Source organism: Lipophrys pholis (genome assembly GCF_963383615.2).
Source record: "Lipophrys pholis genome assembly, chromosome: 8".
Lineage (NCBI taxonomy): Eukaryota > Metazoa > Chordata > Actinopteri > Blenniiformes > Blenniidae > Lipophrys > Lipophrys pholis.
This window is the reverse complement of record NC_137630.1, coordinates 21,745,293-22,022,669: the sequence shown is the minus strand read 5'-3', so window position 1 is coordinate 22,022,669 and position 277,377 is coordinate 21,745,293. Positions and strand designations below refer to the sequence as shown.

At 41.4% G+C, this 277,377-nt stretch overlaps 23 protein-coding genes across 55 annotated transcripts; 10 read left to right on the top strand and 13 right to left on the bottom strand.

Annotated features, from left to right (window-relative positions):
- Positions 1-4,412: 4,412 nt before the first annotated feature.
- On the bottom strand, positions 4,413-13,831 carry pan2 (poly(A) specific ribonuclease subunit PAN2). 2 transcript variants are annotated; one of them, XM_080469371.1, is made up of 26 exons: positions 13,762-13,814; positions 12,633-12,938; positions 12,371-12,540; positions 12,126-12,246; positions 11,930-12,007; positions 11,575-11,845; positions 11,018-11,363; positions 10,792-10,888; positions 10,519-10,638; positions 10,193-10,312; positions 9,975-10,103; positions 9,344-9,543; positions 9,109-9,257; positions 8,915-9,021; positions 8,730-8,828; positions 8,529-8,608; positions 8,207-8,351; positions 7,509-7,646; positions 7,354-7,413; positions 7,185-7,275; positions 6,946-7,103; positions 6,424-6,567; positions 5,619-5,798; positions 5,417-5,510; positions 5,002-5,205; positions 4,413-4,888 (listed from the first exon to the last, which is right to left on the bottom strand). In XM_080469371.1, exons 2-26 carry the CDS (start codon positions 12,918-12,920, stop codon positions 4,854-4,856), a joined length of 3,624 nt encoding a protein of 1,207 aa, XP_080325497.1. In that variant the 5' UTR covers positions 12,921-12,938; positions 13,762-13,814; the 3' UTR covers positions 4,413-4,853. The 2 variants fall into 2 exon arrangements, with proteins under 2 accessions (XP_080325497.1, XP_080325498.1); XM_080469372.1 differs by having other exon boundaries at positions 4,482-4,888; positions 5,014-5,205; positions 13,762-13,831.
- A 7,952-nt stretch (positions 13,832-21,783) lies between these two features.
- ormdl2 (ORMDL sphingolipid biosynthesis regulator 2) lies at positions 21,784-26,362 on the top strand. Of its 2 annotated transcripts, none has more exons than XM_080470222.1 (4): positions 21,784-21,869; positions 22,851-23,024; positions 23,727-23,878; positions 24,633-26,362. In XM_080470222.1, exons 2-4 carry the CDS (start codon positions 22,851-22,853, stop codon positions 24,766-24,768), a joined length of 462 nt encoding a protein of 153 aa, XP_080326348.1. In that variant the 5' UTR covers positions 21,784-21,869; the 3' UTR covers positions 24,769-26,362. The 2 variants fall into 2 exon arrangements, with proteins under 2 accessions (XP_080326348.1, XP_080326347.1); XM_080470221.1 differs by having other exon boundaries at positions 21,836-22,394; positions 24,633-25,304.
- A 1,004-nt stretch (positions 26,363-27,366) lies between these two features.
- Positions 27,367-31,785, bottom strand: nemp1 (nuclear envelope integral membrane protein 1). The gene is made up of 9 exons (XM_080468852.1): positions 31,655-31,785; positions 30,764-30,885; positions 30,450-30,666; positions 30,294-30,366; positions 30,101-30,194; positions 29,633-29,747; positions 29,053-29,278; positions 28,592-28,768; positions 27,367-28,069 (listed from the first exon to the last, which is right to left on the bottom strand). Exons 1-9 carry the CDS (start codon positions 31,761-31,763, stop codon positions 27,907-27,909), a joined length of 1,296 nt encoding a protein of 431 aa, XP_080324978.1. The 5' UTR covers positions 31,764-31,785; the 3' UTR covers positions 27,367-27,906.
- Positions 31,786-36,089: 4,304 nt separating this feature from the next.
- Positions 36,090-44,051, top strand: cd63 (CD63 molecule). The gene is made up of 8 exons (XM_080469885.1): positions 36,090-36,329; positions 37,066-37,153; positions 39,916-40,104; positions 40,358-40,432; positions 40,511-40,609; positions 42,033-42,176; positions 43,341-43,424; positions 43,628-44,051. Exons 2-8 carry the CDS (start codon positions 37,088-37,090, stop codon positions 43,691-43,693), a joined length of 723 nt encoding a protein of 240 aa, XP_080326011.1. The 5' UTR covers positions 36,090-36,329; positions 37,066-37,087; the 3' UTR covers positions 43,694-44,051.
- A 44-nt stretch (positions 44,052-44,095) lies between these two features.
- letmd1 (LETM1 domain containing 1) lies at positions 44,096-52,132 on the bottom strand. 5 transcript variants are annotated; one of them, XM_080469882.1, is made up of 9 exons: positions 51,976-52,119; positions 51,195-51,349; positions 49,987-50,102; positions 49,033-49,115; positions 48,722-48,908; positions 47,362-47,463; positions 47,110-47,262; positions 46,920-47,016; positions 44,096-45,360 (listed from the first exon to the last, which is right to left on the bottom strand). In XM_080469882.1, exons 1-9 carry the CDS (start codon positions 52,089-52,091, stop codon positions 45,284-45,286), a joined length of 1,086 nt encoding a protein of 361 aa, XP_080326008.1. In that variant the 5' UTR covers positions 52,092-52,119; the 3' UTR covers positions 44,096-45,283. The 5 variants fall into 5 exon arrangements, with proteins under 5 accessions (XP_080326008.1, XP_080326009.1, XP_080326007.1 ...); XM_080469883.1 differs by lacking the exon at positions 47,110-47,262 and having other exon boundaries at positions 51,976-52,132; XM_080469881.1 differs by having other exon boundaries at positions 46,920-47,262; positions 51,976-52,122.
- A 2,603-nt stretch (positions 52,133-54,735) lies between these two features.
- gtsf1 (gametocyte specific factor 1) lies at positions 54,736-57,156 on the top strand. The gene is made up of 7 exons (XM_080469266.1): positions 54,736-54,786; positions 55,105-55,203; positions 55,283-55,389; positions 56,232-56,358; positions 56,445-56,528; positions 56,718-56,775; positions 56,862-57,156. The coding sequence occupies exons 2-7, from the start codon at positions 55,119-55,121 to the stop codon at positions 56,941-56,943; spliced, it is 543 nt and encodes a 180-aa protein (XP_080325392.1). The 5' UTR covers positions 54,736-54,786; positions 55,105-55,118; the 3' UTR covers positions 56,944-57,156.
- Positions 57,157-61,350: 4,194 nt separating this feature from the next.
- Positions 61,351-66,201, bottom strand: nr4a1 (nuclear receptor subfamily 4, group A, member 1). Its single transcript, XM_080470363.1, has 7 exons — positions 66,082-66,201; positions 64,818-65,619; positions 64,562-64,691; positions 64,310-64,473; positions 64,009-64,211; positions 63,755-63,933; positions 61,351-62,799 (listed from the first exon to the last, which is right to left on the bottom strand). Exons 2-7 carry the CDS (start codon positions 65,607-65,609, stop codon positions 62,543-62,545), a joined length of 1,725 nt encoding a protein of 574 aa, XP_080326489.1. The 5' UTR covers positions 65,610-65,619; positions 66,082-66,201; the 3' UTR covers positions 61,351-62,542.
- Positions 66,202-85,899: 19,698 nt separating this feature from the next.
- tamalin (trafficking regulator and scaffold protein tamalin) lies at positions 85,900-96,374 on the bottom strand. The gene is made up of 8 exons (XM_080468780.1): positions 96,050-96,374; positions 94,518-94,570; positions 93,289-93,343; positions 91,393-91,495; positions 90,150-90,243; positions 88,365-88,431; positions 87,713-87,779; positions 85,900-86,790 (listed from the first exon to the last, which is right to left on the bottom strand). Exons 1-8 carry the CDS (start codon positions 96,248-96,250, stop codon positions 86,300-86,302), a joined length of 1,131 nt encoding a protein of 376 aa, XP_080324906.1. The 5' UTR covers positions 96,251-96,374; the 3' UTR covers positions 85,900-86,299.
- An 864-nt stretch (positions 96,375-97,238) lies between these two features.
- dgkaa (diacylglycerol kinase, alpha a) lies at positions 97,239-114,765 on the bottom strand. 3 transcript variants are annotated; one of them, XM_080469860.1, is made up of 24 exons: positions 114,462-114,765; positions 107,838-107,941; positions 107,430-107,506; positions 106,140-106,269; positions 105,880-105,954; positions 105,743-105,792; positions 105,573-105,647; positions 105,173-105,289; positions 103,846-103,963; positions 103,606-103,694; positions 103,372-103,491; positions 102,681-102,779; positions 102,449-102,535; positions 102,271-102,344; positions 102,095-102,169; positions 101,382-101,467; positions 101,199-101,288; positions 100,866-101,026; positions 100,710-100,774; positions 100,230-100,320; positions 99,910-100,096; positions 98,672-98,789; positions 98,446-98,506; positions 97,239-98,317 (listed from the first exon to the last, which is right to left on the bottom strand). In XM_080469860.1, exons 2-24 carry the CDS (start codon positions 107,911-107,913, stop codon positions 98,237-98,239), a joined length of 2,202 nt encoding a protein of 733 aa, XP_080325986.1. In that variant the 5' UTR covers positions 107,914-107,941; positions 114,462-114,765; the 3' UTR covers positions 97,239-98,236. The 3 variants fall into 3 exon arrangements, with proteins under 3 accessions (XP_080325986.1, XP_080325987.1, XP_080325985.1); XM_080469861.1 differs by lacking the exon at positions 114,462-114,765 and adding an exon at positions 113,680-113,732; XM_080469859.1 differs by lacking the exon at positions 114,462-114,765 and having other exon boundaries at positions 107,838-108,161.
- Positions 114,766-118,052: 3,287 nt separating this feature from the next.
- Positions 118,053-124,519, bottom strand: rnf41 (ring finger protein 41). 3 transcript variants are annotated; one of them, XM_080468465.1, is made up of 7 exons: positions 124,397-124,519; positions 123,544-123,620; positions 121,745-121,854; positions 121,380-121,651; positions 121,115-121,250; positions 120,772-120,875; positions 118,053-119,665 (listed from the first exon to the last, which is right to left on the bottom strand). In XM_080468465.1, exons 3-7 carry the CDS (start codon positions 121,832-121,834, stop codon positions 119,311-119,313), a joined length of 957 nt encoding a protein of 318 aa, XP_080324591.1. In that variant the 5' UTR covers positions 121,835-121,854; positions 123,544-123,620; positions 124,397-124,519; the 3' UTR covers positions 118,053-119,310. The 3 variants fall into 3 exon arrangements, with proteins under 3 accessions (XP_080324591.1, XP_080324592.1, XP_080324593.1); XM_080468466.1 differs by having other exon boundaries at positions 118,059-119,665; positions 123,553-123,620; XM_080468467.1 differs by lacking the exon at positions 123,544-123,620 and having other exon boundaries at positions 118,059-119,665.
- Positions 124,520-136,232: 11,713 nt separating this feature from the next.
- On the bottom strand, positions 136,233-151,794 carry ankrd52a (ankyrin repeat domain 52a). 2 transcript variants are annotated; one of them, XM_080469298.1, is made up of 28 exons: positions 151,602-151,794; positions 150,976-151,059; positions 150,426-150,504; positions 149,925-149,995; positions 149,244-149,444; positions 149,068-149,155; positions 148,656-148,798; positions 148,273-148,485; positions 147,505-147,583; positions 147,280-147,394; positions 146,200-146,282; positions 145,985-146,102; positions 145,822-145,890; positions 145,584-145,724; positions 144,721-144,783; positions 144,499-144,610; positions 143,866-143,937; positions 143,577-143,778; positions 143,383-143,470; positions 143,180-143,297; positions 142,223-142,442; positions 142,031-142,118; positions 141,807-141,890; positions 140,385-140,530; positions 140,059-140,141; positions 139,802-139,884; positions 139,203-139,294; positions 136,233-137,790 (listed from the first exon to the last, which is right to left on the bottom strand). In XM_080469298.1, the coding sequence occupies exons 1-28, from the start codon at positions 151,626-151,628 to the stop codon at positions 137,519-137,521; spliced, it is 3,234 nt and encodes a 1,077-aa protein (XP_080325424.1). In that variant the 5' UTR covers positions 151,629-151,794; the 3' UTR covers positions 136,233-137,518. The 2 variants fall into 2 exon arrangements, with proteins under 2 accessions (XP_080325424.1, XP_080325425.1); XM_080469299.1 differs by having other exon boundaries at positions 141,807-141,875.
- On the top strand, positions 151,660-157,615 carry LOC308113660 (cytosolic sulfotransferase 3-like; the record flags this gene model as incomplete). The annotated part of the gene is made up of 7 exons (XM_080470054.1): positions 151,660-151,678; positions 151,776-151,901; positions 154,945-155,054; positions 156,824-156,950; positions 157,033-157,130; positions 157,226-157,400; positions 157,479-157,615. 7 exons carry the CDS (start codon positions 151,660-151,662, stop codon positions 157,613-157,615), a joined length of 792 nt encoding a protein of 263 aa, XP_080326180.1.
- A 1,249-nt stretch (positions 157,616-158,864) lies between these two features.
- Positions 158,865-161,385, top strand: LOC308113659 (cytosolic sulfotransferase 3-like; the record flags this gene model as incomplete). Its single annotated transcript, XM_080470053.1, has 7 exons — positions 158,865-159,003; positions 159,245-159,373; positions 159,490-159,599; positions 160,570-160,696; positions 160,795-160,892; positions 160,988-161,162; positions 161,237-161,385. 7 exons carry the CDS (start codon positions 158,865-158,867, stop codon positions 161,383-161,385), a joined length of 927 nt encoding a protein of 308 aa, XP_080326179.1.
- A 3,530-nt stretch (positions 161,386-164,915) lies between these two features.
- On the top strand, positions 164,916-171,257 carry LOC308113700 (cytosolic sulfotransferase 1-like). The gene is made up of 7 exons (XM_080470133.1): positions 164,916-165,132; positions 165,662-165,790; positions 165,928-166,028; positions 168,913-169,039; positions 169,126-169,223; positions 169,319-169,493; positions 169,572-171,257. Exons 1-7 carry the CDS (start codon positions 164,994-164,996, stop codon positions 169,688-169,690), a joined length of 888 nt encoding a protein of 295 aa, XP_080326259.1. The 5' UTR covers positions 164,916-164,993; the 3' UTR covers positions 169,691-171,257.
- Positions 171,258-171,383: 126 nt separating this feature from the next.
- Positions 171,384-175,298, bottom strand: LOC308113868 (cytosolic sulfotransferase 3-like). The gene is made up of 7 exons (XM_080470396.1): positions 175,075-175,298; positions 174,491-174,619; positions 174,250-174,350; positions 172,833-172,959; positions 172,637-172,734; positions 172,368-172,542; positions 171,384-172,277 (listed from the first exon to the last, which is right to left on the bottom strand). The coding sequence occupies exons 1-7, from the start codon at positions 175,211-175,213 to the stop codon at positions 172,168-172,170; spliced, it is 879 nt and encodes a 292-aa protein (XP_080326522.1). The 5' UTR covers positions 175,214-175,298; the 3' UTR covers positions 171,384-172,167.
- A 3,760-nt stretch (positions 175,299-179,058) lies between these two features.
- Positions 179,059-187,834, top strand: LOC308113658 (dynein heavy chain domain-containing protein 1-like; the record flags this gene model as incomplete). The annotated part of the gene is made up of 5 exons (XM_080470052.1): positions 179,059-181,093; positions 183,481-183,611; positions 185,812-185,940; positions 187,022-187,435; positions 187,517-187,834. The coding sequence occupies 5 exons, from the start codon at positions 179,059-179,061 to the stop codon at positions 187,832-187,834; spliced, it is 3,027 nt and encodes a 1,008-aa protein (XP_080326178.1).
- Positions 187,835-191,022: 3,188 nt separating this feature from the next.
- Positions 191,023-209,726, bottom strand: LOC308112777 (proline-rich transmembrane protein 4). Of its 2 annotated transcripts, none has more exons than XM_080468536.1 (4): positions 209,536-209,726; positions 198,824-199,726; positions 198,404-198,724; positions 191,023-195,205 (listed from the first exon to the last, which is right to left on the bottom strand). In XM_080468536.1, the coding sequence occupies exons 2-4, from the start codon at positions 199,647-199,649 to the stop codon at positions 193,188-193,190; spliced, it is 3,165 nt and encodes a 1,054-aa protein (XP_080324662.1). In that variant the 5' UTR covers positions 199,650-199,726; positions 209,536-209,726; the 3' UTR covers positions 191,023-193,187. The 2 variants fall into 2 exon arrangements, with proteins under 2 accessions (XP_080324662.1, XP_080324663.1); XM_080468537.1 differs by having other exon boundaries at positions 209,623-209,725.
- A 4,820-nt stretch (positions 209,727-214,546) lies between these two features.
- On the bottom strand, positions 214,547-218,174 carry ogg1 (8-oxoguanine DNA glycosylase). 2 transcript variants are annotated; one of them, XM_080469189.1, is made up of 7 exons: positions 217,685-218,174; positions 216,717-217,075; positions 216,454-216,633; positions 215,547-215,725; positions 215,320-215,467; positions 215,185-215,234; positions 214,547-215,103 (listed from the first exon to the last, which is right to left on the bottom strand). In XM_080469189.1, exons 1-7 carry the CDS (start codon positions 217,792-217,794, stop codon positions 214,882-214,884), a joined length of 1,248 nt encoding a protein of 415 aa, XP_080325315.1. In that variant the 5' UTR covers positions 217,795-218,174; the 3' UTR covers positions 214,547-214,881. The 2 variants fall into 2 exon arrangements, with proteins under 2 accessions (XP_080325315.1, XP_080325316.1); XM_080469190.1 differs by lacking the exon at positions 215,185-215,234 and having other exon boundaries at positions 214,764-215,076; positions 215,324-215,467; positions 217,685-218,071.
- A 200-nt stretch (positions 218,175-218,374) lies between these two features.
- Positions 218,375-226,069, top strand: qars1 (glutaminyl-tRNA synthetase 1). The gene is made up of 23 exons (XM_080468460.1): positions 218,375-218,558; positions 218,815-218,965; positions 219,490-219,599; positions 219,674-219,749; positions 219,849-219,913; positions 220,039-220,092; positions 220,411-220,471; positions 220,545-220,619; positions 220,723-220,808; positions 220,899-220,985; positions 221,078-221,177; positions 221,281-221,359; positions 221,452-221,691; positions 221,779-221,871; positions 221,966-222,103; positions 222,861-222,948; positions 223,037-223,183; positions 223,279-223,380; positions 223,485-223,577; positions 224,128-224,255; positions 224,331-224,397; positions 224,483-224,608; positions 224,710-226,069. The coding sequence occupies exons 1-23, from the start codon at positions 218,448-218,450 to the stop codon at positions 224,758-224,760; spliced, it is 2,328 nt and encodes a 775-aa protein (XP_080324586.1). The 5' UTR covers positions 218,375-218,447; the 3' UTR covers positions 224,761-226,069.
- A 418-nt stretch (positions 226,070-226,487) lies between these two features.
- On the top strand, positions 226,488-233,234 carry LOC308113295 (transcriptional regulator QRICH1-like). Its single transcript, XM_080469467.1, has 12 exons — positions 226,488-226,709; positions 227,348-227,621; positions 227,699-227,788; positions 228,260-228,400; positions 228,499-229,275; positions 229,356-229,530; positions 229,654-229,808; positions 229,897-230,011; positions 230,533-230,641; positions 230,756-230,904; positions 230,983-231,073; positions 231,908-233,234. The coding sequence occupies exons 2-12, from the start codon at positions 227,367-227,369 to the stop codon at positions 232,092-232,094; spliced, it is 2,244 nt and encodes a 747-aa protein (XP_080325593.1). The 5' UTR covers positions 226,488-226,709; positions 227,348-227,366; the 3' UTR covers positions 232,095-233,234.
- Positions 233,235-233,283: 49 nt separating this feature from the next.
- On the bottom strand, positions 233,284-238,225 carry LOC308113293 (receptor-type tyrosine-protein phosphatase V-like). Of its 20 annotated transcripts, none has more exons than XM_080469448.1 (11): positions 237,896-238,225; positions 237,479-237,549; positions 236,963-237,062; positions 236,789-236,879; positions 236,624-236,700; positions 236,387-236,521; positions 235,000-235,122; positions 234,704-234,864; positions 234,147-234,282; positions 233,788-233,849; positions 233,284-233,668 (listed from the first exon to the last, which is right to left on the bottom strand). In XM_080469448.1, the coding sequence occupies exons 2-11, from the start codon at positions 237,481-237,483 to the stop codon at positions 233,449-233,451; spliced, it is 1,110 nt and encodes a 369-aa protein (XP_080325574.1). In that variant the 5' UTR covers positions 237,484-237,549; positions 237,896-238,225; the 3' UTR covers positions 233,284-233,448. The 20 variants fall into 20 exon arrangements, with proteins under 20 accessions (XP_080325574.1, XP_080325579.1, XP_080325575.1 ...); XM_080469453.1 differs by having other exon boundaries at positions 233,775-233,849; positions 237,896-238,016; XM_080469449.1 differs by having other exon boundaries at positions 233,287-233,668; positions 237,783-237,996.
- On the top strand, positions 238,063-247,342 carry LOC308113294 (uncharacterized protein). The gene is made up of 8 exons (XM_080469466.1): positions 238,063-238,139; positions 238,270-238,371; positions 238,875-239,017; positions 240,006-240,109; positions 240,304-240,527; positions 242,636-242,694; positions 244,792-244,950; positions 245,742-247,342. The coding sequence occupies exons 3-8, from the start codon at positions 238,979-238,981 to the stop codon at positions 245,922-245,924; spliced, it is 768 nt and encodes a 255-aa protein (XP_080325592.1). The 5' UTR covers positions 238,063-238,139; positions 238,270-238,371; positions 238,875-238,978; the 3' UTR covers positions 245,925-247,342.
- A 1,284-nt stretch (positions 247,343-248,626) lies between these two features.
- On the bottom strand, positions 248,627-258,848 carry LOC308113291 (prickle-like protein 2; the record flags this gene model as incomplete). Its single annotated transcript, XM_080469438.1, has 8 exons — positions 248,627-249,576; positions 249,671-250,472; positions 250,600-250,754; positions 251,713-251,899; positions 252,637-252,840; positions 253,316-253,453; positions 253,580-253,693; positions 258,717-258,848. 8 exons carry the CDS (start codon positions 258,846-258,848, stop codon positions 248,627-248,629), a joined length of 2,682 nt encoding a protein of 893 aa, XP_080325564.1.
- Between the last annotated feature and the right edge of the window lie 18,529 nt (positions 258,849-277,377).

The window sequence follows — 277,377 nt, the reverse complement described above, 5'->3', positions numbered from 1 at the left end:
CTATTAAAGGAAAAGTTTAACATTTGGAAATGCACTTATTCAGTCGTATAAATTTCTGACCATCTCACATCTTTCACTTGTTTTTCCACTGCAAAGTCAAACTATCTCGTCTTGGAGCACCAGTAATGTGATTTCTAATCACATTCAGCACTGTAGTGATGTATTGAGGTCTTTCCCCAACACACAATCACAAGTTCACTAATGGCACGTCACTAGAAATCTCAGTTTTCAGAGCGTCGATTAACTGGTTTTATAAGTATGTAGTATATATTTTCCCACTTCTGCGTATGCTTCATGTCATATGTGCAAACTTTATGGCAGCAGCACTTATAACCTTCACTGTCGTCTTGGTATTTTAGCTTCCCTTTGGGAGAGCCACACCTCCCATCCTTTTACTCTAGTAGAGCCTCTGAATCCTGCAGAAACACCTGTCCTATTATAACTGCACAGTAGAGTATATAAGGTATAAAACTACACGTGGTGATTGATTGATGGATCATCTTTTTTTTTTTTTTTTTTTACTTCCTTACCACCGCTCCTCTAAACAAGGAGAATAAGTGCATTTCCTAAAATGTGAAACGGTTTCCTTTACGTTTTGCCTGAGGCTGTCATGTGTCTCCCTCCCGCTGACCGGCGGGTCGTCGTCGTCGCCGCCGTTCTTGACTTGTTGTCCATTATTTTCTAACCGAGAGGGCTCCTTACCTACTTGTAGACTAATGTTCAAAACTCTGGACAAAAGGCACGTCCTCCGGTGTGCACACGCTGTTTCATGCTGAACATTTCCTCGGCTGGATCTTTTCTTCCTCACGCGCAGTTCCGCCTCCTCATTGGTGTTTTTCTCGTTATATATGCACACAAATGGCATATTAATGTCGTGCTTTGCCTTTAGTCACAGACTTCACATTTGCCTTTTCCAGAGACGTCGGCATCATTGCAGCTTTCCGGACAGACGGTACGTGTAGAGCAGACGTGTGATTTGTAGAAGCGCAAGATCTTTTCTTCCCTTTTTTTTTTTTTTCTTTATACGAATATGAGCTGACTTTATGGATCGATGGAAGTGATCAAACGGATCTGTTTTCTATGGCTGCTGTCGAGGTTAAATTTCATGATGTAGTCGGGTTTGTTGAATACCTCATTGCTGATTCTTTGACGCGTTGTCTGGCGGTGGGCTCTCGCTGAGGGACGAGGACCTCCCCTCCGGTGATTCCTCCTCTCTTATCTCCTCTGTAGTTATGTACATACACGGAGCTGCAAGGCTGAAGTGGAAACCCGGTTGTTACATTATTGCTGCATCTTTTTCATGCGTCGTCTTCCTTCGAACTTTTCACAAAAGAGAATTCATTTCAAAGATTTTTTTTTTTTTTTTCTTTCCCCAGTTTTTGTTTGGGAGTCTCTTTTTTTATATATATATTATTTTTAAATCATAGGTTTTTTGATTTTTAGGAAGAACTTTTCTCTTAAGTTAGTTGTTCTGGAGAAAAGAGTGCAAGTGTCTTTGCAGTCTTCGGTAAATATGTGCTGGCTTGATTAACTAGACGGAATATTGTGAGAAATATGTCTGTGGCTTTCTTTGTCGAATGTTAAGAATCTATTTAACGCTGCTGTGAGGGACTATGAATACGAGGATCGGGGAACACTGTGCAGGGCAGCTCCCTTTACAGCCCGGCCCCGGGGGGGGGGGGGGGGCGGTGCCCGCCCCACCCCCGTATTACAGATGTTTACCTGGTTCTGCAGCTGCTGCGGGGCGTCTCCATGACTACACTGATCTGAATGGGGTGTGTAGCAGCTGGTAAACAGAGGCTCCCCCAGGACCCGGATCAGGAACTGTTGTTCTGCTCGGTGGAGCCACATGTGCCGCAGAGATGATCACAGCTTTTTAATCCAGCTTGGGCACGAGTCGCACGTCCTACTAGTTTCTCTTCGCAGCTTGACGTGTTGCTGATGTTTGACTGAGGGGGAAAAAAAACAACTTTCGTTTAAAAAATAAAATAAAATAAAAATTGCAGTAGTTAAGTCACACATCCAACACATTGATAAGGAAGCACGGCATATTTGGCAAGGCGTTTCATAGGAAACACTTTGAAGGATCTCTATGAAACCACAGAGACTGAATTTGTGTTAAACTCTACAACTTTTCTGTGCTGATCAAAGCGGCAGGACAAAAGGAGATCGTGGTTTAAAAAAAAAAAAAAAAAAAAAAAAAACTAAAGGAATCTGCTCTTTTTCCTGCATGTTGCTTCTGTTAGAGGATTCAGACCCGAGCGGTTTGCCTCCCTTCAGTCTTTTTCTTCTGTTTGTTTTTACATTCCAAACTAGGGATTAGAAGGTTTTCGCCAAAGAAGTGATCATGTCCCATTTAAAGTCGCTGCCTTTTCTCTCTTCTTTTTCTCTGCTTGTAAAAATGTCCAAAGGGGATGAAACTAAGCTTCACATTTTCTTCTTCGCTCCCTCCTTGCTTTTATTTCCGGTTCCCTGCTGTACATACATATAAGTAGCTATATAATTTTGTGCTCACGTGGGGCATTTTGTATGTGATATTCATGTTAGGCATAAAGGAGGCTAAAACATCTAGATCATTCATTCTAGTTAGACCTCGTGTTCTCCTTCTCCAAAAGTTTCTGAGACAACTGTAAACTCAAGTGCCTTTTCTTGTCTCCTACCGACTCATCCTCATCCTCCCCTCCACCAGATTATGGACCAAAGACATCGACCGTCCCCGACTCCGCTCTTTCTCCCACTCACTGAATGGCACACTTTTCATTTACTACAAATAAACAGTTTGCAATACGGACTGTGTATGCTTGCTTTTTGGTTTTACCTACCGTGCTGCTTGTGCCCAGCCTTGGAGCTCGAAGTTAAACAGTCCAAAAGGTTTGATGGCTTCACGTTTAACTAAAGTAGGTGATCCTTGAAAAGTATTTGGGGGCTGAAGTCAATCTTGGTGTTCTCAGATTGAACACGATGTCCTAAAGACAGACAGATTGCATTTAGAACAGTGATAAAGGTTCCATTTAGAGGCAACCAGACCAACTGCATTTGATAACTTCTGTGTCCATTTTCTTAATTCTCTTGTCTCATTTTGATTGTTGTGAACTTTATTTGAGAATCCATAAAGGGTTTAATGCCGTGTGCATGTTCTCCCTGAGCCTCTTTTCTCTATAATACACATCTGAATCAAGCAAGCTTAGTTACCTAGAGTAACTACAGTGCACGCGGACAGTATTGGCAGCACTTCACTTTTTCCACATTTTCTCATGTTGCAGTCTTATTCCAAAATGGATTAAATCCTTTTTTTGACCCTCAAAATTCCACGCACAACACCCCAGAATCATGACGTGTAAAAACGTTTTTGGGAGATCCTTGTAAGTTTAATAGAGGCTCAAAACTGAGCTCAGGTGCTTCCTGTCTCCACTGATTAGAGTCCACCTGGTGTAAATTCTGTTTATTTATTTACTGTTGATTTGGAAAAGCACACACTTGTCTATGTAAGGTCCCACAGTTGATCGTACATGTCGGAGCACAAAGTCAAAGGAATTGTCTGTAGACCTGACATTAGATTGTCTCGGGGTACAAATCTGGGGAAAGTTACAGAAAAATGTGTGCTGCTTCGAAGGTCCCAATGAGCACACTGGCCTCCATCATCCATAAGTGGAAGAAGTTGGGAACCACCAGGACCTTTCCTGGAGCTGGGTGGCCTCTGGAGAGAGAAGACCCTTCCAGCAGAACGACGATCATGCCGTGGGGATGTTTCTCAGCCACAGGAAGTGGGAGACGAGTCAGGGTAGAGATGAATACAGCAATGTTCAGAGACGCCCTGGATGAAAACCTGCTCCAGAGCGCTTCAGGACAACTGTGTAAATGTTCTCGAGTGGCCCCGCCAGAACGCACACTTGAATCCGATTGGACATCTCTGGAGAGATGTGAAAATGGCTGTGCACCGACGCTTCCCATCCAACCTGACAGAGCTTGAGATAGGGGTGCCAAGCTTGTGGCATCATATTCAAAAATACTTCAGGCTGCAATTGCTGCCAAAGTATTGAGCAACGGCTCTGAATATTTATGTACATATGAATTCTTAGTTTTTTCATTTGATAAAACTGCTTAAATCTCCCCCAAAAACCTTTTTCCCCATTGTGTTGTGTGCAGAATGTTAAATTTTTTTTTGATTTAATCCATTTTGGAATAAGGCTGCAACATAAAATGTGGAAAAAGTGAAACTGAATGCTTTCCAGATGCACTGTATAAATTGTCTGAGCTTTTCTTGGCATTAACTTTGCTGTGATTTCATATCATCCATCAGTGTGAGTGCTCAAACTCCAACTCCCTCTTGACTCTGGATGACACGAGTGGAAAACATGAGTCGGTCAGAAACATCCAGCAGGGGGCACCATTACATCCAATACATGATTTTTGATGCTCCAAGAGTTTAATTATCAAGAATTCCAGCATTTTATCCATGTTGCTTTTTTCTTGTTTTATTTATGAGTTTGAAAAAAGTCATTTGGTGACAAATTTGACATGAGGCTCAGTGAGTAAAGACACATTGAGGATTAAAACAATGATGTCCTGCAGAGATTCAACAGTTTTTCACTGAAATACAATCAAACACCAAATATTTCACAGCTCTCATGTTTTATTTACATGAACAAAAACAGCTGCTTCATTTTCTTAAAGAAAAAACAAAAATCTGAAAATACAAACTAATTTTCTTTGTTTCAAAAACATTTCCAAAGTGAAACTTTGAAGAGCAGTCGACTACACAGACCTCCATTAAAACTTCACACAATGTGAAAGAGTAAAAAGCGACTGGGTGAACTTGAGGTGGTTGGGAGGAGAGCAGGTCAGGGTGCAGCTCACAGCCCCATCACAGAGGGAAACACGGCAGCACCTGATGGAGGAAACGACACAGCCCATCATCATCTCACTCGGTCTGAACTCATCCGCCTTCCAGACACAATGCAGCCACGCCCAGGCGACAACAGAGTCACTCTCATGTCGTACTTTTTGGGCTACCTTGACCATCTCCTGCGTCCGAATCCGGGACTTTCCAGTCCAGCTGGCGGCCTTTTTCGTAGAGTCCCTTCAGGACCTTCCTCACTTCGTCGCTGTTGCCTCCTCGACTCAGCTCCAGGTACTTCCTGTACAGCTGCAGGGCGGTGCGCGCGTCCTCGATGCTGTCGTGGGTTTCCCCCTGAATGTTGAGGTCTGGGAGCACAGAGAACAAAACGAATCACGCCGGCTCCTGCTGCGGCATTTTACCTGAGCGTTACTGAGGATTTAACTGATTTTAGGCCGTTCGTAACCTTTGAGTTTCTTTTGAGCGTCTAGGTGCAAAAGCAGGAGCTTCACATGGGTCCACTACAAAGGAATTTCACATTTTTATGACCCGAGTTTGACGTTTCTTGCGTCGACTTACCCAGAAAGTACCAAGCAAGAAACCTCAGGGAGATCATCCTCTTGCGAGGCAGATGAAACAGGTAGACCGTGTCGATGACTTGATCTTTCAGGACCTTGAAAAACAGAAAATGAACTTCAGAAGTCAGAATTAAGACGACATTTCATCTTGTTTTAATCTGTACTTGACAGACATGATCCACTGCGGGTTAGAAAACGTATACCAGTAAATTAATGACGCGGAAGTCCTTCTGCAAGCCGTGACCGACGAAGCGGACTCCCGTGTCGATGAGGAAGCGCAGCTTCAGGTAGGTGGACTTCAGAGTGGTCAAATGCTTGGAAGAAATTTTCGCATCCAGGTCTCCTGGTTTGATGCCGGAATATTGTGTCAGATAGTCGACCACCTGGAGGTACAAACAGACACAGATTTACTTGGCAAAACCAAAAACACACACCTCTCAAGCTAACGTTTGCTTTGTTCAGGTTTTATACAGGCCAGTAAAAGAAGACGAGTCTTTTTATAGTGACAGTAAAACCTGCAAACAGAGGAGGTGCAACAATCACCACAGCAAGAGCACAATAAAAGTAAACAAAGTTCAATGGCCTGAGTGGGAAATGACATAACGCTCAACTCAGAAAAATTCTGACTGACTGAGTCAGTTTTCTGTGAAATTCTGACTGACGTCTATTATGGACCAAATGACCAAATCATCCACTGACAAGAAAAAAACCGAAGAGGGGCAGTGATGCAAAGGACTCATCGCCAAACTTTAAAGCAAAGGTCATTTTCATGTGGGGGTTTTTGTTGATTCACATGAGCCTGTCCATGAATGAACTGAAAATGAGTGCACATATGCAACAATGACTGTTTTTTTTCTGTTTTTTCAATAAGCCACGTCACGAGTATAGCACTTCTCAGGACACTCGTTCACTGCATACTCGGTGGTGGTAAGCTACGTATGAAGACTGACGGAAGCTAAACTGCGCCATCAGTCCGTCTCTGTGTTTTCACTACACGACGTCTCTCACCTGCTCCTGCGTGGAGATGTAGTCGTCGATGAAGGGGACCCCCTCGTTGGGCCCCTGTCCCCTCACACAGGTGATCCTGGCCACAGACATCTGGCTCGGCTTTATGGTCGACTTGGTGCCGTCGCTGCGCAGCTCTGCCTCCTCCTGCAGGTGAAACGCCGCCGCAACAGGTTGCTTTTTAGAATTTTCACTGTTTGGCAGGTTTCAAGTATTGATATAAAACCATCAACATACCCTCAATGAACTTTAAAGAATTTTATGCGATTCAGTAGAACAGCTCTGGTACAAATTGAGCCTATATAAATCTATTAATAATGACGGTTAAAGTCATTTGATGTCAGTTCATTCTGAGTAATTATACACACTAACAGTAAATATACAAGATAACAGCCAGAACAAATCCTCTTCAGTCACATAACACACACTCTATAATACAGCAATAACAACAATTCATTTACTAAAGTTCATTATTGAGATTAAATGTAGATTTTACTGCATCTTATCCTGCTTTCACAGACTCACCTGATTGAGAGTCACAAACTCGGCGTCCAGCCCCACCAGGTCACCGGCTTGCGGCATCTCGCTGACCATGAGCGGGATGAAGGTGGCGTGGCTCTTCCTCTGTTTCCGAGCCAGCGAGGCCTCGGTCAGCAGCACGCTGGCGTCGATGGGATTTTTAACTGAGACGAACAGCAAAACAAAGTCTGAATGAGTTTTTAAGTTAGAAGTAAAACGTCCAGATTGGATGTTGCGACACTCACTGCGCAGGTCGTATTTGGAGTGGTAATTTCTCTTGGCGTAATACAAGATGGCGGGAACTTTCCAACTCACGTCAAACTGCGCCGCCTCAGTCTGCGGGAAAAACCGGAGAACCTGACATCACTGCACACGTTCGGTCAGCATGTATTTAAGAACTGGGAAAACATTTACCTTGTCAATGGGTTCGATTAGGAAATCATTGAAGAGGTACCACTGCTGGTGTGTGACTCCCTGAAACACACACGTCAGGTTGAAAGTGAGACTAAATGCGAGCGCTGATCTGCACATGTCTGGCCGTCTTTTTTATTTTTCTTTAACCTTCTCACCTCTTTTCTTTGATGGTAGGTCTCTCCCACCTTGATGTGAGCAACCAGGTTTCCCCCGGTGCGAGCGTCCAGGATGTGTGGTACCGTGACCACCAGGTCATAGAGAGCGGCGCCCTCCGCCTCTTCAGCAGCACTCAGCTGCTCACAAACAATAACTTCTTATTTACATGTGAATCTGGAAACCGAGGAGGCTAAGCAGAGAGTCAGAGGGTCCTATCAAACAAGACAATGGCCAATAACTCTGTCCATACCTGGGCCAGCAAGTCAATCATTACCTTTTAGTCGCAATTTATTTCATTTCCCCCAAAAATTTCTAATGACTTTAGCATCTCTTATTATTGAACAAACCAAAAAGTCAAAATTATTCAGGTTAAGTTCATTAATTGAACTTCAGCTGTTCTCAGTCCTAAATTCCAGCTGTCACTTCCACTGTGGTTTGACCACACCCCCTTGATGGCGATTAAGTCCCATTTTCAGATGTTTCAACTGCCCTCACACAATGAAAAACATAGCCAAGTAAAGACTGACAAAAGAAAGTCAAATTTGACATGAGCAACCAGAAATCAGAGAACGAAAGTTGAGCTTTTTTCATGTTTTGCTAAAAGAAGAAAAGAAATGTGCACTAGATTTTGCTCAGATTATCTGCCAATAAAACGAATTACTGTTACACAAGTCATCTGTAAACCATCCGTTCTCACCTCCTCTCCTTCGGGCCAGCTGCTAATCTCCAGTCCCTGACTTTTGCTGATGGACATTTTCATTGACAGAGGGATCCACACGTGTCGCAGGTCTTCTGCTCGAGTGTCGAAGGTGATGCCCTCCACACTGCAAACCTCCTCCCCACTACAAAGAGATAAACAGTTCAATTACATGTGGGGTTTATACTTCGGTTCAAAGGTGCTTACTAATGATACATAATAATTTTATTTTGAATTTTTTTTAAAGTGGGGCCCGATAGGAAACCTATGGGAAGCACTGCACAATGCAATGCTAATTATTCAGTATTGAAATGGTTCTTACTCCAGGCACCATTCAGTGGGCAATGGTGGCGGTTCTTTAGGTTTGGTAGGTTCCATTTGCATGGCCTTTTTCAAAGCGTACTGTGAAAACAAACAACTGCATTAGTCATGACACAAACAAATAAATATACGATTCCTCAGGAAATGGTTTTATTATATTAGAAACATGTGGCAAAATAAAACTAGGAGTAGCAGCCCCTACCTCTGCTTGCACTTTCCAGAATTCAGCCTCTTTAGCACTGTTGACCTCACAGTTGATGACCAGCACGTCTGGTAAACACCTGATGTTACGTGTCTGCACCTAGAAGGTAACACAGGAACATGTCCGGTCAAAGGACAATTTCCTAGAGCGCCTGGTGTTACGTTTGAATAAAAACTGTAACTCACCGTGGGCTGATATTTCTCACAGTTTTCACACCAGGCCTGAGTGCTCTGCTCCAGGCAGATGCTCCTCTTCAGGATCTCGGCAAAGTCATACTCCTTCACCGTTTTCTCTGATCGGAAAATGAACACATCAACAAATATCCATCGCTGGTCCAGCTTCGGCAGTTTCTCAGGCTGAAGGAGCACATGAAACTCACCCTGAGAGTTTTGTTCCGGATAATGCATGGTGAAGAGCAACGTGAGGGACGAGCGCACAGTTTCTTTCCCACAGCGACACAAGCTGCTGTTCTCAACTTCACACCCAAACAGCTTTCCGATGGCAGACTCGCCAGAGGAGCCCAGCGAGCTGCAACAAACGCAGAAACAACGGACACATTACTTCACTTGCATTTCTGACCAAAGCTTTAAGCACCTCCAGGCCGTGTTTCGGACCTGCTGCTGGCGCCTCTGTAGGCCTGTGGACCCTCCTGCTCCTGCGTCTCCTGGTGGAGCTGAGTGAGGATGAAGCGATTCCAGCTTTGGATTAAGCGGCCCAGCCTGGCCTTCCCCGTCTGCTCGTCTGAGTCCGCCAGGATCAGGCCCAGCGCCGAGGCTTCGGGGATGGTGCGAAACGCTCGGAGGAAGTTACTGGCCTTAAGGAAGGAGACAGAAGACGTTACACTGGCTGTACATACACAGGGACTTTCTGTCAGTCTGAATTGAGAGACGTGGAAACTGATAAAGAAGATCATCTGACACAGTTCGTGGATGTGACACGTCCATATTATCCATCATCTGGATTGCTTTTTCTGTGTGATGTGACAGTGTCGTGCCACTGCCACTTTTCTCAAAACACCGGTGTGAAGCGTAACATGTTGACTTTACATAACAGAGATGCACAAAAAGCTCAGACTGTGGGGGGGGGAAAGAAACTCAAATGCACTTCACAAGAATTTAAACAGATCGGTGTTTAGTCAAATCACTTATGGTCCAATTCACCACAGAAAGTGAGACGCTTCGTATTTTAGCAATGCCAAAAGGATCAATTTACTCTTAATCAGTTCAAAAAGTAATTCAGATCTACCTGACATGGATCTCCTCGTGACAAGTCCAGCATGTGGAAGAGGAAGCCAAGCTCGCAGGCCAGACAAAACTCCTTCTGGCACAAATGATTCTGCACAAGGCACCGGATTGGCTCCAGGAAATACAAAACCTACATAAAAGACAAATATTTTAAAAAATTTTTTTTTTAAATCTACAGTAATAGATGAGGTTTCACCAAACAACAGCTGAGCTCCTCACCTGGATCATGCAGTTACAGTAGGCGTTGGGGATGTGCGGCTCGAGACCAGCAAACAATGTTCTGTTGTAGTGTTTGAAGTCAAAGTCCTCCAGTCCCAGTTTGGAGTATTTAATTGTGACCTGGTCCAACAAAAATATATACATATTACATTTATTAATATTATTATTAGAACCTTTATTTACCTAACAAATCTCTTTTTTCCCCAGAGTCCCAACCAATAATGAAATATACTTCTGCAACCACAGCACAACTGAGACAATTATGGAAGAGTATATTAAAGAAAAGATTTAAAAAAAAAACATTTTAAAAACATATCAAGTCCAACCTTTCTGAACTTTTTGGGGACCATGTAGAGGTGTGGCTCTTCGTCGCGCCCAATCGGTGATTCAGGGATCTGGTTATAATTATCATATTCAAGCTCCACATCTTTAATCTTATAAGGAACCTGGAACACAAATCACATTTAAATGTCATCAAAATTTACAGATGAATTTGACACATTTCAAAGAGAAGATGTTAAAACTGTGGTTTGAAATCACAGAAACGCTGATGTGTTTAACTGTTAAACGTCTATTTGGAGTGTACGTGTTGAACATGCCTGGTTTCGAGGACGAGTTCGAGGATTTGCAGCGTAACCAATGAAGCCAACAGTTTTCATCGTGCGAAGGATTTCCGGGTCAACAGGAGGAGCTCGCCTGTTAGAAAGAGACGCGTCTTTAGATTTATTGATAGAGGCCGTCTCTCATACCGAGAAATGTTTCCACTACTGGCCAAGTCACGAGCAGCTTCAAAAACAGCACACACTACAATCATGATTGTATTACCGGGGGCTGGGAGTGACCAGGGCAGTGGGCCAGTCCGACAGCAGCGCCTCGGTGCTGGTCAGCGGCATGGGGATGAGAGACAGGGGCAGCAGGTCGTGATTCCAGTCCAGCTGAGGCAGCGTGTCCACCAGGCAGGGCAGCGCAAAGTCGGTCTCCCGAGAGTAGTCGTTAAACGAAACCTCCGGAGCGTCGGACCACAGGTGCACGCACCCCCCCGAATCCCCAAAAGCTAAGGCTTGTTTGCTGGACGACACGTCGAAGCTCATGAGCAGCTGCCCCACTGTGTTGACGTGAAAGATGTCCGCCATGTTGGCGAGTCCAGTGGGCTCACAGAACTGACATTGGCCTGAAGGATGGAACAGGACAGGAGGGCCGTCGTATCAAAGTCACGGGTCCAAGAACTCACACAATGTACTACAGGATAATTACTACCGAGTTGTTGCATAAATTACAGACCCAGACGTGGTAAGAAATAAAAACACGTATTTTCTTTTTCATTTATTGTTTTGCCAATTCTGATAAAAACCTAAACAAGACGTGAATGTGCCCAGTCATACCTGTCTGCGAGATGATCGCCAGGCGTGACGTGTAGGTAGGAATGAAGCGCAGGAAGAGGGGGTCAACGTGCACCTGAAGTGGAGTGACCGCTCGCATCATGCGGAGGTCATACACCATGAGGAAACGGTCACAAGCCAAACCGTTGAGTCCGCGACTGGAAAACCCGCAGGCAGCCAAAAGGTTTCCGTGAACGTCGAAGTCCGACAGGCTGCCGGAGAACGCGTCAAACTCGTGCTCCGTTTTGAAGCTGCGCAGATCCCGAAGGGTCACCTGTGTTTCACAGAGGGCGATTGTGGCATTTTAATGGAGAAGTCAAACATCGTTCCTGAACCATCACGATCAGGTCATTCATACCTTGCCAGAAGTGTGGCCGCAGAAGAAGAAACGACTCGTTTGACGCATGATTGCAACTCCAGGCACTTCAACAGTGAACTGGCAGAGAGACGGACAGTCGATAGGGTTTTTAAAAGTATAATGTCAATACATTTTGTGACATGCATAGCCCTTTGATAGATGCTAAAATAAGACAAAAGATATTCCAATATCTTACTTTTTGTGTTTCTTGAACTGTATTTAAATCCATCTCAACCACATAATTTTGCAATCCACCCGTGAGTAATGTGTTGTTGTCAGTCATGAGTAGACTGTGCATATCAGCACCTTCATCCATCCTGAAATACACAAGACAAACTTTAATCAAATAAATTACAAATAGTCGATACAATTAAAAAGTTTTAAAGTTGCAGATATTCTCTGAATATAGTCAGCACAAAGATTTAGCTTTCCAGTACTTACGGATAATCAAACATGACAAGACCCCCGCGAGTGGAGCACTTCAGGTTGCACTTGGACAGAAACAACACACCCGTTTCCAAACTCTGAATATGTCGAATGTCATCTGTTGAATGTGCTTGGAAAGAAGAGTGGCGGCCCATCGTTGGTCCAAAAAATGAGGTTACATGACCCTGTGGGAAAAAAAATTAAAAAGGGTTAGGACCGAATGACCAGCGTCACATCATAGAAACAATTTGTATTCCCGCAATATGAACGCTCTTACTCTATGGTTTCCCGTCCACAGCATTTCCTCTTGCATGTCAAAGTGCGTGGCGGTAACTGGAATGCCGACTTCTGAAACCGCGCTGTGCAGCTCAGAGAACATGCCCTCCATCAGGTGCACGGAGTCGGGGACGGGCACAGCCAGCCCCTCCGGGTCCAGCTCCACAGCCTGCAGTAGAGTCGGGTTGAGGTGTGGGTCCATGGAGGGCTCCAGCCCTGCGTCCAGAGTCCCGTGAAGACTGGGTGGGTACTCCCCCATGCCGGCATCGAGACCGTCAAAGTTCATCATGGATACTTCTAAATCAATCTGCAGGGGAAGATTAAAATCACTATGAATAATTTTAGTACGCGGGTTTGATCAGTGGAACTTAAATATCAGCCTAGATCACGGAACTTTATCTCTACTGCAAGCGTTTCCTGGAATATCACCTTTAATTCTGTTGTTAATGCACATTGTCATATATCATGTCATACGTTTCTCTGCTTATCCAAGTGGCATCATCTGTTAAATAGACTCTCCCGTCTAGTCTAGCGAACAGCACTTGAAAAAGTGGTGAAATGTCTAATTCATTTTCTTTCAATTCTACTTACAGAGTTCTAAGTTCAACAAATGAAGAAAATACAGAAAGAGGGATTTGGAATAGGGTATAGAAAGGCCTTAAAGGTTTATCTCTGACAGGTCATTGTGCAGTGGTTTTAGATCTGTGGCCTAAAATCAAGAGTTAAACGGTCAAACATTTCAAAATGACATTTCAACCTTTGCTTCGTATTTAAATCAGACAGACTCAAACAAACCAAAATATACTTACACCTGCCAAACAAACAGTAGACAGCCTTCAAAGCTAATACTAAAGCTAGTAGCAAACACATTTTAAGTAGTCATGTTATATAATTAAAACTCATAGTTTTATCTCATCCACAACAGGGTTTATATTGTTTAGATTGAGTGTAATTAATGCAGACAGCTGATGGTTCTATTAGCCGATGGTCGTTAGCTTATTGAGCCAAATAACAGCAGCATTTACAGCTAAACTGAGCTAATCAACCTCTTCTAAAAACGTTCTTTGTGTTGGAGGGTTTAGATCGTTTCCTTTTGACAGAATTAAACAGTTTAAAAAGGTTTCCCAGACCTGCTGTTGGCCCGCTTCGCCGCACAGGAGTCCATGCGCTCCTCATCCACAACAATAACACATATTTATAAACTCTTCCGGGTCAAGGTGTGTTCAGGGGCAGCTGGGATTCCACAGTCGTTTCTGTGAGCGCTTCATTAAATCAGACCCGTTGGTTTAGTCCGCAGTTTCACACAATTAATTAATACAGCTTACAATATTTGTGTGTTCCGCTTATTCGTTTTTTAAATGTTTAATGCAGTCAGGTGTGGGGTAAAATTGCAAAATTCAATTATCGAATGAGTGATTTACGCAACTCGATGACTTTAATGCCGGTCCTTGAATGCACCGTAATCTTCCGTTTGTTTTGGGACAATAAATAAATAAATAAATAAACCTAATTAATCAGTTAAATGTGGTGACTTTGTTCACAAAGGTAATATAGGTCAGAGATGTCTACGATATTGTATGCATATATTTTTGAGGTTATAGTTTGCAGCGGTGTTGAAACATAATGAAACAATTTAATACATATTCAATGGGGTGGCCAAAATACAAAAGAACACCTCCTTAATTTCTTCACTAAATTTTAACCCCTCAAAAAGCAAAAATATAATGAAGTTATACAGTATATTGTACTAAGGCCACCCGTGAAATATATCAGCTTTGGTATGTGAGGTAGTTTACAAATCTGGTCTTGGAAACACTTTCAAACAATCAATGTCTGCATGAGCTAGAAATTTAAAAATCATCTTCTCCACTGGCTTATCCAGCTGTCATCAGGGTGCTGGAGACAGTCCCAGCTGATGCATATCCCTGGACTGGTCATCAATACATCACAGGTCAGACACGGAGAGACAATCACTCACACTCACATATATAAGACATTTAAAGTCATCAATTTGACAAAGACAAAAAGACAACATGCAAACCCCACACAGAAAGACCCCCCAAACCCAGACTCAAACCAGGTATATCTCAGGTTGAAAAGAGAATGCCAAACGTTAGACGATCTTCCATCAGCAAATTGCCCAGTGATTCTCAAATATGGGGCAAGAACACTTAAGGGCATCACAGCAGCAGGAACATCCTGGAGTCCAGTGGGGTCTTTTCCTAACATGAGTGCATCATTTTACATGTTCAGCAGAAAATGACTGTAAAAACAAAGAAGAAACCATACTATTGATTTACTTCCCTGTCTATCCTAATCAAAGTTAACATTTCCTACATATATGTAGGTAAAGTTAACTTTGATCAGGATGGATGGGCTGCCCCAGTGGCACATTATAGATTTTGTGCAGAACCACAAGTATAACAGGCTATATAAAGTCTTAACAGGTGGAAAATTAGAAGCTTCCTCTTGGCATGAAAATAATGATGACTTTGTTTTCCTACTGCGCCTGATAAATATGAACAATTATGTGTTATAATGTGGAAACAATTTGAAATCATTACTTCAAACAGCAATTATTCCGTGATATGAGATAAAACATACAGCATGAGAGTTGACTGATGGGGGCTCATTGTCTTTTGCGATTCATTGTCAAACAGGAGCTCTTGATTTAAATGTGTTTTTGAGTTTTCCCTCACACTGAGAATTTAAGTTGCAAAGGTGTTGTTTACTTACAACGATTTGTTCTTGCATAACAAACTGAAGCACTCAATTGTCCATCGTCTTTCCACTTTCTTTTTTGAGTGAGCAAAAAAAAGAAGTGATTAATGACTTATGCAAGTTGGGAGAAAACGCTGATTGCATTGAATTAGTCACTTCCATTTAAAGAATATTTAACATCAATGGGAAAGATATGGGAAGTATATTGTGCCTTCCCTAACGTTCTACCTCACAAGGCATGTATGTTTTCTTTTCTGTTGAAATGCAAAGGGTTTTCTCTGGTAGAGAAGAGGGGCAGATTGTCGACACAGATGGAAAGTTTGTCCAATTCAGACACAGTTCAGCTCGTGACCACTGCCCTGAAATGGTAAAGGTTATTCTCACTTCCTCGATGCGGTGTGAAACTTGATCAGCTCACGTTCGACTACTGTACATCACTATCAATTAACAGTGCTCGTAATATTTGAAAAAACGTGACTAATTATATCCACATGTTTCAGTGAGGGGGAAAATAAATATTTAGAATAAAAAGTGGTAGGAACCACAAACTTGTGTAGTCAAAAGAAGAGCCTGCTTATATATCCCACTTTCATTTCACCCATTGATCATCACTTCATATGGAAATTAAGACTCTGTGTGTTGCTCATTCACACGTTCATTGTTCCTGTTTGCACTCAGCATGAACTCACCTGAACGATGCAGGAAACCCCTGGGCTGAGTCACTGCAGTGTGACCCGCATCCAAAACCACTTAAAAGCATCAGCACCACCACCGGCGCTCACAACATCCATCCGTCCGCCCACAGCAGTACACCGTCAGGACGCAGACACGCCAAACCCTCATCATGGACTTGTCTTTCACAGCGTTCGCTGCTTTTCTTCTGTTTTTTTTCACGGCTGCACGCGCCGCTCCAGTCGTCTCAGGTGCGCAAGATGAGTGCGCGGCTGTGCGCATCAGCTCTGTGATTCTGAACCAAGTTGCCAAAGCTGCTGTCGAGGTACGTACAATAACGTGGTTATCATTGTGTTAGGAATATTGGAATATTCATATATTTACGTGTGGGCGATTTGGGGATTCTTTTTTCTCAAAGTTTTGAAACCCACATTTGAATAACTCATAACCCCAACTGATTAATTTTACTTAATGTTTGGAATATGATTTGAAATATTACTTTGCAAAACAGCTAAATGTTTTTCTTTTTCTTTTAATAATGTACTGAGACTTTATTTCCCCCCAAACTATTTGCAGGAACACCGGGTCACTAAGCTTCAGAGAAATTTCAACACTTCACTTGCTTGGATGGAGGCAAAAGATATGTGTGATCCCAGCTCCCTCAAACACAAGCCTTCGGTAATACCAGCAAAGCACATATCATCATTACAATTCTATCAGTTTGTCTCTCACATTACTAAGTGTGGCAGATATTAATGAATGTAAAAAGCTCCCACTACTTGTTAATGTCAATTCTGAAATTTGATTCACAATTTCTTCCCTCAGCCATGTCTTGGGAAGATGCTTGGTGTCCTTTCGAGCTACAGCTCTGAAGTGGAAAGAGTTTCTACATTTCAAAGCTGCTCAGCGTTTGCCAGCAAGGTGAAACCAGCTCTGCACAAACTGCACAAAGACATGAGCACCTGTGTGAATTCACTGGCCGAGTTTAGGCAGGACGAGGTAGGCATCTTTTTATTCTTCCCCTTGAAAGGAATTTTTCGCTGTTTCAATGCCAAATGATGTTTTAATGTTAATTGATTTCAACACAGAAGCCTGCCACCAGTGAAGAGAAGCCCACGTCCTCCTGGGAGAAGGATGCACTGTGCCACTACATCATGGCCAGGCTCTTCTCCTTCTCCATCCTCACTGCTCGTGTCTTTGCTGTCGGAGATCCAACCCTACACCCCAGCTCAACTACAAAATGCATGTGAAAGTCTTTGTGCTGACTTGCAGTTGGTGATTTGTATGATCACATTGATCAAAACATGTAGTGCTGTTTTCAGTAACCGATGATGGATTTACAACAGTGTTTCTAGTCTGTTTCCTTCACATCAGCACAGAATATTTCCAGTGGAATTATTTTTTTCTATTTATTGAAATCATATTTATTTGTTATTTATATGAACCAATGTAAGCTTAATACATATCAAATAAAAACAATGCTATATAAAAAGGCTCTGTGTGCTGCATTAAACAAGAATGTATTGTTATAAAAGAAACATTTAGAGCTTTTGTCATGAAACATAAAAACTTGTTGAGGGAATTTAGAAAGTTACCTGAATTTTGGAACTCAATGTTTCTATGAATGAATTCAATTCAGAGAATGCAGAGATAAACAGGAAGCCGTGCTTTCCTAAAACATCCCTGCTGCTCTTCTGAGATCTACAACTTCCTGCACATTTCCTCCCAGTCAGCATGTTTTGATCACAGCTGATATGGGTGGAGTCATACTCTGGTGATGCAATGTTAATTCAGCTGTCATTCACAGCAAGAAGCAGGAAGTTGTCACGTTTAAAAGGGAAGAGGAAGTAGGAGTGAGCTCAGTGCAAAGGTACAGGATTACTCAACAAGGAAGTTCCTTCTGCATTGACTTGATATCCAGAATTTATTCAGCCTTCCCTTATTTCCCGCCAAAGTCATCAACTGTCTGAAGGCAAAAAGTCCACAGTTTATGCAGGAAATCAATGATTCTGCATCTGTGTGAATGTAGTGTTTATCTTTTTATTTGAGAACGATAAGAGCACTGAAGCGCAAATAAACACACATATAGATAAAACACATGGGCTTATCGTGACATAACACTAATATCAAAGTAACATGACATATTGGATGTTATGTAATGTGGTTATAAGACAAACTATGATAGCTGAAGTTGCAAGAAAGTATATGACACACACTATCAAAAGATTTAAACTTTTTGTGAGCATAGGGCAGTAAAGAGCAAATGTTAATCGAGATAATGTGATTTTATGATATCTCCTGTCCCGGGTTAGCAAAGATGCAGAAAATGACATGTCTCAGATGACACATGTGCTGAACTATGGGAGCAGCATTCATTTTCACACTGTTGATGAAGTGATAAATATCTTTGACCTGATGATGCATAACTGAAAGTCAGGGAATCACCAATGACCTTACAACTCGTTCTTTGGGAAACTGATAGACCGGATTTAGTCGTAAACAATCATTCTGTAGAAGAATCTCAATTTTGCACTAGTTGAAGCACAATAATTAATGATCTAGTACCAAATGATGGATCATTAACATGCTACAAACAGCTCCTTTACATTTAGCTATCAAGGTTATGTGAAAGGAAAAAACAATGTTTTTATATGAAAGTTGAAAAGTCAACACCAAAGAATTTCTTTTTAAGAAAGTCAAAATTTTAAATGTAAAATAGGAATTTGAAGAGTCAAATAAAAAGTGGTGAGAAGAAATAATAAAGAGTCACATTAAATTTGACATTTATAAGATGAAAACAAAACGATTTGTACACATGAGATCACCGCGCTAAAGTTTGAACATCAAAGTCAAAGACCACTTCCTCCAGCCCCTCCAGGGGGATCCGGAGCTGCTCCTAGACAAACTAAAAACATATCATCTCTGCACTGGTTCCTTGCAGCAGTAGCCCAACTATAAGGCCAAGCTTCTCATTCCATCACAGAACGTTCGGCCTGCTTCACCCTGCCTCCCTCAGAAAACTCTGTGATCTAATTCTTTCGGTCGAGGCCCAAACTTCACTATCTCTCAACTCAGTGGTGGAGCCTTGAGTAGAAATATGAAGCTGTATATAACTGAATACTAAAGTGAATACTGCAAATCACTTCAACATTTACATTTTGAAATTATGTGTGTGATGCCATTTTATATGCTACCATGCAACGCCATGTTTCCATGTCTGACTTTGTGGTGTGTGGCACTCCAGAGTAATTTATTTTTGCAGCAGCAGCTCAGTTCTCCAAACAAAATCATATCTAAATGGCACTTTGGCTCGGGACTTTTTAAAGCTGTGAATTTCATCATTTGAAGAGTTTTCACATCAGTAGCCCACATTTGTGGAAATCACACAGAACAGGCGTCAAAGCCTCCTTTCTATACCCAGGGATCTTGCCAGAGTAACTCCGTGGTTAAATGACGGGTTCATAGACATTTTTGGATAACAAAGGAGCTCTAAGGCGCAGAGGAACCAGCGATAACAGACCAAGGACACAAAGGCATTATTTGTCTGTATATACACACTAGAAAATGTCACGAGACACATCCTTGAGGATCCACCACTTCTGCTTTCAAAACACTTTTGGACAAACCACTTTATTCATCTGAGCTGCGGGATTTGTGTTGATTTTGTGTGGTTTTGTAACAGATGGACATTTATGTGCCACTTCTATGGGGAAGGTACCATACTGTATCTAGATTTGTCAAAAAGCAACCAGGGTTGAAAACAAAATGCTGTACATGAAGAATGGGATTTAAAATCATCAAACATAAAACAAAATAAGAGATACAAATATGAAATACAACTAAAACAGGAATAAAACAGGAAACCCAAAACACATATAAACAATAAAACTAATTTAAACAAATGAAATCAGGTCAATGTCATGCTGTATTGAAAGCCAGTGATTAATGTTATGTTTAAAGATGCGTTTGAAAAGTGGACAAAGAAGAGGCTTGTCTGATGTCAAACGACCGATTGTTCCACATTTTAGGGACAGTAATTGATAATGCTCTGTCCCCTCTGAGCTTCCACTTTGAATTGGGTAGCAGCAGGAGCAGCTGATCAGTTTGACCTGAGAGATCGAGCAGTAGTGATAGAAGATGCTCTAGGGTGGAGTGAGATCATTTCAGGATTTCAAAACAAATGCATCAAGTTTAATGTGAACTCTAAAGAAAAAGCCAGGATAGGAGTTATGTTTTCTCTCATACATGCTCCGGTTAAAAGACGTGCTGCTGCGTTTTGAACCGGCTGGAGACGCGAGCGGGACGACTGGCTGACTCCAAAATAAAGTGAATTACAGTAATCCAGTTGAGACGTGATAAAGGCATGGATTTTTGTCTCAAAGTGCTCTCTTGGAAGAATAGGCTTCAGTTTTGCTGGCTGCCTAAGACGAAAAAAGCTAGAGCTCACTACACGAGCAATTTAGTGGTCTAGTTTGAAATGGTTGGTGACTTTGGGCTTTAGATGTTGTGCCAAGGTGACCCAGATCAATGGGGAGGCACTCGCAGGGACAAAACACCATCGCTTCAGGCATTTTAACATTCAAACTTTAACAAATATCAGGCCATCCATGACGTAATGTCATTTAGACATTCAAGTAATGGTGTAAGTGAGTTTAGGCATCCTTTCGTTTCAGCAGTACATACCTTCGGCTGTCGTCAGCATAACAATGAATAGAACCGAGGGGAAGTAAATAAAGTGAGAGAAGAAGGGGCGCTAAGATTGAGCAATGTGGGGGAAAAAAACAAAGGAAAAAAACAGGGAAGTGGAGGAGGATTCAGAAATGTTTATGGTCATCGTTCTATCTAACAGATATGACCGCAGCTAGTCCGGGGCAGAACTACAAATGCCCACAAGATGCTGTAAACAATATAATAAAATGTTGTGGTCGACAGTGTCACAGGCAGCGGCGAGGTCAAGCAGGACAAGAATGACATGGTTCCCAAAATCTGATGTGATGAGGATGTCATTGAAATCCCTTATTACTGCTGACTCTGCGCTATGAAAGGTTTCGTAACCTGACTGGATAACCTCTACAATATTATGCTCATCAGAATGGATTTAGTAAAAACAACATTTTCACAAGATTTTTTAACAGTATTTTTATTGGTTTTATAGACTAAATTAATGAAATAAACAGCAGGGTTAGGCAGTTCCATGTCAATGCACACAGTAACAGAGGAAAGTTACAATATGTACAGTAAAATAAACATTAACCAACTACAGAGTCCTGATTTATAAAAGTGTGCTTGCCCTCCCCTCCTCACACCCCAACTTGTCAAAACTAAACGAAGCCATATTTCGGGGTCAGGGGTCAGATCAGGACTTCCCAAGATTTTTGGAAGGAATAGCAGTTTGGATAAAGCCTATAACCTGTCCTGGCCCATTACACCCCGATGTCATATAGGGGTATAATAGGCCAGGTCAGGTTGACCCAGGCCTGGTTTCTTCATGTTGCACAACTGCATGTTGAAACCTCACAGGAACCACACCTGTATGGTGCTGACATTTTAGCAGCTGTAAGGGAATTAACAGTGAACTCAAAACTGTGGTTCACATTCATGTTTGGCGCGGACAGTGGTGGGAATTTCTTGGAGCTCTTCCCTGAAACTGGAGCACTTCACTTCTTTCCGGCTCACCTGTTCACCTGCAGCGGCCCGGAGGGCCGGGCGGGCAGAGCTGGAGCATCCCGAGGAGCCAGCCCACAAAACACTGCGAGGGCGGGGTTTAAGAGAAAAAGCGAGAGAGAGAGAGAGAGAGAGAAAAAAAAAAAAGGAATTTCCTGGTTTGCTACGACAACACAGGAAGGTAAAGTTCACTCCTGCGAAATGTGACGTTTAATACCTTCATATGTCATCTGGGCAGGGTTCGTTAGTCGCGGGTTAACAGGGGCGTAGACCCCGCCAGCGTCAATCTGTCGTCCACATTATAACTAACGCCACGTTCGCCCGTCAACCTGTAGATAGCAGTTAGCTTGTAGCTACCGAGCGTAATTTTACCTGTCGCTGTCCCTGTGTAGGCAGTTACGATTAAACGACCTCATATCGCTATGATATTCTTACAGCTTTATTGTTTTACTTTGGTTACGATGGAAAGTTGCAGCTAGTTTAATTAGCAGAGTGATGTAGGGATAGGAAGCGCGTGTTTTGTTGTCGGGTGTAACCCCGGCGGGTGGAGTTAGCAAAGACAAGAAGTTGAAATAAAGTATGACGAATTAACAAAAATCACATGAAAAATTGTTACGTGAAAGGAAAAGGCTGTGCTTTAAAGTGGGTCCAGGAATGGAAAGAGCGCTATTGTTGGAAGTACGATTCCGAAATCCCATACATTATTGTAAGTCATATGCTGACCGCAGTGGAAAACTAATGACATGTCGCATGTTTAACTAATAAAGTGCAGCACTGAATTTAATCCATCCGTCATTCTATCATACCGCTTCATACAATTCAGGGTCGCTGACACAAGCAATCACACACTCACATTCACACTTATGGGAGATAGAGAGTACTGAAGTACTCAAGAAAATCCATCCATGCACAGGAAGAACATGCACACTCCATACAGACAGGCCCGGTTCTGCCTCAAACCCGTGACTTTTCTCACTATACAGTTATCATTTGCAGTTTGTTTTAAAACCACACTAACCAGAAGAGAAATAGGTGCGCTTTTGTGTATTTGACTATACAGTTGTTGGGCTTTTCTTTCTTTCTGCATTGTGCACCAGTGCAGAGTGCTTGAGTTTATTTCCCTCGTACTCAGGGGGTATACTCATGCTCCTCTTTCTTCCAGATGAATGTGGGCGTAGCTCACAGTGAGGTGAACCCCAACACGCGGGTGATGAACAGCAGAGGGATCTGGCTCACCTATCTGCTGCTGACAGTGGTGCTGCACATCGTCCTGCTGAGTATCCCTTTCTTCACTGTGCCGCTCGTCTGGACGCTGACCAACGTCATCCACAACATGGTTTGTAATGTTGACCATTTGGATTGTGGTTTTTCTTTTTCCGGGCCCCACCAATTTTACAGACTTGTTTTGTGTTTTTCTTGCACAATGATCCATTATGTAAAAAACAAACATAGTCCACATGAGAAAAGTTGTCAGTTGTTAGGTAATGTCTTAAAGTGAGAGTGAGATTATTCAGGTGGCGGCTGAGTTTAGAGTAAGTTGGCAAATGGAAGTCAGGAAATCAAGTCAAGTTAGAAGAATAATTTTTGATAATCATGTTAGCAAACTAAATAACCATTCACAGTCAACCTATCAATCAATGAACCAACCAACCGATTAGAAAAACTATGAGCAGATTTGTCATTCAAGAAAAAGGAACTCCTCAGTCCCAATACATTTATTAAAAGCAGATGCAATGATTTGTAAATCTCTTAACGTCGTACTTTGTTCAGAATAGAATGTAAACGATGCGTCGCATTTTGAAACTGAGACTTTTCATGAAAAGGATTTGCTAATTTTGAATTCATGTTAAGAAATGTGTTTCTTTTGTTTCTCTCATGACACAAACTGATTATCTTTAGTTGGGGACTTTGTAGTCTGTATGTCTGGGATGTTTTTTTTTTATATCAATGACTCAACAACTTACTGACTGACTGTGAAAATGTTTGTTTTTGTGTGACATGTTGTGTGTCTGTGCTGTGCGGCATCCCCCCCTTGCAGGTCATGTACCTGTTTCTTCACACAGTGAAGGGGACTCCCTTCGAAACACCAGACCAGGGCAAAGCCCGTCTGCTCACACACTGGGAACAAATGGACTATGGTGTCCAATTCACATCTTCGCGCAAATTCCTCACCATCTCACCCATCGTACTGTGAGTCCCTTTGTGTTCAGCATCAGCTTCATGAGTTCCACTTTCATTTCGGCAACCGGCTCAGCATCTGTCTGGTTAGCACAGCGGTTTGATGAATTTAGTGTGTTGGTGGTGAAACTCATGCAAATCTTTAATGAGACCTTCAGTCTCTTTTGTGAACCGTGTGCAGGTCACATAGTTTGCATTATCAGGCTGCCCGAAAATCTGTTGTGAAGATGGTCGACTGTTGGATTGACATTTCTAACCAGCGGCGGTAGAAACTGTCAGCCGTGTCGTTTTAAATCAGCAACCCTTGATTCTTTCTTATTAAGTGGATGCGACAATCCACCATTGTTTTGAATATGACCCTTCTAATACCACATTTTGTTGTAAAGAAGTGGTTAAAACAATATAGTCCATACCCTGACGTTTTATGGTTGAAATGAAACTGTATGACCCCGAGCACGGCCCGACTGCATTTAGCATCAAACGTCAAAATCACAAGATCCAACTACTGAAGTCAACTAGTCCGTTTTGTTGTAAAGCTGCAGAGCTGCTGTCTCTTCTTGTCTTTCACAATTACTTACCTTCGTTATACAGAATAGACCTTTTTTCTATTTCTTTCATAAATGTTACCTTAACTTTACAGATTTTCGGGCATCTGAACTCATTGATAAACTGTCAGCAGAAGATGGAGGAGTAAACTACTTTTCCTGTATGTTCGGGTCTTGAGCTTAAATCGGTGTGTATCCTGATGCCCTCATCTCTTTTGCAGGTATATTCTCGCCAGTTTCTACACAAAATACGACCCGACACATTTCGTCATCAACACAAGTTCCCTCCTCAGCGTCCTCCTTCCAAAGCTGCCTCAGTTTCACGGAGTACGGATATTTGGGATCAACAAATACTGAAGGAGCTGAGTGAAATACTGGATTTTAAAACACCAACTTGGACTTTTAGTTTTCTGTTTCTGCTGAACTTTTTAATTTTATTTTCAAAGTTGATCAAATGGAAATCGGTTTTGTTTTAGCTGCACGGACTCGGCGGACACTTCCGTCAACGTTACTTCTCAAGCTGCGTTCCGCGGCCTGGAAAAGGTGACTGCACTGCTGCTGTTACAGCAAAGTAATTATGTTCTTTACTGATGTTCCTGATGTAAAAGCCAGAAGATTTAGTTCTCGTTTTTTGAGAAAAGGCAATTGCACTGCTTACAAGCGTGACGTTTAACTATTCTCTCTGACATCATTTTCTTTGTTACGAACTGTGCTGGCTCCAAATCTGCAGAGCTGAGTGTCTGTGGGTTGTGTCTTTATTGATGCCTCCTTTTTTTTTCTCTCTCTCTCTCTCTCTTGCATGCTTTTTCTCTTAATTTACTATGAAGGAATTACATGCAGCATGCAATAACACGCCTCCAATAAACACCTTGTCATCATACATGTCTTGATTCAAAAGCTCTGTGTCCGCATTTTTTAATTCCACTTTGTCCGGGATAGGAACTAGTCAAAGGAGGTCTTCGGGATTAAGCTGATCATTGACCGGATAGTTTTCAGGCTGTGGGAAAATCCCCTCACTTTACATGAAGCAGCCATGAGGGGGCTGTTACAGTGTTTGCTATATGCTTAGATATTGAAGGGATTCTCCCGCCTTCCACAGCTGGGAATGCAGCGCCGGGAGCTTTTCCTCTTTTGGACGCCTGCTTTGGGGAAGTAGTTCTAAGGAAACGCAGGCGGAATGTGAGTGCGGTCTCACTGTTGATTATGCGAACCAGAGCTTGGGAAACATGCAAATAACAGCACGCCGGATCAGTTGTTTAATGCGCGTCCTGCAATTGACGGTAATATTGTGCAGCGGCGTTGCTTCCTGCCCTGACGTGTGTTGGCGGGACGGAGGCATAATGTAAAGTAGTGGAATGCATAGAGGATCACGGTTTAAATGTCACCACGTCCCAGAGTAAACAGATAGGGTTAAATGAAACTAGAGTGGGAGAGGGAAGATGAATGCGGTGTTGTTTTCTTTAATGTATACTGAAAGCTGCTTGATTTGAGATAACACCATCTGGGTTGAACAACAAATTAGGTCATTCGCTGCAGTTTTTCCCCCCCATTTCTGCTTTCGTTTTTAATTTCATGTGAACTTTGCAAACTCTGCTGGGCGACACAAAGTGTGTCATTGTGTCAGATGTATTCAGAACGGATGCTTTTTTTTTTTTTTTTTTTTAAATGCTCACTGATTTACATGGACACCATCGAAGGTGTGTGGCACAATTTTTTTTCCAATGCCAAAGCTTCACATCCTGTTAACTGAAGGTCACATATTTTCGGTTGGAATGGAGAAAACCACGACAAATCACCCGGGAGAATTTAGTTGTTGTACCTGAGCTGTTGTCATAACAAAACAATCACAAAACTTTCTTCTTTATAAACTGTCAACTCGGTGCTGCCTCATTCAGCTCAGTCGGTAAATGTAGATTGTGTCCCTGTTGTCAAGAATAAAAACCTCCAAACTAGTTTATGACAAACCTATGAGAGTATATATATATATCACACGTTTTGGGACGATTTTAGGAATTCATTTGGAAATTCTGAGCATTTTCACTTAGTTTTTGGTTCTAAGACTTTAATACAAAGCATCCAAATTCTCAACTGCTTAATCCAACTCTGGGCAAAAGCAGCAAAGATGAGGGCTCATTGATTACTCTTGGGCTCATCATCTTCACCTCAATTTTAACAACAGCAGCAGCAGCATCAGAAGGCTCTGGATATTTAAGTATGTAGCAGTTTTCAAAACGTGACCTCTTTTGGTTTGTTCCATTTCTTGCTGCAACACAATGCAAATGTAGTCTGCATCCCCTTTGCGATCATACTGTCACTCTTTATGTATTTATAATGCATAACAGTCCTATTTTTCGTTGGTATGCATCACAAATCCCCGACAACTTTTCATAGAGAAAAAGGTTTTGCCCCATTGTAGTTTGTCTTGAGAGACTGTTACGTGACCTAGTATAAACGCTGAATAGTTTAGAACGGCTGCTCTGAAACGGATAGCCCCGTGACTAATTCCCTATTAATGAAACGTGCACCTCATGATCTGATCACAAACCTTTCTGCTCGGTCTGGAATGCAAGCAATTATTATTACTACATCGCTTTCTCTTACTGTGCAAATTGCTGCATTTGTACGGCCTAATCGTGCTCAAACTCTGGTAGAAATGTGCACATACTGTTTTAGAAGTGGCAAAAAAAAATAAATATATATATTTTATGGTCATTGAGCATGTGGCTGGCAAAATGGCTCCATAGCGCCCCCTACACTGTTTTCACGTTTGTGACATCCAGTGGAGGACCGTCAGGGCATCTTTAACTCTTGTATCGCATATACTTTTTATTCTTTAGTTTATAATCACTTTTTTTGTTGTTTTTACTCTCATTTCCATCTAGTTTGTTGACGTCAAGCACTTTTTTTTTTGCATCTTTGGTCAAATCCGTTCAATACCAATGAAGTTACTGAGTCTCAAAAATATATATTTTTTTATTCAAAAATAATGTGAAACACATTCACCAATATCCATTAAACGAAATGTGTGAAAACAAACAAGCACGCACACTGGTTCTCCTTTGCTTGGCAAATCATCATTTGTAAATCAGTGTTGTGCCTGGATGTCGTCACTGCAGCGGCTCTTAAATACAACATGCTTTGAAAACACAAACCCTTGACCCTTCTACACTAGACTCACGACAACTGGAACACAAAAAGAATGGTCTCAGCCACCAAGCTCCAAAGTTTTAACCCTTGTTTCAAAATAAATCTTTGTCATGTAACAGGAAAAGCAAAAATTACGACCTCCCCTTGCGCCTTCGGCTGTCAGTTTTGTTTTTTTGTTTGTTTTTCAGAATACCTCTTTGATTCTGGAGAATTTGGGATTGTTTTTTCTCCTTTTAATTCATTCTACGGCATTCCCTCGGTGAGTCTGTGCTGACGTGCTTTCACACCACCTCTCAGAGGTTAGAGCAACAATCTCTGCTTTTAAAAACCCTCCCTCGCAGCCTGATCTCACTCCGGCTTCACAAATTGTTTGATGTCGTCTTCACTCTCATCGTCGTCGGTGTCAAAAAATTCATTTTCAAAATAAGATCCTCCAAAGCCGTACTCCTGTGCGTGGACGGACACCTCGTTTGACAACAAGTGGGGTGAGCCTTCGATGAAATCAGCAAACCTGTGTGTCATCGGGAGAATGTCAGGATCAGAAGTACGTCGTCACGGATATTCACAGGAGGAACATACTCAAATCAGTTTGTTATTTCAGTCTGTGTGATTTTTTTTATCCTCCGTGAAATTCAATTGATTATTTTTGAAATATCGTTCAATAGAAAAATTCCATTTCAATGTTGCAGTAAAAAAGAAAAACATGAAATCAACTGGAAATATAAATGAACCATGCAGACATTTCTTAATCAAGTAATCAACCTCTTAAACCGAACAAGCGTTTATATATTTAGGATGATACCGGTGAAAATACACTGTAATGCACCTGAAGGGTGTCTAACTAATGGTTAAATCAGTTTGGTTGCTAAAATCCAAGAATGTTTGATTTCATATTTTTCTCTTAACCAGTGTCAAACAACCACATCGATCTGATTCAAACATATCTACAAGTGACACGCCAGTGTATCTCTGTTACTGCCAGTCACACTTGCAGGAATTCAAAGAAAAAGGAAAATTGTCATTTCAAAGTGACCTTTTTGGAGACTGAAGTCTGGACACGGTCTTCCATGGGCTGAACTCTGGGCTGTTACATTGTTTCCGCAGTTCATCCAAAGCGCGGCGGGTTTCTTCCTCCGCCTCCTTCTGGTACTCCTCCTCAGTCAGCAGGCGACGCGGCTCCGGCTTCCACCGCACGTACTGCCTCATCTTCCTGCAAAGCAAAACAAATAGTACAATTTAAAGAAATCCTAATTGTACAAATTTAACTTGTCAGCAGCAGAGTGTATATGACTATTTGTCGCTTTGATTTAATGTTCCCTCACAATGATCAAAGTGGCAAATCCCTGATTTTCAGTATCAAACCTGAAACAGAAACTGTGTCTCATCAGTAAATACATGTAACCAGGTACTTGATTTGATTTAAAATCTACATTGTGGTTCACAGCTTGCCGGTACTCTTACGCCACCTTGTGTTGGTTATTTTGAAACACATACCTATATGCAGCAAACGCCATGAGCACTGGGTACTCCAGATATTTGGCGATCACAGCTGCCACCATCAGAGTGAAGGCAACATGTTGGATTTGAATTCCTAAATAAATCAGCAGCAGACCAAACAGCTGCAGCGTCCAGGACAGGATATTAATGCTCTTCTGGTCAACCAGGGGGCCGTAACGATAACACACTGCAAAACTGATGAACCCCACCACTGCTACATAACCTGGAAGACACAAATACTGACTTAGATCCTGCAAATTAACAAGTGAGCATGCAGATTTTATCTTGGCAAGATTAGCGTTGTGTTTACATGCATATTTCTGGCTTTCAGGCCCGAATACATGTCATCCTCTCTTATGGGTCGAATCAGATGGTTTATGAAGAGTCAGGTGTTATTTTAAATGCGGATCAGCAAATGCATTTTATTACTTACTAATTCATTAAGTAAATCCTTCATTACAAGATGCTTTTTGATCTACTATGTGATCTGTAATTTACTATCAACAGAGCACTGCTTTGGTCTGTTTCTATAAAGTTCCAATGACGACAATGTTCATGTTCACAAAGCAGTTGGTACCTAATGCTGCGTGCCAGTGCTCCTGCAAAATGATGCTGAGGTTCTTAAAAACAAGCTGGATGGTGTAGATGGAAAAAGACCAGCCCCCTACGATCAAAACATAAAAGGGACTTTTCTGTGGAGGAAGCAAACACAAACAATGCCGTCAAACCTTGGAGCAAAGAAATTCAACCCACATAACTGAAGTTAGTTATAATATAGACTAAGAACCAAAAGTAAGGAAATCTATGTTTGGTAGACTGATTCTTCTTGTTATGAAAATGCTTCAGTGAAAACAAATCTTCAACTGTTAGGAAGTCAGATTAATCCCTTTTGAATGGTGCCGCATTTAAAGGTGATTATATTAATTGCGCCCATAATAAACTGTCCAAATCAAGATTTAAGATTACCAATGATTTGGCACTTACTGCAAAGAAGCAGTGTTAAAACAAAGAAATTACTTCCTGTTTGTGTGAAATAGGACATTACCTTAGGCATAAAGCGTCCCAGGATGAAAAAGAGGATGATAAGAGAGGCGATCATGCCTGTGCCCATACCAGCAGAGTAGAAAAAAGCCTGACTCCTTCAAAAAAATGAAAAATACATAGTTAATAGTTGTCATAATCCGTTAGGAATCTCCTATTATAACATGAGTTGATTATGAAAAAAAGAGAGAAATTACCTGCTGAGTGAGTCAGCAAAGAAAAACAACAAACCCCCAGCAAGGAACACCAAGAACAGATAGACATCAAACTCTGCAAAAAAGTCAAGAATAACAGTTGTGTCCATGTAATATCTGTAATTCACCGGCAATTACTTAATTTGTTTTCCCACTCACTGCGAAGCAACTTGACAGTGTACAATGTTTTTCCAGCAGGATCGACCTTGAAGCAGATCTTCTTCTTGTACAGGTTGACATTAATGGTGGTTTCATTGTGCTTCTCGCGTAACAGGCTCTGAAACCATCCCAAAATGCTGAAGTGATCCAGCTGCTGCAGCTCCTCCTCGCCCTCCACGGTCACCAGCTTGAACACACTTGTGCTCCACACTTTGACCTGTCAGGAACCCTGCATTATTACAAAGCTGAACAACACTAGTCCATCGTATTATATTAATTCATTTTCATGTGTGGGGAATATTACTGAGACTTACCTGGATTCTTGTCCATGTTTGCCTCCAGGTTGGCACAACAGAATTTTTGTAACAGAATGGGTAGGGTCCCGATACGGTAATTTCCTCTCCATCCCGCAGATCAAGTATTGAATGTTTGTTTTCTGCATTTTACAAAAGACATGCGGATTATAGGTTTGCTTCACATCTTGTTAACTTCTGACATTGATTGTTCTGCAACACATTTAAGATACAGTTTCTGAAAATCACTCACTTGTCAAACAAACAAATTCTTATTGACACCCACAGTTCATAAATAATCATCAACATCTTGTAGCTCAACGCTCACAATTCATTACATTCAAACACAAGTTTATGTTCACAATGGGATATGTTTAATGCCTGAAAACGTGCTGTCATTGGAGTATTATTGCTGAATGCAGGCCATCCATGTAAAACCTGGATGAAATATCAAAAAAACCCTAACGAAATACAAAAGTTCTTAAAACGGCCAACCCAAACTAAATCCTTCAGGTATCAATGGTATTGACTTTTTCGTGAGTGTTTGGTTTATAAACAGCCAGACATCGAGTGGGGATAGACTGAGGATCATTAGGCTCACAAGTTTCCAGTTTCATAGTTTAATAATTAGTCATAACATGAGGGCGGGGCAGCTCGAGACTTGTCCAAACTTAGTAAACGTTCTACAAGTAAACAAATGAAATCTGATCTGTTTCTACTAAGAAACAAACACCAACTGGCAGTAAGAGAGCTGCAGGGGTTTCACAAAGTGCAGAAACTGACGCTAATGAAGAATCCGATGGAGTTTCACTGCATCAAACACAAGCTAACTTGAATTAGCTCGGGTAACACTTGTCTTGAAATGAACGTCTAAAAAAACTTCAGGGGACTGTTTCTGCTTCCGCTTCTTACCAGTATGCTGGTGTGAGGCTCGAGGTAAACAGGTAAGGAGCACAGAGAAGAGCATGAGTTGAACACTTGCTGAGAGGTAGCAGGTTGTCATTTTCATGCATCCCGCCATGGTCGTTTCACCATATCCCTCTTCGAACAACTTCTAGTTCCGCCCCTTCCGGGTCAGGGTGTTCCGTTCAGCCAATCACATCTCAGACATCGTGTACGTAGCTGTTCATCACGTGGTGGGACGTCATCCCTTGCGTAATCAAGTGTCACCGCCATATTGGTTGGGTGGCTTCACTCTTCGCTCGCACGATAGCCCAGAGGAGTCGATGTCGTATTTTGTAGAAAAAACTTGAGAGAAAACTGAAGAGAGCCAAGCAGTGGACCTTTCGCAGCATTTTCGTGATTACTTGAAATGGTGATTTGTATTTGATGTCCCAAACACCTGTGAGCATCCTGGGTCTGGTCATTAAAATCTCTTTCTTGCTTTCTGTAACTGTTTTTCACATTCTCACATATACACTTTTCACATGTTACAAATAAATAAATAAATAAATGAATGAATGAATGAATGAATGAATGAATGAATGAATGAATGAATGAATGAATGAATGAATGAATGAACGGGGGACCCATCCAAGATGGCTGATACGGCAGCGTCAGGTCCAATGAGGTAAAGTATCAATCAATAAATGGTAGAAAAAGTAATCCAGAATTTTCTAAAGCCAGGTATGCATCAAATAATATTTTGTTTAACCAAAATTTCAAATGCAAAACTTCTCCATATTATTGAATTAAGAGAAAAACAAGATATATAGATAAATATAGAAATATAGAAATTAAGTTGAAACGAAAAAAGAAACCTCAGAATAATCAATATATGATAATTAAATGATGAAAAGTTGTTGGACTTTTTTTGGGGGAAGGGGCAGGGAGTGGTTATATTATTGCATTTCATTGTATGAGCCTGCAGTAAATGTGTTTTCCGAAGCAATAAACCTTCATGGTTATGCAAACCAAACAAGTCCCAGTTTGAAATTGGTGGAGTGAGTAAATATGCAGACAGATATGAAGATAGATACAAACTTAATGTATTTGTCATGAAGGGTTCACTTACCTGTATTTGTCCAATAAAACATGGTAATGGGTGTGTCTTTAGTTCATTATTGATTAGAAATCTTTCACATTTTTTCATGAATAAAGCAAGACACTAGACCAAAGTGACAGCTGAGCATCTCCTGTAGTTTAACCCTATCTTGTGGACATCAGAGAGATCCTTCTTTGGAAGACACCCACAGACCGTGTTGACATTTTTCACAGCATATACTGTTCAATGTCATAGCACAGAGAGACAAGCAAAACATATTAGCTGAATGTTGCATCTTGTATGTTTAAATTGCCCTAACTCCACAGTCTTCGCTTAAGCTCCATATAGAGATTTCTACACAGTAAAGCCTTTAATGGAAACTGTATTAGTGGATGTTTGTAGTAACACCCATGTCCTGCTTTGGCAAGCCTGAATGTCTGCAATGAAAACCAACTAATTATTCTCGTGTGTAAAATTTGATAATCACACTTCTGGTGTCTAAGACCTTCCTAACAGTATTCACATCCATCTGTCTTTTATTCTTTTTTCAAAATACTGTCACGGGGCACTCGAGCCAAACCCAGCTGACTATGGGCGAAGGCAGGGCACATCCTGGAAAGTCCAGCAGTTCAACACAGTAAAAACACTCTGTCTGTCTGTCTGCCTCTTTCTCTCCCTCTCTCTCTCTCTCTCTCTCTCTCTCTCTCTCTCTCTCTCTCTCTCTCTCTCTCTCTCTCTCTCTCTTTCCTTTCTTACTTCCGTATTGGTTTCATTATTAGCAAGATGAACATGCTCCCACAGTACTTCAGACTAATACACCACCCACTTTAGTTTGGGTAATTAAATAATTCTTTATTGAGAGAAGCTTTTTGGAAATGCATGCCTCTGCTCTTTCAGGGTGTGATGTCTCATACATTGTGAATTGCTCTTTTTTTAGTTTGAATCATAATAATCTAGTTTTAATGTGTCCAGTAATTACCGTGGGAATGGACGTAAGACTGACACCTGATTAAAAGCAGGAGGTGGTGTTTGTCTTAAAGTGCCTCCTGCATGTGGCAGAGAGGTTGAATCCTCACACATGTCACACTACTCACTGCCTTACTGGAGCATGTGGTGCACACAGCATTACCTTTGGCCATAAAGCCTAACCACATGACGATGCATTTCAGCTCTTTTATCACTGTGCTACAGCTGCTCACTAAGTTCTGGGTTTTTAAAAAAATCTTTTCTACCTGTAATGCCAAGTCTGATTAAAAGGTAAATAAAGATTTAGATGATACCCGCTGAAAATTTACAACAAGGTAACATTCAGATGATAATCTTAACAGTAACATGAAAGTATAAAAGACTAGTTGAAGTCAGACTACATCTGCTTTGTAAAACCAAATTAAGCACAGTTGATCAATCCCCCACACAGATGGTTGTTTTTTACCCGATGAATACACAGTTTACACTTCGGTCAGCTGAGGAGAATATTTGTGTTAGTGTCAGAATAATATATCATTACGACAGTGAGCATATGGAGCATATAATTGGAAATTAAATAGAAAACAGTGCAAACATAGAACTAGTCTTGTATGATATAAATGTACGTCACTTGATATTTCGTTTGAGTGGTGAAAAGAGTTCACACTATCAGCATGTGAGTGTCAATACTAAATTCTTCCATAGCAAGACTTGTGACTTTTACCACATGATCCTATGTCTGTAACAAATTCACTTAATGGAGGACCACTCTCTCAGGATAATTTGCTTCTGAAAGAAAACAAACCCACTTTAAATAATTATTTTAAATCTAACTTAACATACAGTCAACCTGAATGCGTGTGAGGTTACACACCAAAACTCTGCCGTTTGAATTCTTATGAAATAGTGTGCAAAGAAAAGAGGAAATATTTGAAAAGGGTTTTCTTTCTGCGAAACAACTTGTGACAGATTGTCATATCCTGGTTATGCAATCACCAATAATAATCATTCTGCCTTACTTTATTAATATCAGTGAACTCACTATTGTTTATGTTGATTATGGACCATAACAAAGCTGCAATAATGTAGTTTCTGTATGAGCCTACATTTGTAACCTTGAGTTTATTATAAGACATGCACTATTTATTAAGGAAAACTGTGAAACACAACTTTCATAGTTGTTAATGTTTTACATCCATTATTTGTCCACGTTACCACATACTAAAAGTTTCTGGAAAATCTGGCACAAATGTCATTATTGCCAATCAGACAAATGAACTTCCTAGACAATCACAGATATATAAATACTTTAAAATATGAATGTGTATTGATTAACACTGTAAAACGTCTAGTGTTCGAGATTCAGACAGATTTATTCTCTATAGACAGTAGCACTCAGATTAAGTTAAAAAAGAAAATGTTGGTAATGAGGTTATGCCCAATAGTTATTTTTTGAAGGGGCCTCCCCCTATGAATTTAAACCAGGGGTGCCAAACACGTGTTAGTCCAGGGGCTGCATACAGCCCAATTTCATCTTGAGTGGGCCTGACCTTTAAATTTAAAGGTATTTTTTCTTTTTTTTGGCGCAGATTATACATGATAAAAATACTTTTGGTTTTTTCAGATGACCAAACATTTACGACAAAAAATGAATACAGTCTCATCATAAAGTCAATTTTAATGATGCCTTCTGGTGTAAAATATTTCCAACTGTCCAAAAACTTCAGCAATAGCTAGATTATGCATGTTTTCACAATCCGCTAATGCTCACAATGCTACCGCTAACGATGCAAATGATACTAATGCTAATTATGCTAATGCTAAATCTCACCCTGTCAAGCATGGTTTTGAGGCTAATGCTAATTTGCTATCTTTCATGGCAACATCACCAATATCTCAGCTCAGGTGTCAGTAGTGTGTTCCCTCATTTTATGAAACATTTCTAAAAAAACTAAGTTTTCTTTAAATTTTTCATAATTTGCTTGGTGGTTTGGGTCGGATGTTTGGTGCCTTATGTTTGATATTGGGTTTTGAAATAATTGGTTTAAAATTGAAAATTAGACGTAATGATGTGGCAGTTTTTATGTAAGAACAGTATGCACTAGTTCACAAACTCTGAAAAAGTTTGAAAATAACGTGGCTTATTTTTTTGGTCTTGGACAACTGGCAACAAGACCCATTTATTTGATCAGACCGAAACATGGAAAACTGAACAACAGGTTAGGAGGCAGAAAACTGAAATGTCCCTTTGAGAGTTAATGAGTTTCGTGCTTTCTTAACCCGGAATCAAACAAATGGTAATCCTGTGTGATTCTTCTGCCTATATACACCAAACTCATGCTCACATGTTTACCCTGAATGCTCGACGTGGTCGGAAAAAGTGATGTAATTAACGGAGAGTCTGTGAATGCATCACAGCAGTGGTTGTTGGGTGGCCGCGACTTGTGTGTGCGTGTGTGTGTGCGTGTGCGTGTGCGTGTGCGTGTATGTGTGTGGCGGGGGGGACGTCGAGGAGGCGGAGGAATCAGGAGCTGACGAAGGAAGCAGAGCCACAAACAGCCCAAACTTTGTCCAAAACTTGCCCACGAAGCCGACGTCGCCTCCGAACGCAGGATTTAAAACTCTTCTCCTGAAAAGGTAAGGCTCCCAAACACCGCTGAAATCGCTTTTCCCTCCATTATTTTCTCAAAATTTTCTCCTCAAGGTAATTGTAATTTGATCGATAGGAACGTTTAACGGTCGTTACGCGCACCAAAAAAAAAAAGAAGAAAAAGTTAAGATGTTTTCTGCTTTTTGACAACTTTTTAATGTAAATTGGTTGCTTTTGGTAGTGTTTATGCAACACTAACTTCATAGTCGCCGTGACTAATGCGGTAATTTGGTGGTAGTTGATGTAATTTGGCCCGTGACAAAGCTCGTATTGTTGCTAGCCGTTATTAACGGTTCAAGACGAAGCCTAAAAGGCTCTTATTTGTCTTTATAAAAGGGCACTTTTATGCTTCATATATGTCCCAGACCTGTCCAGATTCACAACACATTGACATTTCAGTTTTTAAAATTTGATATTCGCGTGGTCCCATTTTGTGGGTCTTCTTAACGTTCAACAGTTTCTATGTGCTTTTACCCAAACAATAAAAAATAGATAAATAAAATGACTTTATGTGGCTCTCTGTCTGACATAAAAAGTCACGATTTTACAGCTTTTGCTTTTTATTATACTTTAATGTTTGTGTGAATGAGGGATTTACTGGAAATGAGTCAGAACTTCCACTGTGCTGCTGCTCATATTACAGCTGATGTAATGTGCGTATAATTCAGCTTTAAAATAAAGAGTGGAAAACATGCAATTTAAAGTTTTTCTGTGTTTTCATAGAGGAAGTTGATTCTCTCCAGTCATGGCCGTGGAAGGGGGGATGAAATGTGTCAAATACCTGGTCTTCTTTTTCAACTTAATCTTCTGGGTAAGTAAAAGGCCAACCCTCCCAACCTATATGTGTTTTCTATTTAAAAACAGGCTAACGTGGCTATGGAAAGCACCTAAAAACTATGTTGTTATGGAGGATTGAAGAGTAAATGTGTTGGGAGTAAAGAAGCCCAGCTTATGATATCTTTGGGTGATTTGTGTTATCAGGCCAACAAGCTTATCATGTTCATCTGTCTGTAATGTTTATGGCTGGGCCTGTTTTAAGGTATTTATCCTGCTTACCAGCCTTGTGACTTCAAACAGCAACCTGGCCCTTCTTGCCCCGTTGCTTAGGTTAATAAAAGTATGTAACCAGCACCGTAATCACCTGACATTTGAGGATTCTGTCTCTTTATTCTTTGCCAAATCCTTTCAGATGATCTCCCAGGTTTGTGTATTTCCACAATAAAATGCTGGACATGGTGTTATGCTTCCTGGATTGGCAGTGTTTGAGGTTTTGTCATGTGCGTTTAAAGGTGTTAGAGTGAGAGGACGTGGGAGGGGGGTGAATCTCATGACCAGATTTCTGAGTGTAACGGGATCATGTGACTCATCCAGATCAACACCTTTTCCCTCACTTGTGGACACAATGCCAGTTAAGGCCTCAAAGTTCGGCCACTTTTGGTTAGCAGTCATGCCACATGGGACAGGAGTAAGTAAGGATGACAAAGCTGCTCTGGTAGTGCTTCACTTTCCGACCACCGATTCGACATGTGCCAACAGTGTACAAATAATTATTGATTTAAGTTGCTATGTAATGTCATTCTTAGTGCAGTTCAGTTTTACTTATTTATTCATTTGAACAGTTTGCAACGATCACACACTCTTGACTATTGTATTGTTTATCATCTGTGTACACACCAGCGATCACAAGAGAGGCATTGCCGTTAGACAGGTATTATAGTGAGTTGAAAGCAGTCATTAGATGTTTTTAAGGTGTCAATTCATGTTCTTCACTTTTGTGCTTATAAACCGTAAACAGTAATTTTATGCAAGCTCATAGCACACTTTAATACAGTAATGAGATTCAAGTGTGTGAAACATTTGAACACAGTTTTCATCACACTACAGATGCAAATAAAGTAGTTGTATATCTTGTTAAAAGAATCATTAGTAAACATCCTTCACCGTTTCCTATTGTCTGTGCTGTCTTACTATCTCAGAAGTCTTATTTTATTGAACCAACAGTATGAAGAGTTGTGAGTTATTAGAGTAGTGTTTGGCCAAAATTCAAACAAAGAAGCTTAGAAAATATTTATTTTAGCATGTTTTCCATTTCATTGCTCTATGTTATATTGTTTAAGTTAACTAAATACAACATCTGAGAAAGTGATGTATTTTTCTAAAGTCACTGATGTATGAATTTGTTCATTGCTTCTGATCGAGGAGTAAGCTTAGCAGTAAAGACACTTTTTGTTAACTGCTGAATTTCATGATCAGTCATTTTGACACTGTTTAGTCCTATTGCATTATGGTCCTTGTGTCAGGAAACTGTATAACGTAACAACTGTATTGTGAAATGTTTTAAGTCAATGTGGGAAATAAATGAATACACTTATGATTTAGACATCCGAAGAAGTAGATCAACATAGAAAGTAGTTGCTTTGTTCTGGGATTTATGTGACCATCTTCACTCTGTTCGCCTGCTGCTTTATATCTTGTGTCGTCAGCCACTAGTCACCTATTTGAATCATACTCAAATATTTACATTGGCGTCAACGACAAGAGGTTTTCAGCAGCAGCTGGAGCGACACACAGTTTTACATAAAGGAGGATGATAATGTGTCACACGAACATGAATTCCACAAAACTTTTCATACGGACTTAAACAAAATGTAATTGTTGTATTACTTTTTAAAATAAGTTATTAATAATCTACATACGACGACATACGCAAACTGTCACTTGTCACTCAATTGTCCATTACAAAATCAAAGTTGAATTCATCTTGTTACGTCTGTTTTTTAATAGTATCTAAAGAATTATGAAAGTGTTTATACAAATCTAATCTTTCACTCTGAACTTATGCAATAGGACGAAAAAGTAAAATTATATCTTGAAATTAGTTGTCAGAGATGTCAGAGGTTTTGTTTACTTGGTAACAAACAAAAATGATTACCTTCACAAATAATTGCCTAAAATAGCCCAAAATAAAAACCGACATTTGAGAAGTAATTTCATAAAATCAGGAGTGCAAGAGTGACAAGTCAATATCAGAATAATAGTCACAAATCCTTTTTGTCTTTATTTCAGCTCAACTGGCCTCTGACTGCACAATACGTCAGTCTGTATTTACCCTCAGAGCAGTCAACGTAAAGGGAATGCCGTCTTTAGATGTTTGCATAAGAACTAGTTGATCCTCGAGGCTCATGTTCAAACAGCTCATCTATACAATGTTTGTGAAAGATCCAATGAGCTGCTTGAGCTCATCCACCCACAATCTGACTCATGAATATCCGCTTATCATTTAATCATACCACAGATATTCTGAGGAAATGAAACATGTCCTTATTTAGTAATTATGAACTGATCATGGGACTGTGTGTGTGATTGTGTTTGTCCTGTGCTGAACTGTTGTCCTGGTTGTACCCTACCTTTTACCCAGTGTTGACTGTAATAGTCTCGGATCATTACAATCGCACAGTCTAATCATGAAATCATATGTTGTCTAGCCTAAGATCATAAAAACAAACGCATAATAAAAACAGGAAATTGGCAGATTAATTCTACATTAAACAACACCTTTTTGTGTTTCTGCAGCTATGTGGCCTGGCACTGATTGTTGTGGGAATCTTGGTGCAAGTGTCTCTGCACAGCACTTTCAAGATCAAAGATGTATCAGCGTCAGGAGCTCCCATCATCCTGATTGGAGTCGGTGTGGTGATTTTCTTTGTCGCTTTCTTCGGCTGCTGTGGAGCCTGGAAGGAGAACTACTGCATGGTCACTATGGTAATGCTAGCACACAGTATCTAATAAGTGGTGATTTAGCCGTGGTAATATTTCAAAATATTTTGCAGTTTAAGAAAAATAAATGTGTGTCACAGATAAAAATCTGTTGGTCAGTAAATGAACAGTATCGAATATGTTCTTTTAAATCAAGAGCTTTAATTGCATTAAGTACTGCTCAATTCTCAATATCAGGAAGGACTCTAATCTAAGCGTTGCACTCAGTCTGTAACAAAAAAGTTTCTTCTTCCCACAGTTTGCCATTCTCCTGTCACTGATCATCCTTGTTGAGATTGCAGCAGCGATCGCCGGGTACATTTTCAGGAACAAAGTGAGTAGAACTTTGAACTATTCTGTGTAGTTCACAGTAAACCAGCTGGACCATTCTGACTTTGTCTCTCCCGTGTAGGTGTCAGCCATCGTCCACGATAGTCTCACTGAGATGATTGACAATTACAAGAACAGCACGCAGGACTTCAAAACTTCAGTGGACAAATTGCAGGAGGATGTAAGTCCAGCATTATCTAGCTGACTCATGGATTGCTTATTCTGACAACACCCTCTCATAACACTGCAGCATCCTGTTGGCCGGTCCTGCATGACACCACTGTTTGCACTAGTTATTGACCTAAGTTATATCCTCTTACTCGAGGGTCGGCAACCTGCAGCTCTGGAGCCACACGCGTCTCTTTGGTCGCGCTGCTGCAGCTCCCTCTGGTGAACTGTGTGGAGGAGGAATGACTCTTGACGAAAGTCCTTCACTTTTTCAGGCTTACTGCCGCAGACTGCATCAGTTAGTCACTTTACATTGAATAATCAGGATCTAGGCTCCTGGGTCGGAAAGCAGAAATGGCATTTAACTCGATTAGAAGTATTTCAAACAGCCTGGAGAAGTAGTTTGTTAATCTGTGAAAAATCTCTTCCCAAAACTCGGACTGCCTACTGTTCCTCCTTAATGAAAGAAAACAATGACAAAATTCTCACTATGAGGGATAAAATTAAAGACTCACTGCCCAAAGCTGTCGCAGACCAATCAGCCACATTTCCACATTTGTCAATAGAACCTCATTTACAGTAATCCAGCTTCCACCCTATAGACCTCTGAGTTATCCTCCATCGTGGCTTCATCTAAACCAACAACTTGCCTGTTCGATCCAATTTCGTATAAAACTAAAGACATTTTCCCCCGATTAGTACATCAGTACTAGATCAGATCAACCTACCTCTAATAACAGGATTTGTAACACAATCCTTTAGGTTGCTGTTGTTAAACCTCTTCTTAAAAAAACCCACCCTTGACCCAGGTGTTTTAGCAAATGACAGGCTGATATCTAACCTTCCCCTTATTACCAAAATCCTAGAAAAGGTGGTTGCAAGTGAGCTATGTGACCATTTATGCTAAAATGACCTATTTGAGTCTTTCCAGTCAGGTTTTAGAGCTCATCATAGCACAGAGACAGCACTGGTCAAAGTTACAAATGATCTTCTCTTGGCCTCAGACAAAGGACTGGTCTCTGTTCTGGTCCTATTAGATCTCAGTGCTGCATTTGATACAATTGATCAAAACATCCTATTACAGAGATGAGAACATATCATCGGGCTTAAAGGTACAGCACTAAATTGGTTTCGATCATACACACAAATCTATTTATCTATGAAACCAGGTGATACTAATCGACTTGCTAAACTAGAAGCTTGTCTTGAAGACATAAAGGCTGGGATGAGCTGTAGTTTTCTGCTTCTGAACTTGGATAACATTCGAATTATATTTGGCCCCAAAAATCTGAGAGAGAAATTATCTAAAGTTATAGTAACACTGGGTGATAGAGTGTTGAAGGTTGCCGACCCCTGGTCTTACTGAATATGTCAAGAGACTTGCAGCAGCTACATATGTTTTTAATGTTTTGCTTTTGTTTCATCTCCATTTCCAGCTTAAGTGTTGCGGTGTGAACAGTTCTGCTGACTGGAGAGACTTCGGCCCTGATGGAAACTCGGTGCCTGACTCGTGCTGCCTCAATGTCTCTACAAACTGTGGAAAAGGGTTCATGACAGACGCCTCCAAAGTGCACGTGCAGGTAAATCTTCCCATGTTGTTGCCTACAGTGATGACCAACGTGAGATTTAGATACATTTCTCAGTATTTCGTGTTTTTATCATTGTGGAATGAGTAATCTACACAACATTTCCACTAGTTCAAACTTAGCCTTACTCGACTTGACTCTATTCACTATTGATGCTTTCCCACCACATGTTAGTCCCCGCCTCCTGGTACTTTCATGGTACCTGCGCACCTGAGAATTGAAGTGAGCCAAGTCCAGTAGAAAATGTGACATCGGCAAACGGCAGGCGCCGATGAGTCAGGAGAGCGTCTTATTCACCCCGTCATTTATTTTTAAACCTGATCACAACAAAAACGCTCACTAACAGATAGATGCACAGAAATAAACCCAGTGGAGCAGCAACGACATGCAGGCATTTGTTTGTCTGGTGGCCGACCAGAGGATTCAGGAGCTCGACGGAGCGACCCGCTACGAGTATCGGGAGGTCTCCGAGCCGCGGTGTTTTGGATTAGCTGGCTTCCCTGTTAACTGGTGACCGGCTTCCTCCAGCGTCCTCTTTTCACAGCAGATTTTAAAAACCCGACCAAAATCTGTAGCTGTCCTGGCAAACGTCATTTAACCGCATTTCCATTGAAGTTTAAAGTATTGTACCGTTTGTTTGTCTTGTTTTGCTGCTACTAACGGCTGGTGGGAGGTCCCATAACTCCGCCCACGCCGTGGTCTTACTGCATTTAATGGAAAACGACTGAGGCTTAGGCGAGGCGAGTAAGGCTGGGTAGGAGCTAGTGGAAAAGTGTCATAACTTTGTGAGGTGACAGGATGTCAATGACAAATTAATTGATTACACTCCTGCGCTTGTGTGCTGGGATAAAGAAAATGGTAGTTAAATAAATACAAGTACTTGGCTTGTTATTTAAGTACCAGCTACAAATGAAAGACGTCATGATTGTTTCTTTTACTCTGTTTCTGTTTGAACATATGCAGTATGTATTCAGGTTTGGTCCGGCTTATAAGACAAAACATTTCCTCCTTTTTGTCACCTGAAAACTAAGTCTGCAGAACTTCATACAATGAAGACGTCACTGTGTACAAAAGACAAGTGTAGAAGTGCAATGAGGAGGGCGGCTGATCTCAACCTGCAAAGTGTGACATTTGGTTAAACTTCCTTTTCTCTCCTAGGGCTGCAGTAAGGCAGTGGAGGCTTTGCTGCAGAAAAACATAATGTGGGTGATAGTGGCAGCTCTGGTTATCGCCTTCCTGCAGGTATGTAATATGAGTCAACAAATGACTGGAAATGCAGTGCAACAAACCGTCTTCTCACACTTATCTTTGTGTCTAAATAGCCTATTTAAACATTTCTTTTAATGTGTTGATATTTTTCATCTTGTTTTCTGTGATGTAACCTGTAGATAACCTGGTAGGTATTGCAGGATGACTGATAGCTCTGCTCTCTCTCTGACTTTCAGATAATGGGCATCGTGTTCGCCTGCTTGTTGATGAGAGGCATTCGCAGCGGCTATGAAGTGATGTGATTCAGAGCCGAGTAACAGTTGGGTCTTAATGTTGCGCTTTTTGGGAGCTTTATTTGCATATTGGTTATAAGTTCATCTAATACTCCACTTGTAATACAGAGAACAATGTTTTTCATTTAGTGATTTGGAATTTAGTTCCTAGGTTAGTGGTATCTCCTCTTCGATACTGTATACGTAGCAATGGAAAGTGGGAGGAAAAGTTCGTGTTCAGTGCAATGTTAGTGAAAGCTCTTGGTTATGAAGAAATTTAACACCCTATTCTGCTTTTACCAGTTTGAGGCTCTTGATCCGTTTTGGTGTTAAATTTGTGTTTTGATCGTTTCCAGTTTCTGTTTTTATTAAAGATTCTTTAAAAGTACGCCCACGTTTGAGTTTTAAAGTTGATCTGATTACAGACAAATGCACCATGACAGTTGTTTATTTCAGACACAATTCCTTAACAATGCGTATGTTGGCACAACATGCAAAACTTAAATGAAGAGAAGCACACAATAAAAAAAAAAAAAAAAAATTCAAAGACCAGAACTTTTGCAAATAATATTTCAGCTGCTTAATGCCAGTCGCTATGAAAGGCACGGTAAGGAAATGACATCTGATTTTACGCTTCACAACACCAGTCATCTACAAAAAGGATGTCCAGTTCCGCTTTGTTCAGCGACTCAAGACATAAAAGGCTTCGAAGAAATGTTGTGCTGCAGTGTCGTCTTACAGTAAAGTTCATGTCGTTTTAAGCCTCAAATGCAAGAGAACATGAAGTAAACAATAACGTAAAGTGCCATCGCAACTCTTGTCTGGCACCTTTTGATTGCAGTGCAGCAGTCCAAAAGGTTTACAAGGATAACATTCACTCACGTACAACAATTTTAGTTTTTCAACACAGGAAACAAGCTTAAATATCTTTGCCAGTGTTTCTTTCATTCTAATATATACTATCCTTTAACTTGCTCTCTCTTAAATAGTGCTTTCTGCTTCTGATGTCAACTATAACGCTTAATGCATTTCCCATTCCTCAAAACCACTCCCTTCTTTTTACAAGCTTCCTGCAACTTTGGTATGACCAGATCAGCGCTGATCAAAATACAAAAACTAAATTAATGTATAAGCACAACTGAAAATGAGGTAACGGCATGAGAGTACAGTTCGTGTTGGATGCGGACACATTCAACAGTCCCACATAACGGCTCACTTGTAATTTTATGAATGGAATGTGTCCGACCGATCCCTAAAGTCAATTTATTAACACACCAGAGTTTTTACTGCTTAACTGAGATGGAACAATTTTCTGTTTCCCAGCTTTGTCTTTGTCGCTGTGTAGAAGACGGTGTCATGGTGCAATGTCGCCAAGTGCTTCATCAATTTTATAATTATACAAGCAGCAGCATTAATAATCTATTAAAGACACAATGGGTTCATCATTCTTCCAAATGAGAATTTTTTTCTTTTTCTTTTCCAATTTCAAAACCTCACCCAGAACAATTTTCGCGCATTACTTCCCCGAAAATGAAAAGTGGACAACTCTTGGGGAAGTTGTTCAGTCCACTGCGTGAAAGAGGCCACAATCCGAGAAGTAAATCACCAGTGGACTTCTCGTCAGTGACGGCTGGGACTGTGTGCGGAGTTCGCAGAGAGAAGTACAATACTGTGCAAAAGCAGCGACACCTCCGAGTCTGCAAACAGAAGAAAGGTAAACAAAACATAGTGTACATTCAAATAGGTTTGAAGGAGTAGTGGAACAATTAGTTATGAGGTGTGTATCACAAACAATGCAGCTGCCTTAGAGTAACACAAAGTGCTTCCTTTTACAAACTTCACTGAATTATCAGTTTCAAAGTTTATTTTTTGGATGTAATTGATCAAACCCTACAGGCTACTCCACTTTTACGAGATCCATGACCAGGAATTCTAAAAAACCTCTGGTGTGAATCACAACAATTTATTGGTGTTATCGCTCTCGATCTGTTTTGAATAGTACAATTCTTTATAAAACTATCATATCATATATTTGCATAAAAGCTGTAGGCCTTGGTGTCACAATGACCTTTTTTCCCGCTTGTAAAAAGATTAAATCATAAGCCAAACAGTTATTTAATAAAGCCTGCAGGAACATATTTATAAAAGGTAATTCAGGGTCACAGAAGGGTCTTTTGTTTATCTCACAGAGCAGAACTTTATAAACTGTTAGAGCTGTGGACTCGAGTCTTTAAGGGCTTTGGCTTTCTATGGACCGACTCGAGACTTGACATTTCCCCACAAATCCAAAGATGTAAAAACCTGCTATTCAAAAATGTATCATGGGTCAATACATTTTTGATTGTTTTGTCTAAAAGAATAGTTGTATGAATTCCCAGCAGCAGCGAATGCACCGTCTAACAGGCGAGGACTTCACAGAATATTAGACACAGTAGCTGCGTTTACAAGGTTAGTTTTTTGTCGATCAGATAAAATTCTTTCCGATTAAAAGATCAGATCGGCCTGTTTACATTATTTTTTTTAAAAACTGCGACATCGAAGATACCCTCTCTTGGTCAAAGTCTAGTCAGGAAGAGACGAGAGCGGGACGCTGTTGTGTGACGGATGTGGCACGGATTGTGCTGCTGCATGTAAACACAGACGTGTGTACGTGGTCATGTCACGCTGGGTAAACTGACGTTACAGACATGCGCACAAAGCTCCGACTGTAGGAAATAACACAATGAACTGTTTACACGGATCCTAATCAGATCAAAACCCGGATTCATTTTAGCCCACGTAACCACAGCTACTGAATGCTGCTGGTGCGTCGGTGTGGATGTGGACCTGCTTCCCCTGCAGTGCATTCACTTGTACTGGAGATCTCTACACGATTACAATAATAATATTATAGACAGCAGGCAGCAGTATGAGGCTGAAAATGACACATTTGACATTCCTGGTTTACTGAATTATCCTATACATTATCACTGTATCGTGGACGTTTATTTCAAAATGTACGCAAATGTTGGATTCACTGTATTGAAATAATAGAATATGAGTTAAAGCCTGTGCTTACCTCGTGTCAATTCGAACATTATTCTAATAAAGTGTCTGGTGAGTCTTTTTTCATGATGTTGAGCTCATATGGTAAATATTTCTATACGCTGTGAATGCATTGTGCATTGAAAGTATGAGTTTAAAAATATAATTCTGTTGTGGTTCTGGTAAATAGTGCCATAAGCCGAAGTTCCAAAATAGGAACATTTGTACTCACCTTTCAATGAAGAGGACACCTGAAGCCACTGAGACAGCCATTCACGACACTGACTGATTCCAACAGTGTCGGCATTGAGCCCTCGAACGTAACAAGCCTGAGAATAAAAGATATGAATGATGCAGTTTACCGTGACTGCAGAGAAACTGTCGTGTAAAATCATTTTCACTGGTGGCGCAGAGTGACCGACATGTCTGAGCTCGGCCTCGCTCAGCTGGTGAGGGCCCAGCCTGCTGAGGGCCCGGTCCAGCTGGAGCAGCTCCAGGGCGTGGCTGTTCAGCCGCAGGCCAATCAGGAAACCGGGGAGGCGAGGGGTCAGGAAGAGCAGGGGGCTGACGTGCCTCTGATTAGGCCACGAGGACAGACGAGAACCAAGACATGGAATGTGAAAACCAGCGCTTTGTGTTTGTACAGAGCCTGACAGATGTGAGATTTCACTCACCATGTGTTCGACACTCATCCTCCTTATTCCCAGAGGAGGTCCAGAAAACAGGCCTCGCACTGCAAGGATTTCAGACGCTTTGGGGTTTGCTCCATTCTGCACCTGATGATACATGAAAAGTTTATGAATACAAGTTGGCGCTGCACAGTGGAATCGTGGTTTCCATGTTCGCCATGTAAATCTTTTCACTGGGTACTTTGGTTTCCTTCCACAGTTGACAAACATACATTTAAGTCTAATTTGTGTCTCACATTGTCAAAAGTGTGAATGTGAGTGACTGTTTGTTCTGTGATCGACGTGTCCAGGGTGGAACCTGCATTTACCCACAATCAGCTCCAGTATCAAAGCTTTTTTGTTTTTAACTTTTCCTTCGCATGAATTCATCCTGTGTTCTGTTAATGAGACCTTAGCCTGTTTAAAGCGTGTTAACTTACTCACTACCGCCCCCTTGTGGTACTTATACACAAGAAGTGATATGCAGAGACACACATGGTCATTTAAATACATTGGTAGCAAATCACAAATAGTCTCAAGTTTCTATTCTATCCAACACAGATGTTTGTCTATATATTGTAGAACTTGTGATTTGATTCTTTTTTACTTCTTTCAGCAGCTGTCAAGGACACTGATGAGGATGAATACGCCTCTGTGGCTAAGCTGTTCGTTTACATCTGAGAAATTCTTATGACATAAAACAAATGTATCACATGTTGAACCTGTACTGACTCTTTCTGCTATTCTGTTATTTTTTGCTCGTTTGTTGATTTGGTTCTCGTAAAAACTTCCAATAATATAAATAAAGTGTCCCAGAAAATTAATAAAAGGTTAAGTCGGGTCATTTGAAACTCACAATAAATAAACTGAGAAGTTTCTAACATTTGAAAAAGATACATTTCAATGATTATGATAATAACAAACCTCAACTATTGATGCAGCCTTTCAAGTTCACCTTTCAGAAAAATATATTTTGGTCTTTAGCCTGCCATTTTTAAAGATGAATTGGATTTACCGCTAAAGAACTTCAGTCCAAACCAGATCTGTGTAGCAGGGTCAATTATATAGGAGGTCAACGGCGTAAACAAGAGTCTGCCTGTTTGTGTCGTCATTCCCCCGACCTACACCTCCTAAATAAATTCATAATGTTTAAATAAAAAAAGAAGAAGCATGTTTTGTCAAAGAAGTTAAAACCCAATTTCTCACTTTGGTACTCATGCAGAACCTTTACTCTCTTACTTTTCAGTCTCTCTTCACAGAAGTATCTGTATTTCTGAGTACTTTTCACCAACTCTGCTGTTTTACTTGTGTTTCGCTACTTTCAGCCTCTTTCACACTGCCAGTACTTTCTGATGTGTCCACATACTTTGGCACACAGGTCTTTGAGGCGGCCCTGGAGTTGCCCGTCTTTGACCTGGTGACTCGTACGCTGGAGTCCCTCCAGCACTGGCCTGTGGTGCTGAGCCCGGAGTGAATGGTAAACTCCTCGAAACTGCAGCTGCTGCTTGGGATTCCAGAAATGGGGGATGAGGAGCTGACGGGGGAAAAAGTACCTGGCAGTGAAAGGGAGGAGGTGTTAGAGACACGGCGGGCGTGACGAGTGATGATTGATCATGTGTATGTGAAATGGTGACCAGCCGAGACGGAAAGTGGCTTTTTAATTAAAAACTAACTCACATCAAGACAAACACCAGGTAATTGGCAAAGGGAGGGATGGATATCAACACCAGCGGGATGGCCTTGATCATATTTCTGCGAAACTGTGCAACACATGTCAGGTAAGTCAAAGCTGTTGAGAGAAACAGCAATATTTTATACAACACTGAACAAATTCACATATAAATCATTGATCTTGATTCCTTTATATTCCTAACTTTTATTAATTGTCAGCTGGTCTGCAGGGCACATACCAGAACAACAGACCAGAAATATAAGAAGGTTTCACACCATTTGAGGCTATAATTGTGAGCAATCTGTGTAAGAGATTAATTAATATGCATCCTAAAATGAACAGAGGAAGAAAGTTGTGTACAAACAACATTCCTGCACTACTGCCATGGACTGGAAACGCCTGCAGAGAGGGCTGAAGACTATTGAGGATCACTGTCCTCTCTGCACAGAGGCTCGCTCTACCTTGCACTTTGTTTCCTTTACATACTATTTTTATAATACACCATCACACACTGCAGATATTCCCTGGCGGCAGCAGAGAAACAACATTACTGTTCTGACGCGTACATGACAATACATTTTTAGTTTAATAGGCCCTATTTAAAAACCGTCTCAATAATGTATAATTTCCAACAAAAAAAAAAGGAAAAAAGGAAATGAGAATAAACACAACCTTAATCAAACGCTAATGACGGAGAAATTGCAAATATTGGCGTCACTTCTTTTTTTTCTTCTTCTTCTTCTCAAAGTTCCCCTTTTTGAGCAGGTTCATTCAAAATCCAGGTTTTGAAATTACAATTCTGTGAGTAAATTCCCATTTGGTTCTTACACAAGGAGTAACCCGATGCAAAATTACCTCAACTCACACACTGATGATGATGATGTTTTAACTTGAAAACTCTTCCACTCACATCTGATAAGTCTCAGATTTGCTGATGCCGATCCAGCCACCAGACCCACCTGTCGTAGTTTCTCCAGATCTCTGTAGGGTAAGTCCCGGCGCTGAACCCCATCAGTGTACATTTGTACCTTTATCCTCCTCACTTCATTGGCATCTCTGAACAGAAGCTTGAAACCTGGAATGAGATAATACAAACAACACTATTTAAAGGACATTGATTATCTCCAGGTGAACCCCAGTTTCCTCCCTCAGTCAAAAAAAACTCAAATATGCATTTCAGGATAGTTGGTGGCTTTGAATAGTCTGTAGGTGTGAATGTGTGTTTGCTCTGTGATGGACTGGTGACCTGTTCAAAGTGGGCCCTGCCCTCACCCACAGTCGGCTAAAATCGGCTCCAGTGCCCCGCAACCTGAAGCTGGACATAGGGGTGTAGATGATGAATGGATGGAATGACCACTCATGTGTTTGATTGGATGCTGAATGCTCCACCTAGTTTCTTTTTTTAGAGCACCACCTACAGTTTTCCCATTTATCAAGTGTGATCAGACGTTTAACGGTTTATCCTTTAAGAGTCTGAGCCTTTGCCGTCTGCCGTAAGTAAGAGGTCAACCAAGAGACGGAGGCTGTTGCAAAGGAGCTTTTAAGAACAGCATTAACAAGAGTAGGTGTTCTTACAGTGGCACATTAGATTCTCGGAGTCAAGTAAGGCCAGCATGCTCAAGGCTAGGCGTGCTAACCAGCTGTTCAATTTGTAAATTCTTGATAAGTGACTAAAAAAAAAAAAAACAGGTTGAGGTTAAGCGTTCTAAAATAAAAGTGTTTATTAATAAAACCACCACTTATTCAGTACTAAATAGTGTCTGAAAGGTTAGTGTACAAAAAGGCTGAGCAAAATGTCACAGGGAAAATGTCATTTGGCTTTCCCCCCCCCTTTCTTTTATCTCTGACTGCAGCTTGTGTATTAGAGGTCGGGTGCTGGAGCTGATCCCAGCCGACTATGGGTGACAGCAGAGTAGAACCCTGAACATGTTACCAGTCCATCACAGTGTAAACAGACACAGAGTCGCAGGTAATCAAGAGACACCAGTTCACCTCAAACGCCTTTGTTTTATGACCGTGTGAGGGGACCTGGGGGAAAAAAAAACTACAGACATGTGAGAGAACGTGTAAACTCTGTTAGAAGTTCTAAAAGCCCAGTTTAGTTTGCCTCTTTCATTTCACAGTGACTATTTACTCCTCGATGTGTTTCAGAGGTTTGTTCATTTACCTTCCATGAATGTGTGGTAGAGCTGGAAAAAGCGAGGAAACCTCCTTTGAAGGAAACTTTCATACTTGGCGTTTGCTTTCTGGAGCTTGTTGGCGACATGCCGACCGATTCCTTGTTTCACTTTAGAGGAAGAGTAGAGTTTGCACAGGGACAACCTGAGAAGAAGAAAGAGGACAAGGTTTGGCAATTCAATTTCAAACTTGGCCCAATACAAAAAGCAAATGGCCAATCTTTACAATTCATTGTTACATAAAGGATTAATTACATATTTCCTCACAGGTTATGTGTGATCTAGAGGCCTACAGACCTAACTATTAGTATGACACAACTACTTCTGTCATTCTGGATCCACCAGCTTATTGATCAACTGTCACTGTAGCGTATAGCTTTAAACAAAAAATAAGAAAGTTTGAATAACGTAAGGAAGAAGAGGATCGAAAATCGTCAGAATAAAAGATACGCATGTAAAGATAAAGTAGAATCCTGAGGAATGTAATCAAGTACAGTGTGAAGAGCAAATACTTAGTTTACTGTCCACTAGATAAAACCTCAGCAATCATGTTTGCTATGTTTTAAACTCGGATTAATGTTATACTGAACAGACACCGATGACAATGAGTGAAAAGACATAACAGAACAATAAAGCGAGGATTAAATAAATATGAACTCAGGCGGCTGATCAGACACCGAACCGGGGTTAGCTTAGCCGAGGCTCCAGATGCGGATGAAAACAAAAGTGGCAGCCGGTGAAAGTCTGAGCTCTGACTTGATTCACACTTACCCGGCCTGACAGGACACGGAGGGGGGAAACACGCCGTGTGTTGTCCTGTTTGTCCTGAGACCCCACAGTCGGATCAAAGACAGCTGGCTGCACAGCCGCGAACAGGACAGCGCCATGTTTGACAGGAGGAGACGCTGTTACCGTAATGATGCTAATAAGCTGCACCGTGGACCAGTTACCGTAATGCCACTAAAACCGAGCACATTTCAGATAGGGAGCTACATTTAATTTTAGATATTGAAGGGTTAGGTTAAAATTATACTCAGTGGACACATCAGTAGGTACACCAATGAATCTAGTACAACCACTCGTACATAATTCTTTACAAAAAATAATATCAATTACCTTTGCTTAAGGTTATCAAAATGGGTTTAAGTTGATTTGAAGTTGGTTTTTGTCATTCATAAACGTTTTTGCCCTTTGCTAAATGTCATGGACATAACTATAACCTGCAGTCACAAACATAGCCTCGACCTCTAACCCTGAACTATTTCTGACAGCTTTCTGAACTCGGTTGAAGGTGTGAGTTTCATGTTCATGGTGGGTTTATACATGTATAGTTGTCAGCAAATGCATCCAAAGTACTGTAAACTATTAAGACTTGGTCCAGTTTATGAACGAAGCAGAAGAAGAAGAAGAAGAAGAAGAAGAAGAAGAAGAAGAAGAAGAAGAAGAAGAAGAAGAAGAAGAAGAAGAAGAAGAAGAAGAAGAAGAGTGTGATATTCCTTGGTGTCAGTGTTTCCAACGAATTGTCAAGGACTGTGAACACCCCAAATCTGGTCAAAAAAATCCAAACACAGACTCTTTTTTTGCTTCACTTTTCCACTTTTTTACATTCTGATGACAGGCAGGCTTGTTTACAAGTAACAGCTGATCACTCTGAGCCAGCCAACACATCTTTGTAAATACCTTTTCTTTCAAGGCCTTCTCAGAGTATATATTTAGTCACAATTTGGCTTGTAAATATTAACATTGCCTTGTACATTAATTAATTCACTATTTCTTTGCTCTTACTTATTTGATATTTTGATATTATAGTCTAGTGGTTAACATTTTCACAATGTGTACCACCTGAGAAAATATAGAACTCTCCTAGTACCACAATTGTAGCTGACCTGAAGACAGAGTAGTTGAGGCTTACCCTATCAGTTAGATTTATTATTTTGCCTGCTTTAGTGGCAAGACGCAAAGATTACTATCCTAGGCAACCGTATATTGTTTTTTCAGTGAGTAACTAGTCCTGCACCGTTCGGAGCATGAACGCAAAAGCACATCAAAATGTGTGGAACGTTTGGGAATAGGTTGCTACAACTTTTTTTTAACAGTTCGGCCAACCATTTCCGAAAAAAATCAGGAAAAAATGCGGAAAAAATGTCCCATACAAAGCGAATGGGAGAGGCACCTCATGGAGGAGAGCAAAGGAGAGGCAGGCACACAAAATTTTCTCTGGATATTTCTAGTTACTTTTGTACTTTTTTTTTAAAAGATGAATTTCATGTAAAAAAATCTTTCATTCTAAGTTTTGTACCATTTTGATTATTTCATATATTTTCAAATACATTTTATGAAACTAATATGTTTCTGACTTAGCCCCATGTACCACTAGAGAGAGGTTGCGTACCACCAGTGGTACATGTACCACAATTTCAGAATTGCTTGAGTATGCTGCTGGTTTTCAAATACTGGCTGGGCTTTTCTGTGTGGACTTTGCATGTTCTCTGGTTTCCTCCCACATTCTAAAAACATTGCATGTGAGGTTAATTGGTGACTGTAAAATTGTGTGTGGTTGTTTGCCCTGTCACGGACTGGTGACCTACCCAGGGTGCACCATAGTTAGCTGGGATCTGCTCCTCTGCCCAGTGACCCTGCACAGGATAAACCAATATATGGAAGATGGATGGTAGGATTAATATCTCTGTGTATAGAATACTGATATGAGATCGGAAACATAAACTATTAACTTCTGCCAATCCAATGGTTGATAATCTACCCTACTGGATTCATATATTTGCAAATCTGATTTTGATGAATCAGACAAAAATAAACCATGGAGTTCCACGGGGCTCTGCATTGAGACACCATTGTTAATAATATTCTAGGCTGTATTGCCCCAGTGTATTACTGTCCGGTATACACACAATGAACGCCAAGAACTGAAGGCTCTGTCTGTGACCCTTTTCATATTTCAGACCCAAGTATGATGTTAAACCACATCTAAGCCGGGCTGTTGAGAGGTTTCGTCCTGTTTTAACAGAGTTTTTCCTTCTATTATCACATGCTCATGTGGAACAATTTTATTGAGTGGCCCCAGTTCTTCTCTGTGGGGACCAATTACATAGTCGACGACACACTTTCTTTAAAACATGTAGTTGTAATGCTTTACGTTCCAACAAAACTCACATTATTTGAACACTTTCCCATTACTTTTACTTCTTTGTATCAAATCGCGTTTAAATCCGTTCTATTTCCGGTTCGACTAAAGCTCGCAGTGACGAGCTCAAGAGTCACGAGTTCCTCACTGCGTACCAAATTTAACTCAAACTAACTCAGTTTATTTTGTGTTCGTAATCATTTGCTGATAACCTTGAGCTTATTTTATTGGGTTGCACATTTTTAGACCACAAAACAAAACCTATATATTTTTAAATAGTTTTTTTTTTTTGATTTTTTTTTTTACCTGATACGAGTCTGGAAGTCACGTGAGTCTACGTCACGCTTTTTAAAACGTGTTTTTTTTTTCTTTTTTTTTAAATTAGGCGCCACTTTACAGAAAGCTAACTCACGGTCCACGGAAAACTTGGCCAGCACAAGGTACCATGCTCGGGGTTTTCTCTCTCTAATTCTCGGTAAATGTTGGTGATTCAGAAAGCTTATCCTTTCTTTCTTTGAAATACGTCGACTTATTTCTTTAGGATGATGGCTGTCTTCCCAGAAGCCGACACTTGGCCACGCACCAACCAATTTTTAGTGTTGGTCATGTTGAGTTATCTTTGCTCTCGGTTTTGAAAGCATGCTCTATGAGGCACTTGATATATTACTGTTCCTGGCAGTATCTCTAAAAATACTGTGTTGTTTGTGTGTGTTTTCTTTTTAACATCGATTAATAGACTCAATTGTATTTCCTCTCAGTTTGCCTGCTCAAAATGTCGACCACCTTTCGATTTGGAACCATCAACTCCCCCTGCAGGGCAATGTCCGAGAGAACCCAAAGCCAACAGGAACAAAATGGTACAACTACCCATAATTTTGAATGTTGTCACATTATCTTCGGATATTTATTAATGGATAGTCTGTCTTTACTTCCTAGATGATATTGGAAACTTGGACCCAGAAAAACTGGAGCAGTGTCCTTTTGATAAGAACCACCAGATCAGAGCCTGTCGCTTCCCCTACCACCTCCTGAAATGCAAGAAGGTCAGTTCCGCACAGCATATGCACATATTTGCAGAGATAAAAATAAATAAATAAATGTTTTCATTGTATTACTTCCTGTTTGTCTGTCAAAATGCAACCCGCAGTGCGTCCCGAGTAAATAGATGCAAAAAGTCCTGTTTAAATGTACAGACTCATTTGCAGACATTCATTTGACTGATATGATGTTAGTTGTTGACTATAGCAGCAAATGTTCCACTACGTCCTAATGTTTAGCATAAATGGACAACTTTTAACATTTACTCCATTATACTATTTATTTCATATTTAGTAACTTATTTTAGTCCTTTATATGGGTCCTCTGCATGCAATGTTCCACTTTGTGGCTTCTTCTTTTTTTTTCTTCTTTTTTTTTTAACATCTTTGACATGTGCTGATGAATAAAAACAAAATTAAGATATTGATGTGCAAAGAAATCGGGTATTAATTTGATCTCTCATAATGACTAACTGTTGTTTACCTGCTAAATAGTTCATTGTTAGTTATTTATACTAGCTATATGATTGCTTGAATACCTTTAGAAATCGGACAACATTCTGATTAGTGTGCCTTTTAAACGAGTCATTGGATATCAATTCAACAATGATGTTTGAGTTCACTACTATACAGTATAATGTTGTGTGTATTGATGACGTTGGGGAAATGGCTTCCAGTCTCAGTTGGCTCTGTTGCAAGGCGAGATGAAAACGTGAGGAACACGGTTTGAATGCAAAGTTAATGTCAATGTCAAGAACTTCACCAAAGCTCAGTACCTAAACTATGAATTGTATTGTTCTACTTTACTGCGGTCTCTGACTTGTCCCGATGTGTCTCGCGTGATGCAGAACCACCCAGAACTGGCCAGGGAGCTGAAAACTTGCCCTTACAATGCTCGCCATTTGGTTGCCAAGCATGAGCTGGCACGCCACACTGAGACCTGTGAGGACCGGATTGCTGTGGACCCTGAAGAAGGTAAAATTGTCAATTTCTTCACCTGTGGAGTCGCAGTTGATTGTTCACAGTATTTGACTGGACTGTTGTTGCTTTTCTCTCTACAGCTGCTGGGGTGAATCAACACTGCCCGTGGCAGGTCCCAGTTAGTACTTGGGTAAACCCAAATGCTACAGAGGACTGGGACTTGGGTATGATTGGCTCTTTTGTTGTATCTGAGTGTTTGAAGAAATGACAATCGACACACCATTATGTCTGACCTGAAGTTAAAAGCTTATTCCCATGGCCCCTTCATTACATACAGTTGTATAATGTGATGTGATCCAGGACTTTGGTTCTGCCATTTGCCTTCATAAAATTTACCCATTTCTGTCTTCCAGAAGAAGACGTTGGTGCGAAGCCCTTCTGCTGGGGGGTGGATACCAAGCAAGATATCCAGTAAATATACATTTTTCTAATTTGTCTTCATTTGTGGTTCTTGTCTTTAAAATTTATTTGAGGCTTTTTTCTTTCTTGTTTTGCAGGCCTGAGAGAGAGCTGAGTAACCGTATAGGGCAGAGCTACAGACCTCCAACCAACTTTCCATGGCCTGATTTTAAAATGTGATGTGCCGTTACTCCAGATTAGGATGTCGACCTCTGCATATTTTTTTTTTTTGTAGAATTTCTTTAACCTTCAACAAGTTCGTGTTGTTTTAGTGCTTGTTTTAATATCAGAAATTCCAATTTACATGTTATGCCAATAATGCATTTATTTGCATTGTTCCTGTGTGTTTAGGCTTCCTTAAGAACTAGTCCAAATTAAAAGCTTGTTTTCAGATAATTGCAAAGTTGCCTGGTGAGCCACAGTGTGGGAGCATGGAGATGTTCGAAACATGAATGGAAGTGTGATGACGGGATATAAAATGTCCCAAAATAAGTGATTTAAGAGCACTGCTGCTGGTTTCAAAAGTGCAAAAATAATAAGTGATCCCGATTCACTAAGTGAAGGCAAGTAAGCAAAGTGACCTGTGCAGAAAGATCACATCCCAGGGGTTTTATTTGTTGTATCACATATAAATCAAAATGGAGAACAATCCAATGGAAGAAAATCCAGAAACACCTGACAATTTAAAAAGCCAACACTTGGCTTGCCCATACAAAGTTTACTCATGGATTCAAATAAGACATTTTGTTCTGAGTTCCTAACCTGCGTTTGGGATTCTCATTCCAAGAAAACTTGACGTTCGAGTTAAAAAGAAGAGGAATATAAATGAGCAGGAGTAATGTGAGGTGGAAGGAACACAGTGAAACATTGAAGATACAGGGATTGGAGGTTATAATAAGGTAGAAGTTTAAGTAAGTGGGGTGAACTATTCAGAACTGTGAAAAAAGAAAATTGTATAGACTGGATAAAAAGTGTCAGATCTATCATTGAAATGTCTAAACAACTTAAAGTCTCCAGGAGAAGCCTTGAAAACAACTCGACAGGAATCGCAATGAGTACATTAGAGGCTTTGGTGGAAAGTGAGGGAGACCAGGGTGAAATATTCTGGGAGGATTATAGTTCTGTAGGATAAAGAATGCTGGGGACCGGGGCTGTGTGACAAGGATGATAAATACATTTCACAGAAAATGGGCGGCGCAATGTAATGACATCCTTTTCCCACTAGATGACGCTGCTCTACTTTGAGACCTGCTGCAACCACACTATCCGTGTCCGTTTTCTTTCAATATCTTTATAAAGGGAACTCATTTTATCTGACCATCACTCTCTGCTTCAGGCTGTTTGAAGTCTGATCAGGTGTGTTTTATAGGTGCACCCTGCAGACAAAAAGCTCCACATCTCACTGCAGCTGTGATCTTAGTGTTGAGGAACCTGCAGGTGAAGGCTACTGTACAGATTTGAGCACAGCGTGACAAGTGTCAGGATAATCCCCGTCTGAAGGCGGCCTGCCAGCACACGCTGTCATATCTAAGTGGCATTATTGATTTCATGTGTTGACTGTCTATTTTAGTTGAGGCTATTATTGGAAGTGTTCAGAGGGGCTCTGTGCTGCCCTGTCACCATATGAAAGGATGAGTCCTGACCCCTCAAACGTGAGTACGTGCAGGAACTGTGGCCTATACACGACCTTTGTATGTTTCTGAAGGCTCACATGTGCTGCATATATGGTACTACCCATACAGAGTGTTTACAAAGTGAAACTGGGAGCTGGAGTTGGAGCTTCCAGCTGAACATGTCTGTCAGACGAGGATAAGGCACAGCCTTCTGGCACTTCATTGGCTACATGTAAATCATAATTTTCGAGCCTCCTTTTCTGTTTAAATACACCATCGGGCGGCATTGATAGTTTTTCCTTGTCAGATGCTGGAATACGTTGTGATGCGCTGTTGAGAAGAAAAACAGTGAAGGAAAGTAACTTGTGTGCGATCTAATAAGATGCTTTGTGGAAGATACAGAGTTACCATCATGTGTCAAGTCCTAGTTGTTCTTAATTTCCATCAGTCTTATCATATGGGAAGAAAGTTGTGAAGGAATATAGTAGAGAATGTAGGCTGTGACAAGAAATAAGTCACAATGACCTTGACTTTTGACCTACATAAAATATTTGATTTAATGCAAACATTTTAGGTTAAAATAGAAAATATCCCTCAAGGCTTCACTGTGTGTTCAGAAGTGTTGTGCAAGTTACTGAAATTTTATTGCAATCATTTACATTTTTTAAAAGTCTATCCCAGCTATAAGTGTCCAAAGGGCATGGTACACCTCCGACAGGTCACCGGTCCATTTCTGGAATATACACAATACCTTTCAAGTATATTCTTGAAATAGTCATTTTTGAGGGTGGCTGCAATTTAATTTTTGATATATCAATATATTTGTCTCACTACATATCCCTGTATATTACAATGTGTTCAAAACACTTTGACTGTTTTGCAGTCTTGCGTCAGGACTTAAGGGGAGTTATTAAAGCGTCAGCAGTCTCAAACCCCTTCACATTATCACATTATGAATACCAAATCAAAGAATTACACATATACACACTCACTCTCTAGTTCAGTGCCTTGCCTGAGGGGGAATTTGGGAATCAAACCACCAAATTGCAAATGGAAATGGACCTGTTCTTCAACCTGAGCCACAGTCCAGCAAGAAATCAACCCAGCTTTGCATCAGCCAGGTGACGGAACATGTATAGTATCTAAATGTAGGAGACATCAGGGCACCTGACCCCCCATCTTCCTTGGGGACATAGTGAAGCCATCTTTTTATTATTTCATCAACGACTGAGCATCCGGCCTCCCCCCGGGTTGGGTCAGATGTGACCTTTGTGAAACCCATCACGCTGCGCCCTGGACACTCGAGGCACACCTCTGAAACTGAAGCCGTCCTGTTGGGCTCATTTTATGGATGTGGCATTCTCGTTTTCTCACAGATGCAACAGTCCTGTACAGTATGTGATGGACAGTTTGAGCTCTGGACCAGGCATTTCGTCCCGTAACTCAGTCTGAACCTTTTGATCCGTTACTATCACTGGCATGTCCAACGAGGGACATTCCCCAGTTTCACGTCCCCAGAGGCACGATGGGTAGCTCATAATAGAGCTGTACTGTCCACACAATGTTTATCAGTGTACCATCACCCACATAAGTGCTGTGATCAGAGTGACGCTGACTTTATCCAGTTGCTCTTGTTGCGTAAGTGCCGCATTTGTAAGATTATAAAATCTTCCGACTCTTGTGTTGCCGCAGCGGAGAGAGCATTTCAGAAAGTGAAACTCAATAGAAACACATGACCAGCTGGTAGCTACTTCAGATGAGTCAGTTGTAAATTACCTCCAGATTCATCACGCAAAGTCTATTCTTAGTCATATGATATTGGATCATGACAGAATCATCCAGGCTAAGTGCAATAAATCTGCAGGGATTCAAATTGGTGAAAGTGATACGTGCAGCACATGGAACGACTCCACCTGTGCTGAAGCCAGCGAAGAGGAAGAAACACTCCACATAATGGGTTAAAGTGCCATTGTTGGACCCCTTCTGCACTTCATTAGATCTCCAGTAATAATATAAGGAGAGACCAGGTAAAATGGGGGCTGTGTTTTACACCGATGATGTCTTTTTTTTTTTATTTCACTGAAAAACTTCCAAAATGGTAAATTAATTTAAATAAATGAAAAAATGACCTTGTCAGCTCTTTCTATACAAAAAAGTGTAAACTTTGCACAATGTGATTTCTTGACACATTGACACACTTGATCAGCAGTTTAATACTAGAATATATTACGTTTGTATCTATATCACACATGCCAGTGCATCACGGATCAACAGGAGATTGAAATGTTGCATGACCATTCAAGGTATTCAGAGGATCAATCCTACAGATCTAAATGTTTCCTCTTACTTCTCTTTACCAGTCTTGGACAGATTGCCATGAAACCTTATCCAGAAATTCACATGTCTTGGAATAAACCACAATTTGTCACTTTTATAAACTGCCTACATCTGGTCAAAGCGGCTAATATGCCATTGGAGTTGCATTTGTTTTCTGGGCTCCTATCCCTGACTCGCACTCGTCAGTCTCTTCAGTCTGGGTCATGGACAGTCCTGAGTGTCTGTATTCCTGCTGACTCTGCGAGTTTTACATTGTTACTTGGAGTCATCTAGTCACATGCACTATTAACAGGTGCACCCGAGTCATTTGTAAATTGCCACCCATAAATAATCTCAGTATTTCCACAACATTTAGACTCAAGCATTATGAGGTGTGCAGTCATGTGTTGACACGCACCGCAGCGACACACATTCGCTTGCGTTTGAGAGTCTGGCACTATATGATGATGAAGTAGTCTGGGTCATACGAGACCGGACTGGGAATTCCACCAGCTTCTAAAAAGAGACAAGCACATAACTGGGAGGGAGGTAGATGGGGTACATTTTTTAGCAGCATTTTCTGATCTGTTGCCAAAAGAACTTGACTCAGGCCAACAGGCTGCTGTTTCAGCAGGAAACTCAGCATTGCCACACAATGGAAGATAAAATCGTAGAATGTCCTCTTTAATAAGATGTGAAGCATAAAGGGACAGCAGTGGTCTCGAGGTTAGAAGAGCAATCTTGTATACAGAAGTTTGCTGGTTCAAATCCAACTGACAACCAGTTACCACTTAACAAGACCCTTATATCGCAGCTGCTCCTCTGCACTGCAGGAACGTACTGCTGTCAATAGGGTGAAGACAAATGATTTCTCCAAGAGCATCAGTGAAGTATCTTAAATCTGTGTTTATAACATCAAATCTGTTATCCACGCATATCAAAATAAACTAAGTGATTATAATTCCATCCATTTCTATGCAAAAAATATTGAAACATGACCAAAAATCACACTGAATATGCAGTTATACATTTTATTTAATGTTTTTCTGCATAAAATATATCTTTTTTAGTATGTAAAAACAAACTGTAGAATACAGTTTATGTGCCAGGATTCAAACCCACATTTACAAACACGACCAGTGTGTAAGACTGTACTAGACAATACACAGTATATTAGCTGCTCAATGTCGATTCATGATACATGAATGATACTAAGGAACTATGTTTCAGTAGGTTTAACCTACTTTATGATCACCACAACCATATGGTGGCGTTACACATGGCAAACACTGGGGGAGTGCTCACAAACTTTGGATGTCAACGTGTGAGGACTGAATAACAAAGTGGTTGTGTGAAATAATGTGGCCACAGTGCAGCACCTGAAGTAAATTAAACAAAAACATAAAATATCAACAGTTTCAGTGCTCATGCTAAAAACATCACGATAATGCTCAATGTTTACATCATTCAAATAACGGCACATATATAGTTTGCATTCACTTAGTAAGTGTTTAGAAAGTGCAGTCGTCTTCCTCATCATTGAAAATGTTTCCTTTCACAGCAGCTTATTTGTAAACAGCTGCGTTTTGGTCTAGTTTTGGTCTAGCCTTTATCATTCATACCGGAGGCAACACAACTTCCTGGAACAACCAGAAAGAGTAATTTTGCAATGGCTCCATATACATACTGCTCTTACACTACAGTTTTCCTGTGAGGCTACACAATACCTCAGCTTTCTTCTTCTGTGTCTCGCAGCCTCACTTTACTGCAGAGAGTCTGAGCACTCAGTCTTTGGCTCTCGAATTAACTCCCAGATAGACATCTCTGATGGTCCACCTTCCGCCTCACACTCAAAACGGAAGCGTATCCATGAATATTTTTTCCACAATCGGTGGAGGGGGAACCAGATCCTCTAACTTAAGGTAGAAGATGCGCTGGAGGCCCTGAGTGCACAGAGTCCGGAGCTCAGGCAGCTTCCCCAGAAGTCTGGACAAATAATTAGGCCGCAAGGAGTCAGAGCCGCAGCCGGAGACATGATCTTTGAGGCAGGTGATGAGCTGGTTTTGCAAGTCTTCCACACGCTTTGGCTCCTTAAGACCATGTCTGTCTGTGAGGAGAAAAAAGAGACACATTAACCAACAATTTACAGAATTCCACCACAATACTCACAGTGTGTTGGCAGTGTTAATGCTTTTACCCCAGGACACTTGCTTGGAGTTAAATGTAAACCTGCATTGTGGTTATATTTAGGTTTCCCGTGATGCATGACACCTCCTCTGTGCTGGGCACATGTGATCACGTTACATTTTAACATACACCTGTTATGTCAGTCCTCTGTTGTGTAACTGTCATGTTTTTGTTCACTACAGAGAAACTTGATGAAGAGTCCTCGTGCTCATGTTATCATAGTGAATGAATTTTAAGTATTCAAAGAACCACTCTGCATATTCTCTTCTAGTGTGCTCACTTATAGAGGAAAATAAAGTCAACATTGTCAGTACCATTAACTCTTTGAAAAGTTTTCAGGTGATAGAAATGTTTCAAGAGGAGCAAAAACTGAGCTTACATGATAATCACACTTCTTACATTTGGGTTTCACTTTAGAATTTACTGCAGGGCTAAAACAATCTTATTTGATGAGGTTCAAAGTTTGAACAGGTTTATGTCACCCAGGAACATTTTCTCGGTCCTGCTGCGATATGTTTGGACTGTGGAGACCTCGTGCAATGCACAAAGCCTTTTTCTCTTTTCATTCTACATGCATTCATACAAATGTCCCTATTGGATATGATCAGGAAGTCAGTGTAGCTCTGTACCTTCTGGTGAATATTTCAAGCAATATTTCCTCTTTACCATCTCATAGCCTCAACAGACAGAGCCAGATGTTCTCCATCTTTGATCGTGGTTCAGCTAGAAGTTTCCTCTCCACCAACTGTACACCTCTGTTTACTAACGTAGGGTTGTTTGTTTTGCTCTCCATCCTATACGAGTGTCAAGTGTGTCTATTAGACGTGTTGCATAAGTACTGCATAAGTGTTCTGAACTGAACTGAATTGACTTACCAGTGATGATGACAAGTGCCGTGAGACAAGAGAAGGACGACACATCCAGCTTCATGCGATGAAGACTTTGGGAAAACTCCAATATGGAGTCAATCCAGTCCCCAAAACCTCTGACACATTGCATTTTATGAAGCACCACTCCATTGCAGAAGATGAGCTTGTCCACTTTAGCGTTGGACCTTTAAAAGAAAAAGAAATCGGTGTTAAAAAATTAAAAACAAAACGTCTAAAACTTCTGAGAAAGTTTCACTCACCGATATGCAAGCCGCAGGATGAAGAGTTCAACAAATGCAGCCTCCAGCAGCAGATCCTGATCCTCCAAGCAGAAGTCGGAGAAACCCGGGATGCTCTGGGCCCATTTCTTGATAACCTCCAAGGTGGCTGTGAGCAAGTCGTAAAACTGCCTGATGTCACGGGCGTCCTCTTTCTGGCTCGAGCTGACTTCCATCTCTGTATACTGAAATAAAGACAACACAGCTTCAGTCCACCTTTACCTTCGACATGAATTACCCCCAAACAAGTAGAAATTTGGTGGACTATTATCAAATTCCCTACCTTGGAATAATCCAGATTTCCCACGCCAGGATTTGATTCGATGTGGGCCCTTACAAGTGACGCGATCATGCTCACTGGAGACACATTTGTCGTCACATCTTGGACCACTTTAGGTTTTGAAGGAAGGCGACCTCTTCGTCCTTTCAGGCTGTCCGTGCGCACAACTGTAGATTTTGTGAAAGTAATCCATTATTTCAGGTTTGGTATTGATTGCTTTCTTTTCTGACTCATCTTGCTTTGCTGTGAACTCACCCTCTCTGACCATGCCCACAGTAAGACACTTCTGGAAACGGCAGAACTGGCATCGATTCCGCCTCCTCTTGTCCACAGGACAGTCTTTGTTGGCAAGGCAAATATATTTGGAATTTTTTTGTACTGTACGCTGCGAAATAAAAAAAACAACAAAAAAACAATCAATTGAGGAAAATCCTGCAACATATCTCCTCTTTGTGGTAAAGCAATGTGGTTCTGAATGTACTGATTGTATTGGCATGTCAGATCGTATTACCTTAAAAAACCCTTTGCATCCCTCACAGGTGCGAACGCCGTAGTGCTGACAGGAGGCATTGTCCCCACACACAGCACAGCAGCCCTCGTTTCCACTTGAACTTTTTAACTTTGGCGATACGCTGTCATCCAGCTGCTCAGTGCCATCAAAGCTGCGTGCTTGCTCCATGGCCAAGGCAGGGAAGGTCATTGCAGACGGGTGGGGCTGGATCAAGGCGAAAGGGTCCTGCTGTTCATGCAAGTGTGGCTGACCCAAATGAGACAAGTCCTCTACAGAACCTGAGCCAAATGTGAAGAAAGATGGTGCATGTGCCGCCGAGGTCTCCTCAGCCGCCCAGAATCCCGGACTAGGCGAGTAGGGCCCAAAGGCTGAATCCCAAGTGGACGGAGGCTGACTCTGGAACCCGGGGGTAGACGGCGACGAGGCCGACGCCGGGCTGCCAAAATAGTCAGAACCAGTGGGGGACACATCCCCCTCTGGGTAAGTCAGCATGAACGACCCCGGGTAGCAGCTATACACTTGGAGATCATCCAGCTTGAAAGGGGTCTCCTGGCCTGACGAAGGAGTGACCTGGACAGGAGCCGTAGTGAACTGGCAGGAATATGCGTCAAGGTCTCCCATGTGAGTACCCACTAGGGAGCTGATGCTTGGCAGGGGTGGCGCAGAGAGGTGGTCCCGAGGGCTGTTCATATCCGCAGCTAACCTGGAGATGAAATCTGTGCTCTGAAGCTCTGAGCTGCCGAGGCTGTTTTCGTGGGGCTGAGATCCATGTTGTGGGTGTATACAAGTCATGGCTGCAAGACTTAAAAAACAGAATGACAGTATGAGAGATGACAAACAAGCATGTTTGTGAGATATTTACTTTCCAAAAAACAACAACAATAATAATAATTGTATATATATATTTATATATCATATGTATAGGCCTGAAAAGTGGATGATGTTGGGATGAATGGCAAGCGGGCACTGTGCCAGCTTGTGCATCCCTGTCACATACTGTACAGAGAAGACTGGAGCACCCTACTGAGCACATCACACTTTACTCCACAAGCTTGTTGCATAGCACATGTGAATGAAAGCGACAATACATTACAAAAATGGTGCAACTATAACTTTAAAGTATTACTTAGGGCAAAACATACAAAGACTTTCAAAGTTATTCCATTGTGAAGTGTCAGTGAGGCTGCAGCTGACTAACAGTTCACATAAGCAGGTTTTCACATGCAGGTGCATGAGAAATATAAAAAGCTCTGGTGTTTCTTACCTGTCTGGCTCCTCTACACGTGTTTTGAAAGGTTTGTACTCCAAACAACGACCATCGGTCGTCTTCAGCGTCTCCCTGCTGAGGAGCAATAGTCCATCCGCTCTCCTCCACCAGCACCTCTTATGAGCATGGGATTTATTGTAGCCATGACGCCAGAGAAGAGTTTCCATACAAGGCCGCGTGGTGGGCGGGGAGATTTCCAGGCTGCAGCCAATCGGACCGCGCGTTCACGAGAACAGTCGCTCGATGACGCACTCCGGGATTCCGTTGACGCGCGTACAGCGAAGAACCACAGCATTGTCCTCCCGCACTCACACACACGCACACACACGTAGACGTCTAAATAAAAATCCTACAAATCTGAGAGAAGCTCAACTCTCTACAGGCAGCCTTTGCAGCGTCTCCGTTCAATTACGCAATTTACTACAAGCGTTTCTTTGTCATTCTGTGATGAGTTTTGGTGATAAAAGAAGGGGGCAAAAATTTGATTTCTTCGCTCATGAATAGGAAGTCGAAGATCTATTTCCACCAGAAAACGAAACCGATACAAAGCCTTCTGACTTATCTGACGTATTTATATATTATGTGTGGACAGTGCGTCCTTCAGAAGTACTTAAGAAGTGACCTAAGACCACAAAAAGAAAATGAACTTAAGCGAAAGAAAAAAAATTAAAGTTATAGGAAGTTCCTAAAGACAAAAATTTGTACTCTTGATTGAACATCAGTGCACCAAAATAGCTGAAACACCTGATGCACAGACTATAGGACATCCTGGTTTAGAAGGGGACATAAAGGGGATCTTGAAAAGTGTCCGAGAGCCAAACTTTGTCTCAGTTTTCTGTGTCTGTGTTACATATTCCTTTTATTTGTGTGACAACACTGTACACTTGCTGACAAGTCACGAGGTGGATCACTGAAACAGACTTCCAGGGGCCTGGGGGCTCAAGTGATCTGTAAACTAGTCTGGCCATGGAGTTGTGGTCATTAACATCAAAGTCCTGAGTCATCACTATAGCTATCATGTAGAGGTGTGTCATCAGTTTGATAATATTGCAATATTCAAGAAGAATAAATAGTTCTATTTATATGAGTAAGCTGAATTCCTGTTGTTTAGACTCCAACAACACCATAGATTTATGACTCAGTATAGTCATGCCCAGTAGGATGCTTCCGATCGTGCAGCAGAGCGGTTGATGGATTAGGAGGAGGCTGAGGAATGGCACGATTAATGTTGTACAATGGAAACATAACTGGACAAAAGCATTTATCCATCTTCTGAACTTTGAGTGTGTCTTATTGGAGACTGGAGCCATTATTGATCCGGTGCCAATTGCAGCATCGTCATCTCATGGCAATTTTACTGGTAAAAACCTAACAATCCCACATGGACAGATATAAGTGACTGTGGAGAAGAAGAAAAACCTCCTTTTGAAGAAATATTTGAATAACCAGAGTTGATGGTTTATGTGCCGTGCTGGCTTGGGTTATGAGATATTACAATGGAAAGAATAGAAGAGAGGGCAACAAACACAATTTATATCAGAATGTTAATTCACTTGTTGCCGACTTGATGGGTGCAGGAAGAACAGATTCTAAACTCCCAGGTCCACTGTCAGAGAGGTCCTGCAGGAAAGGACCGAGAAAGAGATACAAGAGCGGGACACTAGTGTGTTCATGTTCAAGTTTTAATGTGGATCTTAAAGCCAGAGACTCTTAGTCTCTCTGACAAAAACTAGGAGCTGCTTCTACCAGAGAAAAGCCTGATAACGGCAAGCTCTGCATATCACAGCTGAACATGGACAAAAGGCAAACGCTGTCATCAGAACAATAACAGGTTCTAATGTTGATGACGGAGTCATTTATTTTTTTTTCTATAGGGGTGACATTATTATAATATTTATAACTAAATGAGCAGTCTCCATGTTCCAACACACACAGGCACACATGCACGAACGCACTTGTTATGTATTATCACATGCATTGCCAGAGCTCCACCCACCACCTGTTGCTCTTCCAGAGAGCTATTTTTATGCTGAGAAGATGTTTGACATTGTGGAGAAATCCTCCGGTTCTTCAGTGAGAGCTCGGCGAGGAACAGACACACGTGTGTTTCAACATCGCATTTCAAATTTCAAAGCCACCGAGAGAGCTGTGTGGGGGGAGCTCAGCATTGTGGAAAGGCTGCCGTCAGATGATTTCACTGCACACAGTGTCCTTTGTTTATTTATTTATTTTTTTAAATCAGATCGACTGAAGGTGTTGTAGCAGCTGGAAAAAGATTACATTGTTAAATTCAACTATTCAGCAAAGTGCGGAAGTCATATTCCTGACAATTTGGCAGGTAAATGTGAATAGGTCAAAAATAAAGATGTGGTTATCACTTCTTTTCATATTTTGTAAACTTGTCATGATTTCACTTCTTGAGTACAATCTCTAGTTGTTCTTATTCATTACAACCAACCTTATTCATTGACTTGAAGTTAAACAGCAATTTCAAAAAAGGTGCAAATGTCTCATTCAGATCTATAAACTCCTGAAGATGCTTAAAAAAGATATACTGAATGTTACATATCTGCATTATGGTAAAATAAAATATACAACAAATCAGAAGAATTTCAATTCATTTCAGTTTTGACATTTTTGTCATTTCAGCACCAAATAAAAAACAATCATCTGTGGTTCATGTTAGGAGAAAATCAGGAGGGAAAGCAAAACGGCAAAAACAAAATAGTCAACTCAGTGCTGACTAATTGGGACCAGGAACCAATAAATGACACTTATGGGTCGAAAAAGGTTTATTTCAATAGATTTAAAATGAAACTACAGAGTTAAAATTGTACAAATGAATCCCTCAGTAAAGTTTAGTCTGAATGAATCTGGTCCTGTTCTACACCACAGGTATGACACTGGTAACTGCATCTGTGAATACTTTGATTTCTTGCTCAGTGAACTGAAAGTGCTCTAGTATGGAAGGCTCCCTCGTGAAACGTTGAGATGAACCCCATCTTATCTTGAAAATATGGAAGGAAAAATAAGCCAAACTCTGCTTTCTTCTCTCGTAAAACTGCACCTGCTTGCTTCATCCAGTGTCCACTGGGTCTGCTTTTGGACCACTGGTCAGCTCATATTCTGCACTCAATATCGTCTCAGTGAGGAGAACATCAGGAACGCCAGTACAAGGTGATCGGGTTCAAACATGCCTTTATGTCCAATGGCTTCTTCATTCTAAGCAGTCACATTGATTCTTTTATGGGGTGTACAAGGTGTGCATTGTTTGCCTGCAACTGGATATGTTTGTGTACATGTGTGAATCCTTGTGCATTTCCTTGTGTGTTGTATTTATATGAGCAGCTGATCCGATATCAACTGTATATAGAGTTGTTCTTATACCGTGAGCACATTTAGAAACACCTGTTTGATGAGAGGCATACCAGCAGCTCCGTGTTAACCCGACTTTGAAAGTTCAGTTTGTTAAGACCATTTCAGGCTTTATCTCAAATATTGAGCACAGTTCTATATACAATGCAAACGAACTCTTCATATAGTAAAAAAAAAAAAAAAAGACATTTCACAAAGATAGAATGTGCTGTTGTTCACGGTGTTAAGTGTAAATATTAAATATGACTTTGGTTACTGAAATCAAATTTTGGTTTTTAATTCCTCCAAAAATTCAAACAGCTAAATCACCTCTTTATAATCCATCCATCCACCCAGAGCTCCTCTTCCTCCAAACACGACTGTTATCACTGATCTCTGAAGGGGGTTTGTCAAAGAGAGAAACATATGTCTTTCAGATATTTGTAAGAATTTGTAATAAATATGCCTCCTAGAGTCTACAGAAACCATATCTTCTGATCCGACTGAACTTAAATTTCAGGTTGTTCATAATAAATTCCATAATTTCAGAATACAGTCATAGTCTTTGGCATGGTAACAAAGATACACCTTTAGAGTTGTTGGTCTTCAAAGCTCATGTTGCAGCCCCTTTACTGCTCTGGCACCATTTAGACCCCATAGGGCTGCATGTGACCCCTGACCTGAAGTGAGTTTCACACCCCGTCATTATAGTCTGCAACAAAAAAAAAAGAAAAGAAAAGAAAGAAACCAGCTGCGTAGGTCGGTGTGTTTTGGAGCAGTTGAACTCGAGCTGTTTGGGTGACAGATATGTGTTTGGTCTCTCAGACTTCCTCTGTATGATGTGTTTGAAATGGACGTCAGGTCATCTGTCTACACGTCTTTCAGGCTGAGAAAGGACTCATTCAGTATCTAATGTCCACAGTGCTCCGATCAGGAGTTTATCATTCCCTATATTTGCAGTACAAAACACAATTTACAATTCTTACAACTGAAAATGTTATATTGCACCTTTAAGCTTGAAGTAACTCAAATCTCTGCGACAGCATCATGAAAGACGTCTGACTTTAGGTGTCAATAACATCCACAGCACCAGAAATGAATTTTCATCCTTCAAGTCACATGAGCCTGCATGTTGGTTGTTCATCTCAACCGTTGTGGCTTCCTGTTGTTGTCGTTAGTTCATAACTCTGCACTGTGTATGTGCACATTGTTTGCATTTAACATTTGACATTTAAGAATAATCCATTACTTTGAAATTAAAAAAAAATTTATCGCCAGAAACTTGGACATCAGTTCAGTCTGACAACACTGATTATTTGATTGTCAGATTTTAAAGATAGGGTGAGCAAAATCTTTGATAACCAAAAAGGTGAATCTTTGAACTCAGTTGGCTCCTCTGCCCACGCTCCTCGACGGTGAACCCGACTTTACTCTTGTTGAGGAGCTGGCGGTCACTCAGCTCACACTGTCGGACCTTCGATCGTGGGTCAGCTGGTGGACACTACCAAGAAAGGGAAATTCAGCGTGTTTTCCGGAACCTGAATCCAGAAGAGCGGCTGTGGGAGTGATGGAGGTGCCTGAGACTTTCTAACAGTGTTTAGACTCCCGGCTAACTCCATGCTCCCCGCCTCCAGTCTGATTTCTTCAATTAACCCCATGTCTGGTTTTGCTTTCCGTGTCTCTCTGTCGGCGCTGCCTGTTGTGCTTGTTGTTTTGCATCCCACCGTTAGTTTCTTTATTGGGTTTGTGGATTATAACACCAGATTATAAAGACAGCCTTAATTTACATAGTGATTCATTTATTACTGCAGTCGTCGTGTGAGGACAGATATTGTTGATTCCTCACAGGCAGCATGTGATTAAAAATATATGCATGAATACAAGTTTTTCTTTGTCCTTTTTCAGATATGTGAAAAGCAGAACTGAGTTATAGTAGTTATGTGCAACATGCCAAATGTGCCTTTTCAATACCACAAAGTGGAAGAAGTTGCAAAAACCAGAATTCACAGACCCATGAAATGGACATAATTGGAGAAGCTGCTGCCAGTACCCATGACGAAAACATGACAAGGAACCCCCCCCCTTTAAAAACACGTGACACAAGTTTTTATCACCCCACACACCATGGGAGGCTTAAATCACCACTGTCCTTATCAGGTTCCACTTTCCAGTCTCAAATGGATGGGGGCTCAGACACTGCACATAAAAGACGTCTCACATTTTACATATAGATTGTGTAAATTATCGCCTCCTCTAAACCACCAAACATCTCCAGAGCTTCAGCTGTCCTTCTTGGATGTGAAAGTCACTGTGCTTTAGTTATAATTGTGTATTTTATTTTATTTCTTATTAATACAAAGAAGTTAACAGTTGTAACAGGTTATATGGACATTTTCCCTGAGCCACTTTATTATCAGAGACGTCAGAACAGGAACAAGTGACATCTTAGCCATTCGTGTCTGTGGTCACATCAGGCTTCTCAATTTCTGCTGATGTGAGCAGCAGTGAGAGGTTTGGGCCGATGGAGAACACGCTGTCCATGCTCCATCTGCTGGCACATTGTGGGAAAGAGCTGATAATGCAACAGGAATTCACAACTGACCAGAGAGAAAATTAAAAGCCAGATTAACATTGTGTGCAGGAGAGGTGATGGGTTTTCTTTACTGAGTGGGGGAAACAATGACAAAATAGCCTCTTGAGTAGAGCAATCATGGATTTTATTATTAATACACTTGGTTTTCTTCCAACAGCCAATTAACACTTCTGGAGTGATATTCACAGATTTGCTTGTGTTCAACAGAAAATAGTATAAAATTGATCTTCTAAAGAGCCTACATGAGCTGTGGACATGAATCCGGATACCTACCGAGGTAAATAAAGTGTGAGGGAGAAAAGAAAGCACAGTGAAATACTGAGAACTGCATCGGTTTGTGGGTTGTTCGAACACCAGAGCCATGTTCAGTTGGAGCTTCTTCAATGTGGCTTCATGAATGTGGAAGTTGAACCTTTGCACATCCCCATTCGTGTTCTGCACATTGTTCTCTGCTCATTGGCAGTCAAAAATGCACCAAACAACACTATTTTTGTTCCTTTGCATCAAGACACGAAACACTTATTTGTGCAAAGGCTTCGATAAGCCTTGAAATTATGATTAATGACAGGGCTGGATTGAATGTTAAGATTTCCACCACAACCGTTTCTGGAGTTCAAAACATAAAAAAAAAAGTCAAGGGTCTTGCTCAGGAACCCACAGTGCATATTTTTTGGACTGTGGGGGAAACCGGAGTACCCACACACAGGGAGAACTTGCAAACTCCACACAGAAAGGTAATGTATTTGAAGTTCAAATACATTACCTTTCTGTGTGGAAAGGTTCAAATTTTGAACCCACAACATTCTTGCTGTGAGGCGAGAGCATTCACCACTGCGCCACCGTGTGGTTGTGATGACCACTGACTGAGAAAACATCAAAACAACGGGAATATTACAGTGCAAATACATGTGTAAGATGGATTACAAATTTGAATTGGATGTCTGAGGATAAAGCGGCATAGAAGATAGATGGATGGATGGATGGATGGACTGATGGATGGATTGATTCATGGATGGATGAATGGGATTACGCGTTTGACCACTAGAGAGCAGCATGCTGACACGACAGTTCAAGTCTGGATGGAACCTGTGTGCTCAGCATTTCAGCTCTTTCTTCTACTGTACTGACACCTAATCAGAAAGAAAACATTAATTTAAGTTGGAGTATTTATTCATCTCTAGTCACTAAACCCAAAATAATTATACTGCAGCACTGATTTGTCTGGATCCACTAATGTCTGTCTGCTCCGGCACAACTGATACACGTGATTCACCTTATTCCTATAGCTTGATGTTAGTTAGTACTTATAGCTAGTGATAGCCTAGTCAAAACTCATACACAATAAATTATATTAATGCAGTTTCACATCCAAGTTAGTTGTACATTGTTCCACAGTCATTGGATTTATTTCCCAACAGCAAAACAAAAACTCAGATTTAGTGATGCAAACACATTGCACATGTAATTTGGCTTTTTTTTTTTTTTTTTTCTGAATCTCTCTCCTCAATCATGGTGCTTGTGAGAGTTGGACAGTATCTCTCCAGACAGATTTCATTAAATGGAGATGACGTGAGCCCCAGCGTCACTGTCATCAGAGACATTTCATCACAGCACACATCTGAATAATCAGTCCTGTTCTTCATGCTTGTCTTTTTTGTCACCCGAGGAGGACAAAAATCTTTGTTGTCCATTTGTAGGTCACAAGAATGTCGCCCCCTCTCCCTTCCCTTTGAGCCAGCCTTCCCACTCTCACATTCCTCCCTCTTCGTTTGCCCACATGGACCCAGCCACACACACTGGGACGGTCTCACACTGGGTGCTCTCTCAGGGACACATCTGTTAGTGTCACTGGGGCAAAGCTATAAAGTGTATGGAGACAGCACAAAAATAAATCATTTGCTGGAATAATAGCAACATGGACACAGCATAAATTTCAAGAATACAGTTATTATAACTCAGAAACATTTCACCACGTGAAGAGAATCACTAAAAATCTCTGATTGCAACAATTTAATCCTGTACAGTGCTGCACATAAATGACCTGATGTCGCACCTGATTTGCTCTCGGGTTTGTCGCAGAAGTCAGTGATTCAAAACATACAGTCCAAGTCATTTGGAGGTGTTTTCAGTGGACAGAGGAGCAATGACTCCTGGGAATAATACCTAGTAGACCTCACAGAACTTTGAACTCTACATCGTCTGTCTGGGTTTACATGAGGAGGCAGTCGAATATGTGAACCACCAACCCAAGATGTATGATAACAGATCTCTATAAGATGTGTTCATTCCTGGAAAAGTAATGTAACTGTATCAAAAATATTAATAACTTCATCAAAATGTTTCATTTAAGGCTCTGTTTCTCATTTGAGTTAACGATATGTTTATTTGTTTGTTCATCTATGTATCAAGAACCTCCCAATGAATTTAAATGATTCAGTGTAAAGCAGGAAGAGCATGTTTTTATCATATATAGATTCTGTCATTATTGATTTGTCTTTCCCGTAAAGCATTACAGGTAGCCTCCCTCTGGTTGTTCTTAGAGTACTTACATGAACATGCTTTCCACTACGTGTAAGGAAATAACTCAGAAATACAATAGTGAGGTCACAGTCTGAGACGGGAAGCCCCTTCTGCCACTCTTCACACCTCAGTGTCTCTTTTCTTCTGGTCTTCAGGAGATGTTGTAGTTGTTGCGTTTGCTGCCTCGGTGCAAAAGCGTGCAGGAGGGCGGGGAATGTTTTCACTGGCCCCGCAGGAAAACACTCAGGAAGCATGAGAAAAGGCCCCAAGCACTGGAACCAGCCTAGTGGAAAAGGGGCAGTGAGGAGCAGGAGGAGCAGGAGGAGCAGGAGGAGCAGGAGGAGCAGGAGGAGCAGGAGGAGCAGGAGGAGCAGGAGGAGCAGGAGGAGCAGGAGGAGCAGGAGGAGCAGGAGGTGGTGTTGAAACTCCCCCAGTAAGCAGCATCTCCTGCTCTGCTGGCGCTTTTGTTTTGATTCCTCTCCAGGTCTGGGACAGTGGCCATCAGTGACTCACTCACATTGGCTCTTGGCTGACTTTGGACTTTTTTTCATCTTGAAACTTCTTTTCTTTTTTCTTCAATGAATTTCCTCTTGTTTTTTTTTTTCTTGTTTTTTTTTTCCCCCCAGATAGTCTCTGGATCAAATAGTGGTGGTATTGTCTCAAAGTTTCCTGGACCTGTTCAAGGTCAAGAGCCCGTTGTTTAAGAGTAAGCAGGGGGGGATTTGTGACTACGTAGTTTTCCTGTGTCGATTGCACTGATGCAGGTGAAATCCCTAAATAAGGCAAAGTACTGCTTCTCGTATATAGCAGGGATCGCAGAAACTTCTAGAGGGTGGAAGTGAAACATCAGCCGCAGGAACCACGGCTGCCATTCAACCAGAAATAAATAACAGCTTTGCCCCAGCGGGTATCTGTTGAAATCACAGTGAATTCCCCACTTTCCTGAGTACACAGAGTACAGTCACTGTGAAATACAGTCCCAGCCCAACAGACCCTCACACTACTAAACTGAAGGGAGTGATTCATCCAACGTGATATTAAACACAGATTTTCAGACTGATCACAGATATGTGTAACTCGTAGACACTCTCAGAAGATCGAGAGGAGGCTTCAGCCAACAAGGCTGTCGGTGAGACGAGACCGACACGTGGACACGTTGCCGCGTTTTGCTAAATGATATCACAACCTAAAGAGCTTCTTGTTTCATTGTCGTCATTATTCTGTCACGTTAATCTCATGAAGAAAAAAAAAAAAGTATGAAGTGAGTGTGAATGCGGGCGTGTGTGTCATCACTGCGGCTGAGTCATTTCCACCTTCCTGGATTGAAAGGCAATGACACTGAGGTGGAGACAGTGTGGGCACAGCGTGTGAATAATGCAATCAATGTCAGATAAAAGCAGTCTGCGCAACATGTGCACATTTACAGTGTTTAAATATGAGATGTTGTTGAGCGTTATGGGCCCTCCTCGTCAGCTCAGGTCACCTGGATCACATGGTTTTAAATAGACGAAGGTTTATTTCTTATATCACTTTCAGAAAAAAGTCACAGTACGTGAACCTCATTGAGGAACTCGTGAGCACAGATCTTTTCAGGCACTAAACAGGATATAAAAGAACTTCATCTTCGAAATGAAACACAATGACATGAAAGGTTTGGCGGCCTTTTTCTGTGTAGAGTTTGCATGTTCTCCTTGTGCCAGGGTGGGTTTCTCCCCATAGCCTGAAAACATTTGTAGTAGATGAAGTGGCGTTTCTCAACTAAACATAGCCGCTTATGTTTCACTGCTCTTGCCTTGTGATGGATTGGTGACCTGTCCAGGTGTAGCCGACATTGTTTCCTTTGGAAATTTAAGGAAGGATGAGCAGAACTCATGGCGCCAAGATCATTGGAAGAAAGTAAAACCAACATTCTCTTAGATCTACTTTTGCAAATCTTCCTTTTTGAAATCAAGCATAAGCTTTGAAAAAAACAACAACTTTATAAGCCTCGAATATAAACATTGTGGATGTGAAAATGTGATCAACTATTAAAATGAATAAAAAGTTATTAGAGATAAAAGTAATTCTTCTTGTATGTGCCAGTTTACACCCTCCATCCTTGCAAATAACAAGCAATTGCAAAAAGCTGTTTAGAAGTAAAGCATGAGATGTTTATATTAATCAATTTGAGATTTACCAGGGAACATATCTAAAACATGGTAAACTATGATAAAGGTGTAATATATAAATATGATCCCAAAATATGCAGTGATGGTCAAAAACTATTAATTTAACATTTTAATTTCTTTGTGGAAAGCAACCCCATAGCAGAGAGAATTAAGGATTCGGAAAACCAGGTAAATGTATTTTATTAAAGAGGCCGAATCACGTGATGTAAAGGTCACAATATTGGCCTGCAGGTTAGAGAAGTGGGATTTGGCTGAAAGATTCCCAGTGCCAACAGGCACTGTGGGTCTCTGAGCAAGTTCTCATCACTGCTCCCACAAAGTGTTTTCAGGATTTGGATGGGCCTCCCCAAGAGGTCTTTCTTAAGAAGGACCAGCCCAATAACGGGGCATCTCGCCCGTAAATATGCCCTCATGCGATTAATTTTCTAAGATCGTATCTAATCATCAGACAAAAGCTTCATGTCTTCTTCCTAATAACAGTAAATTTCAGCTAATCACACACATAATGTTTTCTGGGAACACAGTACAGTATCTCTGCGCTCCATCCTCTCTGTTTTCCGGGAGTTCTTTCTTGGAATAAAAAAAAACAAAAAAAACCCCGGTGAGTCAACATCCTCTCTCCTTTCGCACAAACACTGCAGCTTCCAGCATTCCTGAATCCTCGGCTCAGGCTGCTGCAGCTCCGCAGCTCGAGCGCTTAGGCTGGGCATGCTGCTTTCATTTGCTCTGGATATGAGGACAACATGTTGTACTCTGCTCGGCTCTGCTGCCCAGTCCAGGCTGTGTTTGTTCAGCATCCCCTGGTATATCAGAATGTGACGTCCAGAACAGAGTGGTCCCCACCACTTCCTGTTTCTGGAGCCAGGAAGGAGTTACTGTCGCTGTTCGAGGCCTCAAGAGTGTGAATATCTGTCGGTTTGAATGATCTGGACTCAACAATATTAAGAAGTCTGGAGGCTTTTCTTTGCAAATGAGAGATCACAACTAATCGCACACACATAAAAAAAAAAAAAAAAGAAACGTTTTTGTCGTTCCAGTTTCTGGGAAAATGTTCCAAACTGAAGCTGCGGTCTGTTTAAAGATATAACCCCATGACACTTCCTGCCATTGTGTTTGAGGACTTTCTCTGTCTTTGTGTGCACACCACAGCTGTCCAAGGTTTTATATAACAGGGGCTCAGCTTTTAACCCTCTGATGCATGAGGCCGTTCAGTAATGACTTTTGTTTGTAGGATCTAATTTGGCATCTTAAAAGGGGTAAATGTTACTTTTCATTTTTGTAAATGTGAAAAGATGTTTTGATTCTCAATTAATTATTCTATGGTCGCGAATATAAAATAAGTAAATGCGAATAATAAAGAAGAAACTTCATGTACTGGAGTAGGCATTTAATCACATCACTTCTCCAGTTAAAAGTTTGACTTTTTAGAAAAAGTCACAGATTTCTTTTTGTAACAGAAACAACTGTCACAAAATGACTGTCCTCATTCTTCTTCTTCTTCATGTAAGTTTATTTTGGATGTTATTGTTATGACAACTTCATGCTAGGCAGGACAAACATAACCTGTCATCATAAACATGTAACCTCCACCTTTAACTCCAAACTATTTCTGCCAGCAGTGTCATGAACAATTTCCTTGACCTGGTACGAGTTACAGGTTGAGGCAACATGTTTATGGGTTAAGTTGCTGAGGTTAATGTGGAGTTGTCATAGCAAAGACTTATAAAGGAACCACTTATAAAGACTCGCTCATGTGTCAGTCTGAAAGAAACAATATAATACATATGAATATCCATTCTGAAAGATAATGGCATAGAAATGAGGAGAGTAATAGTGCTGCATGTGGACAATCTGTGACTCCTGATTGTTCAAGTCAACAGCAACGTTTAGGAAATGTGACTCAGTAATTACATTGAAAGGTGAAGACGTCTTCTTGAAAGTGAAAGTCAATATTTGAACCTGGGCCTTTCAGTGGGATGTTTACATGTTCTCCTCATGCATACAAACAGCTTTGATGCCTCAGTATAATAGAGTGGTTTTTTGTTTCCTCCTACCAGCCATAGGTATGATAAGCTGTCAGTATGTGTGACCATAGAGCAGGTAACCTAATTTAACCTACTGAAAGGCATCATGTCATGGAAAGGAGAACAGAGAATAGAAAAAAGAGCTGCGGCGTGCCTGTGTGCGTCGGGGTGTAGGAAGTGGCAGAACAGTAACAGGTGGTGTCGTATCACTTATCTCACTTTGTGTTTTCAAGCATCATAAAAGCCGTCATGAAAAAGAGGAACCAGTTTTAAAACGTAACGTTCATCTGGAGGCCCTTCCTCCGCCATCTGGTCACACTCTTCCGTTACATACTTCAGTGTCACCGCCTGAGAGGCATCGCCTCCAAGACAATAACATACAAATAATTAGCCTAAAGACAGATCTAACCTTTCACATGTAAAGAGCTTCTGCAGCTTCTGGCATATTTATTAAATTTGAGCCTCATTAGGATGTTTTAACTCCTTACCAATTTGTAAAATATTTTTAAAAAGTTATTCAGTCATTCAAGCTACAGCTGCGTTTGGATAGACATTAACTACATGCAGCTGTTTCTCATGTTGGCAGTGAGGATAGATCATCGTGGCCGCCTGACACACGAGCAGCAGGGACGCAGAGACACATCCAATGACAGGCATTCACGTCTGTCACTGCGCTAAATAGGAAATATAAATATAAAACCGTGGTTCTGTGTGTGTAGGGGTGAGAGCTGAAGTCATTTGAGGTCTCACTTTGTTACCGGAGGACAATCACATGAAAGATGATTAATAGAAAGTAATGCTGCACAAACTGAGCCCAGGGTTCATCTGTTACACTTTGTGTTACCTGATCATCAGACACACAGTTACGAGAAACACAGACACACCTTCCAGACGCGTCCTCCAACAGTCACACTGGGTATCTTAACTTACAGTGAACAGCCACAGTGTTCCATTTGTATTCTCTTCTGTTAGAAGCAGCGTTGCATCACTAAGTAATGCCACTGCTTTGTTGTCTGTTAATAAACTCCCGTTTCCCGGAGAAAAGGAGAGCCTCATTATTCTAAATCACTATCAAGTCAGTCCTCAGAGTCTGGCCTGAATTCACTGCACCTGTCACTCAGCAGCTTTAAATAAACATCAGCTTCACTTTATCACATTTGTGTCCTGCTGTCTGCACGTTGGTAGTTTGTTTTTATGCTCCCTCTTTAGTTGTAATTATTTCATTTTTCTGTCAAAATCAGATAACATCCAGTTTATAGGGAAACTAACTTGACTACTAATTTAGCAAAGGAAGTAGTGAGGCAACTCCATCACTTCTGAGTGATGTAACTGGTGACTGTAAGTATGTACTTTTATGAATCTGGTGCATTTCTCTAATCTTGTCTTTGAAACATGAATCCACATTTTGCGAGAATCGTTTAGATGGTACTGATGACATAACATCCCAGAAATGTTTCCTACCAAGGGTGTAAACTTGTGACAGCTTTGGTCACTGGTTAAACTCCCAAAACAATAAATCCTGTTAATGCTACGATCCCATCTTTCCAATGTGTTCTAATACAATATGTGTACCAGTTTTCTGTAGCCAGTTATTTTGACTAAGAGGATTGACTGTTGGGGCCAGTCCCTTGTGGGTGCACTGCACCTCATGACCTTAAACCTTTTAGATACTGTAGATACGTCAGAGTGAGACTCTTTTTTTTTTTTTTTTTTAATCAAGAAATCTGTTCTTGGTATGTAAATTTGGTGATATTGAAGTGGGGATCCACTACTCTCCCTCTTCAATTGCATACTTTTCAGAATAAAATTGCACAATTAATAAGACACAATGTGACAACTTTTGATTAAAAACTTGTCTTTGCTCCTCCGTGAGCCTCCAAAATAAATAACATTTTTCATATTAAAGTCCGACAGATTACATAACTTTTATTGCTGGAAAATGTTTGAAGGAGCTGCCTGTAAGAAAAATGGAAAGATCTGAAGTTTGGAGGACTGATTTGCATCGAAAAGGAATTTTCATCTAGTGGAGTCCCAAACAGGAAAGCTGTGATCATATGAGATTACAAAAAGAAGGGATCTTACCATTTAAAAATCAAGAGAATGGGTTTTTATTAAATATAACATATTTACCTATTTGTAAGTGCAACTCATGGTGACTGCCATGTGAAGTGCTTGCGCAATATTTGTGGACACGTTGGGTTTAGTATCTTTCTCAAGAGCACTTTGAGACAGACAAAAAAAAACAGGAAAAAAACCCCAACAACAATAGAGATTGAACCAGTGATCTCAGGGTTAGAAAACCCACTCAACTACTTGAGAGACATCCCAACATTATCCTACACAGCTGCTTGCTTGATTATATTTTGTAGATTTGTAAATGTCAAGGCACTTTTTATTTACAGTAGTTTGAGTTCATTCTTCTTCATTATGCCCATGTGGGTGTTTGATCTGATTCTATTAAGAGCTCTGAAGGCTGGATGAAGAAACAACCACACATCTGTCACTGGGTCTGTTGGATGCTTCGCCATGTTGACTGCTGCATGGAAACTCATTGAGTCACCTTTTTACGACCGAATGCCCCCTCTAACAGAAAAAACCACAGAAGAAGTTGCAAAATCTCTTTGGACCTTTCCAGGCAAATATGCATGCTGTCCAGCTTTATATAACTTTATTCTCCTCAGTGTAAGAGCCTTGCAGCGGGAGGAAAATGTGTATACACTGGATGAACCCTATCGTCTGTCAGTCCTTGATAGAAGACCCGAGTTGTTCATTAACGAGCCGTTGTGTGGAAATAACCAGCCGCAGCTCCAGGAAAGAAGCTGTTAAAGCCACAAAGTGATAATATAACGTGTATGGTATCAGCTTAAACCTGCTGCTGGGAAACCAAATGCACTGACTTTATCAGACATGCAGATTATGAGAAGCTTTGCAGCAACAGATACGGTGGTTATTAAAAGTAAAGTAGTCATCTGTTAAACTATTTGTGTGTCTGCATGTTTTACAAAGAAAGAGCTGTTTCCATCTTTAATTTCTCACCCTGGACTGGTCTTTATCTCACACCTGTCGTCTGGTGGAGCAGGTGTCCAGTCTGCACTCATTTTATGGTATGTTACCTGTTAACGCTCTCCTAAACACACACACACATACGCCCACCCAGATACTCTCATGTGTGCCTATAATACAGTCCCTTTTATTTGAAACCTTACAGTCAAATGTATGCTCTTATCTTTATGGTGGATTTCCGGCACATCCCCCCCCCCCCCCCCCCCCCCCCCCCCCCCCCCCACATCCTGCTCTGTGGCGGCCCACACAAGCTCCTCTCCCTGCGTTGCACACAGCACCGCCACACCAGCCACCCACACTTTGTGATGCCAAAACCTTGCATTTGTGGAGATGTTTCTGCTTCAGAGGGAGTCGAGTAACATTTGTGGTTTTGTCTGGAGTCTTCTCTGTGGAAACAAATAGCGGTGTGTCAATCCAAACTTATGTATCCTTCCTTTTTCAAAACAAGAACTAAAGCGTCTATCAATTTAACCATCAGAAAGCATGACGCATCCCAGGCTTACGAAATCTCACCCTGGTCTGAGCTGTTTCACCACAGAGGCTCAGCTCCGTCTGACTGACCCTCTAGCTTCCACTTCTGTAAACTCCTTTCTCATCACCAACAGACTTTAATGGTTTTTGGCTCTCGAAAGTCACTCAACTTGCATGGAGCTGTTCTCACATCACTGAACACAAACGTAAACACAGAGTGGGGAAGTAACATGACATTATAACACAATTCTCACTGAAATGTATTAATAAACATATTTACTGAGTTCGTTGTATTTCGTGACACGGTGACATTGCAGGGCAACATCAAATTATAATTATACTTACCGGTTGTTACGTTTGTGACGTCAACTTCTGAAGTGAAGAACGGCGGAGACGTTGGTGCTCAGATGAATGTTGATTGAAGGCGGGACACCCTCGGAGACCTAAAAGGGCATTGACACCCTACAATGCCTCCTCATTTCTTAGGCAGTAGTTTGAGGACAGTCGATTCCTCCAGCCGTGTATCTGAGAGTTAGCCTTAACATGTACGCCAATTTCTTAGTCCGTCTCTTCCCCTTGGAGACAAACAGTGACCCTGTTACAGTGAAACAGATATAAACTTGCTTTCAAGCCAAGTTTCAGAGTTCCAGGTCACACGATGGAGCAGTGGCTACCACTCTCGCCTCACAGCAAGAATGTCGTGGGTACAAATCCAGCCCTCGGCCTTTCTGTCTGGAGTTTGCATGTTCTCCCTGTGTGTGCATGGGTTTCCTCTGGGTACTCTGGTTTCCCCACCGGGGATCCCTGAGCAGGACCCCCCGACCACCCCAGCTCCCTCTGAGCGCTATGCTATGTAGCTGCCGGCCGATGGCTCAATTTGGTAAAAGAAATTTCCCCAAGAGAATTAATAATTTATGACTCTTCTTGAAAAATTAGAATCAGATTAGGAACCACTGATGTTGTCATAAAGTCGAGAATGGAAACATTCCTTAACAAGAGTTTGCAATCAACCCCAACATTGAAATTCAACTGGATTGGAGAACTTGGGAACTCCTATTCATACACAGGTCGAACATGAAAACTCTGTGCCACAGTCCTGGAGTTGAACCAGAAACTGATTTTAAAATCTCTTCTATACAAGCGATGCCTTGGAAATCATTTGACTCCAACAGGTGCATCAGGACAGCTCATCTGCATATTTATTTCCTTTCCATATGACACTTTGTGTATGGAAACTGTAATTCTTTGGGCTTGTTGTCAGTCCGACCACTTCAAGAACTTTGCCTTTGAAGTTCATCATAAAACCAACACCGTTAATGATTTTAAAGGTTTTCCAACTAAAACTTAAAGTCTTCAAACATATTGGCATCAGAATGGGCCTTCAGTCACATATGTGCTCCCTGTGGAGTCCCTCCTACGTTATGAGATCCTTCCGCTCTGCAGAGGACAGTCCCTGCCCTGCATGTGCTCAATGTGTTTCTGTTATAACACACCAGGTAAAAAAAAAGAAGCAGGTTGTCATCAAGCTCTGCAGACGTCTGATAACGACTCAATCATTTGAATAAGGTGTGAAGTAGCAGGGAGACACATGCAAAGCAGAGGCTCCACAGGTTCAGGACCAGGAAACGCTGCTGAATGAGAAGGTGTGGTCACACAATCAATGTCATTTTCATCCTCTATGTTTACACGATATTTTCATGTTGAGCAGGAACTGAAAAAATCCCCAAAACTCTTGTGTGTGTTTACACAAACAGCCTCTGGAAAATTAGCGATTCTCTGTGTTTACAGACTCCTGCCTAACATTAGTGGAGGAAATTACTGAGATAATTCTCTTGCACATTTTTAGAAATGTTTTCAAGCACATTTCAAGCATAACAACAGACTTAAAGCTTTCAATTTACAAATATTTATTTAAGTTAGTTATTTCACAAGAACAAATCGTTTATGCAAGTCAGACTATAGATGTTAACTTTTGCTTATTTTCTTTATCAGTGATGTTTTTATATACATGTATAAAACTACTAATGTCTTATGATCGTCTTTTTTTATGAATGGTTATTGCAACATTTGTTTATGAGTAAACAATCACAAATCGTATATGCATTTATCCAAGTTAGATTCATCTGGGGCCGGATGCCAGGGAATATTGGGCAAAGACCAGAGTACATTGTAGTTTAGTTGCTTTATAGGTCAGTTGTACCCAACACACTAACACAGTCATTCACATGCATGCACCGACCAACAACTCGGTCGCCAATTCACCCAACAAGCATTCTTCAAATGCATCTCTACTTCACTGTGACGTCCAGTGAGCAGATCACTAAGTTCAATGAGATATTTGTGCGACAGTGAATAACATTAAAATGGGCAATTCCCGTCTCATTCCCGTCTCCTGATGGGAGTTTTGAGATTTTGATGCCTTTGTGGTCATGTTGATTGAATTAGTTGTGCATCTACAATCCGGCCTCCATCTACCTATGACAACACAGGGCTGTTGCAGAGCAGAGAAGCGAAAGCACTTAACTAACCTGCCAGTAGACAAACAGTAGAATCAGCAGAAACTTGTTTCAGTCTATAGCTGCACAATGACCAAAGCAAATCCACCATCTAGTCTTTGAATCAACAGCAGTGTTTTAGCAGGGAGGCCACGGCTAAATATTTGCAGTTGCATGGTTGTCCTCATTTCCTGTTGTGTTAAACCGCCGAGCATCAGCGGCACCCTCCTGGTTTGGCTCCTCTGTCTCTGTTAAATGCCCCTTTAAGACATTGTTTTAAGCGTGCCGTTATCTTGACTAATTATCCCGTCGTTATGTGTCCAGGCCATTCGCCTTTAAGCACCAGTGACCACGCATAACAATCCTTTATATCAGTGACCCTTCCAAACCTCCCCACCCCCACCCCCCTCCTCCCTCGCCTGAAGAGGGACCGGCTCCGACACATGGCCGCATACCATCGCTCACCATTGCTCACCATCATCGACACTCCTGCTGCATCTGTGAATGAAGCGGCCGAGGACAAAGGGGATCAACGCCGCAGCGCCAACAGAGAGAGTGACCACCATGACCTCATGGGTCAGCTGGGAGCCGGGAATGAAAAGACTGCGAGTGACCCCCGCCCAACGCACACACAAACACACTCACACACTCACCCAAATCAGGCCATGCACAACTGAAGCACGCCATGGGAATATGAGAGCGTGGAAGACGGGGAATCAGCGTTTGGTCTGCAGGAGCTGAAAGAAAGCGGTTGTGTTTGGAATTTCGGGTCATGCTTTTCTCCGCACATTCCTCACCATTCTCCCAACAATAAACTGTGTCAGAGCCGACACAACAGCCTCCTTTCTGGATACCTCACGGCATCAGAAGTGCCTAAAGCACCCCAAAGCCACATACACTAACCTCCAAACCGCGGTCAATAATATTCTTCAGATAGCTGTGAAGCCATAAAGGCTTACTATATTTGTAGGCGTCACATGTGAAAAGACGCATCTCCACCAGGGAAACGACAAACAGATCGTGCGTACACTCGAGGTCAGAGCACCAATTTAAGTTTGGCAGCTGCAATTCCCACAAAAAGTTGTGGCTTGAGGAACAAAATAACTTGTGAGAGTTTTGCACAAAATAAGCAGCGTGTAATCAGAAAATGATGCATATTTTATTTTTAGGAGCCATGAACTTTGTGTGGAAAAACGTAAACCAAGGTCAACCGGGAATGATCCAGAATCGATATCAAAACGTTATTTTGCACATGTACATGGGTCATCTATTCAACTGTCAAAGTTAAAGTCTTGCATGCAAAGAAAACAAAAAAAAAAAAGTTAAAATCCTTCATTCTGTACACAAACAAAATAAATAAATAATTTAAAAGTCAAAACAAAAGTTATGTACAGTTGTGGAACGCCGACAGCGACTCGCTGCAGTCAAATGTTCATTGGTCCGCCCATTCAATCAATTGTTCTTCACTCTTTGGACAGTTTGTAGTTTTCTTTGGCAGTTTCAGTTTCTCAGGCGCTCCTCAGTTCCTCACAGTTTGCTCTCCTCCTCCTCCAGCGGTCGATTCAAGCCCGGGATGAATTTGAGGAGGCGCCTGCGGAAGCTTTTGGGTTTCTGCTTCCTCTGCAGCGAGCTGAATCCCCCCTGCTTGTCCCCCGGGCCGGACGACGCCGGCGTCGACCCCCTCATGTAGCTGCGCGTGCTGGCGCTGCGGGTCAGCTGGGTCTTGGCGGCGGTGAAGAGCTCGCTGGCCGGCCGGAGACGATGCTGCCTCTGCTGATGCTGGTCCTTTTTTCTGTCCACGATGTCCGAGTCCGCGCCGCCACTGCCGTCCGCCTGGTACAGGCACGTCTGGTACAGAGGGTCGTCCTCGGTGGCCGTGCTGAGGAAGCTGGCGCTGCTGCTGGTGCTGCCCGTGCAGCGGAGCGCTCGCTGCGCCGCGGGGCTGGGGATGCCGAGGCTGCCGTACACGCCGGCTGACTCCAGGGACTCGTACACGGCGGCATCACTCAGCACGATGCCTGTGGGGGAGAAAAAGCGCCACGAGGACGGGAGACCACCACAAGTTAAAGAAGCCGATGAGAAGAAAGCATGGGAGATGAAGCGAGTACAGGACGGCCTTGTTCAAAGGAATTTCTTGCATTTTTCTTTATACATAGTTGTTTTCAGCCCCTGGGAAATGCACGAGTGAGTTCTGGTCAACAGCTTCCATTTACACTGCGTCACATTGGAGCACATTTGTCATGGTTGTTAGGATTTCATTTCAGGGGCGGCATGGCTTGGTTGGTAGACCTGTTGTCTCCCAATCAGAAGGTTGCAGGTTCGATTCCCATCTCTCCCGCCTGTCTACATGCCGAAGTGTCCTTGGGCAAGACACTGAGCCCCAAATTGCTCCCATTGGAGTGCTCCAATGGTGTGTCAATGTGTGTATGAATAGGTGAAAAGGTCAGCACGGTGGAGCCAGCTTGCTTGTTCTCCCCATGTTTACTCCGGGTAAAAACATGCCTGAAAGGTTAATAAGTGTGTGTGTGTGGGTTCGTCTGTCTTTATGTGTTTGCCCTGTGTCAGGTGTACCCTGTCCTCCCCACAGTAGGCTGGGATCGGCTCCAGCGACCCTGAGATGCATATGCGGGATAGAAGATGGATGTTAGGATTTTAACCGAGGACTTCGTATGAACGCACTGGAGTGACACACAAATCCTCTGATCCGTCCAGCTCCATCTTTTTTTCTGATATATTGGTATAAAGCATCTTCTATTAATAAAAAGCTCAACTAGACATTAAGTTAATCAGAAACATTAGAAGATTGAATGTGTGCAGAGACAGACCCACCAGGACGACCGATCAACTGATTTGATTCACCATTACTTAGATTAAAAAACCTTCGATAACAGCTTGAACTAAATCATCTGTCGAATTACATCCGTGTACATTGTGACCTACCATGAACAAGCCTCTGCTCCTGCACCATCAGCGAGCGATATTCATCCCATTTCTCATGAAGAGTTTGCTACAAAGGAAAACAAAGACACGTTTGAACCGATTGTGACTTGAAAACCACAACAAACAAACTGCAGAAGAACAGCAGCTTCGGCACTTTCATGTCTCCGTTTTTAAAGCAACGAAAGGCTGTGAAGGCTTTTGAATGGTCTGTGCCAAGCAGAGCGGTAGTATCAGTGAAATCGCATCGAGGAAAATGACTTTTTCAAGGCAGTTCAATATTTAATGGGAAACCAACATGCACCATATCTGAAAACGCAGCGCGTTTAGCAGCAGGGTAATCTTTAAAATGCTGGATTAGTATCTCAGAAGGCAGCAGTGTTGCAGCGGATTAGAGCCGGACAGCTGCTGTAATCTTGAGGCAAAGCTCCGTCGCTGCAGCCACTTCACAGGCAGCCCCAGTGAAGAATGTCTGCAGTGAGCGGCGAGCCGGCTGCACGGGCTGCTGATGCAACAGGTGGAGCTGCTGTCGGGACAGGTGTGGAGGGAGGGGGAGGACACGTCTATATCCAGTGTGTGTGTGGTTGCTGGACACCCATCAAGTGCTGAAAAGATGTTGTAGCAACAGTCAAAAGGTTAAAAAAAAAACCCTCACCTTCAGATACTGCAGCCGGGCCTCCAGCTCGGCTTTTCGGATTGAGTCACTGTAAACCGTCTCCAACCTTTAAAAGAAAAACCAGAAGGCAACAGAGTTTAATAAGCGTAACAGGAAGCACTTATAAAAACTACAAGGGCAGAAAGTAGCGACCATATGAAAGGCCCTTTTGATACGTCGCTGGTGGGAACAGGGTCTTGATGTCAAGCAACAAGTTTACAAGCAGCAGGAGGAGGACGTGGAGCGGGGGGGGGGGGGGTGAGAAACTTATAGGATTTCCACTCAGACAATCATGTGAAGGAACAACTTTCAGAGCTCATTTTCACAAACACTTTATAGGGACTTGAGTTGTAACCATAAATTCATGATGTCAGTCAATAAAACCTGGCCTTCTGATGTGGTTCACCTCACGTCTTTCGCAGCAGCTCCCAAGCGAAGCTGTGCTAATTGTCCGTTTGAAGGATATAAGCAAGAACGTGTGGCTCATATTAAACACCCACTGAGAACACTGATATCCTGACAGAGAACCCCAGCCACAGTGGACAGGATTACTAGTCTAAGTGAATAAAGTGGGTTAAATAAGGCTGAGTTCAGCTTTTATTTCCTTAAGTCTGTACCTATAAGCTTCAACACTGTCGCTGTGAAAGAAGCTGCAGGAGCAAAAGTGTAAGATGGTGTTAAAGCTAAAAGCTAAAAGCTAAAAGCTGACCCGCACATTCATCTCACCAGTGTGCAAGAGTATAAAGTGTATGTTTGACTCTATGGAGGGATTATCTATAGATTTCCTATTGGCTCTGCATCAGATTCCTCCCATAAACTATCAAGATAAGACTTCTTTCCATCTCTATCATATAGTTTGTTTTAAGAGATAACTCTCAAATAAAGGGAATAGCTGCAGGTTGTTTTTGAGAATTCCAAATTAAAAGTGATTAAAACATGAGGTGAAAAAAAAGATGTTTCAGATGTAAAGTAGATATCGAGCGAAACAAGGCTACCTTATTTTTAAAGCTCAATTTACGCAGGAAGCAATTAAAAGTGCTTTACAGGCCCATAGAAATGCAATGATATACTGTGCATAATTAAAAAGAACATGAATCCAACCTGAAACTCAAACACCTGGTTTCACTGGACTCTTAAAAGTTGCTTATCGACTTGGAGACAGACACATCTGTCTGCAGATGTTTTGAATGATGAACTTAATTTTAATTTGTGGGCGATTGTTTTTTTGTTGTTGTTTTTTTTATAGCAAATTTGCATGCATTGACATTTTTCTGATATGTTTTATGTGCCTGTTTTGTCTGGAACCTTAATGTGCTGCTGCCTGTCGTGGCCAGGAAACGCTTGGAAAAAAGAGATTTTTTAATCTCAATGAGGTTTTTCTAGTAAAATAAAAGGTTAAAAAAAACTAAACATAAAAACAAAAACAAACTAAAATAAAATAAATATAGAAATATAGGGACACTAGTCTCTCATCATTTTTTTATTTTTTTATCTTCCTTTAGAAGACTTGCACACTTCTAATTTCAATGTCATTGCACTGTTCTACTTCGCTTCTGACATCCTTGATGACATGAAGGAATTCTAGTTTGGTCGTTTCCATTCTAATTTACATTTTGTCAATTTTACAGGTCACTTCTTTCCTGAATCATCATAATGATTATCAGGTAAAAAAAACGGTTTGGATCTTTCATCACCAGAACAAATAACCTTCTTCTAAAAGCCAGAGGAGCACATGCCGAGGGGTTTTTGTTTCCTGATTAAAGCTGCGGTGGTCTTCGAGTGTACCTGAGTGTGTCGCCACAGGCTTTGATGAGCTGAACGATCTCCTTGTGTCGAAATCCCTCCACGGTGGCATCGTTCACACTGGAGATGGTATCCCCTACGAACACACACAACATGTGTGTTCAGCAGCAGCACTGACGTCAGGATGCACTTCAATTACAACAAGATGCAGGCTGCAGAAGTGCTTTTGATTCCCAACACACGTGCAACACAAATGTGTGTGTGTGTGTGTGTGTGTGTGTGTGTGTGTGTGTGTGTGTGTGTGTAGTCGTGTCATTCAGTTCATCAGCGACGCTTGCGTGAGAAGAAACTATTCGTATCAGAATATCAAAACGTGCGGTTTATTGCACAGTGTAGAAACCTGAAATGTTTTTTTTATTTCATATAATCGGTGAGAGTCACACGGTTTCCACTTTGGCAACTTGATGTGGTGTGGACTCTCTGACGCGACAGTGGCCTTTGTGAGACGTTAGCACAAAGCTTATTTTCCTCTTTCAAAAGCTGCGGTGATGAAGTCGGTGCGTCCGCAGAAAGACACATGGGACAAAAGAGCGAGCGTGCGAGGAATGTAGGAAGTGAAACTGAGGTGGCATACACCGGCTCGGAGGAAAGAAAGAGGCTGCAGAAGCAGATAAATCCTCTTCACTATGTTTCTTCTTTTTCTCTTTCCCTTTTTGACACTCTGAAGGAGTGCTCAGCGCTGAGAGCGGCCGGCTTGTGACTGAACTGTCACGGGTTTGAAAACCAGAGCGGATTCAGTGAAGCGAACCACGATATGGGGCAAAGAGCCTCTTTTCAGAAAAAACAACAACATACATATATAATCTGTTTGTTTTGATGCTGTGCTTCTAAATGTGAGACAAACGACCTAAATGAACCCAGACTTGTTTGTCAAATAAAAATATCCCGTCCTATAACCGGCTGGCCTGGCTCTCGCTCCCTGGCAGGTTGGTGAGAGGAGCTGGTAAATACGTGTTGGCTGAAACGGCCGCTCGCTTAGTTGTTTGCTGACGGGAGAAATGAGTGGGAACACAGTCATATTTGTACTTCTCTAAACGGTGGGCTGAAACTCATAAGTGCTTCTGTTGACGCACGGCGCACAAGTGTCAGCTGGCTAACACGACAAAGGACGAGATGAACCGCAGCCTGATGTCACACTTACTTCCCCTCATGTCTATTTCAAGTGTTTTCCAGGTTATTTCAGGCTTTCAGACACAAAACATAAAACATAGTGGTTTTAACTCACCAACTTTGAGTCCGGCCTGCTGGGCCGGGCTGTCGTCGTGCACCTTACAGACAAACGTGCACATCTCCACCGAGTTCTGGTCCTGATGGTGGAGGCCGTAAGTCTGAAAGAGGCAGAGCGATCACAGTAAATACGACAACGCTCCTTATTCCGAATGTCCAGGAATCATCGTGCACAACGGAACGACGGGCCGAGGCGGCTGCGATGGACGCCGCGGGAAAGACGACGCCGTCGCCGATTCCCGCTGAAATGTGACGCAACCGGAAACTTCGCTCCCGTTGTCTGATTCAACACAAACTGCTGCATCACTTTGTCAATATCGATCATTTAAAGTCTAATAAGGTACAGCAGCTAGTTTTTATAAATCATAGAGATAAGCAGCTCCTACTTTGATACATTTCAGAGAGAAATATTTAAAATATTTAAGGTTTTCTTCTATTCAACATGAATTGAATGAATTACTAAACCGACATATTCCCATTATAATGCTCTGAAAGAAAAAAAAACAAGCTCTTTTTTTTGCTCTTTGTCAGGATGACTATATTTGTATTGATCGCTAAAATTCAATCCACCTGACGGGGTTTATGGGATTTAAACTTGCTGTCCTGTTGGGTTGTTTCAATGAATTGAGTGTTTCATTCTTGATGGATTTCTAATTCTAACATTTACCTCCGACTTTTATATTGCCATGTATGTGCCTGCTTTTATTGTATCCGTTTTAAACATGCTAAATAAATATATCGATTTTTTTTTAAAACGGTCTCAGTTTGTCCCGAGGCTCTAATGTTTTGTCGTCCTGGAAACGGTTTGTGTTACTTCCACGTGTATTTGCATGCTCTTCCTCCTTTCATTCACCACAGCGTGCCGGTGCAGAAGGTCGCAGCGCTGCAGAACAAAGATAGACTTCCTCTTGTCACGTAACAACCGATACAACTATCAGTCCGCCAACACGCTGCCGCTGACGGAGTCTTTCCCCTCAAAATGCAGATTGAACGATTTCGAAACCAGCACACGACTTATCGAGCGCTTTCATCCGCACCAACGTGTCCTCGGGAAATTTTGCGATGGCTTCGCCTCTGTGCGCCGCTGGTTTTCATACCAGCGGCCCGAATGATGCACATGAAGGCATGCAAATACCACAGACACGCAAATCGCAATTTTACATGCTGGACGGTCAGCGCCACGGCCAGGTGCAACAAAAGGCCGACCGCCAGAGAGCGAGCATCAAACACAGCACTAAACACCGGACTTCAGACTCATCTCGCCACTTCTCCAGTGACAATCAAACACGCTCCTCATGATCTCACTTCCTTCGGGCTGACAGGAAGGGCGGGACTCGCTAACAAAACTGTAAATAGAACAATATGTCCTTTCAACCCTGAAGAAATACTTCACACACACACACAAACCTCAAACTGAACTCCAAAGCGTTACAATATCCAAGATAGACCGACTCGCTTTAGTCACTCCAGGAAACTATTTAAAGAATGGAGTCAGAAAAACAGCCGACGCTGTGAGGCGGCGCTTCGGGCCGATATGGCAGACAGAGATCCCACAGATATCGAGGTCAAATGTTCGGACTCGTCTGCTACTGCGAGAGTGCAGCAGGTAATGCCGGCGAGGCGTGTGAGGAAACCGCACGGCTTAAAATACAGATGCTTGGAGAGAAAATAAAAACATCTCTTCTTCTCTGGAGTCATGGGATTAACGGCAATGACTTATTGGATCGACACGTGACCTTTCGCCCTCAACCGGCTCGAGATTAAGAGATGCGGGAGGCGATAGAAGCGCTTCAGTCGTCTGTCGACAGAGATGCTGCTGATCATGCAAATCCTGTTAAAAGGCACTCGAGTGGTTGAGAAATCATCCCCGCCAGATCACTGTTAATCTTCTTACCTGGATCTCAAATCCAAACGTCTCATCCTCCTTTTTCTCCAGCACCACCACCTTCCTGTAGAGAAACACAAACAAAAAGAAACACGTCAAACCTTATGTGCACACCATCATCACCAGTCAATATGTAAGGTTATTAGTGGAGCAAGCACTTTTCTAAAATTAATCCCAGAGTATGTTAGTAGTTCCCACAGTGGAAAAAGTATAATTGGTGACTCTGAAATTGCCCGTGGTATGAATATAAGTGTGTGTGATCATCTTTCACTCGGCGTCTGTCCTGTGATGAACTGGCGACCTGTTCCGAGTTGGATGAAGCAGTTTAGTGGAATGTTGGGACTCGTAAATCCGAATTACTGTATTCAACACACAGCTGATATTTACGGGTCTTTAAAGGTTGTTTTTTCTTTTCTTTTCTGTTACAAATTATTTTATCTAAAGCGATTGACAGCAGATATTAATCTTCCTTTAGTCTCATACTGATGAAGAATCGATGTAAAGTATTTTAATAATCTCTTCCTCAGCATTGCAACTGATGGCTGAACAAGACAGAACATCTGACTACTTGTCCTATAAAATATGTTCCCAGGGTTTTGTTATCCTGCTTTTGGATTATCTAATAAATTGTAAGAGTTTGCATAAGCTGCCAGTTTCTTTCTGAGAAATCAGACTTGCAGATTTTCTAACTAACAAATGCTAATAAAGTCCTCACATCAGCATGCAGGATAGTGGCAATGACAAATGTATATCCGATTATAATACAAAACATTGTTTTGTTTAAAAAAAATTAAAAAAAACAACATGCAGATGAACAGACCAAGCAGAGTTAAAAGTCATAATGAGGTTAACGTCTGTATTCATGTGAATCCTTATCTAAATTGCATAACAAGATGTCTCTGCTGGCTGCACAGGAGTTCCTCTGTGCCCGGCAGCATGCGGACGTCACGGGCAGACGTACAGTACAACACTATGTTGGACTGAAGGACGTCAACATGAAGCATCTCATTGCAGGAGCACAAGCACACATGAAAATGCATGCGGATAAGTGAGACCATCATGCATAAGGAGGATTGCGATCACAAAAGATCACTGTTAGAATTCCTGTTCCAGATAGTGAGGCTGTGGGGAAAAGGGTCTTCGTAATAGTGTTTATGGGGGGGGATGTCCCCAGGGAACTACCAAATAATTACACAGAGAGGAGGAGAAATGCCACAGAGTGATGAGGAAGATGGTACCTTTGTGGTTCTGGTGTTTGTATGAGGGGTTTCCACTTCTGCAGCCCAGCACCCTAGGAGGAGAAAAACGAAAACAAGGTGTGAAGTGTGCCAGAAACCTGTGTGGGTTCACGGATTACTCACAAGGGTTTCCCCCGCCAACATTTTCGTGACACACCCAGGCATCAATACATCGACCGGCCTGTCAAGTCTCAAAAGCCGTACACGTGTGCCATGTGGTGCATTTGTAATTATAAGCCACTAGGCCATCATACCTGCGCGAAAATATTGTTGTTGGAACTGGAAAGTCAAGTCTGGCTGGTCTTTGTTTACATTCATCAGTCACGACATCAAGAACACATCTAAAATAAGCTGCAATCTCACAGCGAATCAACCTCTGTCAGGCGCTCTAACTGTTGACCCATCTGAGAATTTCTCCAATTTCAAGCAGTTTACACAAACCGGAGTCTATTAAAAGAAACAAATAAGACACGGCGGTGAACCACTTTCCACAATAAGTCCATTGAGAGAAACCCCAAGTCAGCAACAGGTCAGGTTCCTGCCCTACCTGACTGTGTAAATAAGGAGGGGAAGGTATCTGTCCACTAAATCACCTAAAATCAATCCACCTCTGTTCCAACTCAATCGTTTTCAAATGCTGCTCCCATGAAAGGCAGCTTTGTGCCAGAGTTCCTCCACGCAGTAAAATGTTGCTTTCTTTATGTCCCAACACTTACAGAATTGTCCTGCTCTCGTCTCAATGAGTGCATTTATTCCCAAATACCCACAGAGGGTCGACGGGGGTGGTGTGTGTGTGTGTACAATGCAGTGCTGTAGCCCCTCACTCCAGCCACTGTGCCTCCAGTTACAGTTACACATGTCACCTTGGAAATCTCTCTAACTTCCCCAAGAATAAAATCAAGTTAGAGAATTCAATCAGAGGGAATATTTGAGGAAAGACTAAGAAGTCCCACCAGCCAAGCAAACCTTTAACCCACATTATGCAACTCTGACTTCAGCTGCTGTCATTCCTGGAAACTGTACCTCAGATGGGGGGGTTCAGCTAAACTCAGGCTGACATGCAGTGGCCAGATTAGGATTACAGATAGTCAGGGTTGAAACATCAGAGTCAGGAAAGTGGGAAAGTCAGAGAAAAGGTGGACTGGGCCTCATCATCCTCTTTCAATCCAAGTGATAAATCTTGACGTGATGAAAAGGACTGATCATAAATCAGACTGAGTGTCTGGGTGGTCCACACTTGGCCCTGGATGGGCTTCTGTTGACCCTCAGTCAGATGTCCTCTGGAGACCACTAAGCCTCTTCCGGATACAGCAGCAACAAGACACATTTAAATGACTTTAAAATAATCAAATGATGTAGATGTGATAAAATAGAATGAAATAAATCCTCTGATAAACCTTCTAAGAAAACAACATCAAACTGAGCCAAAGGATGATAAGTCATGTGAACATAAATAAACTTTTCTCTCTGGTCCTGCGGCTTCATGAGGTTTTGTAAACCTGCAGCAGAAGGAGTTTGGAGACACTCCTCACCTTCTTGAAGTTCCTGGGCAGCGTCCCTCCGGAGTAAGCCAGAGTCTTGTAGTTGTAGACCTCCGAGGAGCTGGAGCTGAGCTCCACCGTCCTGCAGCTGTCCGACTTGGACGAAGGGAAATAAATGTCGTGGTCGTGGGATGCGGGTCCTGCGTCCACCGGCCCGCTGGAGTTCACCTTCTTCAGCCTCCTGAACGTCATGGTGGTTGAGGAGCAGAGTTGTTGTCCTGCGGCAGCGGAGGGAGAAACAAAAACCCGCCCGAGAAAGATGCTGACTGAGTTTTGGGCTCCAACGTGGAGCGACAACTACAGTTCCCTCTGAACCGGGCGTGGGCGGGGCCCGAGCCCTGATTGACAGCGACGATAGCCAATAGCGACGCTGATGTGCAACCTCCGTGGTGCTTTCAAGTGAACCTCGGTATTTTTTTAACTTCTCCTTCAGACAGCAGAAAGTAAAGTATTCATTAGTAGAACCTGTGTTGTTGCTATCATTAAAGAAACATTTTCAGACGAAGTGAATGACATTACAGTAAAACTAGACTGCACGTTTAATGACAAAGACAATAAATAAAAATGACATTGAAATTATATTTTTGACTTTGAACAATGACTCTTCTTCAGAAGTTTCGATTTATACTTTCTGTTTCAAGTTATACAACCTCTACAATGTTTGCTCAATTAATTTTAATGACATAACATATTTGCAATTCAAACTGTTCAGGTTGTTGTTATTATTTAGATGTTTGACCTTTATTGAGCACATACACAGTTTAAAGACTGGTTTCACCATTTTTCTTTATAGATTCTGGACTTTTGAATTAAGATAATAGAATTTTCCAGTTTATAAAGCTAATTGCTCTAATTGTTTTCCAGGAAAATGTTTTCTTTGTAAATGTGACCACCAATGTCTGTGTTCTTACGTAATGTTTAATTATATCTGTTGTTGTGTAAAGCTTTTTCATATGCTGCTGGTAGTTTTATATGTACATGAAGTCTAAATGAACTTTCCTGACTAAATATGAACCCAACAGTTGAGTGGTTACAAAGAAAAAGAAGAAATTCTTTACCAGAAACTGAATTTACAGTTTGTTTAAGCCAGTGGACCACAACAGTGAATTAAAAGTGAATGTCTCCCCCTTGTGGTGTAAATAATATCTACAACAACAAAGGTCAGTCAATGAGGTGCGAAAAAAGTGTAAAGCTGGAGTCCAGATAATTTATTAAAATCTTTACACAAGAAGTTATTTCAGGCATAATACATTGACATCATCTGTATATATTGATTTGATATGACTGATAAAGTATTTAAATAAAGATTAAACACATCTAAACCAATGATGTTTAAACCTACTCATAAAACACATTATACGTCAGAAGTGAACACATTTTAACTCCCTTCTTTCTCACAATCATATGTACGCACGCACGCACGCACGCACGCACGCACGCACGCACGCTCACACACACACACACACACACACACACACACACACACACACACACACACACACACACACACACACACACGCACGCACACACTTTTTTTGGCAATAACTATCCTTTAACTGTTCCTCACAACACTTTCAAGTATCATTTGAAATGAAAAAAAAAAAGTGAAATACCTTCATTTGACAAACGCAGTCCTCCATTTCCTTCCCTTTTGGTTTCAAACTGACATAAATACATATCTGGTTTTCTGAGCATCTTTACAGCAATAATACAGCAGTACTACATGGTCTACGCTCAAAGCACACGCCTACACAGTGCTCTGTATACCTTCTATCTAAGCCATAACCACAGAGGACAGATCGGAAAGGCACATGAAGCTGAATATTGTTATTTTAGCATGATATTCACTTGACTTTTACCTTTAGATTCCTACAGAGCAGCACTTCCACTGACTGTGAAGCTTTGAGACAGCAAGACTGTTGGGTATTATTAAAAAAAACAAAAAAAAAAACATTTGGTCGAAATGACTTTGACACAATGCAAACATAACTTACAATAAAGTTTAAATTCATATCATGCCATCATGCTTCTATTATGTGTTACAGAGGTGCAGAAACAGTTAACCTAACTTTGACTGTTACAATGCATTTCTTCTAAAACATATGCAATCAAACTGATATTATTGAAAAAGTGTCCGTCCTCTATATACATTTAACTTGTGCATTTAGTCAGTTGGTTTTATTTATAGTTGAAAAAACCAGACGATTTGGCCTGAGGTGCCATCAACATACAGGCTTGATTCTTGTGTGTGATGCGAATCTGTAAAAGGAAATATAAAATGCAAAATGTCCAGTAAGTTACATGATGATCAAGTCAAACCACAACATTCGTAGAATTAAAAATAAGAAAAGTTAATAATGAAACAGCGAAAGGAAACAGCTACTTACCGTGCAGGGAGGCTGCATCCACGGCTCTCCATCAATCTGCATCGGCAATGCTTTTTTTGTCCTGCGAGTGAAGTGGAGAGAGAACTCAACAAAATGCATCACAATCAACTTTCTGTGCCATTTAATGATGTGAATGGATGCAAATGCACATGCAAACAACTGGCTGACAATTATATCCTCAACTGGAGTCATCGCGTTTGAACGTGTTTCTGAGGTTGATTCTCACTTGATGGTGATCTCAGACGTCTTAGCGAGCCGCACTGCGCTCTTGAGGCCGGTGTATATCTGTCCCATCTCCATGGCTCCTTCAAGGCCGACCACCTCTAATCGACGGTCACTGAGATCTGACACAGACAGACGGAAGACGGATGCACATCATCAAATGTGTGAAATAACACAATTATTTAAAGTATAAACTGTAAACATGTAAAATGCATACCCAAATTAAGAACATTTGTCATTAGATCTTTCTTTGAAATAAGGGGTCAAATGACCGCGGTGGCTCACTGTGATGTGGTGGATTCTTTGTGTTTGAATCATGTTCCCAGCTGCAGCCAGCAGCTGTTTTTACTAACCAACACTCAAAGGGTGTAACTAGCATGTGAACACAGTGGATCACTGCTGACCATCAGATATTATTTGTATCAGACGAAAGCTACCTTATAAGTTAACTGTAGGCTTTGATATGTCAACACAGCGTCACATTAGTAATCTGCCTCTACTGGATGATAAAATACAAAAGCGTGCTGAAGAAGTTGGCATGTACAATTAACCAGTAAGCAGTCATGCTTCAGTACAAGAAATATGGATGGATGGATGGATGGATGGATGGATGGATGGATGGATGGATGGATGGATGGATGGATGGATGGATGGATGGATTAAAAATAGTTCCTGCTGCCTTCAGGTGGGCATTGAAAAAATTTGATTTGAAGTATTTTTGAAGTTTTTTAACAGTTGCATATGATGCATCTCCATATTAGTGCAAATCGTCAGCTAAATCCACATGAATTGACTGGAAAGACGCTTGTTTACACATTCAGGGGACACAAGTACCATTACCATTCATTTACAGGCTGGATCTACGCCCAGTATTTACCCTTTGAGTGCTACATGGAAAATGCAAAACGCTGCAACTTAAGGGAACTTATGCAAACACACAAAACAAAAGCACAAGATAACATCCCTACCGCCCCGACAGAACTCACATGGCATTTAAACAGAAACAAAGCTTTGACATTCCAACATCACACATTCAGGCCTCACGCACAAAACACTCAGTCCAGTGAGAGGAGTACACGTACAACAGCTTTTTTAATTTTTTTTTTTAAGAATAACAGCTGCAGCAGAACATTGAATTAAGAGGACTCTTCTTATCACACACAGGACATTCAATCCAACACTTTTGTAAATACTGGTGAACACATACATCTTTAAATGACATTGAGGCCAAAGAGAAACTACCTTGAGAAGTCACTTTGAGGACATCGGGGTTGGTGATCACTTCTGGCTCTTCTTGACTCGTTAATCCCTTAGTGTCCATTTTTTTGGTCTCCCCCCACAGGTTGGAGCCTCCGTGCATGCTGGGAATGTTTAAGACAGCAATGCCTTCCAGAGACAAGCTGCTGAGGTCCAGTAGTGTGCCGCAACACTGGAGAAATTAAAGCAAAGTGAAGCCCTACAACAGTATCTATGGGACACTTTAATTTTTCACTTTGTCTTTAAAACGTCATATATTCAAGTGCACACTTGCAGTGCTCGCACCACGGGTGCCGCATTCTCACCTCTATAGTCATGCTCTCGCTCAGTTTCTTGCAGGAAGCAGAGATGGTTTCTGAAGTCGCAAATTCAAAATACCACAGCTTGTTCTTCATTCTGCAGTTACAGAAAAAACAAGTGCATCTTGCAGATTTGAGTGATATTTCATTTTCACAGAACATTTCCTTCTTTCTAGCAGAGGCAACTCTTCAGAGGGAGAACGAGCCAAGTGCCCCCCCCCCCCCCGACATCTGTTGTCACCAGCAGCATTCATATTCAGCCTAAAAAAATCAGTAATTACAAACAGGAGGAATAACAGTAAAACTGACAACAGATAACTGAAACACAGTCCTCCAGCTCTGTTTTGTTGTCAGCAGATTGTTTGTCCGAGGCATGATTTTTAAACTGTACTGTATTTTTATAACCACAGGTGTGATAGTTGTTGCTCTGTCCTCCTGAAGAGAAAAAACAAAACAAAAACCAAACTCTTACATAAACACACATACCTGCTGTTGAATTTCTGGGGATGTTTCTCCCTCATTGTGTGAAACCGGTGGGCAATGGATGCGTCCTGTCAACATCACACAACATAGCAATTATCCAAACCTGCTAATTCAAAACAAAACACTTACTGTGGTGCGATGTGTTTCTGAGAAACTCACAACTCCAATAGAGAAGTAGTTGTTGATGATTTCATAGGGCACTGGGTCGCCCTTCTCCTCGTTCTCATCTGTGATAACCTGCACACTCCAGCGGTCCATCAGCACCGGAGAGCTCCCCTCAATGTCCTTAAGGATACGACTCAGATCCTCGCCATCATAGCCTGCAAACAAGAATAAAGGTGCTATCAATGCAAAAATTCAACGCAAAAACATTTGGTGTTGTTTTGCTGAAATGTCAATACGCCCTGTAGAGGCGCAAATGCATCCAGAGGTCTTATGTCAACAATATAGATAATTATAACCATTTCACTCCTTTCATGAGTTATGTCTCACCTCCTCCCCAACGCAGACATCGTGCCAGGTCATTTCCAGTGCCCAGAGGAAGCACAGCCACCGGTGGCCTCGCCAGCAGATTGGCCTTGTCTTATTATAAGAAACAGAATGGAGGAAAACTAAAGTGCATGACAATAGATTTCACACGTGCCTTTTTCACAGCGCTTTGCCCAGCAGTCTCACCTATTGCATCAAGAATCCAGCCGACGGTGCCGTCTCCTCCGCACACCAGGATCCTGTAATCCTGCAGATTTCTGAAGAAACTTAGGCTGAAAGGAAAAACAAAAACAAAATACTATAACAACACTTGATTTGGCAGCGTTACAATGTTGGTGACCTTCACACAGCAGTGTTAGAAGTTTGGGGTTTAGTGTCTTGCTCAAGGACACTTTGACGTACGAGAGATTGAAGATTCAACCTCCCAATTGAGAGACAACCTGCTCTTAAAAAGGCGATGAAAGAAAATAGCAGTCATCATATTATGGGTCAGAAACTGAAAACTGCATGGAGAACGGCAGATTCAATAGTTAACAAAGCAGAAGATGGAGTTTTTGGTGATTACTTGTATTGATTTGACAATAAGACCGGGTTGTTTCGCTAATATAAGCCTGAAAATGTGGAGTCATCTTATAACCAGGTTAACAACAAGCCATCTGGATGTTGTTAGTGTGTCTGTGTACGGCTGTCCATGTGTAGACTAATAAAGCATCCATAGGAGAGTCTGTGTATTTCAAATTCTTTACTTGGCTTAACTTAAAAAAAAAAAATAAATCTGTATTTTTTTCAGCAAAAAATATTTTTCTTTTTCAAATATGAGTTTACTGTATCTTTGAGTATACAGGACAAATTGTTCTGAAGTAGTTCAGAAAATACAGTCATCCTGATGTTCTACCTACCCTGGTCCAGGGCCGCCATTCGAAAGGTTGTATACTTGCCGAGGATTCAGTAAGTACTGAAATTTACGCAGCACCCTGAAAGTATATAGAATAAGCCATTTAGAGTGCATGTATTTAAAATAAATAAATAAATCAATCACATACTTTTATATCCATTAAATTCCATTTGAGCTCACCTCTCTCCCTGCTTACCACCACTCTTCGGATTAACAAACACCAGAAGAGGATGGGTGTTTGGCACGGGGTTGATCTGTCGGTTAACAAATAGATTTGCGTTATTATATCCAGGATATAACACCTTAATTCTTTAATTATAACACTCATGATGCGGCACTGTTAAGTTAAGAGTGATACCTGAAGTACTTGTCCATCAGGAGTAGTATTGAGCTCGCTGTCATCTGTTGACGCTGCGCAGCCATTCTTTACATTATTCGGTCTCTCCTTTTGAAAGAGAAACGTAAAGCCATGCCTCAGGTATTTTTTTTTTAAAACAACATCAAGAAACCGCTCTGAGCGGATGTTGTGTTGTGTGTTGGTGTGACGGGCTCTGTTTGTACTGTACATGTGCCCGAGGATGATTTTGTACCTTTATGATGGGATATATGGCCCATGGAGGCAGGATATGATCTCTGAGTGGCCCACACGTACACTCTGTTGGCTCTTGCTCCGCACATTCATCATGACGCTGGAACACATTACATAAACTGTCAGAGCAAAAGTGATTACTGAAAGAATTTGGCTTTATGTCTTTGAAGATGTTTTTCCTCGATTATAGAAAATGTTACAAGACAGGAGAGGCGATGAAAGGTACGCACAGCTCGTGACTATAGGACATGCTTGTGGTCAAAGGTACCTTGTAGGATCTGTACAAAGCTTTTAACAATGTAATGAGACTCTTACTTAAGCGACGTCGGTGGTGCAGGGGAGGCATTTACAGCATCAAGGGAGAATACTAAAAGTTGAAACATATTTCACTAGTTTCCAGGCTAAATGACTCGTTTCATTGCTTTCATGGAGATAAATATATTCTATGGACGTCAGAGTCGTTGTTTGGAGTTTTAATCAGAGATAAAATTGGACTTGTATCAAAAAGAAAAAGGAAGCCTAACAAATATGTCACATTTGAAAACCAGAAAAAAACACAAATGGTATCCAGAGGAAGTGATAACCAAAGTGCAAACATAACAGCAGACCCACCACATTACTCATCTTTTCCGTGTAATTATACAGTCCTTAAAAAACTGTTTTAACCAGTGAAAGCAGAGATGTTTCCTTACCATCGTGTGGCACCACACACAGTGTTTGCCTGTTAAGCCCTGAAAGCTCTTGATCTTCTTCTGGCATTTATCACACTTCCTCGAGTCACAGTTCCCACTCACCCAGTCGTGGGCTGGAACCTGGAGGGTCAGATTCATGTTTAAGTGCCTTCTGGAGAGCACTCTAACGTAGGACCAAGTCAAATCTAGACGGCCATCACAGAGGTTGTCATGGAGACGCTGACGCTGACATACCCCAGTTTCTTTCTTTGACTTCACGTATGTCTTGGTGCACGGAGCCGGGTTCCTATTGGCACAGCGTCCGTGGACAGTGTACTTGCAGCCTGTTCAATGTGATACACAAACCACCTGTCATATAATCTCGAGACAATAACAAACTTTTCTGCACGCATTCAGAGTGACTTATATTTAATCCACAATTGATCCATCCTGTCATTGTGCTGTAGCCCTCTGCTGGTGAGTTCTGGTACTCACAGGTGCAGCACAGTCCCTGCTTCCTCAAACCCAGCAGCATGCTTTGGCACACGTTGCAGTAAACAGGCTTGTTGAAATGTTTCATCCTCCAAAGGTGCTGGCCATCCTTCTGCGTCATCTGGGTGTTGAAGGAGAAGCTTTTTTTAATCTTAAAATGACAGTGACTGAAATATAAGCATGAAACTATTAGAAATGCTTGTTACTATGCATCCATCCATCCGTCTATCTATCTATCTATCTATCTATCTATCTATCTATCTATCTATCTATCTATCTGTCTGTCTGTCTGTCTGTCTGTCTGTCTGTCTGTCTGTCTGTCTGTCTGTCTGTCTGTCTGTCTGTCTGTCTGTCTGTCTGTCTGTCTGTCTGTCTGTCTGTCTGTCTGTCTGTCTATCTATCTATCTATCTATCTATCTATCTATCTATCTATCTATCTATCTATCTATCTATCTATCTATCTATCTATCTATCTATCTATCTATCTATTTATCTATCTTTGCTCATCGGAGCGACTTTACATGTTATGACATCCTCTAACAACTTCACGCAAATTCAAATCAACACTAAATATAATCTTTCCGACCACAAGATTATAAAATTGCTCTCAATCTGTTTACACAGCGACCGGTGCTCTTATCCAGATTACACACAGACATGCCTTTTTCATGACATGACGCATTGGCCTATTACTTGCCGCACGAGGCATAGACGACAGCCTGCAAAAGCAACACAGAGTAACTGAGGGGGCTGAATTCATGCACCCCAGGCTTCAAATGTCCATTGGTGGCTAGAAATAGCTCGAGGGGAAGTCCCTGGCATTGTTGTGCAGGCCAAACCCAGTAGCAGAGTCTAGTTCATGGTTTTAGCTCAACACAGTGGACCAGCTCACAGGCTGTAAGTGGCTTTTTACATTTCTGGTGACACATTACACGACACCCATTATACAAAACCATTCTCTTGCAGGATAAACATATTGAAAAGAATCACGTCTTTTAGGCAAATACAGCACAATAGCGCCAATGATTGTTGTTTTATGCAAGCACTGAGATTGTGCCGACTGAATGTAAAACACTGGAGCATTCTGATGGTGCAGAGTTCGCATGAGGAGGGATAAAATTACCACGCCCTGTAGCACTGAGTCGGCAAAAAGGCCCTCAACAACCACGAAAGGAGGAGCAAAAGGAAAAAGGTGCGGCACGAAAGGCCAGGGTTACATGAGAGCAGCTACCACTTTCTGAGACACCTGCTGTAAATAATGAAATACACCTGAGCTTGCCGGTTGGAGCGAACACTTAATGAAAAAATAAATATCCTGCTACTGAAGTACCTTCAAACCCAGCAGGACCAGCAGGGGAACGTTGTTCATGCCTCCCTCTACCCACTCGTCCAGAGACACTGTGCCGCTGCTGTCAGCATCAATCGCAGTCATCATGTCCTTCAGTACCTGATGAAATCACATCAGTTGTTAATATCCAATCAGTGCACACATTTCGATTAGTTAAAAAGGGCCACATGTTTTGTAACTACACATGCGTGGGAATTTGTGAATTCTATACACATAGGGAAGCTTATCACCTTATGAACCCTGGAAAATAAGTACCAAGGAGATCTTGTGCAAACAAATCTATCTGTGCATATATTGACTGTAGTACCCGGACTTAAAGTACAGAACGCGTAGGCTTTCATGTGTTTGTGGGACATTAAGAGTGGTAGAGTCTGGGACTTACCGGCTTGAGCTCTGACACATCCCAGTCGAGGTACTCTGCAGCATGCATCATCTGAGCTATAATCCGATCCACTTCCTGATTAAACAAATAACAAATGACTTGTGTGATGATTGGTATCATACAATCATGGTGTTGGGATAAAAGCTTTAAACATTTTGCTGACAACTTACTGAGCTGTCAAGGACCCCGTTGCCATCTCTGTCATAAAGCCGGAAAGCAACTGGAGAGAAAATGGAAATGAAAGTGGAAGTGTTGGACCAAGACAACACTCGCTTTATTTTGGGCAGACATGGAACAAAGGACTCACACTCTAGCTTGTCTCTGGGCTGGCCGTCCTCCAGCAGTGAGAAGTAACATGAAACATCCTTCAGGAAGACCTCTTCTGCAGGGGAGATGGAGCAGAGACAGAGCGGGGGCTGTGAATACTACCATATCAGCACAAACAGGCATGTGGTGATAAATGAATACATGCCAAATAGGCCATGGCATAAATTGATAAACACCCGCTGCAAAGTAGTGTGGAGGCAGTGGGTTGTGTGAAGACAGGGTGTGTGTATATAATCTCACTGTTGCTGTCTTCCTGGGTGGGTTCAGAGTTTTGGAAGGAGCGGAAGAGTCGCTGGCAGAGATCCACAGGGAAGTCCTCCACTTCTAAGTAAGTCTTCAGGAACAGACGAAAGCCCTCTTCATTGATGCACTGGCACAACATGAATGGGAAAGGCCCGTTTTGTTTACGCCATTTCAGAGAAATGCAAGATAAACAGGCTGCAGTGTCTGTTTTGGGCTGTGTGCTTGTCAACTTCTGCATTCTTTAAAATTTATTTCTAAAAATAAGGGAAGATGATGATCACATTACTGGCATCTTGTATTTGAAAAATGTTGATTTCCCAGATAAAAAGGCTGGTTTTTGAAGTATCATACAATTATGCTCAGTGAGGGTTGAAAGGCCTGCTGCTCAGAGACATAATTCATATGTAAAAATATGTCTCCACAATTGGAATGATTGCAGGCTTTTCATGTAACAATGGAATAAAACAGGCAGCTCTCAGTCCCTCTGTCTGGCACGGTATCTGTGTTTCTCACATGAGAATGCACTGCAGGGCTAACAAGCAGCAGTCCCTCGGTAATGGTGAACCACAAACCCATTTCTTCTTGATAGTATTCCAATTCCCTGGCTGATACCCTGCAGAGCTGCCCCAGTAATAAATAATGTCACAGCAAGGCAGCCAGATCAGAAAAAGAAAGGAAAAAAGGGAACTGAGGGTAAGACCGAGGGAACTGCGTCACTGTTCTGAAAGCACCATCACTAACAACAATAAAAAAGAAAATAAAAACGTAAAATGTTGATCGCTGTTACCTGCTACTTAATAGCTGCGCGTTTTCATCCCTAAGAACAAAAAGCCTTTCAATTACCTGATTAATTTGAATCTAGCCAAAAATTCCTACAAAATTAATACATTTTGTTTCCTGCACAAAATAGTTGGCTGACGTACAATATTGGAACAACCTGTTTCAATCACATTTGAGCTTACACTGCATGAGGGCAGCCAATACACTGCTCAATGATGTCTTGCTGCGTGGGCATTTTCTGAGGAGGCAATTTACATTTGCAGTCTTGCTCAAAGATATTTCATGGACGGCTCAGTCAACGTGATCAATGGGTTTGAATCCAATTATTCAGCAAATGACAATTAGTAACTGCCTACCACGCATGCATCAGATTCTCAGTTCACACAGAACAGCCATGCTGGGATCAATGATTCTGGTCTGTTATACGTTTTGCAGCAGATTTAGCGGTGAGTCTGTTTTTAGAGGAGAGGACTTGACTGTGAGCAGCAGGACACGCCATCACCTCACCTCTCCATGTCTGTGCCGGGCCAGCCTGCCATCTGCATCAAATTCCCTCAGCACGTCTTTCACCTTCAAGCTGCAGTCTGGAAGTAAAGACACAGAGGTCACACAGGGATACACATTTATTTTCTCTTCTGTGTGTCATCAATTTCAACCCATGTTTATTAAATCTACTTATGCATTTGATTACTCATTTAGTTCATTTAGAGAGCAGTAAAATGTTTGCGTGCAGTCAAACAAAAAACAAAACAAAAAGAGACAATGTGGTAGTCTGCAACCTCCTCTAGATATGAGAAACTATCCGCGAGTGTAAATGAGTGTGTGTGGGTGGCAGTGGAAGTAGGGGTGGGGGGTGGGGGTGCGTTAAGCACTGAGAAAGATGACTGTGCGCCCGCTTTGCTCGTCTGTACTCACATTCAATGTACTGTTGTAGCTGGATAAAGTCGACCGGGTTCAGTTCCTTCACCTCTGGGTTTGTGGGGGTGGACATGGTGCCTGCTTCGCCACTAACTGCCTGCCTGTGTACCAGCGAGACAAACAGTGAGATATAGATGGAGAGAAAAGAGAAGGTGGGTGCACAGCAGCCTGCTTCTTTGTAAAACATAAAAGCGTGGCTGCAAGCAAAGATAGCGTCTTCCATCCCGCACTGTGAAAATCCATGACTGTAGACAGTCAGGCTCACACTGAACTGCCAAAGTTTGTGCGAAGCAGCAAGACAAATGTGAAAATGTCCAAGAGAATGACAACAAGAGAGAGAGAGAGAGAGAGAGAGAGAGAAAGAGAGAGAGAGAGAGAGAGAGAATAAGCGTTACCATCAATACATGTGAAGATGGTCCACGATTGCCTAAACCTACAGTCTGAATTCCATTTTCCACTGATGTCACGCTCTGAAATGCAGTTTTACTGCTGTGCAAAAAAAAAAGAAGTGTGTACTCACACCAGCATGTTGTATTTGTTTTTGATCCCCCACCATCATAACATTTGAAGAGCTCATGAAACTGGGCCAGGAATGTGGCAGAAATGATGTCAGGCTGAAGATACCCATGATACTCAGACTCTTGGGATTCCCTCCACTCAGAATCTTTTTCCATACTCACTGGCCCATATTGTGTCAAAATAATACCTAATATAGTGTTTTTGGATTCGTTTTAGTGCAACGGGAACGTTAAAAAAGCACATATAAACAATAATAGTTTGTGGCGATCTTAATTTGAACCAAACTGGCTTGTCAAGGGGCCTCCCCTTCAAACAAGAGGAAGAGACTTAAATGTCAAACAAGACCGAAAGTCCACATGAAATCTAAATGTGACCCAGAAAGGCTGAGCGTAATCGCAATGAGAATCGGCCGAGCACGTTTGTTCTGAAGGCTGAAGCAAGACTTCTGGACGAACATTTGGTAGGTGTGTTATAACACATAATGGAGGAAGATTCTGCAATGACGGAAAAAAAAGCAAACACATTTTCAGCTCATTAATCATTGAAGTAAAGACGAGAAACTTGTTAATGGATGGGAGAAAGTTGCCACAAAAAAAACAACTATTTAATAAAAAATAAATAAACACATTTAGAAAAAAAGCAATGAAGCACATTGTTTCTGTATTTATCACTTAAGTTGGAATCATTAAAGTGTATTCGGTGCTGCGTTACTCAGGTTCAGCTTTTACTGAACTTGGGACACAGTTTCTCACAATGTTAATCCAAACACGTGTTTTTTGGAAAATAAAATAAAATCTGCTGCTCTGCTTCACTGAATGTGTTTATTTGGTGAGAAAAGACCCACACGAATTATATCAAATGAACATGACACATCTCTCAAAAGTTTTGTGCCGTGATTTAAAAGACAGCAGAGACTCAGTATGCCTTAATTCTGCCCGTCCTGGAGTTAAAACCCAATATGGAAAAAAGAGAGCAGAGGAAGGACGTGCAGCAGATGGACAGAAGTTAAACCAGGACATGTGTTCACAAATCCCTCAAGTTAACCCACATAACACGTCTTTACCAAAAATGTGCCTAACCTTTTTTTTTTTTTTTCCTGGCTTATGCAAAAAGCGACCGGACACAACTGTAAATATTTAGCGTGTGCATCTCGTAAATTGTATTGATAGCCTGCTCAGCCCCAGCAAGGTTTTATCTGAATGACTTTGCCATTGGGAGGAAACACATTGCGGACTTTCAATCAATCTGCACTTCACTTCCATTATCATAAAGCAATGATGGACGTTTGAAGACAGTGAATGCAGTTTTGACGCCACTCTCTTGGAGCATGCATGTGAAGAAAGTTCAGATAGGCTGCTAATTGACTTTATTACTTGTTGGAAATGGAAACTAAAGTGCAGTGAAAGGCAGGAACGGAAAACGGCAAAGATAGATCCAGAGCAATAAATTCGACGGCACATCTTGGAAAATGGTCAGCAGTAATACGATGAAAAATGCCATTAAGTGCAACTCTTTGGCTTGAAAACAACATCGAGAAGCAATTCTGGTAATTACCCACTTACTGACGTGATTGTTAAAAGAGGAATTATGAGGGGGGAAAAAAAGTTTAAAATAGAAATGGAAAATGTGCGGTACTTAAGAGTTAAATTCACACAGTATCAATCTCGTAGTGCTTTCTATCACAAGCATTACATTACGGACCGCAGGAACACAAAATGAAAGGCGGTAAAAGGTGATTTTCAGTTCCAGCGGGATGAAAAGGCTCTCACTGGAAACGTGTTGTTCACACTGTTGTCCGCAGGTGTTATCGCACATTAAAGAGCAGCCTGTGCAGGTATGGGTGACAGCTGCCGGCGATGAACAGAAAATCTGGGTACTTCAAAGGCAAAGGAAAAAGGAGAAAGAGATGAAATCGTGTGAAATAACACCCACTACCCCAGTGTGATTTGGATCCATTTGCTCACTTTGGACTCTGAAAGGTTCCCACTGTCCTCACTTAATTCCCTCAAAAGGTCAGCAGCGTTGCCTAGCAGTTGCGTTTATGCAGCCGATTAGGTGGGCCAGGTCTGCATCGACGGCGAAGTGACACATGAAGGAATCGTGAAAAGCCATCTGCTACTGATCACCAGATAACAGCCTTACAACTGTTTATTTTAGAGATACGACCCGGACCCCCTCTTCAAACACTTGTCATATAAATAAACTGAAAATAGGCTTCTGAGTTTATTCATACATAAAACACCAGTTATTTTAGGTACCTCCTGTCTGTTGTTTTTCTTCTTTTTGCTCTCCAGAGGAGCCTGATGACATGAGCAGCATGATACTTTCTTTTTTTCTTCTTTCTCTTCCATCTCCTTACCAACTGGGTGTCATCATCATTATTGTCTGGTTCAACAAGATCTTGAGCCTATCTGAGTAATCTGATTCCTCACTTCCTGATTAGATAATGATTTGCATGCATGAGGCAGAGCGGGAATCAGGACCAGTCAGAACACGACGCACAGGAAGGAGCACTCCATTTGCTGGGAGAGGAGATGAATAGTGGAATATACACTGAGCCGGTGGTCAGCGCTCACAAACATTGAATGGACTTCTGAAAAACACTGGCACCGACTAAATGAGCTTACCGAAGCGAGCATAAATATTTCAGGAGGTTTCGAGAATCTGAAAAGCTTGTTAGGACTTTACACAAGACCACATGACTAAATGCTCTCGCTAAGGTCACGGCGCTCACTGCAAGGACGATGCTGGATGTCCAAGGCTTTATGAGGGAAGTGTTTATGTCTCCTTATAGAAACATTTATGCTGGAAAAGACACCAGAAAGATTTCAAAGTGGCCTCACAGGAGTCCGTCAGCCATCCGTCAGGGCGATGTACTTTGAACTGACCGACAGTGTGAGGTATAATGACCGTAACGTAAACGGTGCAACATATTCTGAGCAGACGCGCACAAAAACTGCAGCATCACTGGTGGCCCACTAAAGAAAAGAAACATAATGGTGAAAAGTAGTTGGCAGCAGTGCATACACTTTTCTAAACACATCTCTTTTAGAAGCCGGCACTTCAGTCTTCTGACTACCGGTACTTAAGTGAAAATCTCAGGTGCAGCAGCTTAAGCGAAAAAAAAAAACAACTAAAAAACGACTGACTTGGCCTTTTCCTCCACAGAAGTTTAATTATGGACTTTTAATGTAAGAATTGTCAACAGCCATAAAAGGACTCTGCCAACAAGAATAATTTCAAGGTATACTTGGGGATGACCTTTTTCCATGCAGGCTAATGTTTGTGCAAGCTGTCACAACGCCCACGCCTTGTGTCAAGGAAATCTGCTGTTTTGCAACCCTTGCAGGGTGTAAGCCACTGACTCCGTCACGCTGTGGTTGGAAAACACTGCGTAGGTTCTTTGAAGAGAGTGAAATCTACATGAAATGCTGGGCATTTGTTTCCCTTGTGAAACTACAACAGTTCTCCCGGCTGAAGTGTGTGTGCAGATTGCATGAGGGTAACGACGGAGAAGGACAGACATGCTTGGTTGCTATGGAAAGTGTTTCCCTCCATCAGCTGCTGCCATGGGTGACTAACAGGTAGGAGGGCCCACGAGGCAGAGGGGGAGGCAGCCGCCTCCGGGAAGGGGAGCCCGGTCATTAGCTGCGAGTCTTCCCCCTTCTGCTCGCACCTCCGCCCACACCACCGGTCTCGTTCGGCCCTCAGAACCAGAGGCCACGTACATGAACTGCGTTCAACATGCAGATACTACTGTGACTCATCGCATTAACATGGGAATACACCCTCACTATAAATGGTCTGTTTGTCTGCGGGGTCACATTGCAGGTTAAGCCTACAGCTAAAAAAAAAACACTATCAGAAAACTTTCAGAGAGAGAAAGAAAAACAATTCTTCACATTTTTTGTCTCCTGGGGCTTAAGGCTGGTATCCACGACTCCCACTGTTATTCTTTACATCTCCTTACGTACTGCAGTGATGTCTGAGCCGGATCCTGGTGGGCCACAATCTTGTAAGTTTTAGTTTTTTCTTTTTTTCTTTTTTATTCCTGCTAAAAAACACCAGCGGAATTAATATCAGCAAAAAACTGTTGCCATTAACAGTGTGTTACAGTAAAACACGCAGGTCAGCGGCTCATCAGGACCAGGACTGAGCGTCACAAAGTTATTCTCACACCGTTTGCCTCATTGACACAATTGTTTCATTAAACTGTGTTAAAAGGACACTCAATGCAGAAAATACTTGTCGTGACAGTTACGTAATAGTTTTAAAATCATTGCACCATCACAGCTGTACAAACAGGGCTTCCTTCTTCTTCAACAACATAGTCATCTTTAAAGAAATGGGTGGCATGCAAACTACCAGCTCAGTTTAATACAAAATTAACACAACGGATATGGATTATAAATTAATTTAAAAAAATTTTTTTTTTCTAAAACTGAAAAGGAAACAAAAGACCTTCACGACTGTATGAATCACAGATTTCTTGGAAAATGTAGGCGAGGCTCCGCTCGCTCCCCAGCTTCAAAGTGAGGACAGCCTATCACTCTGAGTTCAGACTTGAATGTGACTTATATAATAGCTTTTTGTGGAGGCAGCCTTGTAGAACACCATGATGCTCTTGGGAAAAAAGACACACAAAAAAAAACCACACAAAAAAATCCTCAAACCTGTCCAGACTTGTGAGGCTGCACACTGTCAAACAACAGCCACATTGATTTTATAGTGTTACGTTTGCACATACCGACAGAGTCTTGCCAGGTTCGCCCACTGATATATCAATGACTGAACATGATAGTCAGTCACACTTTTAAATTATCTGAAATAAAATGATGCAGTATTCTCCACTCATTTGCTGATCTGGGCTTTACTCAGATATGAATGAAAGTAAGTGATGTTATGGGTAACAAGATGTTAACAGCTTGTCAGTAACATCAGGCTTGGTGTGATGATTAAAAACAAAAAGAGGGAAATAATTTAGAAATTCTTTAAATTCTGTACAGCAACTGTAAACATTCACAAACTATTTCACCAAAATGGGCTGGACTGATTGAAACCCCCGAGCCTCGGATGTAAACATTATCAGCAGCACAATTGACTTGCCCTGAGTATTGATCGCCTGTGCCTGAAAACCTTCCTGCAGCAACAAACAAACGAGGACCAGGGAGACTCCCCTGCTTTAAAACAACAAAAACAAAACAAACCCTGCCCGTGACACAACACGCCAACCAGGAAGAAACAGAAACCTGAGAAAAGCCACCAAAACCTGATCAACCATTGTGTTTTTCCTGTCAAAATGAGGGCTCGCTATACTCACGGTCCACTCAGCCTTTGCAGTCAGACAGCAGTGAAAATGGAGCTTAATGCTGTAAACAATCACCACAGAGGAGTGACAGCACCCACCAACGCCCACCATCATCTACTTCACACCATACATGCTGTCCCAGCACTGAAAACAAGGTGTTTTACATAAGAATTCACTGGCACCTCTGGTATGAAGCACCTGCAGGAACAATGGGAATCTCAGATAGAGGTCAAACAGATAAGATCATATCACACCAGGTCAGTAAAACAATAAATGCTTTGCTCAATGTGCGTGCAGTGTTTTCAGCTGTCAAGTGTAATTGTATGAAAATATAATCAGTGGACTTCTGCACTCCAATGTGTCTCCAGACACCCCAAACAGTTTAAATAACAGCTCGGTGCTCAGAGAGATGGATTGCTCTCTGTAAATAGGCTGAGACTGTATCGTTCCCAGCAGGTAACTCAAGCAGCCTGATCAATCATGACACACAAGACAGAGGGAACTGAAATTATGCTTGCTGGGTATGAGGATTTCAAATGGCAGCAAGCAGGAATTAACATACAATGGATCTGACTCTGCTCAGTGAATTACTCTCTTATTACGGATCCCCAATTTCAGATCATGCATCTGGTGCCTGGCAGCTTTCACCTCCATGCATGTTTGTTTCACGTCCGTGAGAAATAACAAGACGCTGAAATGAGCCCGTCTCGTCTGTGTGCAGCTGAGCAGGCGTTCGGGAGCTGCAGTCAAACTTGAATCAATACGTCCGGACGCGTTTGTTGTCCCTCTTTTACCTTTAAGGCGCGTTTCTCCGTCTGCTGCTCTTCACTGGAAAACCTCGGTAAGGGAGGGGGGGGGGGGGGTCCTGCTCTCGGCCGGGAGGCAAAGTGTCCGTTAACTTTAAATGGAGGCGGCCGGTTCGGCGGAGAGGGAGCGGAGAAGTAGTGCGGAGCGGAGAGTGAAGAGAGAGAGAGAGCGGCTCACTGCTGTCAAGCACCGCCTCAGCTGCTGCTCTCCGCGAGCCAGCCAGCCAATACACTGCGGCGCTGCGCGTGCAGCCTGCACAACACTGCAAACATCACCGCTCCTCTCTAAATCAACCGGCAGAGGCCACAGTGCCACTGTTCGTGTCCAGGTTGGATGGAACCTGAAGAAATAACAAGTTACTGAGACACTTTTTGTTTCTTTTTCTTTAAAAAAAATTTAAAACACACATCACTAATGAATTGTTTGTAGCTTTAGTGGAAAATGATAAGTCTAACAGTTGTGACATTTGCAGAGTAGTTATAAAAACCCACTAAAATTTAAACTAAAAGCCTTAATCTAGTCTGTAGATCCCAGCAGACGTAAACAATGATTTCCTCTGAGATTAAGAAGTCCATTCATAAATGGATATGAAACAAAGTTTGTTTTGCATGTGAACTAGAGAACTAAGATGACAAACAGTTACAACTAACTTTGTTGCTCATTAGAATAGTACTACTATGATACACAGCATTGAAAGCTGATGCACTTTGTCTATTTTCTAAGAGTAACAAAAGTCATCATCCAGTTAAGTGTTGAGTGGTCTGTGGTTCAAATCCCAGTTGCACGAGAAGAGCATCCAGCATAAAACAGATTTTGAATGGTTGTGTGGTGCAGGCCTTTGTGGTCTGGGAAAAACCTTTTCTTTGCATGGTTTTTCCATTATGATTTTTGAAATAAATCATGATTTCAAAAATAGATGGGGAGTAAAACTTGTGTTATGACTGAGAAAATTCAGGTGCAGAATGGATTTTTTTCTGACAAGTCACTTTATTTCTTTAGTTCATTCAGCCTGTACAAAGTGCAAATGACAAAGAACTGTTAACACAGGTTTATATGTAGGAGGGTGTTGCCACTGCAGATATGAGACGGTGGCTACTGGTCTGCCTCCATTATCTGATCTGCTAGAGATTGGTAGAAACTGGGTTACTCGGCTTCGAGTAGGAACTGACGTTCATCAGAGCAGCAGGTGTGTCAGTTCAACTGTCAGAGTTTGACATAAGCGAACAAAAAGCAAGTTATCTTCAACAAGCGATCAATTGGTTTTTTTTTTCTCAATTCTTTACTGAATTGTTTGTAAGTGTAAATTAGACTTGGAAATCAATGTAACAGGTACACGATTTGAAGACTCTGACCTACTATATTTAAAATGAAAAGCAAGTGCTTTTTATTGTCTATGGACTGTCAACAATAATATTGTGTAATGTGAAAGAAGAAGTCCTTCATTCAGTTGTAAGGGACTATAATTAACATGAGCACTGCATTAAGACATAACCCTCCAAAGCCAAAATAAAGTTTAAAGTAGTACTGCACCCTAAATTAAGTCCACATAATGTAATTGACCTCAACACCACTTCAGGCTGCCTTATATTTTATTTTCAGTACTCGCTACAATGGTTACTAATTTAAAAAGATTAATGACAGAACTACCCTTTGTGTATTTGATAGAAATATCATATATACTATTTAACAATAGAATATTGCTACTGTTGCTTGCAGTTTTAATGGTATTTGTGCATTGCTAGATAAGAACTAAATAATGACTGAGGCTCGATAACAGCGTTCTTCTGCAGTCAGTTTGTTTCAATAGGAAGAATTTTGTTCAATGGTGGAGCATTTGTGAAAAAAATAAAATACAAACTTGCTCAACTGGTCCGTAGTCTTACTGTAGATTAAACCACAGATTCTTCTTTCGGTGGTTTAATCTATGAGTAATAATCCTAATGATATATCTGTATTATTAGATAATTTTGTGAATTTCTATTTTTTCATTTGGATTATTACTCATAGATTAATGTTTCACAAACTTCTTCTTGCGGTGGTTTAATCTACAATAAGACTACAGACCAGTTGAGCAAGTTTGTGAAACATTAATCTATGAGTAATAATCCAAATGAACAAATAGAAATTCACAAAATGATCTAATAATACACATATATCATTAGGACTATTTTGCCATGGAGACCTTCCAAAGTGTACAACCAAACAGCTTAACATACTAGTTAAAATCACCAAAATAACATAAAAAACAGAGACTAAAATGACCACAGAATAGCAAGAACGATCACATGAAACGGAAATGACATTTTGCTACAGGATGTCTAAAGCAATCACAATCACAACAGGATGCAAAACTATCATAAAGTAGCTCAGATTAACTACAGGATGTACTTTAAAACAACAACAACAACAACAACAAAAAACAATGAGATGAAAAACTAATAAATAACATGATGACCTCTAAAAATGGCTTAACTACCACAAAATGACTAATAGCAGAAAACTAACAAAGAACATTTCAAAATTCAAACTACAACTGTGACTCAAGATTGCCACAACATGACTCAGAATGACCACAAAAAGGAAAAACTACAACAGACATATGACAACAAATGAAGAAAATAAAAAAAAAAAATCAAAACAAGATGTACCTACTGCATCTTTGAGGCAGGAAACCAAGACATGATAACGACCACAATGGGACACGCGTGTGCAACAGCAGGTTCATTAGGTCACAATGCGCCCATGAAGACTGCTGGTTTGTGAATGCTTCTTCCAGTATTGTATCAAAGCACAATATTCACAGTAGTTTACTTTAAAATGTATGTTCTTGACATATTCTGACATGAAAGATGGCTGTGGTCAGCCTGCACGACTGCTGCACTGCAGAGAGCAACCGAGCACATCACATAATGATGTGTGCAGACAACAGAGCCACAGTATTTGGTAAAGCACATGATTTCACATTCCACTGACCACAATGGCGAGGGATTAGGCTCCACAATGAGGACGAGGCTAGCAGAGAGGATAACAGACATGGAAAACATGTGGGTGTCTGGGTGAGACAGAGAAAAGGAGAGTGAGTCAGGTCACAGCAGTCCGAGACTGCTGGTGGTGAAGCTCTCCTCCTGTTATATGAAGTGGAACCATATCCTATCCTGTTTTCCTTCGTGGAGCCATTTCAGAAAATTAGCAGTAATTTCCTCTTAATTGAAATCTTCACAACTGGTATGGGCATCGTCCCAATCTCATCCGTACTAACAAAAGGCCGAAGTTTTATCTTATTTTAATCAACATGGATGCGGTTGACACGTTTAATTTCAATTAATATGTACATACATTTTGTGTTATTCATCATTACCATAACCTGTGAAACCAGTCATTTGATAATCTTTGGAAATTGACTCATGTTTAGGTCACAAAAGTGTGAAGATGGCAGCTCCATGGCCGCCAGTCGGCTCCCATAAGAAATGTGGCTGCCCACAGATCTCTGATGACATGCTGTGGCACAAAAAGGAACTGCATTCTTCCCTAATTAAGATACTGAATCTAATTAATCCCTTGAAAGGAACTCCGTAATTGGAACATGAAGTTTGACATTTTTATTACTTTCTTGTCTGTACAGCACGGTACATAATAGACACAAAACAAATAAAAACATTATCAAGGAAAATCGTAAAGGGCACAATCCACTCGTGTGGCCTTCAATGCCTTCAGCTGTTCAAAGTCTTATTTCTCACTACAGCAATGAGTGACTGATGATAAAGCGTTTTTCTTCTAAAAAGCCTTATAAGAGTGACTTTACAAATATTTGTACAATCTCGGAGCTGTGGATTCTATTTATTTTTTTTTTTTTAATTCCTTAGTGGCATCTCGGTGAAATGACGTTTGCCTACGGTGAGAAATGACAAGATAAATGTTTACGATTGAAACTGGACCAGTTAACATATCAGGTGAACCACGATGAGCTGTCAGATGAAGCTCGTCATACACAATCCCCAAATGTTAAAAATCAAATTTAACACTTCAACTGGACCCGACATACAGACTATATGTACAACTGAGGCGACACATACACACCCACACACAGACACACAGACAAAAAAAGATTCTTCCTGCAATGAACTTCAAATGCACCGAAAAAAAGGCAGATTTCCAGACGACAAACGATAACATCTTCAAGCATGTCTGTGTAAAAGGCAACACAATAAATAAAACAAATGGCACAGGAGTTTGGGACAATCTGAACTGAGAAGCACAATGTCTTGTGAAATATTCACAGGAAACGAAGTACTAAAGCAAGCGCGTGAAAGATCTTCAAAGTCGACGTCCCTGCAGACAGTAACACAAGCCGACGAAACAGAACTGGGGGGGGGGGGGGTCGGGGTCGGGGTGGGGGGGTGGGTGGGCAATCACAATTTAATTACAGTGCAGAGTATAACATTTATAATTCAATATAGTATTTGTATTTACAAGCATTTTTACAGCCGAGGACATCAAACGGGGCTTCAAGCTTAGAACTATATCAGGACATATAGCAGAACAATCAGATCATATAATGCACTAAATATAAACCTTGTAAACATCACATCTCACCTTTCCTCTTCGATATCAGTCAGATTAAGTTTATATTTGCCAGGTTCATAAAGTATTTGTCCTTATTTTAAGGCATAGGTATCAAGCTTAGGAGTGAGCCTAAGATTTTACTTTAAATAAGCCAGATTTTAGTAAGAACGTTTCACTCCAAAGAGGAAGAAAAACTTGCTCTTCATCACAGCAAACCCCTCCCCCAAGCAAAACGTCCACTGAGTTCCCGGATCAGCGAGGCTGGCCGTGTAGTTATAAGATCTCCTCCACTCCGTGCGCAAAGATCATAACCAGGCCGGGCTCCAGGATCATATCCTCCCCCATATGCTGGTTCTCGCAGGCCATCACCACCACTGCCTGCTTGCCAGGGATGCGCTTGGCAACGTAGTTCTCATAGTAGCGCCTGTTCATCTGCCGCGTCTCGAGCGTGGCCAGTCCCTGCGGCCAGTTACGCTCGTGGGCGTTCTCAATCAGGTCGTTCACGATGGTGAGGGGACAGCCGCTGTCGATGAGGGAGCGCTTGATGACGGCCTGGAGCACGGCGTCCGGGGTGGAGATCATGCCCCCCCAGCGCGTCACGCGGGCGGGCTGCATGGAGTTGACCCACCTGAAGACCAGACGGAAGTAGAAACCATGAAAAGAGACAGACACTCAACACCGTCCTCCCATATTTCCACTCAGATTTTAAAACTCTGTTTCACATTTGTACAGAGCAGGATACTCAGCGGCGTAGCAGTGAAGATTCTGAGCTCACAGCAGGATTATTGGGGGGGGGGGGGGGGGGGGGGGGGGGGGGGGGGGGGTTATGTTCAAAGGTTTGAATCTCACTGCAGGTTCCTGAGCAATAAGTTGCACTGTAGCAGCTTCTAACAGGCACAGTGAAGCTTAACTGGGCTAACTGCAGGGAAAGTATGTTGAATATTTTTTTATAATAGCTCTTCAAAGCGTCCTACGATCCTTCACCGTATGAGAGGAGCTCAAACACCGGCGCGCCTGATGGGTTATGAGAGTGATGAAGGACCTTAAGAGTATCATGGAAGCCGTTAGACGCTTGTTGATAAAAGTCAGCGAAAGCAATCCACTTAATTGTGCCCAGGGGAACGTTAAGGTATATAAATCAGATCAACCTCACATTTTGTCTGCCAGAAAATCTCCTGCTCTTGTTTTTCAAATCTTCTCCAGCACCAGAGTCTCCAGAAGAAACGTTGAACCACTTCAGTTTACAACACGATTGATGACGTGTTTCAGATTGACCTACGGCTCGCCACCTTAAAGCATAGTCTCCTTTGAAATATGAAAGCTAAGTTTAACGCCCGATCTCATGGCCCATTCAAAGAGGGTCCCGAGTACCAGGCTGTGAAACGCTGAGATCGAATGTAATAAAATCACATGAAACTTTAAAAAAGGACCCACAGACAAAGAGTCCACTTTGTTCACCTCGGTACAGACGCACAGTTAACCTGATTGTTGCAAATAAATACATTGAACTACTGTAACATTAGTCGTCTAAAGTGCCAGTAGGAAAGTTTGTTAATGTTCATACACATCCTAAGAATATGCTTGTAGTGCTGCTTTACTGAGACTCGAAGATCAAGAGCAACTGCATGTGATTTTATTTTTTGGGATGAATTATGAAAAGAATGCCAGAGTGGTTGTCTCTCAAATTGTCTTTGGACGACTCATGAAGGGGAAAGGAGACTGAAGTCGACTTACTCCAGGATCTCGTTGTACTCTATGCTCTCCTCAAGGTTCTGCAGGTTGGGGTTTGCACTGCGAATTGCTCTCATGTAGGCTTTTAGCAGCTGAATGTCTCGTTTCTGGAAGAGAAAGGGTCGAGTCAGAGACAGGCGTCCAAAACAAGAAATGTCCACATAGCATCAAGCAAACATAAGAGACTGTTTAAACAGAGCAAATGCAGATACATGCATCATTTCTAAGCACAAAGGTCTTTAGAAGCTGGATTAGTGAGCATGAAACCAATAAAAAAAAAAAATGATTTATACAATTAATTTAGTCCTAAACCAGCGAATGATATTGGAATGTATAATGTGCTTACTTGTTCTCCCAACTGGTGCTTATGTTCTGCAACCGTTTTTTCCAGCTCGCAAATCTTAGTCTGTTGCTGTTGCACGACGCTCCTCAAGTGTTTGATGCAGTTGTGGTTGGGCAATTCGTCTTTGGGCATTTCAAGCCTGCAGGAGAAGAACAGACAGAACAAGAAAAAGTCAAGTTTAATGCTAAATAAAAAGCAATAATATCACACCCGACTGATATTATTGCTTATTTTCAGCGTGACTCTGTGCCCAGTGGCCGTCACTTACCCACACCCCTCCTCGCAGTTGACTGGTCTTTTGGGGTTGTGCTCACAGTCCTTGAGGTGGGACTGCAGCTGATCTAGCCGCAGAGTGGCCGTGCAGCCGAAGGTCGCATTGTCACAGCTTATCTGAAGCTTGGACAGCATGTTGCGCATGATGCGGGGCACGGGCCGGAGGTGAGCCAGCGTCACTACCGTGCGGTCAACAGGACAAATCTGCTGCTGGGCGAACCACTGCGTTATACAGGCGTTGCAGAAGGCATGTTCACAGTGCGGAGCCTGAAACGGAAACAAGCGTAAGCAACACACACACACACACACAAACAAATGTCCAATGAGTAAAATGGTGACTGAGTAATTGAAAAGTCTCACCTGCACTGGCTCTTCCAGCACTCCACTACATATCGGACAAAGCAGGTCTTCATCCACCTCCCCTTGGAACCTCGTAATGTCGTACCCCATGGTACATTACCCACAACCTCCTGAAAGATGGATTGAGAAACCTGGCTTTAGGAAACGTTAAAACACAAAAGATTTGACCATAAATGGTTCAGATACTTTAGATTCTTATTTATTACACAATCAAGCGGCATCAAGAAGAAACAGAAAAATGTTTGAAAGTTAAACGAGACGCAAATCCAGAAGAGGAAAAGCTTAAGTTTTAGTCACAGAACACTTAAACAAGACGATTGGGTCCCAAAAGGTTGAGCCTCTCAACAGTATTTGTTCAAGGTATGAGGAAGAACTTATCGGCAATGCACCTACAAAATGTGAGCTCTGAAGTCTTTACAAGAAATGATTAGCCAAGTACTGATTTCATCTAGATGGTTTCTGTACAAACATGTTCTTTATTCTGGGGAACAACTGACAGAAAGAAACACAGGCCAAGCTTATTACAGCCGAAGTTACAACAAAGACCCGGGACCTTATAAACTGCAACGTCTCTTCATCATAGGTGAAGCTAAACAAATAGTCCAAGAAGTATCAATCGAAATCCAGACGAGATAAACTAGTTTCTCTGATCTACATCCACTCGGTTTTATTCACAGCTCTCCAGTTACTGTGGTGTGGGACAAGTGGACACTAAGAGAGCCGACAGCTCGTCATTCACAACCAAGGTGATGTTTATGGAGTTTCACAAAAAAATGTAGTTGAGCAGAATCCCAAGCGCCACGTTAAATACAGTATGTTAGAAAGCAAGGCTGGCCATGTTATCACAATAAAAATATTCAGTTAGAATGAGTAGCCACCACCAAGTAACCACTCACAAAAAGTGGTTGTAAGTGATGTTGTGATTGTCTGGACTTGAATTAAATGTACGAATGTGCGACATGACTTGTTCAACATGCAACTTTCATTGTGGTGTGATACAGATAACATCTAATATCCTAATTAAGTGTCTCAAGATTAATGATGCGATGTTGAGCCTCCCTTGTCTAGTTGTCTCATTCACACAGTGATTCAGCAACAGCTCTCTGCTCCCATCAAAGACTTCTACTGATCCACAATGAGCCAGGCTAAGATTGGGATTTTTTATTTTTTTTTAAAACAACGGCTTTCTGCAACAGACGTGCAATGAAAAGTTAATCAACGTGTGTGTGTTTCCGCAGTTCTAGCTTACCGGTTCACACAGACACAAATTTTTTTTTTTTGCAATTGTTACTACATGTGATGCCGACACAGAGGAGTATCAGAGGTGGAACAATTTGTTCTGCCACCGTGTCTCAGTACTATTTACACAGCTCTGCTCGGCGTTATGAAGTCTCAATAGTTCCAACGCAAGAGGCTCCTGCTTCAACACATTCAATTAATTTGAAAGATTCTTTATCAGCCTCTGCCGGAGTCTGATAACCATCTATTCAAATGAGTCAGAGTGAAGGTATGGAAAACAGACGTCTGTTGGGAAACACAGCTTCAAGAATCAATTTTAGCACAATATAAAATATTGAATGTGTAATCACCAGTGATGTGGAGGTAACAATTAAAAGACACCACAGTTTGTTGTGTTTGGATAAATGCATCACCTGAGTGAACCAGGAAAATATATGCAATGTTTCAATATCTAAAATCCCGAATACTATTTTTTCTTCTTCTAAACCCTATCAATAACCTGTTTAAAGCATTTAGAGTCTTTGTCACAGGTCGGTCTGCACAGACACCCTGAAGCTCACCTTACTCACAAAAGGCCTCAATTGCTCCCATCAAGCTCTGGATCCAACACTGGTGGATCACATCTGGCAGAAATAGTCTGTCGAAAGAAAGAACCAAAGAAGATCATATTCAAACAGATTCATTTGTTTGAACATTACTCCTGGATGTTCCAATATTGACTATAGCGAATACTCGGCATAGCTATCAAACAAATCAAAGCATACGTCACATAGGGGCTTATCTGTGAGCATTTGAATACCTCAGAGTCTAACGATCACTGGGATTCGTTATTTAAATGACCATTAACAAGTAAAAACTATTATCCAGTTAACATGTTTGGCCCCATCAGTCACTAGTTGAACGCTACATCCACCACAGTCCCACAGCGATGTCCTTGATGCGGATCTGATCGAAGTGTTAATGTTACCATTGACATTTTGATCCAGCAGACTCTTGGAGACTGTGCTGGCTGGTGTCTGACCTGATTTCTGGTGATTTCCAGCTCATTTTCCTCTTATCGAGCTCAACAAGCATGCAAACAAGCGGTCCATGCTAACGCTAGCCGCATGCAGCCGGGTTTTCTGCTGTAACGTCGCAACCAGCCTAAAAGGTTTTGCTCTTTCTAATGAAACACAACAGGGTCAGCGTCAAGAATGATCCAAGAGTCTGGCGTTCCGGTGTTCGCACGGTTTTCTTCTCACGACGTGTATGAACCTTTTAGCCACGTTAGCATCTCCGGTCCCGTTGGTTTCCTGTGTATATTAGCACTCGAGCTAACTGGAGAGATCTCCAACTGGGCAACTTACACCGAGAAATGGCTGTTTACACGCAGCAACACTGGACCGAAACGCCACAACAGACTGATATACTTACATGAGTATGTAAAGGAACTGATATTACTCAAGATTTATGCGTATTTTCGGACGTCCCAACTGTAATTAGCGGCTTGCGTTCCACGTACTGCTACATCCTACATTTCCAAAGACGTCGCGAAGCAGGAGACCACTGACGTCATGACGCACGGAAACTCAGTTTTAATCATTTATATGTTCAGTACATAGATCTAACTACGGAGGAGTATTAAGGCCCGAGGTGCTTATTTAAATGTGTTATTGTTAATCAAGGAAGTCCTGTGTAAAATCACATGTCCATAAGCAGTAAGCAACCCTATATAAATCACTCAGAATGAAGTGATTTAATGTGATTTCACATCCAGGGGCGAATGAGGGATGGACAGACGTCTCTTCGTGAAATAACAATCTCGACTTTGATTTTCGATTTTTTCTGAAGTACATGAAGGTTGTTTTTTGAGCCTCCGAATTTTTTCCCCCCTTCAGTGGCCCTAATAATCTTCCGTACAAAAAGAATCTATTTAGTATACTAGTAAATATAGAAATAATACATAATATAACACATAAAATATATAATCATTGTTTGTTTATTGCTCAACAAATAAAAAAATTAATATTAAAATTGTAACAACATAAATCAGCTCTATACTAAAGCTGGATTTATACATAAACCAGCAAAGAAGCTTAGTCGGATCTGGAATTCAACTGATTTTATACAAGTTGAATTTCTATGCTGAATGTGGAATTGTTTTTTGTTTTCCTGTACTTATTCATCAGCAGTTTTCAGTTACTACACTCCACACCTGTAGAACACACTTTTAAATTGGGCTTTAAAACATTATCATTTACTCAGGCTTTCCATTAGAAAAAAAAAATCGATTTTACTTAATTTATTATCTTTATCTTAATGAAGCTCTTACTCTATTCACCCTTTTGTGCCTTTCTTAATCACCCTGTTTGAATGTTTTTCATAACCTTTATCCCTTCACATTGAGAATCTTAATCACCTTGTTTGAAGGTATTTCCTTTATTTCCTTTAAAGAACAGTGAATCACCTTGTGCATGAAGGTGTGGTAAATAAATTTGCTTTGCCTTGGCTTTACCTATGTAAGACTGCACTTCCCTTATTAATTTCCAATCCATTAATGGACAAAATAAAATGCTCTTCTCAGTCATACACTGCTGACGCTCAGTTTGCGACAGAAGGTAAACAGGAAGAATGTGAACAGCAGCCAACATGCAGACAAAAAAAAAGTGCGAGGATCCACATGAACAGAAGGAGAAACACATTGAAGACATGAGTCAGTCCTCACCGCCGGGTTGACTACATGCTCCAACACTGACAAAAGGCAGCACCACAATCACAGTGCATCACAACAATAAAAAAAAAAATTAAAACAATATTATCATGTAGAATGAGGCGGCATGGTGCTGTGGTGGTTTACACATTTGCCCTCTTCTCAGGTGACTCTGGTTTCCCCCCATAGTCCAAAAACATGCATTTCAGCCGAATATTTTCTATAAAATATGTGATTCTTTGTCTGTTTGTGTTTCCCTGTGATGGACTTGTGACCTCTCTAGGTTGCATCTTGCCTTTACCCATTGTTACCTGGGATCAGATCGTTTGTCACGTGACCCTGAAAAAAAAAAGATAGACAGATGTTGGACGAGTCATCAGACAGGACTCAATAGTGAGCTCTGAATCCAGAACAGAAGAATGTGATTGGGCGAGAGACACTTCACAGCTGTTTCAAAATGTCACCAATGAAACCAATAATATCTCATCCTTTCCTGTGAGCATTACACTAATGACATGGAAAAAAAAAAATACATGAATCAATGTTCACTATCCAAAAGATCAGAAGTACGATAATAGAGAAATATTCAGAAAATATTTTGTGTTGTTCAGTAACGATCACTTTGTAGTGGTAAAAGATGGAAGAAATAAAGTATATTTGTATTGCCATGAACCAGTAAATATTGCTTGTGTAAGCTGTTGTAGAAAAGCATGTCACAATCTGCAGCCTCCTGTTTCCCAGTGAGTTCAGAACAATAGCACTATCTTTGTATGGTTTTGTTTGACAGCTTTACAAGGAGAGAAAATAAAAGACCATAATGTCAAAGAATTTCTACTATATTTAAGTAAATGAACAAGCAGGCTTTGTACGGCTGTCCCTCAAGAAGTCAGTGAGAAATCACAAAATGGCCATTATGCATGCTTCAGAACTGCTTTCATACGGCAAAAGAAATATTCCATTTTAAGATACTCGACCACTTTAGGATGTTTTTCCTGGGAGACTTAATCAAGAGAAATGCTCATAAATATCTACATCAAATAATAACTGTGGCCAAGAAAACCATCACTAGGCACTGGATGCACTCCGACCAGCTCACAGCCAGAGAATGGGTCGACATGATCAACGACATATACCTCATGGAAAAAATGACCTCAATTATTTTATAAATGGTTTATTGAGATATGGTCAAAGTGGGTTTCCTATATGGGGAAGAGGCAAACTGGTTTTGGAGTTGTACCAGATAAGGAGCCTGCAAGATAATCTATCCACAAAGGTGCTGGAATTCCATTTTTATTTATTTCTTCTGTTTTCATGCATCCCCATTCTAATATGTATATTAAAAAAAAAAAAAGCATTGATAGTCAGTTGGTTTTAATATATCATTATAATGTTGGCACTACTGTCATTCCTTTGAGGCGAACAATGACATGAACTAAGTAACTCTCAAAAAAAAAAGGAGAAAAGAACCGCTTTCATTTTGAAGGTGGGAGCTTTAGTTTTGAAGAAGTTCAAGCATGTAGCTGTACATCTGCCATATTGTTGCAAAATCACACATTGAGTCACTATTTATAGACACAACACAGAGAAATACAAGATCTTGACTGATGTAGAAGAAGAACACACCAGATAAAAAGCTCTCCGAGTTTTGTTTTTATTCCATCATTGCCCATTCAGGATCTGCTCACTCCGAGAGAGAAACAAACCAAAAACTTATCAAAATATAGTTTGGAATTGAAGGGGTGTTCGAAGCTGAAAAAATGACAACAGACACAGGAAATATTTAGCAATAGCACTTTATTGAACACAAACAACCCTAAGCCACAATACTGAATGACAAGACCAATTGGCTGCAGCAAACATTTTATAAAATAGATTCAGGTTTAATGTCACTAAACTGTTTTTTTTTTTTTTCTTTTAACGTCAGAAAGACAGATGCAGGTTTTTCCAAAACAGTGAATGATCTTTTACATATTTAACATTTCTGTAACAAATCATCATTCACATGTTCACACAAAGGAATAACAAGGCAAAGTGCTTTCAGGATTGCATTGTCGAAAAAAACCCAACAGAAAAATGAATGGCTTGAGGTTTAGGTGTGACGGTGGGTGCGGCTGGCGGGGGGGGCGGGGGGCGGGGGGCTGGTCCTGTCTTGGGAGGAGGCATGTGTTTTAAGGGGTGAGGGGTTGGGGAGTGTCCCTGGTCATAAAACCTCAAACCTTTCACCTTGTCCTGCGCCCCTTGTAATCAAACTGAACGTACAATGTCGGGGCAGTGTGGAGACAGACGCCTATGTAGCAGAATTTGGTTCAGTGTGGACAGATGGATTCAAAGGCATACGGCTCGAGGGGCTCAGACTCCCACTCGTACAGAATTACAAAATCCACATCACCATCTTCCTCGTGACAACCTGTAATATCATTATAACTGCAGGGCAATCAATGGCTGACCCAGAATGAAGCTGTAAACGTTGATATATTGTACACTATAGGGCTAGACGGGAAAGTATATGCATAAGAGGAACAAAAACCAACGAAATAGAGTTTGAAATATGAAAAAAAAAAAAAAAAAAAAAAGCCAATGCGTGGTTATTCGTTTTCTAAATGATGATTCCTCTGACCATTGCCACTGAATGTTAAAGGGGATAGACTATCATCGTAATCTGCATCATAACATTGTCTGGCTTCACATTCCAGTGGTATTTTTGTCGTATAAATGCTTCTCATAAATATTTTTTTTTTTCCCAACGTCAAAGAGACATATACACACACACAGCACAACCAAGCACACTTCATGTATAACTACCATTGCTTATGATAAATCTATATTCCCGTACTGTGAATAGACTTTTTTTTTTTGTTTGTTTGTTTTGAAGTCAGAACAGGTGGCGAGACAAACAATACTCAAGGCTGCAAAACAAGGAGGTAGGAGAAATGCTACTGAAAAAACAGCAAGTGATGCTAACATGATCGTTCACGTACACAGTCGCGAGACGCCAGGCTTCTTGAACCGAGCTCGTGCCGACGACAGCCGCCGCACCGGTCAGAGCCCGAGGAGCAGGTCGAAACTTCGGCGCGAGAGTTTCACTGGATAGCCGCAAAACTGAGCTGGAGCTTTGACATATTGATGCCGTCCGCAGCTTCCTGATGGCCCCTGATGCTGACCGGTGGAGCAGCTGAGGTGATTTACTAACTGAAGAAACCCTAAGAGAGGCCTATCCAGCCGTAGAAAACAATTTGAATCGTGTCTTTACCCTATATTCCCAGACTGGTCGTGTCTTTAAAAGTTGGCTAATTTCAACAGAGGAACTTAATTGGTCCTGTTGTCATCACAGGTCTCGAGACCGCGCTGCTGGTGATGGCATTGACTCCTTTACACACAGTAGAATAGTATATTTGCAGATTTGTAAATGAGGTAATCAGCGTTAGGCTAAATAGGGGAACCCTGTCATTGACACACATGCCCACTTCATTCATCAGCAAAAGCAAATTTAAAAAAAAAAAAAAAGAGAGAGAGAAGAAATCCTCAATCGGAGAGACAGGACTGTGAAAAATTAAATCAACTTTGGAATGTCGGGTGGACGAGCCAACTTTGTTTTTTTTCTTTTCCTTTTTTATGAAGGTGCGCTCTGAAACTATTTGATTGTAACTCATCACGTGCCCTGATTCAGAGTCCTTCCACTCATAAGGGCTCCTTTGTATTTCTCCAAGATAAGCCACTCGTAATAAAACAGGCAACCCATAATCTAACAACTTTTTTCTTTTTCCTTCTTCAAAGTTTTAAATTTGTGATGACTTAAGGCTGCCTCAGCAGCAGATCGACGCCTGCTTTAAGTCCAGTTGTGTGAGGATTGTTAATAGCTTGTGAGTTGCAATGAGGTGGCAACATCTACAGTGAAGCGGACTAAACATTTAAAATAAAAACAAACAAAAAAAAAAACATGAAAGGGAGCTACGACTACTAAAAATGTCACAGAACATGCAGTATACATCCTTTCCTACAGTAGGCTATTCCTAATAGCACATTCAAGGGGGTCTCCTAATGGGCAAATTCTCTGATATGGCTCTGCTTTAGAGTAATCAAGCTTGGTGAGAGACGACTTCCCCCCCGTGGACTCACAGAAGGAGCGTGTCGATAAGGTGCTCCATGAGAGGACCGCTGCCTTATGTCACCTGCACGAATACTATTTGTCATTCAGTTCAACAGTAAACACCGGAAAGTGTTCTGAACATTTGTTTTCCTCCGTTGTAAATACATTCCCCCCTCCCCACCCCCCCACCCCCACCCCCAAGACACATCTTCTGCTGGTGAAAACAAACGGCACTTTCAAAGGGGAATGTTTCTCTAAAACCACAATCACAAGACCTCCAAGTAACAAAGTCTGAAAACACGTAGGCTATACAGTAGATATAAATCTCATGAGTTTCATAACTGTACAAGCTTTAGGCTACACGCTGAAGAGGGAGGGACACGTAAGGACCCTTTAATGCTTAACATTGAAAACAAATATAAGGCATTTCATATTTCCTTTTATCCGCATACATCACTGACAGCAGGTCTAAATATTTTTGGAGAAAACGTTTCATTCAAGGAGGAAGAGAGGATGCATATACACATCTACACATGCAAATGAACGCGTCTACCGGCGAGAAACCAGAAGTCCAAAACCACGATACCGTCAAAGTCCATTCAGAACAAGGAAAAGCAAAAAAAAAATAAAAAATAAAAAATAAAAAATTACTTCCGCCTACTCAAATCTATCAGTCAACTTGTGCACGGTCCATTGTCTGAGCAGGCAGCTTTAAAGTTGGATTTTGATCACAGTTTTTAAGAAAGGAATACCACACGCTCCACGGTCAAACGCCACCGCTCTGAACACAAACAGGAGGACCACTTGAAATCCTTCATTTGCTACAGATGAGTGACTTTTGGTGTTAACAAAAAGGGCATATTAAATTATATTTTCTTTTCAACTGAGGAAGCAATGATAAACAAAAGGTTATTGCACTTTTTTATCTTTTGTCTATTTCAAACGAGGTCAGCTTTAGAGAGAGAGAGAGAGAGAGAAAGAGAGAGAGAGAGCGAGGGAGGAGTCATGCCTTAATGTCGTAGTAAGACAACAAATGTTACGTCACTTCTATAATATGATCACACTGTTATTAACACTGCACACAGCTACTACTGCAACCCTACTTGTAGTCAGCCTACCCTAAATAACACAAAACAATCAATCAATTTGCAACACAGTCACAACAAACAGTTCATCTAAATTTGATGTTGAACGCGAGGTACCGCACCGTTTCACAACTTGGTTCTGCACTGTGAAGTCACGAATCGCCCATGAATAAATAACCGGGAGATCGAGAGGAACGATCAGAAGGAGCTCTGAGGCCCCAAACGACGCTCGTTCTACAGTTCATGTGTTACCGACAATCAAGCCGCGTGTTTTCTGCACTCAGGATGCCTTTGCCTCACGTCTTCGCCTAAATTTGGTCTGTAGGCTCCTTTGCTTCGTCCTGTTGGGAGAGCCAACCGAGCCCCGAGGTGCCTTCTTTGGATTTGTGCTTTCGTACTATTGATCCCCCATCAGTTCAATGTTTAATGTGCCCCAAATTGCGTCACGGATGTGCAATTTATTCTTGCCACCCTGAAGGAGCACTCTGGAGATGCAAATTGAAATCCAGGCTAATGCAGGAGATATTTAGGCTTTTTTCTTCTTGGTTTTAACTTAAAGTCACATAGGATCGGAAAAAACAAACAAACAAAAAAAACTAAACAAAAAAACTAAACAAAACCCCGCCTACACAGATTATGAGCCCATCTACCGTAGCCATGTATGTTCAGTGTAATTTCTTTTTCCCATTATAAGGCTTCTGGGAAATACAAATGGAAGACCGTACCTTTCGGTAGTAACAAATAAAAGGCACCATGCCACCACTGTGCTCGATATTACACAGGTCCCATTGGTGGGGAGAAATTAATAACCGAGTGCTCAGGCAGGGAAGGTGGTCAAACTAGCATTAGTCGTACAGAAAAATGTATTGTTTTTACTTAACAGAGGTAAAGTTTTATAGCTACCTTCGTTTCCCACCTCGACTTAGACGGTACCCTTCACAATACATGACTTGCACTAGATAACGGACTCATCTGTTGATTGTAAGGATGAGAAAACTGTTGAAACAGGGTAACTATGCTTTTTCAGTCCTAAAGTTCTAAAACAAAAAAAAACAAACAAAAAAAAAAAAAAACAAAGAAAAGAAAAGGGGCTTGTGCATGTTTAGAGCGGGCATGTGATTGCTGAGAAGGTATATACACACACACACAAACATACACACCATTAGGTTAAATGTACGCAACTGACATCAGGGAAAACAAGATGAAATCAGAGGATCAATGTCAGCGTCGTCACACAAAAGATCACTGATGAGGTAAAACTGCAGGTCCAATAAAAAGTACAAGGTGCATTTTTGCCCCTTCGTAAGGTAGGAAACACGAGACATCTGCCCACACGAATCAAAGACTTTCTACGTAGATACATCTGGTTTAGGCTGGTTTAAGCAGAATTACACTACCCATGACGAGATTTCAACTCTTTGTTAGCATAGCTGTACATGCAACGACTCACTTTGAACTCCCCCCCCCCTCCTTTCTTTTTTGAGGTACATCACTTTTCTCCCAAGTGTCATTTGGCTCTGGATAACAGAGAAGCCTCAGCTGATTGTTTACGAGTGAATTCTGAATTCATTCATTCACAGTGGAAAATATGGCGATATCCCAACCTCTCAGGACAATCTCTGCACCATGGCAACCTCCAGCTATGTGCTCCCTCAATTTATGTGTGCTTCTCGACACCCCCAGGATGTCTGTAAGACCAAAAAACAAAAACACCCCGAGGAATTAGCCAATTTTAATAAGCAATCCAACCAAGTAGCATAACTCTACAGGTGACGCAACTTATCAGGTACTGCCAGGTATCATTTTCTTTTTCAGCTTTTTAAGGCAAAAGGCTCAACAGTGGATCAGAGAGTTGAATTGAAATTTGCCATTTACTTCAAGTAAGAACCAAGACATCCATTGAGGCAAATCAATTCTATACACCATGCTTTTTTTTTTTTTTGGACATCAAAAACTTTTCTTTTTTTTCTCTTTGTAACACACGCACGCGCACACACACACACACACACACACATACATTATAAACCGCCTTGTGAAACACACAAACCCAGGGATTGCTTTGCCAATACCAAAGGGACCAAACTATGTTCTTCAAAAGGGTCCAATTATAAAATAGACTTCTACTAACAGCAAATTCTTTAACAGAATACTTGGATTTTATGTAATAGTATCCCATGCAAATATTTATTATAGACTTTTCCTTTGACTAGTATAGTTGGTGAAAAGACATGCAGCTTCAAACACAAAACTGTAATAATCCTGCCCAAGACTGAATATGTTACCATGTAAATATGATTTATGTCTAAAGGCAAATCAAGGTTTTCTATGGCACTAAATGGGTGTAGCTTAGGTGCATTTTTGTCAAATATAGGCTATTTGCGAGTATGAGTGATCGTATCTACCGTAGACCTTTTTGTCCCTCTTGTTTTACTGTACTGTAAGGCAGTCTCAATGGAATGGATGAACATGAATGTTAAATTCATCGGAACTCTTGTCCTTTGTTTACCTTGTAGGCTACACTCTACACAAGTATATATATACACACACTCACACACACACACGTAGAGAAAGAAAAGTGATATTTCACAATGGCAGGCCTAACCCCCCCCCAAAACAACTTTTTTTTTTTCATATCCAGACGTTCGATGCAGGAAGACTACTACACATACTGTATAATATGTAGAGAATTATTTTAACTACATGCTACCTGTATAATCATATCTATGCAAGACAAATGAAGAGCAACAGTTTAAAGTCAGGAGAAAGGAAATTGTCCCGCTCTAAACTGACCCTACATTCATTTCAGTCAGAAAAATTCATGGCTCAGATTTGATGGTCAGACTGTAAACTGCGTTAACATATGCATAAATCCATTGCTGCTTTACTAAAGAGGAGGGGTCCCCCACCTCCTTCTCAACACATTTTGGCAAACAGGCCTCGTTTGTGACCAAAGATTATGACATCTAACCCGCATTTAAATCTTCCATTGGCATTTATGCTATGATTTACTGAATTGGCCTAAATGGATGGCAGTGCAATATTTGTGCTGCACACAATTACACACACGCTCTATTGCTACAATTGGACCTCTCATTGCTTTCCATTTCTGACTCCAGATGTATCATATATGCGCCATTTCTTATTTTCTTTTTCCTTGAATTTTAAGCTATATCAAAATTGTAATCTAACTCCATGCACAATCACTCAAGTTATCACTGGTACACACAGATTAAAAAAAAAAAAAAAAAAAAAAAGCATGTATAAGAATACTGTGATACAACAAAAGGATTCAGTTGAAACTAGTATCAATGCTGCAAAAGGGGCAATGGCTCCATTTACTGGTCAGCTAAGGACATCACAAGAGCGACAAAAATTCCTGCCTGAACAGGCTGGCCTGACAGCACCTACAGATGGCAGAGAGAGTGTGTGTAGAGTATGTTGAGGAGCCTGCCTGAGGTGTCTGTTGAATCACTGGGCTGACGACAAGTGACGGAGGCCGGGGTCTGTCTTGTGAACAGTAGGCTGGGTAATGTAACCTTGTCACTTGGCTGGGCTGCCCGCCCAGAAATAGATCACACAAAACAAGCCAGTGGGCAGTGCACACTGTCCAGAAGTCCTTCGAGACACTTTTAAAAAGAAATAATGCATCGTTAAGAGTACAATTTTGTTGCAGCCTTCGCTCGTGTTTTTGCAACCCTTCCTTCCCGTTATTCAGCAGCAACACACATGCATGTAAACATAAGTACATACATTACATCTGCTCTATTTTGCACACTTTGAACCTGAATGTACTAAAGTGCGTGCTTGACTATCTAATTAAGTGCTGTGGGATCAGGGTCAAAAAGTAAATAAATTATGGAACATCCCATCCAAAAAAAAAAAGAAAAAAAAAGTGTGTGGACATAAAATCATCCTGCCAAGTTTTGATCGGATCGACAAATTCTGTCTGCTGCTTCAGCACATATCCTGAGATTACAAAAAAACGTATGTACCGATCCCCAGCATCAATATCATGTTGGTTCTCTTGAAAATTACAGGTTGATCAGGAGAACGCAAGCTGGGGAAAAACCAATTAGCTTCATCTCGATCGAAGGAAATGTGACTACAAATCTACACCAACTCATAGAAATCAGTCAGTTTTTAACAGTTTAACACAATGTGGGGGGGAGAAAAAAACAAAACAAAAAAAAAAAAAAAAACCTTTTCAAGGGGTATTTAATGACACAGCCTAGTCTAGGTCCTCATCTCTCATCCAGTCTACGAACGTGTGCAATTGTGCCACTTCATTACCAGTGGATATGAAGTTTATCGCGCCAATGAAAACAATCTGACTCAGTGTAATTCAACCACCAGCAGATGGTATCAAAAATCAACAACAAAATAGCATAGATATAACATCTAAAAGTGACAAACAGCTCTAGTGGTCCGATACAATCATCTTTAGTATGCTTAGTACCAGAAAATGGGATGAGGAGAGAAAAAAACAAAAAAACAAAACCCACCAAAAAGCACATATTTGGATTTCCGCTATTCCTGAAATCTAAACAGGTATTGGCCTAAGCAAAGATCCCTCGACTGTTCCTCTTAGCCCTATTTGATTCTATCAGGGATATCGAGTCCCTGTTCATTAGCAACGTCGGGGCATAAAGATATGCCGGGCTGATCTTATCTCACCCCCCCCTAGATACTGTGGTTCAACGCTGTTGCAATCGAATGAGTGGAAACGTAATCATTCTCAGGGCTCATCGCACTCTGCCGTCAAGCAATCCAACTGAAACGATGTGTTACGGAAGGCATGGGTCAAAAGGCATTTCATGAGATGCCATAAAGGCAATCCAGTGCATTTGAGTTGACACTGACAGTAAAATGCCCGGCACACACAGAGCCATTCGTTTAGTCTTTAGGTAATTTGTCATGAAATTATAGAGAAAAAACAAAAAAAAAGGAGAGAAAACAAAGAAAATTAAAACACATTCTAGGGAAACAAAAGCCCTTGTGACAGTGATTGTCTATTCAATAACGCTAAAGAAAAAGGAGAAAAAAAGAAAAAAGGCCAAAAGAAAATATTGCTTGAAAACTGCCCAATAAAAAAAGCAGACAATACTCTTCATCTGTTCGAATGGATCTGAGCGCCCCACAGAAGAGTTGAGCTAGAAGCTATCAGACGCTTAAGACTTAGTTCACCAGCTCCAGGAAAACGATCCTGTAGTGAGAGAGCTTTTTAAAACCACGATGCTGATGGCCGGTTCAACTTCAACAGAACACAAAGTAACAAAAACAGACCCCAGAAAAACAACAACAAAAAAAAAAGGTTTTAGTGCCTAAAAACCAGAACTGATTGCTCTCTCTCAATAATCAGGCCATTCAAATTCTTTTTTTTTTTTTTTTCCTCCAAAAAACACTGTTAAAGAGATGGGAAATAAATTGAAATGGCTTGTTCATTTATGTGCTCAGATATATGATGCTTCGATGAGGTGTTGTTGGCAGAGATTACTAGTAAAGCCTTCATCTAGAAATAAACAAGGCCTCAGTCAGTCACTATCCTACAGTAGTTCTCTAGTCCTACAAAAAGAGAACATTAGGCCTACAGGACCCTGGGTGAAGATGAAGCAGCTGCTAAACGAGTTGACGAGGTATATCAAGATCTATTGTCTTTCTCTATACAGTACAGTTCATCTCAAATAAATAATTTATAGCCATAGTAGTGTTGATCAACTTTGGTCATAACTTATATGCTTAGAAACATTCTAGCTTAACAAACACTTATTTAGCATCTTTAAAAAATTAAGTCGGCGTTAGGAACAAATCGATGTTACAACGCAGACCCGAACATGGCTCTCCTTTGGAAGGAGACATGCTAATGTATTCAGCAGCATCACCAAATTATCTCAGAATGCCAAACAATTCTAGTCCGTACATTTTAAGTACACTATGGAATTAACATCTTTGTGACCCTTTTCCAAATGTCAGATTGTACTGTAGTACACAAGCATTGCACTCTTTCGCAAAGAAATTCAGAATTTTTTTTTTTCCCTTGTGTGGTTCCTTCATAAAAATCTAGGCTAAACGGACGATTAAAAACAGAACAGAACAAAAAAAAAATAAATCAAAAAAAAATAAATCATAATCATCAAAAAAACAAGCAAAGAAAACTCTTTGATCATTCTTTTGGGAAGGCAGTATGTTCCTCTACAAGGTCACCACAACTGATTAAACATGATATGACTTTTATACTTGAATGATATGAAGAGAAAAGACAGTTGAGGTTACAGACATTTTCCATGCTCTTAGATGTTGGTTATATAATAATGTCAACATGGTTTTAAAGGGTTAAATGATTTTAGAGATGGCCAGATTGCTAAGTGGTTGTTTTGAATGCCACACTTCATCCGAGTGACCTTGTAGAGCAATCTGCCTCGACGCATTAAGCACTACCAGGAGATGGAGGAATGGGATCTAATTGCATATTAGGTTTGACTGCACCTCAAGAGAAGACCAAACGCTCACACACGCACAGACAGACAGACACACGCGCACACACATACACACACAGAAAACAGACATGTGGGTGGGTGCTCTCCTGGTCCTCTGGGCCATGTTAAAGGGAGTCGCCCCCTGGTGGTGATGATGGTGATAGCAGCTGACTGAGGGGGGGTTTTGGTGGTCGTGAGACCTCACTCAGACAGACACCCATCCAGGCCAACCGGTGCACCGTGACGGTCTTTGACGTAGCCGTTGTGGAGGCCGTTGCTGGGCAGGGGGGCGCAGGCGGCGGTGATGCCGCAGTGCTTCAGCAAGTTGAGACCCGGAGAGGAGGAGACTGTGGGAGAGGAGCAGGAGCAGGAGGAAGGGTCCCGCTGGGGGAAAGGCTTCATGGTGGAGAGGATCAGAGCCAGGCAGTCAGCCACGTCCTTGTTGGGAGCACAGGCCAGAGCTGGAGTGTGTCCTGAATGACAACACAGCCACATTAGTGCGTCACGCGAGAGCTTAACCATCGAATAATTCTCTCCCGTCATCGCCAACATCCCCTCACAAAAACCCAGTTAAAGATCATAATATTAAAAAACTTGTAGCTTTGCAGTCGTACTCTAGTAATTGTGGGGCCCTCAAGAGTTCAGGTGTCCAATCACAGAAAAGATTCATCAGCATGATACACATTTGTAACATGCAGTTAAAAACCACATTGGTCCGAATACAAGACGGCGGCACTTTTTCAGATAGATCTCATGGAAAAACCCTCTCTTCCATTTGGACCAATGCGGCAATACTAAATAACTACAAGATATTATACTAGAATACTCATTCCACTTTATTTCCCCACAATTCTGCAGTCATGAAATCAAAACAAATCAATCCATCTTGAACACAATCGTAGTGAAGAGAGGTAGCTGTGACATTGGTGTGAATGATGTACGCCTGAAGTAACCTTACGCGAGAGTACAGTTTGTTAAGTTGGGACTTTTTATTTCATATTTCTTAATTCTCAAGAATATGAATGTTTACATTTTTTCTTAATTACATTCCTTTATTCTGGTAATATTTTGTTTATCACTGTCACTCAGTGTGGGATTAATAAAGTCTTAAAGCTGACTTTTGGTTTTCGGGGGTGAAGTCCTTGGTGACCTTGTTCATTGTGAGTGACACAATGTTATTTTCACTAACGGAGAGCCGAGTTGTGGCCAAACGATTCTGATATAAGGATTTATTAGAATTATGACAGCTACTTCCATAGAAATCTAATCAAAATGTTGGTATTAAAAGTGTAATTGCAGAGAATTCACTATTGAAATGAAATGAAAATCTGTTAACTCAGAAATGATTCTGATCCTCTTTCAAAATTCTGGTTGCTGCCATTTTTCAGCATAAAATCATTTCATGATACTCTTCCTGCTCAGCAAATGGCGCAGAAATGAAGTTATTGAATGACTGATGAACAGATGGCATCACAGAGCAGGAGAGCTTCAATTGTGACAAACAAAATATCAAATTAACACAAATGTTGCTCAATGTAACCATCTACTGTTTGCTGAAATGTCCGAAATAATAAATCAATATGGGACTAACAACTATAATACATTATCTGGATCAAAAATGAACTCGTATATTATGTAATTCAAGTTGAGAAATTAAATCTTGTGCTCACAAGACATGGTAAATCCAAAGTCCTGAAAATATCACACAGACTCTGTTGCAATACGATGTATGCAAGCACACTCAAGATTGTTGTTGTTCAGTTTAAACAGACATTATAAAGTTCCTCTGTACAAATCAAATAAGGTCACATGTTAACAAATGAATCATGTCCTATTTGCAACAGTAGTAAATAACCTGGGTAAACAAACTTGAGGAGGGTCTCACCTTCCTCATCCACAGCCAGCACTGTGGCTCCTCTACTCAGCAGTGCCTGCACCACCGTCGCCAGGCCGTTACGAGCTGCAAGATGGAGGGGCCTGGAAGGGAGGGAGAGAGTTTAAACCGAACTATGACAAAAAAGCAATCAGGTTTGGACAACTGAAAAACTGTGAGAGAAGAATATATCAAAGGTTGAGATGTAGTTTGGTGTTACTAACAGCATCAAATATCCATCACTCTACAGTCACAATTTTAGACATTTTCATGCAGAAATTGACCCAAAACCTGAAGCCAATTGATTAAAACTAGCCGTGTTGACAAATATCATGTTACAAGAGATGGGCTGTATGTATTCCTGCCACATTCCCCATTATGTGCACACGGTAAGCGATGCAAATAAAGATCCAGGTCTCGGTCCTGTAACAAAACAATGTGAGTTTTCTGACATGTGTTTTGACGAAAGTGATTGAGATGGGTCAACGTTTTCTGCGTCGGTAATCATGCTTCTGGCTTCGGCAGTGGTTGATCGACCATCGTCTCTGTATACTAAACATGTTGCTTCTCCTTTAAATAATAACTATTTGACCGTGTTACTGTGTCCTTACATTTGCAGAGCGTTGTTGGTGGCATTAATGAGAGTGGGGCTGTGGATTTCACCCAGAATCAGCAGGGCACACATCTCATGGGCCTGAGGTGGAAAAACAAACGCGTAGAATCAATGAGCAGCTGAGGAAAATACAAGTGTAGAATTGGCAGGTAAAACTAATCCAGGTTATTGTTCTTTCAGTAAACAAGCAAATATAAAAACACCCTTGTTTGCTGGAGCTCTGGGTGGAAGATGCAGTGAATAAACAATGTGTACCTTGCTGCAGGCCAAGTGCAGGGCAGTGTTCCTGTTCTCATCCAGCAGTGTCAGGTCAGCCTTGGCCCGGTGAAGGAGGATGGCTGCACAACAGCAAAATGCAAAGATCTTTATTCGATGTGACAGCAAATCTGACGATTAAAGTTAGAAGAAACCAAGTGTGGCCAAAAGCTGCAAGTCAAAACCAGAGGAGATGTGGCCTTTGGAGTCAGGAAGCCTCCATGTGGAAACATTTCATCTTTGTCTATCAATTAATTTACAATGAAAGATGTTTGTCTCGGTTTTTTTGAACGAAAGAGTTGGTTGTGTAGATTTGAAAGACTCACCCACGGTGCCACTGTGTCCCTTGTCAGCAGCCACCATCAGGGCAGAGCGTCCACTTTTGTCCACTGCATTGATGTCTGCCCCGTGGCGAAGCACCAGCTGAAGTCCTGCGACATCCTCATCAAATGCAGCAGCGTGCAGTGGGGTCCTACAGACAGTGTTTCACCTGCTTCAGCTGCTCATGAACGTTTCCCATTCGATAATAATTGCACTTTTGATGCGCATAACTCCACACAACGCACTCAGGGGCGTCAACCGAATCCATTGTAACGTGAAACAATCACTGCTCTGTTAATGAGTAAAAGATCTGAATGACAATGAAGAGCTTTACTTCTCCCTAAAACAATCTTTTTAATCACTAAAATTACTGACTTTTTGCCTATTAAACAATTTGCATGAGGCTACTCAAGTTAAATTCTGTTAGCACAATTGCCCGTGCCAACTTTCTTTGCAGCTGCTATCAATTACAAAATTTGCTAATTTATTTTGAAGTACCACATAAGATATGTAATTTAATTTCTATTTTGATTAAAAAATCAATACAGGTTAACTAGTGACACGGGATTATAATGCAGAAAATGAATAAAGTTTAAATCAAGTATCAAAATATACAGATCTGAACTCTGAAAGTGTTGAAAGAACACTGGCTAAAGTTTTTCTCCTGACTCACAGTAGATGCTTGAATATCGTTCTCTACATCTACATGTTACTGTCAAAATGTTCTCCTTTTTGGAGTTAATTAGGTCTATTATTATGTTGAGCACATAACTGATTAGAACATACAGAGATTTGAGCTTTTAAACATTGCAGGTGAGCTTTGGTCAAAACTGTCCTGGTAAACCCAGCGAGTACACACGCTGAGCGATTACACCTGCTTTCACTCCACTGAACACCAACATGGTGGGATAAATGTCAGCAAAGGCTTTTCATGTAGACTCAAGCTGCGACAGAGAATAAAAACACTTTTGAGATGCTTTCAGGTAAATTGTCCCGGAGTAACATACGTCATTAGCTCCCTTAGGCAGACTATCATAACAATTTAAATGAGAATGCGATACAAATGTCAGTTTCCTCATGAATTCAATTCAAACTGAATCTGTGATATATTTTAAGATTTACTACAGATAAGTCATTTCAAGTCTTTTTTTTTTCTTTATCATTTTTCATGTAAGCCGTACTCAAGAAAAAGTTGCAATCTCTAAATATTTGAATATTTCTTTGATCATGATTTTTTTTTTTCTTAAGCCAAAGGCCATAATTATCCTCAACAACATTTATATAATAATCATCTTTGGTCTTCGGTGTATGAATCACTCTCCCATTTGTTCAGACCCATCTTTTACAACAATTGTTTCTTTATGCAAATATGTTCATTTTCCCCAAGGTTTTTCGGTTTAAAAATGACTGAAGTGCTTTGGCCTCACCTTCCTTTGGCATCTCTGGTGTTGATCATGTGGACCCCAGCAGATTCCAGCAGTCTCTCTGCAGCACCGCTGTGGCCGTTCATCCTGCAAGCAGGAAGAGCAAGTTAATGAAATAATGACATCCGCTAAAGCTGCTGAGTGGATTTTTATTTTTTTTAACAGTACTGGGATTTAGTTTTGACACTGATGCACAAGACAGGAGCGAATGCCGAGTTAATACTCACAGAGCACAGTGCAGGGGGGTGAAAGGGTTTCCCTCTTCATGGATAAATGTTTTAAATTCAAGTAAAACCTCCAAACAGTCTTCATGCCCTGAGAACAAACACACACATCATTAGTAACGAAAGCTGCCGAGATTAATTGCCACTTTTGGTTTTTGGGGGTTCGTCGATTCTAGTCGATCAAACAGAGCAAACCTTTGTAAGCAGCCCAGTGTAATGGGGTGTATTGTTTGTTGTCCAGCAATTTATCTTGTGGGTCTGTAGCCATGGCGGCCTGCACCAGACTGGCCAGGATCTCTGTGTGGCCTCTGGATGCAGCGTAGTGCAGCGGTGTCCTACCCTGGGTGTCCCGACATAAAGCAGAAGCTTTGTGCTCCAGCAGGGCTGTCACACAGTCATCATGGCCCAACACCGCCTGTGTGCAGAGCAGCGAGGAGGAATTAGACAAAACTCCACCGGTGTGGACAGCGTGGGCGCAAAACGATTTGGTTCAACTTTAGAAACAGGGTCCACATCCACCTGATAAGTGTTCCCCTCCAGAACTAATATTAGATCATTTATGCCAATAATCAAGATTTCTTTTAAACCCAATTTTTATTGATGTTTGTTTAAATCCATTACTGAGCTTTTGTGTCAATGGAAGAACCAGGCAGGCAAAAACTGGTAAATATCAATCAATTCATTTTATACTTGACATACCAAATGTGTCAGAATTAAGAGGAGTTCTTAAGTTAAATGACTGACGTTTTACCGTTATAATTGGATCACTTTTTCGTGGAATATGTAAAATTTTGGTCCTGCTTGTTATACGTAGGGTATCAAGAGTTTATTCTCTCAGTTCTACCCAAACACTTAACTTCAGGATGGTAGTTCCAATTGGGTTCAAAAGTCATGAACTTACTTGTCGCCGAGCCTACACCAATGTGAAGTATCCAAGATCTGCTGCTTCTTTGAGCAGCTTTATGCACAATGTTCTGACATAAACTTGTATTGCAACGCAAAAGGCAGGGTAAGGCAGAAAACTTTCATAGGTGTCACTGCAGCATGTCACAAAACTATGTTGGAGATGACATCAGGGCTGTTTTGTCATATTATTTGAAGTTACATTGTGCAACATCAAACTACAATACTACTTTGGTGTTTTTAACATACCCCTCTGTGCAAAGATGTGCTGCCCCTCTTGTCCTTGGCATCTGGCAAGGCACCCTTCTCCAGCAGGTAGTGAACACAGTCAGTGTGACCTCCGAGAACAGCCAACATTAGTGGGGTCCTAGAGCAAGAAACATTTCATTTGGTCAATATATTAAGTGATGACATTATTCAAAACTCGATTAACAAACGAGTCAACAACTCACTGTCCAAATTTGTCTGCCACGTTGGGGAGATCCCCCTCCTCCCCGTAGTCGATCATCATGGGCAGACAGTCCGAGTGCCCGTTGGCAGCTGCGGTGAAACAACCAACGAAATGAGGACATGCATACTCCGTGACGTCAAACTGACCCAGAGACACTCTGGTGTGACGACAGTGTCCACTTAAGAAGTTGCATACCTGCAACATGAATCGGAGTCCACATGAGATGGTTGTCGTTAAGCAGACAGGAGGCCCCTTGAGCCAGAAGCACCTCCACGCAGCGGGCGTAGCCTTTCTGGGCAGCCAAGTAGAGCACAGAGCGGCCTGCTGCGTCCTGCATATCCACGTAGGCCGCGGTCTCCGTGAGCACACGCAGTGCCTGCCAGTGACCCTTATCGGCCTGAGGAAGCAAAGAGGGGCAATAAATGCTTTGCACACTATCAAGACTGGGAATTGCACCAAGGGGTGACAAGAGTGCGGCACTTACAGCGAGATGGAGTGGACTGACTGGAATGCTGCTCTCTATGTCTCCTAGTGCATTAAATGACATCTCCAGGAGCTAAAAGTGAAAGACAGACAGGAAGAAGGAGGTCACCATTACTCACACACTTTACGACGGCATCCCAAATAAACGTTTGAGATTTTGCTTTGACAAACACGGCTGAAATAATCTGTCATATTAACATGCAAAATGAGAAAATAATGTTGTGAAATTTTCCTTAAATTTAATTGCCATCACAAGGTAATTCTTCGTTATTACACATATACATATATTAAAACACTTAAGTCTCGACAGGTCCTTAGGAAACAGTCAGAACTTTTTTTATTTTTTTTTATTTGCTTTGTATTTAACCATAACGTATTTAGAATCTGCCAAATTAACAGACACTGATCGAATCTTTTTATGGGTACCCTGAGCATGAATATACCATTTTCTAATTATTTTGTGTTCTTATCTTTGTCTTCACTTTTTCCCTCAGCAACATGAAAACAAAAGGGTTAAAAGCTGAAAACACTTGCTCATTAGCTTCGTCTCTGGATGCTAATGTGGGTTTTTGGAAAACATTGTGATTAAAAATAGCAGTCGTGATGTGAATATCCTACGAAGCAGGAAACTCACCAGCTCCAGGTTCTGCTTGTTGCCATGATAAGCTGCATAATGAACAGCGCTGTAACCCTTCGAGTTGACCATCGATGGATCAGCACCATTGTCCAAAAGATGCTCCAAGCAGCTGTTACAGAGTGACAACTTTCAGTCAACTTTTAATTCAGATTGTTTCTATTTAACCGATTTACAGCAAATTGATTGTGGTCAGATGGAAACAAGAGAAAGGAAACTCACAAGTACGACTCCTTTGCTTCATCCTCGTCATTCTGATGGTTCCCAGAAAAATGACGATCAACTCTGTAACGTGAACATAATGAAGTTTGACTGAAACGATGGCGAAATTCGAAATTCAAACACAAATTGCATTGAAAAAAAAAGTCTTTGATCACCACTTATGCATTTATCCACGCTCCCAATTTTAATTTTGGCATTCTAACACAGAATTTTCACTAACTGACGTTGTTTCAGCTAAAAAAGTTGTAACTACATAAAAGGAAATGCATTATTATTAATGAAATAGCAACTAAATTGGATTCAGTAACTGTGTTGATGGTCCAGTGATTGACAAAAGATTACAAAACCAGGAAAAATAGACACTAAAGTTAGTTTTATTACCATGATAATGCAGTCCTACCATAAACACGGTACCAAGACGGGACACTATAGCAGGGGTGTTAATCATGACGCCCGCAGGCCAACAAAAAGGTGCACCCTGGGCCGTGGGATGACCTTGAGCCAGTCATACACGAGGGTGAATACGTGAAAACATGACAGGGATGTTGCTCATAATAAGGGTTAAGATTTGGAAGGGCTTTTCCTGAATTTGTGTTTTGAACTCAAACAGAAAAAACCTTTGGAGTTGTGGGTATTTATAGAATATTATGTCATCATGTCACTGGTCCAGACCAATTAAGATCAAATTAGGCTGCACAAAGCCCCTGAACTAAACGAAACAATGCAGCTCTACAGCACTATTACCAGATGTATAGTCCAAAAACCAGAAACAAGTCACACAATCAACTTTCAAAACCGTCTATGGATCAGCTTTTTTCTTCAGTGTTCATTGGCAGAAACAGAGAGAGGAGCACATTTCCAACCTGCTGAAGGCTTGGGAGGCAGCGGAGTAGTGCAGGGGAGTACAGCCTGTCTGGTCAGGCTCGTTGACCTCAGCGCCAGCGCTCACCAGGGTCACAGTGCACTGGTACCTCCCATTAGCAGCCGCATAGTGCAACGGTGTCCTTAAGGAAGCATGGCAAAGAGAAATGATCCATATTAGTATTTGTGCTGATTAAAAAAGACCAAAAAGATTTACACATTTTGTCGCGATGAGCTCACCTTCCCATTATGTCCCTCTTATTCAAGTCAGTACCGCTACTCAAAAGCAAGTTCAGACATTCAACATTTCTGTGGAGACAAAAGGCCACAAGAAATGAGCTCAGTGTGCGAGAGCCACATCTTATTTTAACAAACAAGTGCTGGAGCAGATTGTGTATCTCACCCTCCAGAGGCAGCAGCGTGTAGACAGGTCCTCCCAAAGTTGTCAGGGGTGTTTATGTCAAACCCAGCTGATAGTACATGCTCTTTACTCATAGATGAAACTATACTATACAGCTGACCTGCGAGGTGGGAGAAAAACAGCCAGAGGTGAGACCTTTGTTCAAGTGCATATGGACACTGACGGATTCAAGTGAAACAGAGACGGCTGACACAAACCTGAGGAGAGTAACTTGCGACAACAGTCTGAAAACCCGTACAGCACCGCTAAGTGCAAGGGGAACATTCCATGAATCCCACGTCTGAAAAGTAAACACATTATCAAAGCTGTTAGCACCACAGACATAACTATGTCCAACTGAGAATGCACGACGCAAGACACAATCTGCTGCTGGGCGTGGAGCTGAACAGAGGCTGGTGGGGTGAACTCATCTACCTGGCTTGACTTAATGTGATACCACTCAGTTTGGTGTATGGTCTGCCTTTTGTAACGATCGAACTGCAACAGACTGCAAGATTTATCCTGAATGCAACCAGTGTGATAGTATTCAGGAAAACCTTCCACATTTGAGCAAGTTTAATTGAGATAGTCATAGCCCGTTAAAAACAAAACAAAACAAAACAAAACTCCAAAACCCAACAACGTCCAATTAAAAAAATTATTTAACAACAAATGCTATTTCAATATGGAGCAGTGAATGAAAAAAATATTTAAGTTCCACAGTTAAATAAAATAAAAAAAACAACTCACTATTTGAGATGCAAATGTATGTTTTTTTTGGCTATATATATTACATTCATATGTATGTTTTTCTTTGCATTTTTTTTTAAAGAAGAGCCTTTTCTAATCATAGCTGCGTTAATGAAACATTTGTGCGTCCACCATGGCCGACAGCACAGCTTGTGATACGCTCATAGCTAATGCAGAGAATACTTTTTAAATTAGGAACAATGAACTCCTCCTTTATTCTCTGTCCGGTTAAATAGATTTTGATTTTGCACTCCCACAAAAAGAAGGTTCACCCTTGGGAGGATCTGCTCGTCGCTATTCCAAAATGTGGCAACACTTTATTCAATATTTTTAGAATTTGTTCACCATCAACTTGCAGATTCAGATATATAAATATGCCTGACTTTTTCATTGGATTTCTCACAAGTACAAATCAAACTCCACTTGAAACAAAGTCTGTCACAACACCAGGGCTCTTGCATTAATGCAGCTTCATAATACAAGGCTGTACATTTTACGGCCTCTTGGAACACTTTAATACAACTAATGCCACTTAAAGCTTCTGATACCTGGCCGTGTCTGCGCCGTTGGTCATCAGAGTGCTGATCAGCAGTTCATGGCCGTACTTAGCAGCAACGTGGAGAGGAGTATTGCCATACTTATCCACACAATCAATTTCCCCACCTGATGGAGAGGCAGGAACAGAAGTGAATTAAGGAGCCATTAGGGAGGGGGGTGGTGTTGGGGCATCAACATATTTTCACAGCTCAGCAGGATGGCCTGGTTGTCATTACCGTTTTGGATGAGGATCTGAGAGCGTGTGAAACGTCCGTGAATGGCTGCCATGTGCAGGGGGCTCTTCCCTTCTTTGCTCTGCAGAGGGTAGAAACACTAAATATGGCACCACTATTTTTCTCCAAACACAAATGAGTAAAGCTTATATGAACATCAACATCCGTCAACCGCATGTTTTAACATTGTCTTTAAAGTTTTCTGCAGATGAAGCAGCTAATGAGCAGTGCTCATTCTAATTATAAAGAACTATACACTCAATTATCGACGCTTTGTGAAAACGGGACGAGTGGAATGCAAGGCAGCACCGACTTTAATGAGACTTCTTTTAATAACTGGCACAGTGATATTTTTAAAGGTACTGTAAGCTAAAAATAGACAAACAAATCAATAGCATATGATGACTTCAATGTATTCAGATTTATTTACATATATTTCCTTTTCTCACACAGAAACGCCATCAGATATATCAGCCAAATGCACGTGTGAAATAAACTGTCCACCCATGCATACGTACACTTAGAAGGCATACAGGAAGACAAGATGTGTGATCTTTACTCTCAACAGAAACATAAAGAATCCAGCAAAATCTTGTGTTATAGAAAAAGCCATCATTCTATAAAGACTGAGATGAATTTGGGAGTATTCATGGTTATTAGGGGCCTTTTCACACTGAACTTTTGCTGGTAGGGATTCGAATCTCTCGTCACTAACATCCTAACACTCTTTTGGGTAAACAAAAGCAAAAGGTAAAAGGGTTTGTTTAGTACCTGCTGGTTGACATCTGCCCCATTGTTGACCAGCAACTCCAGACAGAGGGCACCGTTGGTGGAGACGGCAGCCAGGTGCAGAGGGGTGTAGCCACACTTGTTGGGCTGGTTAACATTGGCTCCGTGGTTCACCAGCTCTGTAGCTACAGCTTCTTGCCCCATGTAGCAAGCCACATGAAGCGCAGTGTTTCCAAAGCCGTTGGGCTCGTCAATCTGTTGGAAAAACACAAAAATAACTCAAGTCAGACCCATCTCCAGCCTGGGATCTAAATTCTGGAACTTGTAGAAGAATATCCGCCGATTAGATTTTAGATGAGCGATTTCTGCCTGTACCGTTAACCAAACATCACAGCAAAGAATAATTTGGCTTGACTTTCGCTCACCTCTGTCCCCATCCTCAGTAGGTACTTTACAATTTCGATGTGACCACTTGCAGCAGCAGCATGGAGAGGCGTGTAGCCCTGCTTATCCTTGCAGCTCTTATCGGCACTGCGGGACACCAGCAACTTCACAACATCCACATGTCCTACAGGAGCCACACGGACACAAAAATACATTTGAACATAATAAACAGCACAAGTACGATTGAACAATTCAAAGAAATGACAAACGGGGATTGGAGTCATGGAGACAATAATTGTTTCAGTCAGTGACTGTAGTGTCTTTTACCCTGACGAGTGACTGAATGTTACTGCTCCTCGTCTGACTCAACCAAGAACAACAGGAGCTTTTACTGCTATGTGACAATGATGGCTTGTCGTGCACAGAATTGGCAAAATAGTGACATTCGCTAACCCAAGTAAGCAGCACAATGGATAGGCTGTCTCTCCTTCTTATCGATGGCACTCAGGTTGGCCCCTTTGTTCAACAGCAGCTTCACCATCTGCAAGACAAATTCCCATTATCAAGTAAAATTTGGAAGATTTCAGCAAACCTCTCAAAGTCTCTGTGGCGGATCCTTCCGGCCTCACCTCCTGGAACCCACTCTGAGCCGCATGGTGCAGGGCAGTTCTGCCGGTGCGATCTGCCATGTTCAGGTTGCTCAGCTGGGTTAGCAGGGCCTCTGCGCAGCGCGTGGCTCGGTTGGCAGCAGCCACATGCAGCGGTGTCTGCCAGAACTTGTCTCTTGCATTTGCCTCGGCTCCACGTCTCAGCAGCAGACCCACTGCCCTCTGAGGACAGGAAGCAAATCACCAGGGACTTAAGCACATAACTGCAGCCTGCTGCATTTCCCCCTCTCTTAAAGCAACATTTTGGGGGAACTAAACAGGTCCCATAATCATTGTAAGTGAACACAAAATACAATTATGGTGTATTCCAGTTACCCTGGAGCTGTCTCCCTAACTTAGAATGACACTACTTTCGAGGCAAAACTAGGTTGCAGGGTTTCATCATATAACAGAATTGCCAGTTAAAAACAGTATGTGCATGTCCAGTAAAGCTTTTCTTACACTAGCCGTTTTTAAAATTATATACAAAAAATATTATACATTTCAGTCACAAAATCACTGTATTTATATTTTTTTTGAAAATTCAACCCTGTAGCAGCACTGGGTATACCAGTCACAGTAATAGTCGAAAAACTGCTGCACACTGTGGAAAACTGAATAGGTTAGAAGATGGAATCTGATTTAGAAATATTTATTGCTTACTTCATTCCTGGAAGCAGCCGCTCTGTGCAACGGGGTCAACCATATATGGTCTTTAGCATTTACACTGGCACCTGGAAAAAGAAACATTAATAATAAACATCATAGAGGCATAACTGTTGTGCGCTCCATGTTTCACTATTTTGTAACTATGACTAAAATGCCCCATTCACGGCAGGCTCACGACCTCCTGCATGCAAACGTCAATGCAGTGGACATCAAAGTGTGCTCTAAATGATGAAAAACACTCTGTGGACACTTCTTTTCCCCCTCTAAGTGCCGTTACATCATTTTTGTCATCTCATCTTTCATTCAGCGAAATGCAAGATGGTATCACTTGGACACTACTTTCATTGATGCGCTGTGGGATACTTTGAGCGCCACATATAGGGTATAACGGTGAACACTATATAGTGGTTTATGTTGAAAATAATAATAATAAAAAAAATTTATCTGGCACAGCCATATATAGTCCATTGTCAGGAATGCTTGCAGCTCACTCACCTGATTCAATGAGGAGGTCCATTATATGGACGTCACCCACGCAGGCAGCAGCATGAAGTGGCGTACGGCGCTCTTGGTCCTGTTTACAAATTTACATTTAACTGTGATTAACATCCTTTTATTTGTTACCACAACACATTTCACATCCAAGCTGGACAATCACCAAAACACTCAAGTTTTTAAATGCTTGTTTTTTCCAATTATGTGACAAGGAATTCATTCATTGTTGTAGTCGAATGCTGTGATTTTGAGAGTTGTGACAGACTGGGGACCCATCCAGGGTGTACCCTGCCTTTCACTGCACTGTGCTGGCTCCAGCCAGTCTGCTTGCGACTGGCTCGGAGGGCGGATTGATGTTAAATAATTTCACATTAATTAGATTTAAATGTGTCATTTTAGAGTGAATCCCTCGATTTACATTCCAGGTTGCCATTTTAAAAGGTTGTCCAGGACACAGCAGGTCTAACACTGTAGTGCTGATCCTGGCTCATTTACCGTGCGACTAATCTAATGCAAAGCAAACACATGAATGTGAGTATTTGAAACGTACCAGTGCATTGACATCCTCCTTTTTGTGCAATAATACTTGAACTTCTTCAGCATTACGATTGAAGATGGCCTGGACCAGAGGAGGCTGCAGGACAGAAATACCAATCGGGTTACTGCTATGTAACGTTAAACCGGACCGACGACTCGAATCTCAACACTTCCCAGGCTAATCTATTCACAAGAAAATCGCACTAATTCCATTAACTGTGCAGGAATGCGAGCAAACACAAGATGCAAGCGCGGAATGTTGAATTTTAATGCGTTTAGCGTGTGTGGCAGGACGTGTACGTACTCGGTGTATCCAGGTGATACACCGAGCCCGGCTGAGGCCTACAGGCCCGCTACGTCAGCTAAGCAAACGGCTAACAGAGCTGGCCCGGACCCAGGGCAGGGCCTCCACCGGGGCTCACACTTTGCACACACGAGCTGTGCATCGCTGGAAATGAGTAATATCACCATTACGACGCAGGGATACACGTTAACAAACATGCACCGCTAATTAGCTAGGGACGAAAACAAGCCCTCCGTTGTAGAAGACGTATTAAGCTGCGCAGCACGGCGGTAGCGCAGTCCCAGATAATAGACTGCGCCACTGCGCGAACACGGAGCCCTTTCTTTCAGCCGTACCTGGTCTGCAATGTTGAGTACTCCCATCTCCCAAACTCAGCCCGGACGGAGCTCCTTCATGAGGATAAAACTTCGAGGTATATTGCGGTGCGCTACTGTGTCTCAGACTACACCCATAGCTGATTGCGAGCAGAAATGCGGTCCGGATCAGTAACTGTTGTTGTCTGTATCCAGTGTCTGGTCTGACGATACTGGCTCGGACCGCTGTTGGTCCGCCTACAGGCGTGGCGGTGTGTTGGCGCCACCTCGGCGAAATGGTGACATCATGCGGCAGGATACGGGAACTGCAAGTGCGCAAACGTGATCGTCTCTATTAAGAGCTCAAATGTCATAGGAAGTGCACTGACAATTATTATTTTTTTCTCAATAATCTTTTTTACTTTTTATTGTTTTTGAAAATAAGAATTCCAAGAAATAAAATCTGACTGTGCAGGAGACCAAATTACCTGTATATCTTTCAGTTTGACAGGAATAAATTATTACTCATTCGACACAAAACTAAACGTATGCTGTTTGGCCTTAGTCAAAGGAATAGTAATGCAATAATACTCATAGATGGGACTGACATCGTTAGAACTTGTGAAACCAAATTTCTCTGGGTAATTCTGGTTGAAAAAATAGAGCAGAAAACTTAAGTGAAACACGTGCAAAACAAAGTGTCATGAAACTCCATACTGTGCAGAGATTTGGTGCAATACCTACAAATGTACACTACTGTCACTGTCAACACTGCAAAAATAGGGCCACAGGATAATTCACAACACCATTTACAGAGGTCACACGATTCCACTATTTTTCACAGTCAAAAACATTAAAATTCACACATCTGCTTCTTTTTCAAATACAAAATCATGTTCAAAGCATCAAATAACTCACTGCCAGAGAACATCCAGAAAGTATTTGGTAAAAGAGAGGAGGGCATAGATTTGTGAAGGGAACAAAATTTTAAATATCCTTGCGCACGCACTACCCTGAAAACATTTAGTGTTTTAGTGTGTGGAGCGAGACTGTGGAACAAACTGTCGCGCAGGTAACGTGCAAACCTGAAGCAGTTCAAACAAATGGTGCTCACTAGGTACAGGGAAGGAGAAGGATTTAATCTGCACAAGGTGATTTCATTGTTACAGCCTATTTATTTATCTGTTTCCTTAGTGAGGTGCTTCCTTTGCTTTGTTTTGAGTCTGTGACGGGGAAAGACAAGCCTGTCAAAAATGCATAGAAAATTTTGCATAAACATTGGTCAACATCATGATCGTTTTTATTGTGGAAAAAAAACCCTCAAACCTTCAGTTTTATGATTAAACCAAGCGTGCATGAGAGGAGATGGAGTTGCACTATTAAATTCAAACAGGTATTTTAGGGCAATGATACTTTTTTCGTACTCTGCTGAACCCTGAATGATACTTTTTGATACTCTGTTTCATGTTAAGATCCTGTTCTAAGTAAGAACAAGAAAAACGTCATGCTTGCCGTATCAATAAGGATACATACAATCAGAGACAGGACAAATAATCACTTATAACATGTGCAATGTCAGTTAATAAAGCACACAACCAGAGGACAACAAACAAAATCTGTAACTGTCCTCTTGCTGCTTCAACGTCTTGACATATATTTTGATTTATTCAAAAACATTCAGACTGTACAGATTTAGTGGTTTTTACATATCTGTATCAAATTATTCTTTCCTGGTGAATAACAAAATCATAAACTAATTAACTTTATGGCACTGAACGTCTGCTCCTACTAAAGTTGTCACCGACTCATGGGTGAACGCTTACTGCCTTCGCATTACTTTATCTTTTTACTCCTTCCACTGCACTGCGTAGACTGATCAACTGACTGGAAAAGTTTGGAAAGCATCTCAGGGAAAATACTAAACATGCTTAAATCTTCAGTAGTTGCAAATCTAACATGATGAAAAAAGTAATTACATGTGGAGTTCCCCAAGGCCCTATTCTGGCATCCCTATAGGTTAACAATATGAACTGTGCTTTTCTGTAAAGCAAACAGTCACAGGTCATTCTCAAACACCAACATTACTCCGAAAGCTCAGAATATCATCATGACCTTTCAGTGTGATGGATCTGATCTGTGGAACTTCCACACAGGATGTCCCCCATTGTATGAAGGTATATGTTTTTGGGACTGTGGGAATAAACCAGAGTACATGGAGGAAACCCATGCACAGAACACGCAAACTCTACATAGCATTGCCCATGCTTGGAATTGAACCAGGGCCTTCTCACTATGAGGCAGGAGCCCTTCGCATGGTGATGGGGAACTATATGGTTACTCAAAGCATCATCAAAGCCTGAGCTTTACCTTTCAAATCGCAAACAAAAATAAATCTCCAAACTACCCCCAAACATCTTAAACACAAGATTCTGATACTGAAGAGAAAGGAAAGATAATGAAAGAAAGTAACTACACAGTCAAGTGATTTGGAGAACTGAGCTGGAACAGGGGAAGCTCCCTACCCTCGAGCATCCCTATATCATCACAGGGCAGGACTTTCAATCCAGTAAGAATCAGACGCAGCTGAAAGGAAGACATAACAAGAGGGAGAAAAACAAAGCAGGAGTCATGCAAATGATGAATTCACCTTCTCGACCAAAACTCATTGACTTTCATGGAGTGTCAATGATTAATGCTTTTACCGACAACTGGAAGGCCATTCAAAACTTTCAAGCCAGACCAGATGATGTCCTTATTGTGACATATCCCAAATCAGGTCAGTGTGTGAATTTTTCTAATTACTGATTCTGACAAAGCTATGTTCAGAGAAGATCATTGCATTATGAACTTACTTCTTACTAAGCCTTATCTTTGTTATCGTCCGTTCTTAATTTGGTTGCACGCCTGTCTGTGTAATATCTTAGTCTGCCAATAAATGAATAATGCAATATTCATGTATAAAACACTTTTTATATGATCAAATGCATCACAAAGGTGCCACATCTCTGAACTCATATCTTACACTTATAGTTTCATGGCGTTGGAAATAATACCTCTTTGCTGAACCCCCCCTGTGCTCTCTCTCTCTCTCTCTCTCTCTCTCTCTCTCTCTCTCTCTCTCTCCCCCTCTCTTTAGGAACAACATGGGTCTCCTACATTCTTGATTTATTGTACTTTGGCCAGATGTCTTCAAAGCGTCGGAACACATTGCTCATCCATGAGAGAGTACCTTTCTTGGAGCTCACATACCCAAATATGAGTTCAGGTTGTGACAATCACATTTTCTCCAAACAGGGAAATTTATCAAACCATGATTAAGTTCAAAGCCTTGCCTGATAACACATTTTAATTACATTTCCCCTTCCCCCCAATCATTATTAAAAAGGATACAAAGGAACCGACGTGGCAGACAAGCTCCCCACCAGCCCCCGTCTCATCAAAACTCATCTGCCAGTCCAGTTTTTTCCAAAGTCCTTTTGGGAGCAAAACTGCAGGGTAAGGTAGCCTGTGTGATGTCTGTATGACTGCATCATCTAACCTTGGATCAAAAGCTGTTGACAAAGCAGATGATTTAAATAACTGAAAGTTAAAGGTCAAGATTAAGAGTCAGAGGTTAAAATCTTTATTGTCATTTTACTGAAAGAACATCAAAATTGGAACATAATTATTTGTTTCATTTTTTGCCACTCTTTGTCCTTTGCTTCCGTTTGTTCAAACTCTCTGCCTGAAACACCAACCCCACTTGTTCTCAGCTCTGGTTCTCTTCATCCCATAGAGCTCTTCCGTGTCTCTCACATGGCCTGTATTTCGGGCTGACATGTTCACCAGAGGTGTATGAAATATGTAGATACTTCCACATTTGTCTATTTTAAGATAATTTCTGGTATTTAGGTTGAGGTAGGTGTTTGGGTCCTGTCATTGTAATTTGAACTGTGATGCTGCTTGATGAAATTGGAAATGTAAACATTTTTTTTTTTCAATCTAGTGTTGAGCAGTTTCAGCTCAGACAACAGGAACGATTTCAAAAATATTTCCATGCACAGTTCCATTTTGATAGATCCTTCAGTTGCAGGCTCGACGTGTCCTATGTGTCCTTCGCAACTCCACATAACTCAAGATTTATTGATTTAAGTTAACATAAAAAATTGCTTCATTTACATACCATTCCCAATTATTGTGTGTCTTTCGCCTCAAGATTCAGTTAATGAACATGAACAAATGTGATGATTGGCAAAATGAATGTCATTCTTGGCATTCTTGGCATTCTTGGCTTTTAACTTATTAAAATTAACAAATAAAACCTAACCAGACCTGACTTAACTGAAAGCCAGTGGAGCTAATGATCGCTGGCTTTTCGAGCAAATGTGTCACCAAAAAGAAAACAATGATTTGGATCTGCTACTTCATTCCCCTGTGAAAGGAGTGAACAGAATTTGTTTCCTGTATCACACAATTATGAGTGAAGTCTTTGTAGTGAATCATGCATCATGAATCCAAAGGTTTTCTTCAGCCCAGGTCCTCTGCCTCCTCTGGCTGACATAAACAACCCAAACCTTTTTTTTTTTTTAAATGAACAAATTATACCACCATCAGTAGAATGTCATGGTCTCGAGGCCTGTGATGATGGAAATGAGCCATGAAGTGATGAAGGCCTTTCTTCTCTGTTTCAGAGATCAAAGATATCATTGTTGATATCGTTTATGTAAACTCCCTTTCTCAAAACATTCAACTTTGTATTTATATCAGCTTTTACCTGGTATCAGTGTGAAACTGGATCACTCTCCTTCCTCAGCTTTTCTCAGGTCTTCAGTTAACCCAATCGTTTCTACTCTTTTTCTGTATGCCGTCCTTTAACAGGAGGCCATGGAGCAAAAATATATTTTCTTTTCGGGCAGATTTACGAGCCACAAGTTTTTATCAAAACTGGTCTGTATGTTGATCTTTAACAATAGTTTGAATCAAACCAAAATCGAGTTTAAAACCCAAAAGTCTTCTTGGAAAGGAATAAAAAAAACAACCTATCAAAATGTAACTGTTGTATTTATTTCACCGTGGCCTGTGTATTGAATTGTAAACTTTTATGTTCAACAATAATGTCATGGTAATATATCCTGATGTTTTATCCACAAAAATATTTTAATGAAATCCGCAACCCAGTCTGTAAAACTACATGTTGGTTGGATGTCTTGGAGTCCATTTACATTTTTTCAACTTCCTGCACCCACTTAAGAGTAATCTGTTTTCTTTTTTTTTTAAATCTGCAGATGGTCTATGTTGCGCGCAATGCAAAGGACAACATGGTGTCTTATTTTCACTTTGAGCGCATGAATTTTGCTCAACCAGAAGCTGGAGATTGGAACAGCTACCTTCAGAAGTTCTTGGCTGGAAAAAGTATGTACATATTAAAGTTGATGTCATCAAAAGGAGAAAATAACTACCATAACTACCTACACATGGTGTCCTGTGGCTTTAGTGGTGTTTGGATCCTGGTACGACCACGTGAATGGCTGGTGGAAGAAGAAACAGACTTATTCAAATCTTCACTACATGTTCTATGAAGACCTTGCTGAGGTAATCTTATTGTTTTGCGGGTGTCTTCATGTTCAGAGCACACTTTCTGAAGCTTCCCTGAAGTGGAAATGATGATTCCTGATTGTTTCTTTCAGGATACTGGACGGGAAATTGACAAACTCTGCTCCTTTCTTGGCTTATCTCCTTCAGCTGAGGAGAAAGCCAGAGTTATGAGTGAAGTGAAGTTTGACAACATGAAAAACAATCCAGTGACCAATTACTCTACAAGTCCCGCGATGGATATGAAAATCTCTCCATTCATGAGAAAAGGTACAGTGAATGATTGTATTACAGCAAAAGATAAATTGAACTGAAATCAGACCGCACTGAGTCTCTGTGGTTCTGCAGGAAAAGTCGGCGACTGGAGGAATCACTTCACTCTGGCTCAGAATGACGAGTTTGATGAAGACTACAAGAAAAAGATGAAGGATCCCACTCTTCAGTTCCGCACTGAACTTCCCAATGAGCTCGATGAGACATTTTAGAAAATCAAGAAAACTGTTAGATGTTAGAAGAATTGTGTGGTGATTTCTGGCCTTTTATTAAAATCGAAGCTCTGAAAATCATATCATGCAACACAAAACATCCAAGGACAAATTCAGATTGAATGACAAACCAATTTACACATATTTGAGTAGAAATTCCTAAATGTAAGATTTAAAAGAATAAATAAATAAAGTTTAAAGCTGCAGTGGTCTTGTCATGCTTCTCCCTGTCCTATTCTTCAGATATGGTTCAAGTGTTGATTTCCAAATGCTCTGGTTTCTGGGGAAATTTTCCAGCAACGTCTGTCCACACTCACCTCTGAAATTAGTCAGTTATAAAAATGGTTTGAAAGACGAATCATCACAAAACCTAAATAAAACAAAAATTTTGACATTTGGAAATGGCAATGAAAATGAAGATATTCAGATACAAGTAGAGGGGCTGAACTTGAAAAGGGTGTATGAAAGTAGCTACATTTCAGCAAGTAATAACTGATGACAGACATTTCTGGAAACCTCATATCAAACATATATAAATATACAAACCAAATTATTCACAAATATTTCAGTCTCCTGAACTCTAAATGACTTCTTATCCTCTATAACTCAGTACTAAAGAGGATAATTAGGGCCACTCATGAGAAATAAAAATATATTCCCATTGCATGCTTCTACTTAAATGCCATACTTTTAATGATGGTCAAGATAGCTTCCGATTAGGGGGATAGTTAAGGGGGGAAAAAAGACTTGACATGTGGAGCATCATTTACTTTTATGATATAATGTTGGGAACATTGGTTGCACATTGGCCAGTTTGGCTATCAATGATGATGAATAATTATAAATTATTATTATTATATTATTCTCAATTATTAACAAAAACATGATCTGATATGCATCATATAACTTCAGGGCACTTGTTTAACAGGAAGTAATAGCCAATTTGTTTATATCGGTCTCAAAAGATATACCAATGATGATGACCAACTGGCATCTCCAGGCTCTTAAGGGCGGAGCCACTGATGAGCCACAGGGGAAACGAGTTGTCCTCTCGCAAGGCTGCGCCTGCTTTGCTGTCCAGGGGGAGGAAGGAACACCGGACCCATCGAATCCTCACAAGAGGAAGGTCCCTCCCCTTAAGCCTCCCTCTATACTTACAGGGCAGGACTTTCCACTCAGTAGGAATCAGACGCACCTGAAAGGAAGACATACCAAGAGAGAGCTAAACAAAGCAGGAATAGTGTAAATGATGGATTCAGCTTCTCGACCAAAACTCTTTGACTTCCATGGAGTGTCAATGATCAATATTTTTACAGACAACTGGGAGGCCATTCAAAACTTTCAAGCCAGACCAGACGACATCCTGATTGGGACATATCCCAAAGCAGGTACGTTTGTGAAACGTTATAGATAATTTCTGATACTCACAAACTACATTTGCAGAGGTGACCTTTGCAACACTAATTCACTTCTTACTGTGTCTTATTATTGTTGTCATTGCTGTCTTCATTTCTTACTTCAGTTGCATGTCTGTCGGTTAACCACATGGAACATATGGGACTCATTCCAGTTAATGTTTCACGGTGTTGGAAATAGTAAATGTTTGCTGAAGCCCCTCTCTCTCTTTAGGAACAACATGGGTCTCCTACGTTCTTGATTTATTGTACTTTGGTCAGATGTCTCCAGAGCGTCTGAACACCTTGCCCATCCATGAGAGAGTACCCTTCTTGGAGGCCACCTACCAAAATATGGATTTAGGTTGACAATCAAACAAAATTACCACATTTTTCAACAATGAAAAACCATGAATAAGTCCAAACCCTTGCCTAATAACATCTTTTAATTAGATTTTATTTTTAATCATTATCCTTTAGAATACACAGGAACAGGCCTGGCAGACAAGCTCCCCACCAGCCCCCGTCTCATCAAAACTCATCTGCCAGTCCAGTTTGTTCCAAAGTCCTTTTGGGAGCAAAACTGCAGGGTAAGGTAGCCTTTGTGATGTCTGTATCATCTATTGTCCGATCAATAGCACTCGGGTTGCGCACCTTGCTGGGGGGTTGTCTTGTTGCGGGCTGGACCCACACTGGCATTGCCTCCTGCATCTCATCACAATCACCCCACAGGCATATTTCATATTCAATTTTAATGCCCCCCATCTGGGGTAAATGAAAAAATGGCCTATTTCTAACATACTACAAACTATCACAACTCTGGGGTGAAAGATTTGGGTGGGCTGGGAAGGTATTCTGGTGGGGCAGGCTCTAGCTGGGACCCCGACTTCCCCATCCACACACCCAATGCACCACACAGCACCTTAGATTACACCAAGTCACAAGGTTGGGCTAATGTTGCGTGTCAAGGATCGAGAAACATATTAAAAGGGAGGGATGGTGATCAGCACTACTCACATTTGGCTTGGCTCGGGGGGAAGTGCAGAATCCCTCCATTTAACTTATCAGAACAAGTTGTTTAAATAACTTGTGAGCACATGATCATTTACTATGAACTCATACAGTATCCAGTCTAACGACTTCTGATGCACACAGCCACCATACAAGGAAGAGATCTGAGTTAATAAAGTTTCATTTTCATCTTGGAACGTCAGTGACATTTTTGTGATTATTTTGCATGTAGAGATGGGATCGTTATCAGCAAGAATAATTTGGGCAGTTTCGTTTGAAACAACGCTGAAGTTAGCTTCCGATTTACCTCTCCCGATTTGGCAGTTAAGGGAAGAGTTAAGAGAAAAAAATAACTTCATATGCGGAGCAACTGCAACAAACAAACAAACACTTGTTTTTTTTCCATAAAACACTTTAATTAAATCTGCAATCTAGTCTGAAAAACTACAGGTTGGTTGGAAGTGTTTGAGTTTATTTTCTTCATTTTGACTCCCTGCTTCAGACTAAACTTAGATTTATGTATTTTATTTTATTTTTTCAAATCTGCAGATGGTTTATGTTGCGCGCAATGCAAAGGACAACGTGGTGTCTTATTTTCACTTTGAGCGCATGACTTTTGCTCAACCAGAGCCTGGAGATTGGAACAGCTACCTTCAGAAGTTCTTGGCTGGAAAATGTATGTACATATTAATGTTGATGTCATCATGTCAGTGTTACAAAAGTGAAGATATTTACCCCACACAACTACCTACACATGCTGTCCTGTGGCTTTAGTGGCGTTTGGATCCTGGTACGACCACGTGAATGGCTGGTGGAAGAAGAAACAGACTTATTCAAATCTCCACTACATGTTCTATGAAGACCTTGCTGAGGTAATCTTATTGTTTTGCGGGTGTCTTCATGTTCAGAGCACACTTTCTGAAGCTTCCCTGAAGTGGAAATGAAGATTCCTGATTGTTTCTTTCAGGATACTGGACGGGAAATTGACAAACTCTGCTCCTTTCTTGGCTTATCTCCTTCAGCTGAGGAGAAAGCCAGAGTTATGAGTGAAGTGAAGTTTGACAACATGAAAAACAACGTGATGACCAATTACTCTACAAATCCATACATGGATTTCAAAATCTCCTCATTCATGAGAAAAGGTACTTTGATTATATTAGAGCAAAAGATCAACTGAACTGAAATCAGTCCTGACTGAATCTCTGTGGTTCTGCAGGAAAAGTCGGTGACTGGAAGAATCACTTCACCGTGGCTCAGAATGAAGAGTTTGATAAAGACTTCAAGAAAAAGATGAAGGATTCCGCTCCTCAGTTCCGCACGGAAATTGGAAATCAAATCACAGCAAATCAAACTGTCTTTATATAGCCCCTTTAGTACAACAAAATGCAGCACAAAGTGCTTTACAGGTTTACAATTAAGATTAAAAACACAGAAACCCAATCATCCACCCACCAAGCCAATGACTGTTGACTGATTGATTACTACTCTTGATTAAAAATGGAAGTTAAAAACAAAACTATATTCAAAGATGCAGTGGTCTTGTTATGCTTTTCCCCATCTCTTTTTCCCCCAGACATGGTTCATGTGTTGACTTGTCCTGGTTTGAGATCTTATTTTGAAGATAATTATATCTTAGATCTTGTTCTTTATTTTCCTTCATTTGGAAACATTGTATCAACATGGCTCGTCCCTCACCTGAGAATTCCACTCAAACAGTGGAAAAACAAAACAAAAACAGGTCTCTTCCATGAACTGTGGCACCAACAGCAAATGATTAACATTCAAGGGAAACTCAGGAGGCCTGGAAACCTGCTCATCGTCTTTAAAGTCCGCCGTGCATTCCATCAGTGTATGCCAGGGGCCAGAGTGGGTGACATTGTGTCTTATTTGAAATTGCTGGCGAAAACCGATTGGAAATACCATAAGATCGTTATCCATGCTGGTGGTAATGACACCCAATTACATCAATCGGAAGTCACAAAAAGGAATGTTGAATACGGTGTGTGAGTTTGCAAAAGCTTTGGCGGGCTCTGTAATTTTTCTCTGACTGCTTGATTTGACCAGTGATGACACGTTGGGCCCAAATTCTTCAATTAACCGCCGGTTGTCTGGATGGTGTCCTTGTCGCTCTATTGTTGTTTTTTTACTTCCTTCTTGCTTCAGTCTGGAGCCCTGGAGTGGCCATTGAAAGAAAAAGTATGATAACGGGTCCAATAAGTTACCAGAGCAGGTGATAGATTAGCAGGCATCTGTCACAGTTGGCATTCAGTTGTGGGTATATTTTACCCAGTTTTGCTCTGGAGAAGTAGACTCGATGTAGAACTTTGAATTGGATGATGTTTAAGTTTTGTGCTTGAATCATTTATTCTTTGCAGGGCAGAGTTTCCCATATATAAGTCTATCTCCAACTCACTCTCCCAGTCTGCCTTAATCTTTGCAATGGAAGCTGTTTAAATGGTAAAATGGACCAACTTATATCGCACTTTTTAGCTGACAACAGCCCCAAAGCGCTTTACACAGCTCATCACATTCACCCATTCACACACCATTGGAGGCTGCAGCCGTGCAAGGCGCGGTCACTCCAATGGGGGCAGTTTTGGGGTTCAGTGTCTTGCCCAAGGACACTTCAGCATGAAGGCAGGCAGACATGGCAGAGATGGGAATCGAACCTGCAACCTTCCGATTGGAGACAACCGAGCTATGCCACCCATTTAATCAAACCTTTTGAATCAAGAGGGATTTGTAGTGCATTATCTAGATCAGGGGTTAATGATATGTGAGGAAACTTGGGTCGCTGGTGCTGAAAAAAGTGTAGGATTTGGAAGAAATGAAATAATAACATAATAATATCAATAAATACTTAATTTATGTACGGCTCTTTGAAATGACAAGGGTCCAGTTCTTGTCACTTTATAAATATGGAGTCTTGTTTAGTCGGAAAAAACAGATGATTATTAGATAAAGCACGTATCACGAGATAATGATTGAACTCACAATTTCTTCTAAATTGGTCCCATATTTTGAGGGTATTAAAAACAACTGGATTATTGGTGAATTGGGAGATCTGAATAAAACTGGAAGTGACCAGTGCTGCAAGAGATGGCGAAGTGCATGATGCTGCCTCTAGATGGCACCAGACTATGTCTGACACATGAAGCCAATATAGTATTTTTTGAATATTGGCAGCCCAGTATATGGGTATGGCCCAGTATGATGACAGAGGTTTGGGAGGGCTAAGCTACCTTGTACTTTTGGTCTCTGCAGTAGCTCAGTTTGCAACCTAGAGTTCTTACCATTCCATAAAAATGAAATTATAGCCTTACCAATAGCTTTAAAAAAACATTTGGGGAGCCACACGGTGGCGCAGTGATTAGCGCTCTCACCTCACAGTGAGAAGATTGTGGGCCTTTCTGTGTGGAGTTTGCATGTTCTCCCCGTGTGAGAGTTGGTTTCCTCTGTGTGCTCCGGTTTCCTCCCACAGTCCAAAAACATGCATGTGTGGTCAATTAGTGATGCTAAATTGCCCCTCGGTGTGAATGTGAGTGGTTGCCTGTCTATATGTGTTTGCCCTGGGACAGACTGGCAACCTGTCCAAGGTGTATCCTGCCCTCACCCACAGTAGGCTGGGATCGGCTCCAGCACCCCGCGACCCTGAACTGGATAAGCGGGAAAGAAGATGGATGGAACATTTGGGGAGGTAAAGGGGTATGCAATGGAACAAATAAAGAATATGGGGGGTTGCATTCAATTTTACCTGCCAATGAAAAGTCAAGTGTTCTTCTTTTTTTAATGTCTTGTTTCATTTCTCGTATGAAGGTGAGAAATTTTTCTCATATAGTTTTTGCATATCGCTGGAAATATTAATGCTGAAAGACTCAAAGCCACTTCGGGACATTCGGAAAGGTAAAATATTACCTTTTCTTTGTAGAGCTGGATTGTTGATAGGACAGTATACACTTTTACTCAAGTTTATTTTGTATCCTGAGTCTCTTCAACAGACGGATACACTATGGACTGAGATGGATATAAAAAGTGATCCAGATGGGGCGCACCTGAAAGCTGGCCTTGGTGAATGGAGGACCGGGTATTTTTCTGAACTACTAAAAAAAAAAAAGGGAGTTTACCTACTTCTCCAAGGACCACTCCACCACTGACGTAAACAAATATTGCCACTCCACCCTGTCCTTCTCTGCATCCAATGAGGCAACTACCTTGGGCATCTCACCGGGTGCAGGAAAGGTAATTATAATTACGGTAATATCCGATGGATATTAGTGAAAAAATGCTGTCTCCTGATGAAACCAGTTTGGTTGACAGAAAAAGAATCATTCATTGAGGTTTCTAGACTTGAGGCCTTCACTAAATCTTTACGTAACTGAGCTATATGGTTAACCAGATGAAGGACCATCCACGTCTGAGCTTTACATTTGCAATTGCAAACAAAAATGGATCTCCAAGATACCCCTAAACAGCCCAAACACAAGAATATAATATCTGAGGAAAACAAAACATAAGGAAACAAGTAACTGTCCAGTCAAGTGATTTGGAGAACAAAGCTATAACAGAGAGAAAAAGCTCCCTCCCCTCGAGCCTCCCTCCCTGTTACAGGGCAGGATTTTCCACTCAGTAGCAATTCTGACGCAGCTAAAAAGAAGACGTAACTATATGGTTAACCAGTTGAAGGACCATCACAAGCTGAGCTTTACCTTTGAAATTGCAAGCAAAAATGTATCTCCCAACTTCTCCCAAACACCCCAAACACTAGATTGGAATGAGAGAAAGAAAGTTAATGAAACAAGTTACCGCAGTCATGTGATTTGGGATGCTGAGCTGTAACAAGAGAGAAAAAGCTCCCTCCCCTCGAGCCTTTCTATTTCGTCACAGGGTAGGACTTTCCACTCAGTAGGAATCAGACACGCTTAAAAGGAAGACATAACAAGAGGGAGAAAAACAAAGCAGGAATAGTGTAAATCATGGATTCACCTTCTCGACCAAAACTCTTTGACTTCCATGGAGTGTCAATGATCAGCCGTTTTACAGACAACTGGGAGGCCATTCAAAACTTTCAAGCCAGACCAGATGACATTCTTATTGCGACGTATCCCAAAGCAGGTAAGTTTGTGAAAATGAATAAATAATCCCTGATGCTGACAAACTCTTTGTGCAGAGCAGGGATGGAAATAGCATCCACAACCCACAACCAAGTGCGGCTTACTTTGTGTGCTATCTTTTAAAGCTTTGCATGGTCAAACACCTTGTCTTATTGTCGACTCCTGTGATACCTTAATAAGGCATTGAAAAACATTTTAATTCAGACTGGCCTTTTGCCTGTAACTGCTCATTTCTACTATTGTTTTATCTTGTATGTATCTATTGCTCTGTATTTTTATTGAACTTAATTCTGTTTTTATGATACTGCTTTGATTGCTGTAAAGCACTTTGTCATCTTTATCTGGGAAAGGTGCTCTATAAAGTGGCAGATGGACAAAAAATGTAATTTCCATTTCTTATGTTTCCTTTGCAACACTGATTGACTTGCTCTGTCGGTTTACCACATGGAACATATGAGATTCATTCCAGGTAATGTTTGATGGTGGTGGTAAAAGTAAATGTTTGATATGAAGCCTGTTTATCTCTCTAGGAACAACATGGGCCGACTACATTCTTGAGTTATTGTACTTTGGTCAGATGTCTCCAGAGCGTGTGAACACCTTGCCCATATATGAAAGAATACCTTTCTTGGAGGCCACCTACCAGAAATTGGATTCAGGTTAACATTTAAACATATTTACAAAAGTTTTCTGCAAACAATGAAGTTTATGAATAGGTTCAACAAGTTATCTGATAACACATTTCAATTTAATGTTTTCTGTTGTTTTTTTTATCATTATCCTTTTGGATACACAGGAACAGGCCTGGCAGACAAGCTCCTCACCAGCCCCCGTCTCATCAAAACTCATCTGCCTGTCCAGTTTGTTCCGAAGTCCTTTTGGGAGCAAAACTGCAGGGTAAGGTAGCCTTTGTGATGTCTGTATGACTGCATCATCTAACCTTGGATCAATAGCTGTTGACAAAGCATATGATTCAATTCACTGAAGGTTAAAGGTCAAGAAACACAGTCAGTCAGAGATCAAAACCTTTACATTTTACTATGTCGGATCAATAGTGGTAAAGAAAACGGATGACTGAAATGTAGCACGGTGCAGGGATTAACTGAAGGTTGAATGACAAGAAAAAAATAGGAACAGGAACGTTGTTTCTTTTTTGTGGACGCTTGCCCCCCCCCCACTGAATAAAAGATAAAAAGAAATACCACCTTTTGGGACTTTAGCTGGAGAAGGTGTTTATGTCCTGGCATAGTGTAGTGTACGTCATTTCTGGTTTTGTACAGGTCATGGGGGGATTAAGACGTGTGTGCGAGAGTTAACATGCGGACCTGGAATAAAGCAGTCAATTGAGAACATTTTTACTGCGTGGTTAGTGTAATGCGAGATAAGAACACTACAAGTGGCGACGAGGATTCAAGACGGAACATGCAGTTAAGTCTGACGAAAAGAGGAGGAAGAAAAGAAGATGACGGCGCCCGTATCTCCCTCTGATGTGCCTTGGTGTGCGCTGGCAGAAGTGGTTAAATAGTTTCAAAATCTATTTGGCTGCTTCGGGAGTTAGTGATGCTGCACGGAAAAGAGCTTTGTGACTTCACTTGGCAGGTGCTGAAGTCCAGGACATCTTCATGCTGGATGATACCGGCGAAGATGACAATTATGATGCAACAGTGAACAAAATAGATGAGTATTTTGCACCGCAGACAAACATTCTCTACGAGAGACATGTGTTTAGACAAGCAGAGCAAGAACAAGGAGAATCAATGGACAGTTTTCTAAGCAGATTAAAGAAGCTGGCGTCCACTTGTGAGTTTGGAGATAATAAAGATGATTTCACACGAGAGGAAGTTATTGACAAATGCAATTCAAATGCACTGCGCAGACGGTTGTTGTGTGAAAGGGATTTGAAGTTGGCAGGGCTCCAAGAAATGGCCAGAGCAACGGAGACAGCAGATCAACAAGCTGCAAAGATGGAGAAATTAACAATTGATGCAGTGGAAATGAAACCAGGCAGAGTGAGAGGAAAAACACAACTGGCAAGACCCTGACCTCAACATAGTTCCTGAAGTGATGAAAAAGGAGTAACATGTTATCGTTATGGACGTGCCGGTCACATGAGCAGAGAACGCATCATTGTCAACAAGGGACATAAAGTGTAACAAATGTGGAAAACCGGAGCATTTCGCCAAGACGAAGAATGTGCACAAAGTGAGCAGAGTGTTAACCACAGTTACAGAAGACAGTGACAATGATGCTGACTATGTCTTCTCAGCTGTGAGTGGTGATAAGGAAGGAACACTGACTGTACATGTTAGTGAGCAGCCAGTGGAAATGTTGATAGAGTCGGGTGCTTCCTGTAATATTGTGAATGGGCCTACATTTAAAAAGATCTACTCAAGGGATAACATTAACTTAAAACCAGCAGACAAAAGGGTCTATTCATTTGGGTCTAGAAAACCACTTTAAGTGATATTGTTGAAAGGATGGGCACTGAGGTTGCAGCCATACAAGTTTAAGGTTGTGTACAAGCCAGGGCCGCAGAATGCAGCTGATTCACTGTCACGCCTCACAGTGAATCCACCAGTAGGCCTTGAGGACACAGAGGAACACATCTACCTTGTAGCTCAACATGCAGTGCGAAAAGCTTTCACTTCACGACATCAAGAGAGTTTGAAACATATCTGCAAGAAAATGGTGTTTCGTTTCGCCGGGTCACGCCATATTGGCCACAAGCAAATGGTGAAGTTGAAAGAGAAAACGGGACGCTTTGTGAAGCCATACGAGCAGCTCATGCAGAAGGCAAAGACTGGCTTGCTGAACTTGATGTTTTCTTGATGGCTTACCGCAGCACCCCTCACTGTGTTACATGTCGTAGTCCAGCGGAACTGCTGTTTAACTGCCAAATCAGGACCTTCTCTCGTTCTAGAACAGGATGGTAAGAGGATAATGCGTCACGCATCCTTTGTGAAGCTGGAGGTCCAGCCTGCACAAGTGTCACCAAGTAAGGATGGAGAGAGAGTGAACACAGAACCAATGAACACTCAACCTGCTGAATCGCATCAAGAAGTGGAAATCCAGCCGGGTGCATCACAAGCACCACCTGAAGAAGTGCCTCAGCAGGACATTGGACCTCAGAGAGCTAAGCAGAAGCCTGCTTATCTGATGGACTTTGTGACAGGGGCATGAGCCATAGAACAGCAGAATAATCTCTGGCAATTTTCTTGATCGCAGGGTTGTCTACCTCTAGCCACCTAGGGTGTGAATTTTGTAAATGTGCGAACAGAAAAGAAAACGATTTCAAATAAGCAAATGTTAAGTTTGGTTTAGGTTGAAGGGTTGTTTGCTCTTTATACAAATGTTTGCACGTGTGTTGTGTTATGGCAAGTAGTAGAATTGTTTACAGGTTATTTAAAGTGTAATGTTTGTTTTTGTATAACTGACTTATTCTATTGAGAATTGAAGGAATAAAGCAGTCAGCTGAGAACGTGTACTGCGTGGTTTGTGTAATGCAGGATAAGAACACATTGTAATTTGAACCAACATCATTAACTCAGAGGCTGAGATTCTTCTTGATTAAAAGATAACACAAACAAACACAAACAAACAAACAAATAAATAATACCTTGTTGAGAAGTGTCAGCTCAGAAAATGATTTAAAAAAGAATCACTGTGTCCATAAAACATTTTAAGAAACCTGCACCCCAGTTTGAAAAATTACAGGTTGGTTGGATGTGTTTGAGTTTATTTCCTTGAGTGGAATTTAATAAAATAAATTTCAAATCTGCAGATGGTCTATGTTGCGCGCAATGCAAAGGACAACGTGGTGTCTTATTTTCACTTTGGGCGCATGACTTTTGTTCAACCAGAACCTGGAGATTGGAACAGCTACCTTCAGAAGTTCTTGGCTGGGAAATGTATGTACATATTAATGTTGATGTCATCAAAAGGAGAAAATATGTGCCTCACTTAACTACCTACACATGCTGTCCTGTGGCTTTAGTGGTGTTTGGATCCTGGTACGACCACGTGAATGGCTGGTGGAAGAAGAAACAGACTTATTCAAATCTCCACTACATGTTCTATGAAGACCTTGCTGAGGTAATCTTATTGTTTTGTGGATGTCTTCATGTTCAGAGCACACTTTGTGAAGCTTCCCTCAATTGGAAATGAAGATTCCTGATTGTTTCTTTCAGGATACTGGACGGGAAATTGACAAACTCTGCTCCTTTCTTGGCTTATCTCCTTCAGCTGAGGAGAAAGCCAGAGTTATGAGTGAAGTGAAGTTTGACAACATGAAAAACAACGTGATGACCAATTACTCTACAAATCCATACATGGATTTCAAAATCTCCTCATTCATGAGAAAAGGTACAGTGAATGATTGTATTAGAGCAAAAGATCAACTGAACTGAAATCAGTCCTGACTGAGTCTCTGTGGTTCTGCAGGAAAAGTCGGTGACTGGAAGAATCACTTCACCGTGGCTCAGAATGAAGAGTTTGATAAAGACTACAAGAAGAAGATGAAGGATCCCACTCTTCAGTTCCGCACTGAAATTGGAAAATAATTCGAATTAAATCAAACTTTTAAGCTGCCATTATGCATACATGTCAAAGATAAGTCAATTAATGAATAACAATTCTAGAATCCTACAACAGGTAAAAAGGGGCCATTAGTTAAAAGCCTTTTTGAGAAACAAAAATACGTAGTGAGTGTAGATGTCAACATGCTTTTTGATTGGCTGGATGAGGTGTTTTAGACATTTAAGATGTTTTTATTATGGGGTAAACTTGGTGATCTTGAGCTCTGAGCATCATATAATGAAACACAAAGCATCCAAAGCAAATGACTACACAGATACTCTTGGTTAAACATTTTAGTTTTAAAAAGATACAATTTAAAGGTTCATTGGTCATTTATTTGAATATTGTATTTAAAATTTTTGTAATTAACAAAAGATACATGTACAAAAATACTCCCCATCTCCATACATAAGAGAACAAAAAATAAATACATAGATAAATAGAACATAAAGTAAGAGGCAATGTCAATAACCTGAGCTTAGCCAGGTATTTTGTGGTGTATCAATTTGGTATCTTTTTTTACAATAAGTCTGATAAAGGTGTTGGCAAAGTGTCGATGTAGGTCAAGTAAGTTGCCAAATCGTAGGAAAGATGCTGTATTTTTTTCTCAGGATGTACACGATCTTTTCAAGTAGGACACATCCGTTCATCTCCATTAATCATCTAGTTATGGAGAGATAAGAGTCAGACTTTCATGTCACCGCTTGATTAAACATTTCCTAGCATTGCACAAGGCTATTTCAAAACATCTCTTCTGCGAGTTCTTAAAATGTTCTTTAATGGTTGTAAAGTTCCCCCGTAGGCACATTTGTGGCTCCAATGCAAAGGTAAATCCTGCAAGTCTTGTAATGTCACTAAAGTCATGCCGAGGGGGCGGAGATGACCTTGGAGGGCAGCAGCGGCAGAATGGGAGAGCGTGTGTGAGCTCGTTTTCAAAACAACCTGCTTTCGGGCTCCTAAAGAGCTGCACCGTGTGGATGATCGGCCAAAAACGATGCGGTTACATGGAACGGCATTGTCATGTGGACGTCCGCATGACATTTGGCGGGTGGCAGGTGCTAATTTCCATCACAGACAAGCACACACACTCATATATTCACACTGAGGAGCAATTTAGGGTCAAAGCGTGTGGAAACCGGAGTAGAGGGAGGAAACTCACGCACACACAGGGAGAGCGTGCAAACTCCTCACAGAATGGCCTGGCCGTCCTTCCTCCTCATTTCTCATGTGATCTAATGTACCAGGCAGTTCTGGTTCTGATGCCTGATGGAGGTGGTGTATCATTCATGTATAACTCTCTGATATATATAATCTCTCTGAACCTCATGCATTCCAACTGGAAATTACACAAGCCAGTCCAACTTGATGTAGTGTTGTTGTGAGCACCTGGAGGGAGGTTCTCTCAAACAGAAAGGAGTGGGTGTGTCGGTGACGTGAGGGGGTGAGTTGGTGACGGGGAGGTGTTAAAAGAAGAAGTGCGGTGACGCACGAGAGAAAAATGTTTGATAGGTGAGCTGTCATGTTGCTGGAGGCAATAAAGAAAGCGGACTCGACTCCTTCGTCCGTCTCATCTTTCACAGCCTCCACAGTGTATCATTTTAAATGAATTCTCTTTAAATATATTACTGATAGTCATTAGTCGGTGACTTTAACATTCATGAAGATGTTGACAATGATAGTCTCAACATTGCATTTATTTCATTGTTAGACACACTTGGCTTTTGGCAGGAGGTGAATAAACCCACTTATTATTTCAATGACGATTGATCGTGTTCTCGGCTGACGGTATAAACATTGATCACTTAAACGTTTTTCCTCACAACCTTCTTATGTTGTCAGACCACTTCCTGATATCATTTGAAATTGCATTAATTGGCTTTACAGCACCTGGAAAGAAGTTAAAATATGGATGTCTGTCAGACAAAGCCGTGATTTCAGAAAATAATTCTGCAATATCTACTTCAATTCCATCTGTGGATCCAATGGAAAGCAGTTATCTTAGCATTAGTCCCACTCAGGTTGATTTTCACACTATACATGCTTCCTCTAAAATTTTTAATCCTTCATTAAACTTGTATAACTTTTAACGAGGCTCAATCGCCTTTGTTTGCTTAAGTTGAATTGTAGGTTTTTTTTCTGTAAAAATGTGGGTTGTATTTTGCACAAGTTATTTAAAATGGAATTGAATTGTAAATAAAATTTAATAAAACATTGTTCAAGCATTGATTTCTCTTGGTTTGATATTTTGTCTGCCATTCGTTTTATTAAATCTCTTCCATTGAAGAATTCAAGAGGACTATTGAAAATCAGTTTAGAGTCAGAGGATTTGGATGGTTGATTTTGCGTTATATGATTTTCAGAGTTCAGATTCACAGTTAGGGTAAGAAACTTCACAATAAAATGCCTCATCCAGCCATTCAAACTCCATTTTGACATTTGCAAGCATTATGTATGGTTCTTTTCAAATTTCAGTGCGGAACTGAAGAGTAGGATCAATCTTCTTCTTGTAGTCTTCATCAAACTCTTCATTCTGAGCCACAGTGAAGTGATTCTTCCAGTCACCGACTTTTCCTGCAGAACCACAGAGACTCAGTCAAGATCTGATTTCACTTCAGTTCACTTCTTTTTTTTTTTTTGCTGTAATACAATCATTCACTGTACCTTTTCTCATGAATGGAGAGATTTTGAAATCCATAGTGGGATCTGTAGAGTAATTGGTCATCGCATTGTTTTTCATGTTGTCAAACTTCACACCACTCATAACTCTGGCTTTCTCCTCAGCTGAAGGAGATAAGCCAAGAAAGGAGCAGAGTTTGTCAATTTCCCGTCCAGTATCCTGAAAGAAACAATCAGGAATCTTCATTTCCAATTGAGGGAAGCTTCAGAAAGGTGCTCTGAACATGAAGACACCCACAAAACAATAAGATTACCTCAGCAAGGTCTTCATAGAACATGTAGTGGAGATTTGAATAAGTCTGTTTCTTCTTCCACCAGCCATTCACGTGGTCGTACCAGGATCCAAACACCACTAAAGCCACAGGACAGCATGTGTACTTAGTTATGTGGGGTAAATATCTTCACTTCTGTAACACTGACATGATGACATCAACTTTAATATGTACATACATTTTCCAGCCAAGAACTTCTGAAGGTAGCTGTTCCAATCTCCAGGCTCTGGTTGAGCAAAATTCATGCGATCAAAGTGAAAATAAGACACCATGTTGTCCTTTGCATTGCGCGCAACATAGACCATCTGCAGATTAAAAAAAAATATATATATATATGTTACTCTTACATTGGCACAAGGAAAAATAAACTGCAGTTTTACAGACTGGGTTTCAGGTTTAATTCAAATTATTTGCATTAAAAGAAAAAGAGTTGAAATGATTGGGTTGACTGAAGACCTGAGAAAAGCTGAGGAAGGAATTCATAATGTGCAATATCACAAAGAGAGTGATCCCGTTTCAAACTAATACCAAATAAAGGCTAATACAAATAAAAAGTTTGATCTTTTCAGAAAGAGTGTTTACATTGAAACTCTGGTTGTTTTCGCCAACCAGAGGACTCAGAGGCCCTGGGGTAATGACAGCCTTGGACTGATGCATGGTTGAGAGATTTACCTGAGTGATACCCAGTAACGAGCCATAAGTGATATGTAGTGTTATCAATTTAAACTACTAACTGAAACCAGCAAAGGTTCTAATTGTGACACAAAAACACCATGGCAGGATGACATGACACACAAAACCCTCTTCACTCCTGCTTGCCAACTTCCAAATATCAAACTAAACTAAACTAGATCAACTAAGTAACTACACGAACTTCGCAATAAAAACGCAACACAACACAATCATTACCAACACTAACAAACCTAATATAACCATAATAAAGACAGTGAAACTCCGCCAACCCAACTCCCACAATGCATTGCAGCGATCATCTCTGTGATGCTACAATATGTTTCGGCTGGCAAGTGTTAATCTAGCAAAATCAAGATCGTAAAACACCATTAAAGAAACTTAAACAATTATTTAATAGCAGTCTCCATACTCTCCCAACAAAATATATCTCATGACACTGCAGCGCATCCGTTGTTTATGTTGGAAACGCAGAGAAAATGAAAACAACTCGGACGGCAGAGCTGTCTGAGGTGCTGAAACCACTGTTGGCCTTTCCTTTGCTGAAGGTCTGGTAGCTCAGGTGTTGGTCTCCCATCTTTTAAAAGCTGGCGTTTTTCCTCAAAAGAAAATTGTGAAAATCTCTTTATCATCTCTAGCGCTGTCATCCTGCCTGTTAACCCGCAAACTAGCTAGAGAGCGTAGCAGCACTGTATCAATTCATGAATGCACTGTGAACGTACGTATAGCATTTAGCATAACACGGTTACGTCCAAAGGCAGCGTAGCGATCTGCCTTTTTACGTAAAGGATTTTCATATTGGGGAACTCACTGTGCATGCGCAAACTCATCCAAGTGAAGATCATATTTGAGACCCCCCCCCCCCCCCCCCGATGTTAGACGATGCATCACAAAGGCTACCTTACCCTGCAGTTTTGCTCCCAAAAGGACTTTGGAACAAACTGGACTGGCAGATGAGTTTTGATGAGACGGGGGCTGGTGGGGAGCTTGTCTGCCAGGTCTGTTCCTGTATGGAAAAGTAAATACCCAGATTCTGTTAGACTGTATAGGATAATGATAGTGTGTTGTTAAGCAAGGGTTTTATTTCATTCATGTTTTAATAAATTCCCCTCTTTATAAAAAATGGGATTATGTGTGATTGTCAACCTGAATCTATATCCGGGCACGTGAGCTCCAAGAAAGGTACTCTCTCATAGATGGGCAATGTGTTCTGACGGTCTGGAGACATCTGGCCAAAGTACAATAACTCGAGAACGTAGGAGATCCATGTTGTTCCTGGAGAGGGAGGGAGAGAGAGAGAGAGAGAGAGAGAGAGAGAGAGAGAGAGAGAGAGAGAGAGAGAGAGAGAGAGAGAGAGAGAGAGAGAGAGAGAGAGAGAGAGAGAGAGCGAGAGAGAGAGGCTTCAGCAAAGATTTACTTTTTTCACGCCCATGGAATCTTAAGTGGATTGAATCTCAAATGTTCTGCAGAAATGAATGTGAGTGGGAGAGGGGCGGTGTGTGGGATGATGGGAGGGTCTCTGTTTTTAACACTTTGTGCTGCATTTTATTGTATGAAAAGTGCTTTACAAATAAATGTTGAGTGGATTGATAGACTGAGATATTCCATAGAGAGGCATGCAACCAAAATAAGAAGTGAAGTTAACAATACATAAGAAGTGAGTTATGGTGTAGTAAAGGTCAGCTCTGTTTGTCAGCCTCTGCAAATATTAATCAAGTTGTCAAACTTACCTGCTTTGGGATATGTCGCAATAAGGACGTCGTCTGGTCTGGCTTTAAAGTTTTGAATGGCCTCCCAGTTGTCGGTAAAAGCATTGATCATCGACACTCCATGGAAATCAAAGAGTTTTGGTCGAGAAGGTGAATCCATGATTGACACTGTTCCTGCTTTTCTTTTCTCCCTCCTGTTAGGTCTTCCTTTCAGCTGCGTCTGAGTCCTATTGAGTAGAAATTCCTGGACTGTGACCTTATAGTAAGGTTCAAGGGGAGGGAGCTTCCTCTCTCAGTTATAGCTCAGTACTCCAAATCACATGACAGTGCAGTTACTTTTTCCATTATCTTTTGTTTCTTTCAGGTATTGTAATCTTGTATTTAGAATGTTTTGGGGTAGTTTGGAGATTCATTTTTGTTTGCAATTTGAAAGGTAAAGCTCAGGCTTTGGTGATCCTTTAACTGCTTAACCATATAAATCCCCATTTACCACAAAGGTGAACAGCAAGAATTAAAAACATTAAATTACACTGAATATAAATAATGGGACTTCTGAGAGGATGTCCACCCAGACAATAACTTCAACTACGACATCACTGACAACTGCCGCTATTACTCTGAAAATTAAGTCAACAGGACAATTCAAATGGGCTATAAACTTTCTATTACACATTTCAATAGTAGGAGCTTATATTCAAACTTCAGCCAAATCAAATCGAATCTAGATCAGCTCAAACAACCCTTCAGTATTATTGCCATCTCTGAAACATGGATCAGCACTGAGAAGGGAGCTGACTTTCAACTGCAGGGATATGAGTCCAACTACTTAAACAGAGAAGGGAAGGTGGTTGGAGGGGTAGTTATATATGTGGGTGTAAACCTGAAATATAATGGTCGAGAATGAAATCAAATGACAATGACGAGTGGTCGAGAAAATGACAACAACAATTAAGGATGTATTTGAATACATAACAGCTGAACTCAGTATGGAAAAGGAAAAAAATATAATTGGACGCAGCACTTACTTACTTATCCTCAATATTTCACTAACAATGAAAAGGATATTGATAATATGAATGATGTGGTTAATGACTTCAACAAGTATTTTGTAAATGTCGAACTGAATCTGGCAGAAAAAAAAATCAATAATCCTGGAGCAGATGATGGGTGGAACAAAACGTTAATTAATGGGAATCCAAACTCAATGTTTCTCACTGCAGTGGAGGAGAGCGAAATAATAGATATTGTAAATAAATGTAAAAGCAAGACGTCGCTTGACTGTGATGTATAGATATGACAATAGTCAAAAGGTTTATTGAAGCAATTGCTCAGTCTCTAACATACATCTGCAATCTGTCATTCCAATCTGGTAAATTCCCAAAAGAAAAGAAAACTGTGAAAGTCATCCCACTTTATAAATCTGGAGACAGACAAAGATTCAATAACTATAGGCCCGTAGCTCTACTTCCACAATTTTCCAAAATCCTAGAGAAGCTTTTCACTCACAGATTGGACAAATGTATTGACAAACACAAATTGTTGTCAGTAACCCCAAATGAATTCAGATCACAAAGATCCACCTCAATGGCATTAATTGAATCTATAGAAGAAATCAACAGCTACATAGACAAAAAGAAATGTGCTGCAGGAGTGTTCATAGATCTAAAAAAACAGCATTCGTACAATAAATCATGAAATTTTAAGAAATAAACTGGAGCATTACACTGTAACAAACCAACTGTGAAATCCACAGTAATTGACTGGCAGCAATTGACAAGTAAGTTACTGTAAAAAAAAAAGGAACAGTACTGTAATTGTACAATTAATCATAGTAATTACAATGTACTGTGGCTTATATTACAGTACTATTGTTGTAACTGTGAAATATAACACAATAATTACAATGTACTGCGGTTTATATTACAGTGCTATTGTTCTAACCGTAAAGAAACCAACACCTACAAATCCTCATGTCGACCGTTGTGAACACTGCAGAATAGAGCCACCAGACTGGTTCATGAGGCCTCCTTGACCACACTAATGAGTCATTTAACTAAAACTTAAATTGTTGTAAAGTGTGTGTGTGTGTGTGTGTGTGTGTGTGTGTGTGTGTTTGTGTCTGTCTGAATGTTCTTTTTCCCATTCCGGCTGGGGGCGTGGCTTATTTTGCATATGACATACCTGTCCAGCTGTGGATTGATTTGCATATGACATCACGGGATAAATCATTTTCCTTTGAAGGTCTCTGTGGCTGGCTGGGTGGTTACAGAAACAATGGAAAGCTATCCAAACACAATGTTAAAAATTAACTGACCTTAAGACACCGAATATCTCTTGTTACATGTCAACATGAAGCAGGTATTTCAAAATCTTTGTCGAGGATGGGAAAACAGACTCTTTCAGATGGAGGAATTTGCACTCCCGGCTTGGCAACTGTGTGAGAATCAAGGTGGATTAAGAGAGAATGAAAAAGCCACAGAAGGCACATTTTCAAATTCTCCATCACTCGGCCAACACTCCTGCAATGATGCGAGAGTCATAGTAATTGGTGAGACTAAATAATGTCACAAATAAAGTCGGAAATTATGTAATGCAGGTGTAGTCATTGAGAGGAACCCGATACAAATTATTTCCATATGCAATATTCCAATATATGTTGTGTATTTCTCACTCAGGTCTAGAGATACTCTTTGTTGAGATAGAGAGTGATCTAATGACCTTGTCCACAATGTTGAAGTCACCACACAGTGTTGACTTCAGGTTGCAATTGAAGAACTTGGTTCAGTCACTACAAGAACTTGGTAAGTGGCTTAAAAAGTGTATATATATATATAAAAAATCAATATTTGCCTCAAACTGCAGGAACACATCAAAGATTTGTGCAGTTCTTCTCTTTCTTTAAACATTTATAGAGAAGCTGCTTGATGTATTCCAAAGATATCAGCAAATGTGGGGCTTCATGAGCAAAGTCTTTAGTGAAACATCGTTAAGTAATGAAAGAGAGGATCTGGTATGTCCTCGCACACAATTAACAAAACCTGTTTTGGAATGCTTTTAAAATAATTAAATATGTTTTTCTGTAAATTAGCATCATCTGTTTTGTTTTTGTGTTTTTCACAGATGCAGCATTTTCTACAAGTCGATGAGACATTCAAGGAAATCATGCAGGCTATATCATCTGACCCCCATATGTTGAACTTTGTCTCTACCAAGACAAAAGGCAGATTTCATGGTAGCAGCCTTTACCACATTTTATTGGATGGTTTGTCTACGATGGAGACCATATCCAACCAGATGACTGATCTCCTTGATGCAATCTGCCATCAGTATCCACGATTCTGGTTTTTGAGAGACAGGAACGTGATTGAACTACTCTCTTTTCATTCAACATCTTTGGCGCTTCAACGGTTTGTTAGAAAATGCTTTCAAGGGGTTGAATGCCTTGAAATGCAATCTCATACAAGCAATATGGAGACCTCTGAGACTACATCAGAAAACCAAAAACAGTCGAAGGTGCAGGGGATTTATGGTAGCCTTCAGGAACACATTTCTTTCACAAATCCCTTGGAACCAAATCCCGATGGTATCCTTTGGTTTTCTGCCTTTGAAAAACAATTAAAGTTGACCATGATACAATTCATGAAACAATGTGTTGTTCGTGAGCAGCCTGAACCATCTAATCATGATCCGACAAATGAGAAGGCAAAAAAAGAAAACCCACCGTGCGTTGCTGACATGTCAGAGAAAATGCAAACTATGTTAGCTACGCTTTCTGATTTTCCTCTTCAGTGTGTGCTGGTGGCTGAAGAGGCAGCATGGTGCCGAGCTGTGGTCCAAGCTTTCCAAGAATCAAATCCCCTGAGGTTGAGCCATATGAAAGCACTCAATGCAGCAAAACTCAAAGAGCTTGGCCGTACCATTAGGGATGGACTCACAGGGTTTAAAAGTGAACCCTCGGCTTCCAAGTACAGAATGATGTGCCTGCGAGCATTAGCTCATTTAACAATGAATCATTCACAGCAGCTATCTCGACTCGCACAAGTACAAATCCCATTGGAGTCATCTTTCGAGTGGCAAAGTTTGATAAAGTATTCTGTAAACTCAGAAGATGTGAGTCAGCAAGACAATGCTCACACAACATGTTACATTGATGTTTTGGACCATCGCCTCCCGTACGGATTTGAGTATTTTGGCCCAGAAGATTTAACGATCGCCTTTACACCATCCACAGATCAGGCTATGCTGGGAATTCTCCTTGCTTTGGAAAACTTCGGATGTGGGATAGTGAGTGGACCTCGCAAGTCTGGAAAAAAAACCACTGCACTCCATTTAGGGAAAGCTCTGGGGCGACAAATTGTTGTCGCACAGTGTTGTCCAAGCATGACACTCAGTGTTATTCAGAACCTGCTGCTAGGTTCTCTCCAAACAGGAGCATACCTTTATCTGGACTCAGTGAATTTACTAACACAAGGCATCCTGTCAATACTGGGACAACATCTGCTGATCATACATCAATCTTTCGCCAAGCTCAGAAGCAAAATGAATCAGAGGATGAATGAGAAGCCAAAGGACAGAACTGGTCATAACATTGAAGATCTAGAATACCACATGGAGTTTGCTGGGAAAAACATTTCTACCAGCCCAAACTATGGGTGTATTCTGACCTCATCTCAGTGGTATCCGTCCAATATTCCAGACATTCTGCAGTTTGCAATGAAAACCGTTGCATTAGAGTATCCAGACCACAGGATCATTGCAGAAGTAATGCTGACTTCACTTGGGTTCTCAGATGCCATGTCTTTAAGCCACCGTCTGGTGTCCTTACTCAGCCTGGCCAGAGATTCCCACTCACTACCTGGGTTTTCCTCTGCTAGTCAAAACGGCTTTCTTGATATCTTACAAAAGATCATCGCTGCCTCCAAAATCCATTTATATCAAACTATGCAGCAGCGAGAAATATCAAATGAGGCATGTTTTAGAGCTGATGCTTGTTTGTTTTCGCAAGTCATACCTGAAAACTTCAAAGAAACAGAAAAAAAAGAAAGTGAAAGGCTTTCCAAGCTACGCAAATCTCATCTGCCTGTCGTACGGGCTTTATTGGAAGAGACAGCTATTGTCAAAGCAATCCTTTCTGTCTTGATACCTGAGCACAGTAAAGCCTTGCAGTTCTACACCATTTTCAAGGAAACATTCCCCAGAGTGTGCCACATCCCTTGTTATCAACAATCTATTGAAGGAATGGAAAAGAACCAACTGCAAGATGCAGTTAGAGAAGAATTACAACAAAAGCAGTTTTATAATGACCCAGAAATAATTAGTAGTACTCTGACACTCTACCAGGCCATGAAAGTCTCCCAGGCTGTTATCCTCGTCGGCCCCTCAGGTAGCGGAAAGACCACCTGTTACAGTGCCCTCGCTGGAGCACTCAATAGTTTAGCTGCCAAGTCAAGGAGAGATCTGTTTGAAAATGACAAAACCATTGTAAAGGAAGGACTACAAATCTGTGCTTCAAGCTGGAGTTTTGTGAATTCTTTTGTTTTATTTCCTAATGCCATGTCCCACGAGGAGCTATTTGGCAGATTCTGTGAAAAGAGAGGATGGCGAGATGGAGCTGTCGCAAAGGTGTTGAGAGAACGACATGGTCACACCCACCCTCAAACCAACATCAATGAGATGGGAAGTCAGGGCACGTCAATAGTGAAGTGGTTGGTTATGGATGGGGAGCCTTTAGGACAGCCGAGCTGGTTGGATTACCTCACCACGCTGTGCTCCAATCAGGGTCCATGCTTGAGACTTCCATCAAGTGAAACCTTGGTGTTGTCCCAATCAAATTTCAAGCTACTCATTGAGATGACAGATTTGGATTGTGCAACTCCCTCCTCGGTGACCTCCTGCAGCCTTGTTTTTTTCACATGTGTTGATCTATGGAAAGCTGTATGGGACAGTGAAATGGCTGCTCTCTCTTTTGAGCACAATCTGGATCAAGGAGTCACGCAAATGTGGAATTGTCTCGCTGAAGATCTTTTTCAGAGCACTCTCAGTTCAGCAATCCAAAATAATTTCACATCTGCAATCCAAACTGAAGGAAAAGACTGTAGAAACCCTGTATGTGGAATTCAAGAGGTTATGTCATTTGTCAGGATCCTGCGAGCTCTTTTGCTCCACTTCAGGAAAGAAATTGAAGAACTCCCACAAATGGACAAACAAGGTATAACTATTACTTTTAAACTTAGAACTTTGCCATATGAGTGTAGGTATATTAAAAAATATATATAATATTCTAATATTACATATTCTTTCTGTTTGACCAGGTGTACATGTACATGGTGCCAAAACACCAGGCACAAAGACTCAAAATGAGCAACAACTGATCATCAGAGATGTTTTTCTGGTGGCATACATTTGGGGATTTGGTGGCCATCTGCACACTTGGTAAGAAAAACACCTTGGAACTTTACCATATGATCCATATTATAAATGACATGTACACGAATAATCAAAATTAGTACATACTTTCTCCCAACACTGTGCTTTTGTTTCTGATTCAGCCACTGGACGAAGTTTGACACTTTGGTACGCAATGTACTGTTTGCCTGTCGGTACAAGATTGTGGTTCCTGAGAAAGTTAGTCTATTTGACCATTTTTTTAGCATTGACACCAAGATATATTCCAAGAACACGATGGTAACAAGCTCGATCATCCCAAAGGTTTGTCCTAAATGTAACAATTATATTGAAAAATCATATAATTCAAATCAAGGAAACAACTTACGTCTTCTGTTTTTGTTTTTGTCTTTGAATAGAATGAGAAATACACATTTCTAATGAAAGTCATGCTGGAGGCAAACCAGCCCTTGTTGCTTGTGGGAGAACCGGGTTCTGGAAAAAGCACTCTATGCAAAAACTTGCTAAGGTTTGACAAGCCACACATCAGCCTGCCAGCCAGTCCACTTCTGAGTTCCAGAGATATACGCACCGTACTAAAGACAGTCAGTCACCAAAAGAGGTGTCACGATACCGTACGATCCATGAAGAAACAGCAGTGCTTGCTCCTATTTGTAGATGATTTGCATGAAGCTCCATGTGGTGAGTCCAGAACAGTTAATGTAATTGGTGTTAAATCTCATTTTGCACTGTGTACACCAGTGTGATTCAATTATCTAACTCTTCTGTTTGTAGATGTTTTCGGGAAGGAATCTATAGCTCTAGAGACACTCCGACAAAGTATCTCCAAGAGAGAGACTGCAACATTTGACACCAATGACTTTGAACTGTTGAGTTCTGAGACTGTCGGCTACATGGCAACCTGCTGTGCCTCTGGATTGAGTAACCATCAGAGCAACGTGATGTCGTCACGACTTTCACGTCTGTTCTCTATCTTTGTGCTCCCTGACGCGGATGATGTTTTGCCGATCCATCCTCATTTCAAAGTCTGGCTCAAAGAAATTCAACCGAAGCACAGTGTGGAGGACTTGTCCGATTGTATCGTAACCGCTACTAAATGTCTCTATTATGCAGTACGGGACAAACTCCAGTACCCTGCGCAGCAGTCCCATTTCAGTTTTTCACATCACGACATTCAGAAGGTATTGTGCGGAATGTCCCTGCATCAATTTGACAACTCAAAGAGAGGATTCATCCAGAAGAAGGAAAATTCACAGTCCTCCACAAGGCCTCCACTTTCAGTCCTTCAGATAGTACACCTCTGGATACACGAATGCATGCGCACCTTCAATGACAGGCTATGCTCAGAACATGACATACAATCTGTTGTGTCACTCATAGCCATGACAGCAACAACACACTTTAAGGACAAAATGGTTGCTGAAATTGAATCAAAAATGTTAGCTGATTCATCCACTGTTGCAGGCCCTGCTATTTGCACACTGCCCCCTGACGCAGCATTCACCTGTCAGCCAACAGGCCACAATTCAAATACCCCAAATCTGTCTCAGTGGCCAAAACTCGCTGGCCAGTTTGTTCAGTCAGTCCTGTGGTCAGCTCATACAATGACTCAACCTTCCCATCTGTCTCAAACCATTTATTCAGAAGAGATGAGTTCAGAAAGTTATTCATTGCCAGCCCAGGTTGATGCGCATGTGAAGAATGTAATAACTAGGCTTGTATATGGCCCGAAGCTGTCTGAGGCGTGTGATTATGGATCGACCTGGTCTTATCAGGAGCAAGACCTTGATGCATTAGTGCAAGAGCTGTGTGCAATCATGGACAGAAAGGAGGGAGATGAAGCACTAAGAGTTCAACATGACCACAGCATCACAAGCAGTTACATCGTGCACAGGCAGCGAGCAACTCAACTATTACATATCTTCAGGGTTTTGCTCACACCTGGAGGGCATGGTGTACTGATGGGATCAAGTCCGGGAACAGGCCGCAAAACCACTGTGCGCTTGGCTGCCTGCCTGACAGGCTATCGCTTGATAGAGGTTTATGCTGGCAATGAAAATCAGTTGCATGAAATCCTGCAAGATGTTGAGAAACGAATTAGAGTGGACAAAGATAAAGTCATTGTCCTGGTCCATGAAGAAATCAGTGAACCTGTAAGGGAAGAATTACTGGTGACCATGTCCCAAAGAGCCTACCCAGTGCTTCACCCTGACAATGAGCTCAGGAACCATGTTTCTAGAGCAGCTGCTGTGAATAACTCAAGAAGACTAAGTCTTATGGACAGTTGGATATCTGACGCGTAAGTTTGCACTCAAACTCTCATTACACCGCTATTGTATTAGGAAATAAGACATGTTAATACATTTAGTCACTGAGGCCCCATTTACACAACAACGTTTTCTATTGAAAACGGAAAACTTTATGTGCATTTTGGGTGCCTGTTTACACGGGAATGTGACTTAGAACTGTTTTTGGAAAATGGCTTCCAAGGTGGAACATTTTGAAAATGCTCCGACTCTGTTTCTGTGGAAACGAAGCAAGACATAACTTTTTTAAAAGGCTCCATCTCCGTGTAAAGTTTTCAGAAATGCTGCTGCACATATGCACCACGGCCACAGTAAATATTTCTTTTGCACATGGATGAATAGATGGACAATAACAATTTTTACGTCCAGAGTGTCCTTACTCCCAGGCCATATTCCCCTGGGACTTGGTGGTTCTATGGTTGAGAGTCACCTGTAATAGCAATTCAACTTGCTCGTCGTTCCATATGAATGTCGGTGTACTCGCCATTGTTAATGCTTATAGCATATTTTTCTCTCTGTGGATGTGGTTTCTTTACAAAAACAACCAACAGCGCCAACTCATGGCCTAGCATGCCAACTACATAGATTTCAGCATTTCTACTGTTTCTGTGTATACGGTAATCATTTTCAAATTATTGCTGTGTAAATCTAAAAAGAAAACACAAAAACGATGTGAATACACTTGAGGGGGCCTGAGTAGCCTTTTTGACTGACATATTCAGTGCATGCAAATGTGATGCACTTGTAAATGATACAGAATTTCTTTTCAATCAGTCATCTGCACCAAGTCCAGCGAAATATCCATGTGTTCTTGTTGATGCCTTTCATCATGACAGTCAGCAATGAAACATCTGACTACAAAAGTCAACCTGGCACTGTGAGTATTATTGTTGAACTTATTTCTGAAATTGTACTGTATGTTTCGTATACATCTAGGAAACCCAAACCACAAACATAAAACTATAAATTGGCGAAAGGTAAAACACACTTCAATAACTATATCCAAAGACAATAAAATGGCGAGCAGCCTACATGCAGTCATTGAAAATGTTGACCAGGGTTATTATGTCGTCCGTCCGATTGAATTTGTTCACCTTTTCAGCTCCAGGCACAAATGGCCAAAGCAGTGAAGCTGAGCTGTTGTGTAGAAGTGTACCAGCCTTGGTCCCACCAGTGTTTGGTGGAAGTGGCAGCGCAATGTTTCAAAAAGCAACATTATATGAGTCAGTATAATATTACCAGCAACATCTAGTTTCCAATCACTTTTCATTGTTTTGACCTATTTTGTGGCTTTTCTTTCAAAGACATTAGAGAAGATCAGCTAGAGGCAACCAGCCTTTCTGTGGTTATGGCAGGAATTCATCAATCTGCCTGTCAGTATGCCTCTGTCCTTCTGAAATATCAGCCTTTCAGTCCTTTGACTTACTTTGGGCTGATCGCCCAGTTTGGTTCTCTCTGCAACCTCCTGCAACAGCCAAGGCAAAGGGAATCCGACAGGTATTTGGCATCGCAATGGAGTGTACAGTTCTTTTTGTTGTGTCATCAAAATACGTTTACTACATAAAAAAGACGTGTTTCTCTGTATTGAAAGTGTTTTATTTTTCAGAGTTGCCACCGTTCTTTGTCCTTTGGATATCCTGAATGGCGTGGCTAAGCAAAGGAAAGCACACATAATAACACTGCAAGAAAAGATTAATGTCATCCAGCAGGTGATGTAGAACAATTTACTATCTGATGTTTCAGTGGAATCACGTTCCATCTATCTGGCATGAGATGTCATTTTTCAAAGTCAAAAATAATTCAGGCAGCCTTCTAAATTGATTTATTGCACTTCAGAGGCGTTAATGAGAGAAATACTGCGCATCAGGCAATAGTATTAGTTATTTTTAGATATAGTTTAGCTCATTTACAAATGTCAAATTTTTTCAAAAGGGGAAATGCATTTGTAAATAATCCCCTGAGAGCAGTTCTATTGAGTTTGCTTGCACATGTTGATAACATATTTGTTATGTGTATATTCACACAAATTTTCTGCTCTCTCCTGCAGCATGAGAAAGAGACCCTGAGAGTTGTAGGCCATCAGAAAAAGTTGTATGAAGAAGCCAGAAGAAATTGTAAAGAACTGATGAAAGAACTGAACCACTTGAAGGAGGAGATTGCTAAACTTGAGACAATGGTAAACAGCTTTTTTTTTTAAATAAGCATAATTAACATCTGTAACCAGAATCTATACTATACTATTCGGACAATTCGTTTATTTTGTGCACTTTGAAGAATGATTCAGAACAATTATCCCCAAAATGAACTTTATGATCTGTTCCCCCCCCAGCTGAACCCTATGGTAATGTCTAGCGTCCTGATTCCCCAATGTTTAAATCTGGCTGACCTGGAGGAAGTGCGGCACTACAGAGATCCACCTGAGGGAGTGGTGAAAATCATGGATGCCATTTGTTTGTTGTTTAATTGGCCTCCAGGCTGGGAGAGTGCTAAGCAACTGCTTGGACAACCCAGTTTTTTCGAGGTGTGTGCAAATATGTCTTGAACTGATCCCAGCACTACATTTGGGAGTAAGCAGTTTCTGTTACGAAACTAAACCATTACAATTTCTTAGGTTTCGGGGAGTTCGTTATTGGGGTGAATTAACAACAGTAGATTAGACGCTCAGTCCCACTTCCTGTGCGATTAGTATAACCATTAAGCTTTTTTTTTAATTAAAATTATCTGTTTTCTAGAGGAGCAGTGCTCTGATGTATTTGCAGCCGTGATTTTAAATACTATTAGTTAGCATTAAAAGGAGCATTCTGCTGCTTTCTGCATGTTGGCAGTTTATCTCAGTCATTATCAATCAATCACAATTTATTTATATAGCACTTTTTGTACAATAAAATGTAGCACAATGTGCTTTACAGGGTAAAAACTATATAGAAACAATGATACCCTTCCACCCACCCCCTTCCATTTCATATTCACAAATGTTAAAAACTAAAAACTAGCTTAAACAGTAAGAATCAAAAAACAGGCTAAATATCAAATAAAAACAAAAATTCTACAACAGGTAAAAGGGGATTTTAGTTAAAAGTCTTATTATAAATGAAGGTTTTCAGTTATTTGCACACAAGAACAGTATGTTTCAGTGCAATGTCTGCAGGTTACCAAACGCAGGAAAAGATTAATGATACATATTGTGCGGAACTTCATTTTGTGTTATAGTTTTCAAAACTTTGTAAATTGTTTCTTGTTCATCTCCCCTTTCCAAGGATCTTCTGTTCTTTGACCAGTACAGCGTCACAAAGGAGCAGCTGCAGCAGCTTAAACAGATCATTTGCAGTCCACACTTTCTGTTTATACCAGAGATAAGCAAGGCCTGCGAGTCCCTGTGCCAGTGGATCCGGGCCATGTACCAGAGCTGCTGTATGCGCCAACAGCACTTTTTGAAGCAGCACTTAGAGGCACAGGCTGGTGAGACAAAACGTAATCTGTCCGTGGCCCGCGGGCGTGAGAAGGAGTCTACTGATTGTCTCGAAGTGGCAAACCGTCAGCTTCTATCAGTGAAAAAGGACCTGGAGGAGCAGACGCTGCAGCTGCAGAGTGTTGAGAGCATTGAAAAAGAAGTTTCTACATCTGCAAAGCAGGCAGAGATGCCTCATAAAGCCTGCAAGGCAACCGCTCAAGTAATGCCGATTTGATCAAATAACAGTGCATTACATGTTAACCTGAATATGTCACTTAATTTCCTCTTCTCTGCCCTGCAGGAAGCAAAATTACACAATCTCAGTTTAGTGGGTGATGGTCTTATCCTGGCTGCAGTCGTCTCATATTTAGACCCCTTTGGACCTGACATTCGCCAAGAACTTCTGAGCAAGTGGAAGAAGCTGTGCCATACTGGGATTATCAACATAAACCCAGAGGACCCCGGAACCTCCCGCTTTGAAAACTCAAACACGACAGCCCTTTCCCCGTTGTCTGGCTTTCCCATCCCTGTGACGGAGAGCCTGCAGCTGCCTCTGTGTCAGGCTTTAGGGATGGCTGAGTGGCAGCTTGTGGACACTCTGTGGGCAGAGGAGGGTTAAGGTTGTGGTTTTGGGCAGCGACCCGTCCAGCCGTTCATTTGGACGGTCAATTCTCATTAAAGATGCACAATAGAATATGTGTATAATGGTCATCATTACTTGTCACCATCTAATTTTGCCTGAATTCATCTTTTTTCGCCAACATAGAGCGAATTATCGGCTCGAGTACACAACTCACAACTGACTTCTGGTTTAGTATTGAGCCCAGTATCGAGCATCGTGATTGGTCAATTGATACCATGTGGTATATATGTTTTGAAAGGTGGCCTCTCATTGGTTCGTAATTCTTTGACTCATCTCGATGCGTTCAAATGCTGGGGCAGAGGGGAGGAAGGAATTTTCTTTCCAAGATGCTGAGGAATTATTTCTGCAGAATCCACACAGGTGGGACCAATTCTATGAACCTATGATTGATCTAATTTTTCATTTAAAAAACATTGACAAATGTTTGGATAACTGCACATCATTCATGTGTTTCATTGAAGAATGGTTCAGTGATTGCCAGGTGTTTGTCGGGTGTTTTTGGATCACCCTTGGAATACCTTCGCCTCCTGATTTATTGAATAAACTCTGAACTTTCTGGATTTGTCAGAGAATGAGACACAGCAGCAGCTTATTTCCTTTCTTGTATCATTACAACACGTAATTCTCTTTAATAACTTCTGTCTGGTCCAACTCTTCCACATGATCTAATCACAGTGTCGTCAAGCATGAAGTGTGATATCTCCTGCAGTGGTGCGTGTGATAACTTTTATACAAGATCAATACACAATGGAGAATGCACGTTATCAGCTGCATTGCTGTGTGTGTAAAGGTAGTGAGGTCAAAGGTCTTACTGCTGCTCAGCCTGGGACTAAATTAAGTTTGGGCAATAATTAACCATTCCAAAGTCAGTTCTCCTGGGGACAATAATGCAATCGCCCAGAAAATGCAAAGTCATTTGGAATCCACACATTAAATCTCACCCCTGGTTCTGCAGAAAGTCTCCACCTCTGAACCTGGTTCTGCAGATTTCCTCCTGTTCCAAGGGAGTCTTTTTTCTTTCCACCGTCTCCTTTGCTTGCTTGGGTGGAATTGGATTTCTTCCTGTAAAAGTGCCTTGAAACGACTGAGTTGTATTTCGCAAGATAAACAACATTTAATCTAATTTACCTTATTGGTCTGAAAATAAGACAAGGTATTGTGAGGCTGTCTTATGATTGAAATCGAAGGATGAAGACAGAACGACGTCTCTTCATCTTGTCTTTTAATCAATACATTGTAGTAAGAAAATTTTCTCTTTTTCATCATTGTGCTGTGGAATAAATGTCTAATTATCTGTAGAGCATTGTACAGGGCTGTGCAGTCGACATCAGTCTCGTCTTCTGGGTCTGTCCTGCAATGTCTTACATCAGATTGATTAGACAGATCAATGAGGTAATGGCTAACTTCAGCCAGTTTCTAACAGTCTTCACCAGGTAACTGAGTAGGAATCTTTCTATGCATTACATCGGTAATTGTGATGGCTCGATCAATCAGTCTTTGGGTCAATCCTTGGATGCCTCGAATACAATAACATCCACAAAAGACCGTAACTTTCAGTGAAAATAAGCCATTGAGTGAATGAGTCATTAATACCTGAGTTTTCATCAAGTTCTTCAGTGACTGAAGCCCTTGTCGAGCCTTAGCAACACAGCCATGTGGTGCTGTCTTATTGGGAATGACTCTGCAACTTTGGTCCCAAGACAATTTACACACCCCACCTAGATCCACCAGTATCAGGGGGCTCATTTGTAAAGGTTGCCAACGCACAAAACAGGTCCTGAAAAATGTGGACGCCACTTCCTATGGAAAGTTTGTGATCTTAAAAATTAAACTTTGCTACCATTACGCCAATTTTGAACCTTGCACATGCACATTTTGGAGGGCAGGGAAAACTGGCGGCGCTGATGGTGAGGCAGAGAACTGAAGCCTGATTCATCTCGTACATTTCATGTCTTAGCATATCATACTCACTGATCCACGTAATCCTAAACAGCCAACTTGCAGTGTTCTAGATGTGTTTCTTTAGGGAGCCATTACTACTGAATTAGCAGAGCTATGTTCATATGTCAGACTTTCATCTTCAAATGATACAGAGCGGTGGATAGAACTGATTGATTATCAATTGTGACAAGATGTGTAACGATCAGTCCCATTGTTAAGAAAGCATATAAATAGCGCGGTGACAGCTGTGCGTAAAGCTGCAGTGTGGATGCGCTGCAACGCCAAATAAGGTCAAGGTCTATAGCTTTCGATTCTGCCAAGCCATGAGGCTGGTTGCTTCCGTCTGGTCCGCCAAATCTCTTTAGTCCAGCCTTAGTGAAAATGATGAACCTTTGCTGATTGTAAAACAGCCAGTTTATCTAGTCTACATTCTGATCAATGGTTGACCACCAATACTGATTCAAATCCGGCTGCAATTTGGTTTTCTAGCCTTGAACTTATTAGGAACTCCCAGAGATACACAATTTTAATCAACGTATCAAATGTGCTCTTTAGGAATTCTAATTGAACTCTAATGATGTTCTTCATTGCTGTTGTATCTTTTGCCATGGAATAGGTAGCGCTTAAAAAGGCACCACTAGTTACATCCACCACTTAACACTTATAGAGTGCCGGTGATAGCACAGAGCCACGTTTCACACAAGAACAAGTAAAACATGGCTAAAGTGAAAAAGTAAATGAGCGGGAGAAAGTTACATGTTTAGCTCCAGTTGATTGTGGCAACAAGGTTGCATGTATGTCAAGCAGAAAATTGCTCCTAAATACTGTCTATAAATGGCAGAGTTTCAATGGAGGGCACTGGATCATCAGTCATGACTTTCAATTCATTCAAATAGTATGCTGCAAGGCTTTTGTACAAGTTGCTGGTGTCATTCAGTTTTGACATCAGATTGTAAAGGAGATTGGTGCTGTCTCAATTTATTAATGCCATAACTTGAAAAATGAAGATTTTGAATGACTGGTTAAATGTTTGATTTGAAGATGCTTCATTTCGTGCACAAGCAGGGATTAAAAAAAATCGTTTTACTCTTCATTGGGATTAAAACTTTGTGGAAGTTAATAGTAATTCCATGAAAATGTTGTCGGCTATCTTCATTGTACCATTATATCAGAAACATGACAAAAAGTAAATTACATTTCACACATCACAGCAAAAGGATTTTGAGTCTGCACATTTTCTTTAATTTGAATATAGACATGATATGCTGTAAGAAATACAGGAACACAAGTTGAATGAGCAAAATAAACAGCTGTAACGAGAATTTATGACTGAAGGGGGCACGTTGATTCTATGGCACGTAATGTTTGGTGGGAACACTACAAGAACCACAAGGTCCATCATGTAAAACGTAAGGATTTACTGGAATGTAGACAGCAACAAAAGGCCATTTAACTCTAAATACTAAACAAGTCAAGCATCTCACATCACTGGGAGCTACTGCAAGTCACCCCGAGGTAACAAGAGAAGACAGAAAATGGTTCTTTTTTAGGAACAGAGGCAAAAGAAAATCCATTTTATTCCAAATAATGTTTGTCCAACTTGGAAAAATATTATGTTATTACTATTTAGTCAAAATGGCATCCCAAAATAGCATTGAAGAGATCAATCTAATACAGCACGTCTATGTTTTTCCTGAAATAATCAGAACAACGTTTTAAAGGTGAAACTGTGAAGGGCACCTCGCACCTATGTTCATTATCAGGAACCGTTTAAATATCGTCCCACATAACCATTGTGTCCTTTTCACCACCGAAAGTTATTTGTCATGTTTTCTAGGCGGAGAAGACAAAGCAGAATCAAAATTCTGCAGCTCTTCAATCATTACAATCCCGAGCACAGCTCTGAAAGTAAGTCAAGCATCAGCTGTCACAGCTCTACGTGTCCTAAACAGTCTGCACACATTCTATCACCTTAGATTGTCTTTCACAGTAACAACTATGACCGTTTTACATCTTTATTCATGAACATCAAAAATAATCATATTTACATAGTCGTTTATACTTCTTATATTTGAAAGATATTTTTCTCTTGTGTAGTAAAATACTTCTGTCTAGTGCTCAGGCATACAGTTAAGTGCTATGTTATTGTGTTCTGTCTACGATAATAGATCTGGATGTTTTGCGAAGCCAGTCTTGTGCGTTGCAGCCCTGCAAAGCTGTGAAGTATGTACATACTTATCAAACTGTTTGAATCCACATAATGCAACAGACCATATCTATTATTATATTTCGATGCAAACTCAACCAAAATGCAGTCAGAGGCTTCAGTGATGCATAATTATTGATTTCAAAGCTTTGAACTGGACCAAATTAACATAACAACATTAATTTTGAAGTCAGTTGTGTCCATTAACAGCACGATTCTTTTCCAGCAGTGACACATGTAAGCATGTTCTGCCTGCCTCTTCGTGTAATCGGTTTGAAAGTACAAGGCAAAGTGGACAAGTGCAACGGCAGCAGGGAGTTAAGAGCTTAGGCGTAGTCATATGCAGCTGAGTCACTATGATACTGACATGAAGATGGAGAGAGGGTTAACCCAAATTCGGGGTTCATAGACCTATTATAAATAGCACAAAAACCAACGATGAGTACGTATGGCACATCTTGACATCACAAAGAAAACCGACATGTTGAAGACGAAAAATACCGTATGTCCTATTAAAGCAAGTCACTTCACGAACCGATCATATGCAGACATGGGATTCAAGGAAACAACAGAATGAGCTTCACGTTTGTCTTTTACCTTTCATGAATGGGTTGACAATCCTGCGGTTTTGTTCACTTCACAACTTTGGAAAGATTACATCTATCAACTTCAGAAGTGTGAAGCCAGGGCATGTATGTATGACTAGTGTACTTTGTTATCCCTGTGTTATGCAGATAAGAAAAAGAAGGAATGCGTGTACATTGTGCTGTCTAGTTCATATGTGCTATACCAGGGGATCTCAAAGTGATGGATAGTAAGACCCTCAGACCTTGAAAAACACCTTTCCCCCAGATTACTCCTGCCTGCTGACACTCTAAGGCATCCCCCACAGGTGGACCTTCCCCTTCTTTGTGAACCACTTCACAACAGGCAACCAGCTTTGCTTCTAAAGTAAAATCTTTACATTTTCTGCTTCAAAAACACAGCTGAGAAACCTGTGGAAGTGAAACACAACCAGAAGATACATTTATCACCAATATTCTGTTCTTGATATTTACGTCGATGAAAATAAATATTTCAGGCAGTTTAATGACCAAATATGTTCAAAATGTGCTGAAACTTGAATAGAAGCAGTATTTGTGGAATTGCTGTGTTTGCTTGTCCTCTTGCCAAAAGTTTGGTTCATAGGTCAATAATTTCACTGCTGACACTGGCGGAATCCTCATGTCGGCTGACTTCCAGGTAGCTGCGTGAGCCCACTGGTTTTGCAGCTCTCCCTGGTACTCTCTCAGAGTCTGGCGTTATGAACGGCCGTGTGTCGTCCATGCCATCCTCTCCAAGGTGCCCGGATGAAGTTCTGGAAGGACGAAGAGAAACGGGGCAGGAAACGGAAGAAGGGACGCTTCCTAACCCATTACCAGCCCACCTATGACCTTGGTGTGAAGGTGTTGGAGGTGCAGTCACCTGCCTGCTGGGCACACTACTGAGAACACTGCCGCCCAGTGGCATGGAAGACTCTGTTGGGGCGTCGCTACTGTCAGAAAGCAATTGAGGATCACTGTTCCTCCGGAGCCAGGGCCCTTGGCTGGCCCCTGATCCCGGAGATGGGGATTGTGAGGGTTGGTTCAGAGGATGAAACAGGCTGCCTGCGCCAAGCAGATGTTCTCTGTGAAGGGCTTCGTCAATGCTGCGGGTCAGGTCGATGGGGGACGGGGGCCTCAGATCAAAGTCATAGAGAGACAGCGATGTGTCCCTGTCCTGATCCAAACTGCCGCTCACTGATCGCTGTGGAGGCAGGCCTAATGCTTGCAGTCTCAGTAGAGAGCCAGTGGAACCGTCAGATATGCCTCGCTCTGCGGAGTGGCCCCTGTGATTACGTCCCCGGTTACTGTCTTTGACGCATCGTGGCGGCCCAGTGGCTTGCTCATGATTCTGGTTCCTGATCAGACTTTTGCTAATGTCAGCCCCAGGACGCTCCTGGCCAGCCCAGTTGTTAGGGACCTCCCCTGGTACTCCTATTCCTCCTCCCACACCGTTGCTTTCAGACTTTCTACTGGGCCTCCCTTTTAGGCTCTGCACAATCTTAGACCAGCAGGTATGTCTCTGAGTAGAACTCACAGACTGGCCAGGGGACGGCAGGTCTCCTGCTACTCTACTGTCTTGACCACCTTCTTCCATTCCACGGCAACTTCGAGGCCTCCAGAAAACCCAGGAAGCCAAGAGTAGGAGGGAGAAACCCCAAGCCAGTTCCAGAAGTCTGGCCCAGAAGTGAACCAACCACCATCCCCAGTTGAAGCGTGTCCAATCTCCTAAAAGTCCGTAGAGCCAAAAGGTGGCATGGACATGCAATCCACAACACAAAGCCCCCAAAACTGCACAAGCGGCCAGCACTCGTGCCAGAATAACTCCTAACCTCCTGCTGCCTACCCAAGCCTTCCTCCTGGACTCTTCAGGGGCTCCAGGGTGAGGGAGAGGGGGGCAGCGAATACGTGGAAAGACATAGCAAAGAAAGCCCAGACAGAGACCGAGGCCCCAGCACAGGGACAGGACCTGAAGTGTGACCGGCACCACGGGAGACAGAGCCGGGGACAGCAGATCCGCTGCCAGGAGCAAAGTGCACTGCAACACAGCCAGCACAGCTACCAGAGGGGGGCGCTCCAGCGTGGAAGGTAACACACTTATTCCTGCTGCCCTCAATGCCAGCAGGGCCAGGGCAGCCTGCGTCCACACCAGCAGGTGGAGAGGTAAATTGTACAGGGCTGTAACTGCGGGCCGAGGGAGTAATTTCCGTGTGCCATAGGGGTCGATGAAAAAGAGAGTCGCTCTAAGGCCTCCAGCCAAAAACAAAAAAGCATTTGCGAGTGCAAGAGCGCCTCGATGAGGACAGTTCATGCCGGGGGACAGAGTCAGCCCAAGAGCAGCTCCAGCAAACAGCAGGAGGAAGAGACTTGCGGTGCCGTAGACGTGCAGTTCCCAGGCGAAGGCCAGCGTCCGGCTCAAATCGCCCCAGTAAAGACGTGTACCATTAAAGTATGGGTGGGCACTCGAAGAGGGGACTGGATCTGTTGTTGAATGAGGAGCTTGGTGAGGATGTCCCATCAGAAGTGATTGGTTTCTCTGGCCCACTCCAGGCTGATATGTGGGGCCAAATCTCACTCGTGTGACTGGCACAAGACTGGAGGTGATGACAGAAGAAGATCCTGGAAAAAAAAAAAAAAAGTAACTGAGTTTTTATATGCTTTGAAAAAACATGATGTACATAGATCAAATGGCTTCATGCCATACAGTCTATCTGCAGAGTAAAAACATAAACATACATGCAGTACCAGAAAGCGCCACTGGAGGGTTGTAGATCACAACTAAAGTTAAATACTTGGCCCTTCCGATCCTCTAAAGTTAAACTGTTGGCTTGATCATATCTGGAGGGGACCAATGACTTCCCAGTCCCCCCCCCCCCCCCCCCCAAAAATAAATAAATAAATAAGTGGTCTTTTATATTTTTAAACCCTTAATGCAACTAATTATGTATGCTAAAAAACAAGGCACAGTACAGCTCTTGATAAAAGCCAATAGAGCTGAAAATGAAATCTCAACATTACAGAAATGCTCTATTCTAATGGTCTATGTTCTATCATATGAAGAATACACCACTATCCACATTATGTTCATAAAAATAATATTTACCTGAGGAAAAACCCATCTGAATAACTGAGAAGGTATTGAGGTTTTAATCGGATTAGATTATGTAATTAACAAGAACATCTTTGTTACGCAACACAGTGCAATGACACAATACATGTACAAATCAGGGAAACTGCTGAAGCTCACAGCAATATACAATGCGGGACGACCACATGGGACAAAACACCTTGTCTCTGGAATTTCGAATACACATTCTTTTGTTTGTCTGAGGCAACTCCACCTTAATCTGCTGCAATGGCAACACCCAACTGCATAATAATCATAGGCCCATTCATCACTGAGTGTTTTGAAGGCTACTCAGCAATAAAGCATGGATACACTAAACAGAGGAAGCGTGAGCCTGAATGATATTACAAGTATCAGAGAAGTGACAAACTGCTGGCTTTTCACACAATTTTCACCCACATTTTAATTTGACAGGTGGTGGAAAAAGTAGATCAGTGGTAAAACAATCAAACCATCAGCCACCTCCAGGATTTTAGTCCCTCATGCTGTGGAGAAACGCCCATAAAGCTGACATACCGATTGACTCACTACTTGACTTCCTGGAGTTCTCGCACACTCTATCCTTCCTTACACACACACACACACACACACACACACACACACACACACACACACACACACACACACACACACACACACACACACACACACACACACACACACACACACACACTGGTTTCGCATACTGTACGTGATGAGCGCCTACAGATTACACGCAAATGTCTTTATTTATATAAAGGTATGTTTTACTTCCTTCGCTCAGACTTTTTTTCCTAACAGCAATATCCAGATATATTCCAGATGTGCCGATCACATTACACAGCTGGATACACTTAAACTTACCCTCTCACCCTGAATTCTCCCATTTACATACATGCAACGTACCTATACTGCTCTCTAAGTTTGTACACTGCAATGGACTCAAGAATAAATATCCTGTTTTATCTCAGAGGAAATACACTCACGTGCATGACCCACTTAAATAATTTCCCACACATGCATGAAAGAGCATAATTAATTTTAATAAGTCACACAAAGAAAGTCCAGCGTAGTGGCCAAACCTGCAGTCAAGACAAGTTTGGATCAATTATGTGACACGCACGCACGCACACACGCAATTGTAAAAAACCATTTCTCAATGATTTAAATATCTATTTTGATTAAAAGGTTTTGTAAATGCAAGCATTCAATCACCACGTGAATCTTCTCCACTAGCCCAGAATGGCTTTAAACTCAGTATCAGGTACGTTGAGCTCTTTGGAGACTTTGTGTGCCTTCAGCTGAATAACAGCTCTGGTTATGTTTATTCTATCTTTGCAGTTCTCACTCAGTAATTTCATCTATGTCTGTAAATCACTTTGAGGACCACGGTACAAGCTCCTCTGACGCTTTGGGGTTTTCAGACTCTTTTTTTGCTTATTAGCAGTTCGATTATTATTATAAGTCTCAGCTACATTGATCAGATTAAAATTATCGATCTAACTTCCTATGTACTGAATTTTGAGCCACTTTCTCCAGGTAATCGCTGTATTGCTCCATTTTTTTAGACACAGGTTACCATTAACTTGATGTGAGGGATACATTTAACTCTTCGAGGAATACAAACTGTATCAGATTATTTATTGACATTTAAAAGACAAGCAGACGTCTGTTTTTCCTTAGACCCTGAAAGTGAAGGCAAGTTACACTCTGGACAGGTTGTAGGACCATCAAAGAAGAAACACACTGAGACGCACAACCCCACACACTCACAATCACACCTACAAGGCATTTATAAAGGACATAGGAAGCACATGCAAACTCCACAAAAGGCTCATAACCTTCTCGGACTGAGGTGAAAGTGCACTTATGCTACCTCACAATAATAAATTATGCAATATGAGACAATCCTTAGTCACATATGTAAAATTTATAAGTGGCTTTATTTATCTGCCAGTATGCCAAAATGCTTTTTATGCAATGTTTCACAGTGATTAACCAACTACCTTGTGTTGGTGGAAATGCAAACTGGAGCTTAGCAGACTTGTGCTTTGTGTACCACAGGCTTCAGTGACGTATGAAACAGACTTTGGCGTCGCGAGGACCAGCTGAATCAAGTTATTCAATTTTGCACAGAAAAATTGTTTTCCTGTAATATTTAATCCACAGAATATATGTGACTGTGTTTACAGCTCAAACATTAACAATGCAACTTATGTAAATGTTTCCTTCAGGAACATTTAAAGGTCACAAGGATGTTTTTTTTTTCATGGTATCTTGGAAACTGGTTCATGCTCCATGTGTCATAGTTTTCCTCCCCTGCCTTTCTCTCTGCATCTGGATTTCATTACCAGCTCCACTCCCCTACATTTCTGTGTCTGTACCTTTTCTTCAGCCACACTTTCCACTCACCCTGTCTACTCTTTCATCTGCATACACAACAGTCTCCATTTCAGTCTCTACTTTTTCCCAATTGTCTCTTATCTCTTTGACTGGCTGCTGTTGAACCCCCCCCCCTCAGTCCACCCTCGATTGCTTTTGTCTCCCCACACAACTACAACCCCACTTTCCATGGAAAACTGTCTCGACATTTTCCTTTGAAGCCCTTTTCCCCCTAATTCTTCTAGTAAGAAAGTTCCAGCTGCACAAATAGTTCCATTTGAAACTGCCAAAGCTGTTAGGCCACAGAACAGACGGCTCTGGTTTCCTACCTGCTCTTGATGACTCAGCGCTTGCTGTCGGCTGTCCCGATTGTGCCGTTTTGCGGTACGGTATTGTGGTTTTGGAGGATGTCTTCACGGTCGCCTGTGTAGTAGTGAGCTCTCCAGCAGTAGATGTGCTTGTTGTTTGTGGCGTTGTGGTGTTTAACTGTGAGCTCCTCTGGTGTGGAGAAGTAGCTGGTTGATAGGGAGTCTGTAGCAGTTTCTCAGAGGAGCGAGTGGTGTGAGAAGGAGGCTGTGGTGGAGTGACTGCCGCCGAGTCTTGCTTCAGAGGACCTTTGTCAGTGGAAGGAGTACTTGCTGCAAGTTCACCTGGAAAATCAGAGGAAAACGCACATTTATGACACAGTGTGACACTTTACTTTTAATGCCTGTCATGAAGCATCTCTTCAGGTAGCTTCGATTTCTCACCTGTTATTACTTTAATCTGAGGTGTTTGATGTGTTGCCACTGTGGCGTTTGTCTTAGTCTCTGGTGTTGCCGCGATCGTGCCAGTTGTGCTCGTCGAGTTGGGCAATGACAGATGAGGGCTTACAGTCTGACTCTCCAGAGATGGGGTTTTTACATCCAAAACTTGTGATATTACAGTCTGAGCCGGTGGCCGATATTGTGCCATCTCATTACCGACTGTTGGCAGAGGACTGGGAGATTTCTCCTTCACAAGCACTGCTGTCAGAGTCCCCCCAGATCCAGATCCTTGTGAATCATCATCCTTAGGTTCTTTGATAGTTTCCTCCTCTGGATTTGAAACTGTTGTTTGTGTATTAGCTTCAGGTTCTTGTAGAGCAGTGAAGGGCACAGTGGGAAGGGCTGGAGTTTTCGTGGTCGTATCCCTCTTTGTAAAAGCCCTGCTCGATGCTAAGCTAGCTGTGTCAGTCCTGGGTCTGGAGGCAGTTGGTTGCGTTACAATTGGCCCCCTGCTGAGATTCTGCGTCGAATGGGCAGATGTGAAAGCAGTACTGAATTGTGGACTCGTATGGCTCATACTTGGCCCCACATCCACTGCGTTTGTAGTTGTGAACCTGCTGCGACCTGACCATCTGATGGGCACATCGCTGCGCCCTCTGGGAGGTAAAGAAGGCCCGAATCCAGCAGGCTGCTTGGTTGGTGGCGGCAAAGTCTTCTTCGGTAAATCCAAGGAAGAGAAAGAGGAGGAGGAGCCAATGATGGTCTGAGCATTTGAAAACTGGCAGGAGAGGAGGAGGAGGGCTGAGATTAGGAGGAAGATTGAAGCCATGATCTTCCTTGTGGTGAGCTGTGATTGGTCCCTCAGGATGCCTCGGTCTGTCTATCACACATCCTCCCACGGTGTTTCTGTTGAGAAAAACAAACACGGTGTAAGTGTCTTGAAGAGAGTACACAAGCAGAGTACATGTATGTGAACATTCGGCTCAAGCTGTCATGACTTCATGTTGGTCATTGATGCTTGAGTACCTCAAATATTTATGGAGAGAACTTTACAGTACTTTGAATTTGTTGAATGAAAGGACAAAATGTAGTGGTCAAGTACAAACTATTCAAGCAGCTTTGCTGTAATCCTTTTATCACAGAGCCTAAATAAGATCCTTATTAAGTAAGGGGTTTGTCCTCATGTTTTAACTTAGAAGATTTAACTTTATTAGCTTTTGTGTCAACACAACTAAACAGATGATACTGAGACATTAAATTAAAATATAGTTTAACAAGTTTGCATAGAATTTTTATAACCAGTAATTGAGAAGAGCAAAATAATGTTTTTGGAGAAAGAAGTAACTTGTGTGATAGGTTTCTTTTCTTTTTTTTTTTTTTTTTAGAAAGAAACCTAACTCTAGCACATAGACATAGCTGAACCAATATTTTCAAATCTATTCATGTTGTCTCAGCTCCAAAATGTGTTGGAAATTGCCATAGTTTAGCAAGAGTGATATATATTCATATATAATTGGATGCACCTAAATTCCCTCAGTCAGATCATCACAAAGATTAGTTATGGATACTGATTCCAAAGTGGGGCAACAATCAGCCAGCTGCTCTACATGGTTGACATAATCAAGAATGCGTGAGACATCAACTCACTGATCCACACCACCAGGATCTACAGGACTGACATAGGGATGTCATTCGGGTGAGACAAGTGCGGTGGGATTGTATCAAAGAGAGGCAGGATGATCTGAACTGAAGGGGTCATGAGGACGTCTCCTGATGTCCTCGTCAACAGTAGGAGCACCTTCAGCAACAGACTCATCTAATCCAAAGTGCACAACAGTCACAGGAGATGCTTCCTTCCTGCGGCCATCAGACTCTATAACTCTTGCTTGTGAATAGTTTTTACTGTCAAGTCCTTCTCCGAGCAGATACTTAATCACTGTTTGCCTTGTAGATATTAATAATGCCTTGTACATTGTAATATTTACTTATTTAAAATTTTATTCTCAGTTATCTTATATGTTGATATTGTGTTCTATTCCCTGTGGAGCAATGCTGTAAAACAATGTCACCTTGGGATCAATGAAGTTTATTCTATTCTATTCTATTCTATTCTATTCTATTCTATTCTATTCTATATATCAGAAGTGTTCTTTGCTGTGCTGATTCAAACGGCCAGTCACTGAAACTCCCTCAGCAGACGTACAGGGATGGGTCAGGTGAGGGTTTCAGAACACACAGCATATGTATCAACACACATGAAGCTAAGAGTTGAGCTTTAAGTTATATAGGAAGATGCACTAGTGAAATGATCAAGCCATAAAACAAAAAAGAGGCCCAGATGGTTTCTTTTGGAGGCAGATGGGCACATTAACTTTTGTCCTGGCTATCTGTGTCATCAAATGTTCTTTGTATGATTATCAGGTCATCTCTCCTGAAGTCTTCAGTTATTTCCAGGCAGCAGAACTCTGCTCCCTTGACTGTGAGCTCTGTTTAAGTAGTGGATGCCAGGAGCTGACAGCTGGGGTACAAAGTGTGGTGAAGCTCAGGGAGAAACCCCCCGGCCCTGGAGAATTACACAACACTACAAGTCATCCAGCCCAACAGCTGCCAGTCGCATCCCCTTAACAACTACATCTTGTAAAAAAAAACAAAAAAACAACAACCCACGTTTTCTTATCCATACCTCCTTGTTCATGCTCGTTTCTACCTATGACTCACTGCAGAAGTCAACCTTAGGGAGCGAACTAAAGCTGAAACTTTAGGACGGAAAGCACAGAAAATAGGGCGCCCATAGTGAATTCATTCTGCCGCTCCTTGTGAGTCACCTCATTCACAGCCATGATGTTTAGGGACTCAGAGAAATTACTGCAGCAGTGCACATGCCAGCAGTGCACACAAGTACATGCACGGTGTGAGTAATCCCCGCGTTAAGTATGTGGAAAAATGTGTTGAAGAAAGTGTATGCACAGGAGGTCAGTCACCAAGCTTTAAGTCACTGAAACCAGGGTTCATAGAATCACAATCCCTCTTTACTGGGTGTTTGCCACCCAAGAGTATCTGGAGAAAAAACCTGTCAATGAATACAGCAAGACATGTGGTGGTACATCTTCATCTCCGCTGTGTGTATTTTCCATCCTGACTCTACTTTCCCTGTAGCCGGCTAATCCCTTACTTCTGTTTCCCTCCTGTGCCAATTCAACTGGAGTTATTTTAACACTGTTCTCCAGTATGCACCTGGGAGGGAGTTGAAAGCAAGCCCCGGAGATGGAGAGATAAGACAGTAAAGAGGACGTGGATGTAAGAATGTTAACGTTTCTCACAAAGAGAAATGATGGCGATGAGGTGAAAGTGGAGGAGGCATCAAGTGATGGAGGGTTCCTCAATGCTGAGAAATGAAGGCATGTATGACAAAATTAAGACTGAGAGAGGAAGCGAAGACTATAAAAGATGGAGAATGGGTGGTGGGAAGCGAGTGGATTGAAACTGACAGGAAGCAAAGAGAGGAACATTTAAAGGGGAGAAAGGGGAGTCACAAGAAAACCATGTTTCTGGATTAACAAGATTGTTATGGTTTGAGTGCCGGTAAGCTCATCTCTCCAGGAAGGCATGCGGAGAAACTTGAGGCTTCTTCACCTTTTTCTGGGGTTCACTGGCAGGTGTGTAGTCTCGAGCAGCCAGACATGACCAATTGAGAAATGGCTTTCAGTAAACACACCACTGTCTCGATCAAAAGCAATCCAACGTGTGTCTGCTTATGGGTGTGCATGAAGATACATGGTCAAGATTAATGAGTCTCAAAAGGCATTTGGCCCAATAAGCTTCAGAGAAACACTCTACCGCAGTATTTGAAGCATAAATCTGAGCTCCACAAGAGCACTAACGCACAGACTCGTGCACTCTGGTGGTTTCAAAAATGTTCTGAATTGAACAATCTGACTTTGAATTACTATAGAAGTAATACAAACAGTGTGTATTTGAGGAAAACGAGAGGTGAAGCCCAGTGGTTAGGAATGTCACATATAATTGAACAAACACAAAAAGCTTGTGCTAAGAAAAAATGGATCTGTACATAGTTGATAACTGATGCACAACTATAGATTAAATGATAGCTAACACATCTATGGTTGTCAGGTGGGAACCGACACATCACAGAACCTCTCCTCTAATGTCAGCTGTTCTGATTCAGATTTAACCGACACCACTCCTTCAGCAAACTAAGACTCTGCTTATGCTTATCCAGATGTTTTACATGATGTCACGACTCACTAACATTCTGACTCTCTCTTAAAAGGGAGTATTTTCTTTCCACGGGCTCCTGTGCTTGCTCATGTTGAATTGTTGGGTTTTTCTTCTCGATAAGAACGCTTCGAGATGACTGTGTGACCAGCATGATATACAATCTACTCAGACAGCGTGAGGAAGATAGCGTTAGGGAGAGAAGCTGGGTTATATTACGACACTACCTTGCCAGACTGGACACTTTACTGCCCTCTACTCCAATGTAAAATTAGTCTACACGGAGATGGAGCCCACTGAGATGTTTTTTCCTCTCTGATTCAGGCGGTTTGGGTGTTTGTTTTTTTTTCCTTCCCTGACTTCAGGGGATCTGGGTGCATTTACCTCCCTGATTCAGACCGGGTTGTCCAGCATGCTACAGCTCATAAAATGTATGTGAAGACACTGTGTAGTTGTAAATTTAGCTACTGAAGCTTAGTTAAATTGAAAAGTTAAATTGACAGTAAGTATAAAAGTTGTTGTTTCCAGCGGGCACACTAGATCACTCAGTGCATTACCTGTCATAACACTGACACATTTGTTGCTCCTGACCAGATACTACATAATTGTGCAATACATGAGTAATGTATTCCACATAATCTTTACTTTAAAAACTATTTTTTAGTGTTTTTCTTGGATTGAAATCAAAAACCTTTTATCCCTTTGCATGTTGCATTCTCCCATTTCTCTAACAGAGTCTACAGCCCAGACGTGCAGTTACAAATATGAGCATGTCCCTCTACGGGGAGAAAGCAGATGGGGGCACAGCCACTTATGTATGTCATGCTCCGCCTCAGGGGAACACATCACTTTGTATTTCAGTTATGCCGTGGTGTGCATGTTGTGTAGATGGCGTCACTCTCTCTGGCACAATATGTGCTTTGTCCCGAGCAGGAAATGCCCATGCAGAACGTTCAATAGTAAAGTAGCAAGCAACAATCTGAAGATTACTGTCCTCAGCCCACGGTATAGAGCTGCTGGTTATATAATCATATGAGTCAGTACTACAGCAGCTGCTACTAATCACCTAATCCCCCGATGTCATGTTTATACTGATGGATTTCATAGAAGAAACCAAGTGCAGTGGAGAAGCATCGTCAAAGTCTAGTTTTGAGAGAATCTGCATTCTCTCTCTCTCACTCACTCTCTCTCTCTCTCTCTCTCTCTCTCTCTCTCTCTCTCTCTCTCTCTCTCTCTCTCTCTCTCTCTCTCTCTCTCTCTCTCTCTCTCTCTCTCTCTCTCTCTCTCTCTCTCTCTCTCTCTCTGACAGAGACTCATTATACATCTGAACTTGGTAAAAACAAAATGGCTAGAATCGAATGGCAGCTGAATATCTATTCATATTTATATAAAAAAATTCCTTTAATCATATAAAATAGTTCATCAGGTTTTTGCTATTATAAAACAATTAACCAATGATTTTACAAAGTTCCTGCTGGGTAGACAACAATATTTAATTTCCATTATTTTCCAAATCATACAAATGTTGATATCAATCAAAGTGCAACCCAGTTTCACTCCTTCACTTCCTGAAAACTTTCTAGATTTTAATGACTCAGAATGGTGAGTTAACTCATCTAAACTTTAACCTACAAACATCGTAGAGTATCAATACTATAGTTTGCACCAGTAGATGAGATTTGTGCAAAGCCACCAAGCCAGAGAGTGACAGCTCCAATCCTGATTTCACTGCCAGTACCCCGAGTCCAAGTGTCTTTCTGGAGAGCAGGATGTAAAGTACCTGTGTGACTAATGAGGCACTCATCTGAGCGCGGCTTGGTAGTGAACATTAAACTAATTTCAGTACCTACAGCTGGATTTGAACCCAAGTGGGCCGCACCAGTATAATAGGAGCGTATTAAACTATACAAAAGTATTTAAGGGCTTCTAACTCTTTCCCCTTTGTTTTGGTCCACAATATGTACAAATACGTTATCAAAAAAAGAAGTTTCCTTTCATTTGAAAATTAATCATTTAAAGGAGGATTGATAATTTCGTTTTTAGTCACGCATCATGATACAAGATGCAGCAAAATGTAAAAAAAACTTTGGCTGCTCCATTGGCTCCCTAATCCAACTGAAACTCTGCAATCACCTGTACATGAACAGCAACTGTGTTTATTGAAAGAAAATTCCAGTCAATGTCGTCTTTGTACATTCGACAGCTTGTAATGTTGTCATACAGGCCAGATTGGACCCTCCGGTGAGCGGGTTGTGGCCATATGCTTGACACCCCCCCCCCCCCCCCCTTTTTATAGAGGGACATAAGAGGGCACAGAGATCATATTTAGACATAAAAAAGAAGATACTGATTGAATCAAATACACAATGAAAATGTACATTGAAGATTCCTGCAGGGACAGTGAGGATCAGTTAGACATCAGAAAGATAAGTAAAGGGAGAGGTTAGAACTACTAAGCAGTGTATGTGCATGTATATGTGTGTACATGAGACAGAGCGAGAAACGGGGAGCAGGGGAAATGGAAGAGGGAGTATGTGTGGTTATGCTGGTATGTGAGTGGTGGGGGAGGCCGTTGGCTTGACCGTTAAAAATTCCACACCTTGAAATAACATTTGGATTGTTTACTTTCTAATTCAGCGCATTAAATAATTTTCACAGAACAAGCTCCTAACAATTCTGTTTCAACTACACTAATACACGAAGAGATGCACAAGCTTTTAATGTGCCCTAAAAGATTTCCGAGAAAGTTTTCCTGGCAAGGTCGCCCGACTTTCTAGACTAAAAGTTGTCCCTTTAGCTCCGAAAGACAAACCAAAGCCTGTTAAAGATGTCTCTCTGGCGAAGCCCTGCTGCCTGGAAGGGGTGTCACAACACTAATGAGCAACCAACCACACAGCAAGACAGAGAGGGGCTCCAGAACCAATCGCTGATGCTTTTGATCCCCAATTGAAGAGGATGTCCAGCTTGAAAGTGATAAGACATCTTTCACTCTTTCACTGATGTTCGCGTTTAAACGAGCTGCAGACTAAAGGCTGAAGGTCAGCCTAAAAGCTAGGGCTATTTTCAACTGTGACCTTATACACAAAAAAACACACGCCAAGACAGGCTTGACCCCCTGTGCATGGTGTGTGTGTGTGTGTGTGTGTGTGTGTGTGGGGGGGGGGGGGGTTACAGTGTGAACAAGCTGACATTACTGACATATGATGGGTGAACATAGAAATTCTACATTTAGACCTGATAAATGATCTTTACTTGAGTCACTGATGTTCAAATTGGTACTCATGCATTCCCACAAGCACAGCCTGAGAGACAGTGAGTGTGGTGAGTGAGTGAGACTGCTGCGAAACCCCGGAAAAGCCACAAAACACTTTCAGGAAAATAGATTACAGGCATCGCAAGTCATAAACTGTTTGCCTGCTCCAGGGAGTTAACCACAGCGCAACTTCAGGACTCTCACTTTGTTACAGCTGGATACCATAAAACTGGTAATTATGTGGCAATTACTTAATCTGCAACCAGACTTTACATGATAAATACCTATTGTGTCGGTGGTAAATAGTCAAAAATGTCCTGATGCATTCACTGGACTGCTTTAAAGCCTTAAAGAACAAAAGCCTATAAATGGGACTTTTTGGTTTTGTACCATATTTTTTTTTCCGCTTTATTTTTCCCTATGCTGACAGTTTATTGCTGTCTGTTCTGCTGCTGCTGCTGCTGCTGCTGCATGAGCTCAGATATCCTTTAACCACTCAAAACATTTTAAAATCAAAAGGTCATAATCTATCAGTGGATGATAACCCAAACGAAACAGAATCTTACAGTTGAGAAGGCAGGCCTTTTGTCCTACGGTTGGAAGCAACCTCATTTGTCCATGAAAACCAGACCAAAGTGTCTTCCAGGAGCTCTTTGAAGCAGCATGGACCATCTCTCCTCAAATTCTGATAAGAAACAAATGAATTCGAGATCATCCATCCAGGATGAATAAAATTGTTGCTCCCTACCTTGAGATTAGACCATCCAATGCATATGCATCCTGCACACACACACACACACACACACACACACACACACACACACACACACACACACACACACACACACACACACACACACACACACACACACACACACACACACACACACACACACACACACACACACACACACACACACACACACACACACACACACACCTGCCAGCAGTGACCATATAAAGAAACTTCACTTGTTGCTGCTGCGCCAAAGCGCACAAGTTTCCAACGTCCTGATCAGACAAACCTTTTCGAATTACAGACACAGATGAGCATTTTAGATTGAAATTCGTGAGAAATCTAACCCTTTTGTAAGCGCAGTGGCACGGCCGTTAACGATCCCTCCAGCCCCCACGTCAGAAAAGACAGTCAAGCCAGCCGCCGCTCTGTTTAGCGGTGCGCTCATACACCATGCATTACTGTAAGAACATAATGAAACTGATTTCAAAATAAAAGTGACGTTCCATTGAGTGAGATCTCGCCTTCGTTATGTTAGTTACTACAACACAAATTTATACTACAGCTAATAATACCACATAACAAACAACATGAATAAATGTATCATTAATACAAACTATAAATAATGAAATATGAATCATACTTACTTCCTGCATAAGAAAAAAACAAAACAAAAAAAAAACCTGATGTATTTTCAGTCAGTGGTATATTAATGTTAATGAAGTAGCACCTGCTGACATAGAAGAAGAACACTAACGTTGAGTGATTTTCATCCAGGCAATCATTAATTGTGTGAATGCTGATTCTGAGAATTATTAGCATTTTTTGACTAGCTTCAGCTCCTGCAGTCAAACCAATTTGAACCATTCAAGTATCAAAATGTGCAGTTTTCCAAGATATTCTTGCCATGTTGTAAATTTTTAAAAGCTTTTAGACTTTATATTTTTTTTAAATTTTTCAGCCTATACCTCTTTATATATATATATATTAAACCCTCTTTAAACTTCTTTATACCTTTTAAACTTTTTAAAATATTTAAACTTTTAAGATTATTTTTAACATGAAAGTGGATAGGAAAACTCGTCAAAATAGCTTTAAACTCCTTCAAGTTTGAACCACTACAGGTTCGCCATACTTTCAGCCACAGACTTCATTTAGCTTTTAAAACATTGCCACATCTGTCCACTATTCTGGTTGACATTCTCAGTCGGAATCCTGCAAGTAGCGAGGACCCGTTCAATGCTGCTTGCAGATTTAATATCAACTGAATGATATCCTGGGATGGTCCATTATCACTGTGATGTGGAATGACTTTATAACTTGGAATTTTGGAATTATTGCAACTTGAAATCAGGCGGTATCATATGAGTATTAGGTCATAGTCCAATCTTCAAATGCATTTTCTTTTTTTAAATGACACATCCGATTTGGCTGGGACTTTGTGGGTGATATTCTGAAGTGATCTACTGTCAATCTGACATGGAATGGTTTTATGAAAACAAGGAATTTCCTTTTGATATCAGTCTGAAGTTAGAGGGAAAGAATTTGCTAGAAAGGGTATTATTTTGATATCTCACATCCTGAACTGGTCTACTATCCGTCTGAAGTGAAATGGGTTTATGGCATTAGAGGGATTTAATTCTTTATTAATCTGAATTTTGCCAAAATATGCTGATTTGTTGGGCTTGTAAGTTGAAAAATGTCAACATAATAAGATGATGTTTATTGTGTTATAATAACATTTTTTGGTTATTGATTTTATTATTATTTGATTCCAAGTGGTTGTTTAAGTATTAATAATGCACTTGCTTATTAAGTTTGATGTTGCCTATCATTATTAGCAGTCGTATTAATTAGTGTTTTATTAACTAACGTAAGAGATCTCATTCACTGGAATGTAGGTTTTATATTGAAATCCGTTTGGGTATGCTTTTACGGTGATGCATGGTGTATGGGCGCACCACCAAGCAGAGCGGCAGCTCTGTGTTTGACTGTTTTCCAAAGTGGGGTCTGGCTTGACACCAGGTCTTCTAAGTGAAGAATAGGACCATTTATATTGCATCCATATATAAAGTCCCAAAAAACTAAACGAGTTTGCATTATATACCATTTGAAGGCGATAGTTTAATTTAGTTATATTATTTTTCATTCATATGCCGGCTATAATATTGTCTCTTGGCCACGGCCAGCAGTAACTGCGTAACGTCACCCCGCTGGAACGGCAACGGCTTCAATTGAATTCGCGTAAACGCTCCGTTTGAACAAGCTCTAATTCCCTTCACTGCGGACACCAAATCAGGCCCAGCACACGGAAAAAGAGGCTCACAATAAAGACGTGTCTCTACACCGAGACACACGCTGGTGCCGCAGCTCAGGTAGAAGCGGCGTCACGCGTCAATCGGTGCGCAAAGTCTCGCCGCATAGCGCCCACAGACACAACACGCAACTATCATGTGTCATCCCCGGGTCCTTTATGGAGAAAAAACATACCTGCTGGTCCGTGTGGCTCCTCTCCGCTGCGGCAACGTGTAAAGACTAAAACATTGAGAGTCTCTGACGGGAGAATCCGCGTTTTACCTGCAGGAAACAGCCGCGGGGCGGTGAGCTGCTGCTTCAGCAGGAGGAGGAGGAGGAGGAGGAGGACGCGCTCCTCGATCCTCGTTCAGTAGCCTCGTACCACTATCAGCTCTCTAGCTACGAGCTGGTAAGGAGCTGATGTACGCCCCCTCAGACCGCTCCATGTCCCTCCACATTGCTCCCTCCCTCACTTCTTTACACTCAAGCGGATAAACATGATCGCCTGCCTACCGACTCAGCCAACCTACTACCGCCTGCCTGGCACGCCCGTTACGCAACGCAGTTCAGGTCGATCACTCCATCTACCTTGGTGAGATCACATGCAGACAATCTTGCGAAAAACATGGCCCCGCTTGCATTGGCATCATCATATAGCTTACAGGTTCACTACCCCGGTTCTGGGGTTTCCCCCCTTCAGACTATAGCCTATAATGAGCTCTAAACTGCGCGTCTTGGCCGGGTGGGGGAATCAACATTGTGTCATGTGTGTGCAGACAGGTGAGGGCGTGCAGGGTGGTGCGGCAGCAGCAGCAGGACAACGAGAGCTGGGTACAGTCCTGTGCATGTAACCCAAGCCGCCCTCTCCTTCCCATGTCCTCTTGACAGCGGAGAGAGAGGCGACCTGAGCCAGGTTGATACTGTTTCCTCATGCTGCACCTTGGCTCTGCGTCTCCATCCGCCACCTGATCGTCTGTCTGTCCTGTAAACACAACACCCTCGAGTTGGGACATGCTGCGTGCCGCTTCGTCCTTATACACAGTCACAGGCTCACTTAGGATTTAAGTGAGAGCCACTGCAGAATTTACTCTTACTGACAGCATGTCTCATTCTCAATCATCTCCTCCCTGTGCATTTGCCACAGGCATTATATCGTGTGTACTGTACAGGCCAAGAATAACCTGTGCAGCTCAGAGGATTTTCCTAATGACATTACATTAGCACTGAGCAAGCAGAAGACGCTGGAGAGTTTGGACAAGCAGGGCCAGACACAATGGAGATAATCACATTATCATAGGAACAAATGGATTATGATTATTGCTAAGTTATATGAATACAAACAAGGGGCTGTGTTGTAACTCTACACATAGAAAAATATATTCTTTTTATTATAGTTTGAGCAAATTGTGCGTTTTTTGAGTCTCCCCTCCTGAGAGCAGTGGTCATGGCATGAACAGACAGCTGCATGCTTTAACAAGATTACAACAATTTCAACATGAATCCAGTTCCTGGAGGTGGATTCACAAAAGCTCATTAGATTTGTGGTTTGTATTTAAATGAGAAACAGGTTCCCGTTTCATTCAGAATGAATGCACAAGTATTTGTTTACTATTGTATAGAATAAGTAAATCCTATGCTACTTACGTGAACTTGGTCGTTTTATTTGTCTGCCTGGGGGCTGTTGCTTATGCATGCAGTATTTACTGTCACATCTGTTGTTATTTTTAATTAAACTGTGATAATATGGAGGGGGGGTGGGAAAAGTGTGATGTGGGATAAAAGTGATGCTGTGACTGAAAGCCACATTGTCAGTGTTGAATACACGTACACAGTTTATGAGGAGTAGTATATGTGACACATGTGAACCATGCGCTCCTGCTTACCAATGGCTGACAATAAACTCATGCTAAATATTGGACATTTACACGCTTCACTTTCACTGTCTTACAGCAGGTCAATCCTAAAGGTCACATGTGTGTGAGGCTGACAGCTCCTGATTCATAGAGAGAATTTTTAGCGGGCTTTAAATAAACCAAAAGAGGGGGTCATATTTATGAACAAGTTCTTAAAAACGAAGGAGTTCACTGGCACACACCAAAAACACGCCCAGTTCTACTGTGGGTGTGGTGCAACACGGGTTATACTGGACCATCTTTGCCCAGGAATGTTGTGAATACATACCACCTGAATTGATCGTGGAAGGGGCTCTGAAATTGAACCCTGAAGCAGACGGAACTATTTCTTCCTCCCAATCTATACGGCATTGAACCTTAATCGCTGCCAGCCAAGCAGAGACCCTATCAGATGGTACGGGGTATTTATTTTCTACACAAAATAAGCCTCTTTCATGAAGAACAGCCAAGACCTTCATGTGCTGACGTCCGTACACACATTGGAGAGTCACAAAAGCTTCAGACGTAAATCACCGCTGCGAGCTCCACGCTCGGAGTCTTTCTGTGGCTTGCCTCCGTCCTCTACTTGTCTAGACACCAAAGAATAATCTCCCCATCTCCGGGCCCCAAAGAAAGACTTCCATGTGGGGACTGCCTCCCTCGTTACTCAAGCTTTCCCACGACTGCTTCCAGCAGTTTTAGATTTCACCACATCCAAGGTGAATCAACACAACTCTGCTCTGAATTTTATCCATCTAAGGTATTCTCTCAGATATAATACTGCTCTGTCTGTTACCATTATAATAATAACGGCCATCATTTGAAGTGGGAGACTGGAAATTTAGGGGGCGCGGGGAGACCACCTCTGGGATCACAGAAACCCGTTTCAAATAATGAAATAAGGCATCGGTATCAACGATGGTTTCACTTTTCCAGATAGGTTCAAGAGAGCTCCATGTTCTTGAGTATCACAAATAATGTTTCTGCTTTGATGAGAACAGTGGCTGTCACTGAAATCTGTAAATAGACTGCAGGGGTAACAAAGTCGTCGTCCAAGTCTCTACAGCAGGTTTCATGCTCAATTTAACAAACAAACTAAACATTTGCAAGTTTTTATAAATAAAAAGAAGTACAAATTCAACATGGTGTTATTTGAAATGATTTTTTTTTTTTTTGCAGAATACACTGAAAGGTCCAAAAATCATGTTTTCCTTTTTGTGGCTTGTAACGTTTGGGCTCCCAAAAACAACTAATGACTTGAATTTCAGCTGAAAGATCTGAAATTCCCTCCAACAATACTCTCTTTTGCTGCTCTAACAAAAATACAGTGATCCCCAGAGAATAAATGACAAACAGTTACAACAGTTATCTTTTGTAGATTATTTCAGTTAAAGCTTGTTTGTTGATGCAAAGCACTTTGGATTATCTTATTGTTGAAATGTGCAAATGAACAAATTGTCTCGTATTTCTAATCTATCCTACGTCGACTAAAAACATTTAAAATTATTTCTTTATTTTTCTATTTGTTTACCTCACATTTCTTTAAAGGCTTCTTTCGTTAAGGTTTAGAGTAAAACAATGGCCTTATTATTGCTTTTTTTTTTTTTTTTTTACTGTATTCATTTAGTTTGTATTTGAATGTGTCCATCCATCTTCTATGCTCTGCAGCAACAATAATCCCAGCTCAGTCTGGGAGAATAATGCTTCTCCGGTCCATCATAGGGTGAACACGGAGAGACAGGTAACCACACACACACTCACACCTCGGGGCAATTTAGGGTCACCAGTTAACCTCACAGGCATATTTTTGGCCGGTCGGGGGGAAACTGGAGTATTCAGAAGAAACCAGCGTGGAGAGACCATGCAAACTCCTCCCAGAAAGGCCTGGCCAGTGGACGAACCCATGACTTTCTCCCTGTGAGGCAAGAGCAAGACCCACTGCACCACCATGCAGCACCTGTCTGGCTTATTGTATTTTTGATGTTCTATTGAAGGCTAAAAAGGACCCTTGAAACTCATCCTGCTGGAGATTACAAATTGATAGAGCTGTTGTGCTTCACTGCATCCAAATGTTTTATCTGTGGGAGAGAGTGTATGAAAATACAACATGTGCCGTGTAGCACATCTGAACAACCGGGAAACTATATCATTCTAAGTCAATCTCTATAAAACCATTTCTTTCATGCGGTCACCCAAACAAAAACCAGTGTTTCTGCTGCAGGCCTTTTGCTGAGTCGTGACTCCTAAAGTAGCGCCCCCTGGTGCTTGCAAGGAGAAAGTGGGCAGCCTAAGATGTCCTTTCACTGAACAGCCCTGAGGACACAGCACAAGCTGAGTCCCATCTCTTACACAACATGCAGGCCACTGTTGTGTTGTTTTCTTATTTTGTATTTCAACTGAGATTCCTGACCCAACCTCCAGCACACTTTCACCTTTTCCCCTAATGCTCACTCTATCCCTCTTTTTTTTTTTTATTATTATTATATCCCTACTCTCTCAGCTCTATATTTATTCTGCTTTCTTCTTGACTGTGACTCTGCCCTCCAGCTGGGCCTCAACTCCTGCACAGCTCAACTGGAATGGAGGATGAAAGCTGACTCACATAGTCATTAATTCACATGGCTGCACTGTCTGCTGCGAACGAAACCCTTGTGTGGATGTAAAACATGCAAATGCCGACATATGCACAGATGCCACAGTGAAATACATCGTGCATTTAAAGCCTACATGTCAAACGATCGTTTCCCAAATCAGGACATGATGGGGATGTCTGCTGCTCCTCAACACGTTAGAAAAGAATCTAAAATATTGCTTAGTCATTTCCATAAAAAGCATCCTGAGAGACGTGACCGTGTTGTCACCAGAGAGTCACACCAGCCCGGAGCAGAGGAAGCACATAACTGCAACGCCTGCTATAAAAAGACTGGCTGACACAGTCAACCGGCCTATAGATACACACACAGACAGTATGCTTTAGTCAGACAGTCAAACGGCATGTTACAATCCCGACAGAAACACTATTTTGATGCAGGGAATACAACAAGGATACAAACAGCACCATCCTCTGACCATCATCCCGATGTGTTAGTACATGGTGTCACCGTAGCCAAGAGGACTGACAGGAAGTATTAACCGAGGGATGTAGAGCAATTCTGCTGTAGGAAATGGTCCTCTATGCGTCATAAAAAGTCTTGGAAAGCAGTATTAACATGCACTGCCACCTAGCGGCGGATTATGGTATCAATCAGCATTACTGAGTATGGTAGGAAAGCCTTGGCTATTTCACTCAAAACAAATGAAACAAAACAGCTCATAAGATTTTCAACATTTATTGTAAAACCTAGTATCAATGCGATGGATTCTCTGTGGTAAACTCGTGGAAAAATGGAAAAAGGAAAACTTCTAAAGAAAAACATACTACAGAACTCTGATGGAGCATCCACTCTAAGACCAGTATCACCAATCACACACATATTTTGAAGCTTTGACACCGTGTGGTGTTATTCTCTCAGTCATATTGTAGACAAAAAAGAACATAGTCATGTGTTTAATGTTGTGTTTCTGAATATTTAATACTAAATGATGAAGCTGATTCAGCAGTGTGTGTAACATGTGGGGTGCACATGTAATCTGAGTGCTAATCTTTACCTCACACCGCCTTCTCTTTCTTCACAGACAGCTTTGCTTTCTTGTGAGAAATTGACTGAGATTTCAGCTTCTTCCCAGTGCCGCTGTATTCTCTCTTCACTGTTGCTGTCGGGCATTCCGTGGATCTTTCTTCTTCCTGATGATTTTCCTCCTCCTTTGGTTGCTTTTGATGTGATGCTTCTTTCAGGTTTTTGAACTTCTTGAGGTCAGCACAGAACAAGACCTAAGCGAGAAAGGACGTGCTCTGGTGTGACTAGTGAACCGACAGTGAGTGACAAGTGAGTTAAGGGACGGTGAAACTCACCGATTGTGCCCATCCAGCATAGGGTCCCCACAACTTCCTGAAAAAATCCCCTGTATAGAAGCAGTTGGACAGTTTGTTGATTTGATGTTTTTACAGCCAGTGGAAAACAATCACATCGTGTGTGTGCACACTCACCAACGTCTTTGTGAAGTTTTTCTGTGATGCTCTTTGGTTCTTTGCCAGCAGCATATTTATAGTCACGTTTTGCGATCTGCCACACGTGCGTGTCGATGGGCACGGCGTCCGACTTATCCAGTGACATCAGACATACACAGTCTGCCACCTGCAGGAGAACAAAGACTCAACCATACAGTTTCTCTGTGAAGTGTAAAAAGCCAACAGTGTTTTGGTTGCTGTTGGACCTTGGTGCCGACCCCGGGGAGAGAACGCAGAGCATCGCGGGCCTCCTTGTAGGACACTTTTCGTAAACTGTCCAGCCAGTCTTGCTCACGAGTGTCCAGAATCTGCTTTGCACTTTGCTGGAGGAACCGAGCTCTGTAGCCAAAACCCAGATTCCGGAGACGTGCCTCTACGCTGCTGTCTGCCAAGTTCAGAGACAAAATCAACACAAATACAAGAAAATCAAACAAGTGCAACCGGCATTGGTCAGCTCCAGGTCTGTGTGGTGCTGTGTAGGATACCTTTTCTAAATCAGTGTGCCTCACAAGGGACAAAACAGCATTAACAGTTGGTTGTTTTTTTTATAATACATTGAAGCTATTTTCTTTGTAGTTACAAGGCCACTCTGTGTCAAACAATGCCCAAGGGGGTCAAATCCAGCACAAACAGCTTACAAGTTACAAAAGTGACATTGGTGTTTCAAAATTTCGAATCATGGACGACAAAGGGATTTTGATGGGTAATCATTGCCACTGTGCGCATTTGAGCAAGGCCCATAAACCTCAAATGCTTCCCGTTTGTTCAGGATGGGCAAAAGAAGAGGGAAAATATCACCCGGTACTGCTTTGTACAAAAAACAAATAATGGAATTTCTTTCTAAAGTTTTTGCAAATAAAAATTAAAGGTTTTTGTACAACTCATATAATATGTTGATTATTTTGTGTAACTAACGATGTAAGAAACTAGGACTTCCTGGTTAACATGGAACCACTAACAGAGTCTCAAAAGTAAGAAGAACAAACAATATACTTTAATAATATACTTGAGTGATGAGGGGAGTCTCCACTTCCTGACACATCTATAAACCTCACAGGATCGGCAGTGATGCTTAAACAGGAGTGTAAGATGTGTGGTAAACATGTGAAGCACCTGCTAGCGCAGACAGGGCAGGAAAGTCGTGATACCAGGTTTGATCCAGTTGGCACAGAGGCGAGCCCAGAGCCTGGCATAGTCTCTCCACCATGCCTTGAATTCGAGAGATGTGGTTGTTGGAGGTACAGATGAAGGAAAACAGACATTCGGTTGGGTCCTGGCGCAGAATTCGTACTCCTGGAATAACACCAAAAATAAGTAGCAATTCACCCTGTGTAGCAAAAAGATTTATTTTGATTTACTTTAAAACCCAAAATGACCTGTGAAGATGTCTGCAATGTTTTTAAAGTGAGGATCTGCTGCTGCCCATTCCCTGTAAAGATCCCCTAAATTCACATTGAGCTGAAAGTAATCTCTCAGCATCTCCTCCTCAGTCGCAGTGTTCTGTACTCCAACTGGCAGCTCCTGCTCTTCCTTCTTCACGCGCTCTTTAAATCTTTTCTCTGTTTTGCTTTGGCCATGGAAAGAAACATTGGCTCGTCTCTCCATTTCCTTTCCTTTCTCCCGATTCTCCTGTTGGTCGTACACATGGTACCAAAGAGTGTCTTCTGTTTGGGTCAAAGTCCACACTCGTCCTCCCATCACACCGGTCCAGTGTCCCTCTGCAGTTTCTCTCCAGCTGGGAGAGAAAAAAAACATGTGCAGAGAAATTGAATATAATCAAGTAATTGCATCGAGCTTCTAGTGCACTGGAAAAAGCTCTTAAATTCCAATCAAATAATTTTTAAAGAGACAGTAACTGAGGTCTAAAAAAAAAAACAATTGTCTTCTATAACCACTTTACCCAGAATACAGATTCTAGGGAGACTGAAGGCTTTTTTTTTCCAGCTACAGTGAGAAAGAGGAGTACAAACTGTACAGAATATAATGTCAACAGATGGGGAGACGCACAACCACACACTCAGTGAATCTTGGAGATGAACTTTGGTTTTCTTGTGTCTTGTTGTGAGATTTCATTTATAATAAAACAACCGTATCATCAGGGTGTCCAGGAGGCATTTCTGGATGAAAATACTGAAGAAAAAATATTACAACCTTTGTTTTGAGAAATAAGTGCGTGTGCGTGTGCGTGTGTGTGTGTGTGTGTGTGCAGGTAAGATAATAAAGCAGGTATAGAATGAGGATAGATATCAGTTTACTTTGATGACAAAACTGATCCCATTATTTCCTGGACACATGGTCACAGGTGGTGACTTTTTGAAATTGTGGTTCTCCTGGTGCAACCTACCGGAACGACTGTCCACCGGGCAGAGTGAGACCCAGACGCAGCTCAGACTTCGGACACCTCACAGACCTCCACAGCTTTGATCCAGATGACAGCACCGCGTGTTGAGCCATGCTCCTTTTTTTTGATTTTTTTTTTTTAACGCTGTCTCTCAATCTAGAAATTAAAACAGATCGACAACTCCGTATTACAAAACATCTCAACGTTATCTGTGTTTACTTGTGGTAAACAATGTAAATACAAAGTCATTATCGTCCAGGTTCATCACTGCACACAACGCAAATAACTTTCACGGAGTTATTTTCGGACTTGGCATTTATTCTGAGGGACGACAAAGAGCTTACAGTGCGTTGGATGAACGTAAATATTTTTGGAAATAAACATTTCTGAGAAATTTAAATATTCGTACTACTGCAGCTCAAGATGTTTTATTTATTGATGACGTCGGTTTGACGTTCAGAAATGTCAGTTTTATTTACCGAGCCGTCAATCTGATGCAATATTATTCTGACGTATCGGTCCCGCCTTCAGTGATGTCAACACAACTGCTGATTGGTTCTCCTTCTGAACAGGCGGTACATAAATTCATACTCACTCACGATTGGTCAATAGCACCTCGAGCCGCGGTGTTCCATTGGCTGATTTACCAGGAGACTTGTTGTTCTGAACAGGAAGTCGTCTTCGTTCTCTCTCCGGAAAGAAAAGCCGACTGCAGCGGCGGCGTGTTGGTGTGGCTCCGGTTTACTCGGTCGATACGGTTGGACTAATGGAGGATACGTTGAAACTTTTCATCGCTGTCGGGCTCAGTGAGCAGAAAGCGAAAGAAACTCTGAAAAATGAAGCGCTTAGTTCTGCTCTGAAAGAAGCTATAACTCAGGTACAAACATAGCTACTGCCTATACCAGCAGAAATATGACTGACAGTTTTACAGCTCAGTTATTTGTTCCATATTTAGGGTTTATACATGTACATGTGAACTAACCTGCAGACATGCTAGGAACCTGTGATTTTAGTTTTCATATCATACTTTTCTATGTCTGCCCTGTCCTGTGGGGCTGCCCACTGTTGTTTTATTTCTGACACAGCACTGATTAAACAAATGATTTTGTGTGTGTTTTCGTTGGTTTCCACAGGCTCAGCGTGTCCACGGAGAATGTGGAGTGGACAAAGCCATGGGTGTGCTCCTGTACAGTCTGACGTCTCGTCTCAGAGACCCCAAACGCCTGGTCTTCCTCTCAGACTGCATTGCTCAACGCAAGATCTGCACAGAGCTGCAGCTGGCAGGTGATAATACTGGGTTACAGAAACTGTGCTCATGCACGAAATGCAAGCACATCAAATTCACTTAAAATATTCAGTCCTGTTTATGGGGACAGAAAAATGCATTTCATTGTGCTTCATTTTGCAGTCGCTCACACCTGCACAAGATACCCTCACCAAATGTACCCAGTAGAAAAGAAGCAACAACAAATAGTAGAAAATGCTAGATCATTAGTTATCAGGATAAAATGAATGCTCACTACCCGCAACTCATCAATTTAATCATATTGCAGCCAGTCTATGAAAGTCAACTATTTGTTTTTATGCCACCATGGATTCATCCAAACTTTGTTTTAAGCAAAGTATTTGTTACTGTGACTTTCATTTCTGACAAAAAAGACCAAAAGTGAAACTAAAATCGAGGTTATTGTAATCTTGTGCGGACTGTAATTATTTAGCTTTTTCTTGGCATGCTCCCACTCTGGGTTTGAAATTAAAAAAAGGTTTTCCTTCTCTCCCCCCTGTATCTGACCTATTGTTATATGCAGCTGCTTTGGACTTTGTGAAAAGTCACCCTCAAGACCCCATCAACCAGAAGGAGTTTGAGGACGCTTGTGGAGTCGGTGTCGTTATTACCCCGGAACAGATTGAGGATGCAGTTAGTGCGCTCGTTTCTCTTTTTACAAGCTTTACTGGTTAAAATGTTTTGAGTGACGGTGGAATGTCGTTCAGGTCGAGTCTGTGATGAAGAAGCACAAGGAGCAGCTGCTGAAGGAGAGGTACCACTTCAACATGGGCCTGTTAATGGGTATGAGCTCACACCTGTTTGACTGACTGTAACTGCAGCCACAGAAATCTGTTGAGTAAACCGCGTCTCTCACTGAGCTGTTTGTTTGTTTGTTTGTAGCTGAGGCACGCTCTGCTCTCAGGTGGGCTGATGGAAAAGTGATCAAAAATGAGGTGGACATGCAGGTATGTTTGGAAAAAGAACGTAGAATATTCTTAGTAGCATGTGTGACGTCACAAGTTGGATTTTATTTTGCATCCGATTTGTTAGTTCTTGCCGCATAAGGACAATAATAACCTTGTTCTTTAAGGTTCTGCACCTTTTGGGACCTAAAACAGAAGCAGACCTGGAAAAGAAGGCTAAAGTAAGTCGGCACAATTCAAAGAAACAGTTCATTTGTATTGATTTGTTCTCATAATTCTTTTTCTTTGTGTCTTTATATCGGCATTTTGCCAGTTAGAAAATAAGAAACCTTTTTCAAAGCCAATTTTATGGTTTTCTTATCTTTTTGTTTGGACCATATTTTAGTGACCTTTTTCCACTACTGTCCAGCTTCATTATTTACTCTACTGTGAAAGTATTGATGATTTTATTGATAACTGTACCATACGCAAGTGCACATGAATAAATAAAAAGCCAGAATTTTAACTTGATCTTTGTCCTGAATTCCATCATCTTACAGCCACAGAAAGTGAAAGCTGTGGAAAATGAACTGAAGGTGAAAAAAGAAGTGGCAGTGAACGGTAAGCTACAAAACATTGACTGAGTCATTGTGCTTGTTTGAACTGCTTCTTAAGTTTGTTCATTGTTGTGTAGGAAATGTAAACTCAGTGGAGGGAAAGTCATTAATGGAGCAGCTCAAAGGAGAATCTTTGAGATTCCATAAACCAGGTGAGAAGGAAAAATAGCAACGGATATAAAATGGTAATTTCATTGAAATACTCCACTTAATCTTGATGTTAACTTTTTAATTTCAATTCCTTTCATCATGCAGGAGAAAATTTCACAACTGAGGGTTATGTGGTTACACCAAATACAATGAACCTGCTCACTAAGCACCTGGAAATCACTGGTGGACAGGTGAGAACCTTTGCATATGTGACTTGAACTTTTAGAAAGAAAATGACTTGAGGTTTATGGCCTTCACAGATTTGTTTATCTGAATTTTAGATTCGTACACGTTTTCCTCCTGAGCCCAATGGTATTCTTCACATTGGACATGCGAAAGCCATCAACTTCAACTTCGGGTATGCAAAGGTAAGTTGTTGTTTTTTTTAACCCATGTCATTATGTAAACTGGTCAAACATCTCGTGTGGAGCTATTTTAAAATTTGTCTTTTTGGGTCTAGGCAAACAATGGCATTTGTTTCCTGAGGTATGATGACACAAACCCAGAGAAAGAAGAAGAAAAATACTTCACTGCCATTAAGGATATGGTGGAATGGCTGGGTGAGACCAATAAACATCTTTCTGACTGACTGAAAGTTTTGTGAAGCGCACGGCTCTTCTTCCACGAGTGTAGTTTTCTTATCAGTCTGTCTCTATTCCAAAGGCTACAAACCTTATGCTGTCACACACGCTTCTGACAACTTTCAGCAACTTTACACCCTCGCTGTGGACCTCATTCGCAGGTGAGTGAGGATGTTCACTTTGTACATGTTCATGAAAGTGCACATGTGTTGTGTAATAGTGTTTTTGGTTGTTTTTCTGTGACTTCCTCCAGGGGCCATGCATACGTGTGCCACCAGAAGGGTGAAGAGCTGAAGGGCCATAATGCTCCTCCTTCCCCATGGAGAGACAGACCCACTGAAGAGTCTCTGGTGCTGTTCGAAAGGATGAAGAAGGGCCTGTTCGCTGAGGGAGAGGCCACACTCAGGATGAAGATGGTCATGGAGGATGGGAAGATGGACCCTGTAGCGTACCGAATTAAATACACGCCGCATCATCGGACTGGAGACGAATGGTGTGAAAGCCTCAATTGTTCTCATCAAACCACATTGTCTCAAAACAGGTTTTGTATAACTGGGATTGGCTGCTCTGCTTTGTGTAGGTGCATCTACCCCACTTACGACTACACCCACTGTCTGTGTGACTCCATTGAAAACATCACACATTCATTGTGCACCAAAGAATTCCAGGCCAGGTAGCTGTTGTCTCTTATTCCGTATTATCCCAGCCTCGTTTAAAGGTTGCTGCAGGCCGACATTTTGAAAGTGTTGTTAATGTTTGCGTTGCAGACGATCATCATATTACTGGCTGTGTAATGCTGTGGACATTTACTGCCCGGTGCAGTGGGAATATGGGCGCTTGAACCTCACCTACACTGTTGTCTCCAAAAGGAAAATCATCAAACTGGTTGAGACTGGTGTTGTCAGGTAAAATGAATGAGAAAAGTGGAGTGTTTAAAAGTAGATGGTGATTCGTTTGTGGAGTATTAAGTTTCATTCAACCATCACCACCGAATAGCACATTTGATATTCTAAGGTTAATTATTATTTTATTATGGTGCTTTAAAGCCACATTGAAATGAATGGCAGGTTAAATTGTACATTGTTCTTGGGTTAGACAGCAACAGTTATTCAACAAGTTATTCAGAGAACACGGGAAACCTTTTCTAAAAGTATAACATGACAACATATTTTTAACCACAGAAGTAAGTTAAGTAATTGTTCAAAGCCATCCTCAATATCCATACTTGCATACCACACTTATCCCGTTCAAGGTTGTGGGACGTTCGAGATCCTCAATATAGTTAATATTATTATTCATTTCCATTTGTAAGTGAACAAACAAAGTGGAGTGGTACCATCAGAATTAAAATCCAGAACTAAATATAGACTTGAAAAAGAGCGAGTTGCCCTTTATGTAGATGTTTTGTTATAGATGCAGCTGGTGTTTGTTTCAGTAACTGATAATCTGATGAACAAAGTCAATTATACTCCACTGAAAATACCTTTTGCAGTTTAAGTCTACTTAACTATACCAATAGTTCCAAATTGCCTGCAGCAGATGAATAATTCAACCTAAATCATCTTGCATTTGAAGAGGATTTTTTTAAAATTAAGAAGTATATTTAAACATGGATTCGATATAAACTTTTGTGAGTTGACGTGCAGCACTTTGTGTCTCCAGAGACTGGGACGATCCCAGACTCTTCACTCTCACTGCACTGAGGAGGAGGGGCTTCCCACCAGAGGCAATCAACAACTTTTGTGCACGAGTATGTAGAAAAGATGAACCTCCGAAATAGGCGAACAACTTTTTGTCGTAAACATCTGGTTTGTAGTAATCTGTCGGACCTCTTCCAGGTGGGTGTCACAGTGTCTCAGACGACAACAGAGCCACATCTGCTGGAGTCGTGTGTGAGGGACGTGCTGAATGACGCAGCTCCTCGAGCCATGGCCGTGCTGGAGCCGCTCAAAGTCACGATAACAAACCTTCCTGACAACTTCAAGGTTTGTCCTTTACTCCCCAGCACTCGGATTCCACTCATCAAACAGCTCTCTGATAATCCATTTTAAATGTCCCATTATGTTCCTTTGTCTCTCAGTTAGACGTTCGAGTACCAAACTTCCCTGCCGCCGAGTCTAAAGGCAGCCACACGGTTCCATTTACACGCTCGATCTTCATTGAGCAGAGCGACTTCAGAGAGGTTAGTGAGGAAAATGACCACAAACAAATCTAGACCATTTCACACTGTAGTTTCTCTTTTGGATGGTGTAGAGAAAATCCTTATGGACTCGTCCGATATTGCAGGTGATGGAGAAAGGCTACAAGCGTCTGACAGGAGAACAGCCTGTAGGCCTGAGGCATGCTGGATATGTCATCTCTGTGCAGAAGGTCATCAAGGTAAGTGCCTAAATCTGTGATTCTGAAACTGGTACATGGAATTTATATTCAAAATACGTATATAAGTAATAACTCTCGCTAATGGGTTTAGCCTCCGTTACTGTATGTTCATGTCGGCCATGATGGTGGGACTTAGAGAGTCTATCTCAGGTGGTAGACACGGAAGTTTGAGGTCTCCTGGCCTAAACTGTTTCATTCTTAAGATCTTGAATGAATACACAATCTAAAGAGAAAACTTCTCACTCTTTGGTCTTTTGTCTCTTTATTACTCGTTTGGGAAAATGTTACAATCATTTTAAAGTCTGAAAAAAGGTTATGAACCTGATTTTTGTTTTGGGAGTTTGCATGTTCCTCCTGTGCATGCGTAGGTTTTATCTAGGAACTCTGGGTTCCTCCCACAGTCCAGAAATGTGTGTGAGGTTTAATCTGTGACTCTTAAACGTCCCTGTAGGTGTAAATGTGAGTGTGTTTGTGTGTTCAAGTTGGATGAAACGGTCTCAGAGTTGGATGGATGAAGTCTTGATTACAGTCTGGTTCATGTGTTTCTCAGGACTCTCAGGGTAAAGTGATTGAACTGGAGGTGACTTGCTGCAGCTCCGAGACGGCAGAAAGGCCCAAGGCCTTCATCCACTGGGTCAGCCAGCCTTTGGTGTGTGAAGTGCGTCTCTATGACAGACTGTAAGTAACAATTTTCATCGAGCACTCGTCACTGTTTATAAAGAGAGGTCATTTAACCAAAACTTGTGTTTGTAGCTTCCTGCACAAAAACCCAGAGGATTCATCTGAGGTTCCCAAAGGCTTCTTGAGTGACATTAACCCTGTGAGTTTCTCTGGAAAATTTCAGTAGAAGGCGTCCTTGAATGAACTCAAAGGGTGATGTGTTGTTGTTTTTTTTTGTCACTTAGGATTCCCTGCAGGTGATCAGCAGTGCCTTAGTGGACACCTCAGTGAGGGGAGCTAAAGTTCTTGACAAGTTCCAGTTTGAGAGAGTTGGTTACTTCTCTTTGGACCCTGACAGCACTGCAGATAAAGTACTGACACGACAGTTCCTTTCCAAATCAATTTCAAAATGTTTAAAGTGTTAAAAACATAATTACGAACTCAATGTTGTTGTTTTTTTATATAATTGCAGCTGGTCTTCAACCGAACAGTCACCCTCAAAGAAGATCCTGGGAAGATGTGATGGAGTTGAGATCAAGTTGCGCGTTCTGCTTCCCACGAGCCTTCAGAAACATGTCCAAAATGTTTGGATCATTCACTGTGCAACATCAGCAAAGCCACAGATGGAGACTGAGCCAACTGTGATACTGTAATATTTGTCTGTTTCGGTCATTTTTCCGCAAGAGAATTGGAACAGAATCAATCACTGCACCATCTATTTGACCGTTCTCAGTCACGAGTGGCTCTTGGTTCCTCCACTTTGTTGAATGTATGCAACTTTGATTGTTCAACAAAGACCTCCTGTGTAAATTTTATATTTGCTCAAAGCTGGTGTTTCACAGTAGAGATAGTCTTTAAGGCCAAATATGACTTTCTTACAGAAGCAGTGAGTCACTGCCAAACCACCATGTTTTTTTTTAAAGACTCTTGAGAAGTTCAGGTCTCCTTTTAACAGGATGAATAAATACTATTAAAACAGCCGATTGTCTTTGTTTAAGGGGATTGTGTGATCTTAACAGCTATGCAATCTGGAGCACATGCTCCGGTTAGGACCACTCAGGGCAGACGTAATAACTAGCCAACTTGAACCAGAGCAGTTGTGGATTGTCCATAGCCTACAACATGATTGAACTCAAGGATGCTCATGAAAGTCCTTTGTACTAAATTCTCTATGGGTCTTAGGTTGATGATCAACTTTGCTGTTGTTTGACTTGATGTGAGACTGTATTTTCTGGACACCTGGGTGAAGAGAGGCAAAGCTTCATTTACCCGTCACTCTCCACCTTCGGTCATGACCAAAGGAACGAGACTGCAGATACAAGAGGCTGAAATGGATTTCTTCCGCTGGGGGGGGTGGTCATCGCTCTTCGTGACAGTGAGGAGTTCAATCACACAGAAGAGACTCAAACTGCTGCTCCTCCACATTGAGAGGTGCCAGTTGAGGTGGTTCATCTGATTAGGGTGCCCTTAGTCGCCTTGTATTAGAGGTTTACTGGGCACACTCGACTGGAAGGCGTCCCAGAGGTGGGCCCAGGGCTTGCTGGAGAGAATATGTCTGGCTTGGTCTAGGAATGACTTGGGGGTCCCCCCAGAATGGTTGGAGGACAGAGATCTCTGAGTGTTTCCACTCTTGATACTGCCACCACGACTCCGTAAGGACTAAGCAGGAAAGAAGATGGATGAATTGCAAAAGAACAACTTTTGCAAAATGTCTTCGCCCGTGCCCATATTCAGCTGAGATCAATTCGTGTTCTGCAACCCTGAGATGGGGAAACTAGTATGGAAAGATGAATGAATAGATATTTCTGTTTATCAAATAAAAAATCTAATCGAAAAACAAAATTGGCTTCTTACCACATACACGTATGCATGTATATGATAGATGGTGCAATTAAATGTTCATGCATAGTTTTAAGTTTCAAAAGACACGCAAATGTTTTGACGACGCATTGACCACGCTGAAGCGTGTCCGTGAGAATTAACCCTCAACTGTCCGGCGCTTCCTGAGCTCCACCCAAACATTCGGCGCATCTCTGCGGGACGACCTTAAAAGATTCAGAAGCCAGTGAACCACTAGGAGCTGCTGTCTGGTATAACTGCGTTTTAAGGTGGACTGATATCTACCGGATCCGGTCTGCCGCTTAACTTCTGCGCGTCGCCTTTAACAGACCACCACGCATGACTCAGTTCTCGCGATATCACCCGACTGAAATCCCGCGACAACACGGCGGCGTTACAAACCGCCTGCTCATTGGTCTGCGGGTGCTGTTGTAAGATGGCGCCCAGTGAAATATGAGTGGTCGTGAAGGAAAAAAAAAATACAGCTTGTCATCTAACGACAACCACAAGAATTAACGAATAAACCGGCCTCGGGCAACAGCAACGTGTATTTTCTAACGTGCACGTTGGAAAAGGAGCGCCGTTTGGTGGATAGTGAAGCGGTTCAGACCTCGGCCCGGTTGAGGAAGAGAGGTAGCTAACGCGCCTGCTAACATTAGCCTGCTAGCCTCAGAGAAAACAAAAATGCAGTCGTAACGACACCGATCTGTTACCCCACCCGATACTGTTATCTGTAAAGTCGACACCTGTCAGGAAGCTTGCCGGTAACCCCGCGGGGACACATCAACCCGTTGTGACGTGCCGGCACACATCACCGTGGTTCTGGATTTTATTTGCAAACAACACGCGGCTAGTTAGCGGCTAACACTAGCTTGTTGTGTAATCAGCTTCTTTGAAGAAATGACACCACCCGAGCTTTAATCGTTTGATTGTTGTCGACAAGATGCTTGTTGTCAATATGTAGAGGCTGCCATTGCTGCTTTGACTACTGGATCACATTTGGAAAGTGACCGCGCTTTTGTCCCAGCTCGTTTACACTCAGCAGAATTAACCCTTTCCTATTACTACCCCTGTGATGCCCCGTGTCAGAAAGCTGGAGGTCCATTTGTAGACAGCCTTAAGCTTGAAGTCATATCAGCCCAGTTACATTTTTATACATTATAATTAACCATTTAGGCCATAGATTTTTAAAAGGGCTGCTTTATTTTAATCACAAGCTTGAATAACAAAATAATAATCTGCTCCTGTTCTCAACTGTTCCTCTATTACAGACAAGGACACACAATAACAATGAACAACTCCTTGGATGGTACCGGCTCCTATGAGGAGCTGGTGAGACAGAAAGCTCGGAGCATCCCGCAGCACCGCATGAAGGAGTTCCTGGAGTCGCTGGCCAGCAAAGGTCCAGACGCCCTGCAGGAGTTCAGTCAGCAGAGTGGAGACACCACAACCACCACCACCACCATGGTTTACCAACAGGAAGCTAACTGCATCTACACAGACAGCACAGAGGTGGCGGGGTCTTTGTTGGAGTTGGCCTGTCCGGTAAATCATCTACTGAATCATTGAAAAGTTTGTGATCGCAGGCAACCCCTCTCTGACAGGCTTGTCATCTCACACAGGTCCAGGTCCAGGTCCAACCGCAGCAACAACAGATTCAGGAGTCTACGCCCCAGCAGCAGACTGTACAACAGGAGCAACAGATAGTGCAGGTCTGTTAATCAGTTTGTTATTTTCTTCTGTTAGTGATTTATTTGCAGATTCTTTCATTGGATTTCCTTAGAAATGTATTATTATCTAACAGTTCCAAGCAAAGTTTTTAGCTATCTGCCTAGAAACAATATTTTTTACATTTAGTATTTATGCTGCAAAGCATAGATAATAATGTTTTTAAATAGTGGGGTTGTTTGGGATTGATAACTAAACAAGTTGATACATTACTATATTGAAGACTCCACTCAAATGTGCACTTCAGTTCATGTGTTGTGGATGTATTTTGGTTTTCATTGTTGTGATGAAAAAATTGTTGTTGGAGATTGATGGGAAAATGTTTGGTCTTCCTTTTGGCAAAGAGCTGGTGTGTTGCCAGGAGTGAAAGTTTTCACTATTATGATATAACGTAAAAAGTTTTTTTTAAACGACAAAAGGGGGTGTTGACTCAGTACTCTAATGTCTGTTTCTAGGTGCAGATTCAGGGTCAGCAGCAAGGTCAAATGCTGGGTCAGGTTCTCCAAGTGCCCTCTGGCTCCCATCAACAACTGCAAGGTGTGACGACTGCACAGCTTATTCAGCCCGGAGAACTTACAGAAGAGCAACATCAACAGGTAAACACACAACCGACCACATGTCAGATCGAACCATATGCTTTGTTTGAACAAGCCAATATTTTTCTAACTACTTCGCTTTTTCCTGTGTGTTGTAGCTTCAAGCCCAGTTGGTGGCAGCTGTTGCCGGTGGACAGCAGATCCAGATCCAGACTGTGGGGGCGCTCTCTCCCACACAGGGGCAGGACAGTGCAGAGAGAAGAGTGATGGGAACTGCTGTTACTACTGCCCAGGGAGCAGGTGTTCTCCAACCCGCCAAGAAGCGCAAGGTGGACATGCCTATCACAGTGTCCTACGCTCTGCCCGGCCAGCAGGTTGCTACAGTGCTGGCTATCCCTCAGGGACAAGGCCAGCAGCAAAGTTACGTATCCCTGCGGCCAGATCTTCTAACCGTGGACAGTTCCCACCTTTACAGTGCTACAGGCACTATCACCAGTCCCACGGGGGAGACCTGGACCATCCCCGTGTACTCTGCGCCCGCAGGGTCTGGAGGTCGTGAGCAGGTCACGCATATTGCCATTCCACAGGAGGCTTACGGAACAGTGCAGGTGGCTGGAGCAAACACTACAACAATGACCACCATGCCAACACAAGTTACTCTGGAAAACGACAAGCTGAAAAACATTGTTAGTCAGAGTCAGACTGCACAAGCTGTTTCAAGCATAACAAGTTCGGGAGGAATGGGGGGTCATGAAGAAGTGGTGCACACGCTGGCCGCTAACACCCTGTTCCCTGCCCAGCTGATGAATGGAAACATCCACATCCCTGTAGCGGTGCAGGGCTACTCCAATGCCACACAGTCTCTTATCTGGGACCCGCAGCAGCAGGTGCTGCACACTCAGGGACTGACAGGCCAGGAAGCACAGCAGCTGCAGGTAATGACTGCTGTTCACCTCTGTTGGAGTTGAGACAGATTGTCTGAGGTAATAGATTTTTGTGTGTGTCGTGTCTGCAGGGGCAAACAATAGTTGAGGTAGATGGCCAAGGCCAGCAGCAGGTGCAGGTGCAGGAGTTGCTGCTTCCTGCCACTCTGAAGCCAGAAGAGGGCCTAGAAGTGTTTCGGCTCTGGGCTCAGCGGAAAAATGCCGAAATGGACAAATCAGAAACAAATAAACTTGCTCCTATTGGCCGTAAGTTTGCTAATATATTGTTTAAAAGGATGGATGGGCATTTGTGTCTGATGTGTGTTGTGTTCTTCTGTTAGTTTGTTTTCCCTGTCAGCGCAGTCACTGATTTCTGGTTATTTGTTTTAGGACGTCAGGTTCTGCGTTTCCAGGAGGACTTGGTGTCCTGTGCAGTGGCTGAACTCTGCGTGGGTCTGTCTTTAATGACAACAGAGGCTCGAGGGCTGGAGGGAGAGTCCTACGAGCCTGACGTTCTCTACTATGTGTTTCTGTGCATACAAAAAGTAAATCCACATGCATCCTCTGATTATTTATGAAATCTGGGGGCAATTTAGCAGCACTAATGGATGTTTTTCTGTTGTCGTCCCACAGTATCTGTTTGATAATGGTCGCGTGGACGACGTGTTCTCAGATCAGTATTACACTCGCTTTGCTCACAGTTTGCACCAGCTCCTTGAATCATGGAGACCAGCTGTTCATCCACTAGGTGAGACCACAACTATATTTAGCATTAGTTTACATTTCTGCTTCTGTTATTATGGTCCCCTCCAAATAAATTCCACAAACCTTTAGGGTTGTGCAGCTCTGCCTCAGTCACGATCGAACCTTGTGTTTATGCGTTCTTAATAATGCAGCTGCATGGCGTAACCTCATATATGTTGATGTGAGCAAAGCTTACACTGGTGCGCAGCGATATGTCATTTTCTTGTACTTGTGTGGTTAAACTATGTCAGTTTATTGTATAATTCACTGAAGCGGCTTTTCCTTGTAGAACTTTAGAATTGGTGGCAGCACGATGACAGATTTCTTTCACTTACTTTACTTTTTTTTGTTTTGGCTCTTCATCTCCGGTTCATCTTGCTTTACAACATGAGTTACTTAACCAAACTGGCTTTATTCCGTCTGCTCACAAATGTAGTTTAATCATAGTTGTGTTTGAAGTGGTCAAACCATCATGTTAGAAAGCTAATCATCCAGGTCATAATCGGCTCCTTCCCTCTCCACCAGGTTACGTTATTCCCAGTCATGTGACGGAGGAGATGCTCTGGGAATGTAAACAGCTGGGAGCTCATTCTCCCTCAACGCTGCTTACAACTCTAATGTTCTTTAACACCAAGTGAGTCTTGTCTGTTCAAATTCACATGCCTCACTGATAATTACAGTTTTGTGTGAGGGGCTGTTTTTCCCTGATCACTACAGTGACCATACATCTGCATGCGTCTTTCCGCAGGTATTTCCACCTGAAAACGGTAGACCAGCACCTAAAAGTGGCCTTTTCGAAGGTGCTGAGACATACTAGGAAGAGTCCCAACAACCCCAAAGACAAGAGCACCAGCATTCGATACCTGAAGTCAAGCGAGAGGTTTATAGGGCAGAAAGGTAATTGCGACTTAGACAAGTAACCAGTACCCCGCATTTAAAGCTTAAAGTAACTGACCGCATGTTCTCTCTGTTTAGTGACTGATGACATGTACTCAGAACAGCTTGAAGATCCAGAAAACCCCCTGAGATGCCCAATCAAACTCTATGATTTCTACCTCTTCAAATGGTAAATATGAAACCTTCAAGACTTTGAGTTAAAGAAACACTAAAACGAGGTAATACTGGAGCATAAGTTCAATACTAAGATGTATTTAAAAAAATAAAAATAAAGGTTATCGGTAACTTTGGCATTTGTAACCAAGGTAAGCGTTATTAATTCATGAGACAAGTTAGAGTTTCTCTTTAGGGATGCAGCTCGCCGTTCTATTGACCGGGAGTGTGGAGTACACATTGCACTCTGTGCCCAAGTGCTGAAATGTGCAGGGACACTGTTGCTAGGCAACTGACTAAAACATGGATGCTATATAACTCTTGGTTCTCTGAATCACGTTTTATTTATTGCCATTCAATGAGTATTAATGCTAATAACGTGTTTGGCCTTCACTGCCTTGCATAAATGTCTGTGTCGCTGACCACGAAGGAGAAATAAATTAAAAGAGAGAAAACCAATGCAAAAGGAGAACATGCAAACTGAACAGTCAGTCCCCGGTCCTACATGGACTCGAGCCACTGGGTATGTACAGCGCTGGATTGAATCATTGAATGGGTGAATGTGATTAACAGCTCAATGCGTTCAAGCAATAGAAAAGTGAATTCCATTTAACCATGAGGCGAGAGTACTAACTGCACCACAGTATGGCCAAAGCTTGAACTGAGTAATTACTGCAGACAAACACAATTCAATTCATTTTAAACCAATCACTTGTTCTTCACCCCTCCTTTTGTTCTAATATTAGTCTTACATGTTTTTTTCCAGGCAGGCTAAAACTGTAATTGATAAATGTAAGTTGAAACCATCCTTACTCTTTTTTTTTCTTTTTTCTTTTTTCTATTTCGTCAGTCCGCAGAGTGCGAAAGGTCGAAATGACACCTTCTACCTGACTCCTGAGCCTGTGGTGGCTCCAAACAGCCCCATCTGGTACTCGACTCAGCCAATCCCTAAAGAGCAGCTGGAGCAGATGCTCTCTCGTATCCTCGTCGTACGCGAAATCCAAGAAGCCATTAACATGTCTGAGAGCGTGCACTAGTGGGACCAGAGGAGAATGGAAAAATGGACTATCCCCTTCATTTCTTTCTGAGTTCACCAAGCCTTTTGATTGCTCATTATGAGTAGTTTTATATATTTTTTCACCCTCTTGTGGTCTTCGAGAGTGGCATGTATATGTTCATATTCCCTGTGTGCCGGCCTACTCCACACAGACTGTACATACGCATACGAACCAGTACAGATCATAATTCTTTCTCACCAAGGCAATCATTCAACAGTAGTGATTTTTGGCCAAAGGATGTCGTGTCTATTCTTTCTATTGGACCTAAAGTCTAATTTAAATGTTATTTTAAAAAGTTTTCAATCCTCACAGATGATCTGGAGCACTTGTTTATTGTCTTTACTGTTTTGATCTGTAATATATTTCTTTTGTTTTCTCTGTGTTATGCTGCTTTTCTTAAACATCCTTCTCTGTGGCCCCCACCCCCCCACCCCCAATCGGCCTTGATCACAGTTCACTCTCACACCGAATACCTCAATGGTATTAAACCCGATCCAAGTAGCCAAACATAGGCTAAATACTAAACTCACAAGAGTCTTCTTTCTTCGTATTCAACTTGTCTGCCTTGAACCGACGGACACTGAACTCTGGAAGAGGCTGGTTTGTTGACTGCTGGGCTGTAGCGCCGCCCATCAAATGAGCTCAGCGACATCAGGTGGCTTCAGGATGCAACGCTGCTGTGAACTTGACAGTACGATGTGGAAGAAGATGTAACGGGGGGAGGATGAGGAGGATGCTCCTTTCTCTCCCAATACAACAACAATAACCCACAAATCACCCGAAGAGGAATATGTTGTATCATACATGTCTATCGGAGGACAGATGGAAAGACTCTACAAAGTGGGTTAGTCCTTAATGTTCTATACTGTATAGTACTCATAGCTCCTTCATGTACTGTAATCCTTCAGTCATCTAAGGAGAATGGCAGTGCCTGTGTGTTTTTGAAACATGACCTTTTTTGTACAGCCACTATACCATGTGTCTGCCTTTCTAGCAAGTCAATTCTGCACATGCATCCTTGAGTACTGATGATAGTCTGCATTGTGTGAAATAGAGATGATGCACAACGATTTTCAAAAAAATAAAATCATTTCACAACACTTAATCAGTAATGGAGGTAAACAAACTGTCTAGTTTCACTTGTTGCTGTAAATAATTCAGAGTGGATCAACAGGTTTGCTCAGATATGGTAGTTTAATTCCCCCGAGGTGCAGTACAAACTGATGGATATGTAGTTTGTCTACCAGCACTTGTTTTTGAATGTTGTTGGGCCAGTTTTCCCAGCTGAGGGCATGTACTGGAACACGTCACAGTTTTTCATCGCGATGCGTGGTTAGTTCAGAAAGTGAGAGCCTGGATTCAGCGGTGAGGAAGAAGGCAGGAGCCTCCTCAGGAGGTTTGCAGGGTGGAACATCTGTATGCTGGTCTGTGGTCGGTCTGATGAATGTGTCTGTCTGTGGCGGCGGTGTCTCCTCCTCCCTGTCTGCTCCTCTTGTCTCGAGGAGCTGTGAACGCCATCCTGAGCCTTCGGAGATATTCCCTGGATCGGTGGGCTGCCGGGAAGTGGAAGACACCTAATTAAAACGTCACCATACGTTACAGAGGCTAATAATACGCTATCCAAGCCTCAACCTCACTTTGGTCTGTGTTGGAGCTCACTTATTGTTCTCACCCTGCTGAGGTTCCTCCACTGAGCCAGTGAAGTAGACACTGATGAACAAATATGTACTGCCCCTGAGTGCACAGAGAGGAAGGCAGCTTGAACCAACAGAACATAACACATTTATGGGGAGTATTAACAGATCATTTACAGCCAAAAATCAATACAACAGTCCAGACTTGAATATCATTCATTCAAAACTATAATTAGGATATGGATAATGATCTCATAACAAATATTAGCATATCAGAAATGCACAACACTTAAATTAAATATACACTATGTAAATGTAACACTGGAAATCATGGTCTGATATGAGAAAAAAGACTTTAAATTGGATCTTAGATTAAGTGAATGCGAGAGGGACTCACTAGATTCTGGACCATCCACATTCGATGAAGCCGCAGATCCTCCACCGCAGCCCGGATGTCCGGTTGGACGCCCCTCACACACAGCTGCATCAGCCACAATAATGCCACAAACGTCCCCGATCGTCCTACTCCTGCACTGAAACAGAAAACACACATTGACCATCAATCAGTGATTCAATCTTCATCCGTGTAGTACTTTTCATGCAGTTTGATACCATTCAATGGACTAGAAAATGAAAAAAAAAAAAACACAAACCTGCATTTAAAAGGTAAACTTAGTGATAATTAAAATCAAGAGGATGAAAAATACAGTAAAACATGCAAACTTCCCACAGAAAGGTCTGGCCAATATTTTTACCCATGGTCTTCTTGCTGTGAGGCCACTGCTCCACTGTGCAAAACTATCAATATATATATATATTAATATGACAAGAATAACTAAAATAAATTCGCTAAAATAAAATGTGATAATAAATATAGTTCAGAGGACAATAGAATAGCTCATTCAGACGCGTTTTATTGAACCATCCTGCTGAAGTGATGCTTTCAGTTCTCACCTGCAATGCACCACAGCCGGACCCAGACGAGGAATGGTCTCCAGATGCTGCCGCACATGGTCAGTGAAGGCACACAGTGAGGACATGTTCCTCGGGACGCCCCGATCCGGCCACGTGTGATAGTAGTAGTGTGTGATCATCCGGTCTGCTGGGCAGTGTCTCTGGAACACAATACACTTCCCTTCAAATCTGCTGCGACGACCCGTCTCTTTGATTGATTACTAGTCTGGTCCGTGCACAGAGGAGTCAACAGAAGCAAAGCAACCGTGCGATGAATGTCTCTCTCGCTCTCTCACCTGTCGAAGGTTAATGCTGGCGACAACATAATCTGGGCCTTGTTTACAGGTCACGGTTGTCACTTGGATCAGTCCGTGATAAACGGTCCCCGGCTCCAGAGGCCAGTACTTATCACACAATACCTGCACACACACACAGAAAAGGTCAGAAGGAAAGTCCTGGTACAATGCACACTGAAACAAATGAAACCTTCATCTAAGATACAGGAACAGAAAAATAGAACAACTTATTCTCAAAAGACCACAAACAACTGTCGATGCTGCAATGTCTACGACATGACCTTTTTTTTTTTTTAAGAATACTGAAAGTGTTTTCCAGAGTGGACCGTTTAGTAATTTTCACTCTGTGACCTGTTTTAATGAGACACTAAAACAGGGGCATAATCTGACTACACCTGCTTCACATTCCTATTCTCCATAAATAAGGCGGAATAGCATGTCTACATGAAATGGAGAAAAAAAAGACAAACAAATTATATAGAATAAAGACTTTTAGTGGTGATAAGAATTATTATTGGTGAATTGAATGTATTTCAAGGTTATGGCAGTGGAGTGGTGAGTCATACTGTACATTCAGATTATCCCCAGTTTGAGTCCAGTTATGTTTTTTTTTGTTCGTTTTTTTGTGGACTTTGCATCTTTCTCCCTGTGCATGCATGAATGAGGTTGTTCTCTACAGTCCCAAAACACACTTTTGAGTTTCTTTAGGACTCTGAATTGCATGTTGGTGTGAATGTGAGTGTTCATCATTGTATCTCTGTGAAGGTCCAGTCTGCAGCCTGACTATGGATGAGCTCAAGCCCCCGGAAACAGGATAAAACAGGACATTCGATGAATGGATGAATACATTTCAATTTAAATTGCAACCAGTCTGTTGGTTATACATAGTTTGCTTCTTTTTTCTTTTCTTTTTTAACCAATTCAGTGCACAGACCCCTGTCAAGTGAGGACTCAAGTTTGGAAAAAGGTAGATTAAACTCTATCACAGTCCATCACAGGTCAACCTCTCACATTCACAACTACAGTCAGTACTGTAAATTTCTACTTTTGCGAGATGAATGCAGGATTATCTTATTTTATCTTATCTTACAGGTCACTTTTAATGACCATTTAACCTCAAATGCATGTTTCCAGACTGTGGGAGGAAACCAGAGTAAGTGGATTGGATCTCTCACAAACACAAGGAGAACATGTTAATCTGCACTACAGGATATTTGCTGCGCGAAAGATTTACAAAAACGTACAGGTGGTGTGATTTCATTGACTGCGGCTGCTGATATTCTAACAAAACTGCATTGAGCAAGATTACTATTAGAAAACTGCATTTGATAAGCGCACGCATGCACGCACACACACACACACACACACACACTGAGTGTTCTCTCACTATGTCCTTGTGTCTCAGAGCTGTCACCATGACAATTATCCTGACGTTTTGCTCCCACACCATCCTCCAGAAGTCAGCTGTGGTGTTGGCTAAAGGACCTTGTGTGCAGATGAAGTCTCTCTCTGATCCTCCGCCCTGGATACCCAAACACACACAGTTCATCACCGATGCAGACAGATGCAAAAATTGACCGGAGCCACAAAATGAACAAGGCCGAGGGAGTAAATAAGATCTTACGGGCACAAAACTGGCATTGATGTAGTCGGTGTGTGGATGGGAGTTTTGAACAGACAGCCTCACCCGACAGTGATCATCTGCAAACGCACAGTGAAAAGACACAAAAGTCTGTTGCTATTCATACTTGTGGTAATCTGATCTTGTAAGACGGGTTTTTGTGCTTACAGGGTAAAATGTATGGGTATCTGTTCTTCTCTTTGTTGGCTTCCACTTCTGCTGCCTTCGTGGGGAGGTCCTTACCAACATCACTAAGCTCCTACATCAAGCCAAAACATTAATACACAATGCTTTTTAGATCTTACCTTTAATCCCACTAGTTTTTCTAAGCATGTTGGATACCTCAAACTCCTGTTTAAAGCCTCTGTTGTCATTGGCAGCTCTTGTCTGGCAGTGCGAGTTGAACGCCTGAGCAATTTGTGCTCTTGAGAAAGTTTGCAGCCTGTTAAACAAAATTGTAGTACAATAAAACAGATTCTGTGTTTTTCATAATTCTAATAAATGAAAGAACTAAACCCAATAATTCCCTTTGCACCACCTGATGACATTTTCCTTTATCGAAACTAACCTGAGCACTTTTGTTGTTCATTGAGTCAACTTTACAAACCACAACTGATTAAAACGTACGCACAAGCCCCATATGTGACAGACAATAGACCCAAAGAAGCATCATTTCTTTATATGTGTGTTACTAGTATTACACAATGAAAAATGTATCAATGTATATATTGTTCCTGTCTTCAGCTGTTAGTTAAAGTCTTAGACAGGGCACGTTGTTTAAATACTTTTACACTACTGGTGAGTAAAACTAAATAACAAGACAGAGCATGTACACTGAAGGAAAGCAGTCGTTCTTACCTCATGTCTTCTCTCACAGGTATCGTCCTAGAAGGACCAGGCGCTCCTGAGAAGTGATCAGTGCCGATCACCTGATCATTTAAAGCCAGAAGGAAATCAAGTAAACTGACAATGACGAGGTGACTGCCATGTCTTCCACTCATCAACGTGTTTACTCATAAACACAAACGTTACATGCCAGGCACAGCCAGAAAGTCATTTTTCTGGTAAAATCGAACTCCTTTCCCATGAGATCATCGCATAACAGCTTACACAGTGAGTACAACCCCACATTCACACGGAACAATTAGTGCGTAAGACTGACCTGACAAGAACGGAAACCTGCCCCAACCAGTTTTTAACACAACAACCAGACAGTCCCAACAGCTCCAGTGTTGTGTGTCTTTCTTCCAGTTTGCTTTTGTAAATTTACCTCACCTGAATGTTTTCAGCCTGTCACCACAGGATGAAGAGTCACAAGCTGCAAAGCCCCCAGTCATGGTGAAATGGTGTGCCTTGTCTGAGTGCTTCTCTTACTCTCTTGCTTCAGGCAAGAAGAGGTGGGGTGATAGGTGGAGACTGTGGGAGGAGAGTTACACCATACCAGGAGAGACACATGTCAAAAACTAGTTATCCTGTTCAGGCTTGTGGAGCAACTGGAGCCAAACCCAGCGAACTATAGGTGAGGACATCCGGACAAGAGAAAGCAGGCAGACCTGGACAGGCCTCCAGTCCAACACCGACAGACCGACATGTTCATATTGACACAATCTATTGCTACCAGTTCTCCTGAAATGCATGTTTGTGGACAGTTGGAGGAAAACCGGAGTACCTGGAGACAACTTATGCATCCACAGAGCAAGAACATGCAAACACCAGACTCATATTCTGTCTTTTGAGGCAAATTTCATCAGGTAATGTTTATATTTATATAATTTATTGTGCTTTAAACATAGACATTACAGTATAACTTTAGCATAGTGAATGACATGTCAGCTATTGACAGTGTAATTCTGAGTGGTGAAAAAGTAGCAAGTACTTTAAGTAGTTTATTAAGGAGCCACTATCTTTTCAACGATACTTGTAAAAAAAAGTGCAATTGAAGCAATGACAAATTACTCTGCACCTCTGAATATCCATCTATAGAAATCCCAGTCCGATCAGCGCACGCCTCGGACGGCGCATGCGCGTTTGTGCTCTTTGTCAGTTTTTGATATGCTCTGAAGCGCACACTCAGGAAGTAACCCATGTTTCCCCATTTCTGTTAAAACTGCAAGAGGCGCTCTGTGTTTGTCGACAGCGTGTTTTATTCATTTTATTTTTTGCAACAGCGAGTTGAATGTTTTGATCGACTCGTGCGCACGTCTTGGATGTGATTTAATGCGTGCGCATGACAAACTATGGTTTCACTTTGCAGGTGAACAAACAGCATTAATGCAATAGGAGGCACACTCTTCCTGCTTTGCTGGACTCTGGACAGACACAGAGACAACTGTCTTTGATAGATGTCAGAGAGCTGTCATGGATCCAGTCCGAGCTCAGGACGCACTGGAAGGAAAGGTAAACTACTCCAGAATAGCGCACCGAACTGTTTCTGTCAAAAACACCTCTTAAAAATTTCCTCTTAAAACTTTACAAAGCCGCTTTTAATTTGTATAGCTTTAAAAACAAATGTGAATAAATGACCATAAACATTTATAAACTCGGGAAAATCACTGAAAATTGAAAGGATATTCAAGTCACATTGTATAAAAATGTTCCCTTTTACGCAGAGGAGGGCACAAGTGATAGTGAAAGTCATTGTCATTTTCAGTTTACGTGACTTATTCACTTTTTTGTCACTTACAAGCGACGTTCATCGACAATCATTACAAATGTGTAGTAAATGATTAAGATGCTTTCATGACTGTCAATTTCTAAGTTATTCGATTACATAGATTTGATCGTTGGTTTCAAAGTATGACTTACAAAACTTGTGCATGTTGCATGTCTTGTGGTCCTTGGGAGGAGCCTAAAGCACCTGTAGAAAAGCCAGATGTAATCAGGGAGAACATGCAACTCCTGCACAGGAAGAGTTGGTCATTTGGACATTTATAACCATGTTGCTGTGAGGGATTTTTATTTTATTTTAATTAATTAATTAATTTTTTCTGTATTAATCAAAATTTTATTCACAATGGACAAAATTATTTTCGCAGGCACATATTTTACCTTAAGCTATAAATATGTCACACTGTTTTCTCCTTTACCACTGTGACATATTTATAGCTTAAGGTAAAATATGTGCCTGCGAAAATAATTTTGTCCATTGTGAATAAAATTTTGATTAATACAGAATTTCCTTTCAGGGCATTATGTTGTGCTACAGGGAACACAGTGAATAGAGTATTCTATTCTATTCTATTCTATTCTATTCTATTTTAGTACTCAGGTACATCTAGTCTTGCACAGTGTGCCACAAAATTATCTTTTTCAACTTAAAATTAGCTCTGCACTCTTTGCAAAGCACCGCAATGTCGTGATTTGGTTCCCTATGCATTCGACTCAGTGTGACAAGAGGCCGTTCAGACGAGTAAGGAGTCCGTCCAGACCCAGGGCCTGGTTGTCATCTTCAAATAAACCAAAGTTTGTTGGACATTTCTACAAGTCTCGGTAAGATTCAAACTCAGACATTGATTTTAACCCTTTAATTTCTACTTACCAGCACACTTCTCCCAACAATAACTAATCGATTAATTATGATGTTGAGACGATTCAAAAGCTACCAACAAAAAGATGAATGGAGCATGATGATGATGATGATGATGATGACTGTGATGGTGATGATGACAATTATGGTGGTGCAGGTTTCCCAGGGATGAGCGTCCGGGTTACAAACCTGGCTTCAGCAGCCAGAGGTACCACAGCTCTTTCTACCACCGAGCTTACATGAATAAAAGAGATCCATTTAAGGCGAAACCTCACCACACTGCCCCGCCGAGAGAGGAAGACTGGGATCAAGAGAAGGAGAAGGAGCGGTACAAGCTGAGAGAGAGCATCAATGAAGGTTCATCCATGAAACAAAACAGCAGTGAGTGTGTCTGAACAGAGATATCTGTAAAAACAAATGACAACAAACAACCTTTCTGTTCTTTTGTTTTAACAAATCTCCGGTCCTGACTGGAACAAAGTGTTGTTCCACATGTGCACACATAATTATTTGTTTTAGAGTTGGTTTAAGACGTCTTGTCAATAGTTAGATGACTGCATTTTGATACTTCTACTCAAATAACAAAGAGACGATCAGTTGGTAACTATCCATACTCTGTGGTTATTATGGCCCCAGTTCCTTCTATTTCTTCCTTTTGTGTTTTAAATAGCACTCATGTTTGGTGAGGGCCCCTGTAAAATGATTTAGAACATTTGAATCACAAAATGAAAATGCTTCTATGCCAGACTAATAAGTTAGAACAATTAAAAACTAAAGCTACAGTAAAATAATTTCAGCCTTGATCAGAATGCATTTGTGGGTTCCTATCTCCGCCTCCTGTGTGTATGGTCATGTTTATACATGTTTACGTCTTACATAATGCATGGCTTGACATTGTTGAGCATTTTATGAAATGACCATTGGGTGGCAGTATGAAGCAAGCAGAAGCAAATTAGAATTTCATGAACACTTTGCATTACAAATATTTGGAGGGCATTTGCTCATCGTGGTATCTGGTGGTTGGTGTGTAGTCACACTCCGGTAGCAACAAACCAGTCTTACATAATGCTGATCACTAAGAAGCTTGTACTGGGATCGATACCTGGATTATGTCATCAATGAATGGCTCGTGGTTGAGCCATTATAGAGTCTGCGCCTCACGTGAACCATGTGTGATTCAGTCAGAAATAGATATGTTGGCTTTCTTAAAAACAAAAACTTAATAATTTATAAGTGAGAAGAGCCTATAAAGTAAACAGGAGAGAGTTTAAATCTGCTTTGATGATGCCTCCTTGGTTGTAACACTGATTGTGAATTCCACGTTCCAGGTTTGAGCTGGTATATGTTGTTTGTTCCACCGACTGTGCTGCGGGTACTGTATGTTTTTCTCTTCTCCCGCACACGGCCGCTGTATCTGTGTGCACACTGCAGCACTGTGGAGGTGTGTGTTTGTGTATGTGTGAGTGTGGAACAGGTTTTTTTTTTTTGTGTGTGCCTGAGTGATGGTGCGATGATGGTGACTCATCGCTGATTTGTGTGTGTATATGAGAGTCAGAAAGACAAAGAGAGGGACAAGCCAGCAGTATATAATGAGCTCTAATGAAGCTATCGCTTCGCATTGGAACATTGGAGTCCAACATTTCCACTCAGATTTTCCAAACATGACCAGATTCTGCCAAAACTCGCATCGATTTATGACCCTGAAAATAACTGGAGTCATGAGCATCAGTGCTGTTACTATAGGCATCTACTTCAGGTACAAATATAAGACACCCCCCCACCCCCCCTTTACAAGGATCATATTTGAGGAAAAAAAGGATTGTTTGTGGAAATAAACCACTTCTTTTTTGATATAGATGGCTGAAAACAGGTTGAATTGACCACCTGTGATGATGCCTGCTGGCCTCTTCCAGAACAGTTTGGTGCTTCAGGCCAACATACAGGAAGTTCAGTTCAGTCATGCAGACATGCAGCATGACAGAGACGAACTCTTTTTATTCCCACTGGACCTCACTGTCACTCATCGATGTACATACAATCTCCTCTGATCTCTTTTGGTGCTTTCCATCTTCCTACGTTGCACTCAGTCACTGTATTTATTTAATTTTGTTTTAGCGGCTTGACAGTCATAAGACTGAGCTGCATTGATCACCATCAAATTAAAATAATCATCATAACTCCTTCTGTAGCTTATTAATTTGACACTTTTCTCCAGGTGATCACTGTGTTGCTCCATCTTTTCGGCACAGGTTATTATTATCTGGATGTTGAGGATACTTACACTTAAGTGAATATGAGACCTCCTGACTGCTTCAGACCTACAGTGTTTCCCAGAAAAAGGAAAAAGAAAGAAAGTAAAAAACCTTGTTTCATATTCGGACCAATATGCTCTAGGTATTACAACGGAATAAGAACAAGATCCAGCTAACATGTAAACCAATAATCTGTTGTTGTGCTGACCTGGGGCTTTGTCTGTTTTTTTTTTTCAGCTCCTCAACTTTTCTCATCCAGATCCACCAGCAGCAGAGACAAGGACATACAGTTCACTGTGAGTTCACAACTATAGCTTTTGCCTCCCTTTTCCTTATGAACAATACAGTGGTCTTCCCTGTCAAGGCACTGAAAATCCTGACGAAGCTCGCAGATAATCCAAAGCAATCTGAGATAGTTGCTTCTGAGGATGTTATTTAAGCTGTAACTTAAAATAACTTCATGACAAATTCAACCAATCACATCTGCATGTATGGCAGTTTTTAGTGCTTTGGGTTTAACAACTATCTTTTGTAGATCTGTCTCTCAAAAATATTTTCTTAAGCGAACATAATTTTGTATATTATATCTTTGCGGTCACTCAAAAAATGTTTTAATTAGGGTTGACTGACAGACATTAATATTCTCTGGTTCACTGGGTCTCATAGTATATTTGCCCTTTTAAGACTGGATTTATTTAGATTTTATTGCTGGAGAATTCACATAAATTATGCAATGAGTTAATATTTCCTTCACATTTTTTTTTTTATAAGCTCATAATCATTTTGTGCTTTTTCAAAGCTCAGGATTCACGCTGAGCATTGAAACTTGCGCACAAAGTTCAATTTCTTTTCTTTTCCTGCAGTTAACTTAAAATGATTGATTTCCTATCATGTATGAATTAGGAATGAGAGATTGGATGAAGATTTGTTTTTCTTATCATCAAATGTGAACATAGTTTTCATGATTAATGTCTTTGCCTCCCAACGTCGTGTTCCCAGGTGGGTGCTGGCTGCTACACACTGCCCTTCATGTTTTAATCTTTACCGGCTCCGACACGTTTAATTTGATTGTTATCAGGCTTCTGCGGAGCTTGACAATGATATTAATTGTTCTTGGGCAGTATATATATATATATTCAGTCTCTAAAATTTCGAAAGCGGGTGTATAATTTTCCCATCACTGATTGCACAAGTGATTTGTACATATTCAAGCAGGAGGAGATGTTGTTTTTGTTGGTGAGAGCCGAGCGCAGACGGTCGCGGCGTTGGCGCACACAGCCCAGGTGCTGCAGACGAGGCTGAAATCAAACGGTGGCATAAATTCCTTGGTTGACCTGAGCGCAGCAGAGCAGCACGTGACGGATCGCAGCTGATTACTGCTGCAGTGAATTTCAATTGAAGACGGGAACAGAAATGGCTGCTTTCGGCTCTCCGTGTACTCATCAGCACTGTGTTAATAAATCTGACCAGCTCATGTCATCTGCTATTAAATGCACTGACGTCGTACTTATATTTCCTCTGGCAACACGCCGCGCTTGCACGTGTTTTTTTTTGATTATGATAAAATATAATTGTCATATATTAGAAGGTAAATTCACTGCTCTGCTTTCAAGCTGTTGCAGCTGATATAAAACATCCACAATAAAAGTCATTTTGTTATATGCACTGAGCAAGTTAATTGTGCCTCTCTCTGATAAGATACTTAATGTATATTTAGATCTCTGGTGTGCAAGAACAATTTATCAGTTGCAGGGTTTGAGATGCCTTTTCTCTATGTGAACCTCTCTATCTGTTAATGCAGCTTTTTATTTCGTGTTGAAACTATTTTAAAAAAGAAACATCAATCATCCAGCAGGAGGTGGACGATCAAACGTGGTGACCTCTGAAGCGAGCAGATGAAGAAGATTAAAATCCACATTTAGACGTGAATATATTGTAAGAATGTTGTCCACCCAGTTAGAATTTGGGAAACTCGTAACCCTCCCAGACTTTATGTTTAACGGTCATGTGTACAGGAAACCTCCAGACCCAGAGGAAGGGCTTATTTACATGTACAATTACATTTCTCACTTTGTTTTCAGTCTCCCAACTTTTTTTTGATGAAAGTATCACACTTCTATTGTGTTCTCTGCTGAACTGCTGTCATGTGTTTGCCTTTTAACTGTTGAAGCTATTTCACGTCACCTGCTGTACTGCATTTCCTGTTTGTTGTAGTTTTTTCTTTAACTCCTGAATACATACAGGGGCTGAACCGTTGAAAAATGTATAAATCACTTTCCCGAGTGTTACAAGTTAACATGTGACGCTTCACTGAAATCGTCTTTTTGGTCATTAGCAGCTCCAAGTTTGAGACCAACGTCTTCTTATTCCTTTTTTATTTATTTTTTTTGCAGGCTGGTCAGATTGACAGGAACCAAAGCAGAGAGAGAGATCACAGGGGGAGCAAAGGCAAAGACGGAGAACGCAGCAGAGACAGGGAGCTCCCTTCAACTGTCAGCCAGACGGCAGCACGAGACAGAGCCATCCAGCAGAAGAGGCGAGAGATAGATGAGGTGGATGATTGTCGTCGCTACACACACACACACACACACACACACACACACACACACACACACACACACACACACACACACACACACACACACACACACACACACACACACACACACACACACACACACACACACACACACACACACACACACACACACACACACACTACTTCTTGGGAGAGGGATAGTTATAAGCAGATAGAGGAAGAGAAGAGATAAGACAAGCTCGGATTAGAGGGAGTGACAGAAGGAAGATGCTAGAAAGCGCTGGGAGACATAAGACAAGGAAAGAAAGATTTGTTTTCTGTAGTCTAAACATTAATTTCGAAATGCTGAGCCCCAGGCAACAGGGGTGTCACTGACTTCACTTCACCAAGCCTGACAAAGAGGGTCTTATACATAGTTTGACATGATTGATGGTGTTTTTCTCCTATTTTTACTTCAGTATTTAAAAGAGAATTAAGCAGTGCAGCTCACCTGAATCACAGAGACCTCTCACACATGTTTTAATGCAGCCTCCGATGTGACAGACATCACATGAGGCACTGCTCATTGCGTGTTACCACCCACTTGATGGAAAAGATGGCCTCTTGCTTTTCATATCTCCATGGTTGCAGGATCATAGAAACACTACAAGAAAAACTCTGTCTGGCAACAGGTAGCTGATGGAAAAATTGCACAAACCAAACTTATGAGTGTCTTAAAATGAGACTTCTTACCCACATTTTTTTGTTTTGCTCTCTGGTTATTAGAGTGGTTGCCCTGAAACCATGAATGCTTTTGTTTTTCAGGCGTACTATGAGGAATGTCAAATGTTTGGAGTGGTGACAAAGATGCTGATTGCGAAGGATCCGTCCCTGGAACAGTCCATCCAGTTGTCGCTGCAGGAGAACCTCAGGGACATTGGTGAGCGCTGCGTGGAGGCCATGAAGAAATTTATTGAAGAATACGACTCCAGGGGATCGTCAAACTAATCTTACACTCTATATATTTTTTCTACTATTTTAAGTGTAGAAAGTCCTATTCGATTTAATTGAATTCAAAATTGGAATTTTCTAGATATTATTTTTTTATCTGCTGCCTGGGTAAAATCCCCTTTAGTGTTCAGTTTCGTGCTGAACACTAAGCAACGCTGAAAGCTAAAGATAACACTTAAAATGTGATGAGTATGAAAAATACACTGGTTGTATTGCTTCTAAAGAGTTTTTACGTTTACTTTAGTGTTGAATTTAATTTTCCACAAAAATTGAACTTCTCTTACGACATATCTAGATATCTAGAATAGTTTGAATCATTAACCATGAACTTTTCCACCTTTTGTGGCATTAAAACAGTCAATGTAACTTTATTTTATCAGGATTTTATGTGATAGGCCAACACAACATGCTGCAAAAAAGTAAGAGTCGTGTTTCAGTTTTTTATTTGTGACAAAGTTTGAAAACCATGGATCGTTTTCATTTGACTTCACAATTATACGGCACATTATGTTGGTTCATCACATAATATCCCCCAAAAATACGTATTTACATTTGTGGTCGTAATGTCTCAAAAGGTGGAAAAAGTTCCTGCGGTATGAATATTTTTGCAAGCCACTGTACTGATGTCAAGGTAAATGTGAATCAAGAACAAACTGCAGCAGTAACGTGCCACAGATGTTTCAACACGTTTGAAAAACAAATCAGCCTTGCAATGTCATTTTCACTGTGAAATGTTTGTCCCTGTACATAAAAAGATAAAATGCTATGACGTTTTAAGGAATATCTCTTTAAAAAGTATACAGGAGTAATTCGATGTGAGTCTTGGTTGTTAATCCTATGGAGGTTGGAGAAGTATTTCAATCTGAAAGCTCTGAACAACTTGAACCTGGTTTGTATAATTGAATTGTGCAGTCTTGTGATTGTGAGATTTAAGGTGTGTCTGCAAGTAGATTTTCTTCATTGATCATCATTACCTGTGAACACGTTGATTGTAGCGTTTTGTGAGCAAAGCCTTCAGTAAGATATCAACATTTTGACTTTATCTGCTTTATTCTGGAGAGCTTCAGGGAAAAATCGAGTTTGTGTTGAAATGAGCAGATTACCGTGTTTTATTGGCTGCTGAGTGATGCCGGTGATGTTTAATATTAAGGAGAGACACGACATGTTGTCCAGGGGAGAATGTATTCTGTAAAGGTCCCGCTCAAGGACACAATGTGGAGAACTTAATGCCCACAGCAGGGCTACAACCTGTGACCTATGGACACACTGAATGAAAGTAGCTCCATCCCATTTAGCTGCAGTCAAAGCACACTCAGTGGAACATTTGCCGGAAATGTAACATGTCAAGTGCAAATCTTCTCATAGTCACAATGGTGACAAAATAAACCAAATAAATCAATGTAACTTTTACATACAAGATCTCGTTGTTCATTGAAGTACACTTTATTTTCTGTATGAGACAACAACAACAAATTAACATGCAAGCCTCCCTATCTCTACATCATGTTATACAAATGATTCTTAAGTTACAAAATATATATAAATATTTAAGACCATATGTACAGAACATTTACATTACTACATCCATTATTAAAGTTTATTACTATATATACATTTAACAGGTATTATTCTTTAATAATGTTATAATTATTATTTGCATTATTATTGTTATTGTTAGAGTTATAAATATTTCTATTATTTCTTTTAATCATCTATAAGTAACTCTCAAAAAACAAAGCATGTTGCAGAAGAGAAAACGGGACCGTACCTGACATTACTGTGCCTGAATGGTCAAGGAGCCGAGGCTGACCGGCCTCAGTCCTTGGTAAAGCATGGAGAGCTGGCTATGTAGAGCACAAGGTTCAACAGACTTATTTTGTACAGCATGATAATAGGGCTAGTGAGCCAACACTATATTCCAGCAGCATTTGGATTCCACTGAGGTAAACAATGACATAGCTTGGAATCTAGCACGTAGCTTTCACTATCCCACCACAAGTTCTCGTTTGTCCACGACGAAGAAGCTTACTGCCCAGGGCTTGGATCACTGAGCTGTGACGTAAACAGTCAGATCACTGCAGTCTGACCAGTTTCACTTCCCTTTTCAAACTGTTAAGGAATTGTTCAATCTCTCAAACATTTATACACGCATGGACACTCACGTACATCATGTTATTTACCCCGACCACAGTTTATTTTGTAGTCAAATTTCACCAGTGCTTCTTGGGACCATCAGCTGAGTTGATCTTCATCACTGTAAACATTTGTGTTGTGTAAGCCAGCTGAGCTTCCTCTTATGATTAGATCATTCTGTGTAGGTGTACACAAACACAACCCGGTGTGGAGTTGTGTAAGCTCAAAAGCACAAAAAATAGGCCTTTTTTTCCTCTTCAACCCCAACACACACACACACACACACACACACACACACACACACACACACACACACAGACACACACACACACACACACACACACACACACACACACACACACACACACACACACACACTTTATTCACTTTAACTCTCAGCTGTCTCACTCTCACCTTCCCACTCTTTATGTTCCTCCTCTCTGTTTTCTCGCTCCCTCTCTCTCTCTCTCTCTCTCTCTCTCTCTCTCTCTCTCTCTCTCTCTCTCTCTCTCTCTCTCATCTCTTTCGCTCTCCTGCTCATTCCTCCCCATCCCTTTGCTTTATATCTAGGAAATTATGCAGTTTTTGCTCTTCCTCCTCTGGCGGGTGTGCAGCTGGCCATGAATCGGTCCGTGCAGCGGGCCATGATGGCCGCCGATCCCAGAGGGGCTGTAGCGATGGCGCAGCTCCTCGTTGTTGATGTAGCACAGCTGCACGGGCCGAGGGATCGGTTCACCTAGGAAATATGCCTCTTCTGCCTCGGACTCGGAGGAAGAGGAGCAGCTAGAGCACCAAGGGTCAGCAGCCTCCATGTAGCCATCACCCCAGCAAGGCCCTCCCAGTCCAGTAGGCTGCCAGCCAGCATTCTGCAAGGTGAGATCCGAAGTGGTGCGGGGGCAGGGCCGATGGGTCTGCTGCCTGTATCCACCTGGTTCCAGACCATACAAGTCCCGAGCAGCATGACCAGAGGGGAAGCGATCGTAATCCTCCTGAACGCGGCGGTAGGGCGGCTCCACCATTTGAGTGGGCCGGTCTGCCACCAGGTGCAGGGCGTTGTCAGAGCGAGAACGACGAGAGCGTTTGTGGTGACGACCACTGCGGTGATGCCCATTGTTCCCACGATGGTGTTTGCGGCGTCTCGGCTGTGCCGGCTGTTGTTGGGACACAGATTCCTGTGCGTTGAGGCGTCGGCGTGGCATTCTGTCACTCATGGGTGCCATTCGCAGGTTGCCACTGCTGCCCATCACCCCAACATGAGCCTTGCCATCGAAGCCCAGCGGTTGCGGGCCGTCCCAGTACTGCAGTGGGTAGCCAACTCTCGGGGGGGTGTACATATTATTGTTGAATGGTCGAGAAGAGGAAAGTGACTCCGTGCTGTGGAACTGGACAGAGGAGCTCAGGGTTCCCATGTTGCTCTTTTCAGACACGTTTACACCTGAGTCCTTGCTCAGGTCCGGCATGGAGAACCTTGACAAATGTTCCTGGCGTTTAGTGACCCCATCCAGAGAGTTCCCAGCTGGAATAAATAAAACAAGATTTCTTTAATTCAACTTTCTGCAAATTATCTCAACATTATATCGAATATAACAGCAGAGTTTACAACACTGTACCTGTAGCATTGGACATAGTGAGGGAGTCAATGGATCCACGAGGAGTCTGTTCTAGAGGAGTAAGAGGCTCATTGAAGCTCATGGCATTGATAGGGTTCCTCCTGGTGAGCGGGGGTCTGCCATCTCTTTGAAATCCATGCAGGCTAATGCTCCTCTTGTCAGAGAAGCCTTGATTTTGGCTTGACATCTCATTGAAACTCATCTGGGTGCGCAGCTTGTTTGGTCTGAACTCTTCCTGGTTGTGGTGGATCCAGTTTTCGTTAAAGGAGTGGCCCCTCAGGGCAGCCATCGGGGCGCGCTTGGTATTACCCTGTTCCTTTCCCCAAGAATCCGGCCGCTTCACTGGGTTGGCAGGAGTCGGGGCTGGTGGGTGTGCATTTGCATTGGGATTGTAGCCTTGTCGAGCGTTGCACTGACCTAACAGATGCAAAGATGTAGGAGAGGGGGATGGATCCCTTTGGGGGCCCTCATAGGCAGCAGGAATGTAGGGATCGTCCCGACTCATCCACACCTGGTTAAGGCTTGGGGCACGACTCGGAGTGCGGCTTGGCGTGCGATTAGGTGTCCTGCTCGGAGTCTGGCTGGACGAAACGCTTAAACGATCCATCTGAACAGACAAGGGATCAATCTCAGCAGACAATCGGTCAGGCATTGGTGGAGGTGCCGACTGACGGGTCTCTGAACTTCGCCGCTCCTGCTCAGCATTCCTGCGCTCCTTCTTCCCAATCTTGGTGCTGTGACGGGACTCACGAGAACGAGCACTTTGGAACGCAGAGTCAGAGGAGTCAGACTCTTCTGGATCCTGGTTGATTCAAATCAAACAGATTGGTGAAATAAATTAACTGTTAACAGATGCAATTACTAATCACCTAAGGAGAAAATACATTATTAATTGAGAAAATTGTCGCAGCATTTTTTTGTTGTCTTACCTGTCCAGCACTGCAGGACCGCGAGCAGAAGATATGTCCCTGCTTTGGCAGGAAAGGGCGACCCAGCAGAGAGCGCTTGCAACGTGCACAGCAAAAACATTCCTCAGTCGCGTGCCAGTGCTGCCCATCATATGTCATCTGTCCTTGGTCAATGCCTTTGGTAAGTTGGAAAAGAAACAGTTTAACATGTCTTACTTTGGAGCGATTGTTTGCATCCGATTCATTGCGACTGAACAGTTTTATTGCATATTCATTTCAGTTTGTTGTAACAAGTGATGCATGACCTCACAAGTGGAAACAGGCTGATTGGTGGATGTCAGAGAGATCATATGGTTTTCATCTAACAGAGTTCCACCTTTACACTTATAGAGTGAGATGAATTATAATATACAACATTATATATATATATCACTAAATCATCATCATTTGCACTTTGATTCTTTACTTTTGCGGTCAGCTGGGTTTTTATTTTTATTCCAGGCCTTAATAGACAATATCTTTTTTCGCCAACAAGCACAGTGGCTAATGGCTGGTCAGGATCGCCACGGTAACATCTTGAGAAATATACAAAATATGTTGTTCTAAATGTGTGAAACTGCAAATTATATATCATACTGCATTTGCCTCACTGTCTGATAAGAGTTGTTAAGCCATAAGATCAACCACTTTGACATGACTGCTGGTGGTATGTTATAAAATTTGATTTAAAAACAGCTTTTTTACTCCTAAAAAAACAACAACACACCTTTCACTCCACACTCACATATCATCCCTTGAATTGCCTGATAGCACAAATACATTACACCTCCACCGCTCCCCTAGCAAGAGGAAGTAATCATCTTTCGCAGCTCCCATCTGGATACAACATGGGAGCGTCCTCTGAAACCCTCTTTCACTGTGAGCCTGGGATGATAATAAGCATCCACATCTCAGTGCACTGGATCCGCCTCTCCACAGCTGTGGCACATGGCTCACGGAGCTGATAACACCCACGCTTACAATAAACGGCTGTCGGATTTTTCTATGATGCTGGTGGAGAAATCACATGTCCATGTACTTTTGTGGGCAATTCATGTATGTCACACTAACAAGCCAACAGGAAACATGCTGTACCTATGTGCTCGCCACAGGCGTCGCAGTACTCTGCATAAAGGGACTCGAAGCAGTTGCAGCAGTGCGGCCGTCCGTCCTTCATGATGTAGCGCTGGCCGCCAAGGGTGGTCTCACATTCGTAGCAACAGAAGTGCTTCATGTGCCAGTGTCTGCCTTCGGCCTCAGTGCATTCATCAGCAAAAATGATCTGCATGATTCAGACATTGCATTTATTATCAGACACAGCATTTTCATTTTCAACTGAATGAAAGACATGGGAGGATATTAGGAATATGTGCTCTCTAATGGTTTTCAGCTCATTATCAACTTTTTCTTCTAATGTTGTTTAAGAAGGATCCTCTCATTTTGGGGTGATGTTTAGGTCTCTCATGGGAACACTTTAAGTTAATAATTCTTTCCCCATTATATTTTCAGCATAAAAAAAAATTAAGCAATCTAGACTGAGTTTTGAATGATTTACTTCCAGATTTGTTTTTTAAATCCTGTTTTTTTCAACTAAGATAAATCTAAATTACAAATGAAATCAAGATCTCAAACAATCCATTAAAAAGGAAGCAAAAATGAAGCATTCCTGTCTTTTCTTCCTTTAAGTATTTTTTGTGAATCATTGAGGCGCTATTCGACATATTTAGAAGAAACTCAATTGGTGTTGAATTCATGATACAGTGTAAAACTGATGATGGGCTTTAATAACTATCCCAACCAAACATTGCCAGAGTTCAATGAACCAGAGTTGTTATCATTGTTGACATCTCAAGCTTGACATCCACAAATTCTGGTTAGAAAACAAGCAGACTTTCTGAGACGTGGCAGGAATTCTAAGCCATCTCTTCTCTCCAGACTGGTTTCAACCCCGTCCAAGTCTATGAGCTCTGAATTTAGTCGTTTCCAACCCTGAAGGGCTCCAGGCCCAGACAGGCGCACCTCATCACAGGCACAGCAGCGGGGCTTCAGCCGCTCGGCGTGGTGCCGCCCGCAGAAGATCTTTCCATCTTGAAGGAAGTATATAAGATCCACCAACAATTCCTCACACGTGCCGCAGACAAAGCAGTGAGGATGCCAGCATTTTCCATGACCCGCCCTCGCAGCAAAAACTACAATATCCCCTCCGTTTATCTGACCACCACACTGTAGGGAAGGAAAGGAAAGGAAAGGAAGGGAAAGAGAGCAAAGGAAAAGAAAAGAAACAGAAGTAAAGTAAAGGGAAAAAGAAGAAGGCAGAGGAAGTGAAGTGAAAGGAACACAAGAGGTGTGAAGTAGAATACAAAATCAAAAAAGAAAGGAAATGAATAGAAGAAGTATAGAAGTATAGGAAAAAGCAAAAAATGAAGGGAGAGAAAGGAAAGCAAATTATTTCAAAAGAATAAAGTGAAATGAAAGGAGAGGAAGTGACAAGAAAGAACAGGAAAAAAGCAGAGGAATCAATTCGGGTAGAAATATCAGGCCATACAAACTCTCAGCTGTGAAGAGGTAAATTGACAAGGCGGCCTTTTTTGGACTGAAGATTTGTCAGAAAGAGCCCTTGAATTTGTTTGGCTGATCATCAATGTTTTCAGTGAGTAAAAAGCCCTCAGGGTGATGAAGTAAGAGAGCTTGTGTTTACCTTGTCACAGACGGCCCCGTTGATGGTGAGCGGGAACGGACGGACGTTTCCTCTGCCCAGGTTATCCTTCTTGCGTTGGTTGCTGAAGATCTTCAGTTCTCGTTTCTCCTCCTCATCCAGCGCGTTACAGTAGCGAACCTGAAGCGACACGGCTCATCGTCACGGCTCATCGTCACTCTTCTTTATATAAACGTTTCTGCACCAACAGTAATCCAAAACATTTCTGTCTGAAACTGATATTCCACCTTGTTCTGACTGGTTTACCTCATTGTCATGTGGTGGCAACTGGTGAAGCAGTTGTTTGATGCGATATTTCTCCCCAGGGCTGTTAATATAAGGGACCTTTTCTTCGGGGAGGGAGTTATAATACTGATGTACCTGAAAGATGAAAAAAAAACAATCACAAATTCATTTTAAATCTGCACCAGGGAAATAAGCTCCAAAATGTGATTAAGTGACTCTGACAATAACACAAATATAATATAAAAAAACTGAAAAATCCAGCAGATTTGAAACCACATAAGTTGAAAGAGTCCAAAGTTAATGTGGAAATGCGTTGAAGTCTAAATTATGACAATGATAAACAAAAACCCAGAAATCCATACGGACAGAATAGACCCTCTAAAAAGACTGTTATAGTTAATGTTGTGCAAGTTGCTAGTAACTTCTTTTACGAGGAGTATAGTTACTGACGAGTTACTAGAAAAAAAACTATGACCTGATAGAGTGAATTGTCCGTTAATTGTATCTCTTTAAAGTGTCACTTTCATTTGTTTCAGTAATATCCATTATAGGGTCCCCGGTTTGAGGCCAGACATTGGAGCCTTTCTGTGTCGAGTTTGTATGTTCCCCATGTGCATGCGGGAGTTTTTAGATAATTATTTAGTGGGTCAATGTAGTTAGTGCTCAGGCCTCACAGCGAAAATATCGCCGATTCAAATCTGCTTGAACGTGTTTCAATTTGAGGTTTACATTTTCTACCTGGAACTGTGGAAACTCTGGTTTCCTACAGTGGTTCAAAGACATGCTTCTGGAGTGATAGTGAGTGTGTGTGACCAATTAAGTCTTCGAATTGGGGATATAGTTGAAGTGTTGTTGTCACACTGAGCTATGGAAAGAGACACATTTATAGCTTAATGACAAAGATAGGAATCATCAACAGAATGGCTGCAATAAACTACCAACAGGCAGGCAAACGCAACTTTTACAAAGGGAAGCTGACGTCACAGACACTGTGGATACAGGTTATTGTAGTCAGACGTGATGCCCGAGGGTTAGTGCAGGACGTCAGAGATGCTCTTCATTTAGTAAAGAAGAGGCTTCGGTAAATTTTTTTATTTGTCACATACACATACGAGTATGCATACAAGTACGCATACAAGTATGGCAGTGAAATCCAGCCCCTTTCCACCAGGCTCTATGAACATGAAAAATGTCAAATTAGGCAAAAGATATATAATACAATATAGAAAACACATATAATGCACAAACAGGCAAAAAGCAACACTCCCATGGAACGCACAAAGTGAGTGTGTGAAAGTGAGGATGTGCGTCCAAACAGAATGCGCAGTCTGTGTGATGTCCAACTGCATTAGTGACATGATCATATTCAGATAACAGTGTGTTATTGTCCTGAGCAGTGGCATTTACTACAAGTGTACTTTGTGGCATGTTACTTCCAAAACTGGTAATGGAAAATCATATCTGTCTGCCATGAGATTTCAGGGAGGTGCTCCGATGAGAAATCAGCAGTAAAAATACGATAAGTTTAGCTTTGTAAGCTGTTTTCATATCAATAGTTGTAGAGCTGGCTTACACAGAAATTCCCGCACCATCCTGTGGATATTATGTTGGGTTACATGTTGGCTAGTTTACACAATCTGGGATTAAAGTCATCACGGCCTTCATGCCAATAGGAGTTTGCTTAGTTTTGCCCTCTTTCATCACTGCCCTTGGAAGTCAGTGTCTGGAATTGAAAGTGTGTGGCACAATGAGCCGCATGCTGTTGCAGCAGACACAGCCTTCAACAGCATCAGCCTCTTTAAATTTTTCAACAGCTAATATTCACATGGCTTAAAGAATATCCTCAGTTACACATAGTGGCACTGCAATTATAATTTGTGATGCAGTTGCACTTGCTATCTGTGGCCTGAACTGCCGTTTCTACTTACATGTTCGCGGGCGAAACAGAGAAATCCTTGATTGGCGTTTGGGAAGTAAACACTCGAAGGATGGAAAGCAATCTTGTCGCTTGTCTCTGATTTCAGCATTACAGCCTTTGGACAAAAAGTGGTCTGGTGCTCAGTGCGGTGTAAAGATCTATTTTGCCTTTTTTCTGATTCAATTTACATAATCAGTGGGGTGGAGAGTGTGAGAGGCAAAGGCAGAGCGTCTCTGAGTGCTCCCTCTCATGCCCACTTGTTTTGTTCTACATCAATGAGATTGACATTCACCATTACTCCAGTCAAGGTCAGTTCACATTTAGTATTTCACCCAAAAATCAGCACATTTAAATCAGTCTAGTATAACCTGCTCCTAAGGACATATACTTCATGTATATTTATATACTATATACATAACATATATTTAGTACTTTTACAGTGACAATGCACAATTTATTTATAAACCATTTTTATCTTAATCTAGAGTATCTTTTGAATGTTTAAGACTATTTTGTGAATTTATTTTTCATTATCTCATGATTTGGTTTTACATAAACTCTATTAGTAGTTGGTATTATATATTCGAATGCTGAGAGAGGTGGAGATTCGGTCCTACATCTTTATTTCAGATTTATTTCATCTCAACAGACATTTATGTTAACATTGTTAATTATCATTGTTAATAAATAGTTAATTTATATTTCTTTGCTAAACCTTTTGGAAAATTCAGTAATTCTGTATTGAAATAACAGACCCGACCCCCCTGCAAACTTTCACATTGATAAAGATTAAATGTACTTGTTGATGATGTGTTGCGATAATAACAAAAGGTAAAGATGACGTTGTGGACTTTTAAAGGGAAAGTAAATAAATAAATAAAACCCTGAGAATTTCAGCTGATGAGATGAAAGATATTGCGAACCCTTTTTTCAACACTTGGCAGCTACTGAGAAAGGAATGAGGAAGAGCTGCTGTGAGAATTTAAAAAAATTATATTTTCTGTATCACCATGAATAATCAGATAGTGAATAACACTTGAATGAAAAAATAATGATATCTTTTAGGATGCAATAATGGGAACTGCGACTCATTGATTGATCGATTAGTTCATTCATGTGTTTAATTCCCTCACCTACCTAGAGGTTGGTTCTGTACTAACAAAACAGGCATTAAAGTCAGCAACATGCAACTTACTGAAAATTTGCACTTGATTACATGTCTTAGTTATTTCTTCAAAAAGTAGTAGGATCACACTAAGTAACTTGTTTTGCCATTAAGTGTTGGTTAAGATTAGTTAGTCATGATAATTTGTGTATAGCTGAAGTAGTTGTTGGTACACTGTTATTGAAGAAAACAAAAATGAATTTCGAAGCTGGAAGAAGTGGAAAAATTATTTTACGAAGGACTGTGGCATACAGTATATTGATAATGAGATGTACTGTATACTTCGCTAAAGTTAGTATTTTGAACTTGTCCAAATGACCTACTTTACTTTACGAAGCCCAGCGTTCCCACAGGGAAAAGTGTAGACTATATCTTCATGTGATGTGTTGTTGCGCTTATTTTGATTTCTTTATAATTTGTATTTCATGGAAACCCCACGACCATGCACAGGATTAAATGGTATAGAGATGATGGAAGGATGGATGGATGGATGAATAGTGAGCTTGATGGATGGATGGAGGGATTGATTTCTTGGAAACTGGATCAGCATTGTGTTGGTGCAGTGATCACTTCTCTGGAGTTTGCATGTTCTCCCTGTGTGTGTGTGTGTGTGTGTGTGGGGGGGGGGGGGGGGGGGGGGTTCTGTGTTTGGATAAAGGAGTACAGAAGATGGACAGATGAGATACTGGGTCAGAAATATGAGAAATTTGGGAATTTTCAAAAACCCAAGTCTGTCAGAATTGAACTTGAAAGTCAACGCCGTCAAAACTGCAGATCCCGACTTATGACAGCTCAATGAACTACACTACACACAATGGTGATTTCTTTTTAAATGCCAGACTCCTGAATGATATTGTGCAAAGAAAAATCCAAAGTGACAGGCCTGAAAGTCATTACATTCAAGTGCATTAAAAGAGAAAGAGGCAGCCACAATTGGCTGCACCTCCTGTTGGATGACAGAGGCTGCAGCTTCTTTCAGCATCCTGTCAAGATGGCTGACTGGAGAAAATGACTGTTATCAGCCCGTCCTGTCATCTGTTAACAGAGCCCGAGGAGGCCTGTTGCATTAGAGTGCTCCTCTTCCTAAATAAGGACAGGAATGTTGATGCTCAATTTAGCTCAACACAAGTGTGTTTAGCTCATGTCAAAGATGAGAAAAAACAACAGATCAAAAAAAAAAAAAAATGATGACAAAATATCTTCCTGTGGATTTGCACAACTGATTACATTAGCTCTCTCATGCATGCTATTAAAAGGCATTTAAACTGCAAATGAGTCCAGACAGGGAATAGGGAAACCTGCATACATAAACACATTGCCACACGTTTTCAATTAGACTCAACCAAACATTCATTGGTTTAATTTGCTCTCATTCCTTTGGGTCTGAATTTGCAAAGGTACACTCAGAAACTCAAGAAAATGCCAGGCTTAATAAAGTGAAAGCACCATTAGGCTGAAAATGACAATACATGCACGGTCATCAGGTAGCTTGTTTTGTGAAATAAGGAATCGTGTACTTGATGATAATCAGGGAAATTACCTTTTACCAAGATTGGAGCCTCCCAGACAAACAAAACCTCCATGCACATAAAAGGTTATCCCAAAAATCTCCCACTTTGAAGTGGATTCCAATATTTTGCCAATGTATTCATCTCTTCACATCCGTTCTGCAGATAATGCAATCAACTAATCAGTATGTGGCTTCTTTTCATAATTGTGGTTACAGTTGTCATTTTGCTTGACTCTGGATTTGGTTCCTACACAGTGTCGGCGTTACCACTGACAACTGAAAAACGTCCTTACAATTTCTCACATGAAAGGCTTGACAGCTGAGTCTCTGTGATTCCTGTCATCCGTGCCCTTCCTGTCTCCAACCCGAAGAGAGTAAAGCACCATGAAGGGCATTAAAACAGCGATGTTCATTGTCTTGTTTTCAATCAACGACACAGATGTTTCATCAGCACAATGACTAAATTCCTTTGTCTGAGTCCATTACATTCCATTTAATCCAGCGCTAGACGACAAAAATAAAATCTCTTTGTTGATGAAGGAGTGGCTTAATCAAGCTTGTGTACCTGCTCAGGACTGAGGGCGGGGGGAACCCAGGCGTACTCTTCCAGCGCGCATCCAGAGTCATCATCAGAGGTGGAGTTCCTCTGGAAGTCGTACATCAGCTTGGTGATGGTCTTCTCCATCTCCAGAGACATGGCTGTCACAACATGCTCCTCTGCACGAGCCGTCTTAGTGGACACAGGCGTTCCTGTGGAGGAAACAGACAGCAGTGTGAGCGTGTGGAACGTCCTACACGGCGGTGTAGTGGTTAGCTCTCTCGCCTTATCGGAACCTTTCAGGTTCACGTTGGGCTTTTTTGTACTTTTTCAAGGTTGCGGAGTTTGCATGTTCTCCCTGTGCACGAGTGGGATTTCTCTCAGTGCTTTGGTTTCAGTTCAAAAACTTGTGTTGGAGGACTCTGAAACTGTGTGGTTGTCTCTCTGCGTTTGGTCTGTGACGGACTGTTGACTTGTCGAGGTGAACCAAACGGGACAGATCCAGGCTGACTCCTCACACACTCAGCCTGGATCAGCTGCAACGCCGCTCAGCCCTGAGTTGGAGCTACAAAATGGATGGATGAATGGATGAATGGAACAAAGCAGAGGAATAAGAAACCAATTTGAAGTAGACTTATAATGTCAGGATGGATTTCATAATCATTGTTTCAGAAACAATGATTAAAACCAGCTGACAGAGCAGGATAAACATAACTGGAAAACTAGGAAAGATAGAGATAAAAAAAAAAATATATATAAATTAGTTCAAATAACACTTAAACTCTGGTAGAGCACCTGGTCACCTCTCTGAAGATTGCTGCAGTCCTGTGAGTGATGTTGAATGTCAGAGCTGCTTTTAAGTATCCTCTACTCTACCGCCTACCAGTTGGAACTAATTCCTGATTTGACTAACTTTAGCATGCCAACATTACGACTAAACTGTTCTTAGGCCTGAGGATGACTCCAAATCAAAGGGTTATTGGAGGTACTATGACTATCAGGATCAACCGTGATTTAGACAAAAGTGTATGCCTTCCGAGTACTCCTCACCTATAGTACATTGCACTATTTAGTACAAAAAAGTAAACTAAATATGACTCACTAGACTTACTGGGTGGGTGTTTTAAAATAGTTACAGACACGTGCAGTGGTTTTCTGTGAATGAAAGCATGTCTGATGAATGCATGAATCAAGTTCAGCGTTAATACCGTCAAGAAACACAAAATTATCTATACCTCAATAATTACCACAGTTATTCGTACCTATATCCTAAAGTTTCCTTCAATTTAACATTAATAGTTTAGAAGATAACATAAAACGAGACACAAGCTTCCAAATACAATCATTGTATCATAAAGGGTTAAATCACCAGGGGATCAAACGCATCCCTGCAAAAGTTCAGTATAAATCCATCAATATTTTACAGACGTGTTTGGACATTTTAAGTAACCTATCATCAAAATGAATAGGAAATAACCGCATGGGGATTATGACTGTATGTAAAAGATCTAATGATTATTCATCAAATAGGTTTTTACAGCCCGAATGAAAGTGTCAGACTGACCGGCCCGGGAAGGAAATTCTCATCCAGATCTTTAAGATGCATTCACAGTGTTATAAATACAAACAAGTAGCATAATATTACAAGCAGTACAAACCCAGGACGTCTAACGACAGACACATTTTATATCAACATTCATCGGTCTCCTCTCAGCTATGGATTACAGTTTAAATTGATCTCCTCCTTCTCTCCTTCTCTGCTTCTCCCTGAGTGGTGGTGAACAGCTGCACACATTACTGACACATGAATAATTAACACAAGGTATCACCTCCACCACCAAAGTATGAAAATGAAATTCGACTGATTCAGCAGCCAATTTGAATGTTTAGCGAGCCAGCAACCAGTGCAAGATTGAGATGTGTTTACATCTCATGGTTTGTTATTTTGAAAGCTGATTAATGGGGAGGCTATCATGGGTTTTATTATTGTAAACTGCCGGGAACAATCAGGCTTTCCAGCAACATCAAATACAATCGCGATCGTTTAACCGATGATTATGCACGATGTACCGCTGTACATCGGACAGCGAATCGGAGCACCGCTCGGCGTCTGTAGCTCACGTATCAAGGTTGTATCGGTTCAAAAACAACATGGACTGGTGGTTGGTGAGAAGGCGTGAACAGGCCCTGACATTTGCGATTCAAAATGATTCCTCTCAAGCTATGACTACAGATAGGTCCTCTCTGGCAGTTTCGGACAGCAACACTATTTCCCACAGATTAGAAATCACAGAAAAACACAGCTTAAGCAGCGGCCAAGGAACAGCAGACATTTCCACAGCCTGAGCCAGTGAGTCAGCCTCCATCCAGGCAGAACCGAGTACTGTTTATCTCTCTAAGATGGGTGCTGCTGATTTCTTTGTGAAGAGAGATCGCAGGTATGTAACCTTGAGCCTGGAGCCTGGCCTGAGGCTGTTTGTCATTAGTGCCAGGAGTCTGAGTGAAGAGTGGGCCTGCTGGCTAACCTGGAGCCTGTTAGACCTCATTCAAACACAACTTATCCTGCCAATAGAAAATCACATCTGTGATTCAGGGCTACACAGCTTCACAACAATTTGAACTCCCGTCGCCATTAACTGGAAATTCCTCTGAATTTATTTTTGCATGATAGCATGTTGTAGTTTTTGTTTTTATTGTTATTTTTCGGGTTAGACTTTCAGATTTTCACAGCAATTAATTTGGATTGTTTCATTGTGGATTTGGTTTACAGCTCAGTGACTCTTTTCTAGTGTCGTCGATGTGTTCGCCTGCATCAAAATGAAACACACTGTTTTCATTTTAGCATATTTTATGGGAGACTGCTTTCCACAGACGTACAACTATTACACGTGGCACACAAAAATTGATTTGGTTTTGACTTTATTTTGATACATTTTCTGTAGAATTGTCAATAAAGAACAATGAGTGAGTGTTTCCTCTCCATTTTCCAAGAAAACTTCATGGCAGTTTATCCATTGTATTTTCTTTTATTGTGTGGACTTGCTGGTATTAGTTGTCGGACTGGACGGTCAGACTGTGGAAGTCCTGGGTGCCATGATAATAACCAGTGCAAGGACAGGAGCACTATGCCTCTGCTACTTTGCGACACCATTAACAGTCAAACAGTAACGTTTCCAGGACTTATATATGTGAACTCTTGTCAATAGTGACTGGATCGAAACCAATTTAGGATTTAGTGTTAAACATTTAGTCGTACAACTGTCAATTGATAAAGGGCAGTCAGAAAAAAAAGGTGTACTATAGCCTAGGGTTTGTTTTGTTCACATGCTGTGTCCTTTGTGTTGAGAATCCAGCCCCGATGGACACAAGAATGAACCAAGGTTTGTTTGGATAAGAATAGCGAGCTGGCATTTTCCCTGAGAAACTATTTTTCTGATACTGTTTCTTTTCCTTGCTCCAGCTGTCAGATGAGAAATTAGTTCCAATGGTAAAAAGTGAGGTGCCTGTTAAGTAATAATGTCTGTTTTTGTATGACAGTGTTAAATACAAAAGACTCACACACTGGAGAGCACCTTCAGGGGATCGAAATTTGTTTGTAACCCCCTGCGATGTTAGTCTGAACCAAGAGAAGGTCTCATCCTCTGTCGCTGCAGTTGATGTCAGAGTGCTCCCTTAAATAAATCACACGTGCAGAGTGAAGGTCTGGGACCGAAGTGTTACACTTTTTTTCACAGTGGACATTTTGACATGTCAGAGAGGGAAAGCTGCAGGACTGATGAATAATATTGATGATGGCTGAGGCCGTGGTATTATGCATGCTGACTGTGTGAAATGGTCCGCTTCAGCCGTGAGTTTTACCTGCTGTGACGTGTCAAAAGGTCTGCAAAGAAAAACGCTCTATCAAAAAGCAGTGACCTTCATTTCTGTCAATTCCCTTGATGTGATAATGAGCGTGGTCCCAAAATAAAATGTAAAACCAAATACAAGCTCGAGAAAAACTACTGCAGCCAATTTTGATGTACCCAATTCTTGTGTTTCACGGCCTGATTAAAACCACAGAGGATTATGTGGAAACCATTCACACACTGTTAGATCAGTGCGTCAATTAATGCTCCCTCCACACTTCCTATGAAGACGAGCTCCACTCTGCATCGATAAAGAAAGACACGGTGTCCAACGGTTTCAAGGCGGCGTGCTGTCTTTACACCCGAACTTTTGACTGGATGCACATTCAGCTGGTACAGAAGGCTGCTGATGAGTGTGTGACTTTTTGACGTAATACACACTCGCCAGGCCGACTGGTTAGTCATCACACACACTCCTCTGTTCTTCCCCAGCAACACAAGGAGAGACAAGTTGTGAAGTTCTGTTTCCTGGAGGAGGCTACTTTTGGGTTATTCATTTGTCAGAGAGAAGTGGTAATATATTTAGGGAGAAAAATAAACATTTGAGAGTTTTCTATTTTGTAATTTCCCACATTGTTGTTGTTGTTTTTTTTTTCCATTGGTGGATGTGAAGACTTGTTTTCCGTGCTCACATTTAATGTATCTTAGTAGAGTAGTACACAGTCGAGCTGTTTTATTTAAACAGAGAAAAATCATGTAAAACATAATTTTCTTCTCATAATCAATTAAAAAATGGAATCAATGTGTACCTGTTAATTAATCTATCGATGGGTATAGCCAACATGAAAGATGGAAGCTTCAGTTTTTAATGATATTTATCAAAGCTTTACGATACTTGTTGAGAAGCACACTAATGGTATAGTCAGTGTTGGTTTGGGGTTTTCATGTGCACAGCTGTGAAAGGATCTTATAATTAACGGTCTATAAAAAGGTCTGCGGCACAAATAGACACGGCCGTGCCGACCAGGATCAAAAGACTGCGCAGCGAATCAATGCTCTTACGACCAGATAAAAAGAAGTAATCAGAGGAATCACCCCGAGGTGTGACTGGCAGGAATAAAAAGACCCTCTCTGCCCTCCACTCAAACATTTTACAATCCAACTTGGATTTTCTCCATCTTCATTCAATATTTGACCTTTAGACCATAATGAGATCCCAATTAACATAGATGATACTGGATCAGAACCTCTTTCAGGGGATGATGGTTTTTCTTGGTTTCTGCTGAGATTTTCTTTATAACTGTGATGAGTGATGGAACCTGCAGGGAGTAAAATGTGAACGCTATTAGCTGTCATGTCTTCATCTCTTCAGCATCGTCTGCCTTCACTGTGTGTGTACAAAAGATAAACATTGAAGAATAATTCGTGCAGAGCGGACACTTTGCTTTTATGTTTAGTGTCTTAAAATCAAAGGAGGATCATTGAGGGTTCTTTTTTCTCAGACTATCAATTTCTCTTTGAGTGTCACTTTAAAATCTTTAATGTTCCCTGACTTTAAGTTGTTCTGGCATCCTCCTTTCTGTACTTTAAAAAAGTCCAAATATCTTGACAGTTTTGTGTCAACTATTATCTTTTTTCTTTCTTTTTTCTTTTTTACCAGTGATATTTCAGCTTGATGGCCTTCTTATAAACAATAAAGCCTTATGCACACACAATTTAACAATTTGGAATCAATACATGTGTATATATAGGTGCTTTTTTTTGGACTGAAGCTCATTCTCATGTAACATATGTAATTATGCAAGCAGCAAAGGCATCAGCTCATGCAGGTTGGTCAAATGGAACGAACACATAATATTTAGCCAGAGGATTCATTTGAATTACATTAATGTTAAATCAAGCTGCAACAAAAAATGCTTGTTGTTTTAATCCATATCTCAAAGTAATTTTAAACTACGATGGCTTGTAGCTATGATGATAATAGCTATCATTAAATACATAATATATAATGATTTACATAATCCTACAGTCTGTTGTTTGGGTGGCTGTGAGCAGGTTGTCTCTCAATTGGTCCAGGTTTGATTCCGTCGAATTGTTCATGAGCGACACACTGAACTTCAAACCTCTATTGAAGCTTTTTATTCAATGTTCACATGTTAATTTGGGTGGACGTGTTACATTGCTAAAAGGGCTGTAACTCTGTCTATCTCTCATGCAAGATACCTACATTTGAATAAAAAAAAAAAAAAAAAACTTTTACAAAACAAGAAAAAGAAAGAGGAAGTGTGAAAATATAGAAGGTGTTGAGCTTTCTAGAAGTGCGTTATCTGATGTTGAGGATAAAGATTTTCAGAAAAGCAGAAAACAAATCCCGACGTGCAGCTCAGTGAGGCAGCAGTCAGCCAACTCTAGGTCATTTGGAAAAACTCTGAACGTTGCCATGGAAACCGATTGGTGTGCAAAGTCTTGAACAACACCCATTTAATCTCGTCTGTTGAAATGCATGAGTGTATCGATTTACCAATACAGGTAGTACAGGCAGACCTGTCGTCCTGTAATATACGTAACTACCTCTTTTTAATTCATGTGTAATTAATAATGGATAGTGTACATGCTGAGGGTATATTGTGTTTAACAGATCATGAATCATCTCTTAACCTGAATTTAGTTTTTCCATAAAGTGCCTTTTTCTGTAGTTGAGTCCAATTAGTTGTATCTTCATTTACACATAAATTAGAGAGATTAATCAACATGTCTTCGCCTAGGGAGAGATCATCATAACAAATTGGGTAATTTCGAGAACAAAGCACGAGACTCTGTGTATAAACCCACAATAGCTCCAATCTCATTGAGAGAAAATACCCTTGAAAGTGTACAGTGTCTGAAAATCAAAAGAAGATCGGAGGAATACAGAGAAGCAGCAGATAAGCGACTGTCGATGCAGTGTTAAGAGCAACGCTTCTCCTTTTTCACGTGTCATGCTTCACCCACCTCCCTCCTTCCTCCTCCCATCCTCATGTGCCTCTGACAGGCACTGTGTGGGTGTGCATGAGAGAAAGAGAAGAAGAGGGAGTGATGGAGGGAAAAAGCTCTTATTTATGTAAACGCTGACATGAGAGGAGGTGCTCGGCTGAAGATTCTGTTAACCCTTCACAGTCAGAGCGATGCCATGTTGTTGCAAATGCGGCCAAAAATACGGCAAAGCCCGAATTAAATTCATTTTGTCCTTTAGTACAGCGTAAACAGTGATTCCAGTTTCTCTCAAATAACAAGCTTGTCTTCATATTGACAAGTCGCGATTTTAAAACAACAAAATGAAGGCGAAACAAACCGCTCATGTTGAGTGTTTCCACGGACATTTTGCAATCAACAAAATAATCAAGTATTTTGCGTCCAATCATTAAATGAGACTGAAATTTCCAAACATCACTCTCAAAAGCTGGAGCCTTAAATGGATTCACTTTTGTAAATTACAGAGCATAACAATCAATGATACTAATTGTCTCAACAGGTTCTTGGCTATTAGCTTTTTTCCAAGTTATTCTTCCCTGTAAACAAACGCTGCGTGGAATTATTATTCCAGCATACAGTAATTAATCACCCTTTGCCTATAATGGAGTCGGAAGCAGTGCCTTCACAGGCACAAATGTTCAGAGATTATGAACGTTACAAAACTATTTCCATAAAACCGCGATTGCTGCAATTAAATGTGGAATAATAATTTCATGCAATGTGGTAATGGTAGCACTTTCCTCCAAAGATAAAATATTTAATACAGAGTGGAGAAAGGTTTGAAGCCTTCCGCTCATAGATATTCTTTATGGGTCGGGGAAAACATATGGTACATTAGTCGTGCGGAGTTAAACCACTTCCAAAAGGGGCTAAAGTAACTGTGGAGAGACAATGTCAGCTCTTGCAAAAAAAGGAAAAAGAAATATGGATTTGATCATTTCCTTATCAGGTTTCAGCTGGGGAGGAGAAAGAAAAAAAAAGCCTTCTGTCCTGTAATGAACTGTCTCAGGTATCATCTTCTGATTTTAGCCTCTAATACATTTGCTCATTTTAGAGATACTGCTAAGGCGGCACGATTATGCAGAGATATGAAGAGATTAATCAAAATGCCAAAGTAGGAGGACAAGAAAACCAACAATACAGAATCTGTAGTTTACATTCAGCAGTATTTGTTTAGGGGTCATGCAGATTTTGCAAACTCACTAAAACATGCTTGAAGCCATTTTTAATCCCGGAGTGTTGTTATTGAGTTATAGAGTGTTATTAAAATTCACTTCTGTATCTTGGTTTCATCGAAAATTGACCACACATACTGTTTATACAATCAAATATCTTGCAAAGTGGAGTGAAAGAAACCAAACTCTCTCACAGTCTTGTTTGACATGTCTTAAAATGAGTTTTAGCCACCCCCCCTTAAAGACCCCCAAATGATATAGAGTACTACTCTTCTACAATACAAATATTTGTTATTTACAAGAAAGTACACTACATTTGTCTTCTGATTATCTTTTCTGTCCATAGTATATATTTTCATGCACTTTTCTCCTTCTTGTTCTTTTTTTATTTTTTATTTATTTAAATGCATCAATCAGTTGGACTGACTTGGGATATGAGACACATTGATAAAGAAAATGATATTCATGCAATTTCAAGAAACACTGATAGCAGTCTTTGTAGTTCAAAAGAAAACATCAGTAGATGCAGAAATGACCAGAACTGATCTTGTGGTGGATGAAAGCTTAAATAGCTTTTACACATTCACTGTCCACATGCATGATGAGGAACACTGAAAGACGTTGCCACTGTTGCCCCTATCTCATAGCATTTCTCATTGTAATTATCCTCCAATGTGCCTTTCACATCACCCCTAAATGTGTTGCGGTAATTGAACAACAAAACTTGTATTTTTAGTTTTGCTTTCGAAACAATATATGGGTAAATTAAACTAATACAGTTTGTCTCTCATTTATTAATATTGCCTTCATCAACTCACACTGGGATGCATCTCTTTGGCACTCGGGGCCGAACTGTGAAACCAATTTGGTGGCTCATCTCATTCCCCACTTACATAATCCACTGATATAATCAATTTTACGGGACCACAGATGGGTGAAATCTGGTATCAGTCCCTCCACCCCAGTCAGCTTCCTGATGCAGACGTCTTTCAAATGGCTGGGTGGGTTTAGTTTCTCTGTGGAGCGAGTTTCAGCAACACTCCGAAACACAGACGCAAGGCGACGATGACGAGGTTTAAAAAATGGATTTCTAGAGCAAATCTCTACACAAATGTTTTAACGGATTCGCGCAGATTTTCAGTGACACAACAAAACACTGTGGCCGAGCCTGAAATAGTATCCTACTGCTCCATTGATGCTGTGTGTGAGCCTCCCTGTTGGACTAACATCAGCCCAAAATGTCAACCCTCGACCCCTTTCCCCTCCCTGCTGACCTCACAGTCATCCCTGATAAATAATACAGGCTTTCTACACACACACAGACACACTAGCGTATACAAAAGGTTGCCTGCGCGCATTCTCAAACAGTCGTTTGAGCCTGTCTAGTGACGGGATGACTTATCACATGCAGCTTGGAATAAGTAATGGAGTACATAGTAACCTTCCGTATAGGAAACTGCCACAGGAATCAGTCGCCATGGAGTCAGCCTGAAGGAGTAAATACAGTCACCCTTGCCCAGCTCTCTCAAGTATACACAGAAGAAATGAAAAGGAAAATCCGAGCTTGGCAACTGAGTAGAAGTGCTTCATGTGATTCATTTATCCAGAGATCCAGGAGAAATTCATGTGTTGTGTATTTTTCAAGCAAGTTCAGCATGCTTTATTCCTCCATCTTGTTTCTTAATACGAAAGCGCACTGAATGTGTGTGTGTGTGTGTGTGTGTGTGTGTGTGTGTGTGTGTGTGTGTGTGTGTGTGTGTGTGTGTGTGTGTGTGTGTGTGTGTGTGTGTGTGTGTGTGTGTTTAATGGCTCTCTGATCATTATCAAGGACACTTAAACTAAAAACAGCTACATTCCTCAATCCTTTCTTCCAGTGGAAGCTAGAAACATGCACTCATTTACTGATGAATATTTCCATGTTTTTCTGCAATATTTTATAAATAAATCATTGATTCTGATTGGCTGTCAATACAACATCCATCTTGAATTATGTAAGTCTTCATGTTTTTTTTTTGTAACAAACAGCTCTCCTGGAGCGCCAATCAGCTCATAATCCAGTTATGGGGATTAAATTCTTACTGCAGCTTATTTGGATCAAGACTAACAAGAAATTAATTGAAAGGGGCTGACCCTATAGGAATAAAGCTCCACAGTTCAGCTGGCAGAACAGACTGAGAAAAGCTTGGAGTGAGTGACAAAACTGGTGATATAATTGGGAACATAACACACACTCAAACTGTCCGTCTGTATTACTCATGCGATGTTGTCATCAATAGCTGGAGGAACATAATTTTCATGTGCAGAAGCTGTGGATCCTAAAAGTACAAAGCAACTGCACCAAAATGCTTAAATGAAACCAATTATGTCATGCGCATATGCCTGCGCGCACGCACGCACACGCACGCACACGCACGCACACACACACACTTACACACACGCACACGGTTCGTGTCCCTGATGTGCTAATTGCTGGAGGTGTCTTCCTGAAATCCAAAGAAGGGCTCTTTTACCTACAGATGCACAAAATTTCACAAGGACCTGAAACGCTGTAATTAAAGGGTGACACATTTCTGCTCCTCTCCCACTGTGTGTGGGATGGCCTGAAATAGAATTGCAGGGTTTCAACAGGCAAATCGCACTCCACGCCGCTGCACACGCACCATCCTGCGACTCGGGGAAGGAAATTGATACTGTCTGTGTTCATGAGCTACCACATCTTTTTTTTACCAAGTGATCTGAGAGACATGTGTGATCAGGTGTGATGACCGTCGAGGTCGAAGAGCACGAGCAGGTCGTCACTTGAGAACAACACGCATTGGAACACTCTCAAAGCGCATCAGTCCCCAGACCAGGCTTGTGACCCGTGTGAGGAGTCCAGCGGGGCGGACAGCAGCGCGTCTTCTTCCCTTGACTGCTGCTGGTGATTCATAAACTCAGCCTAATTCCTGCTGTGTGATGCCATTTACATCATCTGCCGAAGGGTGTACTCTTTAACATGGAACCATTGTTATTCCACTGAGTGTTGGTGTTGGGGTGGAGGGAGCATGTGTGCTATATCTGTGCAGGCGTATATTTATTTGTTTGTGTGTGTGTGTGTGTGTGTGTGTGTGTGTTTATTTGTGTAAGTATGTAAGAGATAGATAGAGAGAGAGGGAACAGGAGAGAAAGTCTGTTGCTATGCATTTTTACACATCCTCCCACTGGTCTCTTCACATGAAACATCATGGCAGAGAGGAGCTGAACACAGAGCCGAACCATTTTCCTGTGATGCGACAACATTTTAGCAATAAAAGCCCTGAGAGCTACAGCAGATACACGAGTCGACTTGACGCTGTGAGGGAAAAGGGCTTGGACCCCTTAAATTGCTTGATGTTTCACCAGATTGCTCAATTATTTTGATGGATTCTGGGTTAAAGCAGCAGAAGTCAGAGACGTGTTTTATCATCCAAGTACTACATTACTTCACAAGTTTAACTTATAAAGACGACTCATATGGCTTATTACATAACTTTTTTTTTAAAGTTATGTAAGGGTTCAAAAACTAGAAACACATTTGACTGAGAGAATGTAGTCATTTTTCCTGCTGAAGGTAGATGAAGGAATGTGCGATGTTTCGATTATTAGAGCAGCAAACAATCTCACTTTTTCAATCTGTCATGCGGAATTCCAGAAAATGCAATAGTTTTATGTTAAATGTATCACCTTCACAAACTGTCATGTTAAACTAAATCATTTACAGTGGGATAATGATTCCATTGTGTTCAGAAAAATGATACTGTTTGTTTAAAATCCATAATTTTTTTCATCAATTTCATTAGTTTGTTAGCTTAATGATTAGGCCAAAAAACCTCCTGTGAAGGCTCTCCACATGGGTTTCCGAAATCCATGAAAATGTGCAGTTTACATGGTTTTTTATTGGTCCATTAAGCATGTATTTAAATTGACTGACACTGGCCATGTGGTTTTACTACCAAGACAAACACAAGGAGGGCATTATTTTTTCCCCAATGATTTTATTTGAGTTATTTTTTGATAGTGGAAGAGAGACTATTTAGGTATAAAAGAGCATGAGAATTTGAATTTGTGTCTGTGGTTATTGAGAAATATTATTATTTTAAATAACTGAATTTTGTATCCACACAGAAGACGCATACTATGAATATATTGAAATTATCAGGTGTCTTTCTTTACATTTTTGAGGATCAATTACATATCTCAAGGCTGAACCAAGTGTTCTCCGTTTGAAAAGTCAAGATCTAGTCACCCAACATCACAGTCTTGTCATCATGTATCAGACTACACTGACCCATCCATCCACCCAAACCTCCTGAATCAGATTTATTATCTTACTGTATCTCTTTTGTGCTCATTTTGTATATTTTTGGTTCAAAAATAGGGTTTTCTCTCAAATTATGCAACTATTGCTCTCATGAAATCATGCATTAGTGCTTTTTTGAAATGCGAGCAGCTGAAATGGCCCATTGCTGTGTTATAAATACACGATGAGAACGAACCTGAACATGAATGGATCTAATCACAGTTTCTTTTTTGAATTTTTTTTTTTATCACATCACCTCTGTATTTGGCATCAATGACATCAGTGCTATTATGCGACTCACAGCCAGTGGCGGATTTCACTATGGGCGAAGTGGGCAGCTGGTGTGGCATCACAGTCATGTTTGCTAGGAAGACCATTGTCCCCGAGCACACGGGGTGTGGTGGCGGCGGGCAGGGGGCTGGCCCAGGGCGGAAAACCAGCCAGGTCCGCCACTGCTCACAGTCATGTTCATTGGGTTTCAGCTGGCACCAACTGTGGCATACATGTGAAACAGCACTTTCCCTGCTGTAATGTAATTAACTACAATAGAGGTACTGGATTTAGTCCCAACTAAAGGCAGCTTTTTGATCGTTCAGACGTCTTTGACTGATGAGAACTTGGCGAGAGCGCGACAGCACTGCATGAATTTCACAATCTCAGCACTCACTCCAGAAATAATGCTGTAAATCTCAATATATTTCCATAATGTTTTCTTTCACTGGCAGCAAACTAGCCACAAATTTTTTTTTAAACCACCACAGAAGGGCTGACAAATGTGCGGATGATGCCATATGGGAAGCATTTACTTATCTCCATGTATGTGTAAAGTACATAACGGGAGCATCGTCGAGTGTTCAGCTCAGAGAGAACTCGTCTCGAGCATTTACCGGGTATGGACCCTTTTTACAGTGTGGGTTGTAAAGTTGAATGATTAAATATAAGTGGGACATGTGAGGATGCGCCACATCTCTTCTTACGTGTTTGCCCGATTCGCCAAGAAACAGTAGATGGGTTCACAAGGTGTCAATTGGGCCAAGTGTTGTTTTAAACATTGCTTTTGTACTTGAATCTCGTGCATCATTGTGCTGTAAACAACAAGCAACAGATACATGTGCACTGAAAGGAATAAAAAATAACCTCCCACAAACAACAACATCTGTTCACCGCCAAACACCGAAACGAGGGAACCAGGCATGTGCATGAAGGGGGTACCAGCCCAATATTCCGAGAGAGGAGCGAGTAACGAATAAAAAAAAACGTATTTTATTTATTTTTTTAATAGGAGAGAGTTTTCTGGAGAGATGCAGTCAACAATGGACAAGTAATGACTCACGCTGGAGTCGTTCGGAGGCAAACAAAGGCATATAAATGGACTGCAATGGAACAAAAAGGAGTAGACAATGAGTTGGGACAAATCGATCAAATCTCAATAGATCAAGTCGACGTCAGAGAAAAAAGAAATCAGAATAGAACAAATCTGTACATGTACATGATGGCCTGAAGTCGCTACAGGTGTGCAGAACTTGCAAACCACTTTGATGATGGTAAACGTGGATACAGAGGAAAACGACAAGGCTGATCTGGAGCAGGAGGCGCCACAGTTATTTCTGAGAACCTTTCACTGTCAGCTCAGTCACAAACTATCATGCGACGCTGCTGAAAAGCTCACCGGAGTTCACCAAGACAAAAAAAAAACTAAACAAAAATACACCTTATAAAAAGTGATTTAAGACATTACAGACGCCGCTGCAACAGGTGCTTATAAAGGGCAGCTTTGGTCTGTGTTAACATTAACCTGAAAGCCATTCAGGTAACTGCTCAAAGTCGTAGCCATTATGACAAAACATAATTAACTAATGAGAAAAGGCCAATGGCCCTTAGTGGGGACTTTTTACAGCTGAAGGGCAGCAACAAAATGTGCCACCTAAATGGATTCAGTACAGAGAGCAATAGCTGGAACAATTATGATACACACTCATTTTGTGATAAGAACTGCTTCTAAGCCGAAGAGAGGGGAAAGAATATAAATAAATGTATAAAGCAGCGTAATAGAGAGAAGATAACTGCAAACGATTTGCCTAAAAGAAAAGACAGAAAGTGATATGGAGATTGTGTGAAACAACCGAGAAAGGATGAAAGGATAACAATGGAGGTGAGGAGACGAGGGCTCTGTAGGGAGAAGTCTACAAGTGAGACCGCTGAGTCTGGAAGCTTCCGGGTTTAGAATTTAAGAGCTGTTTCAAAACTGTCAATCTGTCCGGGGAAAAAGACAAGCAGCTGGTCAAAAAGAGTTCCAATGAAGAGACAAGGTACCATCAAACTCATCTCCGTGATATTATTATTGTGGTTGTATAACCTGCAGTGGGAGTGTGATGATTATATTTTAAGGGGTTGTAAAGTTTAAAAGACCCAAACATATAACTCACTGTTGCAGTAATCAGAAAACTACAAGACCTGAAGCTTCGCAGATTCCTGATTTACATTTAAGTGGATTGGACAACAGATTTCCTTCGTGGTGGAAGACACGGCGATCTAAGTGGGACAACTAATGAAGTAAAATGTGGAGGTATAATACAACAACCTAATCTCATTGTGATTCCTATTTTCTAATTGTTTTTTAACAATGTCACTCTTATCCAAAGGCAATGAATCCTAATACAGCATCTGTTCAGTGAAGCCTATAAAGGATACACAAAATGGAAAGCTTGTTATATGTTGTTGGGATTAACAAGTGCTATTAAATCAGGTCTGTTAAAAGAGTAAGAGGTACTTAGCTTCTCAAAAGTCATTACGGGATGATTTAGGGCCCGCCTGAGCGACGCTCTGCAGAGGCCATGCGTGACGCTGCGAGCCCACAGAATGGGGGGAATATCCTGCTGTTAGAAGAATCACTAGCTGAAACCTCAAATTCAATTACTTGGTTGGATCTGATGGGCCTCTGGAGGACTTTGTGACCAAAGTAACACAGATAACCCTCCCACTTGTGTGATCTTCAGCATCTTGATGAAGGGGCCACCAGCGATGAAACAGCTAAATCACAAAAACATTTGGGGGCTAAGTGAAGATCGGATAAATTAAACAGATGGGGTCCAGAATAAAGACGACGAGACAGTCAGTGGTGCTCAAAATGCTGCTATTAGATTTAAAAATCATTTTGGTTATTATAGTCATTATTTTATATGCTCTTATATATTTTATATTCATTCAGATTAAATACTGTGCATTCAGGATGGAGGTGGACATAGGTCGGCATTCAGTTTGGTGGTTTTCAGTCAACACTGAAGTTCTGTTACAAATAATTGTAATTATGCATATGAAAAAAATAATATGAATAATCTGACATCTGAAATTTTACCCTTTGACAGGCTTGAATAGCTGAAATGTGACATTTGGTTTAGTGGGTCACAGGCAGCCTATCCTCCATAATGTGGTATATATATTTTATGAGTGCATAATTGATTTAGTATATTGGAAAAAATGAAATAATCACATTAAGAACAAACACATTTCACTCTAACTTATCCTGCTTGTAATTACATGAGACAATTTTCCAGATATACTATCAATGAGTAAGCTGCGTCTTGCTGCTGTAGCAGGTTAAGATGGAGCATTTTTTAATTCAGGAAGCGTGACGATGAATATGATGAAGAAATAAGGGTTTGCTAAAAATCTCATCTTATTTTGTGAACTACAACAAATATGTTTTACTTATTTCAACTTCTCTGAACCCTACAGTTTAAGAGGTTTGATTACCTTAAATATGATATTTCAGGTGTATTTCAGTATTTATCAAGCCCCACGTATGCAGATTTGTTGGAGTTGTGAGGGTGTCGTACACAATCCTGAGCAGGAAGGAGCTACAGAGATACCTCCATAGCTCTCTCCTTGTGATCTTAGGAAGGTCACATTTGGTCCAGACTCCCTGGAATGCTAACTCCACTGCCCTTCGTCATTCTGCCTCCAGGTTCCGTACTTCCTCCTGGATCAGGGCTCTTTTGTTCCTGGTTCCTGCCTTCCTCCACCGTTGGAAATGGGAGGTTCCAAGAATTCCCTGTCTTCCTATCCATGGCGTTCCAATTATGTCATGTACCGTCAGCGTGCTTTCAGCTTGTGCAGTGTTCTAAAGCTGCGTGGATGAGGGCGTGAGGTGTTGATCCATAAGCATTGGCAAAATTTTCTTTGCCTACCGGATCATCTGACTGATAAATCGGATGCGTTCTAGACATCCAGAGAAACCTGGGATCCCGGCTTTCTGTATGGCTGTGTTGATGTATCCGTTCCCAGTTACATATGAGGTCGTCCCTTTGACCAGTACAGAAAAGAAGATTAAAAACGAAGCATAGCAAGGAAACAATTACGCCATCGTGAATTCACTTTAACATCACCTGTATCTGCCTGACTTGCCCACGGACTGCAGATGTTTCTTCAGTCAAAAAGCAGAATATCACACAAGTGAAGAGAAAAGATGGATGCGTAAATAAAGAGAGTGAAAAGAGGGCATGAAGTGAGCGTGTAGGCTGTGAGCACCTTTCTGTGCTCCTGCAGGAAGCCCTGAGGGAGCCGCCGAGCCCTGCAGTGGGAGCACAGTGGCTTCGCCACAGGCTGAGACGAGAGGATTATCAGTGATCTTATCCTGCTTGATGAGGGAGTTGATGAGAGGCAGGTGGTGCAGCCACGGAGAGGATCTGGGAGTTAGAAGTATTTGAGTGTGGTTTTCACCAAGGAGGTGTAATAGTTAGCGGCTTTGCCTGCATCGCATTCCCATCTCATCAAAGCTGTTTAGAGTGACGCAGATCTCATAAGACAAAACCAAAGATTTTAGTCTGTGATGTAATTCCCCATCAGCTTGATGGCCCTGGAAGTTTCAGGGCCATCACACAAGCATTGTTGACTTTTCTGATGTTTTCTCAAGGGTCTAACAGCGTTTTTGCATTAATATATATTTGACTTGATGGAAGATCTTAAATTAAATCAACTTGAATAATGAGTCAAAACACTCTCAGGATGTTGATGTTGTTCCACATTCAGGTGGGTAAACAACATTTCAATGGATTGTTCAGAAATGTTGCTGCTTTTCTTTTGCAGCCAGGAAGTAGCTTGACTATGGTGATCTTCTGTATATGCATGCCCGTGCCCAATGCTTGTATTGACTGGACACGGTTGTACCATGGCTCTTTGTGGGTTGTCACAGGCTGCAAAGCTCCAACTCACCATTGCCTCTTATAAGCCATACACAGACTCACACACTGGTACCCTTTTATTTATATATATCCATCCTTGGCCTTCTCCCCTCTTACCTTTGTAGCCACATTTTACTTAAAGCCAGCAATTATTGTCTGCGCTCAAATGATATCCTTTTATTGACCGTCCCTAAGGTTTGCACTGAACTTGGCAAACGGGCTGCTCTGGGTTCTTTCCTCCTGCAGCCTGGAATATCTTGCAGGCTGAATTACAGCTACAAGAACTGATCCCGATTAGGAATTTTAAAAACATGGTGAGTGGTATAAAGGCAGATTCTAGAGTGCTGCTTTCATTCTGTGCCAATTTATGCTATCAAGCCTTTGTTTGTGAAATTATTGCTGTATATTTTATAATATGTGTGTGTATAGGTTTTTTTTAATTTGAATAATGTATGTCTATTATAATGTACATATTTTTTAATGTTTTAATTTTTAAATGTTAGTTAAATGTAATTGTAACTTGGTGCTTCCTTGAAAAAGGGATCCTGCAATCTCAATAGGACTCGCCTGGTTAAATAAAGGTTAAATTAAATAAAGTAATTAAGTCATAATTACTTACATTTTTCTTCTGCATATCAATGTATCAAAGTACATTTGGTCACCTTTGGATTTTCAAAATAGTTGACATTCATTAATAGTTTGGGGAAATCATCACATTTTATTCTCATATCATTTAAAAGAAAATTAATAAATCAGTTATACTGTCATAAATACTTCTGTTATATATGAAATCGTTGGACATTTGTTAATATATAGTTAATATGTCGAGCAATATTTTAATTCTATATATGCTGCATTACAGCCATTAAAAAAAAAAAACTAAATAAACTGATAATGCGAAAGATGCTAGAAATTAAATTAAGAACAAAGAAGCTGAAACAGGAATATTTTATGAGTAATTGATTTATTCAAGATAAACTATAAGGATGTGATGTGGCGGTTTTGGGACGAATTAATTCATATTTCGTAAGAGCTTTCCCTCTAATATCAGTAATATCTTGGTTGAAATAAAGAGAGATGAAAGACTCAATGTTAAATTCACAAATTAAAAAGTCATCACAGCATAATGTGGAAAGTGCATAATTTCATATACCCATA

Excerpts from the sequence above, each read along its gene's own strand:
- rnf41 (XM_080468465.1), bottom strand. The coding sequence starts at position 121,834 with ATGGGGTACGACATTACGAGGTTCCAAGGGGAGGTGGATGAAGACCTG. Across the intron at positions 121,652-121,744 it reads TGCTGGAAGAGCCAGTGCAG|GCTCCGCACTGTGAACATGC; the intron begins GTGAGACTTTTC and ends TTTCCGTTTCAG. Across the intron at positions 119,666-120,771 it reads GAGTACAACGAGATCCTGGA|GTGGGTCAACTCCATGCAGC; the intron begins GTAAGTCGACTT and ends TCTGGTCTTCAG.
- LOC308112777 (XM_080468536.1), bottom strand. The coding sequence starts at position 199,649 with ATGGCTTCAATCTTCCTCCTAATCTCAGCCCTCCTCCTCCTCTCCTGC. Across the intron at positions 198,725-198,823 it reads TCAGATTAAAGTAATAACAG|GTGAACTTGCAGCAAGTACT; the intron begins GTGAGAAATCGA and ends CTGATTTTCCAG. Across the intron at positions 195,206-198,403 it reads CGCTGAGTCATCAAGAGCAG|GATCTTCTTCTGTCATCACC; the intron begins GTAGGAAACCAG and ends TTTTTTTTCCAG.
- gtsf1 (XM_080469266.1), top strand. The coding sequence starts at position 55,119 with ATGTCGACCACCTTTCGATTTGGAACCATCAACTCCCCCTGCAGGGCA. Across the intron at positions 55,204-55,282 it reads AAGCCAACAGGAACAAAATG|ATGATATTGGAAACTTGGAC; the intron begins GTACAACTACCC and ends TTTACTTCCTAG. Across the intron at positions 56,359-56,444 it reads TGCTGTGGACCCTGAAGAAG|CTGCTGGGGTGAATCAACAC; the intron begins GTAAAATTGTCA and ends TTCTCTCTACAG.
- qars1 (XM_080468460.1), top strand. The coding sequence starts at position 218,448 with ATGGAGGATACGTTGAAACTTTTCATCGCTGTCGGGCTCAGTGAGCAG. Across the intron at positions 218,559-218,814 it reads TGAAAGAAGCTATAACTCAG|GCTCAGCGTGTCCACGGAGA; the intron begins GTACAAACATAG and ends TGGTTTCCACAG. Across the intron at positions 224,256-224,330 it reads GTGCGTCTCTATGACAGACT|CTTCCTGCACAAAAACCCAG; the intron begins GTAAGTAACAAT and ends TTGTGTTTGTAG.
- tamalin (XM_080468780.1), bottom strand. The coding sequence starts at position 96,250 with ATGACGTTCAGGAGGCTGAAGAAGGTGAACTCCAGCGGGCCGGTGGAC. Across the intron at positions 88,432-90,149 it reads GCCTGTGGCGACACACTCAG|GTTGGAGACGGTTTACAGTG; the intron begins GTACACTCGAAG and ends TTTCTTTTAAAG. Across the intron at positions 87,780-88,364 it reads CCCGGCTGCAGTATCTGAAG|CAAACTCTTCATGAGAAATG; the intron begins GTGAGGGTTTTT and ends TTTCCTTTGTAG.
- nr4a1 (XM_080470363.1), bottom strand. The coding sequence starts at position 65,609 with ATGACTTGTATACACCCACAACATGGATCTCAGCCCCACGAAAACAGC. Across the intron at positions 63,934-64,008 it reads ATCCTGCGGCTTGCATATCG|GTCCAACGCTAAAGTGGACA; the intron begins GTGAGTGAAACT and ends TTTCTTTTAAAG. Across the intron at positions 62,800-63,754 it reads GGCACTTGTCATCATCACTG|ACAGACATGGTCTTAAGGAG; the intron begins GTAAGTCAATTC and ends TTCTCCTCACAG.
- LOC308113293 (XM_080469446.1), bottom strand. The coding sequence starts at position 237,621 with ATGAGTGGAAGACATGGCAGTCACCTCGTCATTGTCAGTTTACTTGAT. Across the intron at positions 237,063-237,478 it reads CCTGTGAGAGAAGACATGAG|GCTGCAAACTTTCTCAAGAG; the intron begins GTAAGAACGACT and ends TTTGTTTAACAG. Across the intron at positions 233,690-233,787 it reads AGTGGAGGAACCTCAGCAGG|GTGTCTTCCACTTCCCGGCA; the intron begins GTGAGAACAATA and ends CGTTTTAATTAG.
- LOC308113700 (XM_080470133.1), top strand. The coding sequence starts at position 164,994 with ATGGATTCACCTTCTCGACCAAAACTCTTTGACTTCCATGGAGTGTCA. Across the intron at positions 169,040-169,125 it reads GAAGTTCTTGGCTGGGAAAT|TGGTGTTTGGATCCTGGTAC; the intron begins GTATGTACATAT and ends CTGTGGCTTTAG. Across the intron at positions 169,494-169,571 it reads CTCCTCATTCATGAGAAAAG|GAAAAGTCGGTGACTGGAAG; the intron begins GTACAGTGAATG and ends GTGGTTCTGCAG.
- ormdl2 (XM_080470221.1), top strand. The coding sequence starts at position 22,290 with ATGAAAAATTGTTACGTGAAAGGAAAAGGCTGTGCTTTAAAGTGGGTC. Across the intron at positions 22,395-22,850 it reads CCGAAATCCCATACATTATT|ATGAATGTGGGCGTAGCTCA; the intron begins GTAAGTCATATG and ends TCTTTCTTCCAG. Across the intron at positions 23,025-23,726 it reads CCAACGTCATCCACAACATG|GTCATGTACCTGTTTCTTCA; the intron begins GTTTGTAATGTT and ends CCCCCCTTGCAG.
- ankrd52a (XM_080469298.1), bottom strand. The coding sequence starts at position 151,628 with ATGGGAGTACTCAACATTGCAGACCAG. Across the intron at positions 149,996-150,425 it reads GGACCTCCTCATTGAATCAG|GTGCCAGTGTAAATGCTAAA; the intron begins GTGAGTGAGCTG and ends TTCTTTTTCCAG. Across the intron at positions 149,445-149,924 it reads CGGCTGCTTCCAGGAATGAA|AGGGCAGTGGGTCTGCTGCT; the intron begins GTAAGCAATAAA and ends TCCTGTCCTCAG.
- LOC308113294 (XM_080469466.1), top strand. The coding sequence starts at position 238,979 with ATGGATCCAGTCCGAGCTCAGGACGCACTGGAAGGAAAG. Across the intron at positions 239,018-240,005 it reads AGGACGCACTGGAAGGAAAG|TGTGACAAGAGGCCGTTCAG; the intron begins GTAAACTACTCC and ends CATTCGACTCAG. Across the intron at positions 242,695-244,791 it reads ACAAGGACATACAGTTCACT|GCTGGTCAGATTGACAGGAA; the intron begins GTGAGTTCACAA and ends TTTTTTTTGCAG.
- cd63 (XM_080469885.1), top strand. The coding sequence starts at position 37,088 with ATGGCCGTGGAAGGGGGGATGAAATGTGTCAAATACCTGGTCTTCTTT. Across the intron at positions 40,433-40,510 it reads GGTACATTTTCAGGAACAAA|GTGTCAGCCATCGTCCACGA; the intron begins GTGAGTAGAACT and ends TCTCCCGTGTAG. Across the intron at positions 43,425-43,627 it reads TGGTTATCGCCTTCCTGCAG|ATAATGGGCATCGTGTTCGC; the intron begins GTATGTAATATG and ends TCTGACTTTCAG.
- LOC308113295 (XM_080469467.1), top strand. The coding sequence starts at position 227,367 with ATGAACAACTCCTTGGATGGTACCGGCTCCTATGAGGAGCTGGTGAGA. Across the intron at positions 227,622-227,698 it reads TGTTGGAGTTGGCCTGTCCG|GTCCAGGTCCAGGTCCAACC; the intron begins GTAAATCATCTA and ends CATCTCACACAG. Across the intron at positions 227,789-228,259 it reads AGGAGCAACAGATAGTGCAG|GTGCAGATTCAGGGTCAGCA; the intron begins GTCTGTTAATCA and ends GTCTGTTTCTAG.
- letmd1 (XM_080469879.1), bottom strand. The coding sequence starts at position 52,091 with ATGGCGCTGTCCTGTTCGCGGCTGTGCAGCCAGCTGTCTTTGATCCGA. Across the intron at positions 50,103-51,194 it reads CTACCACACATTCATGGAAG|GTTTCAAGCTTCTGTTCAGA; the intron begins GTAAATGAACAA and ends ATCTCATTCCAG. Across the intron at positions 48,909-49,032 it reads TACCTGGTGTTTGTCTTGAT|GTACTTTTTCCCCCGTCAGC; the intron begins GTGAGTTAGTTT and ends TTTCACTGCCAG.
- dgkaa (XM_080469859.1), bottom strand. The coding sequence starts at position 108,063 with ATGGAAGACGCTATCTTTGCTTGCAGCCACGCTTTTATGTTTTACAAA. Across the intron at positions 102,536-102,680 it reads CCATATATCCCATCATAAAG|GAGAGACCGAATAATGTAAA; the intron begins GTACAAAATCAT and ends CTCTTTCAAAAG. Across the intron at positions 101,468-102,094 it reads AATGGCGGCCCTGGACCAGG|CCTAAGTTTCTTCAGAAATC; the intron begins GTAGGTAGAACA and ends TTTTCCTTTCAG.
- LOC308113868 (XM_080470396.1), bottom strand. The coding sequence starts at position 175,213 with ATGGATTCACCTTCTCGACCAAAACTCTTTGATTTCCATGGAGTGTCG. Across the intron at positions 174,351-174,490 it reads GTGCCCGGATATAGATTCAG|GAACAGACCTGGCAGACAAG; the intron begins GTTGACAATCAC and ends TTTTCCATACAG. Across the intron at positions 172,960-174,249 it reads TTTGGGAGCAAAACTGCAGG|ATGGTCTATGTTGCGCGCAA; the intron begins GTAAGGTAGCCT and ends TTTAATCTGCAG.
- pan2 (XM_080469371.1), bottom strand. The coding sequence starts at position 12,920 with ATGATGAACTTTGACGGTCTCGATGCCGGCATGGGGGAGTACCCACCC. Across the intron at positions 10,313-10,518 it reads TCCCCAAAAAGTTCAGAAAG|GTCACAATTAAATACTCCAA; the intron begins GTTGGACTTGAT and ends TTGTTGGACCAG. Across the intron at positions 7,104-7,184 it reads CTCCAAATACGACCTGCGCA|TTAAAAATCCCATCGACGCC; the intron begins GTGAGTGTCGCA and ends TGTTCGTCTCAG.
- nemp1 (XM_080468852.1), bottom strand. The coding sequence starts at position 31,763 with ATGGCGGGATGCATGAAAATGACAACCTGCTACCTCTCAGCAAGTGTT. Across the intron at positions 30,667-30,763 it reads AAACATGGACAAGAATCCAG|GTCAAAGTGTGGAGCACAAG; the intron begins GTAAGTCTCAGT and ends GGTTCCTGACAG. Across the intron at positions 28,769-29,052 it reads ATGGCGTTTGCTGCATATAG|GAAGATGAGGCAGTACGTGC; the intron begins GTATGTGTTTCA and ends TTTGCTTTGCAG.
- ogg1 (XM_080469189.1), bottom strand. The coding sequence starts at position 217,794 with ATGGCTCAACACGCGGTGCTGTCATCTGGATCAAAGCTGTGGAGGTCT. Across the intron at positions 217,076-217,684 it reads CCCGGTGGACAGTCGTTCCG|CTGGAGAGAAACTGCAGAGG; the intron begins GTAGGTTGCACC and ends TTTCTCTCCCAG. Across the intron at positions 216,634-216,716 it reads CATTGCAGACATCTTCACAG|GAGTACGAATTCTGCGCCAG; the intron begins GTCATTTTGGGT and ends GTGTTATTCCAG.